Below are 288,358 nucleotides of genomic sequence, written 5' to 3' on the forward strand. Positions count from 1 at the left end.
CATTTACACAATCCAAACTTAATCCTAGGGGCATCTAGCCTAGGAATTCTCATCACAACACACGGTACTTAAATGAAACTTAAACCGTACCTCTTGTAGCCAAACCAATTGAGCCTCTTCTTTGGAAGTCTTCACCAACCTTAGCTCCAAGCCTCACCAAAGCTCCTCAAGCAATACCAATCTCTCAATTGTGCACCAACATCACCAAATACACTAACATAACCAATATCACATACATACATCAACCTAGGGCTCATAAAAATGACAAGTCACAAGGGTTTGAGCACTTCTTACCTCAGCCCATATGAAGTAGGGATAGAACCCACTTAGAATCCATGTTGGAGTATCCCTAAACACCCAAAATCACAAGATTTCAACACTAATTACCCAAAAACGTGTAACAGTGGGGAATTTTGAAAACTGGGCAGAGATGAATGGAAGACTCACCACAAAACTTAGATAGAATTGTAGAGGATGAGAAGAGCGATGCGTGGCTGCAAACGGCTCGTCAATCGGAGCTCCGTAGCTCAAGTTATGATGGTTTGAAGATCAAAGAGAGTTAGGTTTTCTCTCTTCTCTTCTCTCTTCCCAATTTCAGCGCCCAACACCCCTTCTTTAGGGCAAAATGAGCTGAAATGCTCATAACTAATGTTTATATATGTTGGGTCTTGGGTCCACTTAGGCCCGGTTCACTTATTTTTGCCCATTGGCCCAATTTTGGGCCAAAACCTTTAAGATTAGCGCTCTAAATTGCACTTTAAATATTTCTACCTTCCCTAATTATAGTTCCTCATTTATTAATATTATTTACCCATAATTAATTTTCTCAGCTGTAGTACCAGACAGATCTCAGCCGGTACTGCCGGTCAAAATTCCACTGCGCGCTTTTACGCAGAAAACTATGTTTTCCGACTCGGAAAAATTCACTGAATCCAAATATCATATTTGAATTATCAAATTCCAATTGCCAAATCTTCCAACCATATTCGCTCTTATTTAACTTATTATTTAATTAATTTCGGTTAGACCGGGTATTACAATACGCAAATTAGCATTTAATGATTAATTATGTTGAGGTTTAATTTGTTAATAATTCTAATATTTTATTTAATATCTTTTAAGTAATTATCATGATTCTTTTTTATATTTTTGTAAATCAATAATTTTAATATTTTATTTTATATATATTCTTTTAAAAATTATCACGATTTTTTTTATATTTCTGTAAATGTTATATAGAGTATTTTGTTTTACCAAGTATAAGTTTTAGAGTCAAGTATACTGATGTGGGGAGTTGTGTTGTTATTTTTAAAAAAATATTATGTATTAAATAATTAGATTTGTTAATATTTAATGATTGATTATGGTAAAATTTGTCAATCATCATTATATCATTATATTATTCTATAACGAATTGTATTATGGTGCTAAGTATACTGACGTGGTGTATTTTGGTGGCAGTTTACATATATTTTTCTTTTCAATTATATTTTAAAAAAAGTATTATATAATCAATCATACGTAAACTAATATATAGTGATTATTTATGTTAAAATTTGTCAATAATTCTAATATTTTATTTCATATATTTTTAGTAATTATTATTATGATTCTTTTTTATATTCTAAAATATGTTACATTCTAATGCTAAACATACTGATGTGACATATTCTAGTATTAGTTTGAATTTTTCTATTCTCAATTATTATTTTAGGAAAGTATTAATAGGTAGCAAAAATATCACATCTTTACTCGTATAAATGGACGATTTTACTTGTTTGCGAGTCTTCCTATCCCCGTTTCTACTTATGTGCTTGTTGAAGCTAGAATTTATAGAATCGTTATAGAATATCGTAAAATCGTATAATCGTCTCATCTCAATCGTGTCAAAAGTCAGACAATCCAAAAGACAAAAAGCTACGGGTTTGAGACGACCCATCTGGCGCAATCCGAATCCAACTAAAAACTCTTATTTTTGCTGCACTTCCTTAGTTCTATCTCTTCGATTTCAGTTTTTAATTTGAAATTATGTAACTTCTCTCCTATTCTCTCACTACTCTTATTAACCTATCATATTCTGTAATTTTTAAAGTTTTTATTCAACGATTCTGCACTTCTATTATTGTTGCTTTCTTAATTTTTGTCAACAAGGCTTATTGAAACTGAGTTCGTAAATGCAGCTTGGCTTCTGCATCTCTGTTGTATGATTCTGCCTTATGATGTTCTTGTCGAATAAGTGCATAATAATATGAGCAATGCTACATTGTCATCAAATATTATTATTTTTGGTCAGTATTTAGCCAGTAATAATTTGTACCCATATTTATAAACGTTTACACACAAGAAGTATATAATTTACACACATGAATCAATATAGTTTGCACCCATGAATAAATATAATTTATACATATGTTCTTTAGAATTTGCAAACATAAATTAATAAAATGACAATTTAGTACTTGTACTGACCAAATGATGGCCAAAAATACAAAAAATTGTTGGCCCGAAGAATTTCTCTAATAATATATCTATTAATTAGTTTTAGTTTATTTAGTATTATCTATTTATTAGTAATATATTAAAAGAGAGTTAAAGGTAGTGTCCATATTCATTTTTAGCCTCTTAAGTTTCTAGCATGATGCCACGTCAGCTTTAAGTGGCTCTAGATTCATTCTTAACTTTCTAAAATTCTACCATTCTTTTTTAGAATTCTACTATTCTTAGCCATTGAAGTTATCAAACATTACAAAGGATAAAAATATCCGTTACTATTCTTTGTAATACCTTTTTAATATCATAGGATTTGTTTAATATTATTTTTTATATTCTCTTATTCTTTAATTTTATATAGATTACTCTATGCTTTTAATGTCCATAGAATTTTTAAATATTATTTTTCATATTCTCTCATTCTTTAATTTTATATAGGTTACTATATCCTTTCAATGTTAATAATTTTTTTAATAAGTATAAATTAAGTTAAATTCTAATTCATTCCCACATTTTATATTTACTCTTTTTTATATCACTGTATAAATCAATATTCACTTTACCCACTTTCTTTATTCCTCCTCACATAATCTCATATCTCTTATTTTTTCCTACCACTTTTGCTAAATATGTAAGGTCCCACATCGGTTGGAGAGGGGAACGAAGCATGCCTTATAAGGGTGTGGATACCTCTCCCTAGCATGACGCATTTTGACGAGTGAGTGTGGGGGACTTCGGCTAGCATCCCTATCGTCAAAGGCAAAACCGTGAGGCCTTGTGTGCCAAAGCGGACAATATCGTGCTAGCGGGTGGTCTGGGCTGTTACAGATGGTATCAGAGCCAGAACTCGGATCGATGTGCCAGCGAGGGCGCTGGACTCCCTTAGGGGGGTGGATTGTAAGGTCCCACATCGGTTCGAGAGGGGAACGAAGCATGCCTTATAAGGGTGTGGATACCTCTCCCTAACATGATGCGTTTTGACGAGTGAGTGTGGGGGGCTTCGGCTAGCATCCCTATCGTCAAAGGCAAAACCGTGAGGCCTTGTGTGCCAAAGCGGACAATATCGTGCTACCGGGTGGTCTGGGCTGTTACAAAATATATGTAGTAAGTGGCTATATAATTGTATTTATTAGGAAGAAAGTGAAGAAGAAAATGATAGTGACTCAACCAACCATGAAGAAAAAAACTTTACTTAAATTACTTTTTAATCTTTTTGTTTCTAATTAAATTACTTTTAACTATTTTATTTCTACTTCTCATGTGTCTTATTATTATAGTTTAGGATTTTTTTTTTCATTTTTTTTCACTCTCATGACATTTATTTTTTTTAAGTTACTCTATAATTTCATATTCTCATACTCTCTACTTTTATATAGGATATTATTACATATCTTTAATATTAATATTATTTCTCTTTATTAACTATAATTCTTCAGCAGCCCCACAAGCTGCAGTTGTAAATGCTATTTTATTTCATTTGTCATTAACTATGTAACATTCTGTAATCACTCATCTATTGCTTCTTGTATCAACTCTAAGAAACTCAACCGAATCCCCCACCAAATCCTGCAACAACCAAAAAGCCTATTAAAAGGAGAAATATTAAGAGACCTCCTCTAAGTGCTCCGCCATCTATCAGAACTCCCTCTAAAAACCCTCCCATAACCAACTTAGAAACAACACCAATGATTACACCTCAAACAATGCAAGGTGCTAGTGCTAGGACTACCACACGTTTTATGCAGTTTATGCCTACACCTGGTACAACATCAACTCTTAGAGGCAGAAGAACAATGATCAGAGGTAGAAGAACATCCAGTGGGTCCAGTAATGTTGTTTCAAGCGGGAGCAGCAACTCAACTCCAATATCATAGTTGTTTAGTTTATGAAAATTACTTATTTTGCTGCATTAGTTCAATCTTGTTTTAATTTGAATTAGAATTTTGAGCTTGTTTTGTTGGTATGTTTCATGTGATCAAGAGAGATGATAGACTCTTCTGTTTTATTCTGCTGTTATGATGTTCTGAGTATAGCCCCTAGACTCTTTAATTTCATTTTGATAATATGAGATACTCTTTAACAGATACTAGACTCGTGTTTTTCTATGAATCTACAATGTATCATATGCTGAAGTTTGTTTTAACCTTTAAAACACTGTTACAGAATTAGAGACCTGTATTTTAGTTATGTATGATAGAAATTAATACATGATAAATGCATATTTTAGACATCATCTCATTAACCTTACAAGACCTATTTAGTCAAATAAAATAAATACATATGGTTATTTATGCCATCTGATTAATCATTCATGGGTACTTTTATCAAATATAACAAACTGAATTGCTTCAAACTGGTTTGTCATTCTTAACAACAAACAATGCTCATAAACAACAACGATATCTATATTACATCAATCCTATATTTTTATCACTGAATACAAATTACAAGCTAAACAAAACAACCACCAATGCTATGGTTACAAGCAATACTCTACTTGTTCTAACTTCACCCCTGAGTCTTTTATTTTCCTTGTAATCATGGAAAAGCTTTCATAATTCTCTCTTTTAACTGTAGTAATTGTCAACCCATCTTCAAAGCTTGCATGAGAATGCTCCGTATTCCTTTTAGCTAACGATCTTGCCAGACCTTCCTAACCTTCTTCGATCTCATCCACCCACACAAAATATTTGTAGTCTCTTGTCTAGAAAATCAAAATATCCACACTCATCTAACTGTCAACAAAAATTCAAAAAAAAGGAACCTTCACAAAAAAAAAAAGAAAAACGCTAAGTCATTACCTTCCAGAGAGGACATCGGATGAACCATCTATGTGGGTTTGTGACTGTGCCAGATTCCATTAACGCAACCTCTCGTCCACAGAAGCATCTCCCATCAAGCTTCTTTTCCTTTTTCTTCCTCGAACTCGAAGCATTGCTGCAACTTACATTACTCGTGGCAGAGTTAAATCTGCGCGGAGACTTGGCAAGGGATTAGAGAATTTTTCTTTGTCAGTGTTTGTATTTGAGAATGAAACGAAAATAAAATAGTTTCAATTTCTGGGTCATGGCAAACAATTGAGAAGAAAGGAAGAAGAAAGGCATGCTAGGGTTTCAATTTTTGTAGGGTATACGTTGGGTTACACGTAGATAGATTTGGAGTGATTTTGTTGTCATGTAAGTTCGAATATTAACGGACCAAGTGTGTAACAAATGTTAGGCTACTTCTGGCATACGGAGGTCATCTTCCGTGGTTACAAAGTGAGTTTTCTTCTTTCATAGGTATATTTGTCAGTGTTTGCATCTTTTATAAGTACAAATAGTCATTTACTCATATTTATAAAAAGACACCATACATTACAAAGAGTAAATTTGATTTAGTGGTTGCCAGGCTAATTTGACCGGTTCGCTTACTTGTTCGATTAGAATGTTAACTCGGACTAGTCTAAAATCCGATTCACCGATTTTCCAATCGAATTTGATAACTATAAGTCAATGACAGTAAAAGAGCTTATTATATCGTATTGGCAACGACATTTTAATTGTAACTAGATTTTGGCTCACGCGATGCGTAAAGGATTTGAATTATAATTTTTACATAATATTTTTTTATTAGATTTTATAAATTTGTGTAAATAAAATAGTATATATTTATATGAAGGATCTAATTGAATAATTATAATAAATAATATAGTAGTATATTTTTTTATTTAATCATGCATGAATATATTTAAAATTGTCAAAGGTTGAAATATATTAAGTAATAAATTTAAAAAAATTGCTCAATATAATTTTCTACTTAATTTTTTTGCTTTTGGTATCTTCTTTTTTATTATGTTGTTACTTGTTGGTGATGCTTATTTTATTTTCTTTAATTAGAAGTTATCTAATATGTCAAGTATTTATTGTGTTATTATTTATTTTTTTATACATTATAAATAAATTAATAGATAAGTGGATAGATTAGATAAATAAAAAAATTCATAAAGTAAAATTTTTTTTCAAATAAAATATGTAATATTAGAATTTAGATCATTAATATGAATATTTTTATATTATAATTTTTTTTTGTAGAATTAGATCATTTAATGTGTAAAATTATAACATTAATGCTAAATTGATTATATAGATGTTATTTTTTATGGTAATATAAACATTTTATGTTGTTGCAATGGATGACATAGAGTAACGGATCTTTTTATTTTATAATAAATATAAAAATAATAACAGATCTTTTTATTTTGTACAAAAAATTTAAAAGTATTTTAAATAGAAAATAGAAAGATTAAAAGGTAATTTAATTAAATATCATGTACTAAATAGTTACTTAGATTGACGTAGCATAATAGTAAAAAATTAGAAGACTAACAATGTATGTAGAAACTACTTTAAACTCTGTTTTAATATATTACTAATAGATAAATAAATTTATATTTTACCGCCTTGTTCTTGAGTTGGTATTCATGAAAGTTAGGAGTCAAGTCACGAGTGATTTATCTTAAAACTTTCATTCTTTATAAGACAACTTTCTTGCTCTTTCAGTCCTATTGATTGAATACTATTAAAATACTATTATTAATATTATTAAATACTATAATACAATTACAAAACTATTAGATAAAATACAACTATAAAAATTATTAATATTTTAATAATTAAAAAAGACATTTAATTTTTTTATTTTAATTTTTATGAATCATAACAACATGTATTTTTAACAATATTATAACTAAAAAATATTTAAAGAAAATATAAATTATTGAAAAAAAAAGTGATATATAGACAACAAATACACTATATAATTTATTATGAATACAATTATACAAAGAAGTAGAAAAATTAATGAATACAATCACATAATGACCCAATACTTAAGTTTAGCAAATTTATAAAAATAAAAACTATGCTCATCAACCAAATTTTAGTTGTGCAAAAAATTAGTAAGAATGGAGAAGAAGGAAGAAAAGAAAAAGATATGAGTTTATGTGAGAAGATAAAGAAAATGTGTAAAGTAAATATTAATTTATATAGTAAATATAAGAATGAGGGATGAATATGAAAGGAGAAGAGAAGAAATTAAATTTTAATCAAATTTATATCTATTAAAGAGAAGTAACATTGACATTAAAAGCAATATATAACCTACATAAAAATAAAATATAAGAGAAGATGAAAAATTAAAATTAAAAAAAATCTATAATAAGAATCCAATGATATAATATAAAGATAGAAGATAAAAAATAGAAATCTAGGAGACTAAGAATAAATTTAGAGCCACTTAAGTTAACATGACATCATATTAAAAACCTAAAAAGTTAAGAATGAATCTGATCGCTAGTTTTTATAATTTTAATGGCATCTTAAGAATTATTTTTTCTCTTGTAGTGTGACCTTAAGATCAATGCAGGATATGATAATTGTATATTGAATTTTTTTAAGGTGTAATATTTCAAAAATTTAATGAGAGCATAAGATAAAATTATTACATTGATTTACATTGAATTTTATTCCTTGTAACATTTCATAATTTTAATTGGAGGTCTCATGATGATTTTCATAATTTCTTTTTGTTTTTTATTGTAGTTAAAGAAAGAAGAATAAAAGTTTAACAATGAATCTAGAGCCACCAAATCTTACGTGGCAGATTTAGATCCATACATTGTACGAAAATAAAATAGATTGATACTGTATTTTTTTTTTAGTGACTAAATAGATTGATATTGTATAAAATATATAAATTAATTTAAAATTTAGTATTATATAATAAAAAATTTATACATAAATTTTTTAAAGTAAAATTATGAAAATACTAAATTTAAATTTATTTATTTGATTTTATATTATTTTTATATTTGTTCTTTTAAGTAGTCATTTTTATTTATTTATTTTTCTAGGTTATATTTAAGTATTATAGTACAATTATAAAATTGTTAGATGAAATACTATTTTAAATATAATGTTGCAATAGTTGAAATTAACATTCAACTTTTTAATTTTATTTTTCATGACTTACAATATTATTATATATTTTCAATAATATTAGAAGTAAACGATATTAAAATTTGTAAATAGTTGAAAGAAAAAAAAAGTGATATATAAATGCTATAATTAATGAATATAATTTAGACTAAAAATAAAAAAAAAACTAAAAAAAATTATAAAGGACATGATATATAATTAAAATTAATATTTAATTTTTTAATTTTATTTTTTATGACTCACAATAGTATCATATATTTTTAACATATTATAATTAAATAATCTTAAAAAATATAATTAAATTATTGAAAGAAAAAAATGATATATAAATGATATAACTAATAAATATAATACAATTAGACTAAAAATAAAATAAAAAAACTAAAAAATAATAAAGGTACAGAGTTTTAGAAATTTATTATCTAATATATGTTTGGCAAACTAAAAAAAATTGTGGTCAACAACCCAATTTTTTTAAATATCTGTGTCAAATATTAGTAAGAATAAAGAAAAAAGAATAAGTGACATGATACTATGTGAAGAGAAGAGATAAAGAAGAGATGTCAAGTGAATGTTGATTTATATGAAAAACATAAAAAGGAATAAATATAAAAAAATATGATGAATTATGTTTTATAAATTAATTTATAATATTAAAGAGAAATAACATTAATATTGAAATCATCATGTATCCTATATTAAAAAAAAAGTAAAATAATATAAAAAGTATAGAGTAACCTAAAGAAAAATAAGTGACATAAGTATGAGAAAGAAAATGAAGAAAAATGCTAAATTATAATGCTATATAATAATTATAAGAAAGAGTGAGTATAAAAGAGGATGAATTATATTTATACCTAATAAAGAGAAATTATATTAACATTAAAGGCATATAGCATTATATTCTATATAAATTTAAAAAGTAAGAGAATATAAAAATTATAGAATAACTTAAAGAAAAATGAATGTCATGAGAGTGAAAAAAAAAATAAAAAAGACTCCTAAGTTATAATAATAAGACACATGAAAAGTAAAGATAAAAGATTTAAAAATAATTCAATTGGAAACAAAAAAATTAAATAGTAATTCAATTAATAGATAAGCAGTAGGTAAAATTTTAATTTTATTTTTTATGACTCACGATAATACTATGTATTTTTAATAATGTTACAACTAAATAATATTAAAAAATATAAATGGTTGAAAGAAAAAAGAAGTGATACATGAATCATATAATTAAAGAATATAAATAAACTAAAAATAGAAAACTAAAAAGAAATTGTAAAGGACATGTAATTGAAATTAACATTTAATTTTTTAATTTTATTTTTCATGACTCACCATAATACCATATAACATATTACAACTAGATGATATTAAAAAATATAAATTATTGAAAGAAAAAAATATATGAATGAAATAACTAATGAATACAATTATACCAAAAATTAAAAAATTATAAAGGTCTAGTATTTTAAAAATTTATTATCTAATTCATATGTTTATTAAACTAAAAAAAAAAGAGTTGTAGTCATTAACCGAATTCTTTAAATATTTGTGCAAAATATTAGTAAGAATGAAGGAAAAAGAATAAGTGGCATGATATTATGTGAAAAGAGGAGATAAAGAAGATGTGTGAAGTAAATGTCAATTTATATAGAAAACATAAGAAGGAGTAAGTATGAAAGAAGATGATGAATTATGTTTTATTACTCAATTTATACCTATTAAAGAGAAATAACATTAACATTAAAACCATATAGTATCCTATATAAAAGTAAATAGTAAGAGAATATAAAAAGTATAGAGTAATCTAAAGAAAAATAAATGATATAAGAGTGAGAAGGAAAATGAAGAAGAATCATAAGTTGTAACACTATATAATAATCGTAAGAAAGAGTGAGTATAAAAGAGGATGAATTATGTTTATAGTCATAGTTATTAAACTCAGCTCAACCGAAAATCCGGTCACCTGATTACCTGGCCGGGCCGAGCCACTCATTGAACCGCCTATGCAATAGACCGGGTTAAATCCGGTTTGACCCGACGGGTTTCATGCGAACCCAGTGACCTGGCTGGTTAATCCAACCCGGTCTGGGTCATGTTTATTAAATTTTTTTTTTATTTTTTTCCTAAAATGGCGTCGTTTCAGACCCACTTCCACCCCCTCTTTGAATGAAGTAATGAATCCTAACTCCATTAGCCTCGTCTCTGAATGGAACCACCCCCCTTCCCCAGCCAGCCTCGTTCCCTCGTCTCTCTGTCTCTACTCTCTCGAGCTCAGCGTCGGCAGTGGACAGCCCCTCACCCTCACCTCATCACTTTGTTGAGCTCGGCGCCGGCATCCCCTCACTCTCACCTCGTCACTCTCTCGAGCTTGGCACCGGCAGCCCCTCGCCCTCACCTCGTCTCTCCCCTCGTCGTCAGTTCGTCACTTGCAATCTCTGGGTCTCTCACCTCGTTGCTACCTCGGTCTCTCACTGTGAGTCCATGACCCTGCGTTCGCTTTGTCAAAACCAGTGAAGCAGCATCTGCTCTCTCGGGGGGTGGTGGTGGTGGTCGTTTTCTCAACCAGGTGAGCTCCAGTTTTCGACCCTGTTCTTTCTCTAGTTCAATGTTGATTTCAGTGAATCTGGTGGTTGTTGAATGTGGTTGTTGCTATTTTATTAGTTTCTAGAGTTGTTGTTGTTGTTATTTTTCTGATTCGATGCTAATTTTGGTGAACCTGAGCAAATTTTAGAGTTGTTGATGCTCTTTCTGTTTGTTGAATGTTGGTTTTTTAGTTGTTGCTGCTCTTTCTCTAATTCGTTGCTAATTTTGGTGAACCTGAGCAAATTTTAGAGTTGTTGATGTTCTTTCTATTTGTTGAATGTTGGTTTTTAGAGTAGTTGTTATTTGTTGTTGCTGTTCTTTCTGTTTGTTGAATGTTGGTTTTTTAGAGTTGTTGCTATTTGTTGTTGCTGTTCTTTCTGTTCTTTCTTTAGTTTGATGTAAATTTTAGTTATAATTACTGTTGAATATGGCAGTTGCTGCTATTGTATGGTTTTTTAGAATTTTTGTTGAACCTGAGAAAATTTTAGTAAACTTCGGTTGAATAGTTAAATTTGTTGTTGATTATCATTAGTGAACTTTGGTGGTTGTTGATTATCATTAGTTGTTGCTGTGTTTTCTTTTTGCTTGAATGAAAAGGCTTTTCAACTAGCCATTGTACTTGAAATTGCGAGAAGTCCTTCCTTTTCTTTGGAGCTCGTTCTTGGTCCCCAGGGAAATGGGGGTGACAAAGAGCAGCTTGCTTCTCCAATGGATCATTGCTCGACTCGATGGGGAAATTCTACTGGTTTGCTGGGAAGCTCTTGTTTTTCTTTCAGGAGTTGGTTGGTGGCATGGACACCTAGTCCTTTCTTATTTTTAATATTTGTGACAATCATAGAGTTTATAATAATAGAGGGAAGACTGATCCTGCTTGGAGTCATTGTAAACAAATTGTGGATTTACCAATTGTATTATCTTTCACTTCTTTGTTGATTTAAATTAAAAAAGTATTTTGTACTAGAGACTAATATATTGTCTTTTTTTAGATCATTAATTATGTTTAAAAAATAATATTGATTTATTAATTTTTGTAAAGATTTATATTTTAATGTTAAGATTTTATTTTTATTTTATTCATATAATTTTATTTTTTTTAGTTATGACCAGGTTAACCGGGTGAATCAATGACCCACCGGTTGAACCAATGACCCAGTCATATGATCAAATTGATTACCGGTTCGATTTTGATAACTATGGCTGAAATACTTCCCTCACCAGTGCCTACTGCTGCTGCCTCAGCATCTGCAGCTTCCAAGGTTTTCCCCCAATACATTTCGGCCAAAATATTAGGATCTTCGTCCCCCGCATTTACATGCTCCTGAGGTGCACCACTTCCACTAGCCATTACTTCTTTCCTCTTCTTGCAACTTTTCTTGTTGTGACCCGGCTGCAATCAAAATAGGAAACTGTAATAACATAATTTTAATTGCAAACAATATAGTTACATGCAAATAAAATAGGGAATTATAATAATGTAAATTGTACAATGATTTAAGATACCTGTAGACAATATTGCTTTGAAGAAAAATTGGAAGCTGATCAGCATCTTCATCACTTGTTATGCTTTTCAATTCTTCGGATTCATAACAATGATATCCAGAATTTTTATCCGAAAATTCTTTCGGCTTAACAGACACATAGAGGGATGGAGGCTTGTCAGGATCAGAATTGGGTATGAAAGATTGTCCAGTTGGGAGAGATCTCTTTGCTAATCTTCTCTTGCTCACCTCAGGCCTTCCCTTAGCCTACTCATCTGGGTTGGCCTGGTTGTTCTGAGGAGTACTGTTAGTATTTCAGAGGGTAAGATTGGGTCTGATTCAGGGCTTAATTGTGAAAGTGAATTTCTATATGGCTGTAGAATGTATTGGATTACTTGTTCAGTTGCTTGGGCTTCATTCTCACTAGATACTGAGACAAAAACTGCACTTGGAGATGTTGAACCAGCAGTATGTATTGGCTGTTGCTCTTGCTCAATGGAAAGTTATGAAGGCTGTTATTGATTGGAAGGTGGCTCATCTGGTTGCACAGGTGTTGTGGGAGGCTGAGACATCTGTTTTGCTGGAGATCTTTGTTAGGCCATATTAACACCATCCTCCTTTTAGGCCTCAACCTCAATCTGGCTGCTTGCTTCATGGGCCTCTTCCCTATTCTGGGCCTCACCATTCATAAGTCTTCTTCTTGGAGTCTTCTTTAGAGTTAGATTCCTCTTAGCACAAGTCTTCAATCTCATCTTTGTTGGAGAAATATTCTCTTCAACAATAACAGGATCATTTATAAGGTGCTCTGTGTATAAGTGAATTCTATTACCATTATTCACAGCAACCTTATACAGCTTAACTATGTCCATATCAACCCTTGACAATTTCAGCATATTATCAAGTTTCTTACCAGGTTCTAGCCAATACAAATTAGTAATGGATGTATACCCAATGTCCTTTAGCAAATCATTTATGAAAAATCCATTGAGAGTATCCACATTAACCCTATCAATCTCTATTACTTCCCCATCAACATACACAAATTTTGTAAAATCCGCGAAATTAATAAATAATTAACTAATAAATTAATTATTATTTAAAAATTAGAAAATTAAATTTTATAGTTTAATGAAGTAAAAATAATTAAAACATAAGTTTTGACACTAGTTTTACAGATTTTGACCCAAAAATGGACTAACGGGCCGGACCAATTGAACCGAATCCAAACCGAGCCCAAGTCCAACCTATAAAATACTAAACGAAGCCTTTTCTCACTTCACTTTTGGAGAATACGCTGAAGAAGAGAAAAAATCATGTTAAAACCCGTACCTCTTACCTCCGAAATTTAATCGTCCATAACTTTCAATCCGAAGCTCCGATTGACAAGCCGTCAGCGGTAACATGTTTGTCTCAAAATTCTCATCAATTCCATCTGAACAAAATGGTAAGAAATTTTAATTTATTGCTCAGTTATTCCTCTCCTAAATTTCGTGGGTTTTGAGTTTAGGTATTGAGGAATTGAATCATTTTGATGGTTTAGGTGAACTCTAGTAGCGGATAATCATTGAGATTTTTCAATTAATCTATGGGTAAGATAAGAAACTGTTGAACCCTTGTGAATTATTGAATTAGTGAATCCTATGATGATTATAGTAATATTGTGTGAATTAGATTGTGTTCTTGTTGGTTTGGAGTTCAATTGGGCTGTTTGGAACGAAATCCGGGTGATTACACTTGAGAAATTGACATTTGGAAGCTTGGAGCTTGTGAAAGGAGAGGTTTTTGAGGTGTTCCCAGTTTAGGGGAGAATCGGCCAATGTATGGTTCTAGTTTCTCGTAGTTAATGTTTAATGTCACGTGAAAATTTATGCTAGAAGGCCTTAAGATAGAAATGAATTGAATGAATTATTGATGGATTGTATATATGGTATGTGATATGTGATTCAATTTCGTAAATGGTTTGCTATTGGAGTTGGTTGGATTTTGAAAAATATTTAATATTGGAATTGGTTTGATTTTGAAATAATTTGATATTAGAAATGATTTGAATGATCGAGAGGTGTTTAGTTTGGTGGTTGGGACCTTTGAGGAGTGGCAAAAGTCCAAGTTTTAGAGGAGATGATGGCAAAATTTTTATGAAAATAGGAGGCTTCGTTTGAAGTGGTTATTTAGAAAGAGTTGGATTTTTAAGGATTTTTATAATTTGATTTTGAGTTATTAAGAAAATGATTATGTTTTGAGTTTGCTTTATATAGAAAGGAATGAATTGTGTTTTGAGTATAAATTTTTATTGAACGAAATGGAAGGTGTGATAATAAGGAATGAAGGATGATGGGCATTGATTTTTAAGTCTAATTGTTGAATGAATATGAATGAATTATAATGATGATGAGATATGTGTGACCGGGTAAGAGGCGGTGGTGTTGTCCACTCGCTTCGAGTATAAGTTGAGACTCTAAGATGCAGTGGTATTATCCATTTGCTCCGGGTAAGAGTCAGTAAAGCCGGATAAGATGCAGTGGTGTTATCCACTTGCTCCAGATAAGAGTTCGAGACTTCGGTTAAGATGCAAGGGTTGAGTTCTATCGCCGCTTGCTCCGGATCGAGAACTGTAACACTGCATGGGTAAAAGACAGTGGTGAGGTTGTCCCCTGCTCTGAGCACGCGGGTAAGATGCAAGGGTTGTGGCGTTGTCCCACTTGCTTTGTGTTTGGTGTTCTGTCTAGGGTTAGCTACCAGATATGTCGGGTTTGCCTTGATAACCGACAGATGAGAATCATCAGCCATATGACATGCATACATCATATGCATGTTTATTTTGCTTGAGTGTGCATTATTTTGGTTTGCTTAACTGCTTAACTCTGCTTATCTGCTACTTGTTCTAATTGTTGTAATTACACCTTTATATGTGTTTTCCTTACTTGAATTGTAAGTGTATGTTTTCTGAGAGATCTCTCTTGACAGAGGTGTGAGAGAGGTTGTTCCACCGGTGATTCGGAGGATTGGAAGAGACAGAAAGGGAAGTATTCGGTTAAAATTAGATTTAGAACTTGAAATACCTTAGATAACCTACTTAATTTATGAGTATCGGAGTTTTAGGAATACCTCTGACTTTCTCGAGACCTTTTATATTAACTATGCGGGCACCTTTACCATGCTGAGAACCACCGGTTCTCATTTCATACATAATTCTGTTGTTTTTCTTATGCAGGTCGAGATGCACCTCGTTGAGCGTCTAGAGACCCTCTTTACAAGCGAAGAACTATGTTTTGGGCTGTTATATTTTGTTTTAAGTTATGTATATATGTATATAGAATCTCTGCATGTATATTTTGTATTTTGTCCCTCCTAGAAGTTGATTTGGAGAAACAGGTGTTTATTCTGTAGTTTGATATATATATATATATATATATATATATATATATATATATATATATATATATATATATATATATATATACTCTGGTTGGCCTTAGCTTTGCAGGTCGAGTTTGGAGTTTGATATCTGTATTTTGGAACTCTGATTTGTATATTATATTTTTAGCCTTCTTTTGATCTTACCTATCCGTTTTACGATTATCCATGCGAGTGTGACACGATTTTCTGTTTTCATTTTTGCTTCACTTCTTCTTCAAGGTTCCTAGTTACAAAATTCTTTCAACTATATTTATATATGTCTTTTTTTAGAGGTCGTAATACCTCGCCATCTCTACTTTACGACTTAAGAATAATGTTCTGTGTAGTAGGGTGTTACAAGCTTCCCACATGAACCTCGCTCAAATCTCTCCCTATGATTAATACACAGAATAATATGGACAGTGACTATCCCTGCAAGCAATATAGTATAATCTAAGGTATCATCTTATGTAATTACAGACAATAACATAACAATTGAGAATCTAACTCTAACCCAAAAATTATGAAAATATTTCTCAAGCTCATAGAAGATAATCAGAATGTTCAACAAATTCTCAGAAATATTCTAAGACGGAAAAACTAGGAATGACATACCTCTGTTCTCTGTGGAGCAGTGAGCTATGGACAGCGGACGACGAGATGCTTACAAATGGTGGACTATAGGTAGTGTGGACGGCGAGATGATTTCAACAATGGCAGGTAGTGGACGGCGAGATGCAGACGATGGTGGCCTACGGTTAGTGAAGCAACGACTTGATTAAACTGGGAAGTGTCTCTGTTGCGGAGTGGAGGTGCTTTGGTTTTCTTCTCCGATTTGGAATGACAATGGCGACAACAACGGAGCTCTGCTAGGGCACATAGGGAGGCGGTAAGGGTTTTTTATTTGCCATTTTTTAACAAAAAAATTTGGTTATACGTAAATAGGTTTGAAGTGGTTTTGTTGCCACGTAGGTTTGGATATTAACGGACCAAGTGCATAACCAACGTCAGGTACTTCTGGCACACGGAGGTCATCTTCCGTAGTTACAAGGTGATTTTTCCTTCTTCCATGAGTACATTTGTCAGCGTTTGTATCTTTCATGGATACAAATGGTCATTTACTCTTATAAATATATCTAACTTTTTGACATACATAATTAATAACTTTATGTATTAACTTTTAGTAATGCAAATTTAAGATATTTTTTATCTTTTTATTTGAATGAATAGTATTCATATTAATTTAATTTATTTTTTATTTTATATTACTCTTTCTTAAATTAATTATTTTTTAATTATATATAATTATTAAAATAAACATTAAACATTGTTAAATATCTATATATTAAAAAAAAGATAAGTAAAAAAATTTTATTAATCATAATATATTTTTTTTATTGGTAATTATATGATATTTATTAATATATATTTGAATAATGTAATAGATACTAATTAATTAATAAATTAGAAAATAAGTTAATTTAATATAAAAAATTAAATTTTATATAATTATTTAATTATGACCGAATCAACTGATTTAATTTGTAATCCATCGATTAAACTAATAATTTAGTGACTCAGTAATCTAGTTGGATTGATTCTCGGTTTAGTTCTGATAACTATACATTAATGACTCATTGTTATTCACAAAATGACCAGGCATACATGCTGTTTTTGGTTTTTCCTTTATTTATTTGGTTCTTAAAGTTTTGCTAATTATATTTTTTAATTGCTACAACTTACATGCTTACATAGTTAATTATATATTTGAGATTTAAATTGATGATGCTTTTAGTAGCGAGCTTCTCAACTTTTCTCTAAATGAAAACCAAAATGTTAAAAATATGATCATGATATTAATGAGTTACTCTAGTTTTTATTTTAGTATTATTATATGATATTTATTTTATAATTTTTATGTTACATATTGTTATCTTTAATTTGAGACTTGTGGTTGGTTAATATTTTTTATTTTTGAACTTTAAAAAGTTACTTTATGTTATATATTTATGTTACTTTGGCTTTATTTTACCATTATGTCATTATTTATGATATTTTTGTTAATTTTAAATTGTTTAATTTTAACATATTATATCGCTCTTATAATTAATATTGATATATTTATATATTTTAGTAGAATTTTACGTTTTGTTTTGAGTAAACTACCATTTGTACCCACGAAAGTTGAAAATGTTGACATATCTACCCATAAAAGAAGGAAATTACCATTTGTACCCATGAAATATGGATTCCGCACAACAAAATTATCCAAACACTAACAAACCACCTAAAATTCCTAAATTACCCTTATCTTCACCACCACTTTTCTAATCTCAAATCCCACCACTACTCAAACTCTTCTTCACCACCATTACCACCGTCACCACCACCGCCATCACCACCTCTATTACTCTCAGACCGGTTCCCAACTTTTACCTATAAGCTCAAAACTTCACCCCATCATGAAATACCCAGTTCAGCCAACTTAAACACATGTCAGAGTTTGAATACACAAAATCCAGAGACCAGGGATAGAATTCACAGCCTCAATTGGTGTAACAATGGTGGAGATATCCAATTTTCCATTAAACCCACAGCCCGCATAAGAAGAAACTCTGCAATCTCATATGCAGAAATATATTTCCAACCCTAAAACCGTACGAACAATCAAACCCGACTTCAAGTGCCTCATCCTCAACCTCACAGTTCTCTTTTCATTCATTCTAGGTTTTTCCGTTCCTATTAAAATCTATCGAAATCTATCGCGCTTCACTCCCCTTTGACCGAATCAAATTCTTCTCCTTGCAACTGGGGTCCAATCCCTTACTTCCCCTGCTGATTTCGAGCCATATTCGTCGGCGTCAAGACTTGGTCGGATCCTGGCGGCGAACATGGGAGCAAACAGCAAAGCGGCAGAGAGAACCCCAGCGCGGTAGAGAGGGCAGCTTGTGTGGGAGCGAAGCCAAGCATCGATACAATCAACATGGAAGGTTTGTGAGCAAAGAGGCAAGGTTCGAACATAATCATCTTCTTCGAATTCGAAGCAGCAAATGGCACCGACGCGGCATGAAGATGAACGGCGAAAAATATCGTTGAGTTCGCTGGTGTATAGGACAGCATAAAAGGAGAAAGGGATGGTTTTGATGGTGATAACGTTAGTGGTGGTGGTGGTTGGGGATAAGAGTGGCGGTGAGGGAGGATTTGGGTGAGAATGGTACTGTGGAGTAAAAAGAGAAGTTAGAGTTAGGTTATATTAGAGGGTATTTTGGAAATTTCAAATAATTTTTTAGGATTCGGGTAGTTTTGTTAGCAAAAGTCCATCTTTCATGGGTAGAAATGATAGTTTTGCTTATTCGTGGGTAGATTTATTAGCGTTCTAAACTTTCATGGGTAGAAATGGTAGTTTATTCTTTTGTTTTACTATCTTTCATTTTGTGAGTTTTAATTATCTTTTTAGTTTGACGTAAAATCTCAAATTTCACTACATGTATTATGTAAGTAATTATATACAAATTAATATTTAATAATTAATTATGTTGAAATTTGCTAATTATTCTAATATTTTATTTTATATTTTTTTAATAATTATCATAATTTTTTTATATTTTTGTGTATCAATAATTCTAATATTTTACTTTACATTCTTTTAAAAATTATCATAATTTTTTCTTATATTTCGATAAATATTATATATAGTGTTTCGTTTTACCATTTATGAGTATACGTTTTAGAGTCAAGTATGCTAACATGGCGTGTTTTGGTACCAATCTACATGTTGATGCTATTATTATTATTATTATTATTATTATTATTATTATTATTATTATTATTATTATTGAATACATATAAAATCTATTTTAAAATGTTTTATTTTATTTTTTATAGACATTGAGTTATTTATTTAATTTATACGACATATTTTCTTTATTAAATATAAATATTTTGTGAATTTGTTTATTTTATAAATTATTTGGTATTAGTATAAATAAAAAAGAATATATATTCATAAATAATTTATTTTAAAAATATATTTCACACATAAATATAAAAAATAGACATTTTTTATACATTTCACGAATACATACTAATGCATTTACGAGTATGAGTATATATATATATATATATATATATATATATATATAGCAAAAGATGAAGCACACTTTTTAATGCACACGAATAGACAAAAGATGGAAATTGAACAAATACCTTTAAACATCAAGTTCTTAACGTCTTCCTAATTGGATGATTTAATACATATAGCCGAATTATAGGTATCTGACAAAATAGTTCGTTGGGTTATACCAAAAATTGATCAGGACTTTTAGTTTGTTTGGATTTTCTTATAATTATCGTAAAACTTTAGTTATGTTCCCATAAATAAAACATAATGATACGTATAAAATTAAACTTTAAAAATATGTATTGTCATTTATACTCTCTTAACTTTTAAGAAAATTTGTAAATATATAGTAAAGTAGCTAGGACAAAAAAATGAAAACAAATTATCAATTACCTATTATAAAGGATGTGCATATACCACTATCCAATATATTAGGTACATATTAAATAGGTGCAATAACGAATATTAACAATTTGGTAATGCTAGAGAAATAAAAAAAAAACAGCTAAAATTTATCTTATTTAGCATTTATTAATTATCGTAACAATTAATGAATGTTAAATAAGACAAGTTATAGCTATTTTTGGTTAATTTTCTTTAATTACCAAATATTTCCATAATAATTTATTGTGACATTTTTGCAATGGACAATGAAATTAGAAAATTAATTTTAAAGCTATGATGTAGAGATTCAATTGTAGATTTTTTACTATACTTAATTAAAAATTGAATAAAACTATAAGTATCTATAAAGTAATTATTTCTATAATAATAATAATAATCAAAATTAAACTTTTTAGATGTTAAAAAATTAAGTTTTTAGATTTTAAAAAGTAAAAAATTTCAGAAACTCAAAACTAAATTTTCGATAAGAGTAGTTAAATTTTTAGATATTAAAAGTAAAACATTTAACTACATATTGTCAATGACCTGCAAATCAAGTAGCACCTAGATTCCTCCCTCGCTCTCCTAACTCCTAAATGGTTCTTAGAACCTCTTCTACGTAAAAAAAAAAAAGGAGAAAAAAAATCATATTAAAAATAAAAATCCGATGTGCATAGATAAAAATAACATTCTCTCAAATTTTTTATTGACATTGATAATGATGACGTTTAAATTTAATATTATTATTATATTATTATTATTTATATCTCACCGATAGATTTTGATAATGATGACATTTAAATTTAATATTTTATTATTATATCTCCCCGATAGATTTGTTCATAAATTATCAAATAAAGTATTATCAAAGTTAATAAGAGTCATTTTGACCTTGGTAAACCTTTTGGTAATTTACCTGAGCAAATATAAAATGACAAAGGTTTTAATTGTTTTAGTCACCTTTTACTTTTTTTAACATTCAAATTTAAAATTTTGTAACTATGGTGTAAATTATTTATCTCTTTGATTAGTTTTATATTTAGTAATATTATATATATACATAATGTAAAAAATAGTGAATTAATCACATTTGTTAGAGTTTATTAATAAATGTTACGGTATTTTGTAAAAGTGAGGGCATAGGTTCGGTGTGAACGGAGGTTGGTACGTTTCCGAGCCTAGGTTGGGAAAAGTGGTGAGGGCCGAGGCGGCTTGAGAAGAAAGAAGGGATAGTAACATGTTTTAGTGGGACCCATAAATGGCGGTTGTCGCGTGCCGCATAGAGCACCTCACACGTGGCCCACCCCCTGAGCTGTCTCTCAACCAAGTCATAGTAATTAACTCTTCTTAATCACCTTCATCTACCCCACCACTACCACTACCACCTTACCCCTTTCATCTAAATAATACATAATATACTTACTTAATTAACAATTTAGCTAATTAGTTTAATTGAATTGGTGGTGGTCCCCAATCTCTTCTCTCCTACTCCCTAGTCCCTCCTCTCTTTCTTTTTCCCATTTTATCAATTTACCAAATCTAAATTCTAATTCTATTCTAATAAGATAAAAAAGAAAGAAAGATAAAAGCACTGCAAAACACAAACACACGTCCTTACTCTATAAATAAATTCATCATTTCCATCTCTTCAACAAGGAATCTCAACCAAACAGAACCTAGCTGCAGGTTCTTACGGGCGGCGCTCTTTCTCTCTGAAAAGTGAAAACCGTTTTCTCTGCTTTTTTCGCCAAACAGATCTTCGCGCCAACGACACAGAACAACACAAACACGTCGATTCTTCCCTTTTTCTTCTTCTCTAATTTCTGTTTCTATTCCGGCGTCGTTCTGTCTCAGAAGCAAAGCACACACGGCCTGGATTTGATTGATTTGCGGTTGAAAAACCTAGATCTAACGTGAAACAAAATTTGAAAAAAAAAATTAAAATCTATAACAGAAAACACATCGTTTTTTCTCTCGGAAAATTTTTCCGTGTACGAAAAATCTGAACGAAACGATGTCGTCTTCTTCACTTTCGTTCGCAGCGGCTCCGGCTTGGTCTGCGTGCACTCTACCGTCGAATATCGCAAGCAGCAGGACGCAGCTCAATGTGCGAACTGTGGCGAAGGCGAAACCGATGAGCTTCTTCGGTACTCGTTTGCGTTCGAGCTGCAGGTCACTCGGTTCGGAGCGGCTGCACGTGTGGCGGTCGCAGGGGCCAGGGAGGTCGCCGGAGCTGAGGGTGGTGGTCCGGTCGGCATTGTCGGCTGTACCAGAGAAGCCGATGGGGCTTTACGATCCAGCTATGGATAAGGACTCATGCGGAGTGGGGTTCGTAGCGGAGCTGTCCGGCGAGGGCAACCGTAAAACGGTGAGTTAGCAGTTAGGTGTCGTTTATGGTTTTGTGGGGCAGGGAATGTTGACGTGGCTGTGCGTTTTGATAGGTGGATTTTGTCGTTTTGTGTGTAGGTGACAGATGCTTTGGAGATGTTGGTGCGCATGACGCACAGGGGAGCTTGCGGGTGCGAAGCAAACACTGGAGACGGAGCCGGGATTCTTGTGGCTCTACCTCACCAGTTTTACACGGAGGTATTATTAAATTAAATTAAATGAAATAAATTTTTTATTATTGCAAATTTGTGTCTCTTTTTTGGTTACATTAAATTCGCGTTTCTCTGTGTATTAAGCTCATCTGATATATGTCTTTCTTCTTTATTTATTTATTTTAAAAACATTTTTATAAAAAGGAAATCTGAAAAAAAACGTTTTTTTTTCCTCTAAGAATTTAGTATTATCTATTTAGATTTTTAAGCAAGTTGTAATATAATTAATAATCTTATAACTGTCGCTTGGTTGAATGTTGATGTTAATTGGATTCGCCCACAGAATTTCATGAACTTAGAAACAAGTAAATATTTTATCGTAATTTCATTGGCTCTTTGCTTGGAAGTTTACGTTTGAAAACCAAACTTGTCACCGCATAAAATTCACGGAAACAAACAAGAATTAGACTTATCCATTAATGAACGGCTTTGGTGGTTACTTTATAAAACTTGAAAAAAACTAGAAGAGCACGAGGGTTGACTATATGGCTTTTTCATTTATTGAGGTTTGACTCAGTATGCTGGTGATCGTAACGGGCTTGATTTATTGCAGGTCGTGGATTTTGAGCTTCCACCTCCTGGAAAATATGCAGTTGGCATGTTTTTCTTGCCCACCTCCGACAGTCGTAGGGAAGAGAGCAAAAATGTATTTAGAAAGGTATTTAATTCCTAATTTTTGCTTTATTATTTTGAAGTTGATTTCATGCATGCAGGCTTCATGGAATAATTATTTTCATGAAAACAATGACAAACTATTCTACTGTATTTTGCTATATTTCATATTGCATTGTTTGTGTTAGCTGTGATTTATAGTAGTTCTAATGACATTTCTTTTTAAATGTGTGTGTATTTTAAGGTTGCCGAATCACTGGGCCACTCTGTTCTTGGCTGGCGTTCTGTGCCCACTGATAATACAGGATTGGGCAAATCGGCCCTGCAGACCGAACCAGTGATTGAACAAGTGTTTCTTACGCCAAGCACCAAATCAAAACTTGATTTGGAAAGACAGGTACCTATCTTCTGCATAATATGGATGGGGTGCATACGTTAAAATTAATGAGCATACTATTCTTTTTGATGGAATACTGAACATATAGGTGAACTGTGTTCTTGAAGAAGTAATTTTCAAATAAACCCTTTGCTAATCAAGATTTACACAAATTTCATCGGTTGAGGGGAAAAGGCTATTGAAAAGTTTTGGTTCAGCTGACTTCAAATGATGCATTTTAAGTGAGATTTGAGATGCCATTTGGTCTTTGCGTAATAGATATCTGGTTCCTTTCTTGTAGATGTACATATTAAGGAAGCTTTCAGATGCTGCTATAACATCAGCTTTAGACCTCCATAGTGATGGCATTGCTGATTTTTATACATGTTCACTTTCATCAAGGTGTGTTATCAGTAAGGAAATTATCTTTATGAGAAGTAAATTATTATGCTTTCCGCCTCTAATCATCTTCCTACCTGACGTGGTTATACCCTTTTTTTCAGGACTGTTGTTTATAAAGGTCAGTTAACACCAGCTCAGTTGAAGGGTTACTACTTTGCAGACCTTGGCAATGAAAGGTTTACGAGCTACATGGCCCTGGTAAATATATTACCCATTAACTTGTCTTCTTTCTCCACTAACTCTATATACTCCAACAAACAGCATGGGGAACAACCAGTAACTGAAGAGATGCAAGGTTGGGGAATGACTTCTGAGGCATTGAGGTTTGAATGATCTCTTAAGTTCTTCCGCTTCCTTGATTAATATTTGAATTTGGATGCTAGCTTGGATGCAATGGGTGAGTTGGTAAGAACGTTCATTATCAGGATAATCATGTTTGCAGAAATTTCTGCTGATGCTTTCTGTGGATTAGTTGGTCCGGAGAACAATTTCATCTTTAGTGGTGGTGGGGGAAAAAAATCTTTTGGGTGAAAATTAAATAGGATTCCCAGAACTTCTACCAATTACTTCAGTATTAGCTCCACACTGAAGTGCTTGGAAGAAAATTTCATTTATACACGTGATCTTCTGCAATGGTTATATTCTTTTACGATAAGTAACCACAAAGTATTAACAACATTGGAAAATGATGTGCAGATACATTCACGATTCTCAACTAATACTTTTCCTAGTTGGGATCGTGCTCAACCAATGCGAGTTTTGGGCCACAATGGAGAAATCAACACACTTAGAGGCAATGTTAACTGGTATGTCTTGCATAACCATATTGCTCCACAATATTAAAGAATTGGATAAGTAATATCCCAAAGTACGTGAAATGGATGAATAAGAAAGACAATGTTGTTCCATAGGGTTCATGCATGATTGCTTTGTGGGGTTTCTTCTTGTAGGATGAAGGCACGTGAGGGCCTACTAAAGTGCAAGGAGCTTGGTCTATCCGAGAACGAGTTAAAGAAGCTTTTGCCCATTGTGAATACAACTTCATCTGATTCAGGTGGAAATTTTGCCAGAATTTACTTTAATTTTGTGGAATCATTTCATATGCTGACATGCTATCCCTCCTCTTCATCAGGTGCTTTTGATGGCGTGCTTGAGTTTTTGGTTCAGTCTGGAAAAAGTCTTCCTGAAGCTGTCATGATGATGATCCCTGAAGCATGGCAAAATGACAAGAACATGGATCCCCAGCGTAAAGCATTTTACGAGTATTTCTCGGCTCTCATGGAGCCATGGGATGGGCCTGCTCTTATATCATGTGAATTTCCTGGACTTCATTCAAAATATACCTTCTTCCTCCATTGCATGTTCTTTTGGTTAAGGCTTCATGATTTGGTTCTGATATAATGTTGTTGCAGTTACTGATGGTCACTATCTTGGAGCAACATTGGATAGGAATGGTCTGCGGCCAGGCCGCTTTTATGTCACTCACAGTGGACGAGTTATAATGGCAAGTGAAGTTGGGGTTGTAGACATTCCTCCTGAAGACGTTTGTAGGAAAGGAAGACTAAATCCTGGCATGATGCTTCTAGTAGATTTTGAGAAGCATGCTGTTGTGAATGATGATGCCTTGAAGGAACAGTACTCTTTGTCACGGCCTTATGGGGAGTGGCTAAAAAATCAGAAGATTCAGCTCCAAGACATAGTTGACTCTGTTCATGAATCTGAAAGAGTGCCTCCAAGCATAGCCGGGGTGATTCCAGTAAGTATTAATATGTTCCATGCGAACTTCTTGCGAGTTTCTTGTAGGCAATTCTCACCTTTGCATTTTATCCGAGTTACAGGCATCTGGTGATGATGCAGATATGGAAAATATGGGAATTCATGGTTTACTGACTCCATTGAAAGCTTTTGGGTATGTGAACTCCTGATGAGAGAGATATTTTTTGAGTTCTACTTATTTACAAAGGAAGTTTTTTATGTTGTTCTCTGCTCATGCAGCTATACAGTTGAATCCTTGGAGATGTTATTACTTCCCATGGCAAAGGATGGTACAGAAGCCCTTGGTTCAATGGGAAATGATACTCCACTAGCTGTCATGTCTAACCGGGAGAAGCTTACTTTTGAGTACTTCAAGCAAATGTTTGCCCAAGTGACAAACCCACCTATTGATCCTATTCGTGAGAAAATAGTCACTTCCATGGAATGTATGGTTGGTCCAGAAGGTGACCTAACAGAAATTACTGAGGAACAATGCCACCGTCTTTCACTAAAAGGCCCTCTTTTATCCATTGAACAAATGGAAGCCATTAAAAAGATGAATTATAGGGGATGGCGGAGCAAAGTGATAGACATCACATACTCAAAGGATCGTGGTAAGAAAGGGTTGGACGAAGCTTTGGACAGGATATGTGCAGAAGCACATGATGCAATTAATGCTGGCTACACCACCCTTGTGCTGTCTGATAGAGGTATATATTATACATGTATTGCACAACTATATGATATACATTATACAGTGCACTTTCTCTAATTAATTTTATCTGGCACTGAATGTTTGTAGCCTTCTCAAGGAAACGGGTTTCTGTTAGCTCCCTCTTGGCCGTTGGTGCTGTCCATCAACATCTAGTTAAAACACTTGAGCGCACTAGAGTTGCCTTGATGGTTGAATCTGCTGAACCACGTGAAGTGCATCACTTCTGCACGCTTGTTGGGTTTGGTGCTGATGCTATATGCCCATATTTGGCTATAGAGACAATCTGGCGACTGCAAGTTGATGGAAAGATCCCACCAAAAGCTGGTGGGGAATTCTACTCAAAAGGTGAATTGGTCAAGAAGTACTTCAAAGCAAGCAACTATGGAATGATGAAGGTCCTTTCGAAGATGGGAATATCTACTTTGGCCTCTTACAAAGGTGCTCAGATTTTTGAAGCTCTGGGTCTTTCCTCAGAAGTAATTGAAAGGTGCTTTGCCGGAACCCCAAGCCGAGTTGAGGGGGCAACATTTGAGATGCTTGCTCGCGATGCTCTTAAATTGCATGAATTGGCATTTCCTCCTCGTGTTTTCTCTCCTGGGAGTGCTGAAGCTGTTGCTTTGCCAAATCCTGGCGATTACCACTGGAGAAAAGGTGGTGAAATTCACTTGAATGATCCACTTGCTATAGCAAAGCTTCAAGAGGCTGCCAGAACTAACAGTGTAGATGCATATAAACAGTACTCCAAGATCATTCATGAGTTAAATAAGGCTTGCAACTTGCGAGGAATACTGAAATTTAAAGAGGCAGCAGTGAAGATTTCACTTGATGAAGTTGAACCTGCTAGTGAGATAGTTAAACGATTTTGCACTGGGGCCATGAGTTATGGGTCAATCTCATTGGAGGCGCACACAACATTGGCAACTGCTATGAATAAGATTGGAGGGAAATCCAACACAGGTTTGTAAACTTTTAACAATAAGTGGCGACTGTGTGTGTGTGTGTTATTTAATAGTATACTAAATTTCTGTAATTCTTAACTATAATATTTTTCCATAGGTGAGGGTGGTGAGCAACCATCACGCATGGAGCCTCTTCCTGATGGCTCAATGAACCCAAAAAGAAGTGCTATCAAGCAGGTTGCTAGTGGGAGATTTGGTGTTTCAAGTTACTATCTTACAAATGCTGATGAATTGCAGATAAAGATGGCCCAGGTAATTGTCAACACATGTTTATGAATATTGAGCTTATTGTTCCTTTTACATGTACTTCTTTTCTTTTATTTCTCTTTTGAGAAAAAAATTAACCAGATGGTTCTAGGTTCTTTCACTGAACGTAGAGTATTAGTATGCGATTAACGTCATAATATTCTCCCCAGGGAGCTAAACCAGGAGAGGGAGGTGAACTTCCTGGCCACAAGGTTGTAGGAGACATTGCTGTCACCAGGAATTCAACTCCTGGGGTAGGACTTATCAGCCCCCCACCTCATCACGATATTTATTCCATTGAAGATCTTGCCCAATTAATTCATGATCTAAAGGTATATTTTGCATATAATATCTGTTATATTGTATCAGCTTTTGATTTATTTTATTCTCTTAGATTTTCTATGTGCTTAGTAACCCTTTTTTTAAATTTGCAGAATGCCAACCCGGCTGCTCGAATTAGTGTCAAGTTGGTATCAGAAGCTGGAGTAGGCATAATTGCTAGTGGAGTTGTTAAAGGGCATGCTGACCATGTCTTGATCTCCGGCCATGATGGAGGGACAGGGGCATCCAGGTGGACTGGAATAAAGAATGCTGGGCTCCCTTGGGAACTTGGCTTGGCCGAGACCCACCAAACTTTGGTAGCTAATGACCTCCGTGGTCGCACAACTCTCCAAACTGATGGGCAACTCAAAACAGGAAGAGATGTGGCCATAGCTGCTCTCCTTGGTGCAGAAGAGTTTGGTTTCAGTACAGCTCCACTCATTACTCTCGGTTGCATTATGATGCGGAAGTGCCACAAGAATACCTGTCCTGTTGGCATTGCTACCCAAGATCCAGTACTCAGAGAAAAGTTTGCTGGAGAACCTGAGCATGTCATCAACTTCTTCTTCATGGTTGCTGAAGAGATGAGAGAAATTATGGCCCAGCTTGGGTTTAGGACTGTCAATGAGATGGTTGGCCGTTCAGACATGCTTGAAGTTGATAAAGAAGTCACTAAGACCAGTGAGAAATTGCAGAACATTGATCTCTCTCTATTGCTTAGACCTGCAGCTGAACTGCGGCCAGAAGCTGCTCAATACTGTGTGCAAAAACAAGATCATGGTTTGGACATGGCTTTGGATAATAAGCTCATTGGTTTGTCCCATGCTGCTTTGGAGAAGGGTCTCCCAGTATACATTGAAAGTCCAATTTATAATGTGAACCGTGCTGTGGGAACTATGCTTAGCCATGAGGTGACCAAAAGGTACCTCTTAGATGGTCTTCCTAATGACACCATTCATATCAGATTTACAGGAAGCGCAGGCCAGAGCTTTGGTGCATTCCTTTGTCCTGGTATCACTCTGGAACTTGAAGGCGATAGCAATGATTATGTTGGTAAAGGGTTGTCTGGCGGCAAGATTGTAGTATATCCTCCAAAGAAGAGTACCTTTGACCCAAAGACTAATATTGTAATTGGTAATGTGGCACTCTATGGAGCTACACGTGGTGAGGCATATTTCAATGGGATGGCCGCAGAAAGATTTTGTGTGCGTAATTCTGGGGCTAAGGCGGTAGTTGAAGGCGTTGGAGATCATGGATGCGAGTATATGACTGGTGGGATAGTAGTTGTCCTTGGAAACACTGGCCGAAATTTTGCGGCAGGAATGAGTGGTGGAATTGCTTACGTTCTTGATATGGATGGAAAATTCCAATCTCGATGCAACCAGGAACTTGTAGATTTGGACAAGGTTGAGGAGGAGGAGGATATTATTACTCTTAGAATGTTGATACAACAACATCAGCGTCACACAGATAGCGTGCTTGCCAAAGAAGTGCTTTCTGACTTTGAAAATCTTCTTCCAAAATTTATCAAGGTGTTCCCCAGGGAGTACAAACGTGTTTTGGCTGGTATGAAGTCAAAGGAAGCCTCCAAAAACGCATCTTCGCCTGCTGCAATTGCAGAAGAGGGGCCAGATGAAGCAGAACTGAATGAGAAAGATGCTTTTGAAGAGCTTAAGAAAATGGCTGCTGCATCTTCAAATGGGAAGCCAAGTCAGGTAGCTATATATATTCCTTTTTTTTATCTGGTTATTGATTGATTCATTGTTACATTTTCATCTCGTGTTATTTTATAGTGCCACTGGTTTCATATAAGGTTATCAGAAGTTTTATTTGTTTGTTTGTTTTAATATTTTTTTCCTTTTATATGGAATAGACAATAATTAAGTTAAAGAGAGGGAAAATACAAAGATATAAAAAGAGCTTCCAAATGTAGTATCACCATTCATCAGTAGTAATTTATATTTTCATCAATATTAGCATACCTACTTAGAAATGTCTCGTGTGTGCTCTTTACTTTACGTCTTGTAAGTGCTAGTTTCTTAAAGCAAACCTTTTGATAACACTGCCAAATGGAGTTGATGATTGATTCCTCTCAATGGGATCTAGTGATATTGTTTACTTTCTTGTTCGTTTTAACCATGAATGAAAAGTGAAATTGTGTGTATAGTTTTAGTCTGCTGATGTCTTTGAATATGTGCAGAAGGTTGAACAGGCTGAATCATCCAAGAGACCCAGTAGAGTCACTGATGCAGTTAAACATAGAGGTTTTGTTGCTTATGAGCGTGAAGGTGTTCAGTATAGGGATCCTAATGTTCGGATGAACGATTGGAAGGAAGTGATGGAGGAGTCGAAGCCTGGCCCACTTCTGAAAACCCAGTCAGCCCGTTGCATGGACTGTGGTACTCCTTTCTGTCATCAGGTGTGCTTGCGGTTTTCTTTCCTCGGTTATGATTTGCTTTTTTCACTCTTCAATACCGATTTTGAAACTAATGATGCTTGCATGAACTTTCAGGAAAATTCTGGATGTCCTCTTGGAAATAAAATACCAGAGTTTAATGAGTTAGTATACCAAAATAGGTGGCGAGAGGCATTGGAAAGGCTTCTCGAGACAAATAACTTCCCCGAGTTCACTGGTCGGGTGTGCCCAGCACCCTGTGAAGGTTCTTGTGTCCTTGGCATTATTGAGAATCCAGTGTCTATTAAAAGCATTGAATGTGCTATCATAGACAAGGGATTTGAGGAGGGTTGGATGGTGCCACGGCCTCCCCCCAAAAGAACTGGGTATGTATTTGCTCCTTGATAACATCTCTTCAGATCCATTTTCATTATGTCTGGTTTTCCTATTGAGTTTTGACCAAATAGTTACAAATGTATAATCCTCATGTTGTATAGTGATTCCTCGTTTGTTTATATTTTTACCAACACAGGAGAAGAGTTGCCATTGTTGGAAGCGGACCAGCTGGGTTGGCAGCTGCTGATCAACTGAATAAAATGGGACACACAGTAACTGTGTATGAGAGAGCTGACAGGATTGGAGGGCTTATGATGTATGGGGTTCCCAACATGAAAACAGACAAAGTGGATATAGTTCAACGACGGGTCAACCTTATGGCAGAGGAGGGAGTCAATTTTATGGTGAATGCTAATGTTGGACATGATCCTATGTACGCTCTTGGTCGGCTTCAAGAAGAAAATGATGCTATTGTGTTAGCTGTCGGAGCTACGAAACCAAGGTGAGGCCTATTGCAGGAGTCCTCATAATTACACGTTATGGTTTATATATTCAGTTTGATTGTCTGGAATTTAAGTATGTTAAAAAAAGGAATTGTCGTTGGAACTTGGAAGAAGCTTCAAAGCAACTAAACAAGTTCAATTTTTTGATGCAGGGATCTTCCTGTTCCTGGGCGGGAGTTGTCAGGAGTTCATTTTGCCATGGAGTTTCTTCATGCAAACACTAAAAGCTTGCTCGATAGCAATCTTCAAGATGGTAACTACATTTCTGCAAAGGGAAAAAAAGTTGTGGTCATTGGTGGGGGTGATACGGGCACAGATTGCATAGGGACATCCATTCGTCATGGGTGTAGTAGCATAGTAAACCTTGAACTTCTCCCACAGCCTCCCGAAACTAGGGCACCAGGCAACCCTTGGCCACAGGTTAGATCTATTGCTTTGTAAATATTTAGTGTTTCTTTGCAGCCTCATTAGCAAACGTTAACTGCTTGAGAAATTGGACATTTTGATTGCCATTGCTTTCTGAAGGTGATGGCTAACCATTGAATGTTTGTTGAATACAGTGGCCTCGCGTATTCCGTATAGATTACGGGCACCAAGAAGCTGCAGCTAAATTTGGCAAAGATCCAAGATCTTATGAGGTATTGACTAAGCGGTTTGTGGGAGATGAGAATGGAGTTTTGAAGGGACTTGAAGTCATACGAGTCCGCTGGGAAAAGGATGAGACAGGGAAGTTTCAGTTTAAGGAAATTGAGGGCAGTGAGGAAATCATCGAGGCTGATCTAGTGTTACTTGCCATGGGATTCCTTGGCCCTGAATCTGTAAGTATTTACATAATGCCTTCTTTTTTCAATGTTTAACAAGTCTCAGCGATACCCTTGTAAGAGAAATTAAGGGCAGCCCAAACTACGATAACGTGTAGGATCCGGGTTACACCTAAAACGTGTAATATAGGCAATCTATTCTGATAATTACATCAGTAATGGTTGTTTCTAAGGCTTGAATCCGTGACTTTGAAGTCACAAAAGAATTACTAAATCATTATTCTAAGGTTCTTCAAATTATAGGAGAAATTATACGAATAAAATGATTGTAATAAGCTCTTGCAAGATATGTACTGATTCTAGATTTCTAGTGTATCTATTAGATGATGTTCATCACTGATCTTATTGCTCTCCTATTTTTCAGACAATTGCAGAGAAATTGGGTATGGAGCGAGACAACAGGTCAAACTTCAAGGCAGATTATGGTCGCTTCTCAACCAGTGTGAAAGGTGTCTTTGCAGCCGGCGATTGTCGCCGTGGCCAGTCCCTCGTGGTATGGGCAATTTCGGAGGGACGCCAAGCTGCTTCACAAGTTGATAGGTACCTCACGAAAGAAGACACAGAGTACAACATTGCTCATACCAAGAGGCAGCAGCAAGACCTCACCAAGAGACAGCAGGGCGGTAGCAAGTACACAGTGATGACTTAAAAGAACTCTCACCTGTGATTTTTTTCCCCTTTCGTTTCATACAGTAGCAGACAGAGAATAAGAATAAGATGGTTCCAAGATTGAGCAGGGTGTTCTTTTTGTTTTACCATAGGCATTATTATTATTGGTTGGTAGTAGTTGACGCACACCAATAAGGAGAAAAATTAGGAAGCTAGGATTGTAGTATAATCAGAGCAAGAGGTTTGTCTTGCTGTTTGGTCGCTCAAGGGTACAAGGTGATTTCATTCAAATCTTGTTCATAGTTTTGATGTGTTTGGAAAGGCAAGCTGTTAGCTAATTATTATTATTGTATTGTGTGAAATGAAATGTACAGTTTGGAAATTTATTATTGATTTCAGATTTGATGTTTCCTTTATATTGAGGGTCTTGAATATATGTGATTTTTTGCTTCCCTTATTTGAAGAAACAAATGATCCGTTCAACTGATTGATGGTGGCCACTTGCTAAATAAGTAACCAAATAGGAGGATAGACCAGGTCCGTAGTCCTTACGCGGAGGAAGTATGAATTCAACAGTAGAGTGAAGAGAAATAGGAGTCCGAAATCAATTTGGATGCACTTAAATTCAAAGCTATCACATTTTCGTTTATGTTGGTTTATAGACGAACCCGAAGCTCTTAAAAGCAAATAGATGGTTTAAAGTACTACGAACTTGGGATATTTCGTATTTTATTCTACTTTCATGTATTATCATTCTAGTAAAGCAAATAGATGGTTTAAAGTACTATGAACTTGGGATATTTCGTATTTTATTCTACTTTCATGTATTATCATTCTAGTATTCGCCTATTTGGTATCAGTTCTATTTTCGTGTAGCTTTCATCACTATTTTATTTAGATAATCGGTATGCTTAGCTTTGGTTTGATAAAAAATTTTATTTTTTGTAAGTAGTTTATTAAAATTGATTTTTTAAAGATAAATTTTTAAAAATCAAAATAAAAATAGTTTTTAATAAACACAAATAACAATTATTTTATTTTTGAAGTAAAAAGCTCAACACAACAAGATGGAGCAAAAGAAGAAGAAACAAAAACATGGCGCTAAAAATAATAACTCTTAGCCATCTCTGGTATTGTCATTAACAATCACAGGGTTTCACCACCAATCCATTCATCGTAACTTGTAAAGGATCTGTGGATAATGTCCATCACATTTGAACCTTGATTTCTGAAGATTCTATCATTTCTTTCTAACCAAATTGTCCAGATGATCGCAAAAAAACCAACTAACCACCGCTTCCGTTCCATTGGTCTCGCTGATATATCCGTCCAACTTTCATAGTGTTGCTTAAGTGTATCTAGAATAGTCCATAACCTTTCAAGAGCGAACAATCAAGCACCCCACACCTGCCAAGTGAGCTTATAACCAATGAACAAGTGAAACAATTTCAATAGACTTATGACATAATATACACATGTTATCATTCTGGCCAATAACACCTAATCTACACAGCCTTTCCTTTGTATTCACCCTACCAACCAGTGCAAACCAAGTAAACAACTCAACCCTTGGTGGGACGAATCCTCTCCAAATAGTACTAGTGAAGCTATAGCTTGTGATATCCATCGGAAGTACGTCTGCCTGCAACACCTACACAAATGAGTTAGTAGAATAAACACCTTTTTTTTTATCAAATTTTTAGACCACTATGTCCTCTCTCTCAGTTGTCAGTTTCACTGATTGTAGAGCCGCATGAAGCTGGTTTACCAATTCCAATTCCCATTGAAACAACTCTCGTCGCTATTGGAAATTCCAAATCCACTCTAACCCATCCCATAATTCACAATCTCCTATGACAGATCCTTGAAGATTTGAGACCGAGAAGAGTCTTGGAAAAGTAACTTTCAGAGCACCACACGGTAACCAGCTATCTTCCCAGAAACGGATTATCCTGCTATCTCCTAGTTTCATAGCCAAGTCCCTGATCATCTTCTCTCTCATTTGTGACTCCCTGATTTGCAGTTGACAAATATCCTTTCAAGGACCCCCTCTTGTAGGTACAGGCTAATTACAAATCATCTCAAAAGGATTCATGTTACTATAGGAGCATACAATTTTCTTCCAAAGGGAACAATCCTCTTTCGAAAACCTCCACCACCACTTGAACAGGAGCGCTGTATTCCGAATTACCGCGTCACCAACTCCCAACCCTCCTGCCTTTTTCGGGGCTTGTACAACTTTCCATTTCACTAGCGGCATCCCTTTCCTCCTGTTTTTCTTACTCCAGAAGAAGCGTCTCTGTAAGGATATTATCTTTTCTACTACTGTCTTCGGCCTTTGTACAAGTTGAGATAGTAAATAGACAGGCTATTAAGAACAGATTTAATGAGAACCAACTTACCCGCTTTATTGAGAGACTTCGCTTTTCACATACTTAGCTTTTCTTCTACCTTGTCAATCACTGGTTTCCATGCCTTGACCAGCCTCGGATTCGCCTCCAGAGAAATACCAAGATATTTGACTAGTAAAGACGCCTCTTTACACCCCAACAGCCAACACATCTGTTGTGTCCAACTCTGCTCACAATTAACCGAAATCAAGTTAGACTTGTCAAAATTAATACTCATTCCTGACATCATCTCAAAGCAGCGTAGCAACCGCTTATAGTTTCTGATCGTCTCTTCTTCAGAAGGATAGAAAAGTATAGTATTATCCGTAAGCTGCAGATGTGACAAATCAATGTTATCCCTTCTAACCAACAACAGAGCAATGCGTCTATTCCACACCACCTCTCTAATCATCCTATGTAGATCTTCCATAACAAGCACAAAAAGAAAGGAAGAAAGTGGATCACTTTATCGTAAACCCCTTTCCATTTTGAAAGGTTTAGTGGGAGAGGCATTTATTAGGACTGACATAGATGCAAAATACACACACTCCTTTATCCACTCCTTCCATCTATGGCCAAACCCCATCTTTTGCAAAACAATATCCACAAAGTTCCACTTGATCTGATAATAAGCTTTTTGGAAGTTTAGTTTAATAATTGCCGAGCTCTTTTTTCCTTAACTTCAGCCATTGCACAGTTTCACATGCAATCAAAATCCTATCATGTATCTTTCTATTCTGCACAAAAGCACTCTGTGTTACCAAATCTGGCATTATCTCACAAATAACAATTGTATTTACTAAAATAAATTTTAACATCTAAAATAATTATAAAATATATAAATAGAAAGAGGATTTTGATCATAAATAAAATTTGACACCAATAATTTGTTAAGGATAAATTTGACAATTATATTAAATTATATTAAATTTTTAAATTTTTATAAGTACAAGTTAATTTTTATGGCCATGGATTCCTTACTTCTACTTTTATGTAGGAGTATGATTAACCACCAACAAAATAATTACAAAATATACTCCATCCTTTTTTTTGGAAAAATTAATAATTAGATATTAATCCATCAAATTTTTGCTTTTTACACTTTTTTTTCATTTTCCTTTTAATTTCAAATTCAGAGAAGAGAAGCATTTGGTCTGCTAGGGTTTTTCCTCATCTTTCAATCACTGCCATTCTCTCATCCTCTTCCTCTGCTGTATCTCTTGTTCGCTTATCATTGCCGCTGGAACACGTCTTAGACGACGCCGTAACCTGCTTCCGCCGCCGTGCAACACACTACCGACCCCGCCGCACAACACGCTGCCGCCACCGGCGCAACACGCTTCCGGGTGAAATAGATACCTGATTGATTCTCTTGATACGGGTGAGACCATTGATTTATGCGTCTCTCACCACTTTTTAAGTCTTTCCTTCTCTTAATGGCTTCCTCATCTGAGTAGAATTGATAATCTTAATACTTAGGAAGCACTAGGAGTCACAATATTGAATCTATTAGCATAAAGTTGTGACGTATATAGTTTAAATTTCTGAATGTTAACTTTTTGGTTTAATGCATTGATTTGATTTACCGATTTGTTATGCTTGATAAATGAACTTGATGGAGAAGAGTAAGATACTGAATTTCTAAAGTCTGCAGCTTTTTTTTTTTTAAATTTTTCATTCATATTCATATTGTATGAGTAAACACATCCTATAATCCCCGCGTGTACAAATGCAGAGTCCCCAATGTATCTGAGATTTTATTGACTTCGTAAGACATGTGTATGCTAAGGCTGTTGTTTTAAATTGTTTGATCAGGAATCTACCAAGTGAGTTGGCTTCTGTAGTGTCCCAGACCATCACTGTCATCCCAGAAGGGAATGTGGCTATTCAAAGGGTAAGCCATTGAAAATGCTCTCTATTGAAATTTGTTTATGATGTACTACTTGCTAGTGTTAGTAACTTATTCTTGTCCCTATGTGGGAGTATGATTAACCACTATTAAAATATTTTTCAATGATAATACAATATTTTGTTTTATTGCTTTTTCTATGGCAAGTTTTTTTTGTTAATTTGAATGAAGTTTAATTTCAATTTATGTGTTTGATATATGTTAGAAGAAACTTTATTTCAATTGTTTATCAGTGTTTCTATTTTTCTTCTATTTTTCTAGTTCATATGTGTTGTTTCTTCTTATAATGAAACTATAGTTATCCATGTCTAATCCAATATCTTAAGTATCTATTTTTTATTTATTTTTTCCTTATGGTTTGAATAAAAAGCCATAAGAACTAATGATAATACTTATATGCACTATTTGAAAATGTGTCTTCTGCTGACAAAACAACAATTGCTCCTCATGCAAGTTAAGAGCTGTACATAGAATTTGAACAGAACATGAACAATGAGACTAGAGCCATTATTGGTGGTAAAATATAATATCTAGAACTTAACAGTTTTTTGTTTATGCTTTTTTATTATCAACCATAAAATGGACTGTGCTGCATTATAACTTAACAGTTTTTCATACTCATTGGGGTTTGTGATGTCTCAGTTGATATATATTATATCTGCATTCTACATCTTAATACATGGTTGAAGTGAAGTAATTAATTGCTTGGCCATATGAAACCTTTATCCTTTTATTCATTTGTTTGTAATTTTGGTCAATTGTTTTCGGAATGAAGTAATCGACTGTTGTTGCATCAGTCTTAGTGATGCTGCTGTCATATGCTGGACATGATATTTATCTAGTTGATTTTTCTGCCTTTGCTTCGTTTAAATGGGAATTGCTGATGCCTTCTTAGACCTAGTGAGTAGTGGGACCACACTGAGAGAAAATAATTTGAAGGAAATTGAAGGTAGAACTGTGTTGGAAAGCCAGGTTAGCAACCATTAACTTTTATTTTTAGCCTTGACTATCATGATCTATTAGTCTCAAGAACAATATGAAGTTCCAGCCTCCGGATGACTACTTCTGCATTTGCCTTGATAAATTATCTCTCAATCTGACAATTGAATTTCCTCCATGCTGTTCTTGTTGCAAGCAGAAAATTAATGATCCAACGGACAGGAGTACTGGAAATGACACATGAGATACTAGAAAGATTAGAGGCACATCTGAGGGCCATTGGGCAGTTTTCGGTGCATATAATTCATTGTGTATCTCATTGCTCAAAATCTAATGTCTGATGCCATTTTCATTGTATTTGCTAATTTTGTACTTGGCAGGTCACTGCAAACATGAAGGGAAGCAGTGCAGAGGAAGTAGCTAAGAAAGTATTGAGTCAACCATCATTATATGGGTTCCAGGTGTGATTTGGAATGAATCCCTTACTTTCATTTTTCATTTTCTTCGCTGGTGGGAGCTTTCCTTACTGCATTTGCTTTTTGCGTTAGCAAAGTTTGTCATATACTATAAGTAGTATCATTATTTTTTCACTACAATTTGTTCTCAATTTTAAGAGGAACAGGTGATTATCTTTTGCAGGGACGCACTATAAGTCTTGTTTTTTGGAAACGGGATAGGAAGGTGAAAGCAGACTACTATGCCATAGTGATAAGTGTACCCAAGAAGGCACTATACAAGTCTATACAGCAGCTAAGAGCGGTGAGCTTTTACATTATTTTCAAAGCATCTGTTTTGGATTTCATATGAAGCCTTGTTATTCTGAATGACACAAGTCCAAATAACCCAATTATATTTGGAGCCTGTTTGGGAAGTAGCAAAAGCTATTTTTTTTATTTTTGAATTATGAAAAGTCACAATACGCGTGTTTAGCACCATTTTAAAGAAAAGCTCTTAATTTTTCAAAAAATTAATGCACAACTTTTTGTACAGCTTGCTATCACTACCAGAAATGCGGTGATTAGCCACGGAAAAAACCGTGGCTAAAATCAAGAAAATCCGTGGCAACTAAGCGTTAACAACGAATACGTTTCCGTGGCTAACAAGGGCGACACCTTTTCAGTTAGCCACGGTTTTCAGCCGGTTAGCCACAGTTTTATGACCCATGAAGACATCTGAATAGCCACGGTTTTTACGTTATTGGCCACACTCTGAACTGTGGCTAAATGACAACAGTGTAACCAACAAGTATAGTTTTGCCACAATTTTTTCGTGGCTAATATTGACAGGTTGGGCTTTTTTGCCACATTTTTTCTGTGGGTAAACATTGTTGGGTTATTTAGCCATGGTTTTTCTGTGGTAAAAAAAAAACATGCACAAAAAATATTTGACAGGCTGGATTTTTTTTCCACGTTTTTTTCCGTGGCCAATATTATGGGCTATTTACCAACACATAAATCCGTAGCTAATTTTTTTTAATTTAAAAAAAAAACTCTCAACCATAATTACCAATTGAATATTTTTTTTAAAATTGATATTGCATATATATATATATATATATATATATATATATATATATATATACTAACATATTAAAATAATATTTTAACAATAAAAACAATCAAAGCAACGATAATAACTATTAAAACAAAAAAAATAGCAAAATAAGTAATAACGGTAAATTAAAGCATATGCATTGTTCATATATATAGTAAAGAAATAAAAAAAATCAAGTTCTATAATTCTGTACGACAAAAAATAAAAGTATCTCTAATAACAGTATAAACTAGATATAAATTAAAATTAAAATAAACATGACATGAGGTATCATTCTGACTGAATGTGTGGCACAAAATCAGAGAAGGTAGGTACTTCATCACCGTATTTTTGTTGTAGAAATCTGTGGAGAGTTGCCCCTTGATCTTTAGCTTCTTGAAGTTGCCTCTCTAAATCTGCAACATGCTGTTGCGATGTACTGCTAGGACCTCCGCATATTGCCCCTCCAAAGATGCGCTTTGACTTACCAAAACCACTGGGACATGCAGCATTACTAAAGCCACGTACTCACTTACCATTCCCAAGACCACAAACTTTTCCAATTGCATCATCCGGATGAGCCAAGACTTTTGAATGAATACCTTCAGTGGCAGCACGCTCTTGATCTTCAGACAAATGCTCTGCTATTTTTTCCTACAAACAAATGCACATCGCATTGGAGTAGAGTATTGACATAATCAAGGCATATAAAAAAATATATAGCCATATAAACAAAAATTGAGACACTCACAGCTAATCGTTGTCCTTCCCCGCTTACATAACTCCCATCTTTCTTTAGCAAAGTTGATAAAATAATCTCGCTTCGACATACAGACCTTCCCAATTTTTCTCCTAATACAATAAATAGAATATTAAAGGTAATCACAAATTTAATTAAAACCGCTAATTTTATAGGAATAGTATAACGGTACTAGACTCAATAATAAAAAAAATAATACCATCTGAGTTACTCTTCTAGCATTGCTTTTACTTCCACCGGCATGTGAAACTATAAGCTTCTCACGATTTCTGGCGTTTTGCAAACATTGTTTCTATGATTTTCAAGAACAAGAAACTAGTAAATAAATGTTATCAGATATCTATAATAAATATTCAATAAAAAATAAAAAAGCATAGATTAATTATTTACCTTTGTTTTAGGATCCATATAATGATCCACAAAAGCAGTCCATTCAACAGGCGATATGTCTGAGGGATTTGCAGCCAGAATTTCTGCCTTTTTTTGTTAGGAAAGAAGTATTCTCCTCGTAAATTATACTTATGGGCCTTCCATCTATCACCTAAGGTCTTCAGAGCCCATTTGACGCCAGCAGCATAATCAAACTCAAAATTTTTCTTGAAATATTTCATAGAGGAGATCAATTATTAAAAAATATGCGATTTGATAACCATACTGCAGATTATATCTTAGAGAGATAATATTTTAAAAAAAAGACTTTTTAAAGCTAATCCTAACCCGTGTTTATTGTAGTTTATCCACTTCTGAAACATTCATAACAGTGTACTATAACACAATGTTGTGTCAGAAAGCTGTCTAGCCCGAACGGCAGATATTTGAAAAGAAAAAAGATTAAATGGATGATGCATAACAAACACCTACTTATAAGTTTTTATAATGAACATTCTTGCTGTAATGTGATCATAAACATGTGTGAACAAAAAAAGGAAGGAATCCAATATACAAGCCTAGTTGCAAGAAAACTCACCACCTCAAATACATAGCCCCTTTTGAATTCTGCTAGGGTAGAGCTAAAGTTTTTCTGATTGTAATTTTATCAATTTTCATCAAACTGAGACAACTATATATCTTAACAAAATTTTTCTCTCAAGTATTTCGAATTCCAAATATTAATTTCAAAACATTCATGAAATTAGCAATTGGAATGGGAAAAGAAATCCAGGAAGTGTATCCTAACTCCTAAGAATGAAATGCAACTAACTTGATAATATTGATAGCAATAGCATATAACCTGCAGCAGTACCTGTGTAATACCTAATCAATTCATAAAACATAGGCAATGGCATCTTGTTATAGCTTACTTAAAGTACCTCCAAATGAATCTATCTACACTAAGATTTCAGCTCTTACACAATTTCTTTTTAATAAGAAATAACAATAATAAACAGAAAATGCAAACCTAAATAGAGGCAAGCTAGGAGCTAAATTAGGATGACAACAAATCAATAAAAATGCACATCAAAGTGAAATAAACTTACTTCAATAAGTTTCCACCGTCTTTTTGTCTTATCCCATCTTTTGATTGATATGGGACAAAATATAATTCGACGAGCTACTTGACCAAGAAATCTCACAAACGGGTTCGAGCCGTTATCTCGACCTTGTCCATCTGCATCCAACTCCATCATAACTTTTTCACTTTTTTTCAAGGTCCAATCTTGAATCGCTGTCATCTTGCGAGTGATGATTTCTTCAGTAGAGGTGTCTGAATTAATGGAAGAACGTCAAGTCAAATTAAACCAAAATTAAAAAAAGAAAAACAAAACGGTATAAATGACAAAAATTAATTGCACAACACACACACACACACACACACAATTAAACAAGTGCGGCTTTAATGAAACAGGAAATTAGATTATATGGTTCAAGGCTATTCTACCAACTTGAATGCCGAATGAATTAAAATGTCATTAATAACATTTATTGTTCTCAATCAATAAAAATACACATAACACAGATAGAACTATCATATCTAAAACTCTGAATCCCTCTTCATAAATATATAGCCTTTCTCTTTCTTTCTTTCTTTTATTTATTATTTATCATTATTTTAGTATATAATAGTAGCCATTGATACAAATAATCTTACAATCTAAGTATGATTGTCTGGGATAATAACAATATATAATAGAAATTAGATTTCTCAATAAAATTAAATTCTGACATAAATCTGAGAGAAGAAAATTAAAGAAACTAAAATTCGTATTAAAATAAAAAAATACTAATAATTTCTAAAAAAGAATGATAAGAATTTAATAAAGCCACATCGTGATTCATTTTCTAAAATCATTTTTTTTTAATGTTTTATTTTATTTTGTCTTTGATTAAAATAATGAAAGGTGACTATTGGTATTTTCTTTTTCTTTGATCAGGGACAATTGATAAAGTTATAAATAACAAACTATAATAATTAATTAACCATAACAATGAAAAGCAGGGACTTATTTAAGTCCAAATTCAAGTATGGTCCAAATTTTTAACTTACAAAAAAAATTAAACCGCCTAATTAACACTTCCATTCAAAAATTAATTTCAGTTAATACTTAATATAAAGAGACAAATTACTGCAAACTATCCTATTGATTAGCCAAGAGACTTCAAGACCTGATTGGACATAGAGTACAATACAACAGGTGTCCATTTTTAAAAATTTCCACCTAACTTCTATATGTATAGAAAAAAATTACATTCTACACCATAGAATTCACCATCCAATAATTTTAAAATATATTTATAGTTACACATATCCAAGAGAAGATAGGAAATTCACAAATATGCTTTGTGTAGAGCAAACATAGAAGAAACCAAAACTAAAGGGAACAAAAACTGAGTTGTGTAAATTAAAAAAACAAGATGAGAAAAAAAACTAGCCAGCACAAAGTCAATAAATTGGACTCAAAGAGAAGTTAGAGTTTGAATAAACCTATCTTTGACCTTCACAAGCACTGGCTCATTTTCATCTCTTTTATTCTTAGGTGCAACAGGTTCTAGTACATCAACACCACTTTGATTTAACATCTCCGTCTCTGAAATTTTATTCCCATCATCATTGAGACTTATTTGTTCCAACCCATCTTCCGAACTCAAGTTTATGTCTTCACTTTGTCTTCGTAGCTCTTCAAGGATTGATTGTCTGAAAATATTACGTTTATGCTTCATAGTATACTAAATGCCTGCAACACAAAGTCATAGACAGCGTAAAAAGAATTCAGAAAAAATAAAAATTAAATAAAATAGTGACATAAAATAGTTCATATAATTGAAACACAAGAAGTCAAATAACATAAAAAAAAGTTTCATAAATGTCTCTACATTTAACTATATTAAACATTACTAAGCATAATTCAATACAGCATATTTAGTAAGTCAATTATAGAGCATATTTAACAAGTCAAACTTAAATTCAAATTCAGAATATTTTCAAAGTTTCATCATTAATAATTGAAAGAAATCACTCATGTCCAACCATACTAAATCAATGATTTCTTGCTTAGAAAATGGTAAATATATATTTGATTCGGTTGGATAATGTTCCTCTGACCTTCTATAATCTCTTAAGTATTAAACCCAAACATGAACATCAAGAGTACTGACTCATATAACTAGATTCAAGAATATATGATTCATGAGGAATGTCGCAAGATACTGCCTATCATATGAGCAATGTGAATAAAGTTAACGATGTAAGTGCTACTGAAAATTACAATTTGTGCCGCATAAATGATAAATTATTTAAGGTCTTCCTGGTCAAGGTTTGAGTAGTTTGCCGTGATCATGCAAGAGAAGATAACAACAATATATAATAAAATCAAAGCTTAAATCAATAATTCGAGGGATGAAAGGAAATTTTTGCAGTAAATAAAAAATTTTGAAAATATGAACAACTATATCCACTTTCATAGTAACTAGTTTAATAGAAGTAAATTTTATATCACTAAATGGGATTAGCATTCATTTTATTATATAAGTAAATTGAAAAGCCTAATATAGAAAAAATCCCCGTCAATGTAGTAATGATGACTACGATTCCATTATGTGTTAGTGATATCAAACTATTTGCTTAAAACGTCACACATAATATGCATCATGTTAGAGAGAAAATTACCGTATTAGGGATTCAAGTGCTAGGTTGCTGCTAGTATTGTGCCGATCTTGGATTTGCTATTGATGCTCTATACGAGGCAGGCAATAAAAGGATAATTCATTACAACATCAAACCAAATAATACAGACACATGTCCATTTCTAAACTATCATCTAATCCCTTCATTTTTTCTGAAATACAGAAATACCAGATAAAATAAAAATTTACAAAGGATCAAATTTGGAAAAAAAACATGCAGAAGTTCATGTTGTTGACGACAAGGATGTTGAGCAGTGTGACCGAGTAAGAGCTGCGACATGTGAGCGCAAAGCACGACTGTGAAGGTCACCTAAAGTGCACTGTCGGAGGCTGCCAGAGGTGCGAGGTCTGAGATCGGAGGAGGTGGGCACAGGCAGGAGGTACAACAGCGTCAGCCAGTGAGAGCTGTGACATCCGCCAAGAATGCACATTAATCTTGTTACACCAAATATCGGAGGCCACATCGAGTGTGTGTTGCAACGAGGAGAATGGAGAAGCAGAAGCCATCTCCGATGCAAATTTGATGCTTCCACAGCATTCAAGCAAGTCACGCTCTTCCATAGTAATCCAGGTCGAATCTTTTCTGCAAGGTCGTGCGATTGTCATTTTGTGTGACCTAAATAGTAACAAATACATCAAGATTTAAAAGCATAATTAGCCATATTTTTTATAATTAGGAAAATTAATCAGATTCATATAAACAAATAAAAGATTGAAAAATCATTGAAATATACTAACAAAAAATTAGTTCTCATTCACTTCACACCCCAATTCAAATCATGCTCCTCATCAGAAGGAGTTAAACTATACTAACATATTATCATTGTATATAGAAGTAGCCATCAAAATTAAGAGTTAAAGATGAAATTCAAGACAGAATTAAAACCTGACCATAAAGAAATTTTGTATGTTCTTTATTATTTGTATTTCTTACCTTTTTATTTTTTACTATTTAGTTATGGTGGAGTTAAATTTTGATTTACATACTTAAGAATACAGACACAAGAGTCATAACAATCATCACCAAACTATTGAAAGAGAATTCAATGCTACAATAATGATCCATCATATATATGAAAAAATATAACTGATATAAAAAGTAATTTTTAGTCACAAGTAATTTATAAAATTAGTTTCTTTTTGTACTCTTTTGTACTCTTCTTATAATTTTAACCTATATAACATGGATCATGATTATTGTAGCATTGAATTCTCTTCTAATAATTTGATGATGATTGTAGTGACTATTGTATCTGTACTCTCAAGTATGCATCTCAAATAGGATCAAAATTTAATTCCACCATAAATAAATAATAAAAAATTAAAGGGTAATAAATACAAACATAACCACCATAAATAAATAGGAAAGAATAAATTGCATTTGGCCAGAAAGAACATCGACAGAAAAAATGTGCATGGTAAAAATGAAAGAAAGAGTGAAATTACAAATCATGATCCGCATCTAATTTTTGTATCGCTAATGAACAACATAACCACACTGAGAAATTACTATTGAATCAAGAAGCGAAAATTAACCATTTTAGCAGAATGTGTGAAAATTGTAAATCATGAATAACATCTAAAATTAAATAATTAACATACCTTAGAAATTCTCAATGGCAGCATTGGGAAGGAGAAGAAACCAACTATCAGGATTCCTAAAAAAAATTGCACCCTAATATTTATCTGAGGTTAATTACGATTTAAATTTAAGAAAAAGATGAACTGTATAAAAATATTTTGAAAGGGTTAGAGGGAATGACCAAATTAAGCGCGGAATTGGAAGTAGACATCGTTCCATTTTGTCACGTTGATCACTGGGTCTGTGGCAAATGAGAAACCTATCTCAAATTGGCCACGGACAAACGAGAACGTCGGAAAACTCCGCAAAATTTGGCCATAGAGATATAATACGTTGCAATTAGTTACCACGGTCATTGAACTTTGCCACTGTTTCTCGTTCGTGGGTACCTTCCCATTGGTAACTCCCGTGTTTTTGGTAGTGTATTATTTTTATAATTAGTTATAGCAAATACTTGACCCCAATAAAGGAGGAGGGAGTTCTAATAGGATTAAAAAGAAGAAAACAGCAACAAAATATGCATTCACACACATTTCACATTTGTTTTTTATTTTTACCTACCATATCATACACAATAAAACAGCAAACACTAACTACACAATAATTTCTTTAGCATTGCCATCAAGATCTTTGTGAAAGAATTTTTTTGCTATTCACCACATACAAGAACACCCTTATGGGTGAGGTGAAGTAGAAGAACCAGTTTCTGATGATATTACATAGGAAAAACTAAATACTGAAAGTGCTAGAAAAATAGAACTAATAAGAGAATAAATAAAGAATCAATTGCATAATTGATTGTAATCTTAGTGATTAAATTATTTAAAATCAACATTCAATATTGAAAAGTATTTGTTATCATCGTTATTTTAATATATATTTTCTTGTGTAGAAAAATTGTATTTTTTGAGTTATTTATCCAAACGCTACAACTTTAAAATAAGTACTTCTACAACTAAAAATCAAGATACAAAATAACTTATTTATAAGCTGCTATTAATAAAAGTCCTTCTACTTTAAACTCTTCTTTCAAAAGAACTTATTTAAGTTATTTATTCAAATTGGACCTTGGTTTGGGATAAAATGTTAGTCTACATGATGTATTACTGTCACTAGCAGTGGCTAGCATTACTACATGGACTTGGTATAAAACAGTGACTATGTGAATTTCCTTTCATCTATGATTCTCATACTCATTTTCATATTGATTACATTCGTTTAATGCAGATTGGTGGCAGTGGCGTTCTTATATCACCCTTGACCTACATTTTTTATGAGGAAATGCCAAGATGGTGTCAGCTACCTTCTGAACTTGGACTGTAGCCATTTATGATCAATGGATGAAACCTTTTTCATATATTATGGACATAGAAGTGCAACGACTTTGATGAAAGCTGCAAAGTACACCCCCATTCAGAATTAGAAACTAAAAATGCATTTCTTGATCTTTATTTATAGCAAATTCTGGATTGATATTGGTTGGAAGTTTTGTAGCGAGCAAGCCTGTATTTTCTTCCTTTTTGTCTCTCTTTAGTACTTGTTAATAATATGGATAAAGAAGTGAGTTCGTTTTCTTGGTAGCTTTTGTTTTTCGTTTACTTCTCTAGTTGAAAAAGTCGAGTTAAAGTTGAAGGTTCAATTGCTATGAAATATAGCTTTGGTGTTGTATTTTTTAACTTTCTATTATATTTTTTAACAATGGCTTAAAATAGATCAATTATATCTTATAAATCTAGGATATGTTTCACTCTTGTTCATTTTTTGGATCAAGTTATATTGTATTTATCATACTCAGCAATAATTAGTAACCAATATAAGAACTTAGTAATATAGAATTGTAATATGTAGAAGAAGGATAAATTAGTGTATAAACTCATGAAAAATAGCTTAGTAATTTGTCTTTCAAAGAAAATAGCAAAAATATCCAAAAAGATAATTCCTCACTCCCAAATATCTTCATGCTCTGCTTCCACCGTGCTCCTATATTTCCAAGCATTCTCTTGGATTACGAGACATAAATTGTTGTACTCCTCTAAAACCAAATCCACGGCAAGTCTTATTCGTGTAAAGTCGTTAATCTGATTAGAGCATCAATAATATAATTCTAATTAGAAGTATGTTGAAAAAATTATGTTAAAAATACTTTGTTATAAATATTACCTGAATATTGAAGTCATCTCGTAAAGTACATTCTCTCATCCAACTAGTCACCCAAACTCTGCTATCATTCCTAAGATATAAAGTATTCAACAAATAGTTATTATATACATATAAGATATAAACTATTGAATTTGTTATGATATTCAATAAAAAAAATTGAGAAGACTTACGATCTATTTTTTTGGGTGGGTAGGCCAAAAGGTGTGATAGGCCAAAAAGTGGAGCAATCTATAACTTTAAACTTATAATCATAAAAAATATGATCATCTAACATTGCTTCTAAATAAGTTGTCTGTACAAGAGTGAATTGTACATGATTTAAATGGAATAAGAGTACTAGTAACAACAAGCGGTTATTTAAATTGTTAAATTGTTAAGCGATTCAAGATGATTGAGTACTGATTTAGAACAAATAATTACCACTTTAATTGCGTTCCTTTTGCGTTGTTCATGTTTTCTGACACAAGGCAGTGAATCCAATAAGATTAGACAACGACTCATAAAGTCAACAATAACCAAATACCAATGTAGTTCCTCACAGATAGGGATAAAAACCTGCAATTAACCTTAAATCATTATAAACATTAAAAAAATAAAATAGTATATTAATGGAAAACAAATTGGTCACTTGTATTGCAAAATGGGTACCAACTCTTCAAAACTGTCAAAGTCATAAAATGGTTAGCCAGGAGAAACATAGAATTTATAAACTATTATATATTACACATAAAAATAAATCACACATACGGATCTAATGTATCCAAAAAAATATAGGCTGCAACATTAGCCTGAAGCTCGGTTAACATCATCAAAGGTGTAGGCTCAAATGCAATAAGTGTCTACCACTGCAGTTAAAAAAATAGTTTCAAGTATTAAACTAAAAAATAAAGGAAAAAAACAAAAAAGTAAAAGAAAGAAGAAAAAATATAAGGTTACCTTTGGCAGTACAGCTCCTACTCTAACATGTGGTTGTCCATTAGATGGAGTTGTTGCTTCACGAGTGATATCTGAATGGAATAAGTTGTTGGGTTGAATTGGTAAGATACTAGTAAGATCACTACTATAACAGGATCTAATATCGAACTACTATTTGTGGAAGTTATATGTTGTGCCATGATAACATCAATCTTTTGGTGTAGAACATGAATTACCGATTCTAAGTCATCGATCCTTTTTGTTAGATCGTTAAACATATTCTTGACCTGCATATTTTTCATTGGAATAATATTTTACTACACTCAGATAGTATTTTGTTTGCACCATATAACTCCTTAGGATGAATATATAGCAAATTAGGTTACAAAAGATAAGATAAGATAAAAATAATAATAATTTTAAAAATATTTTATTTTTATCTTTTTTTTTAAAAAAAATTATCTAATTAGAGTAAGATAAAAAGAATAAAAGATAAAAATTATCTTTTATTCTTATATATAAACACTCAAACATAGAACACTATTAACTATCTTTATTAAAACTAAAATTACAATTTAGTAGAGCAATGGAAAAAAAAGTAATAGACGATCACATTGGATCTTCTTCGATGGACATTATTGAAACTTCTCCATTGAAACAAATATTACATGCAATAGAGGTAATATACCCAACTCATGATAAATTACAATGTTATTTATATATACTAATGCTAATTTTCTCTTTATAATGTAGTCTTTATCCAAGAGAGTTGATGAGATGGAAAAAGCAATGTGGATAGCGAAGAAGTCACTTGATAAGCTAACCACCCTTCAATGTAAAATTGATGAGAAGTATCATGAGGAATCCGATCATGCGGACCTACACGAGATGAAGAATAAATCCTGTGGTGATGTAACAAAGAAGAACTCTTGTCCGTTGCAAGTAAAGTCCGAAAATTGTGTGTTTACGGATTTATCCGACGAAAATAAGGACGTTGAGATTTTGCACAATCTGCCACCATCGTTCTGCAAAGGGATGCAAACATGCGTCGATGGAGAAGGAAAGTCGAAGCCAAAGTCAAGATTGAATTTTCAAACAAATAGCAAAATCCATAAAGCTGTGCAAGAACATCCGAGTAAGTTTGTAAGGCAAAAGGACAAATTGGCAAGAGTCAATAATCCACCAACTATCCAAAATAGGGCATTCACACGACCAACTAAAATGCCAAAACTTGAGCACAAAGTTCAACTATCAAGCAAGCTGGCGGAAACGAGAGTACACAAAGGGCCTTTAACTTTCAACATAGACAATGCACGGTTAACGAGCTATGTGAAACAACAAAAAATGGCTTTCAAGTCAACTTCTATTCTAAAGGTATTTCATATAGTTACAAATAATTTTTGGAAATAGTATTCAAATATGTATATTGTGGATAACCTCTTTGTTTTGTCCAGAATCTTAATTGTTCATTCAAACCACCACAAGATATGAGGTTGAGTGAGGACTTGGTCAATATGGGTATGTACATCTTTGCTGCCGATAATGATATAGCGTAAGATTTTTTTTGCCATATTTTATTTTTAATTTTAGTTATCTCTGTGTCTAACATGGTGGCTTTGTGTTAGAGAGGATTTCGTTCATATTCACGACACAATTGCAACCAGAGAAAATCTGTTTTGTCTCGTACCTGGAAAGTAAGTGTCTGAACTGATAATAAAGCTGATGTCATTGAAGATAAATCAAATATTAACGTAAAAAAAATTAAAGAATGTTTGGTCCCTTCCACCATCATTTGCGATAAGTCAAAATCTTGATTGGCTCATTTTAACTAAGTAAAATAAATAACCATTGTGCTCAAACATACTTAGGATGACGTGTCATTACATATGGAGGATCATGACTGGTGCGGTATTTACAACCACACTTACTAACCGGCAAGTGCACCGGGTCGTACCAAGTAATACCTTACGTGAGTAAGGGTCGATCCCACGAGAATTGATGGATTAAGCAACAATAGTGTTTGATAGGATTAGTTAGACAAACAGAAAATAGTGTTTGGAAGTTCAAAAGCATAAAAAATTAAAGAAGAGTTTGAAGACATGCAGGTGAATAGGTGAGGAATAAAATATGAAGAAACAGTTAAGGTTTCAGAGTTATCTATTTTTCGGATTGACTTTTCTTATTAACTAATTTTAATCATGTAAGATTTAATTCATGGCAAACTATTTGTGACTAGACCCTAATTCCTTAGACCTTCCTAGTCTCCTCTAAAATTCATCAACTGCCAATTCCTTGGTCAATTGATTCCAATTAGAGGGTGATGATCAAATTCCAGTTTATATGCCACAAGAATCCTAATTGTCCAAAAATAAAGGGATTATATGTCACGTATCCCGTTAAATACAAACAATTAGAAATTCAGGATAATATGTTTTCAAGCTATTGTTCAAGTGAAAAGCTTTTCCAAGTTTTACAAGAACTCAAATAGAACATGGGTTATACTTCCGTTCCACTCAAATTCATAAAATAAAGAACGAAAACAATTATTGAAATATAAATCAAAACATGAATTAAAATAGAAAAACAATAAAATCAATCCATACAATAGATAGAGCTCCTAACCTTAACAGTGGAGGTTTAGTTGCTCATGGAAAAGAGAAAATAAGGATTGTAAATTGGGATGGAATGGGATCCTCCCCAGGACCTCTTACAAAGGAAGGAAAGCTTCCTCCTTTTATAACTAATCCTAATAAATTTAAAAATCTAATATCTAAAACTAAAAATTAAAATAATATCTTTTCCTAATTTAAGATTTGAATTTAAATTTGAATTAATTAACAGATCTTCAGTTGATGGGTGGGGACCACTTGTTCTGTCCATTCTGCAGCTTCTAATCTGTGTTTTCTGGGCTGAAAATTGAGTTAAAATAGCCCAGAAATCGCCCCCAGCGTTTTTCTGTGTTTTCTGCAGATCGCTCATGTGACGCGTCCGCATCGTCCACGCGTTCGCGTCAGGCACGCGATCGCGTCATTTCGATTTCCTCCATTCCGCGCGGTCGCGTGAGCCATGCGTCCGCGTCGGTATTCGCTGGTCATCTCCTTGGCTTCTTCTCTTTCTCTGCAGAAACTCCATCAAATTCCGCCAATTGCTACCTAAAATAAACAGTATTGCACAAAACTCAAAATAGCATCCATAGTGGCTAAAATATAATTAATTCTTAATTAAATTCAACAATTTAGATGCAAATTCACTAAGAAAAGATAGGAAAGATGCTCACGCATCACAACACCAAACTTAAACTGTTGCTTGTCCTCAAGCAACCAACACTAATATAAGCTTAGGATGTGAATTTGCATGAGAATGAGAGTTCGATTAAGCCCATGTCTCTTCTTATAGTGGGGTTTACAACTGTAATCCTGAACAGTTTTGGCATCTCACTTTATCCTTTGAAGTTCAGAATGATTGGCATCCATAGGAACTCAGAATTCAGATAGTGTTATTGATTCTCCTAGTTCAGTATGATGATTCTTGAACACAGCTACTTTATGAGTCTTGGCCGTGACCCTAAGCATTTTGGTTTCCAGTATTACCACCGGATACGTAAATGCCACAGACACATAACTGGGTGAACCTTTTCAGATTGTGACTCAGCTTTGCTAGAGTCCCCAGTTAGAGGTGCCCAGAGTTCTTAAGCACACTCTTTTTGCTTTGGACCACGACTTTAACCGCTCAGTCTCAAGCTTTTAAATTGACACCTTCACGCCACAAGTACATGGTTAGGGACAGCTTGATTTAGCCGCTTAGGCCAGGATTTTATTCCTTTGGGTCCTCCTATCCATTAATGCTCAAAGTCTTAGATCCTTTTTACCCTTTGCCTTTTAGTTTAAAGGGTTATTGGCTTTTTCTGCTTGCTTTTTTCTTTTTCTCTTTTTTTTTGTCTTTATTTTTTTTAATATATATATATATATATATATATATATATATATATATATTTTGCAAGCTTTGTGTTTTTCACTACTTTTTCTTGCTTCAAGAATCAATTTTATGATTTTTCAGATTATCAATAACATTTCTCTTTTTCATCATTCTTTCAAGAGCCAACAATTTTAACATTCATAAACTTCACTATCAAAAATATGCACTGTTCATGTCATGTATTCAAAATCACAGAAAATACCACCACATTTAAGTAAATAAGACTATTCTTCAATATAGACCCACTTTCTCATGCAATATATCACTCCTGTATTTTTTATTTGAAATTAAGTTCAGTGAGTAATACATGAGACATCTTTTCAGAATTAAAGCAATAGGAAAACTAAACTAGTCCTAGGATTCTAACTAATAAAGGATCATGCAACAAACAAAGCAAAATAACAGGAAACCGGAACATAACATAGAAAAAGAGGGGAGGAATAAAAAATGAAAGGAACTCAACCACCTTAATTATCCTAGCGGTCGCTTTATTCTTAAGGTTGTGCTCCTTCGCGAAGATGATTCACCTCCCTTTTGTACTAGAAAACCTATAAGCGCAGCGTCAACACCAAACTTAAAGGTTTGCTTGTCCTCAATAAGAACTGAAAATAGAAGAGACAAATATTAAAATGAAAGAAAAAAATAAAAGGATAAGAAAATAAGAGAGAATTAGGATTGGGAGAGAGAGAGAGAGAGAGAGAGAAAGAAAACTGGGCGGCGCAAGCGACGCGTTCGCGTCAATGACGCGTTAGCGTCAGGCACGCGATCGCATGGATGGCCATATGTGTAACTGACGCGAACGCGTCAATCACGCGTCCGCGTGACCAGTTTAGCACACTTCTTGCCCCAAGCTGGCACAACTCTCTTCCCAAAACGCGATCGCGTCGGTGACGCGACCGCGTGAATGACGAAAATCACAAACGACGCGAACGCATGGGCCACTTCGCTTAGAAGTTTTCTGTTTATTCCTATGGCACCAAAAGGGAGGCGAATCATCTTCACTGAGGAGCACAACCTGAAGAATAAAGTGACCGCTAGGATAATTAAGGTGGTTGAGTTCCTTTCATTTTTTATTCCTCCCCTCTTTGTCTATGTATGTTCCGGTTTTCTGCTATTTTGCTTTGTCTGCTGCATGATCCTTTATTAGTTAGAATCCTAGGACTAGTTAGAATCCTTTATGTCCAGCCGCATTTTGCAAACCTACTTTGGCAGTCTTGGTCCACCAAGGCAAGACTAATGACCTTGGAAGCTCATCTATATCTTCATGCACCAAGACGCAAACTGTGTTCACAAGGTATGCCAAATGATTCCATTCTCATACATGAACAATTGAATTCCATCTCAATGTCAAAAAAGAATACACGCCACATCTCATTTGGCGTTCAATCCAAACCGACAGAGTAAATCACATAAGAGCTAGTTTGCCTCATATTTATTACCTTCATTGATGCAGCTCGTACAAGGATTGGTTGAAACATATAAAATATTGATAGGGTGCAAACATTGGCAGCACTCCTCTCTAACTGTTGAAAACACATTTGCATACTGGGTCTCCCATTCACAGATGCGTGGTCAGCCTGGACCTCTTTCCACTGAATATGGTCGACACATCGATTAAAGTGTTGAATGAACTCAACCAGATTGTACCTTGAATTGACATACTTTGCAATGATTGAGTTTAATCCCTCGCACCGAGAAGTAGTCCGAAAACCAGCAAAAAACTTCCCTCTTATATGTGCAGTTGCCCATGAATGTCTCTTCTTATACATATCTAGGACCCAACTCTTGTTTTCGACACCAAATCCCTCAACCATTTCAAACCACTTTTGACGAAATATATCAATTTCATAGTTGCCTAGCATACACTTTTTAAACATGGAGGTAAAGTGGGGCTTGCCAATATTACTTGTTGCATTGCGAATCAGATGCCATGCACATAATCTATGATGTGCATTAGGAAACTCTTTCTCAATGGTGAACTTCATTGATAGATCACCATCCGTGATAACCGAAACAGGTGCTTTTCCATTCATTGCCACCTTCATTTGTTGTAGCAACCACCTATATGTGTTTTTTTCCTTGTCGCAAATTAAAGCAGCAGCAAAACTAATCATTTGATTGTGATAATTGACACCAGAAAATACCACCAATGGACACATATATTTATTCCTCTTATAGGTAGCATCAAAAGCCAGCACATCGCCAAATAATGAGTAATCTGCCCTACTGAGACCATCGCACCAGAATAAATTGCGCAAAGTACCATCGGCATCCACGTGATGATTAAAATAGAGAGAAAGGTCATTTATTGCTCGATCTTGTAGATACTTCAAAGCTGCATATGCATCACCGGGTAATTGGCGCCTCTACTTTGCTATTTTATTGTACATGTCCCTTTGCGTGAAAGAGAGATACTCGTAGCCACCTGCCTGATTTGCTAATGCTTGATATATCTGCCCAACACTAATCCCACCCTTTTTCATGTTAATCATGTGGCCAATATCAGCCTCGGACATGAATCTATGCCCACGAAGCAATCCAGTCAATCGAGGATCCAAAAGCGGATGACTGTGTTCATAAAAAAAATAAGAAATAAACCAACGACCACTAGGTCCATCTAGACGAATCTCCATCATTGCACTGCAGCCACACCTTGTCTCTGGTGTAGGTTTTTTCTTAAAGTTTCCAATGTCATTATTATTTTGTGATCTAAATCCTTCACGATGACATACAAAATTCTTCAACTTAAGTACGCCTGCATGACTCTTCCTAGTCCTATTCTTCCAAGCAATAAAGCCTCTTGTCCTTGTATATCTATTGTAGAACTCAAATGCAATGTCGGCATCAGAAAAGTGAAAATGACATACATCTTCATCCCTGATGTTCCAAAATTCAATCATCACAATGTCTTCGAGTGAGTCAATGTTATACCCTTCATCAAAGCCGTGATCATCGAACATTGGTTCCACATTTGTGACTTTCTCATCCATATAATCCCCATCAACTTTATCGTGTTTTTCTTCCTCCTGCTCATACTAATCATATGATATATGCTCACTATTAATCCCTTCATGAGAAAATTCCTGACCCATTACTTTCTGAACACAAATACACAATTCAAAATAAAACTTAAGTTTGTACATAAATTGGCAAAAATGATAAAAATAAATATTTTTAAAATAGAGACCAAATTCTTTATATATCATGCACATATTTATGCCAATTTGCCAATTTGAGCGATCAACATTTGAGCGATCATGCACATATTTATGCCAAATTCCTTATTGGAACTCTAAAACTAGTGATCAACATTAATACAAATTGAGAATGCTTGTTGCATCAAAGTAGCGATAAAATAACTCATTTTGTGTATTCACTTGAAACTCATCATAGCATAAAATCTGGCTCCCACTACTCACTTTAGATTCATTCCCTCAACACATCAAATCATAGGATGGACTGTGATCCCATTTTAATTGGCCACCCACTGTATCATCATATAATGATGGGGTGATGAGTCCTAATGCAAGCACATAAAAAAAACACTGCACAAATATGTCTCTTCTCTATAGTTGGGGACTATTATGCTAGAAGCTTACACTTTCATACATTAAAGTTCAGAGTTTGATAACTTATAATTACTTACCTGAAGTGAGGTCACGTAAGGAGTGGTCAACAGAATCCTGATCATCCAAGAAAGAAGAAAGCAGTGGTAGAGTTTCGCAAACACAAACCCAAATCAACTAATATTAATTCTAAGATCATATAACTGAAACACATAGCACAACCATGCTAAAATAAACTTGAACTCAAGAAAACAGAACTAAAAATCAGGTTTATTTTTTCGTTTTCTCAAACTCATTAATCTAAATAATAATAATAATAATCCACATTTGCTAATTTGAGCAAATTATGCAAAACTAAAAAGCAGGTTTATTTTGTCGTTTCTCAAACTCGTTAATCTAAATAATGGATAAGGAAAAGGGGATAATTAAAGAAATCATTCAAATGGTGACAACCAATAATAATAGTAATTGTTAATTCTCAATTCTCACCATCCATAAAAGGAGAAGATCATAATTTTAGCTTTATGGAGTTATGGTTAGTTAGTTACTTGGATACAAATGCCGATTAGACAGTCAATTCGGTAAATTTTCTATTTCAGCTGCCAATTAAAAGAAAAAAATAAAAGAAAATAAAATTAAAAAAAGCAAGAGTTGCTTAAACCAAATGAGAATTAGATTTCGAAACAAATGAAGAAAAGATAACATAAACACAGGATTGAGAGAAAAATCTGACAACGGAAGACATTTAAAACAATTTCCATTGATGCAGCGGAACAAATAATAATTCAAAAAGTAGCCAGGTAGAAGATATGGTCATAACTCTCATCCTTTAGTAGTAATTTAAACAACTGAGGACACTGCAAAGTCCATAATGATTTAGCATACTAGTAAAACATATCTTCAAAATTGTGAAATTTCATTATTAAATCTTTTCTATGAACTCTCTGTCAATATTAAAATTTTCACAAATCTAAACCATTGTTTAAGTGCTATACATATTTTTTAAATCAGTTTCTCTCAGCGCTCACTAGGTTTAAAATGGCATCAGTAATTCCCATCTAAATGAAGCAAAGGCAAACAAATCAACCAGATAAATATCATGTCCAGCATATGGCAGCAACATCACTAAGACAGATGCAACAACAGTTGATTACTTCATTTCATTCCAGAAACAATTGACCAAAATTACAAACAAATGAATAAAAGGTTAAAGGTTTCATATGGCCAAGCAATTAATTACTTCACTTCAACCATGTATTAAGATGCAGAATGAAGATATAATATATATCAACTGAGACATCACAAACCCCAATGGGTATGAAAAACTGTTAAGTTATAATGCTTGGCACAGTTCATTTTATGGTTGATAATAAGAAAGCATAAACAAAAAACTGTTAAGTTCTAGATATTATATTTTACCACCAATAATAGCCTTAGCATACACGTGTCTTACGTAGTCAATAAAATCCTAGATACATTGAGGACTCTGCATTTGTACACGCGGAAATTATAGGATGTGTTTACTCATACAATATGAATATGAATGGAAAACTTTAAAAAAAAGCTCCAGACTTGAGAAATTCAACATCTTACTCTTCTCCATCAGGTTCATTTATCAAGCGTAAGAAATCAGTAAATCAAATCAATGCATTAAACCAGAAAGTTAACATTCAGAAATTTAAACTATATACGTCATAACTTTATGCTAATAGATTCAATATTATGACTCCTAGTGCTTCCTAAGTATTAAGATTATCAATTCTACTCAGATAAGGAAGCCATTAAGAGAAGGGAAGAGTTAAAAAGTGGTGACACTACAAGAAACATCGTTAAAATCGACGACCAAATTGAATTCGACAGCAAAATAGACGGCGGAGGTGGTCACTATTAAGCTTGTCGATTTTTCAAAATTTTAATAAAATCGACGGCTTGCCTAGCCGTCGATAATAACCAAATAAAATCGACAGTGTTTCTGTCTAAAATATGAGTTTGAGAATTTTACATTGTTACTAAAATCGACAACGTTGCCGTCGATATTATTATATAAAATCGACGCCATTTCTGTCGATATTTGATTCAATAAAATCGACGATGTTTTTGTTTATAATATGATTAATAAAATTGACAATGTTGCCGTCGATATTTGATTCAATAAAATCGACACAGTTGCCGTCGATTTAATTATTTAGATACCGACAAATTCTTTATCTATATTTTATTTTTTTTCTATTTTAATTTTAAAAAGCGACAGCTTTACCATCGATTCTAATAGTTATATGTTTTAATTATTTTTTCTATTTGAAAAATAGTAAACAATTAATGCAAATAAAATTTTAAATATAGAAATAAAATTTATACAGAATATTAGATAATAAGACAAATAAACTTTTAAATATAAAAATAAAATTTATACTAAATATTAGATAATGAGTTTACAAATTTATCAAAATAATAAATAATTTTCTAACATAAGGACTCAAGACAAGATAAATAACTAAAATTATACTTATATTTGTTTAAATTGCAATCCACTAATAATACAAAATATTCAAAATAATCAAAATAAAACCTATCAACTTGGTGCTACACCATTGCTGGAAACAACGGATCACAATAGAATTGGAGTAACTTGTTCACTCAGACTCAATCACCTCATTGATTGAGTGCCCACTGTAGGTATACATAGTAAGTAGTAACACCAATATTTTATATAAAAATATCATACCAATTCTTCTTCCTTGCTGGTTGAAGAAATTCCAAGTTTCCACAAGAAATTCCAAGTTTCCAAATGATGAGGCTCCTCAAATCACTGCTATATACAATACTAGGCTATTTGCTACTAGTCACACCATTTCTGTACTCCCTTCAGAGCTCCATCTTCAACTGATTCGATTGCAGAGGTACTGTATCACAATCTAGTTGTTAAATTCAAAGGTAATTTAACAAAAAATAAAAATAAGAAAACCATATTTAGAATTTCCATGCTCTCATGACACATTTAATAATAGCCTTGTACTTGTCTAAGTGATACAAATGTATTAATTTGCTAAGATAAGAAAATATAGATAAGCAAATAATTTATACTTTCACCATGAATGGTTTACACAAGTATAGATAAGCATGCATAATATTTTAATGTTAATAACTATGACTGCTAAAAAAAGATAAAACAAAAGAGAAGGGACATACAGAAAGTAAGGGAGAATTTTTTAAAAATAATATTAATAAAGTATAATTTTTATATTTTATTTAATTATATATATTACTATTTAAAGAGTTAATCCCTTACACAATATGTTTGCCGCATAACAAATCTGGTTCCTTTCTTGTTATATTGATATATATATGCCAGAAGTCAAATAAACATGAAAGACACTTTGCAGTCCATGCTACAAATAGACTTAAGTTATAAGTTTTAAACTGAAAGGATATATATTTCTATCCTCTTTATAACATGAAAGCAAGAGGACTTGCCAAAGGAGTTAAATTAGAATGTCAAATCTAACATTTCAAATGCATGAGGCTTTTTTTCTTCATCAGGTACAACAAATATTCCAAGATGCAGAGCCAGAGAATGCTCTAGAAGATGTGATAGATAAGAACCTTGAAGCAAACTATCCCATTGAATATGTGCTCAAGGTAGCAGAGATAGCAGGTCGGTGCTTGCAAGAAGATCCAGTAGAAAGGCCTGAAATGAGGGACTTGGTTGGAGCACTGTCACAGATAGTGTTGAACTCCATAGAATGGGAAGCATCACTTGGTGGAAACAGCCAAGTCTTCAGTGGTGTCTTTACTGGAAGATGAACAACACAACACAACTCACTCTCTTTCTCTTGTAATTATTGATCTTATTATGGTTTACATGTATAAGCACATGATTTTATATGACAAGAAATAGATGAACATATTGGTAGCTAACCAAAAAACAATACAAATATCAGTATATGAATACTTTTTACAGATGAAACGAAAGAAAAAGAAAGAAAGGGAAGGAATGGCGCCAACCTTGTGAATGGAATCCAGGGAATGAAAGTGGCGGGATTAGAATAGAACTAGAAATGCTGAGATCATAGTTTAGATGCTGCCGGTACATTCAACAGAATGATCCACTCCTCCATTGGTCATTTCAGCCATTATCTGTTGAGCAATATTAACATCTTAGTCTTTCTTCCCTGAAAATATAAATAATTATGCAGAAAAACTTAGAATGAACCTCTTTTATAGGTTTGTTATGATCTTTTGGGTTCACAAATTCATTAACCCCAAACTTCTTAGCTGCCAACAATAGTAAATGAGAAAATACCATCAATAAGTGAATACAATTTGTAGATTTAGGAATTTTCTCACATTAATACAGGCAGAGAATATTAGTCAAGATTCAAGAGCACTTAAATATATAAAGATGAATCTAAAATCTGAAAACTTCAATTCAATAGCAAAGTCAATACATTAAAATTGATATCCGCTCAAGCCAGGGGAACTTATTATCTTGCAATACAAAGGTACCCTGCAGCAAGTAGCAAACGAATACCATGACCATCCATTCCAATCTAAAACCATATAACAAACACACCACCAAATGAATACAGCTCTAATTTGAACTCACTCTATGGTTTGTTTTCAAGTTGTCGATTTGCTTCTTAAAGAGCTCAGTCCAAAAATCCTTGCAGATGAACTTTATGGCTTTTAGATGATCACTGAATCGCGGTCGCTCCATGGTGTACCTGACCAGTCACCAGAGTATGTTTAAACACACCAACACTTTCCTCCAATTCATTAAAATTTCATGATCAAACCATTATAAATAGTCATTAAGTAAAACTATATAGAGAAGCAGAATCATGAATCATAGTTAAAAGGCTTAATTTATTGGTGCATCTTAATTTGCAAGTTAACTTTCTAGATCGGTCCAACTAGTGTTAATGAATTTGGCGACAGATCTACATCCAGAATCAAAACACCTTATTCTTGATTTTATAATAAGGCTAGCACCTTATTTAAATAAAATAAATAATCAAAACACGTTATTCTTGCAACAAAACAACATAAAATATCAACAATTTAGTCAAGTAGTTTCCAAACAAAATCAGCAGCAATGTTCAGCAATTCAGATTAACAATCTAAATATTTCTCAGCTATTCAGAATCAAAACCTAATATAATCAAAACCTAAAAATTCACTAATCAAAAAACAAATCTCACTAAACTAATTACTAAAATCAAACTAACTAAACAAAATTAATTGAATTTAACATAAATTAAAAGAATTTTGAAACCAAAACCTGGAAGCATTGACTGTAGGAGATGATGGCTGCGGCACTGAGAAGATATGCGAGCCAGAACTGAGGGTGGATAAAAGGAGAGAGAGAGAGAGAGAGAGGTGTGGCGGTGGTGGGGCAGACGCTGCTACAGGTGGCACCGCGCGTGCTGGAGCTCACCTGAGACAAAGAGAACAAGAGTTTGAGCTTGATTTGTTCTGCGAACGAAAAAGAACGAGAGAAACAAGGGCTGTGTTCTACTGGTTCAGTGTTTAAAAGAGATGAGAAGAATGAGAAGGTAGCTCCGGTGGTTAGGGTGGCCGGCGGTGGCGCTGTGAGTGAGGAAAGGAGAAGAAGAAACTCGTGCGACAGAGAGAAGAAGCAGCTCGTTGAAGGAGAGAGGATCAAGCTCGTTTGATTTGTGATTTTGTGTGTGTGTGAAAGAAGCTCGATAGGGGGCGCGGGGTTGGTGTTTTTAGCCATAAAAATCGACGGTATATTTGTTGATTTTAATTTGAAAAAGAAGCAACGTCTTTAGCGTCTATTTTATACATTAAATTCACACTATTTATTTGGTTTCCAAAAGCGATTTGGACTGTTTAAATTTATTAACGGAAAGGTTGTCGATATTTTAAATATAAAAATAGACGTCATGTTCGTCGATTTTAAAATAAAAGTATTTTTGACTCCTATTTCGCCGACAATATGACGATAGTTAAAAGGGATTTAATGCATCATCAAAAAATCGACGATCAGGCTGTCGATTTTATTATTTTATTTTTAATTATTTTTTTAAACTATCGACAGCAAGCCATCGAAAAATATTGACAGGAGAGATAGCCGTTAATTTTTTGCGTCGATAAATACGCTTTTTCTTGTAGGGTGAGAGAGGCATACATCAATGGTCTCACCCGTACCAAGAGAATCAGTCAGGTATCTATTTCACCCGGAAGAGTGTTGCTTGGCGGGGTTGGCAACGTGTTGCGTGGCGGCGGCAGCAGCAGGTTGCGCGGCAGCGGAAGCAGGTTGCAGCGGCGATGATAAGCGAACAAGAGATACAACAAAGGAAGAGGATGAGAGAATGACAGTAATTGAAAGAGGAGAAAAAATCCTATTAGACCAAATGCTTCTCTTCTCTAAATCTGAAATTAAAAAGAAAATAGAAAAAAAGTGTAAAAAGCAAAAATTAGATGGATTAATATCTAATATTAATTTTTTTCAAAAAAAAAGGATGGGATATATTTTATAATTATTTTATGAGAAAATTCCACTCCCCTCCCTTGCGAGATGCTAAAATGACACTCCCCTCCCCTCTATTTTATAAATGTACATTCTCCTCCTTTCTAACTTTTAAAAAACATCATCTTTAATCCATTTTAAATTTTTTGTGTTAACTAATATTAACTTTATCCATTTTTTAAGAAAAAATAAATTATTTTTTGAAAAAATACTCATAGCAAAAATTTTATTTTTTATTATTAAATTTTTCTTACCAAAATATCTTTTAATAATTTTTTTATTGATTAAATTGTATTTCTACTAAAATATTTTTAAAAAATTAATAATTAAATTATTTTTTTCTAAGATACCTACCCTCAATAATTTTTTAATTATTAAATTATGATTTTACCAAAATTTTTGTTAACAATTATTTTTATATTTTACTATTAATTTTTTGATATCAATATATATTATTTTAACATTAAATAAAAAAATCTTACCACTGTTAATATGTTAATATGTATAACAACTAATATATATTGATATTGAAAAATAATCTTACTAAAATTTTTTATTTAATGTTAAAATAATATATATAAATATCGAAAAATTAATAGTAAAATATAAAAAAAATTGTTAACGAAAATTTTGGTAAAATTATAATTTAATAATTTAAAAATTATCGAAAGATATTTTAGAAAAAAATAATATAATTATTAAATTTTTTTAAAAATACAATTTAACCAATAAAAGAATAATTTATTAAAGGGTATTTTGGTAAGTAAATTTAATGATATAAAATAAAATTTTTGCTAATGCGTATTTTTTCTTAAAAAATGGATAAAGTTAACATTAGTTAACAGTTAACATTAGCTAACACAAAAAATTTAAAATGGATTAAAAATGAGGTTTTTTAAAAATTAGAAGGGATGAGAATGTACATTTATAAAATAGAGGGGAGGGAGTGTCATTTTAACATCTCGCAGGAAAGGAAAGTGGAATTTTCTCTTATTTTATTGATGGTTAATCATACTTTTACATAAAAGTAGGAGTAAAGAATTCATGGCCAATTTTTATAAGTATTTTTAACTTTTCAAAACTATAATTACCTATATATATTTTTTTTTATAGTTGACATGCAACTATCTTAACTTTACATGAAAATAACTACACGTAAATTTTTATTTTTTTGAATTTACCAAATTAAAAAAAAACTATTTAAAAACTTAAGGCTAGTTTAATTTGTATTTTTATTTTTAGTATTTTTTATTTTCTGGATTTTATAAAAAAAATGAAACATGATGTGAAAATGAAAAATAAAATTTTATTATTTTTATTTTTTCACAAAATTAAAAAATAAAAAATACTAAAAATAAAAAAATGAACCAAATACACTTTTAATATTTTTAAAAAGTATAAACACTTCTCTAAAAAGCTATACGAACCCGTGGTGCCCACGCATTACCTGAAATCACCCGATATATTCCATCGTTTCTTAAATACATTTAAAAGGTTAAAATTAAATACTACCTGCTTCAAGTCATCCTAATGAGCTCACTAAATTTATTATTTTAGTTTACAACTAAAAAGACAGTGACGTTCCAGTGAAGCCCTTCCCCAGAATATCATCCGCCTGAACAACATTTTTAATTGATTGGAATCCACTCTAACATATTTAGTCAGACTATAATATTTGGGAGATCAAAGCTAAAAAAATCTAAATTTATCTTATTTAGTATATATTAATTATTGTTAAATTAATAAATAATAAATAAAATAAATTTGAGTTAATTTTTTTATCTTTATAGTATTACTGTTCTTATTTTTTGACTCTTCTTACATTTACCATTTAAGTTAAGTTCTTTTGTATCTATTATTTTAGGATTAAATATGATTTTAATTTTCAACGTAGAAGTAAAAAATTTATTTCGTTTTTGGTCTTTTTTTCGCTACAAAATAATTCCAAAGATTTCAATTAATTTTAAAATCATCTTTTTTATCAAATTTTTAATTTTTATTCCAAAAATACCCTTAACTAAGAATATTTCATTTTGTAAGTGGGGAAAGGGGAAAGGGGGAAGGGATTCGCAGGGAGAAGGGGAAAGGATCTCGCCGCTCCAATTCGCCGCCGCTGCTCCAATCCCATTGCCGCTTCTCGTTGTCGTTCGGTGGCTGGATCTCGCCGCTGCTCCTCTGGTCTCGGTGGAGGTGCTCGATGGTGGTGGGTTCTGGTTCGAGGCAAGAACAGGACCGTCGCTGCTCTTCGTCGTTCAGTGGCTGGATCTCACCGCTGCTCCTCTGGGCTCGGCGGAGGTGCTCGATGGCGGTGGGTTCTGGTTCGAGGCAAGAACAGGGGAAGGCTTCGGTGGTGAGCCGAGAGAGGAGAAGAGCTCGCGCTGTGACGGTGCGCTAGGGTAGCGCGAAGAGATAAGAAGAAAAGGGTTGCGGCGCTTTGATGGCAGATCGGCCCTATGATGGCTGTGATGGCGGTTTCGGGTGGCTCGCCGGCATCTGCTTCTGCTTCCATTCTTCTTTTGCTTTTGCTTCTATTCTACTTTTGCTTCTATTATGTTGTTATTTTTTATTATTGTTGTTTCTGGTTGCTTCTGCTTCTGATTGATTATGTTGTTTCATTGTTGTTGTTGTTTTGCTCCTGCTTCTGTTTCTGCTTGATTCCATTGTTGATACATTGGTAATTCATTGTTGTTGTTGTTGTTGTTGTTGTTGTTGCCCTGTTCCTGCTTCTGCTTGATTACATTGTTGATTCATTGTTTATGTTACTTCTGGTTCTGTTTCTGCTTGTGTTTGTGCTTCTGCTGGTGCTTGATTTTGGGAAAAAAAGGGAAAGGGGTATTTTGGTTCGAATGACGGTTTTAAAACAAATTGAAACTTTCGAGACCATTTTATAGCAAAAAAAAAGTCGAAGACGAAATAAATTTTCGACCTCTACGTTAGGAACCAAAATCATAGTTAACCTATTATTTTATTTATCACTTTGAACACATCTTAACTATGATGTCTATACATCTATTCACTATTCAGCAGCATGGATATAAATAATATTTCACATTTACATAATATCCACCACAGTTACCTCATCATATTTGGTGGCAAAACAAAAGTTGCTTTCTGTGGTGCACCCCACTAATAGGTTCAATCATGCACCCATTTGCATTAAGGGAGGTGCACCTAAGTGCAGATGCACCTAAGACAACACCCCCAAAGTAATAATACCGAAAGAAGCTAAGGTTAACCCAAACCCCAAAACCCAATTAACTCCAAACATGAGCTTTCCCATAATCCTCCTCCTTCTTTTCTTCGTCTCCTTCAAGCCTCCTCAAAAACACGTTATTGTGTCATCAACCACACAAGACACATGCTTGGATGCTGTTTGCAATCTAAGGGAGCCAGTAATTCGATTCCCTTTCCAAATAGAACCAAACTCATCATCATCATGTGGGTACCCAGGTTTCACAGTAACATGCAACAACCGTGGCCAAACACTCCTCAACCTACCTCATTCAGGAGGAGAATTCAGCATCAAAGGGATAGACTACGACACTCAACAAGTGTGGGTAAACGACCCTGACAATTGCCTTCCAAAACGCATACTCTCTCTCAACCTCTCTTCATCCCCATTCGAAGCCGTTTACAACCAAGAATTCACGTTCTTCAACTGTTCCATGAACTTGGAGTATCTCAAGCATAGGTACAATCCCATAGCTTGTCTCAGTGATCCAAAGCACGTGCTTTTTGCAACGTCTTCGTCAACCGTTGTTGTTTACTTGTCGTCGATTTGTAACGTGGTTAAGAGGGTGAAAGTGCCGGTTGGGGTGCCGTTTTACGAACATGTTGTGTCGTCTAACCTCAGCGATGATTTGAGGTTGTCGTGGGAATGGCCAGAGTGTGGGAGGTGTGAGTTACACGGTGGAAGATGTGGCTTTGAGAGCAACACCACTTCGCATGTTGTGTGTTTCAACGATTTCCCTTCAAAAGGTACCACACTGCCACACACACTCCATTAACTATTATATTTGTTGTTTGGTTTGAGTTTTTTTTTTTCTTTCCAATTTTAAAATTTTATAAAAAAATTAAATCAACAACATTGTTACGTAAAAAAAAAAAAGTATAGATTTTGCTAGGTAGATAATAACTTTTGTAAATAATTTTTGTAAATACTCCATTCCAAATTACCTCCTAAACCTAGTATTAGAATAACAATCTGTACACTTGGTGAATTAAACATCCAATTATGGTTAATTGTGTATGAGTAAATCGAATCAAAAGAAATAACTATCCAATTAAAAATAATAAACATAATCATCTGCATACCTATTAAATTTAACATCTGACAAATCTATTGTTCATATTATTTAGTATTCTCATTGTTTATCTATATTTTTTCAAAAAATATATACTAAATTAGACATTCGTATAGTGTATGTATTAATATATAAAATATATATTAAAAATAAATTATATAATATATATTTACAAATAAATACATAATAATTAATTTAATAGTTAATTTTTTAATGTTAATATAGTATTTTTGTGAAATCAAATAGGCCCTTAGAATCTAACTCATTTCATGCAAGCTTCAACTTTTTTATGCATTTATTGCCTATGCTTAATTACAATTTGATTTTCCTAGGTAAATTTTGAACTCCTTTCCTCTAGGAGATCTATAATTTAATTCGAGAAAATATTAGTATTTGTGTTTAAATAATTCATGGTTGGAAAAACTTGTGGTGGTGGGTGATTGGGTTAGTGGTCACGTCAAAGGGGTTAGAATAGGAGTATAATTTCTTTTTTCTTTGTAATATCCATGTTATGAAAATATTATTATTGTGGTCATTATCAACATTAAACAATGGAGACGTGGACATGTAAACAAAAACAGATGAAATAATGCAAATAGAACGGTTCCACTCAGCTTATAAAATGTAAAAGGATAATAATATCTATAAAATGAAACATGAAGTACAATTAAACATGAAAATTTACAAAATTTGCCACGGATTTTTCTCTCTTATTTATATATTTATTTTTTTGACAGGGTTTTCTCGTTGTGCACAATATGCAATAGTTATAGGCTTAGGAGTACCAGCATTATTGTGCTTCATTGGGATATTGAGTTGCCTGTGCAGCAAGCTCAAAATCTTAGCCCACCGTTGGGTCTGGGACCGTCAAACTGTACCAGATTTCGAGCCCCTTATTAGCCCACAACAAACTATCATTTTGGGCCTAGATGGGCCAACTATTGAGTCGTACCCAAAAATGGTTGTGGGGGAGAGCCCAAATATTCTTCCGAAGCCCAATGACAACACATGCCCAATATGCTTGTCGGAGTACAAGCCCAAAGAGACAGTGAAAAGAATACCTGAATGTCTTCATTGCTTTCACGCTCAATGTATTGATGAGTGGCTTCCATTGAATGCTTCTTGCCCAATTTGCCGAACTTCTCCCAACAAGTTACCTGCAGCAGCTTAATCCATCATTAGACTCTCATACTTAATAGTTAATACTAGTTTACCAGTAATTAATACTTCTACCACTTCAATTCTTTGTCTCTCCCTACTCCCTAGTTTTTTTGCTTCAAATTTGTAGCATGTGTAATACTTTCTTTTTTGCTTTAAATAAAATGTTGAAACTAACCAACCCCTGAACTACCTAAACTATTCTAGTGTTTGTAATCAGCTGGAGATTGGAGAGCAAATTAGTATGAACAGATTTTAGAACAGTTTGAAAAATTTTTACATGTACACAAAAGATTAGTCACTAATCAGTTACGATGATGTATCTACATTGATTTAAATATTTTATATTGAGTTACATATTTTTTCAAGTAAATAATTAATTATCGAAATAATTAAACCTAATATAATAGAATAAATCCTACACACATTTGCAGATCTTACTGCATGCAGGGAACACGTGCAACGCGAGCCCAATATTACCATTTACTAATTATTTATTTTTAATATTTATAATTGATTATCTTTCATTTACATTTTCTGAAACAAAGCAGAATGCAAGAGATCGATCGCATTAATGACTGTGTAGAAGATCACTGATCCGCACTCATAAATCATAATTGAGGCATTCCGAATTCCGCACTAACACGATGGCCGTGTAAGTTAATCCACCACTTCTTCCCAACTTACCAACTAAACTTGGCTTAATTAAGTTTGTTTATTCACTAATGACAGGGTTGCATCGGCACCTGGGAAGGTGTTAATCACCGGTGGTTACCTGATTTTGGAGAGACCCAACGCAGGTCTCGTGCTTAGTACGAATGCTCGCTTTTACGCCATCGTTAAGCCTCTTCACAACGAAATCCAACCTGATAGCTGGGCTTGGGTGCGGTTTAATTCCTTAATTTTAATTAAATTACTTAATTAAGTTAATTAATTGGTTCTTTCTTCGTTCAGGCTTGGGCAGACGTCAGATTAACGTCTCCGCAGCTCGGCAGAGAAGGACACTACAAGCTCGCGCTCAAGAATCTCACTGTCCAAAGTGTTTCTTCCTCAAGGCACGTTTTTTATTTTTTTATTTCGCATTATTATATTTGTTTGATTAGTGGCTTCAGTGGAATAAATAGTTAGGTGCTTAATTTGTTTTGTTTTTTTCAGTGAAGGGGGAAATCCTTTTGTGGAATATGCAGTGCAGTATTCTGTGGCTGCTGCTTATGCAACATTGGATAACAATAAAAAGGAAGTGTTGCACAAGCTTCTCTTACAAGGTAGTAACCGGTGCTGATTTTGTTAACTCTTTCAGTCAACTACTTCACATTTCAATTTTTGTAACTGAATTGGTCTTGTAGGACTTGACATCACCATTTTGGGTTGCAATGATTTCTATTCATATAGAAATGAGGTAATTTACCCCTACCCAATTTTGTTTGTACGTAATTTCTACCATTAGATGTGTTTAACACTTGATTTAAGGATTGAATGATGTGTGCTAGCTTAGTGTACAAAGTAGAATGATCATGAGTGAAGTTTTGATGTTGCAAAACTTGTGCAGATTGAGAGACGTGGACTCCCTTTGACACCGGAGTCATTGGCGAGTATTCCTCCTTTTGCATCCATAACATTCAATACTGATGATGGTGGAGATTGCAAGCCTGAAGTAGCTAAGACTGGTTTGGGCTCATCTGCTGCTATGACAACTGCTGTAATTGGTGCTTTACTTCATTACCTTGGTGTCATAAAGCTTTCCTCTTCTAAAGATCAACAGGATAGGAAGGATTACACAGATATTGATTTGTTGCATAAAATAGCTCAAACTGCTCATTGTATTGCCCAAGGAAAAGTTGGCAGTGGGTTTGATGTCAGTTCAGCTGTGTATGGCAGTCAACGTTATGTGCGGTTTTCACCGGAAGTGATTTCCTCCGTACAGGTATTCAGCACTTACCCTTTTAATGTGTCTTGTGTTTTAGGCAAAAAATGCTTTAATTATGTTGATTCCTGTTGCACACTTTTGTGTGTATATATATATATATATATATATGCATTTCAACTGGTCATGCTGGTATTGTGAATATTTATCGACTAAATATGTAACTGGTATGAATGACTCTCCAGATTTGTTTGGCCTAAATATACTCAATTACAAGAACATTAGTTTTCCTTGATGTACAACAAAACTTGAGCTCTCTAACTCTTGCTACTAGCCCCATCATTTTAGTTTGCCATTCCAGTTGCTAAACATGTTAGGATCTTCTATTGGTTATCTCTTACAGTGACTAGATATTGTTTTGCTGACATTGCAGGTTGCAGCACAAGTATTGCCTGTACCAGAAGTTATCAGTGACATTCTGAATGGAAACTGGGACCATGAGAGGACTGAGTTCTCTTTACCACCTTTGATGACTCTGGTAAGCAATTTAAATCTCTTATACCCCCACATTTTCCTTTTACTTCAGGTTGAATGACTTTCTTATCAGAAGAATATGAAGTCTATTGGTTAATATTCTGACTATATATCGTTTTTTAGTTACTAGGAGAACCAGGAACTGGTGGTTCATCTACGCCATCAATGGTTGGTGCTGTAAAAAAATGGCAAAAGTCTGACCCTCAGAAATCCCTGGACACATGGAGAAGACTGTCAGAGGCGAATTCGCAGTTAGAAATTCAACTGAACTTTTTGAGTAAATTAGCAAAGGAACAATGGGATGCATATAAATCTGTGATTGATAGCTGCAGCAAGCTCAGATCAGAAAAGGTATTTCTTTCAAATCATTTGTGGTTGTTTAATTAATGGAAGTAACATCAAAATTAGAATTTTTACTCCTGTGGATGTAGAGTAAACTGATTGATAATGCTCACTGTTAAATAACTAGAACATTTTGGCCTTATGGTATGCCTTGCATTAGATTAAATTTCTACATTCCTGTTTATTAGTTATTTTAATGAGATAGGACATCTTTACTATTAGACTTATACAATTAAGTTGACTTTTGATGGGTTTGAAAGAGATTATATATCCAATTTTACTGTTTGCCTGGTTTTCAGTTTCAAGTGGTGTGACTGAATTTCTAATGCACATATGTGATATCATGTTCTTGAGACTATACTTCAGGCTCTCATGTTCTTGCTTTTCTTCTTGTGTTGATGTTGAAAATACAATTCTCACAGTGGATAGAGCAAGCTTCTGAACCTAACAAGGAAGCAGTTATTAAAGCATTGCTAGGTGCAAAAGAAGCTATGCTTGGGATTAGATATCATATGCGCCTAATGGGTGAGGCTGCAGGTGTTCCTGTAAGTTCCTTTCATTGATTTGGCACTTATTATTAGGCTTCTTCTGTTTGAAAGATGTTGATTATAAATTATATCTGCTGGTAGAATATCACTACTCTTTCCTTGCAATTCATGCAGATTGAACCAGAATCACAAACAAAACTTTTAGATGCTACACTGAACTTGGAAGGAGTGTTGTTGGCTGGAGTTCCAGGAGCAGGAGGATTTGATGCTGTCTTTGCTGTTACTTTGGGAGATTCAAGCAGCAATGTGTCAAAAACATGGAGCTCACTCAATGTTCTTGCCCTTCTGGTTAAAGAAGATCCTTGTGGCGTTTCTTTAGAAAGTGCTGACCCAAGAACAAATGAAATCACTTCAGCTGTATCTTCAATTCATATTGAATAATTTCATTTCCATCAATTAAATATTGTAAGTCACCATAAAATTAAATCGTGTAATGTGTCTTATAGACTAGGCTTAGTTTCTTTTCAATTTCAGGCTGGGGAAAAAAAATTTAGTGGACGATTTAAAATAATAAGGCTGTGTGTATTATTTTTTCTTTTGGTTTCAGTGTCCGCCACCAATTTGTCTGTATTGCTGAGTAGGAAATATTTTAAACTTAAAATTTTTCTACAACCAGAGGAAAATAAAAAGGATTATAAAGTCTCCAATTCATTGCTTATTAGAATGTTTCTGTTTCTATATTGCTGGTTGAGAGCATATGTTAAATAACACTCTGTTCCTCGCTTTATTTGCAGATGAAATGATTATTGCATCTCCCAAGATACAGATTCCCTTTGGTACCCAGAGCCCAGAGGATTTGTTTCATTTGATAAATTTACCTAAACCGTAAATTGAGTTATCATTTTTGACAAGTTTTATGTGATGTAATTGGGATTATTAAATTTTATGTAAAACGTAACTTGGCACATTAGTGTTTGTTATATTTTAAGGGAGCCATGAAAAGCTAAAAAAGTATAGTATTTATTTACCATAAGTACTATGACAAAGGCTTTTCATTCCTGACAATTCAGAAGATATTATATTTGATAAATAACCATTCACCATTGTGTAATAGAACTATACAATTAAGTACGCAAACAATGCTCATTAATATACACACCCTAAACGTCTTGTAGGAGCTCAGCAAAGGTACGAAGAAGAGTAAAGGGAGCAGCTTTGCAAAGATGAAGCAGTCATCTAAAGTTCTATCTCGGAACTCATCAAAGAGAATAAAGTGACTGTAAAAAAAATCCCTCACCATCAACTCATTCTGATAATTTAGTTGTCGTGAGTGTGGTACTTCTTTCATACTTGAGCTAGCATCTGATTCACACTGATTTTGGTGTTTTCTGCAACGAACTGGACTCATGTTGGAAATGGCTGAGACCAAAACTGAGAATTGTGCTATCCACCCAGATTAGGATATTCATTGTCTATCCTAAAACTGACACACTCTGCCAGAGCTTTTGCATTCAGCTCCCTAGCATATCTCCAGACATAGTTCAGACCTACAAGAAGCTCAGTGATTGCTTCTTCTGTCTTCTCTTGATCCGCAAAGTAAAGGGTTTGTACGAGAAGCACGTTTGTCCGGGAAACAAAGCTCTGCTGTTCGAAACTTCTCTCAGACTGCCATCTTATCATATTATGAGCAAGTGGTGCCAGCCACTCCAATATGCTTGTCATTGCTTCATTCCATTCTTCAGCAAGACTTGTGTCATAGACCAATGATGACGCCGACATAGACTTGGTATACGGCTTTAACTTCGCTCTAAGTGCAGTTCTAACACGACCAGGGAGCATGCTGTATAGGTCATCTCTTGCATCAGGACCAATCAGGTTGGAAGAAGCTGCTAGCTTCTCAATCACAATGATAACATTTGCATAGTGCAACGCCAATGCAGCAGCACCAAGAGTTTCGGGTGGAGGCTTTAGTAGCTTGCATAAGGATTTGAAGACTGATTGACCATGATGAAATAGTCTTCCAGGGAGAATATTTGAATGAGCCTCTTTGGGATTATTGGTTCCATAAAGAACACTCTTTGTGCTTGAGTGGCATTCGGAAACTGAAGTGTCTGAAGCCATGCATCCTTTGAAAGGTCCTACTTGAGTCAGTCGACTTGGTCGTGAGTGACTTTCCTTCCCAGTTAAAGCTGCCGAGTGTCCATAAAACTTCCAAATCTTGCTCTTTTTAGTTTTTCCAGAAACTGGGGCTGATTGATTCAGATTCCTTCCAAGAGGACCTGAATAAAAATTAACACTTGGATGCTTTGCTGAAATTGGTCCTGATTTTGTTGACGAGTCACCAAGAGGACCGGAACGGAAAATGCTGGTTTTGTTTGTTCCACCAATTGGACCTGATCTACCAATAGGACCTGATCTAGCAGTAAGAGCATGGAGATTAAGGGGCCCTGAAGAAAATCTTGGAATGCTGTTCTGCGATGGGTTGCCTGTAGATTGCAACAATGTAGAAACTGATTGACTTCTATAAATAAACTCTGAATTCAAGACACCTGAATTATTGGTTCCATCAGCTTCTACCACCTCTTGAATTCCAAACACCTGGTTGATCCGATGGAATATCGTGAACAAGGATCTTGCTAAAAGATTTATCGTGTAGTCATATGTCCTGTTCCATAAAGAAACCTCCCGTAACTCCTTTAACTCCTGCCTCTTCCACCCAACCTTCTTTTGAAACTCAATTAAAGTTATGGCATCTGACTCACCGCTCGCCTTCATTCTTGTAAGAGTTTGCTCAAGATCAGCAAGCACTTCCATTTCTTGATACAAACTTGCATTAGCTGATATGAACTTCTCCATCCTTTTGATCTTTTTTTCCATCTTCTTGAAAGAGAATTCCCACCCATATGGATCGAAACTCATAACGATGAAGTCATAAAAGGCATTCTCAAAACCTTTAAGTCTCGGATCACTGCATTTCTTACCAAGTCTGGACACAGATTCAGCCACATGTGCCATGTTCTCGAGTATCTCTGCACAGATCAAACGTTCAATGAAATGATCATCCTCAGAAACTAGCTTTCTTATGCCAACCGAATTTGTGATCTCCTCTCTCAACTTAGCAATCTGTTTATCACTCAAAGTCTGCCATAGATTAACCAGCTTGGACATCAAGCTTGCCACTTCAAATGCTAATACTTCAACCACAACCTTCTCAGCATTAGCATCATGCTTCCGAGGAACCTTCCAGAGAGTGCGAAACCATGATTCTGCAACCATTTTTTACGAAAGAATGGTAAAACAATGCACTCTTAAGACAAATCCTTCGTCATAGCTCTGTATTACATGGAAAATAAAATACAAAATGAAGATTGTTAAAATAGGCATTAAATATGCAATACATTTATCAGATAAATTTCAACAAGTATCAAATAATTTCATATTCTCAGTGCAAAAACCTCAAGAAAAAGAATACTAAAGAAGCACTTGCCTGCTACTCCAAGTGTTTTAGTGGGAAATAGTTTCACATTATTATTTGTATTATTGAAAGACTTGCATGTTTCAGGTACAAAACTAGATGATTTATTAAATCAAAAGCATGTGTTTCCTAGTCTTTACTATTCTATTTCTATCTTTGCTCCCCCTTTTTTTATGTGGTTCATATTTATTCCCCATGTTATGCAAATAATGGATAGATGAAAAGAACAAAATATTTGAAGTTTGAAATGCATATATCACAGGGAATGATGAAGTGACAATTTATCAATTAGAAAAATTGTTTTAGGAATTAAACAGGGATACAATGCACCAAAAGTTTTTGACTATGTGACATCAAATCTATCTTGGTTGATGAAAACTTCGACTGAAAATACAACTAAAGAAAGCTTAACTTTATAAATTAAAAAAATAAGGGAAAAAAGAAAACGAAGACAAAAGTTTCATGTTTAACTGAATTTGTCAAAGAATATAATTCTAACAGATGTATTAATTCCTTGAATCAAATCTTCAAAATCAAACAAGCATAAGCTGGGTCCAGTGCCTCTGAAAAAACTACATATGATAAGTAAAAAAATAATGTTTATATTCCCCCTCCTTCTTACTCTCTTTGGGGCTTGTCCTAGCTCCTCTAATTTCTGATGGATTGAAATGCTTAGTTGAGAAGCTAGACAAAAAGAGAATATGAATTTTCTTTTATGGTACACATTGCTGAAGAATATATACCGAGGAGAAAGAAAGCTACATGACATAAAAACCTAAATCTGGATCCTATTCTCTACTTACTCATTCAATAAATCAAGAATCAATCAAATTTCAAAGTTGAAAGAGACTCCAATTTTTTCCCTTTCCTTCTCTTGGGGTCAGTTTAAAACTTTAAAAATAGTTTCATATCCATTCACACAACTAAAAGGAAAACGACATTTTAAACCAAATCAATCCTTAGCAAAACCCAGATTCCAAAATTATTTATTTCCTTGAAAAACACACAAATTTACAATCTTTTTGGCAAAATGACCACACTTTATATCACTTCACCAGCTTGTTTGCTTATTATATAGAGAAAAAAAAATGCTTTTGCAATCAAAACTCAAATCCTAGCAGCATAAAGTGATTCTATTTAGAAAAATGGCACACAAAAAATATAATCAATAAAATCAAAGGAGGAGCATGATGAAGTGAATAGAGTTGCATACAGGGAGGCCCAAGGAAACTCACCAATCACAGAAGGCAGAACTATCCCAAGAATCTTTGAGCTGGGAACAACACAATAGAGCAAGAAGATGAAGAGAGAGAGAGAGAGAGAGAGAGAGAGAGAGAGAGAGAGAGAGAGAGAGAGAGGTTAGATGGGAAGCTGCAGTGTAAGGAAATAAGGTGCACATGGAATGGAAACAAAGCATGAATTGGACAGACACATATGCAGAGAAAGCGAGTGAAAAACTAAGGACATCCTAAATAAATGTAACATAATTTTTAATTTTTTAACAAATTTTCATACCTCATTCTAAATAATATTAATATAAATATTTAATTTATATGTACTTTCTTGTGTAAAACAATTTAGACAGATTTTAATTATGAATTATTATAGCAATATAAATATTTAACTCAAACATCTATTATAATTGTAAAACAATTTAATTAAATAATAGTGTATAAATATGATTAAATAAGGGTGTAATTATATAACGATTAGTAAACTCTTAATATAACAATAAATGTATCAACTCTTGTTTTTAAGTTGTTAACTTATTATTACTATATGTGGAAAACTTGGAAACCAATCCTGATTTGGATCCCCTAAGGATTTTAGTTAGTGAATACTAGAACTAGATGATGGTCAATTGTTGTTGAAATTTGTCCTTTTAAGAACTAGGAAGTAAGAGTTGTTAGAATTGTAACTATTTTATGTTAATTATTTCTGAAGTTTTCAGTTCAATAGTGAATGAAATATCGGACTACTAAAAAAAATTAGTGTGTTTTCTTTTTTATTTTTTTTCTGTTTCGGGTTATATGGTTGGTCTTTTATTTTTCATATTTTAAAACATCTTTTTATGTGAAGGCTATGCAGCTTTAAATAAGAAAAATACAAACTCTATTATAGGATTTATAGAGGAAATGGATCCTCTCCAGTTTTTTTAACACTTGAGAGAATAAAGTGTGATATCTCACCTTTAACTTTACAAATGGGACTAAAACTAAAGAGGAGAGAGAACAATAAAATGTGAGATTAAACACTGGATACCATCCAGTTTTTTTCTACTGGAGAGAATCCACTCTCATTTATAGGTACGTCAACCTAACCATTTACGTTGTATTTTCTAAAATCACTTTTTTTTGTGACTAAACAGAAAAAGAAAAACAGAGACAAAATCAAATTAATTGGTTAGATTCATATCTAAATTTATTAGACGTTGAAACTCCCTCCATAGTTGACTTCAATTCCAGTGAATGTTCGCATCAGAAGTAGCTGCTCTAGCCATACAATTTGTAGCACTATTTGTATTCCTTTGAATCAAAAGAATAGAAACTCTCCAATTTCAATTCATAACCTCATGTATATGCTTTGTCAAATTTCATTCTGAAATATCCTTACCAAGAAAAGAGCTTCTAAACCGTCTGTTTTACAAATAACATCACGAAATCCACTATCCCAAACTAGAAATAAACCTCTCCAAATCGCATACAATTCAGCAAAAAAATACTGCACACTTCAATTTTTCCAGTACAACCTTTCAACCAACATCCATCAGAATTGCGAATGATACAATCAAAACCAGCATAGCCAAAAGGAGCAAAATAACTAGCATCGCAATTCAATTTAACAGAATGAATTGGAGGTGGAACCCAATGCAAACAAAGCGAAGGAGGAGACAAAGATTGATGCATAGCAAAAATAGGGTGGAACTCCCTTACTGAACTACGAATCAAACTCACCACTTTACTAGCACTCCAAGAGTCATCTGTATTAAATAAGTTATGATTCCTGCTTCTCCAAAGAAACCAGATGGTCGAAAAGAAAAGAAAAACATCTCCACTCCTTGTACCTCTGTAGAGCCAATCACGTAAATCCGAGTTATCTGAATACAGGCCTAAAAGGTTCCAGACCTCCTTGGCACTAGGGCACTCATGAAGACAATGAAGAATGGATTCAAAACCATTTTGACACCGATGACAAGTGCTAGATAAAGTTAAGCCACGACTCAAACGAAACTTTGCCGTAGGAATAGCGTTATGAAGACTGAGCCAAATCAAGAACTTGTACTTCTTAGGAATATGCAGTCGCCATACCCACAACCAATTATCACGCTCATTCCAGTCAAACTTTCTTTTGGTTAGCCAACTGTACCCACTCCTAACTGAGTAGAGTCTAGAAGATACCACACCCCACGACCAACCCGAACTCTCTCCAGCATCCAAATCCGGATTATAAGCATTCAAATGCTGTTTGACATCTTCTGAAATGTTAGAGAAAACATCATGGAGATTCCATTGACCATCTTTTCAAACGTTTCTAATAGTTAATCAGAGTCAGATATATGTATAAAAGGGACATCTTGAGCAATTGGACCCTCAATACTCCAATTGTCAAACCAAAAAGAATGATCAAGTGATCCAATACACCAAGAGAAGGCATCCTTAAGAGTACCAAAAGCCTTTGAGATACTCTTCCAAACATGAGAAGCGTTGCAAGGGATAGGGCCATCTAAAATTCTCTCATTCCTCAGATACTTCAACCTCAATAGAACAACCCAAGGCTTGTCCTGACAATGAAAAAGTTGTCAAACCAATTTACCAAGTAAAGATATATTAACACACGCAGGATCTCTAACACCCAGTCCACCAAATTTCTTTGGAGTGACCACGGTCCTCCAATTAACAAGAGAAAGACCTCTGCTATTAACTTGACCCTTCCAAAGGAACTGTCTCATCATAAAAGACAATTTATCGCAAACCCAATTTGGGAAAAAAAGATACCTGCATACGATAGACAGGAATGGATGCTGCAACAGAATTGATCAGGCAAAGTCTCCCTACTTTATTTAAAAGCCTTCCTTTCCAATTAGCTAATCTTCCACTCACCTTTTCAATCACCGAATGAAAAGAAGCCCTACTTGTATAGGAATGATTAAGGTTAACTCCAAGATATCGTCTTAAGTCCAAAGCAAAACGTATTGAAGAAACACTAATAAAAATATCTCTTCTACGAGTAGTCACATTTTTTGAACAAAAAGCTTTAGACTTTTCAAGATTTACTTTTATGTCAGATGTCTTACAAAAAATGTTAAGAGAACGCATGACCATTTAAACCTGACTCTTTGTAGCCTGACAGAAAAGTAAGAGATCATTTGCAAGCATCAAATGAGAGAATTTCGGATCACCCCTAGTGACAGAAAATGGTTTCACACACTCTCAACCACCTTATGAAATATATAGTAAACCAGTCTTTTCATACAAAGCACAAATAAGTAAGGAGACATTGGATCATTCTGTCTAAGCCCCTTTATAGGAGCAAAATTATCCAATCTATTCCCATTTCACATAATAGAAAGAGATGATGCACGGACACAATTCATAATCAAATTATCAGTAATGATAGAAAAATCAAAAGCAATGAGAGTACTCTCCAAAAATTTTCAATTCATCTTATCATAAACTTTTTTAAGATTAATTTTAAAAGCAAGAATACATTTTCTTAAATTTTGTGTGCTTCATAAAATTCAAAATTTTTTGGACCACAATAATATTATCAGGAATATCACTACCCAAAATAAAACTTTCTTTTTAAGGACTAAATCACTTTAATTATGTTGTTGCATTGATTCATCAGCATATACATATTTATTTATGAAATTGTATAATTAAAAAGGAAGATGTTTAGCGTATGCATTTCAAGTTGTATAATTAAAAGCCATTTAATTCACATAAGGCTTTTGAAAGTTATTGTATTGGAAAAAGATGACATAGTTTTTTTTTTCTTTTATGGAAACTGACATTGTATTTTTTTTCCCTAAAACAGTACACTAATGTAACGAAAAAATAAAGGTTTAATTATTACGTTAGTTTTTATAGTTTTATCAAATTTTTAGTTAAATTTTTATAATTTTTTTAATTAAATTTTTATATTATTTTTAATTTTATAATTAAATCTCTTTTATGTTAAAAATATTAAAATTAATAGAATATTTATTTTAAAATATATGTGTTCAAAAATCTAATTAAATTTTTAATTATGAATATCTTTAATTTATAAAAAAATATTTAATTAATTATAACATTTTTTATATTAAAAAAAATTTAATTATAAAATTAAAAATAATATAAAAATTTAATTAAAAAAATATAAAATTTAATTATAAATTTAATAAAACTACATTTAAAAACAAAATAATTAAATAAAAAAATAAATAAATAAACAGTACTCTAATATAGTTCCAAAACATATCACCTGTCTATAACTTTCTATTTTTAAGACCAACTTAGTATTTTGGTAATCTTTCAAACGCCAAGTTTAGAGTTTACTCTAAAATAGGTTTTCAACAAATATAGAGTAAAATTCTTCTTAAGTCCCTAACCATTTATGAAATTGACCTAGCGTCTCTTCACCATTAGAAATTAACAACGCAGTCCTTATCCATTCTTTCGGTGTGACCAAAAAGACCCTCTTACCGGTACTTCCAGTTATTTTTTACTAAGAGGTCCTTTCGGTCACATGGAGAGAATGGATAAGGACCGTGTTATTATTTTTTAATGGTGAGGAGACGCCAGATCCTTTTCTAAATGGTTAGGGACCAAGGAGGGATTTTACTTAAAATTCAATTACATATCCATAAATAATAAATTAAACTGTTTTTTTTATTAGTGGAGTTAAATTCATCAACCATAATTTTAATAGTAGGGTTACACGTAGAGACTAAATATTCTTTTTAGATTTTTAGAAGTGATATTTACTTCATCCAAATGTTCGTGATATGACGAATTAATTTTAATTTAATTTTATGTATTTTAATTTTATTTATTTAGTTACTAATTTGAATTTTATGTCAGAGGATTTAGAATTTATTTTATTTAACTTAAGTTGATTGAGTTTTTTCGATTTAATTTTCAAAACAGTGAACAAATTAGATTGAGGTATTTCTTTTTTGTTGCATCGAGAAATTGAATAAAAAGTCAACTGATTCTCTTTGTATTCAATTTTAAGTAAAATTTTTTCCCGATCCCTAACCATCTAGAAAAGGACCTGGCGCCCCCTCACCATTAGAAAATAACAACACAGTTCTTATCCATTCTCTCCGTGTGACTGGAAGGACCCTCTTATCGATTTTTGGGTAAAAAGTAACCGAAAGTACCAGTAAAAAGGTCTTTTTGGTCATACAAAAAAAATAAATAAAGACTGCATTGTTAATTTCTAATGATGAGAGAGTGATAGGTCAATTTCATAAATAGTTAGGAATAAAAAAAAATTTTACTCACAAATATATTGCTAACGAGAATTCTTGTTTTCTTATACTCATTTGTTTTCCTTATTTATTATTATTTTTTAATAGGTTAGCCCTTCCACTAAAACAATTTACGTCGGTTAATAAGTTGAATTTGACTACGAAGATGGTTCACAAGGCAAAATTATTCATCCCATTATTAGTTTATTACATAATAAACAAATTAAATACTTCTACTAAAATATGTTTTTAATTTTTTTTTATTGATAGAGTTTGCAATGGATAAAGTAGGGGTAGAATTTGGATTCTATTTTAATTCTATTCGCGAGTTGTGTATTAAAATTTTATCCTATTTTATTTGCGGATTGAAAATCTTTCAACCCTAATTACCTGTACCTTAAAGTTCTAAATTCTACCATATCCTATTCTACCTGTAGAAATATTAAATTTTTTCAAAACAAATATAAAACTCAACTATTTCAAATTTCATACATATTAATAAAATAAAAAATTAAAAATTAAATTCAAATTAAAATTAAAAACAATAAAATCTTTAAAAAATTTATATGGTTGCTTACTTATTGCAAATTATTACAAAAAGAAGACTGTGAATTTAATTCTCACTTTCTTTATTATATATCTAATTTTTATAAAATAATATGTGCTATATATTAAGTGCGGGTAGAAAAAGATAGGTTACACCCTAAATCCGTATCCTATCCTATGCACAGATATATCCGGATCGATCTCTACTATACTTACAGTGGATCGGGTAGTCTATCCTATTCGAACGAATTGAGTCAAATTAAGTATTCACGGGTAGAATATATATTGACAGTCCTAAATTCATTGACCTGCCTCGTTGAGTGAATTTGTATTTCTTGAGTAGAAAGTATTTCTCATGGAATTAAGAAGAAATCCTTGTTATATATATATATATATATATAAAGAAAACAGATACTTGGAAGTGAGCTGGTACTGCCTTTGTAAGGAACTTAGTTTTTAGAGTAAAAGACATATCGGTCCCTGACCTTTTTAAAATTGGACATTTTCGTCCCTTAAGATTTGAAAATACTTTTAACCCCCTCACCTTGTAAAATCTTGGACAATTGAACCCCTCCGTTGATTTGGGTTGGAAAACGTCACCAGAGAAGGCTGATGTGGCTGGAGGGAGTGTGACCTGTCCGTTTAGGTTGCTGAACTGGATGAGATACTAAAATTCGTAGGACAGATCGATCCCTCACACATAAAACGACGTCGTCCCCTTCCACACTTCGCACATATTTTTGAAAACAAATAAACACCAACAACTAAACACAATTATAGCCTACCCTAACAAACCCTACAACTAAACACATTATAGCCTACCCTAACAAACCCAACAACTAAACAGGGTATATGCTAATTCAATAAACACCAACAAATAAACAGATTATAGGCTATCTCAATAAACACCAACAACTAATCATATTATAGGCTATTTCAATAAACACCAACAACTAAACACATAAAGGAAAGTAAGAGTCTTACCTTTTGCTGGTCGGACATAAAATTCTAACCGAATTGGGAGGCATCACCCAGATCTTCCTAAAGTAGTGTCAGGAACCATTTCTATGACTCTTTGGTCTCAGATCTTGCAACAGCAAATGCCACAACATAGAACTGGTTGTTGGCATGCTGGGTCACTACTGACAGTAACTGGCCTCCATGGTATGTCTTAAGAAAGGCTCCGTCTAGATGGATGAAAGGCCTACATCCATTCTTGAAGCCTTGCTTATAGTCCTCGAAGCAGATATATATCTTGTCAAAGACAGGGAGGGACTGAGGGATAGGCTTCACATCAATTCTTGCTATCGACCCAGAATTACTCTTGAGAATCTCCATCCCATAATCCCTGAGCTTTTCATATTGTTCTTTTTCGTTTTTCACTAGCCTTTCCTTTGCTTCCTTTACTGCTCTATATACCATCTTTGGATGCACAACTAAGTTAAACTCTTCTTTGAGGAAATCAATTGCCTCATCAGTTGTCATATGAGGTTGACTTCCCTTTCTCTTTTCCACCTTCTTACTGATCCAGTGTTGATCAGCAGCATTACTATCCAGATCTCTTGCGCATGTGTGCTCAGACTTGTAAGTCTTAACCTGGAAGCATAGCAGTGTCTTGTTGTAAGATAGATGTGCCAGCCATGGACAGCTTTCACCTCTGCAGGCAACTCTCACCCTTTCCTTGTCATTTTTTATCCACAACAGTTCTCTCCCCTCAGCTATGAACATATCTTTGACAACCTCTTTGAAGCCATCAATGGTTGCAAACTTGGTACCCACCTCAAATCTCCCCTTTCCAAACTCATACTCTTCATTAAAGATTGGAAATTCATGCTTGTCTCCCTTATCCTCTGAGGATACTGGTGTGTGAAGGTCCTCAGATGCATACTCATAAACCGGGTCATCATCATCTGAATCCTTCTCATTCACATAGAGCCCTATTGGAGGCTTGTCATTGGGCTGCACAGATGGGACATCTTCTTCAGCATGCACAGCAGCACCAGTTCTTTGGGGATTGACATTAGGCACACTTCCTTTGGGCTTGGCTGTAGGCCTGTTTCTTTTCGGCTTCGCACTAGGCCTAGTTCCTTTGGGCTTGGCAGCTGGCCTGGTACCTTTGCCATCAGGCACACCTGCAGTCTTTTTTCCAGCACCTCTCTTGTTCCCACTTGACTCTGTCCCTAGCCCTTCCTTGACAGTGACCCTTCTTTTTGGCAGCATTTTCTCCTTTCCTTTCAGAGTTCTTCTTTTCTTCATAACATCATTCTCCTCATCACAGCTAGAAGAGTCGTCATCAGAAATAGTTCCAGTGCCATTCGGAGGAGGTTTATACAGCTCGTCCTCCCCACTACCATTCCCATCCCCTGCTGTTGATGGTGATGAGTGAAGCTCCCACATGATACTGTCCACATCAACTGCATCATCAAATTCTTCCAGCCCCTGTTCGGCAGCAGCATCTTCTTCCACAATCTATGGCTCATCAACAGGGTGATCGAAGTAAATGTAGAACTCGTTGCTAGTTGAATTCCTCATCTTGTTCTCTCGCATTTCATTGATTCCTGCATCCCCTCTCAGAATGTGCAGTCCAGACTCAAGATCATTGCTGGTTGGGTCATATCAATACACTGCCTTGTATGTTGCATAGCCTAGACCCTTAAATAGTGTAACCAAATCCCCAAAATTCACAAAGTCCAAATCCATCTCTGGAAAATTTTCAACCTTCCCACCAATATACTGAAGAGTGCCACTGGGTCTTCTACCAAAATGACCTCCATGGTGAAAAACAGGTACAACATATATATCAACCATCTGCATTATGCACAGATATAGCAATCACACATACCCTAGATCAAGTGCCTGAGAAATTTAAATCAGTTAAATCCTTATAGAATTTTTTCCAGTCTCATCCCCGAAACAGAGCATGCGATCATGACTAACCCCAACCCCATGCATTATATTCTACCAAATAGTTAAACACGAACAAACAGTATATTCCACTAATACCCTTACCTCTGTAGCAGACGGCAGCTTCTTGCCAGACGAAGCATGTCAAACCCTTCGCCACCCGCAACGTCCACTGAGCACACAACACCTTCTCAACGAGTTGAAGACGTTCTTTTTTCAGAGGGAGAAAGAAACTGTTTGTCTTCTGATAGGGTTTTCAGTAATTACAGGTGTGGCTTCTGGGTGTTATGGGAATAACATTATCTGAATAGGAGTAAGGGAAGGGGACAACGTTGTTTTGTGTGTGAGGGATCGATCTGTCCTACGAATTTTAGTATCCCATTCAACTCAGCAACCTAAACGGACAGGTCACACTCCCTCCAGCCACATCAACCTTCTCGGGTGATGTTTTCCAACCTAAATCAACGGAGAAGTTCAATGATTTTACAAAGTGAGGGGGTTAAAAGTATTTTCAAATCTTAAGGGACGAAAATGTCCAATTTTAAAAAGGTCAGAAACCGATATATCTTTTACTCTAATTTTTAAGATTTTCATCCAACTATGATTTCAGAGAACATAATTTCCCTTCCTATTTGTCATTTTTTTCCCTTTCTTTTCTTTTTAGTGATATAATTTTCCTCCCCATTTTCATGGCTTTACCTATATGGCTTTATGATTTTTTATCTTTCGGAAAACATAAATAAGTAATCAGTGTTATCTATCATATTATATTTAGAATTTAATTAGTATATGTTTTAATTAAACAAATTATTATAAAACAATGCATAAAATTTAATTTTAAAATTAATAATAAAAAATTTAATTTAAAACACATATTAATTAAATCTAGTATATTATTCATATATTGTCAACATAAATACGATTGAAAAATCTAAATTATTTTTTAATTATTTTTTAATTATAAATAAAAAATTAAAATTTTATTTTGAATATTTTTTAAAAATAATATATATTTAACATTTTATTCTTTTAAACATTAAAAAAATAAATTAAAACTCTAAATCATTATTCTAATGATTTAACCAAAAAGGAGATCGGATTTGGTTGGAAGATTTTCTTCAATTTAAGGACACATTCACCGAAAAGCCTTAAAGGATATCACACAACAAATGACATGAATTTTAAGGGCAGCAATTTGGTTCCTCAGCAATGGAGAGAGTCCCATCACAATCATTAATGCCAACCACGCGCAATTGCCCTGATTTACCAATATACCCTTTGATCTGCATTATTAACTCTGATCTAAAAACATTACAATGAAAATCTTCCAAAACGATTATACCCCACTACCCTCTAACACGGGCTTGGAAAGAAGAAAAAGTTGAGTGATTGATTGTGAAATTGTTATTAATAAGTGTACTAAAATATTAACAAACTTGAATTGACTTAATAATTAGTTCACTAATTCATTTAAATAAATATCAGGATTTGATTTTCGTCTTGTGCATCTAACAATTTATTAGTCAATAACAAATTCTTAAATAGAATTTCGATCTGTGACGTCTTAATCAGTTGGACTGAAGAATACCATGAAAAATAAAAAAAAATGTACTAAAATATTTATTTTAAAATTATTTAAGATATACAATTTTAGAAAAAAATGTATTTTTTAACAATGTTTTTATGTTAATCCACTTATTAACTACGTTGTGTTTTTTTAAGTCTTCAACTAGCAAATTGGGTTGTTAGAGTAACATTTATCTATTTATTTTTATTGACTCAAGAATCAACCAGGAGTTTGGATATGTTGGTTGATTTCTCACCCATGTACATGCCTATGTGTTTATGACACATTTCTTATTCTTTAGTCTTTTTTATTTTATAATTTTTTTAACCAATGTTTGTAATGATTAGCGTACAGCTGTTTGATGACAAGAATTTCATTAGCTTTGACTAAATTAGGTGGGTGTTAAAGCAGTCTTGGCATTTGCTTTGGCAATTTCCTTTACCCAACTAAATCAACCCAAGTAAATAATGAATAAAAAGAATAAACAAATTACACTGTGCAATTACTAACATAGTTATGAAAATTATCTTTATACAGAGGTAAACATTTATCTAAAGAGTCTCAATGAGCTTATGCTATAAATAAGAGTCAAATTATTTTATAATCTATAAACATGATTCTTTTTCGTTCACTGTATAATTCATTCAAACTCGTGCCTCATATTTCTAACACTTTTAGAGTCTGACACAATGGGGACAGAAAAACCCAACAAAAAGCTAACAAGCACAATATGCAAATTAACGATAAACTAAAGGTGAATTCTATGGTGTAGACAAAAAAATTTTTCTACACATGTATTAATGTGTTGTCCAAGTATATTAATGACAAGTGTCTAGAGTGAGGAAATTTAAAGACAATTTCTGAACCATTTCAGCAAGCTACAGTGTATTGTTCCCTTATGCATGTGCGCAGCTTAGTTTGTAAAGTTGATTGAATTAGATTTGATTAGTGCTAATGTGACATGAGAATGGGCCTTGGTTAAAAATGATTGTTTTTGTTTTTCATAGAATTTTGTAAATTATGGGTTGGGCCAGTTAAGTTTATTTGAGCATTTAGTATTTTTTTACAAGAATAAGGCTTTGTTTATAAATATTATTGATTGGGCATTAATTTTTCGTTTTGGACTATGAGACATATAGGTAATGGATCTTGACTTTAGTCCAAGAAAGAATACAAAAAAAAGACTGACATAAAAAAGAAAAGTTAAAACCAAAAAAAAAAATATAAAGAAACATATTTGACGATAATTTATGAGTAGTTCTTAGTATATGGAGGAAATTATAGGGTACAGATCAAAATTTAAAGATGTGCTTATGTGGCAAAACTCAAATCACACATTCTAAAATCACACTTTTTACTTAAAACCGTAACTCTTTACAAAGAAAAGTGTCACCTTATGGAAAAAAGTAAATTAGAAGATTTAAGAGAAGAAATAATTAAGTTATCAAAATTAATAGATCAAAAATTAATGATTTTAACTAATGTTAATGACACTGAATTCCTAAAATCAATACAAAATGATTTTTCTCAAAATCTTTATTTTACTATAAGTTTTATTGAAAGACTTCAAAAACCTGAAAAAACTTATTTTTCACATGGAATTTTTAAAAAATGTTACCATGGAAATGATTCTCCACATCTTTATCATACTTTTAACCCGCAATTAAATTCTATAGTAGATATGCTTGAAGAAATATAGTATCCATAAAATTTCAAAGAAATAAGGAAAAAGAGAATCCCAAAGAAGAAAAATGTCAAAATATAATTAACATAACAGATTTAAAAGTAAAACCACCATTGAAATTATGAATATTGAAGAAAAATTAGAAGAAGTTACAATACTTTTTAAACAATTAAAAATGGCTCAAGAAAATAATATTATGGAACATAGATTTCAAATAGAAGAAGAATTAGTAAATTCTGAAAATATAGAAAACGAAGAACACATCCTAGATTATTCAGGTGACGAAGAACCAGCAATTCCAATACAAGTAAAAAATGAAGCTGAAACATCTAAGGATAATCAATCTCAATTTAAATGGGAAACAGGTTTCGATAATTATGCTTTTAAAAAAGGATTTATAAATAAAGATTCAAAATATACAAAAATACCGTCAAAATACGTTCCTAAAATCCAGGAAATGGAAGGAGAAAGAATGCTTGACTTAGACTGTAAAAAGAATGAAAAAGAAATTTTCGAAAATTGGTTGAATTCCTTTTTATTAGAAGCCTTTACTAATCCAAAACTTAGTGAATTGTCTGGAAGAGATATTTGGAATTATATAGGGTTTCATACTAAAGGAACTATAAGAGATTATATAACATCAATAGAAAACCAAATAATAGAAGAATTAGCAACAAAACAACAGCTTATGATAAGATATTATATATAATGATGATTTTATACAAAGAATTTTTTGGAAAAAATATTATAGATCATAGACAATAAGTCTATAATAAAGAATATCAAGAAGAAAAAAACCATTTAGCTAATATTCAGATATATGATCTATGTAATGTGGAGTCTTATATATGTGAATATAGAATACATTATTACAAATTAAAAGAAGAAGATAAAAATCATTATCTTAGTATGTATATAACAAAACTTCCATATCCTGCTAATGAATTTATAATGGGAAGATTTATAAGAGAAATAAATAGAGGGACAATTGAAAATAATTTTGGTGGAGCAACCTCTGCAATAAGAGAGGAAATAAAAGAACGTTGTATGCAAGAAGCAACTCAAAAAAGATTTACAAATATAATTAGAATTTGCTGTTAGGATAATGAAGAGATACCCCAAAAATATGGGCTTAATAAAAATTTTCAAAGAAAAAGAAAATACCAATTTAGAAAAAGAAAATACTATCCAAACTGGAGAAAAAAGAGGTATTTTAGGAAAAGAGATAACAATAAAAAGAAAAGATAAAAAGTGACTATTGCCCGAATAAAAAAAAAACTGTAAGTGTTGGTATTGTCAAGAAGAAGGACACTATGCAAATGAATATCCGAAAAAGAAGGATAAAAAGGATCTTACTAAACAAATAGAAATTGCTAAGTCTTGTTTCATGGAATCTTTAGAAGAATCTGATGATAACTTAGACTATATTTTTGAGTATGTCTCAGAAACAGACTCAGAGACTGAGTAATAATGCCACATTTATTACTATAAAAATAACAGAAAAGTTTATAAATGCTTTTATAGATTCTGGAGCAACACAATGCTTTGCTAGTTCAAATATAAAACTTGATTGGAAAAAATTAAAGAAACCTTTAAGAGTTAGAATAGCTGACAAATCAATACATAAAATTGACCAAAAAGCAGAGATGGCTAAAATTTTTATTCAAAATTATAGGTTCATTGTTCCATCTATATATATGTTAGATTCTGGAATGGATTTTATCATAGGAAATAACTTTTTAAAGCTATATCATCCATTCATTCAAGAATTAACATATATAGTTTTAAAAGCTCCACACGATTCTTCAATAAATCAAAAATCAAAACGTATAAAATACCAACTACTACTATAGATAAGATCTTAAAATTTAAAATATTTTCTATATTAGAAACATGTTAAGAAAGCAAGAATAGCAAAACAAGAAATAGAGTTTCTTGGATTAATTCTATCCACTCAAGGAAAGCTAAAACTTCAACCAAATGTTCTAGAAAAGGTAAATTTATTTTCTAATAAAATAGAAGATAGAAAACAATTACAAAGATTTTTAGGGTGTATAAATTATATTTCTGATCAAGGATTTTTAAAGAATATAACAGAATACACTAAAAACTTATTTCCAAAAATAAGTACTAAAAAAGTATGGAAATGGGATGAAAAGGATAGTATGCAAATTCAAAGAATTAAAGAACTATGTGAAAAACTTCCAGAACTTTATATTCCAGAAGAAAATGACTACTTAATAGTAAAAACAGATGCTTCAGACATAACCTGGTCAGGATATCTAAAAGCTAAGAAAGCTATAAAAAGTTTGGAACAAGAAAAAGAATCACTAGATTCTAAATATCTCCCAAAGGAATTACTTTGCAGGTATATTTCAGGGACTTTTACTCCAACAGAACAGAGATATACTACTCATGAAAGGAAAACTCTAGCAGCAATTAAATCTCTTAAGAAATGAAAAATTGATTTACTACCCAAAGAATTTACATTAAGGACAGATTCAAGTTACTTAACAGGTTTTATACGATATAACTTAAAAGTTGATTATAATCATGGACGATTGGTAAGATGGCAATTATTTTTGTTACAATATCCAATAAAAATTGAATATATTAAGGGTGACAAAAATGTTATTGCAGATACATTAACAAGAGAATGGAGTTCGTCTACAACGCATTAGATCAAGAAATTCAAAAATACGAACAAGAACTTGAAAAATGCAAGCATTGTCAGCAAATAAGGACACAGATCCAATCCCTCAAGAAGGCCATCGAAGCAATGAAATCAACACAACAACCAAAACCATCAGAGTTCAGCCAGCTAAGCGTGGTGGACAAATCAGGTGAAGAAAAAATTCCAGAAAATAAAACAATTGCTGAAATTATAAAAAAATCCACCCAAGATAAAAAAATATTATGTAATTTATAATGGCCCCGTGAAAGGAGTATATGATGCCTGGGAAAAAGCAGCACTATTTACACATCAATCAAGGATAATTCATAAAGGAGGATTTTTAACACTGGAAGAAGCAAAGGAATCCTTTAGGGAATATGAAGCTCTTCATCCAGAGCAAACTCTAAAAAGAGCAGATAAAGCTCCAATTCAAACCCAGAGAACAGGGATAATAAAAAATATTCCTACAGTTTTCTAAAATAAATCAAAGAGCATTTGAAGTCCTAAAAATAATCTATGACAAGTTGAAAAGAGAAGTTGAAGAGCTAGAGAAATTAATAGAATCTCTAGAGAATAGTGATAAATCAATGACAGAGTTTGCAAAAATTTTAAAATGAATAATGAAGCATAAAAAGATTGAAATCAATCTCACATCAATTGCTACACTTTAAATTTGAAATCACTACACCGTCTAATGATTTCTATAGATATGTAAATATTAAAAATACGTCTACAATGTTAAAAACTTATATTCTGATAATTTTAAATTCCAAACAATTCAATTAAATAACTTATCTAAAAATAAAGTATTAATATTTTTATTTAATTATTTTTTGTTGTATTTTATATACAACATAACCTACAATAATTTTATATATGTTATTTTAATAATTTATATGATGCATATAATGTTTAAATATGCATCTTTGTTATTATAATATACTAGTGTATGTCCCTGTATACTCTACAGAATAATTAATAAAAATATATAAATTTTTTATTATAGAAGATTAAAATAAAAATGTTTAATTACTCTGTTGGTTCCTATAATTTCGCGAAATTTTTAATTAGGTCTCTATACTTTTTTTCCTTTTAATTGAGTCGTTGCACCAATTTTTTTTAATTGGGTCCCTAAACTTTTTTTTCTTTTATTTAGGTCTCTATACCAATTCTTTTTTTAGTTGGGTCCCTATAAAATTAAATCAATTACTACTAAGAAGGACTTAATTGAAAAAAAAATATTACAGGGACTCAATTAAAAAGAAAAAAAGTATAGGGACCTAATTGAAAATCTCACAAAACTATAAGGATCAACAGAGTAATTAAACAAAATAAAAAATATATATAATTATTATTATAAAGGGTTAAATACAATTTTGGTTCTTAACGTAAAGGTCGAAAATGTATTTCGTCTTCGACTTTTTTCTCATTACAAAATGATCTCGAAGGTTTAACTTAGTTTTAAAATCGTTTTTTTTACGAAATTTTTTATTTTTATTACCAAATTACTCCTAACTAAAAGAATATAAAATAAAAAAAGGAAAAAAAAAAGAAAAACAGGGGTTGGGGATGGGATTCGGGAAAAGTCGCTCGTTGGATGGCGGGGAGTGTTGTTTCTAGGGGAGAGGGGGAAGGGGGAAGGGAACATCCATGCCGTCCCCGCTTGACATGTAAAAAAGTTATTCATAATTAAGATAGTCTCTGAAAGTTTAGACGTAAGTCATTTTCATCCTTAAAATTTAAAAAATTAGTCAAATTAATCGTTATATATATTTTTTAAATTTTTTTGATAATATTAAATTTAAAATATTTTTTCATAGTACTAATTTGAATATTATTTTTAGACCTTAATAAACAATATAAAATAATTAATAGAATTAAATTATTATAAAGTTATTTTGTCATTTATATTTTAAAACTTTACCTTTTTAAATTGTAATTCTTTTATAGTGGAATTTTTTTATTTAAATGAATTTATGAAACTATTGTTGATTATATATTCAAAAATTTAATTTTTTAAATCTGACTAAATAATATAGTATTTTTTTTAAAATTTAAATCTTTTAATTTTTAAAAAGATTTTTCAACAAATTAAAAGATTTAAATTTTAAGATAACTACTATATTAGTTAGTGAGATTTAAAAAATTAAATTTGTGAGTATATAATTAACAATAATTTGATAAATTTGTTTGAATAAAAAAAATTATTATAAAAAATTACAATTTAAAAAATTACCTTTTCCATGCACTGTAATTACTTTCTTTATGGAGTTAATTGTATCAGGTGTATAACATTTTGGTCTAATTATTGCTTTAGCAACTGGCCCTTAACCCAACAACATACTGCAAGGACACATTGGAGTTCATTCGGACTCGTTACACGATTAAGAAAGCTGATAAAATAAAAAAGGCTAGTTGAACTGAGAACTCCATATTGTTATGTACTCTTGTATATGTATTATTCACTAACAAAGGGTCTACAATGTTCCTCCTACCATGTAGATTTACATCCCCCTCAATAAGGATAGGCATTGGTTTCTCATGATCGTTGACCTCGATTCGGGAGACCTTATCTACCTGGACTCTGCAAAGGACCCAGATGATCGGGCGCACAGAGTTCAAATGATGACATACGTTGTACGGTGCAAAATTTTTATCCCTTATGGACTATTCTATTCTTGGCGTGACGTCCAATGTCATTTATTCTCACATTGGGAAGTGGATGTAGGCTTTCTTCTTGGAGACAATGTTGACGGACAAGAGGTTTTATGAAAACCAAGCAAGTATCCCACCGCTGGTGTCGCGGTTCAATCTGAGAGAACCTCTCGTCACACAACAAAAGGACAAGTCGTAAGTTCTATTTGAAACGTAATTTAATTTCATCAACTTCGAAGAATACTTCATGGACACAAACTAATTTGTATTTCAAATTACTTGGGGTCTTCTTTTAACCAAAATGCAGAAAAGATTGCGGAGTCTTTGTAGCCCAATGGATGCAACTTTCCCATCTGTGGGGCACGTATGATATTCAGGTGAGCACTACACATTCATGGGAAAAACTATCAACTATGACACCTTTGAAAGTCAATTTTCATACTTTGTTGTGTGATATGGTCACCAATGGTTTGCTCACTAATCTAGGGTGTCACTGACCTTACCCGGATGAGCCTAGCACTAGACATTTTCTTCTCAAAAGCCAACAAAAAGAAGGACGAAGTGGTGAAACTTGCTATTGATTATTGGGACAAGCATGATCAAAAATCCAGCACAACGAGAACGAAGTCGGCGAAAAAATCTGTCGCCGAAGTTGTTTCACTGGCCACCAGCAGCAGCCAAAGCATGACCATCTAATGTGTAGGGATTGCACGGTCATGTTCCACGCCTAATGATGCTTACGTAGGAGTACTTCTTTTTGGGACAAGTCACATGATGCATTTTGGTTAGATTGGGGGTGTATAATCATTCTAGAAATTGCTACACTTTGTGTTAGTATATATTACTATTGGAATCGGTCTTGATCAGCACAAGATCATGGATTCTGCTGTGTATCTTTTGGGAATTTGTGCGCTTCTCCTGATCATGGGCGTATGGGTCTGAGATTCTTTTGGGTATTTAATTACTAGCTATTTTTGGCACCAAACAACAAGGTTTAACCTTGTAACTTTGCTGTTTCAAATTGTTAAGATTTCACAACGTCCTGCGGATTAAGTAACTTCAACGAAGTGATTATGTTATCTGAAAGTAGCATTAGATTTTTAATTTTTTTAGATATTCAAACTTCACATATAACATGTCCAAAATTAAAAAATTGTTTTTATCATGTTGTTGACAAAACCCAAAATATAATGTGTATAACAGTTTTAATATAACTAGCATACCTTTATTGGAATAAGTAACATTATTTGATTCATTAGTTACTATGAATCTTAATTTTAAAAGGAAAAAGATTCGTGCAATGCACATTTAGAGATTTAGAATTATTTGCAGTAGTCATTAGCATGAAAAGGCAAAAAAAATTTTCTACTGATTAATTGAAATTATTGGATTATATTGTAATTCAGAGAACTTAATCCAGTACTGTAAAGACTAAATTGTATTAACAAAGGTTATTTAATTACATTTGTAGTTGTCACGTTTAGATGTTAACATAACTAAAACACCTTCATAATCAGTCGGTGGATTTGGGTTTTTGTCTTTGTTATTAAAAATAGCATTAGATCATAACTTGACCCTTGGGAAAAAAAATAAAAAACCAATATCTATTGGCTGGTGAATGAAAGTAAAGGCTATAATGATCTCTGCTTGCAGCAAGCAAAATTTTGCCATTGAAAGTCTGACGTAATTACAAAAAAAGCCAAATAATAAAACTCATGTACTTAGCATATTCAACTGCGCTGCACCTAAACAACATTGATGCACAAAAGCCAAAAAGAGTCTTTTAAACACCCACTGACTCCTGAGAAAAACAAACAAAATCACTAACTGAAGCATCACTGGGACTTCTCAATGCCATCTGAGCCTATTGTTGCATTCAGCGATTTCAGGAGATCTAGTACCTGCGAATCCCTTCAACCAATGAATAAATGGAACACGTCCTATCTAATTGATAAATATTATATGCAATCGAGAGGAGTACCTGTTGGTGATAGTCGCAACTGCCTACATCTGCAACAGATGCTAGAATCTCACTTTGTGCAGTTCCGACGATCCTCTCCTGAGTTCCCACGAGTTTTAATTCTGCCAAAACATTTTTTCCATCTCGTGAATACACCGATGCTGACCTCGGAGGCAGACTTGTTTCATGTACCCCCATAAAGTTCTGGAACATCAACCCAAATGATCATTCACCACAGTTTGTTCAGATATGCTGGCTATAAAACAACTTCACACCCCAAAACATTATCTCATAATTTCATTCACTTAGCAGGCAAAAGTGATGCTAATTCTCCCAGCATAAGTAGTTGAGGGAGATATTCCCCACAATCCCATACAAAAAAGTATAATATATGTTTCATCCATACATTAAATCATGTCCCTCGAAGGTTCCTTTAACAAGAAATCAATCAAATGAAATGCTAAGGTGCACTATTGAGATTCCATATTAATAAATATACCCTAAACCTACAATTTTAAATTAGCATTCATGGGATTCTATAGAAAAAAAATACATGCCAGATTGTATATCAAATTATGTCCACAATCCCCACAACCCTATACAAAAACTGAGACATGTTCATCCAAACATTAAATTATGTCACTAGAAGGCCTAATTAAAAAATTATGCTGTAATAAGGAATTAAGAAAATGAAGGGCCAAGATGCAGTATTGAAATTCCATATTGAAAAATATATTCAAACCTGCATTTTTTCTAAAATTACATGAAATTCTGCAAAAAAAAAAAAAAAACCAAATTGTACTTAATAAAGCACGAACCTCGTTGGCCCCTGGTATTTCGACAGATTCTTCATCCTCTTGCAAACCCCATTTGGATCGGTTTGGTACCCTATCAAGACATGTCCGCTTTGTGTGGCCGGTCCTTTTGCAAAACGTACATCTCCTCTTCTTTCCCTTTTTGCCTTTGGACCGTGGAGCACCTTTAGTTCTAACAACAACGGGATCCCGAATGTGCTCGTCCGCATTTGCTTTTCTTCCCTCATTCGGTTGACCAAGTATTGCATGGATGTCAGTACAAATTCCGCGAATTCCCTCCATTGCAGTCTTAAATACAGTTCGATTCTTTGAACCAAGGTATAACATCCACTGTGATGCCGCATGGAGTGCCCCATGCCGCAATAGAAAACCTCTCTCGCTCAACATGTCGTCGGTCTTATCGCCGTACTCTTCAATTGCCTTGGCGTCCCTCCTCCACCGCTTCAGAATTAAACGATTTGGAATATCCTTTAAATGCTCGTGCTTCATGACAAAGAATATGTGTCTGCATGGAAAGCCCTCCTTCTCCCAGAATCGGCACCGACATTCCATTCTAGTCATGGTCCTATCAAATAAGGTAACAATGTTGTGGCCGGGATGACCATACTCTTCCATTGTCTATACCATTGTTGTGGAGACCCTCCTTTTACTCACAAAATTAACCGCTCCAACACCGTCAATCTCTTTCTTAACTAGTACAAAAATAGCTCTCGTGTAAACATCTGCAGCGCACCTCTCAATAGGATCCAGACACGTTGTTAGAACAGGGGTGCTATATATTGAATTGAATTGCGCAACTAGCTCGTTGTTGCGGTATTCTCGGACTACCAACTCCAAATTTTGCACCAATTCCAAAATACTATGTCTTGAGTTCAAAAATCCCTTTATGTGAGAATTTATTCCCTCACACCTAGACGTTGTGCGATATCCAGCACAAAACTTGCCACGAAGGTACGCATTACACCACATGTGCCTTTTTTCGTACATCTGGTTTGCCCAACATTTTTTGTGTAGACCAAATTTCTCAGAAGCTTCTTCCCATTCAAGCTCGAAGTCATCTACCTCCATGTCAGCATAAAGCCATTTACAGAATATCTCACGAAACATCTGCTCGCCTCCATTTGAGGTTACATTCTTCTGTAAGTGCCATGCACACAACCGATGAGTAGCTTCTGGAAACACTTTTTTGACTGCCGCAATCATCGCATCATCGCCATCAGTTACCACAACAGAAGGCTGCTTATTACACATCACCTCCAACAAATTCTCCAACATCCACGTATAACTTTCTATTGTTTCATCTAGCACCAATCCAAATCCGAATATCGTGGTTTGCTTATGATTGTTTGACCCAGAGAATATCACTAACGGGCGCTGGTACTTATTCTTCTTGTATGTCGAGTCAAAGGCGACCACATCCCCAAAATACTGATAGTCTACTCTGCAAGGTCCATCAGCCCAGAACATGTTCGCCAACATTCCATCCTTTGTAACATTATACCTAGCCATTGACATTGGATCCGCCGCTGCCTTTCCCTCTAGATATACAATAGCGGCATTCGAGTCACCATTAACGACCTTGGCCCGCCTCATGTGATCAATGTAGTTGTACGCATCCTTTTTTGTAAAGCCCAACAAAGAGTACCCTCCGGCAACCCCAGCCATGTAACCCAAAATCTTTGATGTCGAAACACCATACCCACGCATGCCATCTATGTTTGCCTTTGCAGCATCCGATATACGACGGAATTTCGGAATCATGTGCACCATCCTTCGAGGTGTCAGTTCATGATTGTGATCCAAGATTACTTTGCGAACCTTCCATGTTGAGTTTTCCCTATCCAGATAAATCGACAGCTTCGCCAAGCAATTAGTCCTTGTTTCAGGACGGTGTCCCCTTTTTCTATCCAACCTGTTCAAGTGTTTCTCATCTCTCAGTCCGGCCCTATTACAAAAAAACCTTCTCCTTATCAAATTTCCTTCTTCATCCTTTCCATAATCACCCTTGCGCACGCCAAATCCATGACATCTGCCAAATTTACTGTAAAAATCATATGCTCTTTCCTCACTTCGAAAGACTTTTCTTATTATATCTTGTTCTGACAACCCGAATACATAAGCATAATCGGATGGATACTCATCCGATACTCCATTCATGCTGTCACCGCCGCATGCATCATCCAATTCCTCATCAGGCCTACACCCCTCCTCCCTTTGGCTTCCTTCCATCGTGTCGCAACCCTTATTTCCTTTTGTGAATTCCATCTGATCAAAATCAATTGCAAGAACATAAAAACCAATTTCAAAGTCTTGGAAATCTGCTATACACTCATGCTGAAATTATTCTTAAGTGAAAACCACACAAACATGCTACTTCACAAATAGAAAAATTCAACTAACCATGCCACAACATTTATTAGCAAACCACTCATTACTCAACAGAACATTATCCATCCCCTTCAACTACACATAATTTTAATTTAATCATTCATATTTTAAAAGCTCCAGATAAAAAAGAAATCATGTTTTGATAGTCTAATTATTTTGTCTAGATTAAAAATATAAATGGTTTAATTATTTAAATATTATATATATTATGACACAACCAATTATGCAAGATACACATACAAACCTCACATACATTAACAATAAAGGAGTTTCCTAATAAATATTTAATTTAATCATTCATACTTTACACGTTCCAAATAAAAAATCAATTAACCTTCCAAAGTCTAATCATTATGTCCAGGTTAGAAACATAAGTGCTTTAATTATTTAAATATATGACACAACCAAATAATATGTGGATACATTCAAATATAGTGTTATTATGTGTAAATCTTCAGACATGGCAACCCATTATTTTGGAATATATAAATAAAACAAATTTTGCAATATACACCTACAAATAACACATGCTTTAACACTAGAGGAAGAGGGGAATGACAAACCCTCTCTTTCGTCATTTTCAAAATAAATTAAAAAACAAAGACACAACTCAAATTAATAGTATGCATCCTTTAAGTTAAACCTTTTAACTTTTTCAAAACTTTATAACTTCAAAATATTTCTTCTTCCACCGATACATAATGGAAATCAATGCACACAAAGAATAAACAGAGTTCACAAGAAACACATACCTCCATTCCTTCGCCGCATACGAGATGGACAGCAGCTGAAAAAACCGGTCTCCCTCTCCCAACCCTCTGCAACGACAATGCCGAAATCCCCCAATTCCACTCCGATCTAGGCGGATGGTGAAGCCACTTGCACCAACATTCAAAACCTGCAACAAAACCCTAAACCAAACCCACATAACATTTCCTTATCCCATAATGTCAAGCTGTTATTTTTTTTAACCAATGTTATCGTGTTTTACTTTTTTTTGGGTTAGGATCCAGGACAACAAACAAGCTCAGACCACAGAAAACCAAATCCCACTATGGCAAAAATGAATCACACTGACAATTAAAAAGCCCAAACACCCCTAGCCCAATATCTTCTAAATTAATTACTCACGCTAAACTAAACTAATTAACATAATTTAGCATAGGTGATCACGTGCCAGTAGCAGAGAGAATGTTCTTTATGTCAGCTGCTTCTGCAATATTTGTCTTCAACCAACTTTTATTTAGACATTTGTCAAAATCTTAAAGTGACAGCAACAACATACATGTGTAGAAAAAATTTTCCTTCTACACCCTAGACTTCACCTAAACTAAACCCCGGCATGATGATTACATAGTAAACAATGTTAGTAATGGAAACCTAACTGCAATTTCTACTTTAGCCAATATATAGTATGAACACTAAAAAACAAAGAAAGGCAAATAGGGTTAGGGGTGCACATGGGCCGGGTGAAGCCGGGTTTGATGTGACCTAGACCCGACTCGAAATATACACCGGGTCTATTTATTAGACCCGAACCCGGCCCTAGACCCGATGAAACCAATACACTTTCGGGCCACAATTATACTGGGTAAAAACTGGGTAAAAACCGGGCCGTTAACATTACATTACGTTGATACCTTCTTGTAAGCTAGCATGTAAAAATATCCAAATTTCCAAGACTCCAACCATTATTTAACATGGTAAAATTCACTTAGAAAAATATAACAAGAACCAACCATTCTTCAAAATTAAAGCATAACCACAATCAATACTAAAGTATAACCACAATCAATACTAATATTATCTAATAATACCAAATATTTAAATCAATACAAATAACACAATATTATGCATTAGTCTAAAGTCTTATACATTTTAAATATAAAACATTAACTTATAGTTTTATAATGACTAATAACACAAAATATTAAGATTTATAATACTTAAATTCCACATAAGAATAGTCATGATCCATCACTAATAACACAAAATATTAATTGTGTATGATGACCGGGTCACCGGACCGACTTCGGGTGACCCGAGCTATGGCCCGGACCCGACCCGAAATAATGACCGGGTCTATTTTTGAGACCCTTACCCGGCCCTAAACCCGATGAAATCACACCAAATTAGCCCCAAAATTGTTCGGGACCGGGACGGGCCTTCGGGCCGGGCCGGGCCGGGTCTGTGCACCCCTAAATAGGGTAAACCCCCCAGACCATAGGATTAGTCAAAGTGCCTCTGGAAAACGTAAATCAGGAGGGCCAGGGCCCAATATCCCTTTTTGTTCGCTAATCATGCCCAGCCCAAGAGTAGGAGGAGGAGGCGGTGGTGGAGGTGGTGGTGGTGGTGGTGGAGGTGGTGGCTCCATCTGTGCATTTATTTCATCATCTCTCCAACTTGTTCCCTGTAAAATAAAGGATGACTACCACTCTCCCTCCAAAGTATATTATTATTACAAATAAGAAAATGGAAGCCAAATAATAATATTTTTTTAATTGCAAAATGAAATGAGTAATTTAATTAGAAGTCACATCTACACAAATGAGAAGAAATTTCTTGTATGTCATTCTGAAAACGAAATAAGGTCAGTAGTTGCTTTCGGTGTGGAAAGTATTGGGATCATACATGAACATAGGATGTACTGATGTAGCTTATAGCCTATGGGTCACAGCTTCAGTTGATTATTATTTATTTTATAATTTAGGTTGATGAAGTAATTACTTCTTAACTAATTTATCGCTCTTGGGAGGAAGCTATGCCACTTATTATTACCGACTTTAAGACTTTATGCTTTCTTTAATTATGTATTTATGTTGAAGTCAAAATAGTGTGACACCACCCACCAGGCCACTGGAACTTTACTTTACGTTTTCATTTTTGACATTTTATTATAGTTTAATTTATATAAATTTTTTGAAAGTTTAATTAATTTTTTCATGTTTCTTTAAGGTATGTTCCCACTTCCCAGCATGTACGACACGCCACAAAACATGCAGAAGAGGATTCATTAAAAGCAAAGGAATAATTCATACACTTTTTAAAAATATCGGTGTTAAAAAATGGAAACTTTTTACTGATACAAAAAAGGTTTTAAACTATGACCACAAAACATGTTCATCATAAGCTTTTTCCTTTAACCAGAAACCCTTTTAAAAAGCAGGGTATGAACGAGTTAGAATAAGGGCCCAAAAAAAAAAGAATAATATCTAAAGTCAGTTCTCAAGAAATTTTTAATATAACATTTTAATCCTCTATGAATTTTGATCACCAAATCAGTCTCTAATCTTCTATTTTGTTAGACAAATCAATCTTTACATCAAATTTTGGTAAAAAGTTAAACAATTCACTCCCTATCATTATTTCATTATTTAATAAAGACATATCAGTTCCTAAAAACTTTTAAAATTCTCAAATTAGTCCCTCCGTATAAACGAAAAACCTAATGTGAAGGCTGATTTGTCAAACGTAATAAAGTTTGGAGACTAATTTGATAATTAAAATTTGTAAAGTGTCCGACTAAATATTTCCAGGGACTAATTTAGGGTATTACTCAAAATAATAAACAAAACCTAGCGTGACATATGCTGAAAAATAATATTCAAAATTATTGATAATTACCTCATCAAGATTATAAATTGGTTCTTGGATTAATGGACTGGCAATTGGAGGTGCAATATCTGGATCAGGCTTTTGAAATATAAATGTTGTATAGAGACCTGCATTTGAATGGAAACTCAGTTCTCCGTTTAACTACAGGTGAAAGTGAAACCAAGAAACTTTGTACTAGGTAATTCATGGTCAAGAGAAACAACTAATGCATTACCTAGAGCATCATATGATCGAGGAAGAAGTCTTCCCCTAGGATCCAATAGGCTTGGAACATAGTTCATTAGCAACCCTGCCAATTGTGCTCTTTGAGCAATTAGAAAGATGAAGAAGGAAGTTATATAAACAAAACAGTCTTAACTACAAAATTGCGAATAACACACTATGTATACTACAGTTGAAGGATTTGGAAAAATCATTATTCCTACATACAAGAATGCAAAGCCAACCTGTTGTCATCATAAAACTCGGTTAGGTTTTGTATCTCCACATACTCAAGACCAGCTTCTCTGGCCAACCTGAGTTTCATAAGAACACAAGTCGAATCAGTCTAAAAGTGGAAATTGATTATATGAATGTAACAAGTACAAAAAATACTGAAGTCAATGTTGTTCCTTCATGAAAACAGGTTTGGTAGGTAGTATTAGAGATTGACATCAATATGGTGCATTGGCAGCAATCAATGCAACAACTCACAGAGTATCAATCTTAGGTTATTAAGTAAGATGAAAACCTGATGAAGCTTGGAAAATGAACCAAGCAATGGGTTTCAGCAGAGGCATCACTGGCAAATTTCAGCTGGTATTTCTTCCCAAATAAGGGAAACCTGGAAAGATCGGACAGGTTACATAGCGAAAGAGAAGAATTGGTAACATAAAGTTGAACAATTGTGGAGATATATACTTTTCTTCTTCAACCTCAAAAGTGATCATGTAATTCTCTGTCCGAATGCAATTGGGAACAATATTTGGCTTCATGCTGCTGCCTTTGTTGTGATATGCTTCAACATTCTTCTGATACTTGGCCCTATATGGCTACAATGTTACCAGAATCCAGCATATTTTGGTATAAAGACCTCATGCAGACTTCAATCAATGCTCAGAAATGTCATACATGGATGGAAGTATGGAAGCACCATAAGAAAATAGACGGAAGCAACTACAAATAGAAGAAAACACAAATGTCTCATAAATAAATCATTCATTGTCTAAATCTGGACCTCTTCTGTGCACTTCTCCTAGACACTAGATGATTCTTCTCCTTTTCTATTAGGCAGAGAGTTTTCATCATATGTATAAAGGTTGAAACTAATTAAGGTTGAAACTACTTAGAGCATTTATAAGGGCATAATAAAGAAGAAAGAAGACTGAGATATCTAGGACATAATTGTTGCAAACCAAAGACACGGTTTATAGACCTACTATTTATTGTCACTGATAAACAGGTACTCCAATGCTGCTACTAGGAAAATCAGGCCAAACAATCTAGGCGCAATTGCGCAAACATTAGACCAAAGACAAGGAAATATTAGTGTTCTCAGTAACAATCTAAGAGCAGATATGTCGGTGAAAACTTCATAGGTGTTTTGGCTTCACTTAATAACTACTTAACACATCAAATCACCAATCCAGTTCTCATATTGTGTGAATTTCATTTGGACAGCAGACCAAATAAAAAAATACAAAACAAGAAAGAGAGCACATGCAATTACATTCAAGAATATTAGACCGTTGACAAATAAGTCTCATACCATATGGTAGATGAGTCAGGAGTAATACCAAGAAAATAACCCCCTGGCTTCAGTAGAGATGACACATTATGCAGGAGTCTCCGTGCTTTCTCTTCAGTTTCAAAACACAGCTGCATTAGAGATATTAATCAGAAGTGGAGCAGCAACTAAATTTTAGTGGAATAACTAAAATAGAAATAGTGTAAGGACAAATGTTAGAAAATAAGATATCATCCATAATGATCCAATCAGCAACTATAATGCTTCAAACCATCATTTGGGAGTGAATATCAAACCTGCAAATGCTGCAAACAGCAGACAAAATCAGCCACATTGGTCTTCTCCAAATGCACTTCTAAATTCTCCTGTTAGAAAAGAAAATGCACAATATAAGATCAAAAAGACTAATGGATTAGGCTCATTTTTACTCCAACTTAAGGTGGTAAAATAAAGTATGAAACAACCTCAGGAAAAAGGTGTCAAAAAGCACATATCTCACACAATACAGATCTTAGCAACAATTAGCTTTTATCTGTCCTTTTAAATTCTGCCTAGTTTACACCCTTTAGAATCACAGTTGCCTCAGTGCACTCAACCACACTAGTTCAATTTTTTCCTTTGGCAATTTATCCGTGTGCTCCACATAAAAGTTTGTAGTTTTGAAATCCTCATATATCATACATACTAAAACAAAGTTCCATTCTGCTTATACATTGACAACATTATCCTATAGAACCACAAAATTCCCCCCTAAAAGGGAAATATGAATACGCAACACAAAAAATATACTCTATGCAACAAAACAAAGATGAAAATCAAATTCAACGAAGAAGGTAAGAATACATGTTCCCCCTGGCTTCTCAGCTGAAAAAGGTTACTACAAAATTACTATGAGAAAGGAATAAACAGTGACAATTCCGTGTGCCCTAAATTCATGTACCATGTAAACAGCTCAAATGAAAGCTATGCTAAATAAGCGAGAATAAGAAACATACAAACATAACTGTGTAGAAGAAGAAGAAAGAAAGCTCACTGTGCAAGGGTCAAGGTCAAAGAACTCGGCAGTGAAGGATTTGCGGTGAGAGTCCCAGGCTTCCCGCAAATTGTCGAGAGAAGAGGAAGAGGCATCGATTCCAATGTAGTGGCCAATTTGTGCCTCCATCCATTTCTCAGAGTCGCCGCCTCCGCCGCAGTACAAGTCACAGACCTTCAACGAAGAGAGCGAGTGAGTGATGAGAGAAAGAGAATGATGAGAAAGCGAGTGAGAGAATGCTAACCGTGGCGTAGGGGTGAGCGAAGATCTTGATAAGAGCCATCTTCGCAAAATCGTAGAGGCGTTGCAGCGTCGACTCGCTCCTCGAAGAAGTCATTCTTCATCCACCATGCAAAAGGAACCACCACTCTCTCCCCCACCAGTCCACCACCCTCCACCGCCAAGCACTTTCCGGTTACCGGTGTGTTTTGTGCCTTGTAGTCAAACACCTTCAAATATATTTACTTATTGTTTAGTGAATTAGGTAATATTGAATCAGGTATTAACGTAATTTCAAATATTTTATTATTTTAATCTATAAAAAAATGATTAATAAACATTTTAATACCAATAAAAATTAGAATGAAAAATCGAGATTCAAACTTACACAATAAAAAATTCACTTTAAAAGTTTACCTCATGTTTTGACTCAACATCACCGTCGTAGTGAGACGTTGACGAAGCATATTATTTCCCAGAACGAAGCTAACAAAACTCGAAATTTGATTGGCAACGAAGGAGGAGAAACCAGATGAGCTCGCACGAAGAAGAAACCTTAGTGGAAGCAGCGCTTCGAGTTCTGAACACTGCCGACCCTTTCGAGAAGGCTCGACTCGGCGACTCCGTCGCTTCACGGTGGCTCCACGGTGCCATCGCTCTTCCCTACCACCCTTCTCGAAACCTACCCGTCCCTGATCGCCCCGCAAGGCTATCCAATGTAAGGGTTCTCTCGTTCTTCTGTTTTTGGGGTGCCACTGCCATGTGTTTGATGAAATGCCTCACTCGTATTACGTCGCTGATTTTGTTTCTTTTGTTTGATTATTGTTGGCAGGTGAAGTTGGTGGCGCCGAGTCTGATGCCGAAGCTTGGCAAAGCCGGCAGCTTGCAGAGCAGGATAGCCATTGTGCATAGTCTTGCTCACACTGAAAGCTGGGCCATTGACCTCTCTTGGGTATTCTTCTCTAACTTCTTCCATTGCCTTATCTTTCATTTTAGAGTTTAATTAACTTTTTATGTGGCAGAATATGTATGTTCACGGTAGATAATATACGTTATAAACTTTGTGACACTCAGTTTATGAATATTTTATATTTAACTAAATGTGTTTCACCCTCCTTCCAAAGCATTTGTTATTGTGTTTTCTGGAAGACATTTGCTTTGAGTTTGCACGCAGCTGCGAAGATATATATAAAATTATTTTTTGCAGGATATAATAGCTCGATTTGGCAAACAAGAAGCGATGCCTAGAGAATTCTTCACAGATTTTGTGAAGGTCGCACAAGATGAAGGGCGACACTTCACCCTTCTTGCTGCAAGACTTGAGGAGCTAGGGTCTTATTATGGAGCATTGCCAGCTCATGATGGCCTTTGGGATTCTGCTACTGCTACTTCCAAGGATTTACTATCACGATTAGCAGTTGAACATTGTGTCCATGAGGTGTGTCTCACATTGAGCTGTGGTATTTTATGGATATGTTTTATATTTGATGCTTGGATTTGTCATTCTAGAAACCAAGATTGAGTCAATAGGTCGCTTATGAATAATTTTGTTGGCAGGGGAGTGATGGAGTGCATGAGGAATCATCAGATTTATTTATTTTTATTGTATTTTTATTTTATTTTTCTAATTTTAGCAGCTCTGACTATATATTTTTTTAATTAAATTGGTGTTTCAAATAGTTTGTTAATGCCTGTAGTGATATGTAGGTTTGTCCTACTTCCTTTATTTATATCTCCCTCTCCCTTTCTATCTAAAATATAGTACCTTTGTGAGTTTGAACACAGGCCAGAGGACTTGATGTGCTGCCTACAACAATCTCTCGTTTCCGCAATGGTGGGGATGACACTACAGCAGAGCTACTAGAAAGAGTAGTTTACCCAGAAGAGATTACACATTGTGCTGCTGGAGTGAAGTGGTTCAAGTATCTATGCCAGAGGTCCAGAAAGCTGGCCCCAGACACAGAAGAGCAAGAAGTTTGTTCATTACAAAATGAAATGACCACAGAGCAGAATGAAGTGATTCAAAAGTTTCATGAAATAGTGAGGACATATTTCAGAGGACCTTTAAAACCACCTTTTAATGAGACAGCAAGAAAAGCTGCTGGATTTGGTCCAGAATGGTATGAACCGCTTGCTGTTAAAGAGGCCAACCAATCATTGTAACCAACATATTTCCTGATTTAATTAGGTTTCTTACTGTTTATATTTGGCAGGTAACTGTGAATCTTATAACACATAAGGTCATTTATGTGCTTTTCTTTTTCTGTTTCTTTTATTCATATATTGTATTTTGAATTTGCCCTGATTCTGCCTTCTCTTTAACTTAAGTTTTTAATCCATAAAATTAAGAATGCTGAATTTTTATTTTATTTCCTCCAAAATATGTTCTAAAAGCTAAAAAGTCAAAGGATAAGTAAAAGTCAGTATCATAAGCTTAAAAGATAAGAATACTTAATGGGACATACCTAGAACGAGTCCAAATTATGTATATGTCAATGTACAAAAGAGTGATACATATTGTGTGATTAGATTAATTAAAGTAGTTTCTAGGAAATTTCTGAAGCTGGAAGGTCTCATAAGTCACATTACAAAATATGGTCAAAACAACATATGTATGATGACTTGTGAATAGAGTTGTGAGACAGTGATGGTCAACTCCTCTGTGGAGCACATACGTTTCCCGGAGACTTCGTTGTAAGTCCTTGTGAATAAGTGGTGCTGCGATGTGAAGCAAGTGAATTCTTGTTATATATGTTTTTAAATCTATATCTGTAGTCTATTGTTATTGATGTGTACACCAAATTAAAGAAAATGTTATCCCTTTGTTCATTTTTGTTACCCCTTCTACTGCTGCTGGGGATCTCTTTATATATTTTCAATAATATTCATTACTCCCGGTGGGATAGCAAGGTGGCAATTGATGCAGACAAAAGAATGTGTTCATCTGGGTGGTGTGGGAGGCATGACATAAGGTACCCTTTCAGGCTGAATAATAGTAGTCCAAGCCACTGTGGTGATCACAGGTACACCCTCTCTTGCGAGAATGATAACCAACTCTTTCTCTATCTCAAATCAATCAAGCTCAAAGTGCAGTCAATTAACTACAACAACTACACAATCCGACTAGTAGATGCCAATGTTGCCCTGCATACCCATAATCACTCTTCTCTCCTTCCTTATTCTTTGACCTCCTCCAATTTCAGCAGAATGGGTTATGAGCAATATCAATATCGGTTCTATACACACCATTTTAATGATGGTATAAGCTTGATAAAGCAGATGTTATATGTGAGGTGCCCACCATATGGAGTAGAATCTTCTGCTGCTGCAAGCTGCATGAATGGATCTTATGCGCTTGGGAGTACAATCTATGTCAGTGATATTGATAAAACTCTCCAGGATTTGGCATTCGGAGACTCGTGTCAGATAGAGTGGATATATCTGACTTCATGGCCTACCGAAATCAAACACAAAAACATTTCATGCACAGACATCCATCATATGCTGCTTTCTGGCTTTGAACTGTCTTGGTTGCAAGCATATTGCAATAATGAGACATTCTTTGCCATGCTAGGTGATCATAACAACATCGTTTGTTTTAACAATCACATAAGCTCTCTGCATCAAAATTGTAAGTGTGTTTCTACTAATTTAACTAATATCTACTTATTCGTATATTTGATTTGTTATAGTATTCTTGTATCTTCTTTTTATAAAGTTTCTCATACTTTTAATTTAATCATTGGTTTAAAATTTGTTTTCATTTTTTTTTATCTAAATTTTGAAAGTATTAAAAAAAAGGCAGCTTAATGCACAAGTATCCCGCGTTAACGCAGAATTTGAAAAAGGACTGCACCCAAATAGTATAATGTATGCAGCCTAACTTAATAACCACGACTTGAACCCGATCATAGGGAGTTGCTCCAAGGCTCCCAAAATTTTAAAAGTAACTAATTTTAGTTAATAAGACACCTACCAATTTCACAATAACAGATTATGTGAATACTCATTCTATAATCTTATAACGTATCGTAACAATTCCCTTTTTGTACAAGTTCTCTTCTGTGCTGTTGTTCAACATTGCCTTGTCTAATTTTCTTCTTCTACATTTCTAAGAAAATAAAAAACTTCATATTCCTTGTACTAAACAATTCACGAGTATGTTGATATAATGATGAAACGAAAGTGTAACTTTTGTATTCGCATGTATTGTTTATTTATTGAAAAAGTAAACTATAAAATATGAGAACAATGTCTTCATTTAAACTTAATTTCTTAAACTAAATTATCCTTTTGACTCATAGCTGGATAATTTTTGCTAACACGTGATAAGGTATGTGTTTTTCATTACAAAAACAATTAGCCATTAAATTAGCATTATTATATAATTGTATATATTCACACATTTTTTAATTAAACAATCAGCTACTAGAATAATTAAACTTGCTAAAATAGAATAATTAAACATGTATGTAGTAGTATACTAAAAATTTTGTATAAAATACAAAATCTATATATTTATAAAATAGTTAATAGATGATTATTTTTTATGTATATTTAATTTTTTTGGTGTGTACCAGGGTATCCATCAGGCCGGAAGCCCAATGACTAATCCCTCGGGTACTGCAGAGGCACACAAAGTGGGCGACCCTCCCAAGCAAGCAAACTCCATTCCCATCCTCCAGTGAGTATCGAACCCGGGAGAGATGGTTAAGGGACACAGACCCTCATCCATCTGTGCCAACTTGCGTTGGTTATGTATATTTAATTTGATCGTTTATCTTTTCACTTTTTATTTCTACAGTTGCAGTTGTACTTTCAATGATTGCTTTTGGTCTAGCGGATGGAGCGAGTAAGCCTTGCTTTCCCTTTGCGGCTTGAACCTACGTACTTATTTTGTTTTATTTTATGCATAGGTTTATAATGACATCGTGGAATTTATGAAGGGAACACCATTAGAATTTAGCAGTAAAAATGAGAGAGGAAAAAAAAAACTACCATAGTTTTAAAGGCTTTTCTTAAAATAGCATATTAAGTTTAAAATCTTGCCATTCAAATTTAAACGTGTTAAACTGAGCGAAGTTATGATTTCTCAACTATTTTTCCATCTTCTTTACAGTTTTGTTTGTTCTTGCCAAATTTGTACTTGGAGCTCCATGCATTGTTATCTTCTGCATATATAAATGGAGACGAAGACATTTATCGATATATGACAGTATCGAAGATTTTCTGCGAAGTGACAACAACATCATGCCAATTAGATACTCCTACAAAGAAATCAAGAACATAACTGGAAAATTCAAGACTAAACTAGGAAATGGAGGCTATGGCTCTGTCTTCCAAGGAAAACTTCGAAGCAGTCGTCTTGTAGCTGTTAAGGTATTGAATAAGGCCAAATCCAATGGCCAGGAGTTCATCAATGAAGTTGCTACCATTGGAAGAATTCACCATGTTAATGTGGTGCAACTCATTGGTTTCTGTGTGGAGGGATCAAAGCATTGTTTGGTGTATGAGTTAATGCAAAATGGCTCTTTAGAAAAATACATATTTTCACCTCAAGAGAGTGCTTTAAATTCCTTAAGTTGTGAAAAACTGTACAACATTTCTCTTGGAGTGGCACGTGGTATTGAGTATCTGCATAATGGTTGCGACATTAAAATTCTGCACTTTGACATTAAGCCTCATAACATTCTTTTGGATGAGAAATTCAATCCAAAAGTCTCTGATTTTGGACTTGCAAGGCTTTATCCCACTGATAAAAGCATTGTGTCTCTGACCGCAGCAAGAGGAACCATAGGGTACATGGCTCCTGAGTCTTCTATAGAAACGTCGGCGCAATCTCATACAAAGCAGATGTTTATAGCTTTGGGATGTTGTTGATGGAAATGGCTAGTAGAAGGAGGAATTTGAATGCTTTGACTGAAAATTCCAGCCAAATATATTTCCCTTTCTGGGTTTATGATCAATTGCAAGATGGGAGGGAAATAACAATAGAAAATGACACAGATGAAGAGATGAAGTTGGCAAAGAAAATGATGATTGTGGCATTGTGGTGTATACAGACAAAGCCTAATGATCGACCTTCAATGAAGAAAGTTGTAGAGATGCTGGAACAAGATGAAGAGTTATTAGAAATACCCCCTAAGCCTTATTTCTATCCACTTGATGAACCTGCCCATGAAGTTGGAGAAGATAGCAGTTCAAGGGTATCCTCTGATATGTCATCAGTTGGTGGTTCCAAAGAATAGAACTGTTCTGTTTGGACTCTGATCCGATATAAATTTGCAGGATCTGCATCTATCTTTTTTCCTTGGCTTTCATATATATGTGTATTTCTGAGGTATATGACAGAATCAATTGATTTGATTACTATATGTTGAATTTGATAGAATCAATTGTTCAAGAGGTTTGTGTTGGTCTCAGATTTTGGTAATAAAAACTCACTACTTATAAGAGACCAAGTACAAAATTAAATTATGTATTAGGATTCCCCATTTCTTCCAATAAATGTATTTTCTTTTGGATTCAATGCTACTAGGATTATGATTTTATTTAATTTGTTGCTAGCTAGGCTACCGGCAGAGTTGCTAGAATTAGTAGTTTACACAGAAGAAATTACAAATTTGTTGTATTAAAGTGGTTCAAGTATGTATCTCAAAGTTTCATGCAATAGCGAGAACAAATTTTGGAGAACAAAGTTTCTGAACACTGCCGACCCTTCCGAGAAGGCTCGACTCAGCGACTCCGTCGCTTCACGGTGTCATCGCTCTCTCCTACCTCCCTGATCGCCCCGCGAGGCTCTCCAATGTAAGCATTCTCTCGCTCTTCTGTTTTCGGTTGCCACTGTCATGTGTTTGATGAAATGCCTCACTCATATTACGGGATAATATTTTTTCTTTCCTTTGATTATTGTTGGCAGGTGAAGTTGGTGGCGCCGAGGCTGATGCCGAAGCTCGGCAAAAAGCCGGCAGCTTGCAGAGCAGGATAGCCATTGTGCCTAGTCTTGCTCGCCTTGGCCATTGACCTCTCTTGGGTATTCTTCTCTAACTTCTTCTATTGTCTTTCTATTGTCTTACCTTTTGTTTTGTTGATTTTTAGTAAATCGATAGTTTTTCCATATCTAGTGGTCTAAACCTACTCCTACATACGAGTACCAGTTTTTTAAAAGTGTATCAAAGCGTCTTCGATTAGACAAGTTTTGACAATAAAAATAAAATAAATTTGTAAAATATTAAATGAAATTTAAAAATAAAAGTTTTCAAAAAGTAAAGACATGATAAATGAAAAGGCTTGTACCAAAATCAAAAGGGAATAGTAAAAGCGCCTTCAATTAAATCAAAGAACTTTAAAGTAAGTAATAGAATGTTAAAAGATAAATTAAACAGGGAAAATAAAGAATGTAAATAACATAAGATTAAATGAAATATGAAGTTTACAAACATAATTAAAATTAAAAGAAAGAAGAAGGTGGAAGGAACCATATAAAAAAAGGAAACTCGATCGCAAACTCAGGGATTTGCTGGGATGTGAGAGTGCTAGAGTGTTTTTCTGAGTAAAAGTTTCAACCCTTATTCCCTAACACTTCATAGTATTTATAGATTATCTTACATAACGGTTAATTTGACTACAATTAATTACAATTAAATGAAGAATTATAAATTTGAAATACAATCACTCTTGATAACCGTTCCTACTGCGTGATTGTAGATATTTTCAATATTTTCCTCGTGTGATTTAAGCCACAAACTTTCCTGCTTCCACAATTATTCGATCAACTTTTCGAAAGCTTTATTCGATTTTCTCGAATCGAATCTCTTACTCGATTTAGCTTACTCGATCGAAATCCAACTTGATGCTAATTACTTCCAATGTTGTACCCACATGCGTGTAACCTTCGAGAAACTACACTTAACTTTTTAATCCAACTCATTCGTATCGAGAACATTTTTCGATCAACAAATTGTCCCATTGAATTAATGTGATTGTTTTCGACAATATTATCGAAAAAATAAAGCACTTAATCCAAAAATAAATTAGCAATAATTATCATTAAAACCTCCATTACTACTGTTTAACTCGACACGTCTCCCGAGGCTTACGCTCTCTCTCTCACCACTTCATCTTCCCCACGAAGTTACTTTTATTCACATTTCCTCTACAGTAACGACTACAGTGACACTTTAAATCCATCATTCTTACCTTCGTTCAAACTTCCTGAACCCCATCATTCTCTGAGTTTTCTCTATACCCTAAGATTTCTTCACAAAATCTTCAGTCTTTATTCTTGCTGAAAATGCCTGGTTCTTCTTCTCAAACTACCACCCAAGATAAGGGAAAAGGACACGAAATAATACCGCCATTCCCACCAGCTCTTCGCATTCTCAACCAAGTCAATGACGAAGTCATCGACGATCCTCATTTATCATCCAAAGACACCAGAATCCTAATCCCTTTCACCATTGGAGCCGAGACACACTGTTTTCTTGGACCAATTGAATCTCAAGAAAGGGCAAACAAAAAACTCTCTTTCTTCCCAAGTGCCAAAGAGGAAGATTTGTTGATAAACCAATCTTTCAATATTTCTCATTTTATCAACCAAAAAACTTTCAGGAATAATCCGAAGATTAGTCCTAGTGGCTACGATTTCACAGCCTGGTATCGACGTCTTGAGCCCACTAAAAATGATGATTGGAGATCTTCAGGAATTCATGAACTACTAAGCCTCTCCCACTTCTCACTTATCACACACCCTTGGATGATTGGGGCTGCGACCTGTTTCTGGAATAGGACAACTAACAACTTCCACCTTCCATATGGAATGATTGGAATGTCCCTTCTGGATGTGGCTGCTATTACAGGGCTTCCGATCAATTCCCCAGACTGTACTCCTGACATGCAGTCAAAGCGTCAATACAATGTGGTCCTGACAAACTCTTACAGTGACTTCATTGCCCACAACATGGGTGCAGAAGGTACAAAAATCACTGATAATGAACATGTTGCCTTCTTATTTTACTGGTTGAATGCTATCTTATTCTGCTCTCAAAGTATCCAAATGTCGAAAATTTACCTTCCTTTAGCCATTCTTCTTCACGAAGGAAAAGCCCTCAATTTGGCCAAGCTTATTCTAGGACACATTTTTTAAGAGCTTGGTCAATTTGTTTGTGACCTCCGAGATAATAAAATCATGAGTGCAGGAGGCCCTCTATGGCTTCTCCAACTATGGCTTAACGCCATTTTCGAAAATTTTATGACAAACAATACATTGATGGTTTTCGATTGTCTGAATACAAACCAAATTTTCCAGACACTGAATCAGATGAAGATAGATTTTGGGCTGTTTTCTCCCTTCTCTATTCTTGCAAAGATTTCGACAATAACCAACTCAATTTCACTCCCTTCTTGCGTCACAACCGTGGTCCTGCTTGGTTGGACCGTTTACTCTTCCGTGACACCAATGAAGCAAATGAACTTGCAAATCGAAGTTGGAAAAACATGCTGGCTCTACAAGTAATACCAATAGGATTACCTTTACACAAAAAGGAAAAATTCAAAATCACCATGTGTGCTCCGAACATGACAGCCAGACAGTTTGGATTTTCTCAAGCCATCCCAACACCACAACCTCGAAATGATGAGCCTTTCTTCCACTTTGCTTTAACCACTCAAGAGGATTTTGATTCTTGCCTCTTAAAGAATCAACAGCGTAGGGACCGTTTCAATTACGTGGTGTACAATCGCAGCTTCTATATCACCAAATCCTGTTTTGAGTGGTGGGCTGCTTATTACTCCAGGTACACTCGTTTCTTTGAAGAAATCCAACAAACTGCGATTCGAACTACCCCTGTTGCTGAGGGTTCTTCGAAAAGAACTCAAAAAAGAAAAGCCGAGGCTGCTCGACCACCACCATCTAAAAGTAAAAGAACTCCTACCAGAACTTCTCGAAAGGTGATTTTATAATTCCCATCTTTAACTTAAGATGTACTTTAACTTATATTTTTTAACCATACTTAATTTTGGATTTCTTATTAGCTGATATTGCCATCATCAATTGAGAGTTCTGAAGAAAGTGAACCGGTCAACAAGGACACTCCTACTATCTCCTCTCAATCGGAAGATGTAGCCGACTCTGACTCTAGCTCCCAATTAAGACAAAGGTCCAGAATCTCCCAGGTAACACAACCATCACTACACACTTAATTTAAAATAAAGTTTAAACTCAAAACTGATGTGTACCTTTTGTACTAGTTTGTCCATGTTAGCCACTCGATTCCAACTGCTGAAGCACTTGGCCAATCAATTTTGCCACAACAACATGGTCAAGAACAATCCACATCACATGACTCCATTCAATTCACAGGACCCACTCAACCAATTCCGGCTGCTTTTCCACCTGCTTTTCATTCAACACAGGTGATTGATTCCACAACAAATCCCCTGCAGCATTTTCTAGAAGAAAGCCATAGACTTGAGTCATCCTCACCAAATCATCAAGTTGCCTTTACTGAAGAAAATCAAGCGATTCCAGATTCTGATTCTGCTTCTAAAGCCGCTGACACTACCAACTCAGATTCCTCTCGATCCAAAGTTTTTGAAATCCCTCCAGAATTGCAACCTGATCCTTCACTCCAGGCTAATCTCCAGACTCCTCTAGGGCCAAGACTGGATACATCGAATGCTCTTACAACTCCAACCAGTGCTACCTTGGATGATTTGATTTCTGTTTTGAATAAAGTTATTCAAGAAAACAAAGTACCAGTGCCTGCACCAGCAATCTCTAGGCCTACTATATCAAGGTCTTCAGTCGAATTAGATCCTAATACTCGGGAGCAACTTCGATCGCTTATCAAGCTCTTGGATCATCCACCTACCACATGGGTCAATGATCCAATTCTCAACAAACTCCTGGAAGATTGTTTGAATTCTTCTTTTGAATTCCCAACCAACACACCATATTCTGCTTCCATCCAAGAATTCAGACAACTACTCAATGATAGCGTTGCATCTCAGTTTCAATTTCAAGAAACTGAAAATGAAGAAGCCACAGCCAAATCAAAAATAGAAAGTTGTCTTGCAACTGCTCAACCAATCCAATCCTCACGTGAGGAGTTTGATGTAAGAATCTCCCTCATGCCATTTCAGTTCAGGCTTTCCATGATCAAGAGGAAGCGAGAATCGAAGCAGAATTGGCTCAACTTCAAAAACAACTTGCCACCATATGCCAAAATCGAGCCACCTTAGCCAAACCTCTGGCTGCAGCCCAACAGGAGCAACATCTTCTTATCCAGAAACTTGTCTCGATTGACATTGAACAGGGAGAATATGAAAAACAACTCGAGAAAATTCAGGCTGACAAGTTCAAGCAAATTGAAATGCTTACAATTCTGGAAAACAAAAGGACAAAGCTGCGCTCTGATTTGGCAAAACTATTGGCATCTTGAACTTTTTTTTTTAACTTTTGTAATGACTATTTCCTTCTCTGAACTTGTGCCTGTTGAATTTCTATATTTGCCAACAATAGAAATGTTTCAGATATTTTCCATTAATCGAATTAACTACTTTTTCTGACTCAATGTCTTTAATCTTATAGGCATTTTCAGAAAATACCCTTATCACTTGAAAGGGACCTTCCCAGTTATGGGATCATTTACCAAGAAATTTTGATTTCTTTTCCATTAGTAAAATAACTTTCAAAACTAACTCACCTATCTTGAAAGATTTCTCCTTAATTCGACGATTATAACTTCGAGCAATACTTTCTTTTTGTCGAATTACGTTATCAAGTGCTAGAATTTGCTCTGAATCTAACTCATTTAATTCATCAAACATGGTATTCCAATAGTCATCGACTGGAAACTCACTCTGTTTCGATACTCTTAGGGTATTCAAATTAATTTTCAATGGTAGTACTGCATCATGACCATAGACCAACTTATAAGGTGAAGTTCCTGTCGAACCTCTTGGTGAATTCCGATAAGCCCATAACACTTGACTTAAGGTCTCATGTCATGTTCGAGGCCTATTCCCGATATGCTTTTTAATCAAGCCAATTAATATTTTATTTGCTGTCTCCACTTGCCCATTAGCCTGTGCATAATAAGGAGTTGAAGTAACCATACTAATGTTTCTTGAAACCACAAAATTTTTGATTCGCTGACCAATAAATATAGTTCTCTGGTCAGTACTTAGCGCCTGAGGAATTCCAAATCGATGAATGATATTTTTCTCGACAAAATCAATTATCTCTATTTGACCAACTTCTATCAAAGGAACTGCTTCAACCCATTTCGTGAAATAATCAATGGCTACTAAAATAAATTTATGCTACTTCGATGAAGGGGGGTGAATTAATCCAATTAAATCTAAAGCCCAACCTCTAAATGGCCATGTCTTTATTATCGAATGTAATTCAGCCGCTGAAATCTGTTGTATCGAACCACGTTTTTGACATTCTTGACATGCCTTTGCATAATCAATATAATCTTTTATCATAGATGGCCAAAATACATGGTTATGATATAACACCCATCTCATTTTCTTTCCTGCCTGATGAGCACCACATATTCCATTATGAACTTCCCCCAAAGCAATATTTTGATCTTCTCGACTCAAGCATCTCAACAAACTTCCATCAATCCCTTTTTTGTATAACTCATCGGCCAATAAAACGAAGTTCATTGCTTTTAACTTTAGTTTTCTATCAACTGTAATATTGGAATCTTTCAAATATCGAGCAATAGGTTTTCTCCAATCGGAATCATCCCATTCGCTCATGCATAGCACCTCTCTCTCATTTGCTGGTACCAAAATTTGATGGATACTAGATAATTTCTTAATAGTTTCTGGACCAATCCGATACTTCGAAGCAATTTGGGCTAACTCATTAGCAATCTCATTATGAACTCGAGGGATATGCACTTAAGAAACTTTTCGAAAAGACGTCAATAACTCCCAAGCAGTTACTAAGTATTTTTGTAACGTCTCATTATTACACTTAAACTCCTTCGACAACTGCTTTAAAACTAACTGTGAATCCCCCAAAATTTGAACTTCTAAAGCTCCTTTGTCGATTAAAATTTCTAGACCCAGAATCAAAGCCTCATATTCTGCTACATTATTGGAACAATGATACTTTAATTCGAACAAGAATTCTGATGGAATACCCTCTGGTGAGATAATAAGGATTCCAACCCCCGCGCCATCTTTATGTTTGGATCCATCGAAATACAATTTCAAATAATTAACTTCTACATCGACTATATTTGTCCCCTGGTCATTCAGATCTTTCGAATTGTCTACAAGAAAATCTGCAATGACCTGTCCTTTCACAGCCTTAGCCGGGACATATTGTAAATCAAATTCCATTAATGTCAGCATCCATTTTCCCAAATGTCCTCTTAACATAGGGAAACTTAGCATATATTTAATAAGATCGATTTGTGCTATTACTTTCACCGATTTAGCCACCATATAACATTTTAACTTCATACAAGCATGATATAGTGACAAGCATACTTTTTCAATCGGAGAATACCTTGTCTCGATATCAGTTAGAACTCGACTAAGGTAATAAACCGCTTGTTCATGCCCAATTTCATCATCCTGGGCTAACATACACCCTATAGTGTTTTCAGATGCTGCAATATATAATTTTAAAGGTTCAAATGGACGCACATTTGCCATAATTGGAGCTTTTGATAAATATGACTTAATCGAATCAAACACCGATTGATGTTCTGTGGTCCATTCGAATTTCGAACCATTCCTTAATTTCACCAGAGGCGCAAATACCCTAGTTCGATCCGAAAGATTCGAGATGAATCTTCGAAGGTAATTTACTTTTTCCAAAAACGACTGTACTTCTTTTTTCGATTTGGGTGCAGACAATGCTAGTATCGCATCTGCTTTATTTTTATCAATAGCTATTCCCTTTTTATGAACAACAAAACCTAGGAAGTTTTCAGCTGATACTCCGAAAGCACATTTCAAAGGATTCATTTTTAATCCTTTCTTTCTCATAGTAAGGAATGCTTTTCTTAAATGGTCTATATGCTGACTCACAGAAATCGATTTTACCATTACATCATCGATATATACTTCTATAAACTTTTCAATAAACTCATAAAAAATAGCATTCATGGCACGTTGATATGTTGCCCCAGCATTTTTCAAACTGAAAGGCATAACCACCCACTCATACGTACCTAATGCCCCAGGACAACGGAAAGCAGTTTTAGCCACATCATCTTCCACAATAAAAATTTGGTTATATCCAGAATAACCATCCATGAAACTAAGAATTTCATTCCCCGCTGCAAAATCGATTAACATATTTGCAATTGGCATGAAATATTCATCCTTTGGAGTAGCATTATTTAAATCGCGAAAATCGATACATACCCTCAATTTTTCATTTTTCTTCATCACTAGAACAATATTCGACACCCACTCCACATAACGAGCAGTTCGAATAAATTTTGCTTTGATCAAGCATTCTATTTCTTCTTTAATTTTCACATTGATTTCAGGAGCAAAACGTCTTGGGGTTTGCTTCACAGGCCGAGCATTGGGTTTCAATGCTAATTGATGTTCTACTAATGAATGATCGAGACCAAGTATTTCATGATAGTCCCATGCGAAACAATCCTTAAACTCATGCAACAAATCGAAAAGCTTAGTTCGAAAAGGATCAACAAGATCTTTACAAATATATGTAATTCGAACATCATCATGAGTCCCCAAATTAATTTCTTCTAAAGGATCCTGAGATTCGAACCCCTTATAATGATAATCTTCGATTGAATATTTTTCAAACCCCAAAGGCTCCAAATCATAAATACAATCGAAAGTAAAATCAATGGAATTATTAGAGATCGAAGAAACTTGATCTTTGATTAATTCATCACTACATTTATTTTCCACACAATAAGCCTCTACTATTAAATCGGCAGTCCGACTCACATCATTAATATCATTACAAGTAATAGAAAAATCATAACTACAACTAGCTTAGTAGATTTACTAATCCTATCTGATTCAACTTTATCAGAAGAATCATCTTTATTTTCTAAAACTTGGAAATTATTTAAATAATTATGCAAAGTTACCAGGTAATTGGAAACTTCCTCAACCTGGTCCATAGTTCAACCTTCGAGGTCTTTAAGAAAGACAATTCCAACCTGTTGGCTCGTAGCCCAAATCTGGATAGCGCAACTTCACCGAAAGTCCTTCAGAAGTCAAATAACACCCTTCAAAATTGTAAGGATTCAGAGATCGATCAACATTAAAAGGCTTCAATTTACGATTATATATCCTAAAATCGACGTGCATTTTCTCGACGTATAGACTCGAATCTGCTTTGATAATTTCAGATTTGCCTTCTTTAGTACACAGAAGCACGCTCTGATGCACTGTAGATGGTACAACACCTACTCCATGGATCCAATCTCTCCCAAGTAAGGCGTTATAACTAGCCTTCGATGGCACCACCATAAATACAGAGTGTCTCTCCGAAGACCCCACCTTTATAGTCAAGGTAACCAACCCTCTCGTTGGTGTAGAATTCCCACTAAAATCAGTCACAATAATATTTGTAGGGACCAACTCGTCAACATGTTTCCCTACTTTTCCCAACATCCTTTCAGGTAGGAGGCTAATCGCTGCCCCACCATCAATCAGCACCTTGTTTATTTTGAACCCATTCATAACAGCAACAATATGAAGGGGACGCAGATGAGACATTTGTCTCTCAGTAGGCCGAGGAAAGAAACCCGGCTCATCTTCTATGCGAATGAAAGAGAAAGCCTCTTCATCTTCTTGATCATAATCCTCATCCGGATTACTTTCGCATTCTCCAAGGTACTCAGTGGGAATTATCGAAATCGTCCCTACCATGTCATCATCTCCTTCATCAAAGTATTCCTCATCGACATCAACATCTTTATGTTTATCGATCCCAGAGGACTAAGCAACTGCCTTCCCTTTTTCCATCTTTGCTGGTGATGGAATTTCCTTGGGATAAGTCTCTCCATCAGAAGGGAAAACAATCCGGGAATGCACAGAGGGAGTTTCCCCTTGCTTGCTTTCTTCCCTGTCTCAATTTGAAGTTTCTTATTTTGATTGAAACTTCTTCTTCCACCTCTTCCTCGTAGGTATCCTCTGGCTCGCCCTTGATAGGAAGCATATTGATTTCGAGACGGTGCTCGATGCCCCCATTGAGGATTGCGTCGATACAGGTGATCACGCCTCTGGAACTCTTGACAGTTCCTAATCCACTGAACACCTATAGCCTGAGATCGGCTCAAAGGTGTAGTCACATCATGTTGAGGGATTTTTGAACCAGAACCCTCTACACGTCGAATTGGCTGCCTCTGACGTGCTTGCTCCTCCTTGTGAGCCAATTCTTTCTTCATCCTCTCTTTTTCGAAGATTGTTGCTGCTTCAACATCAAAAACAGCATTGCATCACAGACATAGTGATACATCCCGGTCTTTGATCTTTTGCTGCACCAAGAAATCCAGCAAGTCATCCCCTGTCCTTGGGTATACAAACCTTACCTGTGATTCAAAATCATCAAGAGCCACATCAAAATCATAAGACATACCAACCATATTCACCCCTAAGTAGGGCTCGACACAATTGGCATCGACTTCGAAAGGATCTACATCAACCTTCATCTCTTTCTTGACATCATCAAATTTCAAACGACCTTCCATGATTGCTTCTTGAATCAAGTCCCTGAAACGGACACAACTGTTAGTCGAATGACTTGTTGCTTGATGAAATTTACAGTAAGGCTTTCCTTTTAAATCTTTTACAGAAAGCAAAGTTCTACCCTCAGGCAAAACTAATTGTTTATCTTTAAGCAACACATCAAAATCTGATCAGATTTCGAGATATCAAAACTATATTTCTTTTCACTTTTAAGTTTTGAATCATTCGACTTTTCACTACCAGGAAGTTTTTTCAGTAAAGAGAAAACATCTGGAGGACCTTTCTTAAGTTCAGCCAAATCGACTTCCGCTTCGAAATCGAATTCCTCCTCTGAGGATTCCATGGTTACATAGGCAACCTTTTCTTTTCGAGTAAACGGTTTACTCTTCGACCTCTATTCAATTCTATGTTTTTCTTTCTCCTTTTTCATAAGCTCAGTCTGCCGAAGCTTTTCAGCCAGATGAGCCAAATCAGGAACATGCACATTAAGCAATTTCTTGCGCATATAGAATCCCAACCCCATAGTTGCTATTTTCACTATCTCACTTTCAGGTAACGTCACATAGCATCTACTTCTAGCATTTTTAAAACGTATTAAATAATCATCGATGATTTCATCATCTTCACATTTCAAAGCTACTAGATCAGTAACTGCTACGTTCATTTCTCCTCGACAAAAATGAGCGTGAAAAACAGTTTCCAACTGATTCCATGTTGTAATCGAATTTGGTCTAAGATTCGAAAATCAGGTAAATGCATTCTTCGTCAATGACGAAGGAAAAATTTCATTTTCAAGTTTTCATCATTAGCTAGGTTCCCAATCTCGACCAAATAACGAGCAACATGTTCAGTTGTCAATTCTCCAATTTCTCCAGCAAATTTTGATGTTATTTTCGGATTTTTCACCCCTATTGGCACTTCATCCATTTGAACTACTTGGGAAAAAGTAGACACAAAATGTGGTTGATTCATAAAACCAACATTCAGGTCAACCCGATTTAAAACCTCCTCTACAATTCGAGTGACCTGATAACGATCACCACGCAATCCATGTACAACATCATCAGCATTTTCACCTCGACGAACCACGCGAGGATTTTCTCGATTTGGAATATGATTTTCATTTTGAAAAATATTTTCCATCTCCTCGTTATTTCCTCGAGCGTTATGCCTCTCACCTTCATCATAATCGACGATTCGAGCAATCCTCTCGACTTGTCTAGCAAGACGCTCAAATCTCGATTCATGATCTGCCATCATGGGATTCAGAATTGTAGTCATTTGCTGAGTCAATAAATTAACCAAGTCATGATGACTTTCCTCCACTTGTTGTCGATATACTGCCATTGAATTCGCAGCATTCGAAGTGGAGCCCACATGATACTCACGAGAATATTCAGAGTGTTGTTGTGGGTTTTGCATATTATTCACTCCATTTGCATTCCCAAAGCAGATAGGCAGCATAAATCCACCCACCGGTGGGGTATAACCAGCAAGAAGACCATAAGGGGGCCATCCAGCAGTTAATGGAGGTTGATTCGGTGGCACAGGGCCACGTGGACGAGTATTGCGTCCAACATTTCCAGTTTGAATAGTCATAACGACTATGCTTTCAGTCTCAATTGCACCTTCCGAACGTGAAGATACGTCGGCTTGTGGCATAGAAACCGGTATGCTATCATTGGTGGATGAACCACCATTCACATTCGATAACTCATCAGCCATGTGAATGATTTTCCCAATTCATAATCGTATACACTAACAATTACGGGAAAAAGACTTATTTGACACACTTCGATTTAAAACTGTCCCACTGGGTGTGCCAATTTGTTTTGTCGATTTTTAGCAAATCGATGGTGGTTCGATATCTAGTGGTCTGGGAGCGAAACCTACTCCTCTGTGCGAGTACCAGTTTTCTAGAAGTGCATCAAAGCGTCTTCGATTAGACAAGTTTTGACAATAAAAATAAAATAAATTTGTAAAATGTTAAATGAAATTTAGAAATCAAAGTTTTCAAAAAGTAAAGACATGGTAAATGAAAAGACTTGTACCAAAATCAAAAGGAAACAGTAAAAGCGCCTTCAATTAAATCAAAGAATTTTAAAGTAAGTAATAGAATGCTGAAAGATAAATTAACATTAAAAATAAGGAATGTAAATAACACTTAGTGAATAAGATTAAATGAAATATGAAGTTTACAAACAGAATTGAAATTAAAAGAAAGAAGAAGGTGGAAGGAACCCTATAGAAAAAGAAAACTCGATCGCAAACTCAGAGATTCGCTGGGATGTGAGAGTGCTAGAGTGTTTTTCTGAGTAAAAGTTCCAACCCTTATTCCCTAACACTTCACAGTATTTATAGACTATCTTACATAACGGTTAATTTGACTATAATTAATTACAATTAAATGAAGAATTACAAATTTAAAATACAATCACTACTCTTGATAACTGTCCCCACTGCGTGATTGTAGATATTTCCAATATTTTTCTCATGTGATAAAAACCACGAACTTTTCCGCTTTCACAATTATTCGATCAGCTTTTCGAAAGCTTTATTCGATTTTCTCGAATCGAATCTCTTACTCGATTTAGTTTACTTGATCGAAATCCAACTCGACACTAATTACTTCCAATGTTGTACCCATATGCGTGTAACCTTCGAAAAACTACACTTAACTTTTTAATACAACTCATTCGTATCGAAAACATTTTTTCGATTAACACCTTTCTTTGAGTTTAGAGTTTAATCTTGTTAAACTTTAATGTGGCAGAATATATATATATATATATATATATATATATATATATATATATATATATATATATTCACGGTAGATAACGTAAGTTATAGACTTTGTGACATTCATATTTTATATTTAACTAAAATGTGTTTCCCGTCCTTCCAAAGCATTCGTTATTGTGTTTTCTGGAAGACATTTGCTTTGAGTTTGCATGCAGCTGCAAAGATAGATTGGTATATATATATATATATATATATATATATATATATATATATATATATATATATTTTGCAGGATATAATAGCTCGATTTGGCAAACAAGAAGCGATGCCTAGAGAATTCTTCACAGATTTTGTGAAGGTCGCACAAGATGAAGGGCGACACTTCATCCTTCTTTCTGCGAGGCCTGAGGAGCTAGGTTCTTATTAAGGAGCATTGCCAGCTCATGATGGCCTTTGGGATTCTGCTACTGCTACTTCCAAGGATTTACTATCACGATTAGCCGTTGAACATTGTGTCCATGAGGTGTGTCTCACATTGAGCTATGGTTTTTTACGGATATGTTTTATATTTGATGCTTGGATTTGTCATTCTAGAAACCAAGATTGAGTCAATAGGATGCTTATGAATAATTTTATTGGCAGGGGAGTGATGGAGGAATCATCAGATTTATTTTATTTTATTTTTCTAAGTTTAGCAGCTCTGAATATATTTTTTTTAATTAAATTGTTGTTTCAAATAGTTTGTCAATGCTTGTAGTGAGAGGTAGGTTTGTGTTGACTAGACCAAATCAAAATCAGATTCTTAATTCATTTTATGAATCTTTTATGTAAATAGAATTAATTATAAATCTTTTCTTTTTTTGGTTTAGCTTAATTTTAGAGATTTTATGATTAGAAATCTTTTCTTTATTTTAGGCTAGTATTTTTTCCTTTTTTCCTATTTTATAGTTATTTCTATTTCTGTAATTCCTCTATAAAGAGGCTGATTCTTTGTACATTTAATAATACAATATATTCAAACACTTCAACTTGGTATCAGAGCAGGATCTCTACACTGTGCGTCTGATTTATAGCTATGACTGACAGTTCCTCAGTCATTAATCCTGAACAGAAGAAAAACACCACTCCTACTCCATCAGATTTAAAATTTGAGCAACGGGTATTAGTTAGTGGTGATTCCCATTCAGTTTAGATCACCACATTTCGACTCAATGGGTCAAACTACCTTAGGTGGTCTCAATCAGTTCAGATGTATATCCGTGGAAGAGGAAAAATTGGATATCTCACCGGTGAGCGAAGCCAGCCTAACATTACTGACCCACAATATAATGTGTGGGATACCGAAAATTCCATGGTGATGACATGGCTGGTGAACTTAATGGAGGAGGATATCAGTAGTAATTACATGTACCATACCACTGCCAAAGAATTGTGGGATAGTGTCAAGGAGATGTGAAGGTTGTAAAAGACTTAGAGAAGGGGGGTTGAATCTATGGCCTTCTTTCACGTTAATGAAATGAACCTTTAAAACAAACTTTCTTTCTGAATCTGTTTGAACTCAGTAGTGAAAAATTTATGAGACAATTTCATTTTGTCTCATGAATATCAGAAAACAGAACAGAGCAGGGAAGATAGAAGCTGACACCATCATGTATCCTAGTTCGGTTGGCTTGTGCAATGTAACCTACGTCCAGTCTCCACCACAACAGTGGTGGAATTTCCACTATAGTTAAAGTATTACATACACCAATTCCACAGGATTGACATAATCCTTTCTCTCTCAAGTTCTAACTTAACTTGACTTGGTTATGCTAATACTTAACTCTTCACTCTTAGTGCTCACCCAACTAAGAAAGGGGTACCTCACTGGTACAAGATACAAGATACAGAATCAACCTAAAGAAATCTAAAATAACTCTAGGCTTTTCACTCAAGTGTATCTCTCTGTTTTTTTTCACTCTTAGGCTTTTTCAATGACTCACTCATTCAGCCTTTTACCTCAAGAAATTACAGAAAGATAAACATTAAAAAGAACATTACAATCTATAAAACATGAAGGAGATTGATGCTTCAACAGCCTCTTTGCTATGTGATAAACCAGATTTGCTTGCCTCTGATTCAGTTCTTTATTTTGGCAGAATGCTCCTTTGACTAGGAAGCACTGTCCAAGTTGATGAACTTCTTCAGAGAACTCTTCTCAGAACATAAACCTCAAAACACTAGTTATCTTTCCTTGGCTTCTGAATGATGAAAAATCTTCTTTTGTACCTCCTTGCATGTTGCTGAGTTGCTCTCTCTTAGGTCAACCCTCGAGCTGTGTGCTTCACCAACTCACTTTTTCACTTTCTTCCACTTTTCCTCAAAATAGGAACTTTGGCTCTGACCTTCTTTGTTAACCGAAAGCCACAGGACAGCAGAAATAAATATTTTCAATGGTAAATCCAAATCTTAGCCATTGAAACACTACTTAGTCCCCAAGACACACTTTTGACCATAGATTCACAACAGTGTTAAACAGAGATCATCTTTCCCATGTATCCCAATTTGGAGTGGCAGAGAGTTGAAGATGAAGAAAAGAAAATGAGATGCATGTAGAAGAAAATAAATCACCTTTAGCTTCTGACTTCTCTTGATACAGTTTGATGTGGGTGATTAGACTTCAACCTTTTTGCTAAACCTTCTCTTTCTTGCTTCTTTGGTGAACAGCTTAGGAGCTAAGCTTTCTCTCTCTCTTTCTCTGAGTTCTGACCGAAATAGGAAAAAGTGAACGTTACTATGGAAGAAGCAACTTGGAGGGATCAACTTGAGTGATATTAAATCAGGCTTGGGTTGGTTCTATTCAAGTTCAGCCCGTTTGTTTTCTATTCATCACCTTTGGGCTTCTATTGTTTTTGTGGCCCATTAAAATAGATTCTGCTTGTTTTGTATTGGGCTGCTGCAACAATGAATTTTAGCCTGCAACACTTAATCACAAATAATTAACATTAATTAGATAATTGTCTAATAAAATAATATTTGTCATCATTAACTAATTTAGTTGATTTCTTAACTTAACAATCTTCCCCTTGATGACAAACATAATTAACAATTAACCAAAAGGTATTGAATTTAAATTGAGTTGAGAAACTTCCCTTTGATTTTATGTTACTTGCTTTAGTGTTGCTCCCCCTTTCCTTTTCAAGGGTAGCTCCCCCTGGATTTATGTTCTTTTCTTCCTTCCTATTTTTTATACTTGTAGAGAACACAATAATGAACTATACACAATACAACTTGACTAAGGGATATTACATAACCAGCAGCACAAATCCAGCTCAATATTTAACATATCATGTCAGCACCAAAACAGAGCATCAAGTTTAATAAGGGCAAACTAGCAACATATCATATAAAGCAAGTTCCAATTTTCATGCCAAAAAATCACAATCGTAGCAAAATTTGCAAATCAAATTTTCATGCAAAAAAAAAATCACAGTAGTAGCAAAATTTGCAAATCAAATTTTCATGTCGAAAACATTGTAGTAGCAGGAATAAAAAATCACAGCTAAAATTTACAATATTCATGCTACTCATGCTACTACTCAAGCTATTACTCTCCTTTTTTTCATCAAGGGTGGAAAATAGGCAAGATCAAGAAAAAAACCGTACCTTAAAATCTGCAAGAAAGTGTTAATGCATAGTTTAAACATCAAATTAATTGAAAGTAAGTGCAGCAGTAGTTAAAGTATTACAGTCATCCGGAATAATAAAAAGTAGTTCAAAAACACAAGAGAAACAGTTTTCATGAGACAAAAGCGAGCAGATAGCAGCAGCAACATGAGACAAATCTAGGCATCTGAACCATTTTCTTCAGAATCAGCTTCCTCTTCAGCATCAGTGGCATGATCTTCATCTTGTTGAAGATTATCAATGAGCTTCATGAACACAGCCACTCGATCTCTTGATTTACGAAGGAAATTCTCATGCTTGCTTGCCAGTTTCCTTTGTTCCTTACTCATCGCGATCATATGATTGGATTGAGAGACAAATTATTGGACTACATCTCGAACAACATTAAACATAGCAGATTTTTGTCCAGTGGAGATGGAAGTGCCCTCAGTGGAAGGAGGAGGAGATTCCTCAGGAATGAACTCATCATCTTCATCATCTAGAACCACTCTCTCAGAACGAGTAGGTCCTTTTTGCTGTTTTACTGCACCACCTCCTTTTAGATATGAATGTCTATTTTCATAATCCTCATTGGACAAGTCAACACCAAAATGCTCAAAAATACAAGTTAGAAACATGCCATAAGGAAGGACTTTGTCTTTCTCACTTCTAACAGAGTCAAACATGTATCTTATCATCAAATAAGCAAAAGAAATTTCTATTTTAGTAAGCAGGGCATACAAAACAAGAGTGTCAGTATAAGATACCCTTTGATATGAACCACTTTGAGGAAGTATGATGTGATTTACAATTCGGTGCAACTGAGCATGTTTATATCCTAGGACTTTGTGAGTGGGGGTAATGCCATCAATCAAGGAAACATGTTCACAAATATGAGCCAAAGCATCATTGAAAGAAATACCAACTCCTTCATCCCACTTAACAGAAGTATAAGCACAAGCCCCAACATCAGTGTATTTCAATGAATCACTGATGGTTTCATTGTTTAGCACAATGTCTCGGCCCTTGACATAAGAATGAACACTACCCTCATGATATGTCATGTTAGCATAAAACTCTTTGACCAAAAGAGGATACACTGGTTTTTTGATGTTAAAAAGGTGATTCCAGTTTAGAAATTCTAAATTTTCAAAAAAAAAAGAAAAATCTTTCTTTTTCAAAGTTGGTAAATCAGCATGAAAAGAGGGAGACAAGGTACGATACTTAATAACTCCTTCATAAAAGTCATTATTCATGGCAGACTTAAATCTGTAAGGTTTATAGTTGGAATGAGATGTCATGAAGTGGGATTTATGAGTAAAGGGATCAATGTCTGGTTCTCTAACAGATTTAAGAGGGAGTCGAGGTTTAGCTCTCTGAGAACGCAAGGGAACAGACCTTGTCTTAGGTTGAGTGGGCTCAGAGGTAGGTTCGGTAGCGGCTGGGCGTTTCCCTTTCGATGAACTCGGCTTCAACGAACCAGGTTTAGATGGAGGTTCCTTAGGTGGTGGCGTCTGCTTGGCTGAAGGTGGAAACCTTGAGGGGTTCTTAGTGCGAGCCATTGGATCTGACCGAGGAGGTGAGGTAGGAGGAGAATGAGATGGAGTGAAGGTTTGGTCTTGAGAGCGAGTGGAAGGTTTTTGTTTTGCAGGAAGCTTGAAGATCTTTTCATGAGGGGGCTTTTGTGAAACAGTTTTCTTCCTCATTTGGTTGGTTTCTGGTTTTGAACAAAGAGAAGCAATAAAGGTAGTGGGAGAAATCGAAGAGTTTGAGGAGTTATGGAGGGAGAAGAAGAAGTATTGGTAACCGTATCCAAAAGAAATTTTCTTAAACTATGCAACTACATCATCTCTGATTTGACTTGAAAGGACTTGACATCATAAAGAGAAAGATTTAATTTTATTAAAAATTAAAATGGAAATTAATTTTTTAAATTTGAAACTTTTTGGACTTAAAGATAAAAAGAAATAAACTAAAACACACAAGCCAACAAAAACAAAAAGAATATGTAGCATTCATATTGGGTCCAGGAGTGGTTTGGTTTAAGAAAACATATTGGACCATCCCATGTTCAGATTTTTTAGGTTGGCTCAGATGATTCTGCTCGTCCAACAAGGCTAGAGAACGTTGATTGGAGAGAAGGTTCTTCATTTGCCCAGAATTGTCTCATACCTGTTTATGAGACAAAAACTCCAACAAACACATCAACAACTTTCAAACAATGAATCATAGCTTAAAATCCCTAGACTAGTCCTAAGCATGCAAAATCTGTCCTTAGCTAGTGGTTTAGTGAAAATATCAGCTAATTGCTCCTCTGATTTAACAAATTAAATGCTAATATCCCCTTTTGAACATGTTCTCTTATTGAGTGAAATCTCATTTTAATATGTTTAGTCCTAGAGTGCAAAACTGGATTTTTAGAAATATTAATGACACTCATATTATCACACAACAAAGGAATATTTTCAGCATTTAATTTGTAATCAGCAAGCTGTGTTTTTAACCACATAAGCTGAGAACAACAAGAAGAAGCAGCTATATACTCAGCCTCTGCAGTGGATAAAGCCACTGTCGACTGTTTCTTACTTGACCAAACATTCAGAGACTTTCCAAGGAAGCAACATAGGCCTGATGTGCTCCTTCTATCAACTCTATCACCAGCAAAATCTGCATCACAATAATCAACTGCAGAAAAATCATCAATCTTAGGATACCATAGACCAAAGTTGGATGTGCCATGAACATATCTAATAATCCTCTTAACTGCAGAAAGATGAGACTCTTTTGGTTTTGATTGGAATCTTGAACACATTCCAACACTTTGCACAATATCAAGTCTACAGGAAGTTAAGTATATAAGAGAGCCAATCATTCCTCTATACCTAGTCTCATCTACATTTTTTTCCGTTTCTTCCTTATCTAATTTTGAATTAGGGTGCATGGGAGTTCCCATGGGTTTGGCATTTTTCATACCAAATTTCTTAACTAGTTCCTTGGCATACTTCTCTTGATGAATAAAAATACCATTTTTAGTTTGCTTAATTTGAAGCTCAAGAAAAAAAATTAAGTTCACTCATAATACTCATGTCAAATTCACTTGTCATGAGTTTTCCAAATTTATAACAAAGGGATTCATTGGCTGATCCAAAAATAATGTCATCAACATATATTTGGACTAGAATAAAAGAATCATTAGAATTCTTGATAAATAGGGTAGTGTCTGTGGTGCCTCTTTGAAAATCATTTTTCAAAAGAAAAGAGCTAAGTCTCTCATACCAAGCTCTAGGAGCTTATCTTAAACCATAAAGAGCTTTTGATAATTTGAAAACATGGTTAGGAAATTATTTATTTTCAAAACCAGGTGGCTGCTCCATATACACTTCTCTATCTATCACACCATTTAAGAATGCACATTTCACATCCATTTGATATAATTTAAAACCACAAAAACAGCATAAGCTAAAAGAAGTCTTGTGGCTTCCATTCAGGCAACATGGGCAAATGATTCATCAAAGTCTATTCCTTCTTCTTGGTTATATCCTTGTGCCACTAGCCTTGCTTTGTTTCTTGTAATGTTACCATCCTCTCCTAACTTGTTCCGAAATATCCACTTGGTGCCGCTCACTTTTCTTCCATTCGGCCTTGAAACCAATGTCCAAACTTGGTTCTTCTCAAACTCATGAAGCTCATCCTCCATTGCCTTTACCCAAGAAGGGTCATCATGGGCTTCTTTGACATTTTGAGGCTCCATTTGAGAGAGAAGAGCAATGTTTGACTCTTCACTTTCCTTTCTAGTTGAATACCGAGTTTTAACACCATGAGAGACATCTCCAATGACAAATTCCTCAGGATAATTCTTCAAAAATCTCTATTCACAAGGTCTGGTGGACTTGGAGGCAGATTCAGTCACCATGGGATTCAAGGAACTGTTGGTTTCAGGATTTTCTTCAGATTCATGAGACAAAATGGAATTGTCTCTTGTTGGATTTTCAGCAGCTGCAGTTTCTGGTTCAGTTTATCCATATTTTTTATTTTCATGATTTTGTGCTGTTTCATCGTCCTTTTGCGCCTGATTTCCTGCATCACAGTCTTCTAAAATACTTTGAACCAAGTTAGTATCACAAAATGTAACATGTATGGACTCCTCAATTATTCTAGCATCTTGATGATAAACTCTATATGCTTTACTAGTTGTGGAATATCCTACAAATAAACACTCATACGCCTTTGGATTAAATTTACCCAAATTATCTTTGTTATTTAGAACAAAATATTTGCATCCAAAGATATGCAAGTAGTTCAAGTTTGGAGGGTGACCTTTCCAAAGTTCATAAGGAGTTTTCTTCAAAAATTTTCTTATGATGGTTCTATTCAAAATGTGGCAAGCTGTGTTAACCGCTTCAGCCCAAAGAAATTTTGGAACATTGCTCTCACAAAGCATAGCTCTTGTCATTTTTTGAATGCTTCTATTTCTTCTTTCCACAAAACCATTTTATTGTGGCGTCCTTGGACAAGAGAAGTTGTGAGATATTCCAAATTCCTCACAAAAAGATTCAAAAGATTGGTTTTCAAATTCAGTCCCATGATCACTTCTTATAAAAGAGATCTTTAAATCCTTTTCATTTTGAATTTTCTCGCTAAAAATTTTAAATGCCGAAAAAACTTCATTTTTGTGTGCAAAAAATAAAACCCAACCAAACCTAGAGTAGTCATCCACAATTACTAAACCATAATGTTAACCACCTAGGCTTTGAGTTCTTGTTAGACCAAATAAATCAATATGTAGCAATTCAAGTGGTCTTTTAGTTGAGATGTCTTCCTTTGATTTAAATGAACTCTTTGTTTGTTTTCCCATTTGACAAGCATCACATGTGATGTCTTTGTCAAATCTTATCAAAGGAAGACCTCTTACTAATCTTTTCTTTACAAGTTTGTTTATTTGAAACATACTTGCATGGCCCAATCTCTTGTGCCATAGCCACTTTTTAGATTCTTTAGAATGAAAACAAACCACATTTTGATCCTTTAGTTCATCAAGGGTAAGTCTATAAACATTATTACAATGCTTAGCAATAAACAACACTTCATTGGTCTTTTCATTTACAACACAGCATTCAAGTCTTTTGAAAGTCACCAAATAACCCAAATCACACAATTGACTTATACTCAAAAGATTATGCCTCAAGCCATTTATCAAAAAGACATCATCAATGAAGGTAGAATGATTATTACCTACTTTTCCAATAGCAACTATTTTACCTTTTTCATCATCTCCAAAGGTCACAAAACCTCCATCATACTTGTTTAGTTTGATGAAGAAAGTTGACCTTCTAGTCATGTGCCTTGAGCATCCACTATCCAAGTACCACATATCCCTTTTGTTCTTGGATGCTAGGCAAATCTACAATAACAACTTCAAGTAACCTTAGGTATTCAAATTAATTTGGATCCTTTGAAATTAATCCATCTTGGTTGTCCAAGTGCATTGAAATCACAAACAACATTGTAAATTTGGTTTCCTACAACTCTTTTTTCAATGAAGCATTGTGCATATGAGTGACCAAATTTCTTACCGTTAAAGCAATGATTTTCTGATGCATATTTCTGAAATTGATGTGAGTTATTATGCTGAAAATGATTAAAGGACTGAAATTTTCTGGTTTTTGGAGGAGGTGTATTTCTTTTGACAAACTGATTTTTGTTATTATTTTTCCTCTTTGCAAAAGCATTCCAGCCAGAATTTTTGAAAGCTTTTGGAATTTTTGAATGTGAGGTTTTGTTGTAAAATGGTGGATTTTTGAAAGCAACCTCATTATTCGAAATGTATGCCAGACCTGACCTATTTGAAGTAGGTTCAGTTTTTTATGATGACTCAGTTTTATTGGTGTAAAATTCATCAAATTCCTCCTCATGTGTGGGAGCATACCTAAGACTAGGTTTGTTGGAATTGGATTTGGTTTTTGATGAAGAAGCCACAAATTTCATAGAAGAATCATTAAAAACTGCACTTTCCTTGGTTACATAACCTAAACCATATTTTTCAAATAATGGTCTTTGACTTGCAAGTAATTTGTCTAAGTTACTAGAACTTTGAGCAAATTTTGCTAAATCACCATTCAGCCTTTTAATCATTTCATTTAATCTTTTGTTTTCAGCAATAAGCTCTTGAGAAGGATCCACAATGTACTTTCCCTTTAATTTTTCAAGTTTAGATTTTAAAAATCTGTTTTCTTCAATAATATCCAAAGCATATTCAGTTTTCTTCACCGTTTCTCTCAAAAAATCATTTTTAGCTTTCAACATATCTTTTTCGGATTTGCATTTAGTGTACTTATCCAACATTTTTGAGGAATTTAGTGTAATATCATCAATTATAGCATGTAAATCATCTATGGACAAGTCATAATAATTTACCTCATCAAGATGATCATTACCAGCCATGAAGCAGATTTTATCTTCACCTTTAGAATCTTCTTCCTTATTTGAGTCATTCTCAAGCTCCTCCCAAGATGCCCTGAGCACTCTCTTCTTTTCTTTCTTCCATTTGTCCTCCTTCTTGAGCTTTGGACAGTTGAACTTAAAATGTCTAGCCTCCTTGCAATGATGACACGTCACCTTGCTCAAGTCCTTCTTGTAATCCTTTGAGCCTGAACCCTTGTATTTGCCTTTGTTCTTCATTATCCTTCTAAGTCTCCTAACAAAAAACATAAGTTCATCATCCGAAATATCCTCACTAGACTCACTCTCTTTTGATTCTATTTTTGACTTGAGGGCTATTCCCTTTTTCTTTGAGTCTGGCTTTGTGTGTGTGGCTTCATAGGCAAGAAGTTTTCCTCTCGGCTCATCATAGGTTATAGAGCTTAGGTTATTGCTCTCGGCTAGGATAGTGGCAGTTGTTTCCCATTCCTTTGTGAGGCTTCTAAGGAGTTTTTTCACTAGGGTTTATTCTGAATAGGTTGTTCCCATAGCATCAAGGTTGTTGATTATGATTGAGAATCTCTCAAACACTTCATCAACGCTTTCTCCATCCTTCATATTAAACATCTCGTACTCTTTTTGCAACATATCAATCCTCGTTTCTTTAACTTGTTTAGTGCCTTCATGTGTAACCTGGAGTTTCTTCCAGATTTCTTTGGCTGTCTTGCATCTCGACACCTTTCGGTACTCTTCAAAGCTGATATCACAGTGAAGAAGGTTGGTGGCTTTAGCATTCAGCTCCATGTTCTTCTTATCGTCATCATTCCATTCACCTTCTTCTTTTGGAGTCACCACTCCATCAGTACTTGTTTTTATTGGAATCTTGGGACCACTCACAATAATTTTCCATATGTTGTAGTCAATGGATTGGATGAAGATCCTCATCCTCTCTTTTCAGTAGGCATAGTTCTTCTCGTTGAAGAAGTGAGGCCTATTGTTTGACTGACCTTCAGTTAGAGTGTAGGAAACCGTGGTTGTGCCCAAGTTGTTCGCCATTGGACCTTTGCTCCAAGTGGTGAAGCTTGATTCTTAAGACCAAGGCTCCTGATACCAATTGAAGATTGTAGAAGACTTAGAGAAGGAGGGTTGAATCTATAGCCTTCTTTCACGTTAATGAAATGACCTTTAAAACAAACTTTCTTTCTGAATCTGTTTGAACTCAGTAGCGGAAAATTTATGACACAATTTTATTTTGTCTCGTGAATATCAGAAAACAGAACAAAACAGGAAAGAGAGAAGCTGACACCATCATGTATCCTGGTTTGGTTGCCTTGTGCAATGCAACCTACGTTGTGGTGGAATTTCCACTATAGTTAAACTATTACATACACCAACTTCACAAGATTGACACAATCCTTTCTCTCTCAAGTTCTAACCTAACTTGACTTGGTTATGCTAATACCTAACTCTTCACTCTTAGTGCTGACCCAACTAAGAAAGGGGTACCTCACTGGTACAAGATACAAGACACAGAATCAACCTAAAAAAATCTGAAATAACTATAGGCTTTTCACTCAAGTGTATCTCTCTGCCTCTTTCCACTCTTAGGCTTTTTCAATGACTCTCTCATTCAGCCTTTTACCTCAAAAAATTATAGAAAGATAAACATTAAAAAGAAAATTACAATATGTAAAACATGAAGGAGATTGATGCTTCAACAACCTCTTTGCTATGTGATAAACCAGATTTGCTTGCCTCTGATTCAGTTTTTCATTCTGGCGGAATGCTCCTTTGACTAAGAAGCACTGTCCAAGTTAATGAACTTCTTCAGAGAACTCTTCTCAAAACATACATCTCAAAACACTGGTTATCTCTCCTTGGCTTCTAAATGATGAAAAATCTTCTTTTGTATCTCCTTGCATGTTACTGAGTTGCTCTCTCCTAGGTCAACCCTCGAGCTGTGTGCTTCACCAACTCACTTTTTCACTTTCTTCTATTTTTCCTCAAAATAGGAACTTTGGCTCTGACCTTCTTTGTTGACCGAAAGCCATAGGACAGCAGAAACAAATATTTTCAATGGTAAACCCAGATCTTAGACATTGAAACACTACTTGGTCCCCAAGACACACTTTTAACCATATATTCACAGCAGTGTTGAACAGAGATCATCTTTCCCTTGTATTCCAATTCGGAGTGGCAGAGAGTTGAAGATGAAGAGAAGAAAATGAGATGCATGTAGAAGGAAATAAATCACCTTTAGCTTCTGAATTCTCTTGATACAACTTGATGTGGGTGATTAGACTTCAACCTTTTTTCTAAACCTTCTCTTTCTTGCTTCTTTGGTGAACAACTTAGGAGCTAAGCTTTCTCTCTCTCTCTCTCTCTCTCTCTCTCTCTCTCTGAGTTTTGACCGAGATAGGAAAAAGTGAACATTGCTATGGAAGAAGTAACTTGGAGGGATCAACTTGAGTGATATCAAATCGGGCTTGGGTTGGTTCTATTCAAGTTCAACCCGTTTGCTTTCTTTTCATCACCTTTGGGCTTCTATTATTTTTGTGGCCCATTAGAATAGATTCTGTTTGTTTTGTATTCAGCTGCTGCAACAATAAATTTTAGCCTACAACACTTAATCACAAATAATTAACATTAATTAGATAATTGTCTAATAAAATAATATTTGTCATCATTAATTAATTTAGTTAATTTTTTTAACTCAACAAGATATACTCTGATCTTGGGAATAAATCCCAGATTTATGAACTTACTCTAAAAGCTAGAGAAATTCAACAAGGGAGTGACAATATCACCAAATATTTTCACACATTGAAGCGGTTGTGGTAGGATCTTGACCACTTCAATAACTACAAGTGAAATTCAGCCGCTGATGCCAAACACCACCAACAAACAGTGGAAGAAGGGAGGATATTCCAGTTTCTTGCAGCCTCAACGTGGAGCTAGATGAAGTTCATGGCAGAATTATTGGAAGAGCAATCATACCCTCAATTAGAGAAGTATTTACTAAAGTTAGAAGAGAGGAAACTCGTAGAGCTGTGATGATGGGGAAAAGCAAAACTGAACAGACTTCTTTGGAGTCTAGTGCACTCTTAGTGGCACCTGCTACACTTAAAAGTTCATCAAATCAGAGGCACCCCTCCAATCTTTGGTGTGACCACTGCAATAAACCTCGTCACACCCGAGAAACCTGCTGGAAGATTCATGGAAAACTGACACATCTTAAAGGCAGCAAACCTGGTCCCAAAATACGCTCTACCCCAACTACTCATGAGACTGAAAAATTATCATTGAGTAAGAAACATGTTGAGCAGCTCATAAGACTGTTAAATTCCAGTTCTGTGTCTAGTACTCCTAGTGGTTCTTTGGCTTAAACAGGTAATTTTAGTATTCCTATGTCCGTTAACTACACCTCAAACTTGAATGCACCATGGATTGTCGATTCAGGTGTATCTGATAATATGACCAGCCTCTCCCCTTTATTTAAAACTTATTCTCCTTGCTTTGAAAATGAGAAAATTAAAGTTGCTGATGGTAGTTTTTCATCTATTGCCGAAAAAGGTACAATTAAACTGTCCAAAAATATTGACCTAAGAAATGTCCTACATGTACCAAAGCTTTCTTGTAATCTCCTCTCTATTAGTGAAATTTGCAAAGATTCTAATTGTGTTGTGACATTCTTTAACACTCATTGTAGTTTTCAGGACCGGACCTCGGAGAAGATGATTGGCAGTGCTAAGATGATGGATGGGCTTTATCATTTTGAGAATATTTCGGAAGATAAAATAGCTCAAGGATTTAGTGGTATAAGTTCTATGCCTATAAGGGACCAAATAATGCTCTGGCACAATAGACTAGGACACCCTAGTTTTTCATATCTCAAACATTTGTTTCCAAGTTTGTTTAAGAATATTGATTCTTCCTTACTTAAATGTGAAAGTTGTATTCGTTCAAAGAGTCATAGAGCTCCTTATTACTCTCAACCTTATCATGCATCTAAACCTTTCCACTTAATTCATAGTGATGTATGGGGTCCATCGAAAATATCAACTCAATTTGAAAAAAAGGTTTGTAACTTTTATCGATGACCACACACGACTATGTTGGATCAATCTCATGCATGAAAAATCTGAGGTTTCAAAAAATTTTCAGTATTTTTCAACAATGGTAGAAGCACAATTTGACACAAAAACTTTAATATTAAGAAGTGATAATGGTACTGAATACTTTAATAAAAATCTTAGTGAATTTCTTCAAAAGAAAGGTATTCAACATCAATCTACATGTCCCAATACACCCCAACAAAATGGTATTGCTGAAAGAAAGAATAAATATCTTCTTGAAGTAGCATGTGCCATTATGTTTGAGGGTAAAGTTTCAAAGTATTTATGGGGAGATGCTGTCCTAACAGCAACCTATCTCATAAATCGAATGTCCACACGTGTGTTAAATTACTTTACGCCGTTGGATACTTTCAAAAAGAATTTTCTAGCATGTAGGTTGCATTCTGACTTACCTTTAAAAGTATTTGGTTGCACTGTGTTTTTACATACAACTTCATATCAAAGTAAACTTGATCCAAGGGTAAAAAAATACATTTTTATTAGCTATTTCCTAAGTCAAAAGGGTTATAAATGTTTCAATTCACATACCAAGAAATTTCATGTAAGCATGGATGTTACTTTTTTGGAACATGAAACTTTTTTTTAGAAAAATTCTCTTCAGGGGGAGAGTCTAAGGGAAGAAAATTTTTTGCATGAACCTTTACCCACTCCTATCTTACATATTGAGGATACAACTTTCACTAATCAAGTAAATTCTGAAACAATTGCAAAACAAGATGTGGAAACCAATTCTGAAATTGTGCCAGAATTAGTTGGAATCCAAACAGGAAAAGAAATACCACAACAGAAAAGGAGCTTCGGTGTTATGTTCGAAAATATCCCAAGAAGACTAGAGACCAGCCCATCATCTCTATACCAGCCCAATCTGAAAACCTAGAAGACGGCCTAACTGTAGTACTTCAGGAACTTCCAGGTAAATCTAAAATTGTCACTTTCTAATAATAACTTGCCAATAGCCCTTAGGAAAGAAATCAGAACCTGCACCAAAAAGGTACTCAAAACCAGCACCAACCATCCTATTTCCAATTATGTCTCACCAAAATCTCTCTCAAAAACATCGAGCTTTTACTTCTAAAATTACAAATCTGTTTGAGCCTAGGAACATAGAGTAAGTACTAAATGATCCCAACTGAAAATGAGTAGTGATGGAAGAGTGGCATGCACTCAAGAAGAATGGAACTTGGGAGATTGTAGATCTGCCACAGAACACAAAATTGGTTGCCTGCAGGTGGGTTTTTACCATCAAGTGCAACGCTGATGGAAGCATAGAGAGGTATAAAGCTAGGTTAGTAGCTAGGGGATATACACAAACCTATGGAGTAGACTATTGAGAAACTTTTGCTCCAGTTGCCAAACTCAGCTCTGTGCGGATTCTCTTATCTCTTACTGTGAATTACAATTGGCCTTTACATCAATTGGATATAAAGAATGCTTTCTTGAATGGGGAGCTAGAGGAAGAGGTGTTCATGAAACTTCCACTTGGATTTGAGGCTGAACTAGGGAGGAATAAAGTATGCAAACTAAAGAAATCTCTCTATGGATTGAAACAATACCCAAGAACTTGGTTTGAACGACTTGGAATGGTGGTGAAGGGACTTGGTTATACTCAAAGCCAAACTGACCATACACTTTTCTATAAACATTCAATAGCTAATAAAACTACCATCTTAATTGTATATGTGGATGACATTATTCTGACAAGTGATGATTTTTTGGAGCTAAAAGACTTGAAGGAGAAGCTTGCATAGCATTTGAAATCAAAGAACTTGGCTCATTAAAATACTTCCTTGGAATTGAATTTGCAAGGTCTAAGGAAGGCATTTTTATAAACCAACGAAAGTACATCCTAGATCTTTTAAAAGAGACGGGATTACTTGGTTGTAAAGCTGCTAAAACACCTATAAAGCCTAATTTAAAATTAAAGCCAGCTGAACCAGAAAATGTAATGGACAAAGGGAGATATCAGCGGTTGGTAGGGAGGCTAATCTATTTATCTCATACACGCCTGGATATAGCCTTTTGCTATGAGTATGGTAAGCCAGTTTATGCATTCACCTGGTCAAGAACACATGGATGGTATTTTTAGAATCCTAAGGTACTTGAAGGGGTCGCTTGGGAAAGGTTACTCTACAAAAAGCATGGATATCTTCAAGTAGAAGCTTATACAGATGCGGATTGGACTGGGAATGTCATGGATAGAAGGTCAACATCTGGATATTGTACTTTTGTTGGCAGAAACCTGGTTAGTTGGAGGAGTAAAAAACAAAGTGTTGTGGCACGAAGTAGTGCAGAAGCTGAGTTTAGAGCAGTGACTCATGGAATATGTGAAGCACTATGGGTAGAGAAAATCCTACAAGAACTAAAAGTTTTCATTTCTCCACCAATGAGGTTGTATTGTGACAACAAATCTGCAATTTCGATTTCTCATAATCCAGTGTTGCATGATAGAACTAAACATGTTGAAGTTGACAAGCATTTTATCAGAGAAAAGATTGAGAGAGGACAGATTTGCATCTCATATGTTTCAACTACAGAACAATTAGCAGATGTTCTAACTAAAGAATTACCCAAGAAGACTTTTGATAGAATAATAAGCAAGCTGTCAATGAATGATATCTTCAAGCCAGCTTGGGGGGAGTGTTGACTAGATCAAATCAAAATCAGATTCCTAATTACTTTCATGAATCTTTTATGTAAATAGAATTAATTATAATTATTTTTCTTTTTTGATTTAGCTTAATTTTAGGGATTTTATGATTAGAAATCTTTCCTATTTTATAGTTATTTTTATTTTTGTAATTCCTCTATAAAGAGGCTAATTCCCTGTATATTTGATAATACAATATATAACAATGTTTGGGAACCAAAAGCCTGTCAGCTAAAAACCAGCCAAATCATGCATCGCGCTACCAAAGGAAAAAGGAAGTTTGAATTGGGTTTGATTTTCTGCTCCGTGATCCCAGGAGCAATTTTTGAAATTTAAATTAATGTGGTTTTGTTTACTTTTTGGTTGGTCACCTCTTGGTTTCGTATACTTTTCCTACAATATATTCAAATACTTCAACTGTTTGTCCTACTTCCTTTATTTATATATATCTCTCTCTCCCTTTCTATCTAAAATATAGTACCTTTGTGAGTTTGAACACAGGCCAGAGGACTTGATGTGCTGCCTACAACAATCTCTCGTTTCCGCAATGGTGGGGATGACACTACAGCAGAGCTACTAGAAAGAGTAGTTTACCCAGAAGAGATTACACATTGTGCTGCTGGAGTGAAGTGGTTCAAGTATCTATGCCAGAGGTCCAGAAAGCTGGCCCCAGACACAAAAGAGCAAGAAGTTTGTTCATTACAAAATGAAATGACCACAGAGCAGAATGAAGTGATTCCAAAGTTTCATGAAATAGTGAAGACATATTTCAGAGAACCTTTAAAACCACCTTTTAATGAGACAACAAGAAAAGCTGCTGGATTTGGTCCAGAATGGTATGAACCGCTTGCTGTTAAAGAGGCCAACCAATCACTGTAACCAACATATTTCCTGATTTAATTAGGTTTCTTACTGTTTATATTTGGCAGATAACTATAAATCTATAACACGAGGTTATTTATGTGCTTTTTTTTTATTCATATATTGTATTTTGAATTTCCCTGATTCTGCCTTCTCTTTAACTTATAAGTTTTTAATCCATAAAATTAAGAATGTTGATTTTTTATTTTATTTCCTCCAAAATATGTTCTAATAGCTAAAGGTCAAAGGATAAGTAAAAGTCAGTATCAAGCTTCAAAGATAAGGATGACATACCTAGAACGAGTCCAAGTTATGTATATGCCATGTACAAAGGAGTGATAATGTGTGATTAGATTAATTAAAGTAGTTTCTAGGAAATTTCTGTTGCTGGCAGCCTGGCAGGTCTCATTAGTCACATTTCACATATTAATGCTGGTGACTACTAGTGAGTTGACTACTGGACTTGTGTGATAGTGATAGTCAACTCCTCCTTTTGGAAAATTATTGATGCTGCTGCCCTGTGAAGCAAGTAAATTCTTGTTATATGTGTTTAAATCTGTATCTGTGGTCTGTTGTTATTGATGTGTAGACCAAATTAAAGAAAATGTTGTCCCTTTGTTCATTTTTGGTACCCCTTCTACTGCTGCTGGGGATCTCCTTAAACGTTTTCAATTATAGACCCCGGTGGGATAGCCTGGTGGCAATTGATGCAGACAAAAGAATGTGTTCATCTGGGTTGTGTGGGAGGCATGACATAAGGTACCAGTTCAGGCTGAATAATAGTAGTCCAAGCCACTGTGGTGAGCACAGGTACACCCTCTCTTGCGAGAATGATAACCAACTCTTTCTCTATCTCAAATCAATCAAGTTCCAAGTGCAGTCAATTAACTATAACAACTACACAATTCGACTTGTTGACGTCAATGTTCCCCTGCATACCCATAATCACTCTTCTCTCCCTAGTTATTCTTTGACCTCCTCCAACTTCACCAGAGATGATCCATATCAATATTGGTTCTATACACAGCATTTTAAAGATGTTATTAGATTGACAAAGCAGATGGTATATTTGATGAGGTGCCCACCATATGGAGTAGAATCTTCTACTGCTGTTGCAACTTGCACGAATGGATCCTATGCAATTGGGAGTACATTCTATGTCAGTGATCTTGACAAGCGTCTCCAGGATTTGGCGTTCAGAGACTCGTGTCATATAGATTGGATGTATTTGACTTCATGGCCTGCTGAAATCAAGCAGATCAACATTTCATGCACAGACATCCATCATATGCTGCTCTACGGGTTTGAACTTTCCTGGATGAAAGGATATTGCTATAATGACACAGACTATGCCATGCTCGGTGATCACAACAACATCGTTTGTTATAACAATTATTACGAAAGGTTATCTCCATTTCAAAATTGTAAGTGTGTATCTTACTAATTTAACTCAGATATTTACTTATTCTTATATGAGATTTGTTATTGTTTTCTTGTATCTTCTCTTTATGGAGGTACCTTTTAATTTAATCAATGTTTTAAAATTTGTTTTCAATTTTTTATAAAATTTTTTTAAAGTAACTGATTTTAGTTAATAAGACACCTGCCAATTTCACAATAACAGATTATGTGAATACTCATATTCTATAATCTTATAAAGTATCATAATAATTCCCTTTTTGTATAAGTTCTCTTTTGTGCTGTTGTTCAACATTGCCTTGTCTAATTTTCTTCTTCTACATTTCTAAGAAAATAAAAAACTTCCTATTACTTAATGTACTAAACAGTTCACAGGTATGTTGATATAATGATTAAACTAAATTATCCTTTTGACTCATAGCTAGATAATTTTCACTAACACGTGATAAGGTATTATTTTTTATTATAAAAATAATTAGCCATTAAACTAGTGTTATGATGTAATTGTATATATTCACACAACTTTTTTAACTAAACAATCACCTACTAGAATAATTAAACTTGCTAAAGTAGAATAATTAAAAACGTATATAGTAGTATACTAAAAATTTTGTATAAAATACCAAATTTATATATTTATATAATAGTTAATTGATGATCATTTTTTATATCCGTATACCATGATTGTTTATATTTACCCTTTTTATTTCTTGCAGATGTACTTTCATGGATTGTTCTTTGTCTAACGGATGGAACGAGTAAGCCTTGTCTTTCCCTTTGCGGCTTGAACCTACGTACTTATTTTGTTTTATTTTATGCATAGGTCTATGATGACATCGTGGAATTTATGAAGGGAACACCATTAGAATTTAGCAGTAAAAATGAGAAACACTACCATAGTTTTAAAGGCTTTTCTTAAAATAGCATATTAAGTTTAAAATTTTGCCATTCAAATCTAAAGGTGTTAAACTGAGCGATTTTATGATTTCTCAACTGTTTTCCCATCTTCTTTACAGTTTTCTTTGTTCTTGGCAAATTTGGACTTGGAGCTCTATTCATCGTTATTTTCTGCATATGTAAATGGAGACGAAGACATTTATCCATATACGACAGTATTGAAGATTTTCTGCGAAGTGACAATAACATCATGCCAATTAGATACTCCTATAAAGAAATCAAGAACATAACTGGAAAGTTCAAGACTAAACTAGGAAATGGAGGCTATGGCTCTGTCTTCCAAGGAAAACTTCGAAGCGGTCGTCTTGTAGCTGTTAAGGTATTGAATAAGGCCAAATCCAATGGCCAGGAGTTCATCAATGAAGTTGCTACTATTGGAAGAATTCACCATGTTAATGTGGTGCAACTCATTGGTTTCTGTGTGGAGGGATCAAAGCGTTGTTTGGTGTATGAGTTAATGCAAAATGGCTCTTTAGAGAAATACATATTTTCACCTCAAGAGGGTGCTTCAAATTCCTTAAATTGTGAAAAACTGTACAACATTTCTCTTGGAGTGGCCCGTGGTATTGAGTATCTGCATAATGGTTGCCACATTAAAATTCTGCACTTTGACATTAAGCCTCATAACATTCTTTTGGATGAGAACTTCAATCCAAAAGTCTCTGATTTTGGACTTGCAAGGCTTTATCCCACTGATAAAAGCATTGTGTCTCTGACCGCAGCAAGAGGAACCATAGGGTACATGGCTCCTGAGCTCTTCTATAGAAACGTCGGCACAATCTCATACAAAGCAGATGTTTATAGCTTTGGGATGTTGTTGATGGAAATGGCTAGTAGAAGGAAGAATTTGAATGCTTTGACTGAAAATTCCAGCCAAATATATTTTCCTTTCTGGGTTTATGATCAATTGCTTGATGGAAGGGAAATAACAATAGAGAATGACACAGATGAAGAGATGAAGTTGGCAAGAAAAATGATGATTGTGGCATTGTGGTGTATACAGACAAAGCCTAATGATCGACCTTCAATGAAGAAAGTTGTGGAGATCCTAGAACAAGATGAGGACTTATTAGAAATGCCTCCTAAGCCTTACTTCTATCCACTTGATGAACCTGCAGACGAAGTTGGAGAAGAAAACAGTTCAAGGCTATCCTCTGTTATCTCATCAGTTACTGGTTCCAAAGAATAGAACTCTGCTATTTGGACTGTGATCTGATATAAATTTGCAAGATCTGCATCTAGCTTTTTTCTTTGGCAATGTCATATGTGTGTGAGGTATATGATAGAATCAATTGATTTGATTACTATATGTTGAATATGATAGAATCAATTGCTCAAGAGGTTTGTGTTTGTCTCATATTTGGTAACAAAAACGCACATTCTACTTATTAGAGATCAAGTACAAAATTAAATATTAAGATTCCCAATTTTTTCCTGTAAATGTATTTTCTTTTGGATTCAATGCTACTAGTATTGGGATTTTCTTTATTTTTTGCTAGCTAGGCTACCAGCAGAGTTAGTACAAGAGGTAGTTTACAAAGAAGAAATTACAATTTTTGTTGTTAGATTAAAATGGTTCAACCGTTCAAGTATCTATTTCAAAGTTTCATGCAATAGTGAGAACATATTTCAGAGGACTTCTAAGACCACCTTTTAAGTACTTCCATATGCACTTATTGAAACTAGGATCAATTTTTAAAGTACCAAACTCAATTTTATACAATTCAGTGTGTAACCCAAATAAATTTTAATACTTGAATGTACCAAAATAGAAAAGTAGCCAACCATAACAGACATATCCCTTTGTTCATTTTTGGTACCCCTTCTACTGCTGCTGGGGATCTCCTTATACGTTTCCATTATTTATGACAACCAAGGTGGCAACGGATTCAGACAAAAGAATGTGTTCATCTGGGTGGTGTGGGAGGCATGAGATAAGGTATCCTTTCAGGCTGAATAATAGTAGTCAAAGCCACTGTGGTGAGCACAGGTACACCCTCTCTTGCGAGAATGATAACCAACTCTTTCTGTATCTCAAATCAATCAAGTTCCAAGTGCAATCAATTAACTACAACAACTACACAATTCGACTAGTAGATGCCAATGTTGCTCTGCATAGCCGTGATCACTCATACCTCCTTCCTTATTCTTTAGCCTCCTACAACTTCACCCATGCCAAAGATGAACCATATGATTGGTTCTATAAACAGCATAATGATGTTATTATATTGACAAAGCAGATGTTATATTTGAAGTGCCCACCATATGGAGTAAAATCTTCTGCTACTGCTGGTGCAACAACCTGCATGAATGGATCTTATTCGCTTGGGAGTACATTCTATGTCAGTGATATTGATAAAACTCTCCAGGATTTGGCGTTTGGAGACTCATGTCATATAGAGTGGATGTATCTAACTTCATGGCCTACTGAAATCAAACACACATATATTTCATGCACAGACAACCATCATATGCTGCTCTACGGGTTTGAACTTTCTTGGTTGAAAGCATATTGCAAGAATGATGATCCAGGATATGCCATGCTCAGTGATCATAAAGTCATTTGTTATAAGCCTCCACTTATGCCGAAAATTTGTAAGTGTGTATCTATGAATTTAACTCGATATTTACCTGTTCATATATGGGTTTCGTTATCGTAACCTTACGCCTTCTTAAGGTACCTGTACTTTAATTTAATCAACGGTTTGCGACTTGTTTTCAATTTTCAATTTTTTATTTTTTTATTTTAGAAGCAATTAATTTTAGTAAATGCTGGTATTCTATAATCTTATAAAATATCACAAGAATTCCCTCTTTCTTTAATCTTAAGAATTTATAGAAAACTTAAGAATTTAGGTGTCATTAGCTTATATAATACTAATTTAATCTTTTCCCTGTTTGTTTCTTGCAGTCCTACTTCCACTGATTGTTGGGTGTCTGGTGTATGGAACGAGTAAGCCTTGTCTTTCCCTTTGCGCTATGTACTTATTTTTTTTGGCATTGAAATCTAGGCATAGGTCTATGATGCCCTCATGGAGTTTACTAAGGAACACCATTAGAATTTAGCGGCAAAAATGAGGAGGAAAAAAAGAATAAAACACTACCACAGTTTGAAATTGGGTAAACAATGTAGGAAATAGTAATATTATGATGATGATGATGATGACATCATGGAATTTATGAAGGGAACACCATTAAAATTTAGCAGTAAAAATGAGAAACAACAACAATGAAACATAGCATAAATAAGTTTAAAAATTTTGTCATTCAACTCTAAAGTTGTTAAACTGAATAATTTTATGATTTCTCAACTATTTTCCCATCTTCTTTACAGTTTTATTTTTTCTTGGCAAATTTGGACTTGGAGCTTTATTCATCGTTATTTTCTGCATATGTAAATGGAGACGAAGACATTTATCCATATACGACAGTATCGAAGATTTTCTGCGAAGTGACAATAACATCATGCCTATTAGATACTCCTACAAAGAAATCAAGAACATAACTGGAAAGTTCAAGACTAAACTAGGAAATGGAGGCTATGGCTCTGACCGCAGCAAGAGGAACCATAGGATACATGGCTCCTGAGCTCTTCTATAGAAACGTCGGCGCAATCTCATACAAAGCAGATGTTTATAGCTTTGGGATGTTGTTGATGGAAATGGCTAGTAGAAGGAAGAATTTGAATGCTTTGACTGAAAATTCCAGCCAAATTTATTTTCCTTTCTGGGTTTATGATCAATTGCATGATGGAAGGGAAATAACAATAGAAAATGACACAGATGAAGAGATGAAGTTGGCAAAGAAAATGATGATTGTGGCATTGTGGTGTATACAGACAAAGCCTAATGATCGACCTTCAATGAAGAAAGTTGTGGAGATCCTAGAACAAGATGAAGACTTATTAGAAATGCCTCCTAAGCCTTACTTCTATCCACTTGATGAACCTGCAGACGAAGTCGGAGAAGAAAACAGTTCAAGGCTATCCTCTGTTATCTCATCAGTTACTGGTTCCAAAGAATAGAACTCTGCTATTTGGACTCTGATCTGATATAAATTTGAAAGATCTGCATCTAGCTTTTTTCCTTGGCTATGTCATGTATGTGTGTATCTCTGAGGTATATGGTAGAATCAATTGTTCAAGAGGTTTGTGTTTGTCTCATATTTGGTAACAAAAACGCACATTCTACTTATTAGAGATCGAGTACAAAATTAAATATTAAGATTCCCAATTTCTTCCAATATGTATTTTCTTTTGGATTCAATGCTACTAGGATTTGTTGTAAAATAAATATCAAATAAAGAAGTATAAATAGAAGATTCTAGTATTATAATTACTATCTCAATATAATAAAGATGATTAATATTGCTATTAATATTATATGTAAAGAGTAATAGAAAAGAGTGTTTAAGATACTTATAAAATAAAAGAAGAGAAAGAATTGTAGTAGAAATATAAAGAGAAGAGTATTTGATTGCAACATAAAGAGAGAATTGATTTCTTATTACTTGCTTGTGTATCAAAGCCTCAGCCTTATTCCCCTATTTATACGAGTAAAAAAATTCACTTTACAAATATTGGGAAAGCATGCACCGCATATCCTTTAATATTTGTGCTTCCCAATAGAACTTCAAAGGAAGAATAAATCATGCTGAGTAGATGGATATGGACATCCATATCGTAACACTCCTCCTTGGATGTCCATTTAGGATTATGCCTCATTAAAACCTTACTAAAGAAAAACCCAGTGGAAAAAAACCTTAGTGAAGGAAAAAGAGTACATATATCTCAAGATACCTCACTATAGAGGGAGAATCATATCCAACATATATCCCCAATTTTCTTTGGGGTCCCATTTTGGTGCGATTAGGTGGTGCAATGGGAACATATATCGCACACCCAAATATTCTTAAATGGGAAACATTTGGCTGCTGGCCAAAAGCTAATTGTATAGGAGAGAACTGATGGTAATTCGTTGGCCTCAAACGAATAAGTGCTGCGGCATGTAAAACTGCATGCCCCCAAACCAAGGTTGGGAGATTTGTTCTCATAAGCAAGGGTCTAGCAATTAATTGGAGGCGCTTAATAAGTGATTCTGCTAACCCATTTTGTGTGTGAACATAAGCCACTGGATGTTCAACACTTATTCCATTAGCCATACAATAAGCATCAAAAGCTTGGGAAGTAAATTCACCAGCATTATCAATGCGAATTGCTTTGATTGGATTTTGTGGAAATTGTGCTTTTAATCGAATAATTTGAGCCAGTAATCTCGCAAACGCCAGGTTGCGAGAAGATAATAAGCACACATGAGACCATCTCGAAGATGCGTCTATCACGACCATAAAATATCTAAAAGATCCACATAGTGGATGAATAGGTCCACATATATCACCTTGAATTCTTTCTAGAAATTCAGGAGACTCAAATCCAATCTTTACTGGTGATGGCTTTAAAATTAACTTCCCTTGAGAACATGCAGCACAACAAAATTCACTAGATTTAAGAATCTTCTGGTTCTTTAGTGAATGTCCATGAGAGTTTTCAATAATTCTCCTCATCATGGTTGTTCCCGGATGACCCAATCTATCATGCCAAGTTATGAATTCATTTGGGCTAGTAAACTTCTGGTTTACAATGGTATGTGATTCAATTGCACTAATCTTGGTATAATACAACCAAGATGAAAGTGAGGGTAATTTTTTTAATATTACCTTTTTATTTAAATAATGAGTTGTGATACATAAATACTCATGATTTCCCTCATTCATAGTCTCAATATGATATCCATTTTGGCGAATATCTTTAAAACTCAACAAGTTTCTTCGAGACTTGGTAGACAACAGTGCATTATTTATTATAAATTTTGTTTCTCCGGAAAACAAAATTATAGCTCTTCCAGAGCCTTCAATCACATTGCTTGAGCCAATAATAGTATTAACACATTCTTCTTTTGGCACAAGATGGGTAAAATATATATCACTTTTAAGAATGGTGTGCGAACTTGCACTATCCGCAAGGCATACATCTTCATTACATATCCTTGCCATTCTCTTCAAAAACAAATAATAATAAAATGAGTAGTATGCACAGTTTAAATTGAATTCTTGATCGAAATTATTTTCTAAGAAATACTGTTCAAAATAATGCTATATACTAAAATTTTATTTTAAAATTTGACACATTTAATAACTTTAAAATTCATAAACATTAATATTTCATTATTTATATACATCACATTTGAAACTTAAATACATAGAAAATAAAACTTAACAATAAGTTCTTTACATCATAGATACTTCACAATCTCACATATTAAACTATTCCATCATTGATCAAATGGCCAATATTTTCTTCAAGGTCCTCAAAGAAATAAGATACATCATAATGAGTGGTGGAATTTTCAACATCATTTGAAACAAAATTTGTTTCCTTTCCTTTGTCATCCTTTTTCAAAGATGCCTGGTAAAGATCGACTAGGTGCCTTGGGGTACGACAGGTACGTGACCAATGGCCCTTTCCACCACAACGGAAACACTTATCCTCTGTTGATTTACTCTGCCCGATATTTCTTTCTTTATCCCACTTCTGGTGAGATTCTTTCTTTTGAATATAATTCTTTTTCCTTCCATAATTTTTCTTGACCTCTTCTGGGGTAATTTGCCACATTTACTTCAGGAAATGGGGCGGCGCCAGCTGGGCACGCTTCGTGATTCTTTAAAAGCAACTCATTGTTGCGTTCAGCAACAAGAAGGCAAGAAATTAACTCAGAATATTTTTTAAACCCTTTTTCTCGATACTGCTGCTGCAGGAGCACATTCGAGGCATGGAAGGTTGAGAAAGTTTTCTCCAACATATCATGATCAGTTATCTTTTCCCCACATAATTTCATTCGTGAGGTGATTCGAAACATCGCAGAATTATATTCATTTATAAATTTAAAATCTTGTAGACGCAGGTACGTCCATTCATATCGAGCTTGAGGAAGTATTACCGTTTTTTGATGATTGTACCTTTCTTCAAGGTCTTTCCAAAGATTTGCAGGATCTTTTAATGTGAGATATTCATTTTTCAATCCTTCGTCAAGATGACGACGAAGAAAAATAATGGCTTTGACTTTATCCTTTTGGGATGCATTATTTTCAGCCTTAATGGTATCTCCAAGATCCATTGAATCAAGATGAATTTCAGCATCTAATATCCATGATAAATAATTGTTTCCAGATATATCAAGAGCATTGAATTCAAGATGAGAGAGTTTCGACATAATGAAAAATTGTTACCTGAGTCTTCCTAAAAATTTGATCAGAGTCTCGTGCTGATAACGTGTTGTAAAATAAATATCAAATAAAGAAGTATAAATAGAAGACTCTAGTACTATAATTACTATCTCAATATAATAAAGATGATTAATATTTCTATTAATATTATATGTAAAGAGTAATAGAAAAGAGTATTTAAAATACTTATAAAATAAAAGAAGAGAAAGAATTGTAGTAGAAATATAAAGAGAAGAGTATTTGATTGCAACATAAAGAGAGAATTGATTTCTTATTACTTGCTTGTGTATCAAAGCCTCAGCCTTATTCCCCTATTTATACTAGTAAAAAGATTCACTTTACAAATATTGGAAAAGCATGCACCGCATATCCTTTAATATTTGTGCTTCCCAATAGAACTTCAAAGGAAGAATAAATCATGCTGAGTAGATGGATATGGACATCCATATCGTAACAGGATTGGAATTTTCTTTATTTTTTGCTAGCTAGGCTACCAGCAAAGTTAGTAGAAGAGGTAGTTTACAAAGAAGAAATTACAATTTTTGTTGTTGGATTAAAGTAGTTCAAGTAGGGTTGGAAGTGAGTCAAGTTAGATCATGAGCCGAGTTTGAGCTTGGATAAGCTCAGCTCATTAGCTTATGAGTTTGCTCGATTATATATATAATATTAAAAATATAGATTAAATGCATATAGGATATGCGTATTAATAATTTAATATATATTAATGTTCTTAATTATTTAAAATTTTATAGTAATTTTTTATATATAATTTTGATATAGGACATAAATAAAAAATTTATAATTGATAGATAGACAATATATAAAATTTATCTATTTTTAATATTTTTCGACATATATAAGTTATAATTTATTGATATAAAATTATAGAATATGTTTCTATTATTTGATCCAACTCGTAAGCCCGAGCCAATCAGTGAGATTTCGTTGAGTCGAGTTTAAACTTATGAAATATGCTCGATTGTTAATAAATTGAATTATGAGCCAAGCTTGATTTTAGTGAGTCGAGCTTGAGCTTGGTCTAGCTTGGCTCAACTCGACTCACTTCCAGCCCTAGGTTTAAGTATCTATTTCGAAATTTCATGCAAAAACTAGAACATATTTCAAAGGACTTCTAAGACAACCTTTTAAGTACTTGCATATGCACTTATTGAAACTAGAATCAAATTTTTAAAGTTCCAAACTCAATTTTATACAATTTAGTGTGTGTTTGGATTCACGTTGGTCAAACTGGAGTTTGAATGAAAGTGATTTTATAGAATTGATTTAGACTAGAAGTGAGTTTGTGCCAACATGATTTATGTTTATCAATTTTTACTAAAATTGATTTTGATAAAATAAATATTATTTGAATAATATTAGTTAAAATCATTTCTAGATAAATAATTAATTAATTACTAAAAAAATATAATATTAAATTATAATATTATTTTTTTAAGTATATTTAATCTTTTTTTATATTTTTTAATATTTTTTATATAATATTTTTTTATAATACTCTATTTTAGTATATTATAATTTTTTATTATTATAATAAAAATTAATATTTATTTATAAAATTAAAAATAACATATAAAAATTGACAACTTTTTAAGTATTTTTTATAGTAAATTAATATTTATTTATTAAATTAAAAATAATATATAAAATAACATATTTTAGTACTCTTTTTAAGTATTTTTAATAATCTTATTTTTATTATTATTTTAGGTTCTAACTGTTTACTAGTTATATTTTTATTATTATTTATAATTAATTTTTTATTTAATTTATCATTTCTAATAACAATAATACATATTATAAAAAATTAGAATAATAAATAGTGCACAAAAATTAGAATAATTGTTTTAATACTCTCAATATTTTTTATTTAAAAAAATTATGGAAAAAATCAATAATGAGTAGTAACAAACATAAACGTACGTTGAGTAAATGCAAAGCTATAATTTTTTGGGATGCGAAATTTCATAAAGTTGCCAAACATCAAAGAACAACGTTCAAAGGATTAAACGCATTTTTATCCTCTTAAACGTGTTTAACAAACACACCCTTAGTGTCTAACCCAAATAAATTTTAATACTTGAATGTACCAAAATAGAAAAGTAGCCAACCATAATAACAGACATATCTCTTGATGTAATGTGTTTCTTTTTCAGCTCTTAGCCAGATCATCAATTATGGGTTATTTGGCAGGTAACTATAAGTCTATAACACATGAGGTCATTTATGTGCTTTTTTTTTTGTTTTTTATTCATATATTGTATTTTGAATTTGCTCCGATTCTCCCTTCTCTTTAACTAGTTTTTAATCCATAAAATTAATAATGTTGCATTTTTATTTTGATTTCCTCCAAAATATTTTCTAAAAGGTAAAAGGTCAAAGGATAAGTAAATGTCAGTATCAGAATAACAAACATATTTGCGTATGAACTTGAAAGATAAGAATGCTTAATGGGACATACCTAGAATGAGACCAAGTTATGTATATGTCATGTACAAAAGAGTGGTATATATTGTGTGATTAGATTAATTAAAGTAGTTTCTAGGAAATTTCTGTAGCTGGAAGGTCTCATCAGTCACATTACAAAGTATGGTCAAAACAACATATGTATGATGACTTGTGAATGAAGTTGTGAGACAGTAATAGTCAACTCCTCTTTGGAGCACATACATTTCCCAGAGACTTCGTTGCAAGTCCTTGTGAATAAGTGGTGCTTTGCTGTGAAGCAAGTGAATTCTTGTTATATATGTTTTTAAAACTATATCTGTATTCTGTAGTCTCTTGTTATTGATGTCTAGACCCAGTTAAATTAAATATAAAATGTTATCCCTTTGTTCATTTTTGGTACACCAACCTTCTACTGCTGCTGGGGATCTCCTTAAACATTTCCATTGTTATTTATGGCAACCGGTGGAATACCAAGGTGGCAACGGATTCAGACATAAGGCACCCTTTCAGGCTGAATAATAGGTAATGTAGGAATAAGGTGATACATACTTTAAATTTTCGTAATAGAAAGAGTTTAAGTGTTATTTAGAAGATATTAGTTTACATTTTTAAGAGATGTTTTAATTTAATTTGTTGTATTTTGATTTTATTTATTTAATTACTAGATTGGGCTTTATGTTTATAGGCTTAAGATTTTCTATATTTTAACCTAATAAGAGGTTATAAATCCTCCTTAGCTATTGTAGTCATAGTATAGAATGATTTAGAGGTTTCAAAACCCCTTTTTGGTTTCGTGATGAAATCATGATGTGGATAACTGAGGTTGAGGAGTCCCTCTCTTGTTGCATCGGGGAATTGGGTAGAAGGTTGAGGAGTCCCTTCGATTCAATTCCCAAACTTTGGCGTTGACAAATTAGGTTGAGGAGTCCCTTTCTTATTGCGTCAAGAAATTGGGTAGAAAGTAGAGTGATTCTCTTTGTATTCAATTTCAATCTATCATTTTTGTTTCTATTTTAATTTCAATGTATCTTTTATATTCAGTTTGAGTCCTTGTCTTTATGTTTATCTTTTATTTCCTTATCAAAGGGAGAAGGGAATAAGGGTAATGTATGAATTTTAATAAAATTAAAGGAATGGGTAGTAATAAAAAAAATCAAATATAAAATGTTTCAAAAAAAATTCAAGATGTTACATTCATTATAAAAAAAATTTTAATAAAACAACTTAATTTTAATTCATGTTACAAATTAATTTAGGTTGGTCTAGTTATTAACTCATTAGTTTATATTAAAGATTTAAATTTCGTCTTATACATGTCGATAAATTAGTCCTTGATCTACCGACGGAAGAATGTGATAAAAAATTAAAACAACACAAACCGTCGCAATATGTGAATAAGCTGCTACAGAGTGCAATGGATTATCCTAGACAACATATTAACATAAGTTGCTGTTCTCTGCAGCGATTTATGCATTTAACAACTCCTTCAAAAATTGTTAGACTATATAGTTTATGTAAATATATGAAAAAGATCAAACGTGTAACATTTTTAAAAAAAATTGTAATTGAGTAATTTTAAAATTCATTCATTTTTTTTAAGTAATTTGTCCTATTTTTTATTAGTAATTGGTCAATAATAATTTATATATATATATATTTATAATTACAAATATTTTATACATAAAAAATATATAAATTATATTTATATTTATTAGAATTTACACAAATAAATTAATATAATTTTTATCTATATTTCTTAAAATTTATACATTATAAATTAATAAAATTTATTTATTAAAAATAATTTAATATTTATATTGATCAAATAATATAAAATATTAAAAATTACATAAAATTTTCAGAGGTTAATATGTCTTGTAATGTAAAACATTTTGGAACTAACAACTAAACAAAAATTAGAGACTCCCTCGGAGGAAAATTTGGGTGGGGACCAAATTATTGGAGTTTTATTCTTTATTAGTTTATTTTTAGATAAAAGCACGAAGAAAGTTTTTCTTGTGTAATTTTTTTGTAACGAAAAAAAAAAACAAATAATAACTTAGAAGAAAAATAAAAAAATTGCTTAAAAAATTCAGTTTTGTTGAATATTATTCTCAAATTTTTTTAAGGCAATGGAAGTTCCACCTAAAAAAGAATGGTTTTTATTGCCGTCTTTGTTATGGTGTCTACTACTATATTTGTATCTCTCAAGATTAATAGAAGGTCAACACGCCATTTTCAAGACATGATATCTCAGATTTTCAATAATAAATGATCAATAAAATTAGAGCAATTCTGTAAATTATTCACAGTAATAAAAACCTCCACGCAGTCTGTCTCACATATAATATTTATTTAGCCTGAGTTTCAGGTTAAAAGAAAAGTCTCTCCAAATAGTAAATAACTCTCCTTAAAAGATACTATGACTTTTAATTGCTCACAGACAACTTCGTTGTTACCTTCCCTTCCAATTTCTGCCAACACAAGCAAAACCAATTCGAGTACCATTGTCAAGATAGCTAGCATCACAATTAATCTTAAAGGTACCCACCAAGGGGGAATCCAAGAGTCACTAATGGTGGAAGGGATAAACACTCCTTGCAACTCAAAAATATTTTGGAGCTCCTTTTCTAAGGACAAAGCCATACCAGTTACCTTGTCCGTGGTCCAAGACTCGTGGGGATGAAAGATCTCGTTATTCCTCGAACGTCAAATCCACCAGAAACCTGAAAAGAATCTAAAGGGACGCTGTTTGCTATTATGTAAGAACCAACTCATCAATCCAGTGGTTGACCGGAAATTCCCAAAGCTTGCCAAACTAGCTGGGTATTTGGACAATCTCGAATGTAATATAAAACCGATTTCTGACCTGAGAAACATCGTGGACAGTTATTCGTGTGCAAAATGCTCTTCCTAAAACGAAATGTAGCAATCTACTGAAGACACATAGCCAGACTAAAAATTTGTGCTTTTTTAAAATATGTTGACGCTAAAACCAAATTGTTCTCCCAATTAAACATCTTCTTACTAAGCTACAAATTGTTCACACCCTGATTATTAAACTATTCTAACAATTGAAAAAATCACCATCCTAAATTAATTATTACCATGATTTTTCTTTCTAAAATAAAATAAAAAAATTATTATTTTCTTATTTTTGGACTTTAAGTCCTCAAATACTATTTTTTTTTTCTGTATTTGGGCAAGTTTGCCGAAGACCCCGGTGAACTCTATAAAAATTAACAAGTTTGCCTTACTCGGCTCCACTCTATAAAAATACACACACAATAAGCATGATTTCTTCAAGATTTTTTTTTAATTATAAATTAAAAAATAAGCAATATTTAACAATGACAACCATTATTATCGTCTCAAAAAATACACAAATATATCAGAATAAGCCATATTTAACCAAGATTTTTTTAATTATAAATTAAAAAAATAACTATTTCTCCAAAATAAAATACGATTTATTCTTGTGTACTCTTAGACTGCGTTTGTTTACAAAGATAGGACATTGAGACACGAACACAGACATAAAAAATCATGTTTGACAGAGGAGATCTGGACAGAGACATTGTGTCCAGAGACACTGAATCCGTGTTGTGTCTATCCTGACAGGAAAGACACGGAGACACTAACAAGGGACACAACTTATTTTTTATTTTTTCTTTTATTATTCTTGTTAATTTTTTATAATTATATTTTTCATTATTATTTTTTTCGTCTCAAATTTTTGAATGAAAAAAATGAGAATAAATTGGATTTTTATAATTTTTTCTAGTTTGTCATCAAACAGAATACAAGAACACAAAATTTTGTGTCTCTATCCTTTTATGTCTTATTGTCAGTGTCTTATCTTGTTCTGTTCTCATAAACAAAAGCAGTCTTATATAATCTGGAGACGATGATAATGGTTACCATTGTTAATTTTTCAAACTCAATCTAATGTATTTTAAGTGGAGTTTGCCGGGAGTGCAACAAACTTGTCCAAATACAAAAAAAAAATCATACTTAAAGAATTAGAGTCAAAAAATTATGTTTAAAAAAATAAAATTTTTTTTATTTTATTTTAGCAAAAAAACCTATTATCATGCTATGACTGAAAAAAAATAACTTTTTAACGCGCATAGAAATAATAATACAGAGTACAGTATTTGAGTTGCATATCAAACCGCAAAATAATTTTTGAAAAATAATGAAGGATTAACATTAGAAATAAATTTATTTTTCTCGTAAATAAAGTGTTCTAAATATTCTTTTGGTTATTATTATTTTGTTATTGAAAATCATTGTTAATGGAATAAAATAATACAAAAAATTTTATAAATCTAAATTTTTTTAATTTATTAATTATATTTAGATATAATAATATAAAAATATTTAAAAAAATATAAATAATTTTTAAAAATTTTTTTATTTTTTTAATATTTTTACTTTTTACATTTCACATTATAATGAAGCAAAAGTAAGAATGCTTAATGGGAGGTACCTAAATGAGTGAATATTACTTGGCTATCTTGATGTGTAAGTGTGTGTATGTGATTCACAAAAGAGTAATAATGTTGCGTGAACAAATTAACGGTGATGACTAGTAAGCGGACTTATGTGACAGTGATAGTCAACTCCTCCTTATGAACAATTATTGGTGCTGCTATCCTGTGAAGCAAGTGAATTCTTGTTATATCTGTACTCTCTTGTTATTGATGTGTAAACCAAATTAAAGATGTTATCCCTTTATTCATCTTTGGTACCCCTTCTACTGCTGGTGGGGATCTCCTTATACGTTTTCAATGCTTTTAGTAGTGACAACATGTGGACTACCAAGGTAACATATGCAGACAAAACAATGTGTTCACCTGGGTGGTGTGGGAGGCATCACATAAGGTACCCTTTCAGGCTGAATAATAGTAGTCCAAGCTACTGTGGTGACCACAGGTACACCCTCTCTTGCGAGAGTGATAACCAACTCTTTCTCTATCTCAAATCAATCAAGCTCAAAGTGCACTCAATTAACTACAACAACTACACAATCCGACTAGTGGATGCCAGTGTTGCCCTGCATACCCATGATCACTCTTCTCTTCTTCCTTATTCTTTGACCTCCTCTAATTTCAGCAGTGGCAAAGATGAACCATACCATGATTGGTTCCGTTACTTCCATAACCGGCATCTTGATCTTATTAGATTGACAAAGCAGATGGTATATTTGATGAGGTGCCCACCATATGGAGCAGAAGAATCTTCTTCTGCTTCTGCAACTTGCATGAATGGATCCTATGCACTTGGGAGTACATTCTATGTCAGTGATCTTGGTAAAAGTCTCCAGGATTTGGCGTTTGGAGACTCGTGTCATATAGAGTGGATGTATATGACTTCATGGCCTGCTGAAATCAAAGACAGAAATATTTCATGCACAGACATCCATCATATGCTGCTCTACGGCTTTGAACTTTCTTGGTTGAAAGTATATTGCAAGAATGATGCCATCCTCAGTGATCGTAACAAAGTCATTTGTTATAAGCCTGCACTTATACTTAAAAGTTGTAAGTGTATATCTACAAGCTGAAATGATGGAGGGTGATCCAAATTTATTATTTTTGTTATCAATTAGTCATCAATATTTAAAAGTATGAATTAAAATATATTGTTAAATTATTAAACTAAAAAAATTAAGTTAATGGCTAAAAATGATGAACAAAAATAATAAATTCTGATAATTGTCTACTAATATTTTTCTATCTACTAATTTAACTCGATATATATCTGTTCATATATCATAACCTTATGTCTGCTTAAGGTACATGTACGTTAATTTATGAGTATCATTTAATATTTGTTTTCAATTTTTTTAATTTTAAAAGTAATTAATTTTAGTTAATAAGGTATTTGACAATTTCTAATAACATGTTATGTGAACTAGAATGAGAGTCGCACTATGCACAAAAGGTAAATTAATTATACTATATAATATATTTTAATATGAGGAGCGTTTGGGGTCAGCAATTTTTGTGATTTATAGTCATCAAATAGCCATTAATGATGTTTTTAATGGTGTGAGATTTCATCCAACAGTATGGGATTACTCACTTTTCTTTTGCTGATTACGTATTGACCCGAATTTAATAAAATTGTTGGTCCTAGACTTTTTCTTTTAATATTTTTTAGAAATTAAAAATTAATTATACTATATAATATATTATTAAATTTAAGCACTGAGCAAAGACTGATTTTTGACAAATAGTATTTTTTTTTTTATCTGCATTTACTATGATTGTTTATCTTTTCCCTTTCTATTTCTTGCAGATGTACTTTCATGGATTGTTATTTGTCTAGTGGACGGAACAAGTAAGCCTTGTCTTTCCCTTTGCGGCTTGAACCTACGTACTTATTTTGTTTTATTTTATGCATAAGTCTATAATGACATCGTGGAATTTATGAAGGGAACACCATTAGAATTTAGCAGTAAAAATGAGAAACACTACCATAGTTTTAAAGGCTTTTCTTAAAATAGCATATTAAGTATAAAACAAAAATGTTATATTTACATCAAAATCAATCACTAAAATCAGCCATCAATATATTTGTGTATAAATATATATATGTGATTTAATTTATTTTTAATGTGTATTTATATTTCAACATGTATTGTATACTAGTAGTTGACTTTAGTGGCTAAATTTGGTGTATACGCTAGCATAACTCAGTATAAAATTTTGCCATTCAAATCTAAAGGTGTTAAACTGAGCGGTTTTATTGATATCTGAACTATTTTTCCATCTTCTTTACAGTTTTATTTGTTCTTGCCAAATTTGTACTTGGTGCTCCATGCATTGTTATCCTCTGCATATATAAATGGAGACGAAGACATTTATCGATATATGACAGTATCGAAGATTTTCTGCGAAGTGACAACAACATCATGCCAATTAGATACTCCTACAAAGAAATCAAGAACATAACTGAAAAGTTCAAGACTAAACTAGGAAATGGAGGCTATGGCTCTGTCTTCCAAGGAAAACTTCGAAGCGGTCGTCTAGCAGCTGTTAAGGTATTGAACGAGGCCAAATCCAATGGCCAAGAATTCATCAATGAAGTTGCTACTATTGGAAGAATTCACCATGTTAATGTGGTGCAACTCATTGGTTTCTGTGTGGAGGGATCAAAGCGTTGTTTGGTGTATGAGTTAATGCAAAATGGCTCTTTAGAAAAATACATATTTTCACCTCAAGAGAGTGCTTCAAATTCCTTAAGTTGTGAAAAACTGTACAACATTTCTCTTGGAGTGGCACGTGGTATTGAGTATCTGCATAATGGTTGCGACATTAAAATTCTGCACTTTGACATTAAGCCTCATAACATTCTTTTGGATGAGAACTTCAATCCAAAAGTCTCTGATTTTGGACTTGCGAGGTTATGTCCCACTGATAAAAGCATTGTGTCTCTGACTGCAGCAAGAGGAACCATAGGATACATGGCTCCTGAGCTTTTCTACAGAAATGTTGGCGCAATCTCGTACAAAGCCGATGTCTATAGCTTTGGGATGTTGTTAATGGAGATGGCTAGTAGAAGGAAGAATTTGAATGCACAGACTGAAAATTCCAGCCGGATATATTTTCCCTTTTGGGTTTATGATCAATTGCATGATGGAAGGGAAATAACAATAGAAAATGACACGGCTGACGAGATGAAGTTGGCAAAGAAAATGATGATTGTGGCATTGTGGTGTATACAGACAAAGCCTAATGATCGACCATCAATGAAGAAAGTTGTGGAGATGCTTGAACAAGATGATGAAGAATTGGAAATGTCTCCCAAGCCTTACTTCTATCCACTTGATGAACCTGAAGGCGAAGTTGGAGAAGATAGCAGTTCAAGGGTATCCTCTGATATGTCATCAGTTAGTGGTTCCAAAGAATAGAACTGTTCTGTTTGGACTGTGATCTGATATAAATTTGCAAGATCTGCATCTAGCTTTTTTCCTTGGCTATGTCATATATATGTGTATTTCTGAGGTATATGATAGAATCAATTGATTTGATTAATATGTGTTGAATATGATAGAATCAATTGTTCAAGAGCTTTGTGTTTGTCTCAGATTCTGCTAACAAAAAACACTCATTCTACTTATTAGAGATCAAGAACAAAATTCAATATTAGGATTCCCAGTTTCTTTCATAAATGTATTTTCCTTTGGATTCAATGCTCCTAGATTAGGATTTTCTTTTGTTTTTTGCTGGCTAGGCTACCAGCGGAGTTAGTAGAAGTGGTAGTTTACATAGAAGAAATCATAATTTTTGTTGTTGGATTAAAGTGGTTCAAGTATCTATTTCAAAGTTTCATGCAATTTCGATAACAAATTTCGGAGAACTTCTAAAACCACTTTTTGATGAGGTAGCAAGAAAAGTTGCTGGATTTGGTCCTGAATGATAAAAAAAACATGTATTTATAAGAATTAAGATGGTGACTTGTTAGTTTTGCTTTAACAAATATTCTATTAGAAAAATTACAAAAAGCACTGCTCATGAATATATATTTATTTATACACACCCATTATTGAATAAAAATAATACAAGTTTTATAGGGGAATAACCCTCTAAAATTTGTTAAGGGGAATACACAATTTTTTTAGAATCACTAACTGATGATACATCAGAGAATAGCATTGAAGTGCTAAAATCTCCAACATCTTGTGCAGGTATATCATGTGAATATATGTAAGGCTTAGGAGATATTTCCAATTCTTCATCATCTTGTTCTAGCATCTCCACAACTCTCTTCATTGAAGGACGATCACTAGGCTTTGTTTGTATACACCATAATGCCACAATCATCATCTTTTTGGCCAACTTCATCTCCTCATCTGTGTCATTTTCAATTACAATTTCACTTCCATCATGTAACTGATTATAAACCCAGAAAGGGAAATAAATTTGGCTACAATTTTTAGCCGATGTATTTAGATTCTTTTTCCTACTTGCCATCTCCATTAACAACATTCCAAAACTATAGACATCAGCTTTATCGGAAATTGTTCCAATGTTTCTGTAGAATAGCTCAGGAGCCATGTATCCTATAGTTCCTCTTGCTGCAGTCAAAGACACTTTGCTATCACTAGTGGGACATAGCTTTGCAAGTCCAAAATCAGAGACTTTCGGATTGAAATTCTCATCAAGAAGAATGTTTTGAGGCTTGATATCAAAATGCAGAATCTTCATGTCACAACCATTATGCATGAACTCGATGCCACGTGCCACCCCAAGGGAAATTTTGTACAATTTTTCACAAGTTAAGAAAACACCTTTTTCATGTGAAAATATGTACTTTTCTAGAGACCCATTTTCCATTAACTCATATATAAGAGCACGTGTTAGTCCTTCCACACAGAAACCAATGAGTTGCACTACATTGACATGGTAAATTCTACCAATAGTAGCAACTTCACTGATAAATTCTTCTTCATTAGATCTGGTCTTAGTGTTATTCAACACTTTGACAGCTACAAGACGACCACTTGGAAGTTTTCCTTGAAAGACAGAGCCATAGCCTCCATTTCCCAGTTTTGTTTTGAATCCTTTGGTTATGTTCTTGATGTCTTTGTAAGAGTATCTAAATGGCAAGATTTCATTGTTATTTCGCAGAAAATCTTCAATGGTGTAATACGTGCCTAAATTCTTCTGTCGCCATTCGCAGAAAATGACAAATGCAATTCCAAGCATGAATTTGCCAACCAAGAACACTAGAAATTAAAGGAAATGCAACAAGAGAAAACCAATCATAAGGAATTTAATTGACTGAGATAGTGAGATGAAATAAAAGAAAAACTGGTTACATTTTAGATTTTAAAATTAAATCTAACAATAGGTTATACTTATTATAACTTTTTTGGTACGTATTAAACTTCAAATTAAATAAGTTCGACACTAGTCATTTTGTCAAGATTGGAGGATACGACACTTGAGATTTTTTTTCTTTTTCAAGGTTAGCTTCTTCTCTGTTCATGCATTTAGTATGAGTTGATTCTAGTATTCCAATGCACTCACAAATCCAAAGTTAAACAAACAATTAAAGATACATAAAAGAGAAAGACAAGGACTTACATATTATATAGTATATCCATTCTCCAATGACTTCCACTGCAAGAAACATACAAGCAACAAGAAAATTGTTAAATAATAACATTAATGTATGCACACACATAGTAAGAGCATATATTGTGGTTGAAATTATACTAAGAGCAAGGTGGAAACTCGGATGCAGTTCTCTTCATGTGAAGGTGATAATTGAATATCATTAGATGACAATTTAGTCCAACACGCCAAATCGTCTCATAATTTTTAACTATCAACTTTATACGAGTTTGCCTCTGCATCTGAGTCTCTGCCTAAGAACAAACCTAAAGGAGTGGGTGAGTGTTGACTTAAACAACGAAGGTTGTTATTTTGATCATCGAAGACAGCATGTTGGCAAAAACACAAGCCCCAGGGAATTTCAAACCCGTAAAGCAGCATTGTACGGATATCTACGCAAGAGATGTTTCCACCGTCGATTTCACCCGGCCACGAACTTGGATACATCCACTCTACGCGACACGTGTCTTGCAGTCCCAACTCTTGCAAAGTCTTGTTACCATCATAGACATGGAAGCTGCTACTTCCACGCGCATAAGAACCGTTGATGCAAGTTGCAGCAGGAGGGTCATCAACTTCGGATCCCACCGCGTTTGGACACGTCACGTATAGAATCTGCTTGTGATGGTGTTGATATGATTTGTAAGAGTTGAAATTATAGGAGGCCAGAAAATAAGAAGAATTATTAATAATGGTGGAATCTACTAATCGGATTGTGGAGTTGTTGTAATTAATAGACTGAACATAGAATTTTCGTGATTTGAAGTAAAGAAAGAGTTGGTTATGATTGTCGCAAGAGAGGGTGTTGTTGAAGGTGGGATCACCGCAGTTAGGTGGAGTGTTAGTTAGTGTGAATGGATAGCTTATGTTATGCGTTCCGCACCACTGACTGGAACACGTAACAGAATCCGTTACTCTGCTGTAACCGTTTCCACAAGATAGGAGTAAGGCCAACACCAACACCAACACCCACACCACCATGACAGGTTTCATTTCTTCCTTGGTTACAATAAACGATAGAGTAAGTGGAAATGATGAAGATTGTTATGTCAGTTTCTCCATATATACTTATATATTACACTAATTATTATTTGAAATAATGAAAAAATGTGCGAAACTGACTTTGAAAGTAGCCAGTCAAACATATAAAACATATGGACCACGGCGGCACTTGTAACAGTGAATGTATATCACGTTCTTCTTTAGTTTCTTTATCATGGAATCTCTCCTTCTCCGAAATAGACATTGCAAGTTGCAGCACCGTACCATTGTCGAACTATGAAGGATATTGCGAGTTTGCTACATATCACCAATAAAATTATTATATATATACAAAAAAAATTAATTATCATACCAGTCATTTTATTTATTTATCTATTTATAGTTTATTAGCTAATTTTTAATATATATATGTGTGTGTGTGAGAGAATCACGATTTAACGTGTAGTGGAGTCAACATCATGGTCATGAATCTTATTGGTTTCTATGAATATGTACTATCGGACTGTCAAATTCATAAGTCAAAGTCAGCCACAGTCAGCTTCTTTATTTATTTAATTTTGATCATATACCAACTTTTTTAGATCATGATGCTCTAAGAGAATTATTACAGAAGTTCATTCTGAGTAGCTTCTTAATACAATTTTTCCACATTTTATAGCCATGACTAACGAACTTTGGACCCAAAAAGGCAAAACCAAACAAGAAAACGGAATCATAAATATTCTCACTCGGTCACACCTTTAACATTATATTGTTTATCACTTTATCCATGAAAATTCCAAATCAATCTTCAAACTTTTTTGAGCGACTCTTTTTATAGTTTGATTCTATCTTTTTTATTTGAAAAATTTTTACTCTCCTTTTTTGAGAAATATTAAAATAGTACTTCTCTTATTTTTATCTATAAAATATATACTTTTCTCTTTTATTTATTAGTAGTATCTAAATTTTTAACTTGTAAAATAATTGAGTTTTCAATAAATTTATAAAAAAAATTATCAAACTTATTACTAAGAAAAAAGTTTGAGAACAATAACCAATAAATATTATTATTTTTTATTAGTATTTGATCACTAATAATTAATATATATATATATATATATATATATAATATGATTTATATCTATATTTATTAGAATTTATACAAATAAATTAATATAATTTTTATTCATATTTTTTAAAATTTATAAATATAAATTAATAAAATTTATTTATTAAAAATAATTTAATATTTATACTGATTAAATAATAACAAAAAATATTAAAAATTACTGACCTATATCCATGAGTTTTTAGAGACTCATTCAGAGAAAATTTGGGTGGGGACCAAATTATTGAAGTTTTATTCTTTATTAGTTTATTTTTAAATAGAAGCATGAAGAATTCTTTTTTTTTTTGTGTAATTAATCTCCTTTAACATTCTTTTGATTAATCTCACACGGTCATCACACCTATTATTTTTACAATATTATTTGTTCACACCCTGATTATTAAACTATTTTAACAATTGAAAAAACCACCATCCTAAATTAATTAGTTATTACCATGCTATGATTGAGTGAGAAATGGTCTTCATCTTGTTAGTTTCTTGACCTCGACCTGAGTGACAATATTTGCAGAAAAACAAAAGAAAACAAAAAATATGACCTTTTAACGCGCATCTGTGAAAAAATAATACAGTATTTGAGTTGCATATCAAACCCCAAATATGGTTTTTGAAAAATGATGAATAATTAACATTAGAAATAAATTTATTTTCCTCATAAATAAAGTATTCTGAATATCCTTTTAGTTATTATTTTGCTGTTGAAAATAATTGTTAATGGGATAAAAAAAATTTTATGGACCTAAAAAATATCTTTTTCTAAATAAAAAAATATAAATTATAGTTTTTAAAAGTTTTTTATTTTTTTAATATTTTTACTTTTTACATTTTACATTATAATTGTCACAGCCCAAAATGAGCCATGACTGGCGCTCAGGAAAAAGAGTTCCCTAGTAAGCCTAACAGATTCGAATATAAGATAAATAAAAATGTTACAAATAATTTTTGATAAATTTAAATTTTCTAGAATGAATAATTACATAATTGAACAAAAATAAAATAAATAAATATAGATGGATCCTGCCTGTGACATATGGAGCAGATGACGCCTAAGAACTCAACAAGGAATAGAACCCATTACAGATCATTACTCTTGAATAGAAAGGCTCATATAATCAAATACTTTTTCCTAAAAAATATTTTTTTAAAAAAAGGGTGAGTTTTGCAACTCAGTGACTAGACAGTACATCTATAATTCACATAAGACTATCTAAACATTATTATGAAAATAATTTTAGTTAGAAAATAATAATTTATATGAATAAGTGAATCAATAAGGGAGTTCTCATACAGAAATCAAATCAAATAGTCCACACTTGGGCGGCTCCACCTCTAAAGGTAGCCCTTTCCTCTAGCGTGTCCGTACGGAATAACAGATCCAACGTGTGGCCTACACGTTAGGCTAGCAACGCCCCTGCTAGGTGAGGTCTGAGCCAGATGCATCTAGGTTAACGTCATAACCGCCGTTAACTACGGTTTTCTAATACGAGCCTCCCAAACCAATTCAAAACATATAATTTCAAATACAACCAATCTTTGATCTTTCAAATATATACAGTATCAAATCAAATCAAATAATACTCTCTTATCAAAAATCCTTTTCAATCATATGAAATGTCAAATATACTTTACAAATTCATAGTATATGAGTGAGTATTTACAATACTTTAATGTTTCAAAAACACATATTCAATAAAATCGAATATTCTACAATAATACAAAACTTCATCAAACATGTATATAGTCTCATGTACAGATTAAAAATTCGAATTTCACAAAAATAATATTTAGTTCAAATAAATCCATTACTAAAATCAAATTCAAATCCTTTGTTAATAACTTGTAAGTATAGTCATAAATTCAAGCAGCATATATCAAAATAATTATAGATGTAAAGCCAAATAATTATAAATATAAAGCCTACTCACAACTTGGTTCTGAAGGACCGAAAAGACCAAATCCGGAGTGCCAAATTAAAAGATGAGGATGGTTGGAATAGGATAGATTGAAAGAACACAGTGATGGCAACAACTCGGACTAATCCCGCAGCAACATTGTAATAATCACAGCTATAGCGGCTGAAACAGAACAGAACGGAAACAAGGTAGCATAAATGGAATAGTAGCAGAGCAAAAGTGAAAACGAGGCAAGTTAAAGAAAATGACCTAGAACAGAATAAATGCACTTCAACAGTAACGGCAACATAAGCTCCGGTAGGATGCTTAAACCGGAAGCAGAGGCAACTTTACCCGCAGCCGCGTGCAACTCGACGGTGACCTCCTTCCCTAGCAACGACAGCAGCAGCGACAACATGCACCACCGGTACCCCTTTTCCCGGCGACAAGCTCTGCCACGTTCTCCTTTCCCCTTCGCAAAGTCCCTCTCTGTCTCTCTCTCTCTCTCTCCGGCCTCCTCGGTGGCACAGTGGTTTGATGACGGCGAAGCTAGCTTCAACGGCGGCGGCTAGGCTCCGGCAGTGACGGCGACGAAACCTCCCTCCTCTTTCGTCACGGCTCTCTCTTCCCCGTGCGTTCTCTTCTCTCTCCTCGGGCTCCCCTCAGCCACGGCGACGGTCTTCCTCGCGCAACCACCATGACGACAACAACAACAGTGTGGCCCTAACCGGCGTCGTCCTCCTTTCCCTTCTTCTTCCTTTCTTCTCCCCCTCCGTTTCCCCTCTCTGTTTTCCCTTCTTTCCTTCTCAGCTGTGTGTGTGTGTTAGAAGAGGTTTAGTATAGACAAAAATTAGGGTTAGGGTTGGGAAGAAGGAATAAGGGTAATTTTGGAATTTTGATAAAATTAGAGGGTACGGTAGTAAAAAAAAACTTGGGACATTACATTCTACCCTCCTTACAAAAATTTTCGCCCTCAAAAATTGATAAAGTATGCAAAATGTTACATGGTTTTAGCCTTTACCGAACATGAGAAAGAAGTATAAAAAAGGCACAAAAAGGTTACAAGATAGGTTTGTGTTAGAAAGATGTGGTTAACATTTACACAGTCTTATTCTCTTGATAAGTGAAACACATATGACGCTTTTCACTTTGTTCATCACTCCCAAAGTACATCCGAAAGTCAAACATTACGACTAATTTTTCAACTTGTACCAAAATCTCCTTAACTTCCTCCTCATAATACTCCTATTTCATAATCTTCTTGACCTCGCACACTTACAAGTTTCACCTTCCGGGTCTACGAGCCATGTCCTAAAAACTAATACATCGCTTGCTATATCTAGGGATTACACGTTAACCATAGAATCTCGAGTTTACTCAAAGGAATATAAAACTTAGGAAGAGAAGAACAAGCATCCCAAATGATGTTCGCAAGAATTCGGAAGGATGCATAAGGTCACAATTAAACAAGGATGTTCAGAAATAGCAAAGTGTACTAGAAGGAGAGTCAAATCGCATCTTAACAAAGAAACCTGAATAAAAGAATTTCGATAGAAACAATAAAAGAAAGATAGAGTATTAGGTCAAAACAAATTCAAGATGAATGGAAAGAGTACATAGCTCACAAGAGATGGACACTAAAGTCGATGACAATGTTCACAAGGGTTTAAAAGAATGGTTAAAAACACAATCAGGTAGGATATCCATCAACAATGGATACAACTAAGAGAGAATCATTTCACAATTTCAAAGAAAAGATATGAGACGAACATTTCAAAAGAAATGATAAAAGCATAAATACTATCACGTCAAACAAATTCAAGTTGAAACAAAGATGAAAGGTTTATGAAGTGAAAATTAATAGGAGTCACGCGCAAAATATTTTTCCTCAAAAATCCTAGAGAATACTTAAGTGTACAATCAAGTAAGGATATGCATAAACAAAAAGATAAAATCAACAATAGAGAAAACAAAGCAAAACATAAATCAAGAATATGACAACACAATTTAGAATCTGCAACTTAACCGTCATAAAAAATGAATCAAAAACAATAACTATCACAAATATTAGTATGCTACTTTTCCTTTTCTATAAAAACCTTCAACTAAGTATCTTTGAGATTATTATCATGACTATAGACATTAAATAATTTTATCAATATAAAATTTGATATCTCCTAATTCAAAATAGTAGATAGATTACGTAAAACATGACAAGAAATGTAATTGAACTCTTTGTTATCCCTTAAGCCAAGATTTACATATACATTTAGGTATTTAACTCATTATAGTCACTGTTGGTAAAATACAGTCATATGATTTTCTATGTTCATGTAGCTAGACTTGGTATGTAGTTACAAATAAATTGACATATAAAATAATGATAATAATAAAACTAAAATTTGAAGTACTACCAATTAATATACTAAAATCAGTTAAAATAACTACTTTTTTTTAAACATAATCCAAACACATAGTAAAAGAATTTTAGAAAATTGGTATGAGGTCATATTTCTTATAAAGATAAAACACCAAAAAGAAAATTCACCTTCATAAATAGTTAAGTGAACTTAAAGCTCATAAACTAAGGTCAAACTCAAATACATATATTGAATCTAAATATTTGAAAATATATCTCCCAAATCCTTGCCGTATCTTAGAAAATATATCATTTTTTTTTTGTATATACAGAGCCTTTCTCAAATTTCCAACCCAGAAGTGAGACTAAGAAATCCAAAAATAACCGTTACATACAAATCAAGAAACTCAGCAATCCAATCACCAAAGAAATTGACTTGCTTGTTATTTAGAAAATCTCAATGATCTCTATTAATATTAGTCATATAACCACATTTTGGGTTCAATCATAGTAGAAATCTATTTATCACTCTTCTCTTCATATATATTATTGTCTTGAGTGCCCCATGTATACAAATTGTAGGCTTGTAGCTTTCTAGAAAACATTTAGCTCATGTTAGATTTTATTATCTTATTATCAGAATATATAAGAAAAATCAGTCAAAATTGCAAAATTAACATTTAGGATTCTATAATAAAATTGATGTAAAATGTCAGTTAAATTATCAAAATCGAGGTACAAGATCTGGCAAGACAAACTGAAAAGGATGCAATTTCAGTGTATTAAAAAGTATAACAGATTTATTGGCAACTCTCTATTTCAGGTCAAACGTTCTTGTATTCTCTGTCACAAGAATAGCATTTAAGTATATGCACAAAATACAAAAATAAAAAAAGCAACTATATCACATGAATGGCAAGAGACATGACAAGTGTGGTCCGTGTCAATGTTTTTGTTGTAAGAATTAATAAGAAGAAAAGAAAAAAAATGTTTTTTTTTTTTGAAAAGATTACACCAATTAATTCATGGCGATAAAAATCATAAAAAGTAGTATTATCCCATGCACTCCATTAACATAACACTTAACAGTAAAACCCCCAACATATGCAACAATTCAAGGTTCAAACTAGAATATGGTTAACTTGCACATGGTAAAGTAACTTCAAGCAAAATGCCATTTTTTTTTGGGATCATAAATTTAAAACAAAGAAGCAACTGAAAATCAGAAAACGAATTAAGAACTTGTGAATAAAGGGTCTTCAATGAAAATCCAAACAAACAAAGCATTGCAGAAGTGCGAGGGTAAAACTTGCATTAATTAAAAGTTTAAAACAAAGGTCTATAAAGGAAGGAATCTTGAACATTCAAAGCACTTTTCCATAAAATAAATAATGTTATAGTATTCAAAAATCAAACAAATAAAATGCATAAAAAGGGAGAACTAACCAACAAGTATAAGTTCAAAACTTTTGAAAGGTATTGAAAACAATGCTCAACCCGGGTGTTGAAAAACAACAAAAAATTTTAGATTTCAAAACATGATTGAAAAACAAACGAAGGAGGAAAGAAAGACCTTTCTTCAAAATTCAATACAATATTCAGTACGCAATAAACTAAACTGGTTTGAATTATTTTTCACTTAGTCCAAAGCAGCATCAACCAGTAGGAAAACGAAAAAGAAAAAGAAAAAGAAAGCACGAGTTTTGAAGAAGTGATTACTACACAGAAATTTCTATGCACAAAATTCATGTCCCATAATTTGCATGCTATTTTAAGTCTTTTTATCATGAAAAATATGAAGTGTTGTCCGTAACTGAAAAGAAGTAAAATGAGTCAAAATTGAAATCCAAAAATTTCATAATCAGAGGAACCATAAGATTGAAAAGGGAAGAACTTGAAGGTTCCCAGAAGAAATAGTACCCTAAAAAAAAAAAACCACGTTCAACAAACAAAACCATACCAGAACAAATTATCAAACAAAAAGCTCAATTAAACTTTCAGATCGGAAAAGATCTTCAAATCAGCTAACACATCATAAAAAAAAATTTGCCACACCTAAACAGAGAAAATTATAATTCCAATCTAGCAAACAAGAATAACACTCCATGCATATGTTTGTCACGTAGTTTTTCTACCTGAGCAACCGAATAACAGTTTTTTAAATTTATTGATTCGAGTGGTTCAAAATTATGTTAACTTCAAAGATCATCAACATAAGAAAAACAAACTTGTTTTATCGAAATCCAGAACAAAGCATCTCAATCAACAGCTAAGTAAATCTACAATCCACAAATTCAAATACAGTTCTATAAAAGGAATAAGATAATAATTTACAGCAAAACATATCGAATCTTCTAGATAATGGATATCTTGAAATCGAAAACCATAGAAAACAACATGAAAATAAAGAAGATTAAAGCAAATATTCATAAAAGCGAGGAAGATTAGAACTAGCTACAAGGTAGGAGTCGCGAACCGGAACTGAAACTAAAGCTACTGCAAAAACACGTTTGAGAAAATCTACCAAAGGATAAGTCAAAATTGGGTACAAAAGGACAAGAGTAGTAAGAAGTGACAGAGGACAGATGATCACAGTAATCAGAAGACAACAATGATATAGAGGACAAAGAGGACATTCCTATAGGCCTTTGATAGTCCCACAATTTGTACAAATAGGCGCGCTTCTATTTATACAATTGTGATCCTACCATAGGACACTTGCTCCATATTACACAGATTAAACCTAAGCTCTGATACCATTCTGTCACAGCCCAAAATGAGCCATGACTAGCGCTCAGGAAAAAGAGTTCCCTAGCAAGCCTAACAGATTCGAATATAAGATAAATAAAAATGTTACAAATAATTTTTGATAAATTTAAACTTTCTATAATGAATAATTACATAATTGAACAAAAATAAAATAAATAAATATAGATGGATCCTGCCTGTGACATATGGAGCAGATGACGCCTAAGAACTCAACAAGGAATAGAACCCATTGCAGATCATTACTCTTGAATAGAAAGGCTCACATAATCAAATACTTTTTCCTGAAAAATATTTTTTAAAAAAAAAGGTGATTTTTGCAACTCAATGACTAGACAGTACATCTATAATTCACATGAGACCATCTAAACATTATTATGAAAATAATTTTAGTTAGAAAATAATAATTTATATGAATAAGTGAATCAATAAGGGAGTTCTCATACAGAAATCAAATCAAATAGTCCACACTTGGGCGGCTCCACCTCTAAGGGTAGCCCTTTCCTCTAGCGTGTCCGTACGGAATAACAGATCCAACGTGTGGCCTACACGTTAGGCTAGCAACGCCCCTGCTAGGTGAGGTTTGAGCCAGATGCATCTAGGTTAACGTCATAACCGCCGTTAACTACGGTTTTCTAATACGAGCCTCCCAAACCAATTCAAAACATATAATTTCAAATACAACCAATCTTTGATCTTTCAAATATATACAGTATCAAATCAAATCAAATAATACTCTCTTATCAAAAATCCTTTTCAATCATATGAAATGTCAAATATACTTTACAAATTCATAGTATATGAGTATTTACAATACTTTAATGTTTCAAAAACACATATTCAATAAAATCAAATATTCTACAATAATACAAAACTTCATCAAATATGTATATAGTCTCATGTACAGATTAAAAATTCGAATTTCACAAAAATAATATTTAGTTCAAATAAATCCATTACTAAAATCAAATTCAAATCCTTTGTTAATAACTTGTAAGTATAGTCATAAATTCAAGCAGCATATATCAAAATAATTATAGATGTAAAGCCAAATAATTATAAATATAAAGCCTACTCACAACTTGGTCCTGAAGGACCGAAAAGACCAAATCCGGAGTGCCAAATTAAAAGATGAGGATGGTTGGAATAGGATAGATTGAAAGAACACAGTGATGGCAACAACTCGGACTAATCCCGCAGCAACATTGTAATAATCACAGCTATAGCGGCTGAAACAGAACAGAACGGAAACAAGGTAGCATAAATGGAATAGTAGCAGAGCAAAAGTGAAAACGAGGCAAGTTAAAGAAAATGACCTAGAACAGAATAAATGCACTTCAACAGTAACGGCAACATAAGCTCCGGTAGGATGCTTAAACCGGAAGCAGAGGCAACTTTACCCGCAGCCGCGTGCAACTCGACGGTGACCTCCTTCCCTAGCAACGACAACAGCAGTGACAACATGCACCACCGGTACCCCTTTTCCCGGCGACAAGCTCTGCCACGTTCTCCTTTCCCCTTCGCAAAGTCCCTCTCTGTCTCTCTCTCTCTCTCCGGCCTCCTCGGTGGCACAGTGGTTTGATGACGGCGAAGCTAGCTTCAACGGCGGCAGCTAGGCTCCGGCAGTGACGTCGACGAAACCTCCCTCCTCTTTCGTCACGGCTCTCTCTTCCCCGTGCGTTCTCTTCTCTCTACTCGGGCTCCCCTCAGCCACGGCGACGGTCTTCCTCGCGCAGCCACCATGACGACAGCAACAACAGTGTGGCCCTAACTGGCGTCGTCCTCCTGCCCCCTCTTCTTCCTTTCTTCTCCCCCTCTGTTTCCCCTCTCTGTTTTCCCTTCTTTCCTTCTCAGCTGTGTGTGTGTTAGAAGAGGTTTATTATGGACAAAAATTAGAGTTAGGGTTGGAAAGAAGGAATAAAGATAATTTAGAAATTTTGATAAAATTAGAGGGTACTGTAGTAAAAAAAACTCGGGACATTATAATAATGATGCAAAGGTAAGTGTGTGTATTACTTGGGTATCTTGATGTGTATGTGTGTGTATGTGATTCGCAAAAGAGTGATAATATTGTGTGAACAAATTAATGGTGATGACTAGTGAGTGGACTTGTGTGATAGTGTTAGTCAACCCCTCTTGTTATATGTGTTTATTTATTGGGTCACACTAGTGTAAAGATTCACTGTATACAGATTTTGTACAAATATATTTTATAATTAAAATTAGTGATATGTATCTTTTTTTTCTATTAGACTAAATTCTAATGCAAATGTGAAGGCTGTAATTATAGTACAGTACAAATATTTGCAGATTATTAAATGTTAACTACTAACTCCTTTTAAAAATAGTTGACGCAGTTAAAATTGTTACTAATTACACTTCCTTTTTCGTAATACAACGATTATGACTTTCTCTATTTGGACTATCGACTCAAGTTTATTTTCTTTAATTTTTTTTCCTAATGTAATAATATACTAGTAGATAAAATAATTTATAGCTATATGGTGGTAAAATATATATATATATATATATATATTACAAAATGTTTTATTTTAGTAAACCAATTATTTTTTCATTTAGCTAGTATGTTGTTTAAAAAACGGAAAGATAATTTAAATAGTAATTTTGGAATGTTGATTATGTTATTTGTGGATAAATTTGTGATTACAAGATTTATCTATTATAGTAAATTTAGAATATTAGTAGATTAAGAATTTATTTGGGTGAGTTTATAAAAAAAATAGTTATTTTTATTTAAAAGATTATTTAAAAAAATAATTTTACGTTTGAATATTTTATATAAAAAATATTTTTATTTATTAATTATATTTAAATATAATTATATAAAAATATTTTTTTAAGTAAAGTAATTTTAAATTGTGCAATCTTTTAGTCGAATAACAGAAGAAGAACACAAAAATTTTGTTAAAAGACACAGGAAATTTAGTTGATTCCATAATACATAAATTATTTTTAATTATGCAGATTGTTTAGTTGAATAATACAAAAAAAATCCATAAATTTTAATAAAAATTCAAAATAATTAATTGAAAAATATAGAAAATTTAGTTGAATAATACAAAAATATATTTTAAGTAAAACAAAAATTACAATCATAAGTTTTCAATTTTGTTGTATATATGATAGAAGATATTGTATAAGATATATTTTATATTATATTAAAGAATTATTATGAGAACTATGATATTTTTTATAAAGAACGGCTAAAACCAACAAAATAAAAAATTATTATATTTACTGAAAATTTTAAATTTTTCTTATATTATGTATGTATATGTAATTTTAGATTTAATTTAACTCAATAAGATAGAACTCAAAGAAGGTATGCTCGTCCCAATGTGTATAATCTACAAGTAATTACTATTACAATTTAAACTTTGTACATATCTATGAAATTATTATTAAATTTTAAATATAAAAAATATTTAATTATTATAAAAATTATATAAGAATCTTAATTAATTTAAATCTAGATTTTTTAAATTTAATTTAATTATCTTTAATAAAATAATTTTTAAAAATAAAATTAATTTTTATACACACAATCTTGTTAAAATTATGCATAAATTGTTACTCTCTTCATATAAAGAGTACTAAATTATTAATAATTAATGAGATCAAAAATTATTTATATATTTTATGATTTACAATTTCAGAATGATAGTATCAATAAAAAAATATTTATTATTTAACTAATAACTTTTGAGTTTGTATTTTAATAAGATCGTAAGATTTTTGTTGATGTAATGCTTTAAATTTGAATAATATTTTAAGATTTATATTAAACTATAATTATATTTTAGTGTATTTATTTATATTTTATTTATTATATAATTATAAAACAGTTATTTCAGTTGAACCATAGTTGAACCAATTGGACTAATAAACTAATAAATCAATAATTAAAATAGTTTGATGACCGATTTGATTTTCAGAACCTTGCTTTTAAGACTAGTTAATATAGTAGGCTAGTTGATTAGTTAGAATGTTAAATCTAATTTAATTCAATATAATCTAATTTAAATTTAATTATAAAATATATCAAAATTAAAAATAATTTGTATTGAACTTAAATTAAATTTTAGGTTTAACTTTTAAAATTTATCTAATTTAATTCAAATAAATTATTTTTTTTATTTTATAATTAAATTTATATCTCATTTATAATATATTTTTATTTTACGAAGTAATCCTATTAAATTTTAAAAAATTAAGAAAAATATAAGAAAAACAGATAAATAAATAAATATTATTTAAAAATAATATTTTTTATAAACTATATATATATCCCGAATACAGTGTTAAAAATTTTGTTATAATTATATTTTAGGTATAATTCACTCGATTTATACATAGATTTTTAAACGGTATCTTAATTGTAGTATTTTAATAGTTGACTATTTTTGTTGCTTATATTTTTTTATCTGTAATATTGAATATTCAAAATAAATATTTTCCATTAATATTATAAAAATTGAGAGCCTTAGTGTATTTTACGTCATAGTTCACATTAGTTATAAATTTTCTTACTAAAAACAATAGCTATTGCCTATGAGTATGATATTAAAATTCAAATTCAACTTGAAAAAAAAAATATAAAGTATAAACTAAAGAAAGGTTAACAAACTGTAGTAGTACAATTCTGTTATCTGTTTAGTGTAATTGTCTTTTATTTTTACCTTAATAAAATAACAAATCTATTATACACACTGCAAAAGAAAGCTAATTAACATTTTCTTTTTCTTATATCATTCTCCTAAGAGACACAACACAACACGCGTCAATAATTTCATGACTCAAATGGAATATCTGTATATTTGAATTTACACCGTATAATTCATCATATATTATAAAGGTGACTATATAAATAGATGTCATTTTTTATATTATAATAAAATAAATTTAATATTGATATAATATATTTATGTATTTAGAAACTTAGCTGCTGTCATTAATTCATTATAACATTAATTTGATATCTTTTATATAATTCCATAAAATGAAGTTTGCTCAACCTTTAATATGAGCTAATATCTTCTATAATATAGCTTTCTATATAAGTCAAGAATTTAATATGAGAAATTAATATTAGCAAATACCGTTACCATAAAAAAATGACACCCACGACCCTGTCTAAAATATCGAACAAACTCCACCAATCAGTAAGCTAATCATTTATATAAACGAGAACTCAAACTTGACAAAGACATGTTCTACAAGTTTTTGTTTTGAATGCTTTTTAATATTTTTAAAGATTTCTTTTTATATGAGTATCGAAATATCTTTTGTAGGTATTTTTACTGTGGGGTTCGAATCAGGTCGATTTATAACTCTCCAAATCAAGTAACTCATTGTTCGAAAGAAATCATTGTAGTTCGGCAGTTTCACACAGAACGGAATACATGCGAATTTAAAATTCTTATAAGACATAGAGACACGATATATATAAAAAATATAACGTATTTTTTTAAATAAATTGTAATGATATTTTGGTATTTTATTGATATTAAAACATAAATTAATTTTTAATTATTTTTCATATTTTTTGTTTTAATAATTAATAATATATATTATTACTAAACTCATTTTAAGAATACACATTTAGAATAAGACTAGACACACTAACACGTGATTGTATTTAGGTGTGTCCAAACGTGTCCGAAAAAAATTTTTTTTCCTTTTTATTTTTTATTAAGACACGGTTGAACACAAAAAACACACGTATCTAACGAGTGTCAATGAATGTTGTGTCCAAAATATATCCAACATGTGACACGACAAATAAAAAAAGTGTGTGCTTCATAGATTTTAACAATTGAAAAAACCACCATCCTAAATTAAGGTGATTGCTATGGTACCTATAAATGTTTGTCTAACTTCTTAAAAGGGTTAAAAATTAATATTTAATTTTAAAAGCATAAAAATAAATAATTATTAAATATTCAAAATTTACCATAACAAATAAATTAGGCACACCATACTATAGGTACCATAGAATTCACGCTTTATATTTTTAATATGGGGTGATAATGGTGTTTTTTAATTAGGTGAAAAGTTTGTGTGTTTGATTTGTATGGTCAGATTTATGGTGTTTTAATTTTTTTTGTTGATATCACAAATCTAAAAGTTAGATTTGTGGTTTTTATTTTTTATTTTTTTAAATGCAAATATGAAAATCAGATTTGAGTTTTTTTGTTTTAAATTTTTTTGAATATACAAATTTGACCCTCAAATTTGTAACACTATAAAATTTGGCCCTCAAATTTTTCTACTTCTTTAAATTTGAGGGTCCCGTTTGTTACTTAAAATTAAAAAAAAATTAATCCATAAAAAAAAGTATACCAATTATCCATAATGATAAATTACACACAATCTTTTTTCATATTAAAAAAATTAGCCTGGAATTCACCTCTAAATTAATTATTAACATGGTATGACGACTGAGTGAGAAATGGTCTTCATCTTATTAATTTCTTAACCTCCACCTGACTGACAATGTTTGCAGAAAAACAAAAGATCACTTCAACAAAAAAAGTATAAGAAAACAAAAAACATGACCTTTCAACGCGCCTGTGTAAAAATAATAAATGTACAGTATTACTTGGCGATCTTGATGTGTGTATGTGAATCACAAAAGAGTGATAATGTTGCGGGAACAAATTAATTAAGAGTGGTTTGTAGGAAATTTCTGCAGCTGGCAGGTCTCATCAGTCACATTTCACATATTAATGCTGGTGACTACTAGTGAGTTGACTATTGGACTTGTGTGATAGTGATAGTCTAACTCCTCCTTATGGAAAATTATTGATGCTGCTGCCCTGTGAAGCAAGTAAATTCTTGTTATATCTGTAGTCTCTTGTTATTGACGTGTAGACCAAATCAAAGACAATGTTAAACCTTTGTACATTTTTTATACACCTTCTACCGCTGCTGTGGATCTCCTTACAAGTTTTCGATTTTTATGCCACCCGGTGGAATACCAAGGTGGCAAAGGATTCAGACAAAACAATGTGTTCATCTGAATGGTGTGGGAGGCATGACATAAGGCATCCTTTCAGGCTGAATAATAGTAGTCCAAGCTATTGTGGTGACCACAGGTACACCCTCTCTTGCGAGAATGATAACCAACTCTTTCTCTATCTCAAATCAATCAAGTTCCAAGTGCAATCAATTAACTACAACAACTACACAATTCGACTAGTAGATGCCAATGTTGCCCTGCATAGCCATGATCACTCATACCTCCTTCCTTATTCTTTAACCTCCTCCAACTTCACCAGTGCCCAAGATGAACCATATGATGATTGGTTCTATAAACAGCATCATTTAGTTGATGTTATTAGATTGACAAAGCAGATGGTATATTTGATGAGGTGCCCACCATATGGAGTAGAATCTTCTTCTGCTGTTGCAACTTGCATGAATGGATCCTATGCGCTTGGGAGTACATTCTATGTAAGTGATATTGATAAAACTCTCCAGGATTTGGCGGTCAGAGACTCGTGTCATATAGAGTGCATATATCTGACTTCATGGCCTGCTGAAATCAAACACAGAAATAATTCATGCACAGACATCCATCATATGCTGCTCTACGGGTTTGAACTTTCTTGGTTGAAAGTATATTGCAAGTTTAAGGCCATGCTCACTGATCATAACAAAGTCATTTGTTATAAGCCTTCACTTATACCTAAAAGTTGTAAGTGTATATCTACTAATTTAACTACCTATTCATATATCGTACCCCTGTGTCTTCTTAGGGTACCTGTACTTTAATTTATGACTATTATTTAAGATTTATTTTCAATTTTTATTTTAATTTTGAAAGGAGGTAAAAATTCGAATGCAGTTAACTTTATATGAAATTAATAGCTAAAAATCATTAAATATCAATTTAATCAAACCTATTAAATTATTTAAAGACTCTCGTCTATTAATTTTACATAAAATAAACTACATATGTGTTTTCACTTTTAGTTAATAAGACATACAATTTCTCAATAACACATTATGTGGATACTATATTGATATTCTATAATCTTATGAAGTACATACCATAAAAATTCCCCTTTTGTATAAGTTTTCTTTTTTGTGTCGTTCAACATTTCCTTGTTTAATTTTCTTCTACATTTCTAAGAAACAAAACTATTTTACTATTCCTTTATGTAATAAACTGTTAACAATTATGTTGATATAGTGATGATGAAAGAAAGTGAAACTTTGTATTTGTATTTATTGTTTAGTTATTGAAAAATATAACTAAAAAATATGAGAGCAATGGGTTCTTTTTAAACTTAATTTTCCTTTTGAATCCTAGCTGGATAATTTTGACAGCTAACATGTGAGAACATATTACATATGTGTTTTTAACGTAATTAAATTAATGCTTAGTTTGGTAAAATTTAAAAAAAAAAAGTGGTTATGTTTTTCTAAAAAAGAAACATCTTGTTATTAAGATCTTTTAAATGAATACAATATTTTCCTCATTTGAATTATGTAATGACTATTATTTTCTTGTATACATGGCCATATATTGCAAATTAGAATTAGCGTTATATCTATTAAAATTAGAAAAAGATTATTCATTCTTGATATGATTATATACGACTTTTATAGAAGTGAAAATTTATGAGATTGGCGTTATGACCGTTAAGTTTATGTATGTTATTTTCTATAATATTATAAAGGTGACTATATTGATAGATGTCATTTTTTATATTATAATAAAATAAATTTAATATTGATATAATATATATTTATGTATTTAAAAACTTAGCTGTCATTAATTCATTATAACACTAATTTGATATCTTTTATATGATTTTCATAAAATGAAGTTTTCTTTTTTTTTTTTTTTATCAAAGATATGAGACTCGAACCCGTAACCTCTTAATTGAGTATGAGAAGACTATGCTATTTGAGCTATTACTCATTGGCTCATAAAATGAAGTTTGCTCAACCTTTGATATGAACTAATATCTTCTATAATATAGCTTTCTATATAAGTGAAGAATTTAATATGAGAAATTAACATTGAAGAATTTAATGTGAAAAATTATAAAATTGATGCTAGATTTATTATATAGATATTATTTTATATAATATTATAAATATAGTTATATAGATAGATGTTTTCCTCTATGCTGATATAAGCTAAATTTAATATTGACATATTTATAGAAAACTTAAGAATTTAGGTCTCATTAGCATACTATAATACTAATTTAATATTTTCCCTGTTTCTTTTTTGCAGTCCTAGACTCAATGTATGTTGAGGTTCTAATGGCTGGAACGGGTAAGCCTCGTCTTTTCCTTTGCGCTACGTACTTATTTTATTTCGGATTGAAATCTATGGATAGGTCTATGATGATGACAACATGAAATTTATAAGGGAACACCATTAGAATTTAGCAGCAAAAAGAAGAAACAACAACAAAAAAAAATAGCATAAATAATTTTTAAAATTTTGTTATTCAAATCTAAAGGTGCTATGCTAAACTGAGTGACTTTTATGATTTCTCTACTCTTTCCATCTCCTTTACAGTTTTATTTGCTCTTGCCAAATTTGCACTTGGAGCTCCAAGCATCATTATCTTCTGCATATATAAATGGAGACGGAGGCATTTATCCATATATGATAGTATCGAAGATTTTCTGCGAAGTGACAATAACATTATGCCAATTAGATACTCCTACAAAGAAATCAAGAACATAACTGGAAAGTTCAAGACTAAACTAGGAAATGGAGGCTATGGCTCTGTCTTCCAAGGAAAACTTCGAAGCGGTCGTCTTGTAGCTGTTAAGGTATTGAATAAGGCCGAATCCAATGGCCAGGAGTTCATCAATGAAGTTGCTACTATTGGAAGAATTCACCATGTTAATGTGGTGCAACTCATTGGTTTCTGTGTGGAGGGATCAAAGCGTGCTCTCATATACGAGTTGATGGAAAATGGATCACTAGAAAAATACATATTTTCCCCTCAAGACAAGGCTTCCTTAAGTTGTAAAGAGCTCCACTCCATTTCCCTTGGAGTAGCACGTGGTATTGAATACTTGCATAATGGCTGTGACATGAAAATTCTGCACTTTGACATCAAACCTCACAACATTCTTTTGGATGAGAACTTTAATCCAAAAGTCTCTGATTTTGGACTTGCAAGGCTATCTCCCACTGATAAAAGCATTGTGTCTCTGACTGCGGCAAGAGGAACCATAGGGTACATGGCTCCTGAGCTTTTCTACAGAAATGTTGGCGCAATCTCATACAAAGCCGATGTCTATAGCTTTGGGATGTTGTTAATGGAGATGGCTAGCAGAAGGAAGAATTTGAATACACAGACTGAAAATTCGAGCCAAATATATTTTCCCTTTTGGGTTTATGATGAATTGCAGGATGGAAGGGAAATAACAATAGAAAATGATTCAGATGAAGAGATGAAGTTGGCAAAAAGAATGATGATTGCGGCATTGTGGTGTATACAAACAAAGCCTAATGATCGACCTTCAATGAAGAGAGTTGTGGAGATGCTAGAACAAGATGATGACTTAGAAATGCCTCCAAAACCATACTTCTACCCACTTGATGCACCCACAGAAGAGAATGGTGAAGATAATACAACTCAAAACAGTTCAAAATTATCCTCTGATGACGTCTCTTCAGTCAGTGATTCAAAGGAATAGAAATGATCTATTTGGACTCTACTTTGATATAATGTTGCATGCTCTGTATTTAACTAGCTTGTGTCTTTGGCTATGTTGTCTATATAAGTATCTCTGATGTATATGATGACAATAAATTCGGTCCTATGTCCTCTAGATTATATTATTATCTTCACATTTTAATCAGTGTCTCTTTAATTAGTTGAGATATCCATCAAAAGTATATAAAATAAAATACGCAACTAAAACTATAAAAACCTGTCCGAAAAAAGGTAAACATCACAATTTAATGAAACTATTATAGCTTATAGGTTAAGCGCGTAGAATGTGCAAAGAACATTATTGTATAAGAAAGACTCATAAATTAGGCTGGAGACTTTACCCATGAAAGCAAAGCACTTGTTCTTCATGGAACCTGGTTGGCATTGTCACTCTTTATCTATCTCTCTGAAGTTGACATTGCAAGTTGCAGCACGACCTTGTCAAAGTCTTTGATTTTTGTTTTATAGGTCAGGCACAACGCAAGTCAACTTCTGTTGATTAATCTCACACGGTCACACCTATTATTTTTACAATATTATTTTTTCGCACCCTGATTATTAAACTATTTAAACAATTGAAAAAACCCCATCCTAAATTAATTATTACCGTGCTAAGACTGAGTGAGAAATGGTCTTCATCTTGTTAGACCATCTCCCATTTCTGTTTATGGCCTACCTGTCATAAAAAGTAATTTCACATCAGCTTTTGCGTCATAAATAATAAATAGGAACTCAAAATATCTCTCTCTTTTCCATTAGGAGGAATTAACTTTAGTCCCTATTGTGGTCCCACTTAATTAATTAATTAAAATACTTAAAATTAATGTAATTAATTTTTTTAATAATATTATTTAAATTTATAAATTTAAAAATAATTCACTATTAAAAGATATTAATATTAAATAAATTCATATATAATAATAATACACAATATATAATTCGGAATTACACTAATTTATAGTGTTGTGTTTACAACTGCTAATTTTAATAATATCTTTAGCATTTTAAATTTTAAAAATAAAAATAACCAACTCAACTAAAAATTATTTTATAAGGTATAAAAATTAAATTTATTTTTTAATGTAAGTAAATTTAATTAATTATAATTTAATATAATAATATAAATAAAATTCAATATTAATTATGATATAAATAATTAATATAAATTATTAATTAAATAAAAATATAATTATTTAATATAATTATTTAATTATTTTATATTTTATATTATTATTTTTTTTATAATAACTTGCCAAATGGCAAATTATTATTGGTTAATTTGAGTCCCTGCTTAGAGGGACTCTCTCATCTTGAGACCCGTGCGAAAACTCATTCTTTCTCCTCTCTAATGGTTAGAGTTTTTATGTGTCAGAAAAAAATGAAAGAAAAACTCACCATTGAAGATACTCTTAGATTCTTGACCTCGACCTGAGTGACAAGGTTTGCAGAAAAACAAAAGAAAACAAAAATATGACCTATTAACGCGCATCTGTGGAAAAATAATAACTGTAGAGTATTTGAGTTGCATATCAAGGTTATTTTTTTTGGATATGGGATAAAAATTGGTGTAATTCTTTAATATTGGAAGTTATGGTGTTTTACAAAATTCTGGGAGCTATAAAATACGCAGAGTGCGAATTGCCAAATCAATTTATTTTTAATTTATAAAGACAATACACAGTCTGCGTATTGTATTATTTTAATATTAAATTACAATACGCAGTCTGCGTATTGTAAATACACAGTTTGCGTATTGTCAGTACAATACGTGTTCTGCGTATTGTGTTTGCCCAGAACAGCGCCCCCATAACACTGTAAAACTCTATTTTTTGTAACATTAACGTAAAACTCACTTTTCTCTTCCATATTAAAATAAAAAATCCGCATATCAAACCCCAAATATGATTTTTGAAAAATGCTGAATAATTAACATTAGAAATAAATAATTCCTCGTAAATAAGATATTCTAAATATCTTTTGGTTATTATTTTTCTGTTGAAAAATAATTGTTAATGGGATAACATAATACGAAAATTTTAGTGGGCCTAAAAAATCTATTAGCAAGATACATTGATTTTTAATGTATTATTTTTTAAAAAATGGATAGTTATTTTAAAATGAATTCTGTATCAACAAAAACTCATGTTTCTATATGATAAAAAACATATAGTAGTGATGAATCGTTAAAATAATAGAAAACCATTGGAAACTAATCCTTCTTGAAACCATTGCAAAAAATAAAATAATAAAAAGGTCAATGATATTAGGCCTAGGATTTCTTTAATCTGCTTCTATGCTACCAGAAGGAGCAATTTACCGAAAAGAATAATGTACACATTATATTTCACATTATATCCTATAAAGAGACCACTTTGATAAAGACAAGAAAAATATTTTTTTTAAAGACGTTTACATATGTCATGATATTATTGGACATTTTTATTAAAGAGGAGTGTTAGGGACCAGCACTTTTGTTAAATTCTGACTAGCACTTAACTATCAAAAAGAAATTGAATGATTCTATACCATTAGATGCAATCTCACATTATTAAAAACATCATTGATGGGTAATTGATAGCTAAAAACCACAAAATCTGCTGGTCCCCTAGATTTTTTCTTTATTAAATTGGTTAATAATTTATTTTTTAATAAATCAAAACAAAATCGGTTTATTATAACAACAATAATAAGCTCAATTGTCTGCATTATTATAATTATTAGACCCCATTTGATCCAATCGATTTCCACAATTTGAATCGAATCATGTTTAAATTTTTTTGATAAAAGACAAATATATCTCTGATTTTTGTTTAAAAAAAAACCATGGTCAAGTGAATTTTATAAATTTCTGATAACAATTAAATTTATTGTTATTGTTATAAAAAAATCGATTTTATTCTAATTTGTTAAGAAATTAAAAAATAACCAGTTCATTAATACGTCAAGTAATAATACGTTTTACGTATCTTTATGGGATTATCCTCCATATTATAATCATGCAAAGGAAAGAATGCTTAATGGGACATACCTAAATGAATGTGAGTATTACTTGGCGATCTTGATGTGTATCTGTGTGTATGTGATTCATCGAAGAGTGATAATGTTGCGTGAACAAATTAAGAGTAGTTTGTAGGAAATTTCTGCAGCTGGCAGGTCTCACTCTCATCAGTAACATTTCATAACAAACCACACCACAAAGCCAGTACAAGACAAAAAGAAAGAATCACCCAAAACCAACCTACAACTCAGCAACACAATTCCAACCTTATCAGAAACTGTACCACCATAATTCTAGAAACATCTTTTTTGCCTTGCTGTAAAAGATGTTGCCAATCATAGAATTACCCAAGTTTCACCACTCAATAATGAGCTGTAATTTCAGCCCTATTGTATATATATAGCTACCATTTTCATTTGCAATGCAAGAAGCATATAACTTTCTTTTCACTCATTGGTCATTGTCTTTTGCTCTCTCTATTTTTCTGCACTTTTAGTGTTCTGTCTTTGATTTCACATATTAGTGCTGGTGACTACGAGTGAGTGCACTACTGGACTTGTGTGATAGTGATAGTCAACTCCTCCTTATGGAATATTATTGATGCTGCTGCCCTGTGAAGCAAGTGAATTCTTGTTATATCTGTAGTCTCTTGTTATTGATGCGTAGACCAAATTAAAGAAAATGTTAAACCTTTGTTCATTTTTTATACCCCTTCTACTGCTTCTGGGGATCTTCTTAAACATTTTGAATATTTATAATGACATCCGGCGGAGTAACAAGCTGGCAACCGATGCAGACAAAATGTGTTCATCTGGGTGGTGTGGGAGGCATGACATAAGGCACCCTTTCAGGCTGAATAATAGTACTCCAAGCCCCTGTGGTGACCTCAGGTACACCCTCTCTTGCGAGAATGATAACCAACTCTTTCTCTATCTCAAATCAATCAAGCTCAAAGTGCACTCAATTAACTACAACAACTACACAATCCGACTAGTAGATTCCAATGTTGCCCTGCATAGTCATGATCACTCTTACCCCCTTCCTTGTTCTTTAACCTCCTACAACTTCACCCGCGCCCAAGATGAACTATATCAAGATCGCTTCTATACACAGCATCATTCTATTGAAGTTATTAGATTGACAAAGCAGATGTTATATTTGGTGAGGTGTCCACCATATGGAGTTGAATCTTCTGCTGCTGCTGAAACTTGCATGAATAATGGATCATCCTATGTGCTTGGGAGTACATTCTATGTCAGTGATCTTGACAAGCGTCTCCAGGATTTGGCATTCGGAGACTCGTGTCATATAGAGTGGATGTATGTGACTTCATGGCCTACTGAAATCAAACACAGCAATATTTCATACTCAGACATCCATCATATGCTGCTCTATGGGTTTGAACTTTCTTGGTTGAAAGGATATTGCAATAACGAGACATTATTTGCCATGCTCGCTGATCATCATAACAACATCATTTGTTTTAACAATTATTACCAAAGCTCCCCACTTCAAAATTGTAAGTGTGTATCTTACTAATTTAACTAGATATTTACTTATTCTTATATTAACTCCGAGTCTTATATGCTGCTCTACAGGTTTGAACTTTCTTGGTTGAAAGTATATTGCAAGTATGATGCTATGCTCAGTCATCATAACAAAGTCATTAATTTTATGTATTTATGTATTTAAAAACTTAGCTGTCATTAATTCAGTATAACACTAATTTGATATCTTTTGTATAATTTTCATAAAATGAAGTTTGCTCAACCTTTGATATGAACTAATATCTTCTATAATATAGCTTTCTCTATAAGTGAAGAATTTAATATGAGAAATTAACATTGAAAAATTTAATGTGAAAAATTATAAAATTGATGTTAGATTTATTATATAGATATTATTTTCTATCATATTATAGATATAGTTATATAGATATATGTTTTTCTCTGTGTTGATATAAACTAAATTTAATGTTGACGTATTTATAGAGTTAAGAATTTAGGTCTCATTAGCTTACTATAATACTAATTTAACATTTTCCCTGTTTATTTCTTGCAGTCCTATTCTCAATGTATGTTGTGGTTCTAAGGGCTGGAACGAGTAAGCCTTGTCTTTCCCTTTGCGCAACGTACTTATTTTATTTCGGATTGAAATCTATGGACAGGTCTATGATGATGACATCATGGAATTTATAAGGGAACACCATTAGAATTAGCAGTAAAAAGGAAAACAATAACAACAAAGAAACATAGCATAAATAAGTTTTAAAATTTTGCCATTCAAATTTAAAAGTGCTAAACTGAGTGACTTTTATGATTTCTCTACTCTTCCCATCTTCTTTACAGTTTTATTTGTTCCTGCCAAATTTTCACTTGGAGCTCCATGCATCATTATCTTCTGCATATATAAATGGAGACGAAGGCATTTATCCATATATGACAGTATCGAAGATTTTCTGCGAAGCGACAATAACATTATGCCAATTAGATACTCCTACAAAGAAATCAAGAACATAACTGGAAAGTTCAAGACTAAACTAGGAAATGGAGGCTATGGCTCTGTCTTCCAAGGAAAACTTCGAAGCTGTCGTCTAGCAGCAGTCAAGGTATTGAATGAGGCCAAATCCAATGGCCAAGAATTCATCAATGAAGTTGCTACTATTGGAAGAATTCACCATGTTAATGTGGTGCAACTCATTGGTTTCTGTGTAGAGGGATCAAAGCGTGCTCTCATATACGAGTTGATGGAAAATGGATCACTAGAAAAATACATATTTTCCCCTCAAGACAAGGCTTCCTTAAGTTGTGAAGAGCTCCACACCATTTCCCTTGGAGTAGCACATGGTACTGAATACTTGCATAATGGGTGTGACATGAAAATTCTGCACTTTGACATCAAGCCTCACAACATTCTTTTGGATGAGAACTTCAATCCAAAAGTCTCTGACTTTGGACTTGCAAGGCTATCTCCCACTGATAAAAGCATTGTGTCTATGACTGCAGCAAGAGGAACCATAGGATACATGGCTCCTGAGCTCTTCTACAGAAATGTTAGGCGCAATCTCGTACAAAGCTGATGTCTATAGCTTTGGGATGTTGTTAATGGAGATGGCTAGTAGAAGGAAGAATTTGAATGCACAGACTGAAAATTCCAGCCAGATATATTTTCCCTTTTGGGTTTATGATGAATTGCAGGATGGAAGGGAAATAACAATAGAAAATGATTCAGATGAAGAGATGAAGTTGGCAAAAAGAATGATGATTGTGGCATTGTGGTGTATACAAACAAGGCTTAATGATCGACCTTCAATGAAGAGAGTTGTGGAGATGCTAGAACAAGACGATGACTTAGAAATGCCTCCAAAACCATACTTCTACCCACTTGATGCACCCACAGAAGAGAATGTTGAACATACTACATCTCATAATAGTTCAAAGTTATCCTCTGATGACATCTCTTCAGTCAGTGATTCAAAGGAATAGAAATGATCTATTGTTGCTTGCTCTGTATCTAACTAGCTTGTGTCTTTGGCTATGTCATCTATATTAGTATTTCTGATGTATATGATGACAATAAATTCGTTCTTATGTCCTCTAGATTACATTATTATCTTCACATTTTAATTAGTGTCTCTTTAATTAGTTGAGATATCCATCAAAAGTATATAAAATAAAATAAACAACTAAAACTATAAAAACCTGTCCGAAAAAAGGTAAACATCACAATTTAATGAAACTATTATAGATTATAGGTTAAGCGCGTAGAATGTGCAAAGAACATTATTGTATAAGAAATACCCATAAATTAGGCTGGAGACTTTACCCATGAAAGCAAAGCACTTGTTCTTCATGGAACCTGGTTGGCATTGTCACTCTTTATCTATCTCTTTGAAGTTGACATTGCAAGTTGCAGCACGACCTTGTCAAAGTCTTTGATTTTTGTTTTATCGGTCAGGCACAACACAAGTCAACTCCTTTATTAAGTGAATAGATTAAGAGTCACGTTTCATATGTACGGTGACTGGTGAATGTGAACCTTTCAAAGCCAAAATAATCTATAACTTATATAGTGCAAAAATATATGTGTGATTCGATGAGCAAACTAAAGTCTTCATATACAGTTGTTACTGTTACATACAGAATTACAGACATTTGACACTCGCATAAAAGTGTAAGAACACCATACTTGTTGCAAAAACAGAAAAGTAATTATTGGAACAGAGTTTAAAACAAAAAGAGAAAGAGAAGGAGTTCTAAAGAAGACCTCACCATCTGCTAGAAAATATGAGGGCAAACTACCAAACTAGGCTAACATAACAGTACATACAATTTACTCCATGTAGCTAACTATAATACAAGCCAATTAGCCAAATATATTTGGATGATATCAAGTGAGTTTTATTTGACTAGTTAAAGAAAATACAAACTTTTCATACCACTCCAAGTTAAAAGTTAATCTAACTCTTGGATCACTTCTAAATCTTGGGTAATTTGTCTTGCAGGCACACTAATTTTAGCATATTTTCTTGAAGGCCCTGTGGAAGCAAAAGGATTAGGAGGTATTGCTAATGTGTCTTGGTCTCCCTCCAACATTTGAAGCACTGTCTGCATTGATGGTCGATCCACTGCATGCCATTGGATGCACCAAAGTCCCACTGTTGCTAGTTTCTTAGCAATTTTAGCATCTTCTTCATCTTCAATATGAATTCTGATTTCATCAGTCTCTTCTAAAATACTATGCATCCATTCTGGATAGTAAACATGGCTACTGTTTTCTTCTATATCCTCTGTGATCTTCTTCCCTCCAATTGTTTCTAGCAGCATCATTCCATAACTGTAAACATCATACTTGTAAGATACATTTCCAAAGTTTCTTGAGAAAACTTCGGGCGCAATGTACCCCAAAGTTCCTCTAGCTGCTGTCATTGACATTACACTTTGATCCTTGGAACATAATTTAGCTAGACCGAAATCACAAATTTTTGGAGTAAAGTTGTGATCTAGCAACACATTTTGAGGTTTGATATCAAAATGGAGAATGCGTTGATCACAACCTTGGTGAAGATACTCAATTCCTTTAGCTACATCTAGAGCAATCTCTTGCAACTTCTTCCAGCCCAAAAAGTTTTGCTTGTTGTCGGGCGAATTTATGAACTTCTGGAGTGAAGAATTTGGCAAGAACTCATAGACAAGAGCTCTTCTGAACCCATCAGCACAGAAACCAATCAACCGGACAATATTGACATGGGGGATTCTACCAATTATACCAACTTCATTGACCAACTCCTCCCCATTCCCCTGGGAATTATTCAGCATTTTCACAGCAATAGGAAATTTGTGTGTGTGATCACGATTTAACGTGTAGTGGAGTCAACATCATGGTCATGAATCTTATTGGTTTCTATGAATATGTACTATCGGACTGTTAAATTCATAAGTCAAAGTCAGCTTCTTTATTTATTTAATTTTGATCGTATACCAACTTCTTTAGATCATGATGTTCTAAGAGAATTATTACAGAACTTCATTCTGAGAAGCTTCTTAATACAATTTTTCCACATTTTATAGCCATGATTAACGAACTTTGGAACCAAACAAGAAAACGGAATCATAAATATTCGCACACGGTCACAGCTTCAATATTGTTTATCGACGAAAACTCCAAACTAGTCTTCAAACATTTCTAAGTGACTCTTTTATAGTTTGATTCTATTATTTTTATTTGAAAAAATTCTACTCTCCTCTCTTAAAATATGTTAAATGATATTTTTTAAAGGTACATTTTCGTCTTATTTATGGCTATGAATGCCTTACTACCATTTTTATGTGGGACTATCATTAACCATTTTAAAAATATTTATAAAAAGAACTTTGTTTTTTTTATTTTTAGAAGAATTCATAATTAGACATTTACCTCTCTGTTTATATTTTTTACACATTCCTCCTTTTCTTTTCTAATCACAGTTTCAAGAGAGGAAACATTTGTCTCTGCTAGAGTTCTTGCCTCCTTCTACCACCGTCGCTTGTTCTCTGCTCCTCTCCTTCTGCGGTCGTTCGTTCTCTGATCCTTGCCATGAGGTTGTTGCTCCTCACCGTGCACCGTCGTTGCTATTTTGCTTCTCCCTGTGTCTCACCGTATCTCGCCGTCGCTGATGGGTGGTCTCGTCATGTCTCTCTTCTGTGTCTGCTCGAAATCAAAGCAACATTTCTTCTCCTTTTTGGACTCGCTGTCTCCAGCTCTCTGCTTTAGTCCGGTAACTCAGTTTAGATATATCTTTCAATTTAATTTCTTTCTTTTTAAAGTTTCGATTCCAATTTAGAAATAGAAATAATATGAGAAAGTCTGCTGATATTTTTTTTAGCATTTGTGAAATTATAGCATTGATTAGTTTTAGCAATTTAAGCACTTCAGAAAGTTATGTTTTTCTTTTTTTCAGATAGCGTTGGTTAGTTTTAGCAATTTTGACTAGTTATGTGTTTTGTCAGTAAAAGATAAAAATTTTGCAAAACCGTTTACATTTGTTGTTGAGAAGCATTGCTATGTCATTATTATGCATGGACTAGGGTTCAAGTTCAGAAGATATTATAGTAGATTCTTAGAAGTTATTGCATGTCAATTTAATCTATTATGTTCGTATTATATTTTAATATTTTATTACTGTCAAGCGATTACTTGGCTTGGGAGTGTGCTATTCTTGATTCTTGTATCTGACATTGTCCTACCACGTTAGTGTATTATTATGTTCAAAACACAATTCTTAGCCTTTTCACGTGTTTATGCATATTAGATTATTAACATTGTAATTGAATATCTATTTTTTTTTGTTTAGCTTGGAGTTGAAATTGTCCTTGTCCTCAATGGCCCAATTTCATATTTGTTGGATATGTATGAAAAAATCATATAAAAGCTTTTACAAAGAGTTCACTTCATCCAATGCTTCTTCTTCTGAGATTAGTTTGACTCTTGGATTTAATGAGACTTACCAAGGGCTTGAATCCGATCTTGGAATTCCTTTCATTACTTACATCGAAAAACTAAGTGCAAGAGAAAAAGATACATTTCATGAACCTGATTTAGTAACACAAATTGATGAACCTAGTTTGTGACAAATTGTTAAATGTAACTTATACCTAACAACAACATAGTTTGCATCAGAGGTAACAACTAGCAAGGTTTCTTTTAAATCTTTTGTACTTGAATTATTGAGCACACTGTTTCACTTATGTGATTACTAATTTGGTATGCTATTTGTATTATGAGCACAACTGTGATGAGTTCCACATCAAGCCTCTTTACCCTTTTATTCGTAGCTCTTTTCATGCAGGACTCGCTAACTACCGCCAGGATGGTTGCATGTTAATCAAGCATAGTTAGTATTTATATTACAACAGTTGAAAAAACTTGGGCAGCAGATGACTATATCATTAACAATAGTTGAAAATATTATGTTTCACTCTATATTTACATCATTGTTGCTTCGATTTCTAAAAATAGATAGTCTCTCTAAGGACTGGAAAGCATTCTTTAAATGGTGACATTTTTTGTTTAGTTTCATCAATATTGCATTGATTGTACTACTGTAGCATTGTCTTAAATAAATAATATTTTGACTGTATTGGTGAACATTTGTATTTTTTATTTATATTTGTTACTTACCCTCATTAGCTTGGTGATTATAAATGGTGAAGCAATGCTGCCTTATTTTTATGCTTACATATATCTAAGAGATGCTATTTTTAATTATGTGCAACATGGTCGTATAAGGGTGCGTTAAATCACAAAAAAACTCAATTCAATCAAGAAGCTAAATTAGCTGTTTCCATAATATCGCATAAAATGATGACGAAAAAGCATAATGATAAATCAGAACTTGTCACACAATTCATAGCATGTTGATCTATCTAATGAATTCATAAACTATTTCGTGCACTAAAACCAAATGATATTGATACAAGAGTAATTATTGTAGAAAACCATACTAGTTTATAAAAGTGTTTTAAAGCATTGGTGAGAATTATGTAAATTAGATTATGGTTGAGAAACAAAAATGTACTTTTAAGTAATTACCTAATTTAATTGTTTACTTATCTTTCAGAAAATGAGTTTGGGTCTAAATGGTTGATGAGGTAGTTCTTTTTTAGGAAAAATTCTGTGAGAGCTAGCAGCTAACTTTAATTAACAACCAGAATATTAGATGATCTTTATAATCAATAAAAAGACAAACACTTACAGCCTTCTGAACAGCTTCATTGGTCACTCTTGGGGATGAGTTTCTTAAAACTTGAGCTTCAGTTTGAAAACAGACATATTAAGTGGCTATATTAGAAGCAAAGGCCTTTGGAAATTTCATATAGAATGTGCATCAATATCTACCTTTGCCGACAATGCTTTCAAGAGTAGGGGTGTATGCGGATCGGATATGGCTGAAAATTTGATCCGATCCGCACAATTCTCATCGGATCGGATCGGATATATCACGGATCGGATATCGGATATATCCGCATAATTGAATCTTCTCTTTTTAATCATATTTCTATGTAAAATATTCAATAAAAATATTTCTTTCACAATTTTAAACTTCTTTATTCCTAAAATACTTTTAATCAAACTTTTTCTAAATAACAAAAATAAAATAATACAATATATGAATAATAATTACTAACTAAAACATACAAACAAGTAAATATAATACCAAACATATATATATATATATATATATATATATATATTATTTATTATTGTGCGGATCTGCGGATCCGTGGACCGGATACGCGGATGTAGAGTGTAAGAGCCGCAAATTAAATTAACCGATTAATTAACGTAAAATAATAATAATTTAATTTTCCGGAATAGGTCCAAAATTTTAAAATATTAATTAGGAAATATAAATATTATATTTGGACTCAGCAGATTTTTCTGAGCTGGAAAATGTAATTTTCTTCGAAAAATTGCGTAAAAATGCGTACCAGTAAATTAACCGGTAGTACCGGCTTAAGTCTATCAGATGCTGTGTGAGAAAAATAAAAACAGTAGAAAATCTTAGGAAAACATTTAGAATTGAAAATCGGGCACTAAGTTTGGCTCAAAATTGGACCAAACGGGCCAAAAACGCTAACGGGTTGGATCGGGCCTGTTCATACCTTGGGTCGAGCTGTCTGACCCGGGATGTTTAGCGACAAGACGACCGACCTCTTCAGGTCAGACTATCCGATCTCTTCTCAAAGAGTTCGGCCAAATCACCAGAAAAGCCCAATAAGGGCCCGAATAGAGGAACACGACCCAAATCCAAAGGCAGCCCAAGCCTACAGAGATAAGGGCAGTTCCCTTGAAGATAATATGACCTCACCCAAAGATAAGATAAGATAAGATAACTATCTTATCTCTAGAAAGGTCACTCCTCATCATTATAAATATACTGGAGCACCCAAGTATAACTCATACTCTGATTCAACTAAAAAACCTGCTTAATACCCTTGCTAACTTAAGAATCGGAGTCCCTTGCAGGTACCCCCACCCTCCGGTGACAAAGGATCAGCAGCATAGCCAGGCCAACAAGTCGGACACGACAGCTCCGGCCACCACCCACCAGCCGGACACGTCATCGCCGACTAGTACAGAAGATCTCGTCCGAGATCGACCTACAGTTTCAGGTAACCCTCGAAACATTGGCGCCGTTGCCGGAGAACCTGGAAGTCATCCCCTCATCATGGCGGACAACCTTGACAACGATCACGACTCTGATCTAGAAGATAGGACGCCGCACAAGAGTGCAGACACCACACCAAAAGATACTCCTCAACCTAACAACGACAAGAATTCACCAAATACGGGAGCCATGGAGGCACTTCAAGATCGCTTAAAACATCTCGAAGAGGAGGTGGAGCACCAACGAGAAACTGGGAGAGACCTACGAAGGGAAGTTACGCGACGCCGCGAGTTAGAGGATAAGCTCTTAAAACTCGAAGCAGATCTCAAGTCCAAAACTACTGGATCCGGTCACGAAGATAGCTCTCGTAAGGATCAAGACCCATTCACCAAGGAGATCATGAGGACCAAAATCCCAAAAGACTTCAAACTTCCCGACATAACTTTATACGATGGCACAGTAGACCCCAACCATCATCTCAGTAATTTCAGAAGTAGAATGTACCTCACTGACGCCTCAGATGCAGTCCGCTGCAAAGCCTTCCCAACTACCTTAACAAAGACAGCCATTAAATGGTTCGACAATCTATACCCTAGGTCCATCTCAAGCTTCGACGATTTAGCCCAGAAGTTTCTGGCCAGATTCTCTATCCAAAAAGATAAAGATAAACACGCCCCAAGCCTATTAAGAATTAAGCAAGGAGATTGGAAAAGTCTACGCAGCTACATGGAAAGATTCAACAAAGCATGTCTGGACATACAAAGTCTGCCAACAGAAGCCGCCATTATGGGTTTCATTAATGGCTTACGAGAGGGACCTTTTAGCCACTCTATATCAAAAAAACATCCCACATCTTTAAATGAAGTGCAAGAACGAGCAGAGAAGTACATCAACATGGAGAAAAACTCTCGACTAGGATAGACCTCAAAATCCGAATTCTCCTACTCCTCCCGAGATAAGGACAAAGAATCCAAGAAAAAAGAGGATCAACATGGGAAAAAGATAAAAAAAATACCATAATTATACCCCTCTTCGGGTATCTCTTGTAGATGTCTACCGAGAAGTATGCCATACTGAAAAGATACCCCCAGCTCGACCACTTAAAAGCAAAAAAGGAGGAGGAAACCGGGCTGAATATTGTGAATATCATCGAATCTATGGACATTCCACCAACGAATGTTTCGACCTAAAAAATATCATAGAAAAATTGGTAAGAGAAGGAAAGTTAGATCGGTACTTAGCCAGCCGAGCAGACGATCCAAGAAAAAGAAGAAGGGATGAAGATGTCGGACGGGCTAAACGACCACCTCGTACACCAGAGAGACATGTCCACATGATACATGGAGGATTTATGGGAGGAGGTATCTCCAAATCATCTTGCAAAAGACATCTTAAAGATGTATATCATGTAGAGGGAAAAGAGGAAGCACCCGATATCCCCACAATCACTTTTACTAAAGAGGACGCAGCCAGCATTATCGCGGGACATGACGATCCCATGGTCATCACTATCATATTAGCCAACGCAAATCTCCACCGCACTCTGGTAGACCAAGGAAGCTCGGCCGACATCTTGTTCAAAACCGCCTTCGACAAGCTTGGCCTGGAAGAAAAAGAACTCAGAGCATATCCGAACAGCCTGTTTGGGCTGGGAGACACTCCAATCCAACCCCTGGGGTACATCTCATTACACACGACCTTTAGAAAAGGAAACCGGTCAAGGACACTCAATATAGACTACATCATGGTCGACGTGAGTTCAACCTACAATGCCCTAATAGGTCGGACAACGTTAAATCAACTCGGCGCAGTAGTCTCGACTCCACATCTATGCATGAAGTTCCCAACCACAGAAGGAATAGCTACAATAAAAGCATACCAGAAGACGGCGCGCCGCTGTTATAACGAAAGTCTAAACCTCAGAGGCAGAGGAGAAGAATGCCACACCATCGAACTTGGTGGAGTTCGAGGGCGGGAAGAACTCCGTCCACAACCCGAAGGTGAAGTAGAAAAAGTCCAGATCGGAGATGTCCCAGACAAAACAACGAATATTGGCACGATCTTAAAAGGAGACATAAAAGAGTCACTCGTACAATTCTTACGAGATAATGTCGACCTCTTTGCATGGAAGGCCGCAGACATGTCGGGCATAGACCCTAAGTTAATGTGCCACAAGCTGGCAGTTTACCCAGGATCTCGGCCAGTACAGCAGAGGCGTAGAAAGCTCAGACCAGAACGATCCCAAGCTGTGGAAGAGCAGGTACAGGCTCTACTAGAGGCAGGATTCATAAGAGAAGTCAAGTACCCACTATGACTAGCTAACGTCGTCTTGGTGAAAAAATCAAATGGAAAGTGACGGATGTGCACCGACTACACTAATCTCAACAAAGCCTGTCCAAAGGACCCATATCCACTCCCAAGTATCGACGCTCTGGTGGATGCCTCCTCCGGATACAAATACCTTTCGTTTATGGACGCCTACTCAGGATACGATCAAATTCCGAAGTACCCACCCGACCAAGAAAAAATTTCATTCTTAACCCCAAAAGCAAACTACTGCTACATCATCATGCCTTTTGGACTCAAAAATGCGGGAGCTACTTATCAAAAATTAATGAATAAGGTTTTTGCATACCACATCAGGAAAATCATGGAAGTCTATGTGGACGACATGTTAATAAAGACACAAAGTGAAGAGACGTTACTGTCCGACCTCACCCAAGTATTCGATACTATAAGAAGGCATGGCATGCGGCTTAAACCGGCAAAATGTACCTTCGCAGTAGAAGCTGGCAAATTCTTGGGTTTTATGCTCACACAAAGAGGAAATCGAGGCAAATCCGGATAAATGCCAGGCCATACTCGATATGAAGAGCCCGACTTGCGTCAAAGAGGTACAACAACTCAATAGAAGATTGGCAGCCTTGTCCAGATTTCTAGCTGGATCAGCAATAAGATCTCTCCCCTTCTATGCCACTCTAAAGAAGGGAAAGAGGTTCAAATGGACAACGGAGTGCGAGCAGGCCTTCCAAGATTTCAAAAAGTTCATAGGACAACCTCTTATCCTAACTCGGCCACGGGAAGGAGAACCCCTTATATTATACCTCTCAGTTGGAAGTCAGGCAGTAGCCTCAGCATTGGTCCGAGAAGACGACAGTGGGCAACTACCTATATACTTCATCAGCAAAGCACTACAAGGATCCGAACTGAACTATCAAAAAATAGAAAAATTTGCCTATGCTCTCATACTAACATCTCGACGACTTCGTCCATATTTCCAAGCCCACATTATCAGGGTTCGGACCAACCAGCCAATAAAAGGCATTCTGCAGAAAACAGATTTAGCAGGAAGAATCTTACAATGGGCAGTCGAGTTGTCTGAATTCGACCTTCAATATGAAGCTCAGACAGCCATCAAATCGCAATATTTGGCCGACTTCATTGCAGAATTTACAGACACCCCAGAAATTCCTACAGAATAGAATCTCTATGTAGACGATTCCTCAAACAAAACTGAAAGCGGCGTGGGTGTGATAATTGAAAGCGACCAGGGAACCCAAATCGAACTTTCCCTCAAATTCGGGTTCTCTGCCTCAAACAACCAAGCTGAGTATGAGGCACTACTGGCTGGTTTGAAGCTGGCTAAAGAGGTTGGAGCTCAAAAGCTCATCATCTTCAGCAACTCACAGGTGGTCACTTCACAAATAGCAGGGAGCTACCAAGCCAAGGATCCCACCATGAAAAAGTACTTGGACAAAACCAGGGAACAGCTCGGACAACTCGGGAAATATGAGGTCCGCCACATACCCCGAGAACAGAATGGCCGAGCTGATGCACTTTCAAAACTAGCCAGCACCAAACCAGGGGGCAACAATAGAAGCCTCATCCAGGAAATATTGCAGAACCCGTCAATCTCGGAAAAAGAAAAAGTCCTAACCATAACAGGTCTGGATCAAGGATGGATGACTCCCATAATTAACTACCTCAAAACAGAAACACTCCCCACAGATAAGAAGGAGGCAAAGAGGTTAAAACGGGAGGCATAATACTACACTATCATAAACAATACTCTATACAAAAGAGGGATTTCAATACCATTGTTAAAATGTGTGCTGACTTCCAACACAAAGAAAGTGTTAAAAGAAGTACACAGTGGCATCTGTGGCAATCATCTCGGAGCGTAGGCACTTACCAAAAAAGTACTCCGGGCCAGATTTTATTGGCCAACTCTACAAAAAGAAGCCACAGAGTTTGTAAAGACGTGTCCACTATGTTAGAAACATGCCAACTTTCACATCGCCCCGCCAGAGGAGCTCATCAGCGTAACCTCACCCTGGCCATTCGCAAAATGGGGACTCAACCTTCTCGGACCTTTCCCGCAGGGATCAGGACAAGTCAAATTCCTCATAGTAGGGGTAGACTATTTCACAAAATGGATAGAGGCAGAACCTCTAACTAATGCCACTGCTCAAAGAAGTCGAAAATTCCTATATAGAAACATTGTCACAAGGTTTGGGGTTTCATACTCCATCACCACAGACAATGGCACCCAATTCACAGATGCAAGCTTCAGAAAGTTAGTGGCCGACTTGAACATAAAACACCAATTCACTTCCGTAGAACATCTCCAGGCCAATGGACAAGCCGAAGCTGCCAACAAAGTCATATTGGCTGGGCTAAAACGGAGATTACAGGACGCAAATGGAGCCTGGGCTGAAGAGCTTCTACAAGTCCTATGGGAATACCGGACAACGCCACATTCCACCACAAAGGAATCACCCTTCCAATTAGCTTACGAAATGGAGGCAATGATCCTAGTGGAGGTCAAAGAAGGGTCGCCCAGAGTGATCCACTATAATGAAGAAGCCAACTCCCAACTTCAAAGGGAAGAACTCGACCTACTTCCAGAAATCCGAGAAAGAGCTCGGATCAGGGAAGAGGCATTAAAACGTCGAATGGCTTCAAGATACAATCAAAAGGTAGTGCCGCGAGGTTTTACCGAGAACGACGTCATCCTAATCCGAAATGATATCGGAACAACTCGACCTGGAGAAGGAAAGCTGGAAGCAAACTGGAAAGGACCATACCGAGTCATAGAAGTACTTGGAAAGGGCTACTATAGACTGTCCAAACTCGAAGGGCGAGAGCTTCCAAGGTCATGGCACACCTGCAACCTAAGAATGTACTATAGTTAGAGGTAATAAAGATCTTAGGATGAGGCGCACTCTTTTTCCTGAAAAGGTTTTTTAATGAGGTGCCAAGCCAAGATCTACAAATTGCCCGACTTAGAGGGATAAAACACCCACATGTATATATCTGCATTCTCTTTGAATAAAGTTTTAGATTTTCTACAAATTCTCAAGACGCATTAATCTGAAACGCTAAAAATTCATCGCCCGATTATAAAGCTACAAGGTCAGCAGAAAGTGAAAATCAAATTCACTGCTCGATCACGATAAAGACCAAAGAAGATGAAAACCAAATTCATCAAAAGGTCGACCAAACGGGGAACAAAATCTGATCTCTACAATGTTGGCAAAGATGAAAAAGTGACAAAAATAAAATAATGCAAGAAGTTATCGAAAGTGATCCATAGAAAGGACCTGACGAGGTCTTAGTAAAATGGGTTGCTAAAAATAACTTAAAAGACAGGCCGACATAAAGAAGTCGGACCAGTCGACCACAATAACCAAAGTTATAAAAATTCAATCCCTGAAAAGAGGCCTGACCAGCCCTAAAAAAGAGGATTACTAAAAATAACTCAGAAGGGACCGACGTAAAGAAGTCGGCCCCAAAACCAAAAATTTATAAAAAGTAATCCCTAAAAGAGACCTGACAAAGGTCCAAGAAAGAGGATTACTAAAAATAACTTAGAAGGGACCGACGTAAAGAAGTCGGCCCCAAAACCAAAAAGTTATAAAAAGTAATCCCTGAAAGAGACCTGACAAAGGTCCAAGAAAGAGGATTACTAAAAATAACTTAGAAGGGACCGACGTAAAGAAGTCGGCCCCAAAACCAAGAAGTTATAAAAAGTAATCCCTGAAAAAGACCTGACAAAGGTCCAAGAAAGAGGATTACTAAAAATAACTTAGAAGGGACCGACGTAAAGAAGTCGGCCCCAAAACCAAGAAGTTATAAAAAGTAATCCCTAAAAGAGACCTGACAAAGGTCCAAGAAAGAGGATTACTAGAAATAACTTAGAAGGGACCGACGTAAAGAAGTCGGCCTAAAACCAAAAAAGTTATAAAAAGTAATCCCTAAAAGAGACCTGACAAATAGAGGATTACTAGAGATAACTTAGAAGGGACCGACATGATGAAGTCGGCCTGACCAAGATGCCAAAATTAAAGGTAAATCCATGGAAGAGACCTAACAAAGGTCCAAACAAAATGGATTACTACAAAATAATTTCAGGCTGAGATAAAGAAGTCGGCTAACAGAAGGCATATGAGTTGGACCCAGAAATCCACAACCACAAAAGAATCAAGCTGCAAAGTATGAAAATACAAAGGCAATCAAAAGAGGTCAAACGACAAGGCTCCAACACTCCCAAAAACATAAAAGTTGTCAGAAAAGGTGCAGACAAACACATCATTCAAGAAAAAGGTTATAATAATAACAGGACTCAAGAGGCTACCTGATGTCAACCCCAAAGTGCCTGAAAAGCTACCTTTGTTTTTTCAAAAATAAAGTTGCTAACAGAGAAGCAACTAAAAAGTATCCAACAGTTACCACAGACTACAAAAGATAAAAAGTTTAAAGCCCACAAGCCAGGCTATACACAAAAACACTAAAGAAATAATCATTGAGGATCCGAAGAATTCTCAGCTGCATCATCACGGGGTGAAGGAGGGCGAGTCTGGAGAGGCACCGCATCTACCGTCCCATCATCCCGGTTCAAGATCCGACAACCAGGATCCAACTCGGGACGAACAACTGCAGGGGTTGAAGAAGTCAGTGCAACAGAGACCTTGGCGGCAGGCACAGGAGGAGGCTCAATGTCGTCATCATCATCAGGGTTATCAGGGACAATTTTACCATCCTTTACAATATTGTCCAAGCTGAAGAAAGAGAGGTCAAGATCGGGCGCAAGAACTCGAACTTGATCCTTCAAATTCTCATAGGCAGCATTGAAACTGCCCACAAGATGACCCTGGAGCTCGGCATAATTAGCTCAGGCAGACTCCAAATCTTCCCTAAGACGCATCATTTCTCTATAGTTCGTAACATAGCTCTCATTGTGCTTCAACGCCGTATCCTCAGCCAACTTTGCAGAAGCCGCGAAGGCAATAGCTCTGGTCTTTTCACCCTCCAATTCTTTCTCCAACTTGGTCACCTTCACCTCGAGCTCCTCCTTTAAACCCTTAATCCGGTCAAACTCTGATTTGGCCTCCTCCATAAAAGCCTTCATTGCATGGATAGGTAGATCTTGGGCAGTTCGATACAGAGCCGCGCCCATATGGGGCCATCTTGATGCTACTCCGAGTTATGAAATCCAAATGACGAAGAAGAGAAACATCATCCATAGGAAGGGCACCATAGAGACCAATCTGTTGGTCGACAAACCCAATGGCATCAAAATTAGGAGCGTCCAGATTGAACGGCTCAACAGTCCGAGGTCTTTTTGAAGGAGGAACGGCCGAAGGAGAAGAAACGGCAGCAGAAGACTGGGGAGGGTCGAGCACAAGGACCCGTGGGGTTGGAATCATTCTCTTCGGTCCAGGAGAGCTCGGTACTGACGGCTTCGGCAGAACATGAGAGGATCCCTCCCCAGCCACCTTGGCCGAGATGATCTGGGCAGCAGTAGGTTTCATCGCCTTTTTGAAAGCCCTCATGGAGTCATTATTTTTAACCATCTCTGAAAAATGAAATCAACCACAGAAGCAGATTACAAACTGGAAAACGAAGAAAGTGTAAGGCCCACATCGGTTGGAGAGGGGAACGAAGCATGCCTTATAAGGGTGTGGATACCTCTCCCTAGCATGACGCGTTTTGACGAGTGAGTGTGGGGGGCTTTGGCTATCATCCCTATCGTCAAAGCCAAAACCGTGAGGCCTTGTGTGCCAAAGCGGACAATATCGTGCTAGCGGGTGGTCTGGGCTGTTACAGAAAGCAAAATAAAGTGGAGCAAAATATAATGAATACCCAGCACAGTTCGGACAAGGGATGGATTCCCCAAAAATTTCTTGGTATCAAGATGGGGAGGTTCCCCCCAAATATCCTCCAAGACAGTGACAAAAGCCTACTCGACCTCGTCCAACATTTTCCAAGTATACCTAGACACCACTACATTCTTCTGCCATTCTAAGGGAAAACGGGGCTCGCCATTCTCATCCAAAAAGAAAGGACGAGCTCCTTCAATAGCTCGGATCTTAAAAAAGTAATTCTTAAAATCCTTGAAGGACTCATCATACATGAAAAAAACTTTATATCCCTGGGCAGACCTAAAAGAAATCCAAGAAGCTTTCTTTTTGGTAGTCCCAGGCTTGGTCAACACAAAGAGATATAGAAAAAGAGTTTGAGAAGGTTTAACATCAAATTCTTGACAAACCAGCTGAAAAATCTTAACAAAACCCCAAGAATTCGGATGAAGCTGAGATTGGGCCACATTACACGACCATAACAAGTCGGTTTTAAAAGGAGTGAAGGGAAGGGTGATGTTAATCTGGCTAAAAAAGAAGTCGTATGCGTAGAAAAAGGGACGCTCCCCTTGGGTCAGAACGGGGAAGCAAACCCTTTCATCAGAATCAGGTGCTACCAGCTCATAGTTGTTTTCCTGATCCCTACTACTACAGATTCAGTGATGTTTCCTAAGCTCCACACAAAATTCAGAGTTGGCTAGAGAAACACACAGCAATACAAGGGAGTCCAAGCAGTCGGATATCCCCTCAGGAACCTTAGAAGACGCCTCGACAATATTTTTGCGAGAAGACATGGCCAACTAGTCCTACAAACAAGAAAAGAAAATGGATTACTAACCAAATATAGCTCGGGCGATATCAAAACAACTCGGACAATATGACTCAGAGCAAAACAAACAGTAAAAGGAAAGCCCCAAGACACACACCAAGGTCCAGGGGCATCCTTTGGAGGCAGTGATACAGAGCAAAAGACTCAGAAAAGGTGACAGAGGCTAAAACATCCCAGCAAAAGACTCTAGGCAGCGAGAAAGACGCAAATCAAAGCAAGATTATCAAAAGCCCATCGTCCTCTACAAAGCTATCCCAAAAAAAGAAGAAACCTCTCACAACCAACACTCCGCAAAGAAAAAACCAAATAAAAGTCACCTCTCAACTACAGTTTCAGTCTATCAGCAAAAAAGAAACTGACGAGCAAGCAGAACATGCCAAGGAAGATGCAACCTTTTTTCAGAATCAAACAAGCCATTTATCCCAAAAAGCCACAAAATCTACAGAAGCAGTAAAACAAACATGCAAAGCCCTAAAGAAGCTTCAATCATCAGAAGAAATACCAAAATATACACAAGGTTGAAAGAAAGCTAGAAAGGTACATCACAATGACAGGCAGGCACAAAAACACGAAAAGGTTCAAGCTTTCCAACAATGCACTCAAACAAAAATTTAAAAGAAATAAAAGGAGCAACGAAAGAAGTAACGAAATGAAAGCCAACCTGAAGAAAAAGGAGAAAGCTCTGAAGAAGTTGAAAGATGGAGCAACAAAATCCGGAATCGCCTTTCGAGCAAAGCATCCACAATCACAGCGTTGCAGAGAAAAACGCGAAACAGAAAGACAGAGAGAAAATGGGGGAAGTTACAGAGAAGAGAAAACCATTTTTGTGTGTAAAGTTCAAAATAAAAGAGCCAAGAGAAATAAGGCTTTAAAAATCAATTAATGAGGGTATTAAACCCTCGCACATTCCCAAGACCAGAACGCTAATGCAAAGCGCGTGCTTTTAGAAGAAGCGAAAGGGAAAACGTTCCGCATTCAAAAAGAAAACTCTACAAAGAAGAAGTCGACAGATGCTCGAGTTCGGCTTCACCAGAGAAGGATCGAAGTCCTAAAACTAAGACTCGACCTCAGAAAGAAAGACCGAGCTCGAGCAGGGGCACTGTTCATACCCTGGGTCGAGCTGTCCGACCCGGGATGTTTAGCGACAAGATGACCGACCTCTTCAGGTCAGACTATCCGACCTCTTCTCAAAGAGCTCGGCCAAATCACCAGAAAAGCCCAATAAGGGCCCGAACAGAGGAGCACGACCCAAATCCAAAGGCAGCCCAAGCCTACAGAGATAAGGGCGGTTCCCTTGAAGATAAGATGACCTCACCCAAAGATAAGATAAGATAAGATAACTATCTTATATCCAGAAAGGTCACGCCTCATCATTATAAATACACTGGAGTACCCAGGTATAACTCATACTCTGATTCTTCTAAAAAACCTGCTTAATACCCTTGTTAACTTAAGCATCAGAGTCCCTTGCAGGTACCCCCACCTTCCGGTGACAAAAGATCAGCAGCATAGCTAGGCCAACAAGTTGGACATGACGGCTCCGGCCACCACCCACCAGCCGGACACGTCATCGCCGACCAGTACATAAGATCTCGTCCGAGATCGACCTATAGTTTCAGGTAACCCTCGGAACAGGGCCCAAGTTGGGTCAAAGCCCAACAATATATAAGATCATTAATGAAGCTCATTCAGCACATAACATCACAAAACCCAAGTTCGCATGCTGAGATGAGTTGAGAGGAGAAAGGAGCAAGTTTACTATTCATATACAACTTCCGGTGGCCATAACTCGAGCTACAGTGCTTCAATTCGCGTGCCGTCAGAGGCTACGCAAAGCTCTTGCCAAACTTGTTATTCTATCTAACCTTTGTTAGTAAGATTTTGAATTTTTATCTCCTTTTCTCTGCCCTAAAAATCCAAAAATATGGGTGATGATTTTGAAGGAAATTTTGTGTTTTGATTGTTTAGGTGGTACTTAAGGTTGGGCAATTGGTGGTTTGTGCTCCAAACACCATCGAAAAAGGTAAGGAAGCTTTTTACCTTGTGAAGTTGAGATTTTGATGAACCCTAGGTTGATTTGGTTGTAAATTATGTGTATATAACTTGATGTTGTGATTGTTGGCACTCATTTGGAGCTTTGGATTGATTGTTGGTGATTGGAAGCTTGAGTTGGACTCATTTTGGTGATTTAGTGCATATTGGGAATCGGCCAAGGTATGATTTTGGTTTACTCTATGTAATATATAATATTTCTGGACACTTAGACTAGTAGACCTTAGGATAGGATTGAATTGGTTGGTAATGAATGTTGATATGTGAAGATTTTGATGAATGTTGAAGTTAATTTATGATGTGGGATTGAAAATGATGAATTTAGATATTGATAATGATTTATGAAGTGTATTGATGTTGACAAATAATGTGAATAATAAAATGATGCTTTGAGTTGTAATAACTGAGAATTGGAGGCTTAAAAGTGGGAATTTTGGATGGAAATGGGTGAACTTGTATATTAATAGGTTGAGGAATGATTTGAGAGTATATGCATATGGTTTAGGTACATTAGGACTCTTTTGAAAGTGGAATAAGTAATTTTGGATTGAAAGTTTGGTAAAATTGAGGTTTAGGAATTTCTGGTAAAAATGGATTTTTGGCTAAATTCGACGGATCATATCTTGAGCTACGGTTTTTGAAATTGAATGATTTTTATATCAAATTAAAGATAATTCAATAAGCTTTAAAATGGTTTAAACTTTGTGGAAATCCTAATTTTGTAAAAAAAGATATGATCGTTGAAAGTTGGTGTTTGAAATCTGAATTCTGTGAATGCTGCAGAATTTGTGATTTCTGGTTTGTGTGCACACGCACAACCCTGTGCGCACGCACACCCTGTGAATTTTTGAAACTGTGCACACGCACAGCCTTGTGCGTACGTACACACGGGGATATGGCTACTGCTGGGAGCGCTAGCATGCTTTGTGCGCACACACAACCAACGAAGCTTTGCAAGATGTGCGCACGCACAGCCTTGTGCGTACGCACATGTTGGAAGGTGTATTCTGTTGAGGGCGTTCGCACGCCTTATGCGAGCAAACAGAATTGGAAAATTTTACTCCTGTGTGTACGCACACCTCTATGCGTATGCACACATCTTAAAAATGCTCCTGAGCGTGCGCACGCACACCCCTGTGCGTACGCAAATGTCCTGTTTTTTAACTAAAATCTTGTTTTTAACTGTTTCACCTTCCCAACAAGCTTGTAAACTTCTGTGATGCCTATTTAAGACTTTTTGGATTGTTTTTGGATGTTAAAACATAGAGAAGGTCTTGGGTGGAATTATTTGGTATTTCCTTAAAAAGTTAGAGAACGGAGGTTTAGATTTCTGGTGTGCTGTGGATGAGTTTGGTTGAGTGAGAAGGAAGAATAGTATATTGGTGATTAATAATAAGGAATTGTGAAAGTGGTGAACTGATGAGTTCGGAATGGAATTTAGGAATTGGAAGTGGTTGAGATGAGTATGGGACTCAGAATGGAATGATAGATCCATGATATATTGAAAAATGATTTCTGAAAATCACAGAATCACTGTTTTATATTGAGATTGTTGAGACGCTATGCGCCTGGCAGGGACGGTTTGGTTGGATCCCGCCTGTCGAGGTAGCAGCGGCGGCGTAAGGGTAGTGGTTCGTCCCGCTTACGTTAAGATGTGAGGTCCGTGGCAATAGTATCCCGCTCGCATCCCTTTGGATCACTAGAGTGTGCAGGCACAAAATCCTGGACGGTGTTCCGAGTACCATATCTCGGGGGTTCCCATTATGATTCCGAAGGGCGACATCTCCATGGAGATGTGTCGGGTTGGCAGTTGAACTGACGATGTGATATCACAGCTAAATAGGATAGGCATTCATCATGTGCATCTTCTATCTGTTTGTTTGCTTTGTCGACTTGAATTTTCTTGCCTAATTGTATAACATGCCTAATTGTCTATGTGAATTACTTGATATACATGCTTATACTTGTGCTTTACTTGTATTGTATTAATTGTGCTTTCTATTGGGATTGAGGAGGTTGGAAAGGCGGTGGCGATGGGATCACACGGAGGATAGGTTGGTGAAGGCTGTGGGACAACGGAGAACTGTTAGTCTAGAAAATCCACTAGGTTAGATTACCCCTTTGTTGTATTAATATTTTAAGTTATGCTCTAATATTTTAGTTATACTTTAAGATGAATCTCGTGATGGATATGAAGTTCTAGGATTGCCTCTGACATCCAGGAGTCTTATATCTTACATCACTGGGCACTGTTACCATACTGAGAACCTCCAGTTCTCATTCCATACTTTGTTGTTGTTTTTCAGATGCAGTCGCAACCCACCTCGGTGAGTTGCTTGTTGGTGACAAAGCGGAGGACCTTTATCCTATTTTGAAGTCCTTTGATTTATTATTAGTACTCTTACTTTTGTATTTACTTTTGCCTTAGAGGCTTACTTTGAGAGTGATATTTTGTATAAGCTATTTTACTTTCAAAACTCTGTTTGTTTGTATATAACTAGCCGGCTTAAGCTCCGCGAGCTGCGACTAGATCTTTATACTATTATACTCTTAGATTTTGTTATATTTTATTTATATCTTGTGCCTCGTTTAGTGCAGCTTCGTGTGAACGTTTTGCGTTTTTCAAACTCTGTTTTTGAGCTTTTTTTCTCATCGGGTTTCTAGAACTTTTATTCCTACTATATATATTTATGCATAAGCCTTAGAATTGTCAAGACCTTTGATTAACCTTTTCTTTACGGCATGAGGTAAGGCTTAGGGTAATTAGGGTGTTACATAGAGCAGATATCTGCGATCCGATCCTTAAAGGGTGAGGATTGGATCCTATTTGATCCAATCAATCTGCGGATCGGATCGTATCCGGAATTTTCGGATCAAATGCCGATATTTACCGTGGATTTGGGGATACGATCCGATCCATGAACACCCCTATTCAAGAGAAACGAATTTCCTAATTTTACAAATATGAGCAAGTTAGAGACAAATCTCACATAAAAATAGTAATAATCACGATACAAAAGTTAAAGTTCTTACTTGCAGAAAGCGAGAACCTTAGGGAGAAGTAAGAGGAGGTATTCTCAACACCTTTTACAGGCTTGGAGAGCAACTAGTATGAAACTGGGCCATTGAGGATAGGGACAATTTCACCTCCAAGCCAAACAAAAGAAAATAGATACTCAATCACAATGTTAATAATCTAATCTGCATAAACACGCAAAAAGACTAAAAATTGTGTTTTGAACATAATGATACACCAACGTGGTAAGACAATGTCAGATACAAGAATCAAGAGTAGCACACTCCCAAGCCAAGTAATCGCTTGACAGTAATAAAATATAATACGAACATAATAGATCGAATTGACATGCAATAACTTGAACCCTACTGTAGTATCTTCTAACAAATATAAACAGTTTTGCAAAATTTTTATCTTCCACTGACAAAAAACATAACTAGTCAAAATTGCTAAAACTAACCAATGCAATCTGAAAGAAAGAAAAACATAACTTTCTGAAGTGCTAAAATTGCTAAAACTAACCAATGCTATAATTCCACACATGTTAAAAAAATATCAGCAGACTTTCTCATATTATTTCCATTTCTAAATTGGAATTGAAACTTTGAAAAGAAAGAAACTAAATTGAGAGATATATCTAAACTGAGTTACCGAACTAAAGTAGAAAGCCGAAGACAACGAGTCCAGAATGGAGAAAAAATGTTGCTTCAACTTCGAGCAGACACGGAAGAGAGACATGGTAAGACCACCCATCAGCGACGGCGAGATACAGCGAGACATGAGGAGAAGCAGAGTATCAACGACGGTGCACAGTGAGGAGCAGAGAACCAGCCATGGCTAAGAGCGAGGATTAGAGAATGAGCGACCGCAGAAGGAGAAGAACAGAGAACGAGCGACGGTGGTAGAAGGAGGCAAGAACCCTAGTAGAGGCAAATGTCTCCTCTCTTGAAATTGTGATTAAAAAAAGAAAAGGAGGAATGTCTAAAAAACATAAACATAGAGATAAAAATATAATTATGAATTTTTCTAAAAACAAAATAACGGGGTTCTTCTTATAAATATTATTAGGATGGTTAACGATACTCCCACATAAAAATGGGAGTAACGAATCTATGGCCCTTATTTATTAGTAGTATCTAGATTTCTAACTTTTGAAGTAAATAAGTTCTCAATAAATTTAGGAAAAGTATATGGAACTAACTTCTAATCAGCCAAGAATGGAACAACTCAATTAACTATAATTATCTTAATTAATTTTATTCATTTATAATTTAAAATATTTGTTATTAATGGTTTTTAATGCCAAAATCAGGCTTGAAGGAATACGTTGAGAACCTCCCGACGGAAATCACGGTGAAAGCCCACAACCTTCCTGAGCCTTCACTCTCTCTCCCTCTTTCGAGTCTTCACTTTTGCTCCCTCTCCACGGTTGCTGTCATGACCCGAACCAAGCTATGACTGGCGCTCAAGGGACAAGTCCTCAGCAAGCCAAACAACCAAATTTTCAGAAAAATGGACAGAATCTCCTCTGTTTCTAGGACCTTACCCACATAAAAATTATCTTCCTGTATCAATAATAAACATCCATTTCCAGAGACAACAACAACATATACCAATCATATCCACAACTAAATAGATCCAATATATATATACAAGTTCATAACTAGAGTATATAGTTAAATCCATAAGTCTTACATAACCAAATTATAATTACTATCTAAACAGTTCGAGGTTCAAAATAACATAGCCCACATAAGGATCCTGCCTGTGGCATATGGAGCAACGACATAATCTAAATTTTTAGCAAAGGTTCCATCACATAATTACTTAGCCCTTGGAAAGAAGAAGAGCTACCAAAATGACTAAGATCTACTGAGGGACAGGTGGAATGGAACCTGGAATGACTCCTGTATCTGAAAAACATGGAAATATAATAGGGTGAGTTTTGCAACTCAGTGGGCAAACATTATATCTATAACCCACACGAGACAATACAAGTTTTACCATGAAAATTATATTTCTTTCCAAAGATGAGGAATCCATATTAAGTAACTATGCAAATAAATAGATAAATAAGTAAGCAGAATGAACTGAAATGCGAGTTCTCATTTCAGAAGTCAAATCAAATCGAATATTACACACCTAGGGCGGCTCCACCTCTAAGGGTAGCCCTTTCCTCTAGTGTGCTCGTACGTATAACACATCCAATGTGTGGCCTATACGTTAGGCTAGCAACGCCCCTGCTAACTGAGGTCTGAGCCAGATGCATCTAGGTTAACGTCATAACCACCGTTAACTACGGTTTTCTAGTCAGAGTCTCCCAAACCAATCCAAACTAACTCGCTTATAAAAATCTCTAATGCTTTAACATATTACTAAATTCCATAGTAAATCAAATATATATAAGAATGCATACTAAAATTTAATTAAAATTCAATAAAGTCAAATAAGAAAACAGATATGCTTTACAAAATATATAAATATCATCTCGTGTGTATTTTTATAAAATTATAGGTTTCACAAATCAATATTTATTTCAAAAATTTAAAAATCACAATAATCGAATATTTCCAAAGTCCTAAATAATGATCCAATTTAAATATTGATAATAATACACTTAAAAACAATTATAGACATAATATCCACTCACAACTTGGTTCTAAAGAACTGGAAGCAACTCTGAGCGCGCCACTGAGCTACCAATTGATGTCCAATAACCTTACAACTCTAGAAATATGACAATAATAATATTTGTGAGCTACTAATGTTGTCAATTAACATAATCTTACTCACTTTGACAAAAGTCCCAAATTTTCTAACCCTAATGACCCTAATTCAGATTTATATATACCCATAAATATAGAGATGACAAAAATTGGGGATATGGCTAATTATTGAGTCAAAGAGTTACCTTGAAGTCTTAATAATAACCGAGACTCAAAGTTGAATGCTTCCTTCACTCATCAAGTTGAAATTCCCTGATTTGGAGATTTTGAGAAAATAAGATTTGAATAAATGGAGATAGAATAGAGAAGAAAAGGAAGTAAGATGATGAAGGTGAATTTGATGATATTGAGTGGTACCGCAAGGAGAAGAGATGAAGAAATCTAGTTGGTAAGAGAAGAGAAATGAGGGTTTTACATTTTTGATTTTTGAAAGGAAATGAAAGGGAAGGAGAACAGAGGGGGAGGGGGGAGTGTCGAAGAAGATGAGAAGAGAGAAAGAAACTTTTAAGTGGGGGCATGTGCCCTCCACGTGTTCTCAACCTCTTTTTTTTTCCCTCACACTCTCGGTTATTACATTCTCTCCCCCTTAAGAAATTCGGTCCCTGAATTTCAAACCCATAAACTATGATAAGTGTGATAGTTACCTTCAGACTCAAACAAATACGGATATTTGTCGCGCATAGCGTCCTCCACTTCCCAAGTTGCTTCTTCTACCGAATGATTCTCCCAAACAACTTTCACAGATGCTATCTCTTTAGAACGTAGTTTCTTTACTTGGTGATCAACTATAGCCACTGGTTCCTCTTCAAATGATAAATCCTCCTTTAGCTCTATGGCTTGTGGTGCAAGCACGTGAGATGGGTCAGGAAGGTATTTGCACAAGATTGATACGTGAAAAACTGGATGAATCATTGACAACTTAGGCGGCAATGCCAAGCGGTAAGCAACTGCACCTATTCTGTCTCGTATTTCAAATGGACCAATGTAGCGAGGACTAAGCTTGCCTCTTTTTCCAAACCTCATCACTCCCTTCATAGGCGACACTCTAAGAAATACCTGATCACCTATTGAAAACTCTAAGTTACGCCTTCTGTTATCAACATAAGCCTTCTGCCTACTCTGAGCTACAAATAAATGTTCTCTTATTATGCGAACCTTCTCAACTGCATCTTGTACCAAATTTGGCCCCAAAAGCTTAACCTCACCAACCTCAAACCACCCAATAGGTGACCTGCATCTTCTCCCATAAAGAGCCTCAAATGGTGCCATTTGAATGCTGGCTTGATAACTATTATTATAAGAGAACTCGATCAAAGGTAGATAGTTGTCCCAATTTCCACCAAAATCTAGAATACAACACTTTAACATGTCTTCCAATGTTTGAATCGTCATTTCCGACTGTCCATCGGTTTGAGGGTGAAAAGTAGTGCTAAGATCCAGACGAGTTCCTAACGCTTTCTGAAAAGATTTCCAAAAATGAGAGGTAAACTGAGGTCCGCGATCTGAAATAATGGATACTGGAATCTCATGCAGTTTAACTATCTCATCAACATAAAGTTGAGCATACCGAGCTGCACTAAAAGTTGTTTTCACTGGAAGAAAGTGGGATGACTTCGTCATTCTATCCACAATTATCCAAATTGAATCAAAACCTTTAAAATTACGAGGTAAACCTATCACAAAATCCATCGTAATCTTTTCCCATTTCCATTCAGGTATCTCAATCTGTTGCAATAACCCATCAGGTCTTTGATGTTCAGCTTTAACTAGTTAAGCAATGAGAAACAAAAACTCTTATGTCTTTCTTCATGTCTTCCCACCAAAACAAATGTTTCAAATCTTGATACATCTTGTTGGAGCCTGGATGAACTGTGTACTTAGAATTGTGAGCCTCCTCCAAAATAGCTTTCTTCAAATCGGGGTTATCTGGCACATATAAGCGTTGACCACAACGCAAAACATCTTGATTAAGAGAAAAGTCTGAGTTCCTCCCATTGCGAACATCTTCTATAAGCTTTCTTAGTTTCTGGTCATCACGTTGTGTAGCCTTGATCTGTTCTATCAGGGAAGATTGGGCTCGAACATGTGCTAAGAAAACTCCTGATTCTCCAAGGTCAAATTGAATTCCAGTGGCCTCCAATTGATGGACTTCTTCAACAATTGGTCTCCTTCCAAGAGTGATATGGGCCAAGCAACCCATAGATTTTCTACTGAGGGCATCTGCTACAACATTTGCCTTTCGAGGATGATACAAAATGGTACAATTGTAATCTTTTAGCAACTCCATCCATCTTCATTGCCTCAAATTTAAATCCTTCTGTTGAAATATATACTTCAAACTCTTGTGATCCGTATAGATCTCACAGGTCTCACCATAAAGAAAGTGTCTCCAAATCTTCAAAGCAAAAATGACTGCTACTATTTTCAGGTCATGAGTTGGATAATTCTGCTCATGCTTCTTGAGTTGTCGTGAGGCATAGGCAATAACGCAGCCATGCTGCATTAATACACAACTCAATCCTATCCGAGATGCATCACAAAAGACTGAGAATCCCCCAGACCCAGAAGGTAAAACAAGAACAGGTGCTGAGGTTAGACAAGCCTTAAGCGTCTGGAAACTTTTCTCACAAGCTTCTGACCATTGAAATTTTATATTCTTCTGAGTTAACTTGGTTAATGGTATAGAAATTCTTGAGAAGTTCTTGATGAATCGCCAATAGTAGCCGGCCAACCCTAGAAAGCTACGAATTTCCGTCACTGTAGTAGGATTTGGCCACTTCTGAATGGTATCAACCTTCTTTGGATCCACCATGATTCCATCTTTTGATACCACATGCCCCAAAAATGTCACTTGATCAAGCCAAAACTCACATTTAGAAAACTTAGCATAAAGCTTGTGATCCCTTAAGGTTTGTAACACAATCCTCAAATGATACTCATGCTCCGTAACACTTTTCGAATACACCAAGATATCATCGATGAAGACGATAACAAAGCAATCTAAGAAAGGTTTGAAGACTCAATTCATTAAGTCCTGAAAGCTACAGGCGCATTCGTCAGACCAAAGAACATTACTAAGAACTCATAGTGCCCATAGCGAGTACGAAAAGCAGTTTTTGGAATGTCTTCCTCTTTTATCTTCAATTGATGGTACCCTGAACGTAGGTTGATTTTTGAGAAACAGGTAGTTCCTTGAAGTTGACCAAACAAATCATCAATCCTTCGCAATGGATACTTGTTGCGAACAGTTATCTTATTGAGCTGATGATAATCCACACATAGTCGCATCGTTCCATCCTTCTTCTTTACGAATAGAAAAGGAGCTCCCCACGGAGAAGTGCTAGGACGAATGATCCTTTTTCTAGCATATCTTCCAATTGAACTTTTAATTCTCGTAACTCAGTTGGAGCCATACGATAGGGAGGAATAGACACAGGTTGGACTCCCGGAGCTAGTTCTATGGAAAATTTAACTTCGCGGTCAGGTGGCATCCTCGGTAGCTCATCAGAGAACACGTCAGGGAATTCTCTAACAATAGAAACCTGATCAAGACTAGGCACTTCGGCATCAACATCTCTAACAACTGCCAAAAATCCTTGATTTTCCTTATCCATCAATTGTATAGCACTCATAGATGATATGATGCTAGCTAAGGTGGGACAATCATCACCCTTAAAAACAAAAGGTGAGATACCCGGTATGTCAAACTTCACAGTTTTGGAGTAACAGCCCACATCAGCATGACAAGCTGCTAACCAATCCATGCCTAAAATGACATCATTATCTTCCATTGGTTCTAAAAGGATCAAATCAGCTAAGGTTTCAACCGTATTAATTCTTACAGACCGAAACATGACTCAAACCACCGTGGAGACTCCAAGCGGAGTGCCAACATGAAATGGGTGGGATAACAGTTCAGGTTGTTTATCGAAACGATATGCAAGATGTGGAGATACATATGAATAATGAGAACCCGTATCAAATAACACTCGAGCATCTAAAGAACAAACTTGTAAAGTACTTGCCACCACAGCATGAGAAGCTTGAGCATCTTGACGTGTTAAAGCGTACACACGTGCCTGACCTCTTCCTCTTTGGCTCCCTCCTCTGTTATAAGTCTGACCCCTGCCACCTGCTCCTCTGCCACTAGGACCAGAAGAATTTCCAATAGACATAGCTGAAGATGATGGCATTGGTGTTGTAGGACGTGCAATACCTGGAGCAAAGCCTCCTCTAGCATTTGGATAATCTCTCCTAAGATAACCAGATTGACCACAACCAAAACATGCTCTAGTAGCCTTAAAACATATACTAGAATGGTAACTCCCACACTGATGGCAGTAGGGCTGAGCTGGTTTTGTCTGATTTGAACCCTATGCACTAGATTGAGGGGTAGCCTTAACAAAAGGTCTGAGACTTGAAACACTCATGGGAGCAGATCCAGAAGAAGCAACTCCATCAAAAGATGTTTAAGGACGAACTCGATAACCCGAATAACCCTACTGATTAGTCTGACCATGATGAGACTGAAATCCTCTTGAACTAGATCCACCAGAAAATTGTCCCTTCATCTTAGGCTTCTTACCAATATCTTTATAAGCATTTCTCTCTGCTATCCCTGCTTCAATTCCATAAGCAGAGTTTAGGATATCTTTAAAATACATGTGTCCGACTTTAGGCATAAGAGTAGTGAACATAGGTTCTGCCAATCCACGAACGAAACGACAAAATTTCATCTCTTCTGAATTCACCAAGTATGGAGCACTCTTAGAAAGTCTAGTAAACTCCTTAGTATACTCAGTCACTGTGATATTCTCTTGCCTTAATCTTTCAAAGGCAATTGCATCTTCTGCTTGCTTGTTAGCTGGACAAAATCGAGCGAGAAACTCTTCAGTGAACTCTTCCCAAGAAGGAGGAGGAAGTCTAGCTGCTTCTTTGCTCTCAAGAAAAGACTCATACCAATATCTTGCTGAACCACGCAAGTTGTAGGATACTAACTCAACAGCCCATTCCTTGGTGCACTTGAGAGCTCTAATAGCTTTCTTTGCATCCTCTAGATATTGCTGTGGATCTTCATCCAATGAATCTCCATTGAAAGTGGACAAATTTAACTTCAAATACTTTTCAATTGGCGGCTCTTGATCCCCAAACAATTGATAAACTCTATAAGGCTGAGGATTTGGCATATTAGGAATTCCTGCTCCGCTCTTATTTTGATTTGTTAGGACCTGTAATACCGCATTAAGGGTTTGATTCATTCCCCTTAATTCAGCTGCTAAGTCCGGTTGAGCCTCTCTTACTACGGGGTTCTCTTGAACTCTCTCGCGGGGTATCTCTCCTTCGTGTCTATCAGCCATCCTTTGGCTCCTTGGCCTTTGTCGAAGGGCTCCAAGTAGCGGAGAAACTACCCTATTGGATTCAGCAGTATCAGGAGCATTAACAACTCCACCACGTCGTTTCTTAGGTGGCATCTTCCATCTATTGAGTAAATAAAGCGATTGGATCACCAATGACATATGTATATGGAGTTTAAAGATAATAGGACAGACAAAAAGAATTATGAGACAAAAAGATTGAGGACAACTTCCTATAGGCCTCTAGTAACATCACACTTTGTGAAAATGGGCCGGCTTCCATTTGCACAATTGTAATCTTACTGAAGGACACTTGCTCCATATTACACAGGAAAACCTAAGGCTCTGCTACTACTTTGTCATTACCCGAACCAAGCCATGACTGGTGCTCAAGGGACAAGTCCCTCAGTAAGCCAAACGACCAAATTTTCAGAAAAACGGACAGAATCTCCTCTGTTTCTAGGACCTTACCCACATAAAAGTTATCTTCCTGTATCAATAATAAACATCCATTTTCAGAGACAACAACAACATATACCAATCATATCCACAACTAAATAGATCCAAAATACGCATTATATATATATATATATATATATATATATATATATATATATATATATATCAAGTTGATAACCAGAGTATATAGTTAAATCCATAAGTCTTACATAACCAAATTATAATTACTATCTAAATAGTTCGAGGTTCAAAATAACATAATTACTTAGCCCTTGGAAAGAAGAAGGGCTCACCGAAATGACTAAGATCTACTGAGGGGTAGGTGGAATGGAACCTGGAATGACTCTTGTATCTGAAAAACATGGGAATATAATAGGGCGAGTTTTGCAACTCAGTGAGCAAACATTATATCTATAACCCATACGAGACAATACAAGTTTTACCATGAAAATTATATTTCTTTCCAAAGATGAGGAATCCATATTAAGTAACTATGCAAATAAATAGATAAATAAGTAAGCAGAATGAACTGAAATGCGAGTTCTCATTTCAGAAGTCAAATCAAATCGAATATTACACACCTAGGGCGGCTCCACCTCTAAGGGTAGCCCTTTCCTCTAGTGTGTCCGTACGGTATAACACATCTAATGTGTGGCCTATACGTTAGGCTAGCAACGCCCCTGCTAACTGAGGTCTGAGCCAGATGCATCTAGGTTAACGTCATAACCGCCGTTAACTACGGTTTTCTAGTCAGAGTCTCCCAAACCAATCCAAACCAACTCGCTTATAAAAATCTCTAATGCTTTAACATATTACTAAATTCCATAGTAAATCCATAGTAAATCAAATATATATAAGAATGCATACTAAAATTTAATTAAAATTCAATAAAGTCAAATAAGAAAACAGATATGCTTTACAAAATATATAAATATCATCTCGTGTGTATTTTTATAAAATTATAGGTTTCACAAATCAATACTTATTTCAAAAATTTAAAAATCACAATAATCGAATATTTCCAAAGTCAAAAAATAATGATCCAATTTAAATATTGATAATAATACACTTAAAAACAATTATAGACATAATATCCACTCACAACTTGGTTCTAACGAATCGGAAGCAACCGCGCAGCGCGCCACTGAGCTACCAATTGATGTCCAATAACCTTACAACTCTAGAAATATGACAATAATAATATTTGTGAGCTACTAATATTGTCAATTAACATAATCTTACTCACTTTGACAAAAGCCCCAAATTTTCTAACCCTAATGACCCTAATTCGGATTTATATATACCTATAAATATAGAGATGACAAAAATTGGGGATATCGCTAATTATTGAGTCAAAGAGTTACCTTAAAGTCTCAATAATAACCGAAACTCAAAGTTAAATGCTTCCTTCACTCATTAAGTTGAAATTCCCTGATTTGGAGATTTTGAGAAAATGAGATTTGAATAAATGGAGATAGAATAGAGAAGAAAAGCAAGCAAGATGATGAAGGTAAATTTGATGATATTGAGTGGTTGGTTGCAAGGAGAAGAGAGGAAGAAATCTAGTTGGTAAGAGAAGAGAAATGAGGGTTTTACATTTTTTATTTTTGAAAGGAAATGAAAGGGAAGGAGAACAGAGGGGGAGGGGGAGTGTCGAAGAAGATGAGAAGAGAGAAAGAAAATTTTAAGTGGGGGCATGTGCCCCCCACGTGTTCTCAACCTCTCTTTTTTTTCCCTCACACTCTCTGTTATTACAGCTGCGGTGCATCTGAGCTCTCATCCAAACAGCAAAGGCACCAACCACTTCCAACCAAGGCATACTCATGGCGCTCCCTTAACGGTAACCCTCGGTCCTTAACGCCATTAGCGGTGCTGCGATTGATTGTAGTGCAGGTTCTTCCCGAAAACGGTGCAATAATTCACTCTTCTTCTCATCAATTGCCTCCATCCTCTCCATCGAATCATTCAACCAGTGGCTCCCTCGTCGCTTCTCCCTGGTGTGTGCCGCCGTTGGCCGTGACGTTCGTGAGCGCGGTTCTTCCGCAAAGACCATCACGCATAGCGTTTCCCGCCCAAAGAAGCTACCATCGCCGTTCAAAGCTTCTAGAAAAGAGTAACATCCATGGAGTTCTCAACCCCAGAAGGCGGATCGAATAGTACATTGATCAATTCAAATGAAGGGAATGAAGAATTGAGTATGGATGAAGTTGTTATTCAAGAGGGGTCTAAGGTATGTTGGATAGGCTGGTCCTGCATTGTATGAAATTTAATGACAATGTGTTATGTGAATGCTTCTTATTCATGCTAATTAGATGTTTCTTACGATAAAGTATTCTTGACTCCCATGTGTTTGCACTATTTTTTTTATGTTTTTTATTGGAGTGATTCATTATATAGCAAGGATCATAAGTTGATAAAAGTTTTTTCTGGTGTCTTTAATTGAAGGTCGACGAAATTACCGATGACATTATGATGAGAAAGGATGAGTTGGACTTGAGATACGAGGTTTGAATTATTCTTTATTGTTTGTCATCACGTTATAGTTACTATGTTAATGCTAGTTTTAATTCATATTTGGTTTTGTGAATTGACAATACAGTTGCCGGATCATAGTAGGATCAGTGAAGAGGAAATCTCAGTCATAGGAATGTGTTTTGATTCGTTGCCTCTGGCACAGAAATTTTATGCAAATTATGCAAAGAAAGTTAGGTTCGTAACTAAAATCAGGAACACGAATTTCGACAAGACGCGGGAGGAGTCAAAGATACCCATTAATCAGTCTATTCACTACACGCGAGAAGGTTATCGGGCAAATAGAATTACAGCCATGAGATGCAGAGCAAGGATGTATGTCATGCTGGACAGGGAGAAGGAAAGTTGGATTGTGTCTACATTAGAATTGAGGCATTCCCACCCCTATTCCACTAAGAAAGTGGTCCACTATCATGAGTATAGAGAGTTGACAATGCACGCTAAGTTCGTCATTATGGATAACGACGAGGCTGGCATAAGACCTAACAAGATGTATCTAGCACTGGCAAACGAGGTTGGCGGGTCTTCAAACCTGAGTTTTTCAGAAAAGGATGTTAGTGGATGTTCCTTTCAATACACAAACAGATGGTTTTTCTCTTGGAAAGTTGGATGTTCTTTTATTTGTTTTCTCAGTTCTTTGAAAGCGGTCATTATGTTGTGTTTAAGCGACACTCTTATGCTCTGTTTTTTTATGTAGACCTTTATGCCAATCGACGGAGGTGGGTTCCAATATTCTTTAAGAGTGAATTTTAGGCCAGTATGAGGAGTACACAGCGGAGTAAAAGTATGCACGCATTTTACAGGGGTTTCTGCATTGTAAGAGTGGGTTGGTTTAGTTCGTTCATGAATACGACAATGTGCTTGGAAACAAGGAGTAGAAGGAGCTGGAAGATGATGCTGCAGACTCGAAAGGCGTCATCCCATGTATAGGGAGCACAGGCATCGAGAGACAATTTCAGCAGGAATACACCAGTAATATGTTCAGGGATGTTCAGCTGGAGGTAAGGAAAAAAACTGATTGTGTGGTTGGGTCAAGTGAACAACAAGGTGATTCAATTTCTGTTAAAGTGGACGAGCAGAAGATAGTTTGGGAGAAGACTGTTTACCATACTTTCACAGTAAATTTTGACTCATTGAGTCAAGAAGTTCGGTGCGAGTGCAACAAGTTTGAATCCACTGGTATACTGTGTTGCCACACCCTTGTTGTGTGGTCATACTACAGAGCTGACAGAGTATCAAGCTGCTATGTTCTCCCTCGATGGAATAAGAACGTCATACGCAAGCACACCTACATTAAGAGTAGTCATGATGTGGCTCGAACCGATGAAGGCCACAACCTGTTTAAGCGTTTGTGTTCAGAGTTCTATAACGTTGCTCAGGAGTTCGTTAATTGTGATGAGGAAGCTGTCATCTTGCGATCTGCCCTTTGGGATGCAAAGTCCAAGCTGACTGATTACCGTGCCAGTATGCGTTTGACTACTATTGCTGCGACTCAGAATACCATGCCCACACAGAGCACAGGCGGTGTTGTTGTACATGACATACAGGGACTCTCAAGAGTTAAAACTAAAGGACGGCCGAAGAGTAAGAGACTTGAGCAGAGTTGGACAAGTCAATTAAAAAATCGATGCAAAAAAGGAAGAGAAAATCGCATCCGGTATGTGCTAGAAGTGAGGTCTATTTCAATTTTTTTTGGGATGGTGTTGTTGATTCATATAGGTTGTTTTTGTTTTTGTGTTGTGCATTTTATAGGATGTTGTTGACCTTTAGAAAAATAATGACTATGATGGTTCTGTAGAGAGAGGATTTGAGGCCTCTGATACTTGGAATGTATCGGAAGGTGGCAGATTCATGTCCCTATTGAATTCTTTTGAGCATAGATAGTTATCCTTTCGTTTGGTTGTACATTTTTTTTCTGTGGGTGATTTCTCATACTTAGCTAGATTTTGTGGTTCTTTTGATACAAATTAATAACCGCTGACGATTTTTGGAGAAACACCTTGTTCCTCGCACCTGGATGGAACGACATCGCCGCGGCCGAGATTGGGGGAGCTCCGATTAACGCGCCAAGAAGCATGTCGAGGACCTGGGAACGTCTCGACGTTCTGGAGCGGTCTGCAGAGGTCAACTGTTGCCCGCACGTGGTGGATGGAGGCATGGCGTCCGATGAAGGTGGAGGAGAAGTTTACCCGATGATCCTGGTACTCTGGTGCAGCCGTGGGTGGTTTTTAAATTCTGCTGTGGTGAAACGGTGAAAGGAGAGGAGAGGGTTTGGTTAGGATGAGTTTTGTTTACCTAGATGAATTTTTGGATATTACTGAAATGAAATGGATTTCGGGACCCAGTCCAAGAGGAGTTGGCAGGTTTTTGGCTGGAGGACGTCTTGGTCCTCTGGCATTATTGATAAATTTATTAAAAGAACGATCAAACTTATTAGTTATTACTAAGAAAAGGTTGATATATGTCTTATAATGTAAAACATTTTGGAACTGGCAGCTAATCAACAAAAATTTTATTCACTCAGAAAAATTTGGAGACCAAATTATTAGAGTTTTATTCTTTATTTTTAAATAGAAACATGAAGAGACTTTTTTTTTTTTTCGTAATTAATCTCCTTTAACTTTCTTTTGATTAATCTCACACGGTCACACCTATTATTTTTACAATATTATTTTTTCGTACCGTGATTATTAAATTATTTTAACAATTGAAAAAACCACCATCCTAAATTAATTATTACCGTGCTAAGACTGAGTGAGAAATAGTCTTCATCTTATTAGTTTCTTGACCTTGACCTGAATGACAATGTTTGCAGAAGAACAAAAGAAAACAAAAAACATGACCTTTTAACGCGCATCTGTGGAAAAATAATAAATGTACAGTATTACTTGGCGATCTTGATGTGTGTGTATGTGAATCACAAAAGAGTGATAATGTTGCGTGAACAAATTAATTAAAAGTGGTTTATAGGAAATTTCTGCAGCTGGCAGGTCTCATCACTCACATTTCACATATTAATGCTGGTGACTGCTAGTGGGTTGACTACTGGACTTGTGTGATAGTGATAGTCAACTCGTCCTTATGGAAAATTATTGATGCTGCTTGAAGCAAGTGAATTCTTGTTATATCTGTAGTCTCTTGTTATTGACGTGTAGACCAAATCATAAAAAATGTTAAACCTTTGTACATTTTTTATACACCTTCTACTGCTGCTGTGGATCTCCTTACGAGTTTTCGATATTTATGCCACCCGGTGGAATACCAAGGTGGCAAAGGATTCAGACAAAAGAATGTGTTCATCTGAATGGTGTGGGAGGCATGACATAAGGCACCCTTTCAGGCTGAATAATAGTAGTCCAAGCCATTGTGGTGAGCACATGTACACCCTCTCTTGCGAGAATGATAACCAACTCTTTCTGTATCTCAAATCAATCAAGTTCCAAGTGCAATCAATTAACTACAACAACTACACAATTCGACTAGTAGATGCTAATGTTGCTCTGCATAGTCATGATCTCTCTTACCCCCTTCCTTATTCTTTAATCCCCTCCAACTTCACCGGAGCCCAAGATGAACCATATCAATATCGGATCTATAAACAGAATTTTGATTTTATTAGATTGACAAAGCAGATGCTATATTTGAAGTGCCCACCGTATGGAGTAAAATCTTCTGCTACTGCTGCTGCAACAACCTGCATGAATGGATCTTATTCTCTTGGGAGTACATTCTATGTAAGTGATCTTGATAAAACTCTCCAAGATTTGGCGTTCAGAGACTCGTGTCATGTAGAGTGGATGTATCTGACTTCATGGCCTACTGAAATTGAAGACAGAAATATTTCATGCACAGACATCCATCATATGCTGCTTTACGGGTTTGAACTTTCTTGGTTGAAAGTATATTGCAAGTATGCTGCCATGCTCAGTGATCATAACAAAGTCATTTGTTATAAGCCTTCATTTATTATACCTGAAAGTTGTAAGTGTATATCTACTAATTTAACTACCTATTCATATATCTTACCCTTGTGTCTTCTTAGGGTACGTGTAGTTTGATTTATGACTATTATTTAAGATTTGTTTCCAATTTTTCAATTTTTTTTAATTTTTAAAAGTAATTACTTTTAGTTAATAAGGGCATCTGACAATTTTTCAATAACACATTATGTGGATACTGATATTCTATAATCTTATGAAGTACCACAAGAATTCCCTTTTTGTATAAGTTTTTTTTTTGCTGTCGTTATACATTTCCTTGTCTAATTTTCTTCTACATTTCTAAGAAACAAAAATATTTTACTATTCCTTAATGTAATAAACTAAGTGAAGAATATAGTTATATAAATAGATGTTTTTCTCTATGCGGATATAAACTCAGTGAAGAATTTAGGTCTCATTATCTTAGTATAATACTAATTTAATTATTTTCCCTGTTTGTTTCTTGCAGTCCTATTGTCAAGGTATGTTCAGGTTCTAATATTTGGAACGGGTAAGCCTTGTCTTTTCCTTTGCGCTACGTACTTATTTTATTTCGGATTGAAATCTATGGATAGGTCTATGATGATGACATCATGGAATTTATGAAGGGAACACCATTAGAATTTAGCAGTAAAAAGAAGAAACAACAACAAAAAAACATAGCATAAATAAGTTTTAAAACTTTGTCATTCAAATCTAAAGGTGCTATGCTAAGCTGAGTGACTTTTATGATTTCTCTACTCTTTCCATCTCCTTTACAGTTTTATTTGTTCTTGCCAAATTTGCACTTGGAGCTCCATGCATCATTATCTTCTGCATATATAAATGGAGACGAAGGCATTTATCCATATATGACAGTATCGAAGATTTTCTGCAAAGCGACAATAACATTATGCCAATTAGATACTCCTACAAAGAAATCAAGAACATAACTGGAAAGTTCAAGACTAAACTAGGAAATGGAGGCTATGGCTCTGTCTTCCAAGGAAAACTTCGAAGCGGTCGTCTAGCAGCTGTTAAGGTATTGAATGAGGCCAAATCCAATGGCCAAGAATTCATCAACGAAGTTGCTACTATTGGAAGAATTCACCATGTTAATGTGGTGCAACTCATTGGTTTCTGTGTGGAGGGATCAAAGCGTTGTTTGGTATATGAGTTAATGCAGAATGGCTCTTTAGAAAAATACATATTTTCACCAAAAGAGAGTGTTTCCTTAAGTTGTGAAGAGCTCCACACCATTTCCCTTGGAGTAGCACGTGGTATTGAATACTTGCATAATGGCTGTGACATGAAAATTCTGCACTTTGACATCAAACCTCACAACATTCTTTTGGATGAGAACTTCAATCCAAAAGTCTCAGATTTTGGACTTGCAAGGCTATCTCCCACTGATAAAAGCATTGTGTCTCTGACTGCAGCAAGAGGAACCATAGGGTACATGGCTCCTGAGCTTTTCTACAGAAATGTTGGCACAATCTCATACAAAGCCCATGTCTATAGCTTTGGGATGTTGTTAATGGAGATGGCTAGTAGAAGGAAGAATTTGAATGCACAGACTGAAAATTCCAGCCAGATATATTTTCCCTTTTGGATTTATGATCAATTGCAGGATGGAAGGGAAATAACAATAGAAAATGATTCAGATGAAGAGATGAAGTTGGCAAAAAGAATGATGATTGTGGCATTGTGGTGTATACAAACAAAGCCTAATGATCGACCTTCAATGAAGAGAGTTGGGGAGATGCTAGAACAAGATGATGACTTAGAAATGCCTCCAAAACCATACTTCTACCCACTTGATGCACCCACAGAAGAGAATGGTGAAGATAATACAACTCACAACAGTTCAAAATTATCCTCTGATGACGTCTGTTCAGTCAGTGATTCAAAGGAATAGAAATGATCTATTTGGACTCTACTTTGATATAATGTTGCATGCTCTGTATTTAACTAGCTTGTGTCTTTGACTATGTCGTCTATATTAGTATTTCTGATGTATATGATGACAATAAATTCGTTCCTATGTCCTCTAGATTATATTATTATCTTCACATTTTAATCAGTGTCTCTTTAATTAGTTGAGATATCCATCAAAAGTATATAAAATAAAATAAACAACTAAAACTATAAAAACCTGTCCGAAAAAAGGTAAACATCACAATTTAATGAAACTATTATAGCTTATAGGTTAAGCGCGTAGAATGTGCAAAGAACATTATTGTATAAGAAATATCCATAAATTAGGCTGGAGACTTTACCCATGAAAGCAAAGCACTTGTTCTTCATGGAACCTGGTTGGCATTGTCACTCTTTATCTATCTCTCTGAATTTGACATTGTAAGTTGCAGTACGACCTTGTCAAAGTCTTTGATTTTTGTTTTATCGGTCCGGCTCAACACAAGTCAACTCCTTTATTGAGTGAATAGATTAAGAGTCACATTTCATATGTACGGTGACTGGTGAATGTGAACCTTTCACAACCAAAATAATCTATCTTAAAACACTAAGAACTTCTATAACTTATTTAGTGCAAAAATATATGGTGTGATTTGGTGTGCAGACTTTATACCGTTGTTTCTGTTACATACAGACATTTGACACTCACATAAAAGTGTAAGAACACCATACTTGTTACAAAAACAGAAAACTAATTATTGGAACAGAGTTTAAAACAAAAATAGATAGAGAAGGAGTTCTAAAGAAGACCTCACCATCTGCTAGAAAATATGAGGGCAAACTACCAAACTAGGCTAACATAACAGTACATACAATTTACTCCATGTAGCTAACTATAATACAAGCCAATTAGCCAAATATATTTGGATGATATCAAGTGAGTTTTATTTGACTAGTTAAAGAAAATACAAACTTTTCATACCACTCCAAGTTAAAAGTTAATCTAACTCTTGGATCACTTCTAAATCTTGGGTAATTTGTCTTGCAGGCACACTAATTTTAGCATATTTTCTTGAAGGCCCTGTGGAAGCAAAAGGATTAGGAGGATTTGGTATTGTGTCTTGGTCTCCCTCCAACATTTGAAGCACTGTCTGCATTGATGGTCGATCCACTGCATGCCATTGGATGCACCAAAGTCCCACTGTTGCTAGTTTCTTAGCAATTTTAGCATCTTCTTCATCTTCAATATGAATTCTGATTTCATCAGTCTCTTCTAAAATACTATGCATCCATTCTGGATAGTAAACATGGCTACTGTTTTCTTCTATATCCTCTGTGATCTTCTTCCCTCCAATTGTTTCTAGCAGCATCATTCCATAACTGTAAACATCAGACTTGTAAGATACATTTCCAAAGTTCCTTGAGAAAACTTCGGGCGCAATGTACCCCAAAGTTCCTCTAGCTGCTGTCATTGACACTACACTTTGATCCTTGGAGCATAATTTAGCTAGACCGAAATCACAAATTTTTGGAGTAACGTTGTGATCTAGCAACACATTTTGAGGTTTGATATCAAAATGGAGAATGCGTTGATCACAACCTTGGTGAAGATACTCAATTCCTTTAGCTACACCTAGAGCAATCTCTTGCAACTTCTTCCAGCCCAAAAAGTTTTGCTTGTTGTCGGGCAAATTTATGAACTTCTGCAGTGAAGAATTCGGCAAGAATTCATAGACAAGAGCTCTTCTGAACCCATCAGCACAGAAACCAACCAACCTGACAATATTGACATGGTGGATTCTACCAATTATACCAGCTTCATTGACAAACTCCTCCCCTTTCCCCTGGGAATTATTCAGCATTTTCACTGCAATAGGAAATTCTTTTGAGATGCTTCCTTTGAAGACAGTTCCATAGGCGCCCTCTCCTAACTTGTACCCAAAGTTGTTGGTGATTCTCTTGATTTCGGTATAAGAATATCTGGTTGGTTTTTGAGCCCTGTAATCTTCAAGAAATTTTTCAATAATTGCTTGTTTTTCCTTTTGCATTATGCAAGAGTCATAGATGTAATAAATCGCTCCGGTCAGTAGGACAAGCAAAAACGATCCAAGTACTGATCCTGCATTCATCAAAACTACATCTTCAGAAAATGATCCAAGTGTATTGGATGTGTTTGGAATTGATAAAAATTGGAAATTCTTTAGACACGATATTGGATGATTTTCAGTTATATGTGATCCAAATGCAGTTTATATAAGCATAACAAGAACTGAGAGCTAACCTATTGTGGTTACTAGAGCTGTTGATGAATCTGCAAACAATACAGGCAAAACTTAGTAATCAATTGCATTGGAATTAAACATAACATTTCCACGTGTTTCAACAACAATTAATGAATGTCATATTAGTCAAGTAAAAGCTGGATAAACCTCCAGGATTTTAGTTTGAGCTTAAGAATTCAGTTGAAGAAAGAATGGAAGTATGAAAAGCATGTGTACCCTTGTGGATGACATTAACAAGACAATCAAGTTGATTCTTGGTGCTGTTGTTCCAGCTGCACCTTTTCCCCTTCGATTCACATTGTTGACAGCTTGGTTCAGACCAAAACAAAACAAGAGTATCTTTCAGAGCTGGAACAAGTGCATCTGGGAGGGATGAAATATTGAACATTTTGGTGCAAGGAAACAGGGTTGTCAGGTCATGGATAGAATTCCAAGATGAAATGGCATATACTTGACTGGTTGAGCTGCTTAGGCATGGAATCATGATGTTATTGTTTATATATGTATCCATTGCCACTGGTGAACAGTTGAAGAAGTGATAGTCATCACCCTCCTCAACTAGCATGCGTTGGAAAGGGAAAACTAAGACAGAGATATTACTGAGGTTATGGAGCTGCTTTGGAAGGCAGGTAGATGGAGGGGTTAATTCAATTGTTTGTTTTGTATAGTCGATGTGTTTGACATTGAAGGTCACTGATTCAGGGAGCTCAAGAAACAGTTTCTCATCATCACTAGTACCTGAGCAAACCAGATCAAAGCCCGGATAGCCACAGCTTTGTGACTGACGGCCTTTGATTCTAAAAGGGAATCGAATTTCTTGATTTCCGCACAAGAAATCCGGACAGGTAGTATCACTATTAGAGCCATGCGCAAGATGAACTACACCAAAGCAAGCAAGGAGGAAAGTGGAGACTAAGTTCAAATAACTACCCACTCTAATCACTATGCGGATTCAGAGATGTCTCAAGTTTACAAGGATCTTAAATTGACTGAGTCCACAACTTCAGTTAGCATTAGGTAGCTTAAAATTAAGTATTGAGTTGACTGGGTGAACCGTGATAGAGATAGTCAACAGCAGTTTGATACGTGCTTCAAATGTTCGTGATATGAAGAGTTCAAGAGTTATTTAGAAGATATTTTAGTTTACAATTTTAGAATATTTTATTTAATGTATTTTGATTTTGTTTATTTAATTACTAGATTGGGCCTTATGTTTATGGGCTTTAGGGTTTTCTTTGTTTTAACCTAATAAGAGGTTATAAATACCTCCTTAGCTATTGTAGTCGTAGTATAGAATTTTTAGAGGTTTCAAAACTCCTTTTTGGTTTCGTGATGAAACCATGGTGTGGACAATTGAGGTTGAGGAGTCCCTCTCTTGTTGCATCGGGGAATTGGTTAGAAGGTTGAGGAGTCCTTTCGAATCAATTTCCAAACCATGGCGTTGACAAGTTAGGTTGAGGAGTCCCTTTCTTGTTGCGTCAAGAAATTGGGTAAAAAGTAGAGTGATTCTCTTTGTACTCAATTTCAACTTATCTTTTTTGTTCCTATTTTAATTTCAATGTATCTTTTTATTCAGTTTGAATCCTTATTTTCTTATTTATCTTTTATTTCCGTATCACAGTTGATTTGGATGAAGGAGTATGTAAGATTCCACGGTGTTAGTCGTCCTTTATCAAGTGAGATTAGTCACGGCCAGCTGCTCTGCTCTACTGATGACCAAAGAAATGTCATCCGTTGTTGTGTTGTTGTTATCGTGCCTGTGCTTGTTCATCACCACCGCCACCACCGCCGGCGCAGCACATAATAAGTGTCTATCTCAATGGTGCGGGAAGCATAACATAAGCGATCCTTTCAGGCTAGAAGACAGTCCAAGCCAATGTGGTGACCACAGGTACACCCTCTCTTGCGAGGAGGATCACCAGTTGGTCCTGTATTGGAGATCAAGAAAGTTCAATGTTCAGTCAATTAATTACAACAACTACACGATCCGACTCCTGGATGCCAATATTAGCCACGATTACACTTCTCGCCCTCCTTATTATTCCTTACCTTACGATTATCATAGATATGAACTGTATCCCTTAAGCTACGATTATCATGAATTGACGACTCTCGTGGTGGTATATTTGAGGTGTCCAAATGACGTCATCGCAACTGCTACTGCTACTTGTATGACGAATGATTCCGATGCACTTGGGACTGCTTTCTACCTCGTCAGTGTTTTTCACAAACGCCTCCAGGATTTCGCGGTTGCAGACTCGTGCCGCATAGAGTGGATGTATCCCTCATCGTGGCCTGCTGAACGTGAAAGCAACTCATGCACTGGCGTCCGTACTCTGCTGCTTTATGGCTTTGAACTTTCTTGGTTTCCAGCACTCTACAAATCGAGTTACATCTTTCGTCTCTCTGCTAATTTAATTTGCTTATTTTGAGCATCTATGTTTGCCTTTTCTAATTTACCTTTTTTCGATCTCAAAATGATACATGTTTATTTAAATTAACATGAGATCATGTGTTTTTAACATAATCCGAACCTAATGTCAGGCAGTAATAATTTCTCTTTTCCCGGTATGTTCCTGGCAGGTATAATAGAATCGATTGGACTTCTTCTGCGCTCTGCAGCAAGTAAGTCCTTCTCTTCCTCTACAAGTACCTCATGGGAAAATGAACATCACCAGAATTTAGCAGCAGAATTGAGAAGAAACACTAATTTACGAATTAAATTACAAAAATTTAAGAGTGCCAAACTGAGACACCTTATGATTTATTTGCTCTTTTTCTATCTTCCTACAGCTGTTGCAGCTCTGTATGTTCTTGCCAAATCTGTACTATTTGGAGTTCCATTCCTCATTCTTTTATGCATATATAAATGGCGACGGAGGCATTTATCTGTGTATCCGACTATTGAAGATTTTCTTCAAAGCGACAATAGTATTATGCCAATTAGATATTCCTACAGGGATATCAAGAACATAACAGGAGTGTTCAAAACAAAACTGGGGAATGGAGGCTACGGTTCTGTCTTTCAAGGAAAACTTCGAAGTAGCCGCCTTGTAGCCGTCAAGTTGTTGAATAAGGCTAAATCCAATGGCCAAGAATTCATCAATGAAGTTGCTACTATTGGTAGAATTCACCATGTCAACATAGTGCAACTTATTGGTTTCTGCGTAGAGGGATCAAAGCGTGCTCTCATATATGAGCTCATGGAAAATGGATCATTAGAAAAATACATATTTTCCCCTCAGAAGAATGATTCCTTAAGTTGTGAAAAACTCTACACCATTTCCCTTGGAGTAGCACGTGGAATTGAATACTTGCATAATGGGTGTGACATGAAAATTCTGCACTTTGACATCAAGCCTCACAATATTCTTTTGGATGAGAACTTCAACCCAAAAGTGTCTGATTTTGGACTTGCAAGGCTATCTCCCACTGATAAAAGCATTGTGTCTATGACTGCAGCAAGAGGAACCATAGGGTACATGGCTCCTGAGCTCTTCTATAGAAATGTTGGCGCAATCTCATACAAAGCCGATGTCTATAGCTTTGGGATGTTGTTAATGGAGATGGCTAGTAGAAGGAAGAATTTGAATGCACAGACTGAAAATTCCAGCCAAATATATTTTCCTTTCTGGGTTTATGATGAATTGCAGGATGGAAGGGAAATAACAATAGAAAATGACACAGATGAAGAGATGAAGTTGGCAAAAAGAATGATGATTGTGGCATTGTGGTGTATACAAACAAGGCCTAATGATCGACCTTCAATGAAGAGAGTTGTGGAGATGCTAGAACAAGATGATGACTTAGAAATGCCTCCAAAACCGTACTTCTACCCACTTGATGCACTCACAGAAGAGAATGTTGAAGATACTACTACTCATAACAGTTCAAAGTTATCCTCTGGTGACGTCTCTTCAGTTAGTGATTCAAAGGAATAGAAATAATCTGAATGGACTCTACTTTGATATAATGTTGCATGCTCTGTATCTAGCTAGCTTATGTCTTTGGCTATGTTGTGTATATTAGTATTTCTGATGTATATGATGACAATAAATTCGTTCCTATGTGGTCTATAAATACTTTTTCAACTTAGATAATATATATGTGAACAATAATATTATAAAAAATAAGAGTGACATTATCATTTTTCTAATAATTACTATGAATTCTCTTTTCTACTAATGTATAAAAAATTGGTTTTACACTCTTCAGTCCACAACTTGATTAAACTAATTAACAATCAAAAGCCACCATCGAAAAATTCTATGCTAAATGAATGAGTGAGAAATGGTTTTTTTTTTTTTTTTTTTCTTAGCTTCTTGATGATCATGACTTGAATGGCTATGTTTAGCTGAAAAACAAAAGCATCACGTCTAAGCAATGGAAAAAAAAAAAAAAAAAAGAAGAAAACAAAAAGTTACGCATTACTTGCGGAAAATTAGTAAATAGACAGTGTTTGATTTGCATATCAATCTTTTGTACTTGGAGCATATCATACGAGTATATTGAATGAAAATTTTCCTGTAAGACAAAGGTACACATTACAAGTTAATGAAAGTATTATAAGTGCCTAGAATGTGCAAAGAACATTATTGTTTAAGGAAGTTCCCATGAATTAGACGTGTAGTGACTAGTGAAACGAATATTTGATGAATCCATTGCAAAGAGAGTGAGTGGACTTGGGAGAGTGATGGTCAAAATAAACGAACAATAGAGTGAGTGCAAACGATTATATATCACATTTTTTAGTTATTTATTTTTGAATAATACTACCCAACCAATTCTTTTTATCAACCAAATCCAACCAAGTTAAATAATAAGACTTGAAGTAATGCTACTCATAACTTTTTGTTAATATTAGACTAACTTAGTTGGATTTGATTAACAAAAAGACTTAAATGTGTATCATTATTCTTTATTTTTTTAGGACCACCATTACTTATATCGCAATCTTCTTTCTTTTTTTTTTTTTTTCATGAATTCTGATTGGCATAATAGCTAAAATCTCAATTTAACTCTTAAAATCTTTTGATATTACGATTTTAAATGAGTCAATCAATTTTATAAAATTTTTATTAGGTCTGACAAATTTACTATTTAAATCTTATTAAAATTTTACGTTTTACATATTTAAATTACTTTTTTAATTTCATATAAAATTTCAATTTTTTCCACCGTTAGCATTGTCACTCTTTATCTATCTCTCCGAAATAGACGTTGCAAGTTGCAGGACGACCTTGTCAAAGTCTGATTTTGTTTTTATGGGTGACTGGTGAGTGGATTTTGTGACACCGAATTTTTGTTATCCTTTTAACTTTCTAGTCTTTATTTTTAAAAATAGTTTATTAAAATGGATTTTTAAAAATGACTTACAAGTTACAACTCCTGCAATGTGAACCTTTCACACTCAAAATAATCTATCTTAAGTCACTAAAAACTTTTATAACTTATTTAGTGCAAAAATACATAGTGTGATTCGGTGGCCAAACTAAAATTTAGATATACAGTTGTTACTCTTGAGTTAAAATTGATTTTAGTATATTAATATGATGACAAATATTATGTTGGATTAAAAATTTAAGTGTAATTTAATATGTGTATTAGTATTACAGATTTAATATTTGATAATATATCTCTCATCCTATCTGATATTGCTTCAGCAAATTTTTATAATGCAAAAATTAAACTATTAGTCCAATGCATATGAAGACAAAAATCAGAACCAAAATATAAAAAGAGAAGGTTCTGCATTTACTAAGAGAAAAAGAAGAAAAAGTAAATAGAACATTTGACAATATTATGATGAACAAGATGTAACACTCGAGATTTTGCAAACTAAATAATGATTTATTTATGATTTTTTTTTTGTGTCTAAACATAGAAAGAAATAAAGCAAACAATATCTTATATTCGAACGAATGATTTGCTGGAGATCAGTACAAGACTCATACCAAATAACATGATTAGAGTTACTCTTGGCACCATATCTAGCCATCCAATCCGCAGCTCTATTTGCTTCTCGGGACACCCACTCAACGTGAACAAGCCAAGGACGAGATAAAAGCTTCTGAATCTTGTGAACCAAATCTGTTACTTCAGATGAATACCCACTTGTAAGCTCATACATGATGGGCAGAATGTCAAGACAATCCGTTTCACATATAATATCCCTCAAACCACAATCCCAAGCTAAAACCAGTCCCCTCCAAGCAGCAAATAATTCACATCTGATGATAGACCAGGGGGGAATGCTTCCAGAGCAGCCCAAGATCTAATCTCCCTTAGAATCTCTAATAATACACCCAAATTCCGCTAAATTTAAATCCTGATACAAGCTTGCATCACAATTAACTTTAAAACTGTTGCCTACCGATGGTTCCCAACACAGGCAATTTCGGAGAGACCTAAAGGCATTGTTTCGATTCCTGTAAACCTGTAAGCCAAGCCACATAGTAAATTTGAACTTCTCCGGAATGTTTGTATTCCACAACCAGTTCCAGTTACTATTGGCATTCCAATTTAATGTTTTCTCTAATAACCATCTATAACCTTCCCTTGCACTATACTTTTTTGTTGCTGCAGGCCACCACTCCCACTATGGCTCCAACTCAGTCGAACTAGGATATCTCAGACCACAAATAAACTGCTTAATCTCATGCGGAATAGGTGTGGTAAGACTATCAACCTCCCAAGACACCCCTTTTCACAAGTCAGCTACTATGAAATCTGATTCAGAAATATGTACATAAGGAACAAGGTTGCAAAACTTACCAAAAGGAGTCCACTCATCATACCAAACTGATTTGTGGACATCCCCAATATTCCAATGAAGCCCTTCCTTGAGATGCTCACAGGCACTAACAATGTTCTTCTAGGTAGCCGATGAAGAATTTCTACTGTTTTTGTTCATACTAGATTGATTCCTGAGATATTTATGCTTCAGAACCTGCACCCACAACTTATCACTATTATTTACACAATCCCATACCAACTTTCCCAGAAGCGCCATGTTAGCACGGGTATTATCCCTAATACCCAATCCTCCTGCCCTTTTAGGAGTTATGGCGACCTCCCACCTGACCAGAGGCAGCCCTTTGCCGGTCGCTTGGCCTTTCCACAAGAACTGTCTCATCAAGGAATCAATTTTATTACATGCATACTTCGGGAGAAGAGAAATTTGTATTTCATAAATCGAGATAGAGGTCATAACCAATTTAACAAGACAAAGCCTCCATGCCTTATTCAGTAGGCATCCTTTCCAACTGGAGAGCTTCCTCGAAATGTTTTAAATAACCTCCTGAGCCGTCTTCCTGGAAGCTCTGGCATGACCGATGTTAATTCCTAGGTATTTGCCCAAATCATTGCAGAACCGGATGTTAGAGACCCCTGAGAGAACCTCTTTTCTCCTCTCCGACACCCTCTTGGAACACTGGGCCTTTGACTTATGAAGATTTACCTTCAAACCTGATGCTCTAGAAAACAAGTCCAGGCAATGCATAACCTCTATTACTTGAGCTTTCGATGCCTTACAGAAAAGAAAAAGATCATTTGCAAACATCAAATGAGAGAGTCGTGGTCCGTTCCTAGAAACCGCTACCGGGTTCCACAAACCTTGGAAAACTCTATGAGAGATAAAGCCGGCAAGAATTTCCATACAGAGTACAAATAGATAAGGAGACATGGGATCTTCTTGCCTCAACCCTCTCTTTGGATTGAAATTTTGGAGCCTATTCCCATTCCATAAAACTGCCAACGAAGAGGAAGTCACACAATTCAATATAAGATTAATGGTAGCCTTTGGAAACCCAAACCGAACCAAAGTAGCTTCCAAAAAATGCCAGTCTACCCTGTCATAAGCTTTTTCTAAATCAATCTTGAACGCTATGGTCCCTTTTCGAGACTTAGTGTTCCTCATGAAGTGCATAATCTCCTGAGCAATGATAATATTCTCTGTGGTTCCTCTTCCTGGAATGAACTCTCCTTGCAAAGGACTAATGATCTCCGACAGGAAAGGTCTAAACCTGTTAACTAGAACCTTTGTGACAATTTTATAAATTACATTATATAAGCTAATAGGCCGAAACTCCCGTAAGGAAGAGGAAACTTCCACTTTAGGAATTAGAACAACGAGAGTATCGAAAATAGCCGCATGCATTGGCTCACCCTCAAAGGCTCGCTTGACCAGTCCACACACATCATTGCTAAGAGAGTCCAAGAACTCTTTGTAGAAAATTGCTTGAAATCCATCTGGCCCTGGGGCTTTAAACGAACTCATGGTTATCACAGCTCTTTTAACCTCTTCAGACGTCACTGGTTCCACTAGCTTTTGACAAGCCTCAGTACTAAGAGACGAGCAAGGAAAATGTCCCATGGCGTCCAGGTCGATATCGTCCCTTGTAGAGAAGAGTTTTTGAAAGAAAGAATTTGCCGCCATTTCTAGAGTCGAAGTCTCCGTGGCCCAATACCCATCCTCCAAAAACAATCCATGAATTTTGTTCCTCTTTTTCCTGATAACCGTTTGCAGATGAAAAAATTTTGTGTTTCTGTCTCCATATCTCACCCATTGTTCTCTAGATTTTTGATACCACAACAGCTCTTCTTGAAGAAGGACAGCATTCAGTTCCTGATGCAAAACTTGCTCTTTGATTCTAAGCTGTTGATCCTCCTGACTCTCCAGAGTAATCTGAACGTCATTCAAAAGCCTCTCCAGCTCCCTTTTCTTAACAAAAATATTGCCAAAAACCTTTTTATTAAAGCTAGTTGCATCTTTTTGAACCTCCAACAAATATTTGACCACATCCGGAGCTCCTTTATTCTAAGCTATATGAACAACATTCCTAAAAAGAGGATGAGTCATCCATGCAGCCTAGAATCTGAACGGACAATGGCCCTTGGTAGCCCTCTCTGCCATCTTGCACCTAGTGAACAACAGACAATGATCAGAGTGAAGGCGCGCCAGCACCTCAGTATAAGCCTCCGGAAACATCAGTCGCCAGTCCTGGTTGATGACTCCTCTATCAAGCTTCTTAGCCACCTGCACCCCACCTTTCACCTTCCTGTACCAAGTGAATCTTCTCCCAATAACCCCATATCAAACAGCCCACAATTCTCCAATGTTTCTGCAAATTGTTCTGCTCTGGCAAGTCTAAACTGGCCCCCTCTAACTTCACTTTGCAACAGCACATCATTAAAGTCCCCTAACACAATCCAAGGTCTGTGGATCATATTAGAAATCCTTGTCAAGTCACCCCACAGTTCTTTACGCCGATGTATATGCGGATTAGCATACACTGCACTGCAGTAACTAGAAGTATTGCCTATAGTGATTTTAAAACTGATACATTGATCAACTACATCCAATACTCTCACAGAAATATTTGAATTAGAACATAGAATCCAGATACCCATACTATGACCATTAGCCTCAACAATACCAACACCCTGGTAACCTAGATTATTCCAAAAAGATTTCATCCTCTCGAAAGAAATATGTGTTTCAAACAGAATGAAAAAAGTAAGGTGAAATTTATTCACTAAATCTTTACTATGAACTCGGGCCAATTTATTAGAGGCCCCTCTAATATTCCAAAATAGAAAGCTTAAATCTAAATAATCCATAAAACAATTGTACTGTAAAAAGGACCAACCTCAACCGAAGTCCCTAACGAGATGATGAAGATCCACCATCATATCCCCCTGAGACTTGCTTGTCCTTACCCGGTTGTTGCCCGGTTTGCCTGTGTCCCTCTACTGACAACCCTTTCAATTCCCTGATTTGCTTCTTTCTGGTGTCACCAAGGCAGTTCGGAGTCGACGGCGAATTATGCAAAGAAGAAGGGCGCAACCTCTTGTCTCCATTTTTTAAAATGGCATTGAAAGTCAGCACCGCAACGGAGACAGCTTTGCCCTTCACCCCTTGCTATTTGGAAGACGCCATGCGTGCTTGAGATCTGCCCACCGACTTGGTCTTCACCCCTGATTCGGCTCCTCTCATATGTAGCCCAAAGTCATGGTTCTGGTCCAATTTCTGATTTGAGTGCACCGGCACTTTGTCTTTAGAGGATTGTTGGGCTTTGTTTGATTGGCTCAATTTTCCTCTCCTGTTACCGCTGACTTTGGTCCAGCCAGCCTCATTTCCCACATGCTGGGACCCCACTTCCTTCCCATGCAACATATCACCCAATTCCTCCCCAATTTCTGCAACTATCACTGAATCTTCGGGATTGCACCCAAATTCAAAAATTTTTTCCTTTGAGGCTTCTTGTGGCTACATGATGTAAAGGAAGAAACACAACTGTGAGGATTGGAATGTGAGATGAGATGTTAGGACATGAATGAATAAATAGAATGAGATGGGGGAGGAATAATTTTCGAAAATTATTTTGAAAAAGAGTTAGTGATTTTTGAAAATTGGTTTTTGAAAATTAGTTAGTATTTTTCGAAAATTTTTTAATTCAAAAATAAAAAATAAAAATAATTAGTTAATTAAAAAGAAATTTTTGAAAAAGGGAGAGATATTTTCGAAAAATGAGAGAGAGAGAGAGTTAGTTAGTTGGTTTTGAAAAAGTTAAGAAACAAACAAAAAGTTAGTTAGTTAGTTGAAACAAATTTTGAAAAGATAAGAAGTTAGGAAGTTAGAAAAGATATTTTGAGAAGATATTTTTGAAAAAGATAAGATAAGAAGATATTTTTGAAAAGATATGATTGAAATTAGTTTTGAAAAAGATTTGATTTTTAAAATCTCAATTAATAACTTGGTTCATAAGAAATCACAAGATATGATTCTAGAACTTAAAGTTTGAATCTTTCTTAACAAGCAAGTAACAAACTTCAAATTTTTGAATCAAAACATTAATTGATTAGTTATTTTCGAAAATTTTATATAAAAATAAGAAAAAGATTTTTGAAAAATATTTTTGAAATTTTCGAAAATAGCTAAAAATTTTGAAAAAGATTTGATTTTTGAAAAAGATTTTGAAGAAGATAAGATTTTCAAATTGAAAATTTGATTTGACTCATTGGCAACAACTTTGATTTTTAAAAATTTTTGAAAAAGTCAATCCAAATTTTCGAATTTGATGAGAGAAAAAGGGAAAGATATTTTTTTGATTTTTTGAAATTTTTATGATGCAAGAGAAAAACACAAAAAAAAATGCAATGCATGAAATTTTTAGATCAAAACATGTGATGCATGCAAGAATGCTATGAATGTCAAGATGAACACCAAGAACACTTTGAATGTCATGATGAACATCAAGAACATATTTTTGAAAAATTTTTAATGCAAAGAAAACATGCAAGACACCAAACTTAGAATTCTTTAATGCTTAGACACTAAGAATTCAAGAATGCATATGATAAACATGAAAAGACACAAAACAAAAATTCATCAAGATCAAACAAGAGGACTTACCAAGAACAACTTGAAGATCATGAAGAACACTTATGAATGCATGAAATTTTCGAAAAAATGCAAGATGCATATGCAAGTGACACCAAACTTATAATGTGACTCAAGACTCAAACAAGAAACACAAAATATTTTTGATTTTTATGATTTTCTAATTTTTTTGGATTTTTATTTTATATTTTTCGAAAATTATATGAAAAAGAAAGGATTCCAAAATTTTTAATATGAATTCCAGGAATCTTGCCATGTTAGTCTAAAGCTCCAATCAAAGGGTCTGGCATGGCTTAACAGCCAGCCAAGCTTTAACATATAATTACATGGGCTGGAGTGATTAGTTGAATACCAATCCCAAAGTAGTTTGGGTATGGCTTTACAGCCAGATATGATTCAACATATTTCATGAAACACTAGAATTCATTCTTAAAAATTTTGAAGTCATAGAATAATTTATTTTTGAAAACATTTTTATTTTAAAATTTTTTTGAAAACAAGGGAGAAATTTTTTTGAAATATTTTTGAAAAATTTTTTTTGAAAAGAAAACAAAAAGAAAATTACCTAATCTGAGCAACAAGATGAACCGTCAGTTGTCCAAACACAAACAATCCCCAGCAACGGCGCCAAAACTTGGTGGACGAAATTGTGATCACATTAATGTAGTACTCTTTGTTATTGTATGGAATCATTATTATGGCTCTTTACTATGTGTGGACACAACTCCGTTCAACTAACCAGCAAGTGTACTGGGTCGTCCAAGTAATAAACCTTATGTGAGTAAGGGTCGATCCCACAGAGATTGTTGGCTTGAAGCAAGCTATGGTCACCTTGCAAATCTCAGTCAGGCGGATTTAAACATGATATTTTATTAGATTAAAATAAACAATAAAAGGGATAGAGATACTTATGTAGATTCATTGGCAGGGATTTCAGATAAGCGAATGGAGATGCTTTTCGTTCCTCTGAACCTCTGCTTTCTTGCTATCTTCATCCAATCAGTCTTACTCCTTTCCATGGCTGGCTGTATGCAAGGGCATCACCATTGTCAGTGGCTACATCCCCTCCTCTCAGTGAATCATATGCTCACGCACCCTGTCACGGCACGGCTATTCATCTGTCGGTTCTCGATCATGCTGGAATAGGATTCACCCTCCTTTTGCGTCTGTCACTAACGCCCAACAATCGCGAGTTTGAAGCTCGTCACAGTCATTCAATCATTGAATCCTACTCAGAATACCACAGACAAGGTTTAGACCTTCCGGATTCTCTTGAATGCCGCCATCATTCTAGCGTACGCCACGAAGATTCTGGTTAGGAGATCTAAGAGATACTCATTCTAGCTTAATTCATGTAGAACAGAAGTGTTTGTCAGGCACGCGTTCATAAGGGGGAAGGATGATGAGCGTCACACATAATCATCACGTTCATCACGTTCTTGGGTGCGAATGGATATCTTAGAAGAGAAATAAGAAGAATTGAATAGGAAACAGTAGTACTTTGCATTAATCTTTGAGAAACAGCAGAGCTCCACACCCTAATCTATGGAGTGTAGAAACTCTACCGTATGAAAATACATAAGTGAAGGTCCAGGCATGGCCGAGATGGCCAGCCCCCTAAACGAGATCAATAGTCTCCTAAGATGAACAATGGAATAAAACTGAGACCAAAGATGCCTAATACAATAGTAAGAGGTCCTATTTATAATAAACTAGTCACTAGGGTTTACATGAGTAAGTAATTGATGCATAAATCCCCTTTCTGGGCCCACTTGGTGTATGTTTAGGCTGAGCCTGAGTGTTGCACGTGCAGAGGCCATTTGTGGAGTTGAACGCCAGTTTCTGTGCCAGTTTGGGCGTTCAACTCTGGTTTTGGATCCTTTTCTGGCGCTGGACGCCAGATTTGGGCAGAAGGCTGGCGTTGAACGCCGGTTTACGTCGTCAATTCTTGGCCAAAGTATGGACTATTATATATTTCTGGAAAGCCCTGGATGTCTACTTTCCAACGCAATTAGAAGCGCGCCATTTCGAGTTCTGTAGCTCCAGAAAATCCACTTTGAGTGCAGGGAGGTCAGAATCCAACAGCATCAGCAGTCCTTTTTCAACCTCTGAATCTGATTTCTGCTCAAGTCCCTCAATTTTCAGCCAGAAAATACCTGAAATCACAGAAAAACACACAAACTCATAGTAAAGTCCAGAAATGTGAATTTAACATAAAAACTAATGAAAACATCCCTAAAAGTAACTAGATCCTACTAAAAACATACTAAAAACAATGCCAAAAAGCGTATAAATTATCCGCTCATCACTACACCACCTGGGCCGTCGTCTCGGTCACTGATGTTTCCTTTCGATCCACCTTTTCTGACTCTATCGGGGTCATTCTGCAGTCAGTTGATGAATGCCTGAAACAATTGCACTTGTCACAAATAAGGTGTAAGCATTCATACTTCACCTTATATTCAAACTCATCGACAATCACACTCCGGACCACCGGCAAACCAAGATTAATTTGCACGTAAGCTCGAGCAAATTTCTCCCGCTCCGCTGACTTAGTAGCCAGATCTACCCTGACTGGTCTCCACAGCAGAAGCAATTCTCATCATGGCTTTATCCTGATAGTACCAAATGCTCAAACCAGCGATTTGAATCCAAACCATAGTCTCCCCGAAAGTGTCCTCACAAGGTTTAAAATCCGGTGTCCATGGCTTGATGGCAATTCTCATCATGGCTTTATCCTGATAGTACCAAATGCTCAAACCAGCGATTTGAATCCAAACCATAGTCTCCCCGAAAGTGTCCTCACAAGGTTTAAAATCCGGTGTCCATGGCTTGATGGCAATATAGTGACCGAAGATCATCCATGGCCCCCCTAGTAAAACCTTCTCTCGATCGTCCATGCGATCAAATTTAACGAGGAAGTACCAAACCCCACGTCCAGGATTTCATATCCACTGGTGATCCTCTATACCCCTTTCAGTTTATGAAACATGGCCATGTAACTAATATTTTTTCCAAGAACCTTAATCACAATTGCCTCCTTGTATGGTTCAGAAAGGATGTTTCTAGCCTCTTCGGAGAAGCAAACTCTCGAAGGCATAGGATCTCCTTGTTTTCTGATGACCACTGCCATGGAATCCTCATCTAGAGCTTCAGCCCAGTTTATCTCTGAGGTTACCGTAGAACCAATAACCTTGTCACGGAAAGAAATCTTGAAAGTCACCCTAGAACTAAAGTTGCCCTTACTTGATCCCTCCTTCCCACCTGATGCAAACCCTTCCACGCTCTCCCCCTTATCTCTTTCGATGGCATGGCCATCTTCCTCACCGTGTTTCACCCTCAAACGCTCTCTCCCGCTCTCTTCTTCTCTCATTCTCCCTGATTTATGATTTATTATCTTTGTTTAGGATTTTATTTTCATAAATTTTTTTATTAATAGTAATTAAATCAAATTTTATGATACTTTGAGTTTAAAAATTTATTAGAAATGTTATATATAATTTTCATAATTATTGAATATTTTTTATTTAAAATTTAAAGTTTTAGCAATAAAAATATAATGAGGATTTGAAAATTTAATTTGAATAATGAGAATTTTTAGTATAATTTATGAACTAAAAGAAATTTAGTTGAATTATCTCTAATTTAAAATTAGAGTACTTACTAAAAAATAATTAACAAGTTAGTAAATAAATAATATTTTTAAAATAGTTGTATTGAAATACATTTGGTTTTTAATTACCAATCTATCCTCTAATTTTATTAAAATTTCTAAAATACTCTTATTCCTCTTTTTTCCAAACCTAACCCTAACTCTAATTTCAAACACACAGTCACTCTCACCTTTTACATATACACTAACCCTTCTCACTCACTCTCACTCTCTAGAACCACAAAGAAAGAAAAAAAAAGAGAGAAAGAAAAGAGAGAAAAAGAATCAGAGGAAGAGAGAGAACAGAAGAAGATAGGAAAAAGAGAAGAAGAGAATAGGGATGAGAGAGAGAGACCGCACAACGGGGCTTGTCTGCTACCGCCATTGCCATCGCCGTCGCATCATTGTCACAAAGAAGAGAGAAGAGGAGAGAGAGAGAGAGAGAGAGAGAGAGAGAGAGAGAGAAGAATGGAGTTGTACCGCCGTCACCGTCCCGCCTCTGGAGCCGATTGGCCTTCACTGTCGAGTCACTCTGTTGCCATTGCCATCATTGTCGTCATTGTGGCAGCAGGTGTGAGGGCCGAGCAGGGAGAAATAGGTCGCGTGGAGGAGAGAGGAGCTGCTACGCCATCGTCGAGCAACTCCCACCGTCGGAGATCGCCGTTGAGGCTGCTAGATTCCTTGCCCGCCTGCTTTGCATTCTGCCCCTGCTCTGCTCCGCCGAGGCTGAGCCCTACCTTTCTCTTATTTGTCAGAGCTTGTGGTGATGTTGCAAGAGTCACTGCTAGGGGAGAGGAACTATTGCCACCGCTGTTTGCTGTGTCCTTCACCGTCAACACTGGAGAGGGTCATTGGAGCTGCTGATGCTCCATCCCCTTATTTTCTTTGGTAAGACTAATATTATTCTGTCTTGTCTCACTGTAAAGCTCTATTATTGACTCTGTCCTATCCTACTTGATGTCCCTTTCTGCTTTTACTCAGTTTTAAACTACCGTAGGCTATTGGATTCGCTGCAAGTGTTACCTTGGTTGTCCCATGTTATTGCTACTAGGGCTGTTGTTAATGTTGCTATAGTGAGAATTAAAGTTATTGCTACTACTCCGGTCCAAATTTTGTACTCTTTCATTCCATTCTACTTCAACCTTCTTTACTTTTTATTTTGGCACTCCGAATTTGGTTTTTTCGGTCCCTTGAGACCAATTTGTGAGTAAGCTTTACATTTATAATTATTTGACTTTGCATTTATAATTATTTTTATATATGCTACTTGAATTTATGACTATACTTACAAAGTTACTAGCAAAGGATTTGAATTTTATCTTAATAATGGATTTATTACAACTAAATATTTATTTTTGTGAAATTCAGATTTTCAATCTGCACATAAGATTGTATACATGTTTGATGAAATTTTGTGTTATTTTAGAATATTTTATTTAATATGAATTTATTTTTGAAGCATTGAAATATTTGTTAGTATTTACTTACTTTGAAATTGTGAAATATGTTTGAAAGTATTTATGATTTGGAAAGTATGATTAAAAACGGATTTTCGATGAAAAAGTATCATTTGATTTGATTTGATACCTTATATATTTAAAAGATAAAAAATTTGTTGTATTTAAAATTATATGTTTTGAATTGGTTTAGGAGGTTTCGTATTAGAAAACTATAGTTAACGGCTGTCATGACGTTAACTTAGATATATTTGACTCAGCTAGCAGGGGCATTGTTAATCTAACATGTAGGTTATACGTTAGATCTGTTATTTTGTTATGACACGCAAGAGAAAAAGGCTATCCATAGAGGTGGAGCTACCCAAGTGTAGACTTTTGATTTGATTTTTATATGAGAACTCTTTTATTGATTCACTTATTCATATAAATTTTTTTTAAATAAAATTATTTTTATGATAATATTTATATGATCTCATGTGGGTTATAAATGTATTGTCTAGCTAGTCACTGAGTTACAAAACTCATTCTATTTTTCTAAAAATATTTTTCAGGAATAAATGTATGAGCATTTCCATTCAAGAGTAATGATTTACAATGGGTACCTATTTCTTGTTGTGTCCTAGACGTTATATGCTCTATATGTCATAGGCAGAATCCAACCATTTTAATCTATTTTATATTTTTGTTAAAATAATGTATAACTATATTCATTTTAGTATTCATAAATTTATTAAAAATATTTATAACTTTCTTATTCAGCTTATATTCGAATTTGTTAGGTTTGTTACGGAACAATTTCTCTAAGCATCAATTATGACCTATGAAGCACGGACACTTTGCTGAGTTGCCGTGTCTGCGTGTCGGACACATTTCGGACACGACACTTACCGACACTCGTCCGACACGCGTGTCTGCTGTGTCCAAACCGTGTCTCAATAAAAAATAAAAAATTCTTCTCCGGACACACTTGGACACACCTAAATACCATCACGTGTCAGCGTGTCCGGTTTTATTTTTAATATATATTCTTAAAATAAATTTAGATATAGTATATATTATTATTTATTAAAACAAAAATATTTTAAATACTTGATATAATTAAAATAAGGCATTAAAAATAATTTAAAAAATTAATTTATATTTTAATATCAATAAAATATTAAAATATCATTACGGTTTATCTAAAAAATACTTTATATTTTATATGTATGCGTGTCCCCGTGTCATGTAAAATTTTAAAATTTGCGTGTCGGCGTGTCCCGTGTCGTGTCGTGTCCCGTGTCCGTGTCAGTGTCCGTGCATCATAGATTATGACTCATTTTGGGTTGTGATACAAAAGATAACATAGACACAAGGACAACAACACTAGGGACAATAAAAGATCAAGTAGCAGAGGATCAAAAATAAGAGGTTGGTAGAGCAAAAACAAAAATATATGAACAACAGAGGTTAGTGGAGCAACTACAAAAATAGCAAAAGTTGTGAAGTAAAATGGGAAAGTAATACATATCAAGGAAGACAGCTACAACAGGCATAATCAACAAGGAAAATGAAGAGACAGTGAACCAATTTAATGAAGCAAGCTTTTCACTATATAGCTGGCTCTTTACAACATTTGAAAACAAGAAAAATAGAGTGAAAAATTTAGAGCATCATCTAATACATGCAAAATTATTTTCCTTAAACTTTGTGCTTCATTTTAGATTTTATTGTTATGAATATTTGATGTTTATCTTTTTGTAATTGAGAAAATAACAAATCATGGTGAGGTAAAAAAATGAAAAAGTCATTAGAGAAAAGAGACAAGAGAGATACATTGAAAAAGTAAAAAAAAAAATTATGTATATTTGGTTATTGTTGAACTCAAATTAGTTCTCCTTGCTAAGTTGGAATAACAGTTAGTGATCATTGAACCAGTTGGGTTCCTGATGAGCTATTTTATACGCTTTTTGACATCATTTTCATACAGTTTTTAGCATGTTTTGTTTAAATTTTATTATGTTTTCATAGATTTTGGTGTAAAATTCACATTTTTGGATTCTACTTTGAGTTTATGTATTTTTTATGCAATTTCAGGTATTTTCTAACTGAAATTGAGGAGTTGGAGAAAAAGTCTAATTTAGAGAAAGCACTGCAGATGCTGTCAGGATCTGACCTCTGTACACTCGAAGGAGCTTTTTTAGAGCTAAAGATATCCAAATGGAGTGCTCTCAACGGCTATGGAAAGCTAACATCCAGGGCTTTCTAGAAATATTTAATAGTCTATACTTTGCTTCAGAGTTGAAGGCCCAAAACTGGCATTCAACGCCAGCCACCAATCCTATTATGGCGTCCAATGCGCACAAGGAGGTGACCAGCGTCCAACGCCCAAAAGGGAGGCCCTAGCTAGCGTTCAACGCCTCCTAGGGAGTCCTAGCACGTGGCTTACTCCTTTCCTCATCCCAAACACTCACCAAGTGGGCCCTAGAAGTGGATTTTCGCACTAATAGACTATTTTATCATATTTTTGTAATCCTTAGTCATTAGGTTAGTATATATAGGAGAAGATCACCCTTGTTTAGGATCTTCTTCTACCACTTTATGCAATTTTACATTGTTCTATGTACAATATGAGCCACTAAACCTCCTAGGTTAAGGTTAGGAGCTTTGCTGAATTTTATGGATTGATAAAAGTACTATTGTTCTATTTCAATTCGTGTTTGATCCTCTCCTAAGATGTATCTTCGTTTTTCAACCTTATGAATGAGTTGAACCGTCAAAAGTTATCTCTATTCTACATGGGTTTAGCGAGCGTCTTTCATTGGATATCAATGAACTACTAGCTTGATTATACATCTCTTAGACGGCTAATCCATGACTTCGTTGGGGACTTCTCGAGACACCAGTTTAGCCGAGGTATGGGGCGATTAGGGTCTTTATGGTAAAGGCTAGAACCAAGGCGCAACATTCTCTGATCCGAAAGATTCGACCTTGTCTGTGGCGTTTTTGAGTAGGATCACCAAGGGAATGAACTGCAGGAGCTTCACCCTCATTCAGACTAGATGCGCACTAAACCTGGTGTTCAACCTATAGGAAGATTGGCGGCTGCTCAAACCGGCGTTGATCACATACAGCCTGCTATAGAAGAAATCATTCACAATTGGAGTAGATAGTAAGAAAGTATTAATCCAGAAGAGCAAAGCATCTCCGAAGCCTTAACCATCTTCTTATCATTAGATTCACAACCACCTGAGTAATGTTATTTTTATTTTACTTTTATGCGCTTAAACAACTAAACAACTTTTCTATCCGCCTAACTAAGATTTACAAAATAACCATTGCTTGATCCAAGCCGACAATCCTCGTGGGATCGACCTTGACTCACCTCAGGTATTACTTGGACGACCCAATGCACTTGCTGGTTCAGTTGTACGGAGTATGGGAATCCGTGCACCAATTCCCCTTGCCAAGTTGGGATAGCACTTGGTGGCCGTTGAATCAATTTGGATTCTTCTTTGCCAAGTTGAGATAACACTTTGTAGTTACTAGGTTTGGGTTAGAAGTTTAATGGTTGATACTAGATTAATTAAGTTGTAATTCATTGGTATTGGTGTATACAATTAGTTTGATTATAGTAAAAAATTCACCATGGTTGTGGTGGAAACGGATGTAGGATTTATTACACACAAAAAAATCGAACCAGAATACATGCTTGCCTAATTCTCTCATTTTCTATTCTGTTCTAATTTTAGAGATAAAACGAAAAAAATTCCTTGCATAATCTGCTTCTGTGAAAATAGAACAAAAAACTTAGGGTGTGTTTGGTTTGTATTTTCATTTTCTGTTTTTATTTTCAGTGTTTTTTGAATTTTGTGAAAGAAAAAGTGAAAATAGGATGTGAAAACAAAAAATAGAATTTTATTATTTTTACTGTTTTTACTTTTTCCTTCACAAAATCCACAAAACAGAAAATATTAAAAAATAAAAATAGAAAATGAAAACGCAAACCAAACACACCCTTAGTTTTTGAAACTAACTTGATGTTGGGAAATTATTTAATTTCCTAATTTGTTTGTAGGCAATACATATATTAATTATAATAACAAATTATAGTATTTTAAATTAAATAATTTATATAACGGTAATCTCATTTATTGTTATAAATACTAAATTGAATAAGTCATAATTACTTTTGATTTTGAATTAAATGAGAATAAAATCATATATTATCTTTATTTGGGCTTTAGATACTATTTTTATTTGAGTTTTATGGTTTAATGGATGCTATGCTCAAATATAAATAGTGACTTCAGGATTTTGGTCCCTAATATATCATAGTCGCCTCCGTACTTCTTTTCCCATCAGAGGAGTCAGGAGTGCAATTCAACCCTATTAAGGATACATAAGACTTTAGTTGAGGAAGATCGAAGAACCAAACTCTTTCAATCATGCTTATGAAGTCAGGTCCATGCAATGCAAGTATTTTGGGTAGCATGCATGCATAAACCATACACTCTGTTTAGATTTACTAGGATAGTATGCATACATGCATAAATCGAAACAGCCTGATCAGATTTACTGAAAAGCATATAAATATATATAAATCGAACCAGACTGTTTCGATTGATATAGAGAACTAAATCTAGTCTGACTCATTCAATTTGCATAGAGATGTGATTAGGACGATTCATATTACATTTTTCATTTTGGGTGATTTGCGTAAAATTAGATGAATGTTGGTTTATTAATGTGAATTACCATTTGAAATTGTCAAAAGTTGAAATGTATTAAGTAGTAAATTTAAAAAAATTACTCAATATAGTTTTCTATTTTTCTTTTTTGTTTTTGGTGGCTTCCTTTTTGTTGCGTTGGTGATGCTTGTTTTTTTTCCTCTGCTTATGTTTGGACTAAAATATTTATTTGATAATATTAGAAGTTATCTAATATGTGAAGTATTTATTGTGTTATTAATTTATTATTTAATTTTTTTATACATTATAATAAATTGATAGATAGGTAGATATATTAGATAAATAAAAAAATATTTCATAAAATAAAATCTCCAAATAAAATATGCAATATTAGAAATTTAGAATTTAGATCACTAATATGAATATTTTTATACTATAACTTTTTTTTGTAGAATTAGATCATTTAGTATGTGAAATTATAAGATCAATGCTAGATTGGTTATATAGATGTTATTCTTTATGGTGGTATAAACGTTTTATGTTATTGCAATGGATGACATAGAGTAATGGATCTTTTTATTGCATAATAAATATAAGAATAGTAACAGATTTTTTATTTTGTAAAAAAATTTAAAAATATTTTAAATAGAAAATAGAAGAATTAAAAAGTAATTTAATTAAATAACATGTACTAATTAGTCACTTAAACTGACGTAGCATAATAGTAAAAACTTAGAAGATTAACAATGTATGTAGAGACTACTTTAGACTCTGTTTTAATATATTACTAATAGATAGATAGATTACATTTCACTACCTTGTTCTTAAGTTGTTATTCATGAAAGTTAGGAATCAAGTCATGAGTGATTTATCTTAAAACTTTCATTCTTTATAAGACCATTTTCTTACACCTTTAGTCCTATTGATTGAATACTATTAAATACTATAATACAATGATAAAACTATTAGATAAAGTACAAGCTAAGTATAAATATTATTAATATTTTGATAATTCAAAAAGACATTTGATTTTCAAATTTTAATTTTCATGAATCATAACAATGTGTATTTTTAACAATATATTTTTTGAAGTAAAGGGTTCAACACAACAAGGTGGAGCAACACAGTACACACAGAGTAAACAGAAATCAAAATTAATCTATAATCATCTCCGGCATTGCCATCAATAACCATTAGGATCAACTCTATTTCACTTTTTGTAGCTCATGAACGACCTATTAATAACATCCGTAAGTTCTGCCTCTTGACTCCTAAAGATTCTGTTATTCCTTTCCATCCATATGTGCTAAATGATAGCAAAGAATCCAATTAGCCACCTATTTCGCTCCTCCTTTCTCACAGTCACTGTTGTCCAGCTTTCAAAGTGTTGCTTAATAGTCCCTGGGATAGCCCACAATCTACCATAATCAAACAGCTAGGCACACCATACTTGCCAAGTAAACTGACAATGAAGAAACAAGTGGTGAAAGTCCTCAACATCCTTTTTACATAAAACACACACACTATCATGCTGATAAATAACGCCTAACCTACGTAATCTATCCTTAGTATTGACTCTACCAACTAATACAAACCAGGTAAATAACTCAATTCGTGGAGGTACTAGACCTCTCCAAATGGAACTAGTGAAACTATAACTCATAATGTCCTCTGGAAGTGTTTCTGCCTGCAAAATCTGTACAAAGGAGTTAGTAGAATAAATGCCTGATTTATCAAATTTCCATACCAATCGGTCCTCTCTCTCAGTTGTACGTTAACTTGACTGATCGTAGAACTTCATGAAGTTGGTTAACTAGTTCCAACTCCCATTGGAATAGCTTTCTTCTCCACTGAAAGCTCTAAATCCATACTAACCCATCCCAGAATCCACAGTCCCCTACAACAGATCCGTTCTGATTTGAAATCGAGAAAAGTCTTGGAAAAATGTCCTTCAGCACACCAGAGGGTAACCAATTGTCCTCCCAAAACCGGACTTGTCTACCATTCCCCACCTCCAAAGATAAACCCCGAATCATCTTCTCCTTCACCTCCTGCTCCTTAATTTACAATTGACAAATATCCTTCCAAAGTCTCCTTTTAGCAGGTACAGACTGATGACATAGCAAGACATTGGGATTTAGGTTATTACAAGAGCATACAATCTTCTTTCATAATGAACAATCTTCCTTAGAAAATTGCCACCACCATTTGAATAACAGTGCTGTATTCCGAATAACTGCATCTCCCACTCCCAAACCTCCTAACTTTTTTTGAGCTTGTACTATTTTCATTTCACTAATGGTATCCCCTGCTTGCCATCTTCATTACTCCACAGAAATCTCCTCTGCAGTGAAATTAATTTCTCTACTACTGCTTTTGGCATTGGCAAACTATTAAGTACTGATTTAATAAGAACCAGCATACCAGCTTTATTTAATGTTTTTGATTTCCACAAACTGAGTTTATCTTCCACCTTATCTATAATCAGCTTCCAAGTCTTGACAAGTCTCGGATTTGTTCCAAGTGGAACACCAAGATATTTAACTGGCAATGATGCTTTCTTGCACTCCCAACAAACTACACATTCTTCGCGTCTACTCGCTCTCACAATTAATTGGAATCAAGCTTGATTTGTCAAAATCATTACTCAACCCTGACATCACCTCAAAATATCGCAAAAGCCTCTTGTAATTCCTGATTGTATTTTTAACAATATTATTACAACTAAAAGATATTTAAAAAAATATAAATTATTGAAAAAAAAAAAAGAAATGATATATAGGTGACAAATACACTATATAACTTATTATGAATATAATTACACAAGGAAGTAGAAAAATTAATGAATACAATCACACAACGACCTAATACATATGTTTAGCAAATTTAAAAATAAAAATAAAAACTATGCTCATCGACCAAATTCTAGTTGTGCAAAAAATTAGTAAGAATGGAGAGGGAGGAGCGGGAGGGGGAAGAGAAAGATGTATGAGTTTTTTTGGGGAGATAAAGAAATTAAAATGTGTGAAGTGAATATTATTTTCTATAATAAATATAAGAATGAGGGATGAATATGAAAAGAGAAGAGAAGAAATTAGATTTTGTTTAAATTTATATCTATTAAAAAGAATTAATATTAACATTAAAAGTAATATGATGTAACCTACATAAAAATAAAGTATAAGAGAATATGAAAAGTTAAGGTTAAAAGGAATTCTATAATAAGAATTCTATGATATAATACAAAGATAGAAGATAAAAGCCAGAAACCTAAGAGACTAAAAATGAATCTGAAAGCACTTAAGTTGATATGACATCATGTTAAAAACCTAAGAAGTTAAGAATGAATGAATCTAAAAGTTACTTTTTATATTTTTTTTTTAAAAAAGAAGAATAAAACAAATATCTTATTATATAATGTATAATTATATATTTTTTAATTATATTTAAAGTAGATTGATTATTCTAAATTTTAAACTTTTTTGAAATCTTAAAAGAATTTGTACATTTAATTTTGATTTCTTATAACATTTGATAATTTTAGTGGCATCTTAAAAATTATTTTTTTTCCTTGTATTGTGACCTTAAAATCAATATAGAATTTGGTAATTGTATATTGAATTTTTTAAGGTGTAACATTTCAAAAATTTAATGGAAGCTTAAGGTGAAATTATTACATTGATTTACATTGAATTTTATTACTTGTAATATTTTATCATTTTAATGGAAGGTTTCATGATAATTTTCATAGTTTGTTTTTGTTTTTTATTGTAGTTGAAAAAAGAAGAGTAAACGCCTAAGAATGAATTTAGAGCCATCAAATCTTAAGTGGTATTATGATAGAAACTAAGGATGTTAAGAATGAATGTGGAGGATACCTTTTATTCTGTTTTAATATATTATAAGAATCCTATGATATAATACAAATATAGAAGATAGAAGATAGAAGATAGAAACCTAGAGGCTAAGAATGAATTTGGAGCCACTTCAACTGATATGACATCATATTAGAAACCTAAAAAGCTAAAAATAATTTGAAAGCTACCTTTTATATTTTTTTAAGAAAGAAGAATAAAACACAATAAGACTATAAAAATAAAAAATATTTATTTAAATATACATACATTTATATTCCTGGTGGTGGAATGCGAGTATACAAGAAAAGATAAAGATAAAAAGGGAATGCTTTAAAGAGTGGTCTTTATGCCGCAATGCAGATAACTGGGAAAAATATAAGGCGGCTAAGAAAGAGACAAAAGTGGCTGTAAGTGAAGCAAGAACAAGAGCATATGAGGGTCTCTACCAGTCTTTGGGCACGAAAGAAGGAAAAAAAGGTATATATAGAATCGCAAAGAGTCGGAAAAGAAGAACGAGAGATTTGGATCAGGTTAAGTGCATAAAGGATAAGAATGGAGAGGTGTTGGCTCAAGAGGAGAAGATTAATGAAAGGTGGAAGAGCTACTTCTACGAGTTATTTAATGAGGGACAGAAGACTCTTCCGAGCCTTGGTCGATTATGCACAAGGGAAGAAGATCAAAACTTTAACTACTATCGAAGGATTCGAGACTTCGAGGTAAAAGAGGCTCTAAAGCAGATGAAAAATGGCAGGGCAGTAGGACCTGATAATATCCCGATTGAGGTTTGGAAGGGTCTTGGAGGAAAAGGCATCAACTGGTTAACCAAGCTTTTTAATGAGATTTTAAGGTCAAAGAAGATGCCTGATGAGTGGAGAAAGAGCACCTTGGTACCTATCTACAAGAATAAGGGGGATATACAAAGTTGCGGAAACTATAGAGGGATTAAGCTTATGAGTCATACTATGAAGTTATGGGAAAGGGTGATAGAACGGAGGTTGAGAAAAGAGACACAAGTAACAGAGAACCAATTTGGATTTATGCCAGGCAGATCTACCACTGAAGCGATATACCTATTAAGAAGGATGATGGAGAGGTATCGTAGTAATAAAAGGGATCTACACATGGTGTTTATTGATTTGGAAAAAGCGTATGATAGGGTACCAAGGGAGGTCTTATGGAAGGTTTTAGAAAAGAGGAGAGTAAGGATCGCATATATTCGGGCAATTAAAGACATGTATGATGGGGCCACAACTAGTGTGAAGACTCAAGGTGGTGTGACAGAGGAATTCCCTATTGGTATAGGACTACACTAGGGATCATCCTTAAGTCCATACCTTTTCACATTAGTCTTGGAAGTACTCACAGAGCACATCCAAGAGCCTGTGCCATGGTGCATGCTTTTTGCCGATGATATCGTCCTTATGGGAGAGTCAAGGGAAGACCTAAATAAGAAGTTGGAGCTATGGAGAGAAGCTCTAGAAGTGTATGGTCTGAGCATAAGCCGTAGCAAGACGGAATATATGGAATGTAAGTTCAGTCTGAGAAGGGAAAACTCCAATATAGAGGTGAAGATTGGAGAAAACATCCTGCGAAAAGTTAAAAGTTTTAAGTATCTTGGGTGCATCATACAGGATAATGGAGAGATTGAACAAGATGTAAATCATAGGATCCAAGCAGGTTGGTCAAAATGGCGGAGTGCATCTGGTTTTATATGCGACAAAAAAGTGCCTTTAAAACTTAAAGGTAAATTCTATCGCACCGCTATAAGACCGGCTATGCTGTATGGTACGGAGTGTTGGGCGGCTAAAGGGGAGCACGAACATAAGTTGAGTGTGGCAGAGATGAAGATGTTGAGATGGATGAGTGGTCATACGCGATTGGATAAAATAAGGAATGAAGATATAAGGGAGAGAGTTGGAGTAGCACCCATTGTGGAAAAGATGGTTGAATCGCGTCTCAGGTGGTTTGGACATGTGGGAAGAAGACCGATAGAACATCCAGTCAGGAGGGTGGATGAGATGGAAGATGGACAAAGGGCGAAAAGCAGAGGAAGACCTAAGAAGACCATCCATGAAGTAGTCAAACGAGATCTACATGTAAACGGTCTCTCTGTAGACATGATACATGACAGAGCACAATGGCGTCGTTTGATTCATGTAGCCGACCCCACTTAGTGGGACAAGGCTTTGTTGTTGTTGTTGTTTGTTATTTGTGACCGTTAAAATGACCGTTATAGTTGTCGTAGTAATATCTTATTACATAATATAGAATTATGTTATTTTTAATTATATTTAAAGTAGATTGATTATTCTAAATATCTAACTTTTGTGAAATTTTAAAAGAATTTGTACATTTAGTGTTTGTTTGAGTGCCATTAAGTTGATAAAAAAAAATTTTCAATAATTTTTTTATATATTTTTTAGCGTGTTTGATAAATTTTTAGTAGTAAAAGTAAAAGTACTAAAAAAATATAAATTTTTTTTGAGAAGGTACTATTTATATATTTTTTTTAAAGATCTTTTTTCTTAAAAAAAAAAGATATTTTTACATAATAAATAAACAAAAAAATATTTTTACTTTTTTATAAGATCTTTTTATATAAGATATCCAAATATAAAATTACGTTTACTTTTTTATAAGATTTGTTGAAAAAAGATAACTTAAAAAAAATATTTTTTTAGAAGTTCACCCAAATAAACCCTTAATTTTGGTTTCTTGTAACATTTGATCATTTTTGTAGCATCTTAAGAAATTTTTTTTTCTTTGTAATGTGACCTTAAGATCAACGTAAGATATGGTAATTGTACATTAAATTTTTTAAAGTGTAATATTTCAAAAATTTAATGAAAGCTTAAGGTGAAATTATATTCATTTATATTGAATTTTATTTCTTGTAATGTTTCATAATTTTAATGAGGTTTCATGATAATTTTTATAGTATTTTTTTTGTTTTTAATTATAGTTAAAGAAAGAAGAATAAAAATCTAAAAATAAATTTAAAGTCACTAAATCTTATGTGGCATCATGATAGAAACTAAGGAGATTAAGAATAAATGTGAAAACTATCTTATATTCTGTTTTAATATATTACTAATAAATGAATAATCTTAAAGTTAAAAAATTCTAAAAATTTCCATCACTTGATTCGATCCCCTTATCAAGTTCTAGCATTTTCATTAGTTACATATAGGCATTTGACACTCACATAAAGGTGTAAGAACACCATACTTGCGTAAAGAGAAATTTAATTGTTGGAACAGAGTTTATTTGACGAGTTAAAGAAAATACAAACTTTTCACACCACTCTAGGTTAAAAATCAATCCAATTCTTGAATCACTTCTAAATCTTGGGTAATCTTGTTTAGAAGATATTTAGATTATTTTAATTTAATCAATTAGTTGTTATGGTAGGATAGTTTGATTTAATTAGTTAAAAAATATCATAAAATATTAATATTTTAGATTATTTTAATTTAATTAATTAGTTGTCATATTAAAATATTTTGATTTAGATAATTAACAAATATGTTAGAATATTAATATTTATGTTATGTGTACACCCTCTCTTGCGAGAATCACAACCAACTCTTTCTCTAGTCTCAAATCAATTAAGTTCCAAGTGCAGTCAATTAACTATAACAACTACACAATTCGACTAGTTGACGCCAATGTTCCCCTGCATACCCATAATCACTCTTCTCTCATTCCTTATTCTTTAACCTCCTCCAATTTCAGCAGTGCCAAAGATGAACCATATAATGATTGGTTCCATAACCAGCATTTTGATCTTATTAGCTTGACAAAGCAGATGTTATATTTGAAGTGCCCACCATATGGAGTAAAATCTTCTGCTACTGCTGCTGCAACAACCTGCATGAATGGATCCTATGCGCTTGGGAGTACATTCTATGTCAGTGATCTTGATAAAAGTCTCTAGGATTTGGCTTTCGGAGACTCGTGTCATATAGAGTGGATGTATGTGACTTCATAGCCTGCTGAAATCAAACACAGAAATAATTCATGCACAGACATCCATCATATACTGCTCTACGGGTTTGAACTTTCTTGGTTGAAAGTATATTGCAAGTATTATGATGCCATGCTCAGTGATCATAACAAAGTCATTTGTTATACTTATGAGCCGTTACTTATTTTAAGTGTATATCTGCACCAATGATAGATGGCCATTAGGATTTAATATTTTGAGTGATTAATTAGTCATTAATGTTTAAAAGTATATGTTAAAGTATGTTGTTAAATTACTAAACTAAAAAATTAGATTAATAACTACAAATGATTGTCAAAAAATAAATTCTAATGATTCTCTAGTATTTTTTAGTCAAATTTGATCTTTTGGAGGATCGAGAAAAAGTTCTCCTTGGAGGACCGTGGATAATTACTGGTAGTTATGTTGCAGTTAAATCTTGGAATTCTTCATTCAGACCTTGTAAAAACACATTTGGGTCTACCATTGTTTGGATAAGGATCACAGGTTTAAACATTAACTACTATCAAGAAAAAGTCATGAAAATGATTGCGTCAGCGGTTAAAAAATCGATCCGCATCGACTTAGCCACCAAGTCTACGGGAGGGAAAAGTATGCAAGAGCATGTGTGCAAATCAACTTGGGACTTCCAGTCATAAAGAGAATTCAAGTTGATGGTCATATGTATGACATAGAATATGAGCACTTGAATTTAATTTGTGAAAAATGTAGCTACTTTGGGCACGTAACAAGAGAATGTGCAAAAGAGAATAACAATGGCATTGAGAAGGAAAGCACGGTGAAGGAGAAAAATTTGCCGTCACTATTTCTGATAACAACGAAAAAACGGTGGAAGGTAGTCAAATCCCAGTAAAAAATTAAAATTAAAATTTTGAATTTGGAATTAATGCCAAATCAATTCCAATTATGGAGAAGCATGGAGCAATGGTTCTTAGCTTGTACATGATAATTTGCAAGAATCACGCATGGATAAAGATACTCGTGCAAAAGAGGGTGAATGGGTTACAGTTAGTAGAAAAGGCAAGGAAAAAGTGAGTAAAGTCCCAAAAGTAGTACCAAAAAAAGTCAACGTAGCAATATGGTCTAACTTGGTGAGTAAGAAATTTTCTCTTAGGCCTACTAACATGCATGCTGGATCCTCATTAAATGCAAAGGTGAAGTCCTCATCAAATGCAAAGGTGGGGTCCAAGAAAAAGAAGAATTCTTCATCCACCCTTACCTCTTTGGGAACAGTACAGGTGGCTTTCAAGGATTAGAGCACTCCCTTTTTTAAAGCAGGGCACAAAAGACGGCATCCTATTTCGCTTCAAAACTTACCTATTGAAGCATTATTAATGGATTCTCGAGCACAAAAAGAGCTTGATAAAACCGGTGCAGCAACAAACCCAGAGAACCAACCTCAACAGAAAAATGATGGTTCTGTGGCACAAGTTCAAGAGAAGAAGCTTGGAGATAGGGGCCCATCAACGTGAAGTAGGATGATTAAACATTCTAATTATTTAATTTATTTTTATGATAATTTGTCTAAACCAGTGACAATGTTAGAGGTTAAAAAAGCTCTGGATAATATGAGCTCGTTCAAAGCTCCTGGGCCAGATGGTTTTCAAGTATTTTTCTTCAAGAAATATTGAGATGTGGTGGGTCATGAGTTGTGGCGTACTGTTCAGAAAGCATTCTTAGGGGAGACGTTAAGTCATTCTTTGTTGGAAACTTTGATTGTTCTTATCCCTAAGTGGGACCCTCCAACTAGATTGAAAGATTTTTGGCCAATAAGCCTTTGTAATGTCATTTATAAGCTTGTGACAAAAGTGCTGGTTAATAGATTATGACCTTTCTTGGATGAGATTGTTAGCCCAACTTAGGGAGAGTTTATTCATGGTAGAGGAGCGCCTGATAATATTATTGTCGCCCAAGAAGTTCTTTACTTTCTCAAGCGAACAAAGTCTAGAAAAGGAGCTATGGCTTTTAAGATTGATTTAGAAAAGGCTTATGATAGAGTTGATTGGAATTTTCTTGAGCACACTCTTGAATCTTTTGGCTTTCCTTCTCTAATTATTCGGCTTGTAATGAATTATGTTCAGGCCTCAAATCGTTCCATCATCTGGAATGGGAATAGACTGGATAGCTTCCAACCTCGCAAAAGACTCAGGCAAGGAGATCCAATTTCTCCTTATTTATTTATTTTGTGCATAGAGAGATTGGCGTGCTTCATTTCCAAACAAGTTGATGAGGGCATTTGGGATGGTGTGGCTGTTTCTAGAGGGAGACCTAGAGTTTCTCACTTGATGTTTGCAGATGACCTCAACAACGGAGTTTCCACAGCTAGCTACCGGTTTCAAAGAGGTCTTGCTACTTCTAATTTTTGTCAGAGATGTTATCTTACTCTAGAGGATATTAACCATTACTTTAGGACTTGCAAAAAAGCTCGTCAGATTTGGATTAATGACCGCTGTGGATTCTGATTTGGATTTTGTGTCTTAGATTCGTTCTAACCTCAACAAAAATGAGTTCCTTTTTGCAGCGACCTTTTGATAGATTTAGAGGGATAGGAACAATGACATCCTCCATCAAGATGATCCATAGAGTAGGGAGAAAATTGTTCACTTGGCTAAACATGCTGCTCGAGATTTCTCCAATGTCATTACCACCCAAAAACATATTACTCCTTCCTCTTTGCAATATAACTGGGAACCACCTCCGATTAATGTCTGTAAAGTGAACTGCAATGCAAGTATTTTTAAAAATGAGCAATTAGCTGGCTTTGGGTGTATTATTAGAGACAACATGGGAATTTGGATAAAAAGGTTGTTCTGCCAGTATACCTCTTTCTAGTGTTCTCTACTGTGAACTTCATGCTATTTGGAGAGGGCTTGTTATGGCTTGGGATTGCGAGTGCAAAGAGGTCATATGTGAAACAGATAATCTTGATGCGTTTCTTAGCTTCTTGTTTCGCGAGACACAACCAGCACGATTAGGACTGACTTTGATCTGCTTGACAAAATCAAAGAAATACTCCAGTATAATTAGACAGTTACGGTAGTACTCATACAACGCACAACAAACAGAGCAGCTGATTTAATGGCTAAGACTGCTGCTTTTAATAAGCAGGTGTACCTGAAGTGGTTGCTGCCCTCTAATAGTTTAGACATTATTATTAGAGAGGAGTCCTACTCTTTCTCTTAGGTCCTTTTTTTTTGTGTTATTTTCAGTCAAAAAAAATAATTTTTAACAATTTGTATATGAGAGATTAAGAAATGAAGTAATAATAGTAATAAAAACTGTATGTAATATAATTCGTAAATAGACTAAATAGTATAGTAGTAAGAGTCGTATAGAATATATAAAAATTAAATAATGTAAAATTTTAATATTTATAACTTAAATTTCTTATAATTATAATTATTATGACATTTTATTTATATATTTATTATATTTAATTAGTGATTTATGTTTCAATTAAATAATAATATGTAACAGTTTTTAAATTTTTTTCTAAGATGATTGACTGATTCTCATAAGTTATTATGTATTTAGAAGTGAAGATGTAACACCATTAAAAAAACAAAATAGCCAAAATTTATTGTATAAAAAATTGATATCAACTTTTATAGATTATAATTTATAAATTATAAATAGATGATTACTGATTCTATAATCTTATGAAGTACCACAAGAATTTTCTTCTTGTATAAGTTTTCTTTTTAGTTGTCGTTCAACATTCCTTTGTCTAATTTTCTTCTTCTACATTTCTAAGAAACAAAAAATATTTTACTATTCCTTAATGTAATAAACTGTTAACAATTATGTTGATATAGTGATGAAAGAAAGAGAAACTTTGTATTTGTATTTATTGTTTATTTATTTATTTAAAAATATAACACAAAAATATGAGAGCAATGTGTTCCTTTTAAACTTAATTTTCCTTTTGAATCCTAGCTAGATTTGACAGCTAACAGGGGAGAACATATTACATATGTGTTTTTAATGCTTAGATTAATGCTTAGTTTGATAAAAAAAATTTTGAAAAAGTGGTTATGTTTTTCTAAAAAGCAAACATTTTGTTATTAAGATCTTTTAAATGAATACAATATTTTACTCATTTGAATTATGGAATAACTATTATTTTCTTGCAATTTAAGTTAAGTTTATATATGTTATTCTCTATGATATTATAAAGGTAACTATATAGATGCTATTACGATGATGAATTCTCTTATCTACTAATGTATATGATGGTTTCAGTGGCTAAGAGAAGGGGGTTGAATTTTAACCCCCTTTTTGCTTGATTACACTTGCTGAACTCAGAGGAGACCTTTCTGTTTTAGCTCATTTCTGGAAGGGGGTTACTTTCACAGCTTCTGACTTGGGCTCTTAACTGCTTATTCTCTTCAACAAGATCACAAGCAGTTTCGGTCTCTCTCACTTTTTCTTTTAGAAAACTGTTTTCAGCCTTAAGAATGGTGATTTGCTGTTCAAGTTCTTGATTTTCCAGCAGAAAACATCTTATTTTTTCAGAAAGGTGGTCTATCATAAGATGAAGATCTTCAGTGTTAGGGTTATGAAAGACTACCTGATCTATGTGGTTTGCCATGAGACATGTTTGTGACTTGGTCTCGGTTTCCTCATCATCATCGGAGTCATTCTTCAAGTCTTCCCATGAGGCCATCAATCCTTTCTTCTTTCCTTTTTTCGGCTTATCCTCCTTCTTCAACTTGGGACAATCAGATTTGAAATGCCCTCTTTCCTTGCAATTGTAGCAAGTTACCTTGCTAAGGTCTTTCTTCACTCTCCTTGAGCTGCTGCCTTTGCTTTTGAGCTTTGCCATTTTCCTGAATTTTTTTGCAAACAACACAAACTCATTTTCAGAAGAATTATCACTGGATTCATCATCCAGAGGGTTAGTCATAGAAGAGAAAGCAATTCCTTTCTTTTTTGTATCTTTTTTCAAATAGGTATTTTCAAAAGCAAGAAGATTTCCTCTCAAATCATCAACTGTCATGGAGTCTAAGTTACTACTCTCAGAAATAATTAAAGCTTTTGTTTCCCACTCTTTTGTAAGACATCTCAACACTCTTCTCACTAGCATAGATTCTGAATGTGTGATTCCAAGAGCATCTAAGCCAATAATAATGGAGTTGAACCGTTCGAACAGTTCATCAATGGACTCTCCTTCCTTCATTGCAAACATTTCATACTCTCGATTCAACATGTCTGTCCGAGTCTTCTTTACAATGGTGGTTCCTTCATGGGTGATTTGCAATTTGTCCCAGATTTCCTTTGCCGTTGTGCATCTTGATACCCGTCGGTACTCCTCAAAGCTGATAGCACAGTTTAACAGATTTACTGCCTTGGCATTTAATTCTATCTTCTTCCTATCTTCCTCAGTCCATCTTGCTTCTGGTTTGAGAGAGACTACTCCTTCTGCACTCGTGATAGTTGGAAATTGAGGTCCTTCCAGAATAATCTTCCAAAGTCTGTAATCCACTGCTTGTACAAATATCTTCATCCTCTCCTTCCAATAGGTATAGTTTTTCCCATTGAAAAGAGGAGGTCTGTTACTTGATTGTCCTTCAGTCAGATTATAGGACACCACATTTGCGCCACTGTTTTCCGTCATAAGGATCTTTACTCCAAGCTGCAAAGCTTGATCTCTTTGAGACCAAGCTCTGATACCAATTGATGGTTTCAGTGGCTAAGAGAAGTGGGGTTGAATCTTAGCCCCCTTTTTGCTTGATTACACTTGCTGAACTCAGAGGAGACCTTTCTGTTTTAGCTCGTCTCTGGACACGAGCCTTTTTGTTTTTGCTCGTCACTTGCCACGAGACTTTTTGTTTTGTCTCGTCACTTGGCACGAGACATTTTAGTTTTTGCTCCTGTGCAGTAGAAATAGAAATGGAGTAGGAGAGAAGAAAGATTACACCCAGATATATCCTGGTTCAGCTGCTAAGTGCAGTGCAGCCTACATCCAGTCTCCATCACAAACATGATGGAATTTCACTATAATCAATCTGATTACAACCTGTAAAGTGCTAACCCAACTTACAAGGGGATTCCCACAGAATCATGAAACACAACATAGATGAACAAAGGAACTCTAAGACATCTATGGCTTTTTCTTTTAATTTTGCACTCTCTGCCTTTTTCTGCTCTATGGCTTTTTCATACAAACCTCACTGTTTGCCTTTTTCCATGAGACTCAAGACATGACAAAATTAACCAGAAAAATACAAAACAGAATACATTGAAGGAGAAGAGAAAACTGTTAGCTCAGGTAGCTCTGAGAACACTGTGCCTTGCACTCTCAAATTTTCTCCTTGCTTCAAACAGTGGCTGTCCACCCTTATTATAGAAGAGGGGAGCCTCCACTTATTGAAGCCAAAATCGAACCAACTTCTTCCTCCTTCAATAAACAGAACCGGTTCGGCCACACAGAGAGAGAAGAGATAACCATGCAAAACCCAACATGCAATTACCTCTAGTCCTTTCTTGATCATCACCCTTCATCAATCCGAGCTCTCCATCCTTGGCTTGCTCTCCAAGATGGATTTCTGACCCTTGATGCTTCATGATGATAATGACTTCATCTGCTTCAATCTCTGCCTCAGCCATCACTTCGCCACTCTAGCTACTTCCTGTGGTGGTTGAGCAGAATCAAAGACAAGCCATGCTTCAAGAATCTCCCTTGCTGGCCGAATCTTTGCCTTCCATTTTGAGCATTAAGAGCTCAAGATAACCTCACTAAATCTGACCATATTTAGTGAGTATCTTAGCCACAGCTCATTTTTATTTTAGTATGTTTTCTTGTCATCATTAGCTTGATGGTCTTAATGCATGCAGCTTCTTCTTTTTCTTTGTTGATGAGCATAGCGTCCATAGCTTCCTGGACAAGGACCGAAGAAAGAAGAAGAAAGAGATGAGAGAAAGAAAATAATCTGAAGAAAAGCAATACAAAGTGGTTAAACATATTAATTGAGAATAGCTTGCTTTTACTTCCCTAGCTTAGAGTGGCGTGTTTGTCAAAATAGCCATCAATCAACTCAGCTGAATTTTTCTCTCTCATATTCCCCATGCATTAATTAACAATGTAATAGATTTTGAAATCCATCACATGGTTAAAGGCTTGGTTCCGTTGGAAGCACTTTGCTTTCATTTTTCCTTGATTTTGGACCAAGATTGAAACCATTTATCACTAATAGAATTTGGGCTTGTAACATTGAAATTAAAATTGGCTTGATTGGTTAACATTTGCTTTCCTGATGAACTTGGTTTCGGATCAAGCAAAGGAAGCTCTTATCAAAAAAATTAACCATGGGCTTGGTTGTCATTAACATTGGCCCATCAATTTAAAGTTTCAGCCCCTTAGTATAAAACATTAAACAGGGCTGGTTATTGGGCTTAAGCCATAAACTTATTTTTCGGCCCAACACAAAATCTGCACAACAAAATTATTAATTAAGCAAATATGAATTAAGATCAAATTAATAATTTTGTAGTTAAATATTTTAATAATGTTTGTTCATCATCAAAATTAAATAAGAGTTTTCCAAACTCATCAATCTCCCCCTTGATGACAAATATTATTAAAATTGAAATGGAAAGAAATTTAGATATTGAGTAAAGAATACTCCCTTTGAATTTGAATTTCTCCCCCTTTCTTGATGTCACATAGCTCCCCCTTGATGTTTGCTTATTTTACCAAGAGAAGCACTAAACTGTAACATTTAAATCAAGCTTCAAGTAACAATGTTATTTAGCATATTTTATGATGCTAAATGCTTGATTTATGAGCAGTTTTAATTGATAATCAAAACTCATTTGATATCATAAACTGATTTACTGCTCAAACTTTTTCATACAACAAAAATTTATCCAAATATTTTCCAAACATTTCCTGTTAGTATATCAGAGCAAAACAAAATGATGAGAAAAATATTTGACGTACACATGATCAAAACAAGGCAGTTTTAATACATTACACAATTTAAAGGAACTGCCAAAAATAAGTTTTTAATCCAACAAGTTTATCAATGATGAATCAGCAGCCTGGCATCAAAATAAGTCAAACATCATTATAAACCAAATGCCAAATGAGGATTAACTAATCATGATAAACCAAAACCAAATGTAGTTTAAGCAGCAACCATAGTGAATGCAATAACAACATGCATTCTTTGAACAAGGGTGATCATGAATTTTCAATTTTGAAAATTTTAACCCTTGTTCCCCTGTTTTTCCAGCCCCTGTTTCGTTCCAATTTCAATTTTGGAACCTAAATTTCCTCCCCCTTTTGTCATCATGGGGACACCTGCACAAAATATGATCATGGAAAACAAGATATGCAATATGAAAGTCCAAATCATAACCAAAAGATGTCATCAAAGTATCACCTAGGTAGCTATTGTCAATTGCAACCCTAACAAAACAAGTAACTAATTGAGCCAAAGTGTGCCAATATCAAATAGTAACCAGAAAGTTAATCATCAGAAAGATTAAAGTCAGGTTCCTCCGCTCCGTCATCACTGCCAGCTTCTTCTTCAAGGCTTTCCAACATTAGACTTACCCTCTCTTGGCATTTCTTCCATGCCAACTCATTTTCATAAGCAAGTTTGCGAGCAGACTTGTGAAATTGAACCATGAGATCGGACATATTGGTGAATTCTGTGAGAATATCTCTGAGGGAACCAGTTGTCTTTGAGGATTCTAGGTGGCCTTCAAAGTCGTCATCAGAAGCCATTGATTTCTTTCCCCTTTTTGCAGCCCCGCCTCCTCTGGTCATGGAGACCTTGTTCTCTACATCCTCATTGGTTAAATCTACCTTAAAGTACTCAAAAATACACGTAAGAAACATTCCATAAGGTAGATTAGCCTTTTTTGTACTTTTCACAGACTCCCACATGTGACGAATCATAATATAGCTAAATGAAATAGAAGATGAAGTAACAAGAGCAAATATTATGAGACAGTCAGATACGGTTACCCTGTTGTGAGAACCACTTTGAGGAGTGAGAATGTGAGTTATGATGCGGTGCAGCAGAGAATTAGTTGGACCCAAAGCCTTATGAGTCGGAACAGTTCCATCTAGGCCAGACAAATTTTCACAGATTTGATGAAGCACCTGCTTGTATGTAACTTCTACATGTGAGTCCCATTTATCACTCATGTAAGCCTTGGGCCCTTCATCAATGTATCCAAGGGCAGAGGAGATGGTTTCAGAATTCAGGGTGATATGAACCCGTTTCACATAAGAATGAAGGCTACCATCAATAAACCTCAGATTTGCATAGAACTGCCTGACTAACCCTGGGTACACCATTTTATGAATATGGAGCAGGGGTGACCATTTGAGACCATCAAACATGGGTTGTAGATCGATTCCTTTGGAGGCTAGAGACTTAAGATTCACTAGGTAAGAAGGGCACAAATGCCTTATCTCCAGGACTTCATTGTGAAATTCGAAGGAAGCACACGTAGAGAATCTTGAAGGATCAAAATGTGAGTGTGGTTTGTGAAACTTGTTCTTGAACTCCATAGACCCAAGGTTCATAGGTTCTCTGGTCTCATGGAGCGCGAAACCCTTCGTCTTCTTTGAACTCTTCCCGGATGCATGTGGGGTGGTTCTTTTCGGCGATGATGAAAGATGTGAAGTATGAGACTCCTCTACTTCTTCTTCTATGCTAGGCTCCTTCGCTTTCTCGCTCTTCCTTCTTCCAGATGATTTTTGAGCAATAACTTTGCGCCTCATAGTCTCGGTTTTCTTGGAGGGGGTGAAATAGAAGAGGAAGAGGTGGAATGGATGTGAATGTGTGTATGTGTTTGGGGTGTAGAAGGTTTTTGAGATTGGCGAATTCTCTCACTCTTCCTTGGTGCTGTTTTCTTTTTCATAATGATGAAGATCAATGGAGAAGGAATTTGGAGAAGAAGAGGTGGCCGAATATTGAGGTGAGTGATGGGAGGTTAGAGAAGCATTAAATGCTTAATTGGAAAGAGAATGAGAGAAGTTATTACCCATTAAGATAGCGGTTATTATCCAAAGGGGTTTCAAAAAACTGAAGAGTTGTTGCCTTAAATCAAGGGATTAGATGGAAAGAAGGGTTTGATTTGACAATAACCACTTCCAAGAAGATATGGTGACATAAGGAAGAAGATTCTTATTTGCATGGAGAGATAACTAACCAAACTGTTATGGTGGGGTCAAGGAATTTTGGTGGGGCCCATAAAATTTTGAATTCTGCATTGCCTCCCCCTTGACCACAACTCTTTCATCATGCCATTATTTTCTTTCTCGTCCAAACCTACGAGCAAAACTGAACAGAGTCATACACTCACAAATTTTCAATAAAACTTAGATCAAACATTCCCAAACTTTTTCTCAAGGTACAGAATCTGTCTTCGCAGAGGAGTTTTGTAAAAATATCAGCAATTTGGTCTTCAGATTTTACAAATTGAATATCAATAGTACCCTTTTGCACATGTTCCCTAATAAAATGATATTTTATCTCAATGTGCTTTGTTCTTGAATGCAAGACAGGATTTTTTGAAATGTTTATAGCACTCATATTATCACAAAATAAAGGAATACTATTGATCTTTAATTTGTAATCTTCCAATTGTGTTTTTAACCAAATTAATTGAGAGCAACATGCAGATGTAGAAACATATTCAGCTTCAGCTGTGGATAGAGCCACTGTGGCTTGTTTCTTGCTTGACTACATATTGAGTGAGCTTCCAAGGAAGCAACACATGCCGGAGATGCTTCTTCTATCCACTCTATCTCCCGTATAATCTGCATCACAAAACCCTACTGCACAAAAGTCATCAGATTTAGGATACCATAGCCCATAATTACAAGTTCCCTTAATGTATCTAATGATGCGTTTAACGGCCGTAAGATGAGATTCTTTTGGGTGAGATTGAAACCTTGAACATACACCCACACTTTGGACTATATCCGGTCTAGAGGAGGTAAGATACATGAGTGATCCTATCATTCCTCTATACCTTGTTTCATCCACATCTTGGCCATCATCATCCTTTTCAAGTTTAGTATTGGGATGCATAGGAGTACCCATTGATTTGGAATTTTCTAGGCCAAACTTTTTGATAAGTTCTTTTGCATACTTTCCTTGGTAAATAAAAGTACCACTAGGAGTTTGTTTAATTTGGAGGCCAAGAAAGAAAGTAAGCTCTCCCATTAAACTCATTTCAAACTCACTAGTCATGAGTTTTCCAAACTCTTCACACAAGGAAATGTTGGCCGATCCAAATACAATGTCATCAACATAAACTTGAACAAGGAGTATATCATCATTAGATGCTTTAATAAATAAAGTAGTGTCGGTGGTACCCCTTTGAAATTGATTTTCCAACAAGAAGGCACTAAGCCTTTCATACCAAGCCCTTGGAGCTTGTCTAAGACCATAAAGAGCCTTAGTTAATTTGAAAACATGATTTGGAAACTCTTTATGTTCAAAACCGGGGGTTGTGCCACATACACTTCTCTATCAATAAAGCCATTAAGAAAAGCACATTTAACATCCATTTGAAACATTTTGAAACCTTTATGGGCAGCATAGGCAAGAAGCAACCGAATTGCTTCCATTCTAGCTACCGGAGCAAAAGACTCATCAAAATCTATACCCTCTTCTTGATCGTAACCTTGGGCCACTAATCTAGCCTTGTTACGAACAACTTGTCCATCCTCACCAAGTTTGTTTTTAAATACCCACTTAGTACCAGTAACTTTCTTACCATCCGGATGAGGTACTAGTGTCCAAACCTTATTCTTGTCAAATTGAGCAAGCTCCTCTTGCATTGCCTTAACCCAAGATGGGTCCTCAAGAGCTTGTTTGACATTATTGGGCTCAATTTGTGACAAGAGAGCAAGATTGCTAGGTTCGGTTTTCCTTTTGGTAGAGGATCTTGTAGTTACTCCTTGAGAGGGATCACCAATGATGAAGTCATGAGGATAATCCCTCATAGACTTCCATTCTCTAGGTTTTCGGCCAGGTGTTGAATTTTGATGAACTTCTGGTGGTCTCACTATTTCAGTTTCTCGTGTCTGCTCAGGAGATAAAATGGAAGTTTCTCCTTCAATCTGACGAGATAAAACCAGGCTGACAGATTCTTCATTTTGCACAGATTTGGGATTTTCTTTTCTTGTTGCAGCCTCTTCACAATCTGAATCATTATCCTTCACAATACTGGGAATTAAGTTAGAATCACAAAAAGTAACATGTATGGATTCCTCTATTGTCCTATGCTCCTTGAGATAAACTCTATAGGCCTTGCTTGTGGTGGAATATCCAACAAACATTCCTTCATAAGATTTTGGATCAAACTTTCCAAGATTTTCTTTATTATTAAGTACAAAACATTTGCATCCAAAAATATGAAAATACTTAAGATTTGGAGGGGTTCCTTTCCATAGCTCATAAGGAGTTTTCTTTAACCCTTTTCTAATGATAGTTCTATTCAAAATATAACATGCTGTGTTTACAGCCTCAGCCCATAAGAATTTAGGAATCTCATTCTCACATAGCATAGCCCTAGTCATTTCTTGAAGGTTTCTATTCCTTCTTTCAACCACCCCATTTTGTTGGGGGGTTCTAGGACATGAAAAGTTATGAGAAATTCCTAAGTCATCACAGAATTTTTCAAAATCTTGATTTTCAAATTCTCTTCCATGATCACTTCTCAAATGGGCAATTTTCAAATCTTTTTCATTTTGAATTTTCTTACAAAGGGTGGAAAAAGCATGAAAGGCATCATTCTTATGAGCAAGGAAAAGTACCCAACCAAATCTAGAGTAATCATCTACCACCACAAGACCATAGTGTTTACCTCCTAAACTTTGAGTTCTAGTAGGACCAAAAAGATCAATATGTAACATTTCCAATGGACTTTTGGTTGAGATTCCATCTTTGGATTTAAAAGAGGATTTTACTTGTTTGCCCAATTGACAAGCGTCACAAGTAAGATCCTTGTCAAACTTGATGTTTGGAATTCCTCTAACCAAATTTCTTTTGACTAGCTTAGAAATTTGATACATGCTAGCATGTCCCAACTTTCTATGCCAAAGCCATTTTTCAGATTCAAAAGATGTAAAGCATGTTACATTTTGTTCCTTTAAATCCTCAAGAGTTAATCCATACACATTGTTGCATCTTTTAACTTCAAGAAGAACATTCCCAGTTTTCTCACACACAACTAAACAAACAAATTTCTTAAAAATAACTTCAAAACCCAAATCACAAAGTTGACTAACACTAAGTAAATTATGTTTCAAACCATGTACAAGGAGAACATCATTTATACAAGATGAGAAATTTTTACCCACTTTCCCAACAGCCACAATTTTTCCTTTTGCATCATCACCGAAAGTGATAAGCCCTCCATCATATTCATCAAGCTTTATGAAGAAGGTTGTCTTTCCGGTCATATGCCTAAAGCATCCGCTGTCCATATACCACATGTTTTCCTTCCTTTTGGATGCTAGGCACACCTACAGAACAAGCTTAAGTAACCTTAGGTATCCAAATCTTTTTGGATCCTTTTACGTTAAACCATCTTCTATGTCCTAAGCCATTGTAATAAAAAACAATTTTATAAACTTTATCACCCACCATTCTTTCACCAAAAAAACATTGAATGGGAAAGTGTCCATTTCGATTGCATAGCCTACAAAATCTTGGAGTTGCTGTTTTGTCAAAGTAGGTGGGATCTTGAAATCTTGTATCACTAGATGATGAAGCAATATTTTCAAAATGTGATTTTTCAGATTTATGAAACCCCAAACCAGCTTTATCATAAAGAGGTTTTTGACTAGCCAAAATTTGATTAAGATTTTCAGAACTTTGTGTAAACTTAGCTAAGTCTTCCTTAAGTCTTTTAACCTCTTTAAGCAACCCTTCATTTTGCTTAAAACAATCTACATATGCAAGAACACAATGGTTACTTTCACAGCTTCTGACTTGGGCTCTTAACTGCTTATTCTCTTCAACAAGATCACAAGCAGTTTCGGTCTCTCTCACTTTTTCTTTTAGAAAACTGTTTTCAGCCTTAAGAATGGTGATTTGCTGTTCAAGTTCTTGATTTTCCAGCAGAAAACATCTTATTTTTTCAGAAAGGTGGTCTATCATAAGATGAAGATCTTCAGTGTTAGGGTTATGAAAGACTACCTGATCTATGTGGTTTGCCATGAGACATGTTTGTGACTTGGTCTCGGTTTCCTCATCATCATCGGAGTCATTCTTCAAGTCTTCCCATGAGGCCATCAATCCTTTCTTCTTTCCTTTTTTCGGCTTATCCTCCTTCTTCAACTTGGGACAATCAGATTTGAAATGCCCTCTTTCCTTGCAATTGTAGCAAGTTACCTTGCTAAGGTCTTTCTTCACTCTCCTTGAGCTGCTGCCTTTGCTTTTGAGCTTTGCCATTTTCCTGAATTTTTTTGCAAACAACACAAACTCATTTTCAGAAGAATTATCACTGGATTCATCATCCAGAGGGTTAGTCATAGAAGAGAAAGCAATTCCTTTCTTTTTTGTATCTTTTTTCAAATAGGTATTTTCAAAAGCAAGAAGATTTCCTCTCAAATCATCAACTGTCATGGAGTCTAAGTTACTACTCTCAGAAATAATTAAAGCTTTTGTTTCCCACTCTTTTGTAAGACATCTCAACACTCTTCTCACTAGCATAGATTCTGAATGTGTGATTCCAAGAGCATCTAAGCCAATAATAATGGAGTTGAACCGTTCGAACAGTTCATCAATGGACTCTCCTTCCTTCATTGCAAACATTTCATACTCTCGATTCAACATGTCTGTCCGAGTCTTCTTTACAATGGTGGTTCCTTCATGGGTGATTTGCAATTTGTCCCAGATTTCCTTTGCCGTTGTGCATCTTGATACCCGTCGGTACTCCTCAAAGCTGATAGCACAGTTTAACAGATTTACTGCCTTGGCATTTAATTCTATCTTCTTCCTATCTTCCTCAGTCCATCTTGCTTCTGGTTTGAGAGAGACTACTCCTTCTGCACTCGTGATAGTTGGAAATTGAGGTCCTTCCAGAATAATCTTCAAAGTCTGTAATCCACTGCTTGTACAAATATCTTCATCCTCTCCTTCCAATAGGTATAGTTTTTCCCATTGAAAAGAGGAGGTCTGTTACTTGATTGTCCTTCAGTCAGATTATAGGACACCACATTTGCGCCACTGTTTTCCGTCATAAGGATCTTTACTCCAAGCTGCAAAGCTTGATCTCTTTGAGACCAAGCTCTGATACCAATTGATGGTTTCAGTGGCTAAGAGAAGTGGGGTTGAATCTTAGCCCCCTTTTTGCTTGATTACACTTGCTGAACTCAGAGGAGACCTTTCTGTTTTAGCTCGTCTCTGGACACGAGCCTTTTTGTTTTTGCTCGTCACTTGCCACGAGACTTTTTGTTTTGTCTCGTCACTTGGCACGAGACATTTTAGTTTTTGCTCCTGTGCAGTAGAAATAGAAATGGAGTAGGAGAGAAGAAAGATTACACCCAGATATATCCTGGTTCAGCTGCTAAGTGCAGTGCAGCCTACATCCAGTCTCCATCACAAACATGATGGAATTTCACTATAATCAATCTGATTACAACCTGTAAAGTGCTAACCCAACTTACAAGGGGATTCCCACAGAATCATGAAACACAACATAGATGAACAAAGGAACTCTAAGACATCTATGGCTTTTTCTTTTAATTTTGCACTCTCTGCCTTTTTCCGCTCTATGGCTTTTTCATACAAACCTCACTGTTTGCCTTTTTCCATGAGACTCAAGACATGACAAAATTAACCAGAAAAATACAAAACAGAATACATTGAAGGAGAAGAGAAAACTGTTAGCTCAGGTAGCTCTGAGAACATTGTGCCTTGCACTCTCAAATTTTCTCCTTGCTTCAAACAGTGGCTGTCCACCCTTATTATAAAAGAGGGGAGCCTCCACTTATTGAAGCCAAAATCGAACCAACTTCTTCCTCCTTCAATAAACAGAACCGGTTCGGCCACACAGAGAGAGAAGAGATAACCATGCAAAACCCAACATGCAATTACCTCTAGTCCTTTCTTGATCATCACCCTTCATCAATCCGAGCTCTCCATCCTTGGCTTGCTCTCCAAGATGGATTTCTGACCCTTGATGCTTCATGATGATAATGACTTCATCTGCTTCAATCTCTGCCTCAGCCATCACTTCGCCACTCTAGCTACTTCCTGTGGTGGTTGAGCAGAATCAAAGACAAGCCATGCTTCAAGAATCTCCCTTGCTGGCCGAATCTTTGCCTTCCATTTTGAGCATTAAGAGCTCAAGATAACCTCACTAAATCTGACCATATTTAGTGAGTATCTTAGCCACAGCTCATTTTTATTTTAGTATGTTTTCTTGTCATCATTAGCTTGATGGTCTTAATGCATGCAGCTTCTTCTTTTTCTTTGTTGATGAGCATAGCGTCCATAGCTTCCTGGACAAGGACCGAAGAAAGAAGAAGAAAGAGATGAGAGAAAGAAAATAATCTGAAGAAAAGCAATACAAAGTGGTTAAACAAATTAATTGAGAATAGCTTGCTTTTACTTCCCTAGCTTAGAGTGGCGTGTTTGTCAAAATAGCCATCAATCAACTTAGCTGAATTTTTCTCTCTCATCCCCATGCATTAATTAACAATATAATAGATTTTGAAATCCATCACATGGTTAAAGGCTTGGTTCCGTTGGAAGCACTTTGCTTTCATTTTTTCTTGATTTCGGACCAAGATTGAAACCATTTATCATTAATAGAATTTGGGCTTGTAACATTGAAATTTAAATTGGCTTGATTGGTTAACATTTGCTTTCCTGATGAACTTGGTTTCGGATCAAGCAAAGGAAGCTCTTATCAAAAAAATTAACCATGGGCTTGGTTGTCATCAACATTGGCCCATCAATTTAAAGTTTCAGCCCCTTAGTATAAAACATTAAACAGGGCTGGTTATTGGGCTTAAGCCATAAACTTATTTTTCGGCCCAACACAAAATCTGCACAACAAAATTATTAATTAAGCAAATATGAATTAAGATCAAATTAATAATTTTGTAGTTAAATATTTTAATAATGTTTGTTCATCATCAAAATTAAATAAGAGTTTTCTAAACTCATCAATCTCCCCCTTGATGACAAACATTATTAAAATTGAAATGGAAAGAAATTTAGATATTGAGTAAAGAATACTCCCTTTGAATTTGAATTTCTCCCCCTTTCTTGATGTCACATAGCTCCCCCTTGATGTATGTTTATTTTACCAAGAGAAGCACTAAACTGTAACATTTAAATCAAGTTTCAAGTAACAATGTTATTTAGCATATTTTATGATGCTAAATGCTTGATTTATGAGCAGTTTTAATTGATAATCAAAACTCATTTGATATCATAAACTGATTTACTGCTCAAACTTTTTCATACAACAAAAATTTATCCAAATATTTTCCAAACATTTCCTGTTAGTATATCAGAGCAAAACAAAATGATGAGAAAAATATTTGACGGACACATGATCAAAACAAGGCAGTTTTAATACATTACACAATTTAAAGGAACTGCCAAAAATAAGTTTTTAATCCAACAAGTTTATCAATGATGAATCAGCAGCCTGGCATCAAAATAAGTCAAACATCATTATAAACCAAATGCCAAATGAGGATTAACTAATCATGATAAACCAAAACCAAATGCAGTTTAAGCAGCAACCATAGTGAATGCAATAACAACATGCATTCTTTGAACAAGGGTGATCATGAATTTTCAATTTTGAAAATTTCAACCCTTGTTCCCCTGTTTTTCCAGCCCCTGTTTCGTTCCAATTTCAATTTTGGAACCTAAATTTTCTCCCCTTTTTGTCATCATGGGGACACCTGCACAAAATATGATCATGGAAAACAGGATATGCAATATGAAAGTCCAAATCATAATTATTCGATATTACGATTTTAAATGAGTAAATCGATTTTACAAAATTTATACTAGGTCTAACAATTTTACTATTTAAATCTTATTAAAATTTTACGTTTTAACGCGTACTTAATTTACTTTTTTGATTTCACATAAAATTTCGATTTTTTCTGCCTGGTTGATTGGTATTGTCACTCTTTATCTATCTCTCCGAAATTGACGTTGCAACTTGCAAGTTGCAGCACGACCTTGTCAAAGTCTGATTTTTGTTTTATGGGTAACTAGTGAGTGGATTTTGTGACACTGAATTCTTGTTATACTTTCAACCTTCAAGTTTTTATTTTTAAAAATAGTTTATTACAATTGATTTTTAAAAAATAACTTATATTAATGTGAACCTTTCACAGCCAAAATAATCTATCTTAAGGCACTAAAAACTTTTGTAACTTATATAGTGCAAATATATATGGTGTGATTCGATGGGAAAACTGAAGTCTGGATATACAGTTGTTTACATATAGATATTTGACACTCCCATAAAGGTGTAAGAACACCATACTTGCATAAAGAGAAAATTAATTGTTGGAACAGAGTTTAAAAAAGAGAGATAGATGGAGAATGAGTTCTTAAAAAAGGCCTCACTAGCGGCTGGAAAACATGATGGCAAACTACCAAACTAAGCTAACATAACAGTATAACACTACATACAATTTACTCCATGTAGCTAACTGTAATACAAGCCAATTAGCATTTATATTTAGATGATATCATCAAGTGATTTTTATTTGACAAGTTAAAGAAAATACAAATTTTTCACACCACTCTAGTTAAAAATCAATCCAATTCTTGAATCACTCCTAAATCTTGGGTAATCTTGTTTAGAAGATATTTTAGATTATTTTGATTTAATTAATTAGTTATGTTAAAATATTTTAATTTAGTTAGTTAAAAAATATCGTAAAATATTAATATTTTAGGTTAATTTAATTTAATTTAATTAGTTGTCATATTAGAATATATTGATTTAGGTAGTTAAAAAATGTGTTAGAATATTAATATTTGAGATTATTTTAATTTAATTAACTACTTGTCATATTAAAATATTTTGATTTAATTAATTAAAAAAATCTTAGAATATTAATATTTTAGTTTATTTTAATTTAATTAATTAGTTGTTGTTTCTAGTATCCCACTCCATTGTTTATTATTAGAAGAGAAAAAAGTATTGTAATACGAAAAATTTAATGGGCGTAATAAAAAGTCTATTAGCAAGATACATTGATTTTTAATGTATTATTTTTCAGAAAATGGATAGTTATTTCAAAATGAAATATGTATCAACAAAAACATACATAATTCATGTTTCTAGTATCTCACTCCATTATTGTTTATTATTAGAAGAGAAAAAAGTATTGTAATACTAATACCTATAGTAGTGATGAATCGTTAAAATAATAGGAAAACCATTGGAACTAATCCTTCTTGAAACCTTTGCAAAAAATAAAATAATAAAAAGGTCAATGATGCTATTAGGCCTAGGATCGGATTTCTTTGATTTGCTTGCTTCTATGCTACATTTCACATTATAATGATGCAAAGGTAAGAATGCTTAACGGGACATATCTAAATGAGTGTGAGTATTACTTGGCTATCTCGATGTGTATGTGTGTGTATGTGATTCACAAAAGAGTGACAATGTTGCGTGAACAAATTAATGGTGATGACTAGTGAGTGGACTTGTGTGATAGTGATAGTCAACTCCTCCTTAATCCTTATGGACAATTATGGATGCTGCTGAACCGTGAAGCAAGTGAATTCTTGTTATATCTGTAGTCTCTTGTTATTGATGTGTAGACCAAATTAAAGAAAATGTTATCCCTTTTTTCATCTTTGGTACCCCTTCTACTGCTGCTGGGGATCTCCTTATTCGTTTTCAATGTTTTTAGTGGTGGCAACATGTGGACTACCGAGGAAGCTTATGCAGACAAAAGAATGTGTTCATCTGGGTGGTGTGGGAGGCATGATATAAGGTACCCTTTCAGGCTGAATAATAGTAGTCCAAGCCACTGTGGTGACCACAGGTACACCCTCTCTTGCGAGAATGATAACCAACTCTTTCTCTATCTCAAATCGATCAAGTTCCAAGTGCAATCAATTAACTACAACAACTACACAATTCGACTAGCAGATGCTAATGTTGCTCTGCATAGTCATGATCTCTCTTACCCCCTTCCTTATTCTTTAACTCCCTCCAACTTCACCGGAGCCCAAGATGAACCATATCAAGATAGGTTCTATAAACAGCATTTTTATCATGTTATTAGACTGACAAAGCAGATGGTATATTTGATGAGGTGCCCACCATATGGAGTAGAATCTTCTTCTGCTGCTGCAACTTGCATGAATGGATCTTATGCGCTTGGGAGTACATTATATGTCAGTGATATTGATAAAACTCTCCAGGATTTGGCGTTCGTAGACTCCTGTCATATAGAGTGGATGTATGTGACTTCATGGCCGGCTGAAATCAAACACAGAAATAATTCATGCACAGACATCCATTATATGCTGCTCTACGGGTTTGAACTTTCTTGGTTGAAAGTATATTGCAAGTATGAGGCCATGCTAGCTGATCATAACAAAGTCATTTGTTATACTGATGAGCCGTCACTTATTTGTAAGTGTATATCTGCACCAATGATAGATAGCCATTAGAATTTAATATTTTGAGTGATCAATTAATTATTAATATTTAAAAGTATATGTTAAAGTATGCTGTCAAATTACTAAACTAAAAAAATTAGATTATTAACTAAAAGTAATTGTCAAAAATAATAAATTTTAAAGGTAATTATACAAATATCAGTAAGCTATAGTTCAAATGGCATAGTCTATCTATATTCACTTAAAAATCCCAAATTCGAGTCTCACTCTTAATTGAAAAAAAAAAATATTTACATTGTTTATCTATACTTTCTCACTTAAGAATTCTAGTGTCATTAGCTTACTATAATACTAATTTAATCTTTTCCCTGTTTGTTTCTTGCAGTACTAGACTCAATGTATGTGCTTGGAACGGGTAAGCCTTGTCTTTTCCTTTGCGCTACGTACTTATTTTATTTCGGATTGAAATCTATGGATAAGTCTATGTTGATGACATCATGGAATTTATGAAGGGAACACCATTAGAATTTAGCAGCAAATATGATAAACAACAACAAAGAGACATAGCATAAATAAGTTTAAAATTTTGCCATTCAAATTTAGAAGTGCTAAAGTGAGTGACTTTTATTATTTCTCTACTCTTCCTCTCTCTTTTACAGTTTTATTTGTTCTTGCCAAATTTGCACTTGGAGCTCCATGCGTCATTATCTTCTGCATATATAAATGGAGACGAAGGCATTTATCCATATACGACAGTATCGAAGATTTTCTGCGAAGTGACAACAACATCATGCCAATTAGATACTCCTACAAAGAAATCAAGAACATAACTGAAAAGTTCAAGACTAAACTAGGAAATGGAGGCTATGGCTCTGTCTTCCAAGGAAAACTTCGAAGCGGTCGTCTAGCAGCTGTTAAGGTATTGAATGAGGCCAAATCCAATGGCCAAGAATTCATCAATGAAGTTGTTACTATTGGAAGAATTCACCATGTTAATGTGGTGCAACTCATTGGTTTCTGTGTGGAGGGATCAAAGCGTTGTTTGGTATATGAGTTAATGCAGAATGGCTCTTTAGAAAATACATATTTTCACCAAAAGAGAGTGTTTCCTTAAGTTGTGAAGAGCTCCACACCATTTCCCTTGGAGTAGCACGTGGTATTGAATACTTGCATAATGGCTGTGACATGAAAATTCTGCACTTTGACATCAAACCTTACAACATTCTTTTGGATGAGAACTTCAATCCAAAAGTCTCTGATTTTGGACTTGCAAGGCTATCTCCCACTGATAAAAGCATTGTGTCACTGACTGCAGCAAGAGGAACCATAGGGTACATGGCTCCTGAGCTCTTCTACAGAAATGTTGGCGCAATCTCGTACAAAGCTGATGTCTATAGCTTTGGGATGTTGTTAATGGAGATGGCTAGTAGAAGGAAGAATTTGAATGCACAAATTGAAAATTCCAGCCAGATATATTTTCCATTTTGGGTTTATGATGAATTGCAGGATGGAAGGGAAATAACAATAGAAAATGACAAAGATGAAGAGATGAAGATAGCAAAAAGAATGATGATTGTGGCATTGTGGTGTATACAAACAAAGCCTAATGATCGACCTTCAATGAAGAGAGTTGTGGAGATGCTTGAACAAGACGATGACTTAGAAATGCCTCCAAAACCATACTTCTACCCACTTGATGCACCCACAGAAGAGAATGTTGAAGATACTGCAACTGATAACAGTTCAAAATTATCCTCTGATGACATCTCTTCAGTCAATGATTCAAAGGAATAGAAATGATCTATTTGGACTCTACTTTGATATAATGTTGCATGCTCTGTATCTAGCTAGCTTGTGTCTTTGGCTATGTCGTCTATATTAGTATTTCTGATGTATATGATGACAATAAATTTGTTCCTATGTCCTCTAGATTACATGATTATCTTCACATTTTAATCAGTGTCTCTTTAATTAGTTGAGATATCCATCAAAAGTATATAAAATAAAATAAACAACTAAAACTATAAAAACCTGTCCGAAAAAAGGTAAACATCACAATTTAATGAAACTATTATAGCTTATAGGTTAAGCGCGTAGAATGTGCAAAGAACATTATTGTATAAGAAAGACTCATAAATTAGGCTGGAGACTTTACCCATGAAAGCAAAGCACTTGTTCTTCATGGAACCTGGTTGGCATTGTCACTCTTTTATCTATCTCTTTGAAGTTGACATTGCAAGTTGCAGCACGACCTTGTCAAAGTCTTTGATTTTTGTTTTATCGGTCAGGCACAACACAAGTCAACTCCTTTATTAAGTGAATAGATTAAGAGTCACGTTTCATATGTACGGTGACTGGTGAATGTGAACCTTTCAAAGCCAAAATAATCTATAACTTATATAGTGCAAAAATATATGTGTGATTCGATGAGCAAACTAAAGTCTTCATATACAGTTGTTACTGTTACATACAGAATTACAGACATTTGACACTCACATAAAAGTGTAAGAACACCATACTTGTTGCAAAAACAGAAAAGTAATTATTGGAACAGAGTTTAAAACAAAAAGAGACAGAGAAGGAGTTCTAAAGAAGACCTCACCATCTGCTAGAAAATATGAGGGCAAACTACCAAACTAGGCTAACATAACAGTACATACAATTTACTCCATGTTGCTAACTATAATACAAGCCAATTAGCCAAATATATTTGGATGATATCAAGTGAGTTTTATTTGACTAGTTAAAGAAAATACAAACTTTTCATATCACTCCAAGTTAAAAGTTAATCTAACTCTTGGATCACTTCTAAATCTTGGGTAATTTGTCTTGCAGGCACACTAATTTTAGCATATTTTCTTGAAGGCCCTGTGGAAGCAAAAGGATTAGGAGGTTTTGGTAATGTGTCTTGGTCTCCCTCCAACATTTGAAGCACTGTCTGCATTGATGGTCGATCCACTGCATGCCATTGGATGCACCAAAGTCCCACTGTTGCTAGTTTCTTAGCAATTTTAGCATCTTCTTCATCTTCAATATGAATTCTGATTTCATCAGTCTCTTCTAAAATACTATGCATCCATTCTGGATAGTAAACATGGCTACTGTTTTCTTCTATATCCTCTGTGATCTTCTTTCCTCCAATTGTTTCTAGCAGCATCATTCCATAACTGTAAACATCAGACTTGTAAGATACATTTCCAAAGTTCCTTGAGAAAACTTCGGGCGCAATGTACCCCAAAGTTCCTCTAGCTGCTGTCATTGACACTACACTTTGATCCTTGGAGCATAATTTAGCTAGACCGAAATCACAAATTTTTGGAGTAAAGTTGTGATCTAGCAACACATTTTGAGGTTTGATATCAAAATGGAGAATGCGTTGATCACAACCTTGGTGAAGATACTCAATTCCTTTAGCTACACCTAGAGCAATCTCTTGCAACTTCTTCCAGCCCAAAAAGTTTTGCTTGTTGTCGGGCAAATTTATGAACTTCTGCAGCGAAGAATTCGGCAAGAATTCATAGACAAGAGCTCTTCTGAACCCATCAGCACAGAAACCAACCAACCGGACAATATTGACATGGTGGATTCTACCAATTATACCAACTTCATTGACAAACTCCTCCCCATTTCCCTGGGAATTATTCAGCATTTTCACCGCAATAGGAAATTCTTTTGAGATGCTTCCTTTGAAGACAGTTCCATAGGCGCCCTCTCCTAACTTGTACCCAAAGTTGTTGGTGATTCTCTTGATTTCAGTGTAAGAATATCTGGTTGGTTTTTGAGCCCTGTAATCTTCAAGAAATTTTTCAATAATTGCTTGTTTTTCCTTTTGCATTATGCAAGAGTCATAGATGTAATAAATCGCTCCGGTCAGTAGGACAAGCAAAAACGATCCAAGTACTGATCCTGCATTCATCAAAACTACATCTTCAGAAAATGATCCAAGTGTATTGGATGTGTTTGGAATTGATAAAAATTGGAAATTCTTTAGACACGATATTGGATGATTTTCGGTAATATGTGATCCAAATGCAGTTTATATAAGCATAACAAGAACTGAGAGCTAACCTATTGTGGTTACTAGAGCTGTTGATGAATCTGCAAAGAATACAGGCAAAACTTAGTAATCAATTGCATTGGAATTAAACATAACATTTCCACGTGTTTCAACAACAATTAATGAATGTCATATTAGTCAAGTAAAAGCTGGATAAACCTCCAGGATTTTAGTTTGAGCTTAAGAATTCAGTTGAAGAAAGAATGGAAGTATGAAAAGCATGTGTACCCCTGTGGATGACATTAGCAAGACAATCAAGTTGATTCTTGGTGCTGTTGTTCCAGCTGCACCTTTTGCCCTCCGATTCACATTGTTGACAGCTTGGTTCAGACCAAAACAAAACAAGAGTATCTTTCAGAGCTGGAACAAGTGCATCTGGGAGGGATGAAATATTGAACATTTTGGTGCAAGGAAACAGGGTTGTCAGGTCATGGATAGAATTCCAAGATGAAATGGCATATACTTGACTGGTTGAGCTGCTTAGGCATGGAATCATGATGTCATTGTTTATATATGTGTCCATTGCCACTGGTGAACAGTTGAAGAAGTGATAGTCATCACCCTCCTCAACTAGCATGCGCTGGAAAGGGAAAACTAAGACAGAGATATTACTGAGGTTATGGAGCTGCTTTGGAAGGCAGGAAGATGGAGGGGTTAATTCAATTGTTTGTTTTATATAGTCAATGTGTTTGACATTGAAGGTCACTGATTCAGGGAGCTCAAGAAACAGTTTCTCATCATCACTAGTACCTGAGCAAACCAAATCAAAGCCCGGATAGCCACAGCTTTGTGACTGACGGCCTTTGATTCTAAAAGGGAATCGAATTTCTTGATTTCCGCACAAGAAATCCGGACAGGTAGTATCACTATTAGAGCCAACATGAACTACACCAAAGCAAGAAAGGAGGAAAGTGGAGACTAAGATCAAATAACTATCCATGTAATTAAACTCTAATCACGATGCGGATTCAGAGATGTCTCAAGTTTAAAAGGATCTGAAAAACTGACTGAGTCCACAACTTCAATTAGCATTAAGTAGCTTAAAATTAAGTATTGAGTTGACTGGGTGAACCGTGATAGTGATAGTCAACAACAGTTGATTTGGATGAAGGAGCATGTAAGTTTCCATGGTTAGTCCTCCTTTATCAAGTGAGATTAGTCACGGCCAGCTGCTCTGCTCTACTGATGACCAAAGAAATGTCATCCGTTGTTGTGTTGTTGTTATCGTGCCTGTGCTTGTTCATCACCACCGCCACCACCGCCGGCGCAGCACATAATAAGTGTCTATCTCAATGGTGCGGGAAGCATAACATAAGCGATCCTTTCAGGCTAGAAGACAGTCCAAGCCAATGTGGTGACCACAGGTACACCCTCTCTTGCGAGGAGGATCACCAGTTGGTCCTGTATTGGAGATCAAGAAAGTTCAATGTTCAGTCAATTAATTACAACAACTACACGATCCGGCTCCTGGATGCCAATATTAGCCACGATTACACTTCTCGCCCTCCTTATTATTCCTTACCTTACGATTATCATAGATATGAACTGTATCCCTTAAGCTACGATTATCATGAATTGACGACTCTCGTGGTGGTATATTTGAGGTGTCCAAATGACGTCATCGCAACTGCTACTGCTACTTGTATGACGAATGATTCCGATGCACTTGGGACTGCTTTCTACCTCGTCAGTGTTTTTCACAAACGCCTCTGGGATTTCGCGGTTGCAGACTCGTGCCGCATAGAGTGGATGTATCCCTCATCGTGGCCTGCTGAACGTGAAAGCAACTCATGCACTGGCGTCCGTACTCTGCTGCTTTATGGCTTTGAACTTTCTTGGTTTCCAGCACTCTACAAATCGAGTTACATCTTTCGTCTCTCTGCTAATTTAATTTGCTTATTTTGAGCATCTATGTTTGCCTTTTCTAATTTACCTTTTTTCGATCTCAAAATGATACATGTTTATTTAAATTAACATGAGATCATGTGTTTTTAACATAATCCGAACCTAATGTCAGGCAGTAATAATTTCTCTTTTCCCGGTATGTTCCTGGCAGGTATAATAGAATCGATTGGACTTCTTCTGCGCTCTGCAGCAAGTAAGTCCTTCTCTTCCTCTACAAGTACCTCATGGGAAAATGAACATCACCAGAATTTAGCAGCAGAATTGAGAAGAAACACTAATTTACGAATTAAATTACAAAAATTTAAGAGTGCCAAACTGAGACACCTTATGATTTATTTGCTCTTTTTCTATCTTCCTACAGCTGTTGCAGCTCTGTATGTTCTTGCCAAATCTGTACTATTTGGAGTTCCATTCCTCATTCTTTTATGCATATATAAATGGCGACGGAGGCATTTATCTGTGTATCCGACTATTGAAGATTTTCTTCAAAGCGACAATAGTATTATGCCAATTAGATATTCCTACAGGGATATCAAGAACATAACAGGAGTGTTCAAAACAAAACTGGGGAATGGAGGCTACGGTTCTGTCTTTCAAGGAAAACTTCGAAGTAGCCGCCTTGTAGCCGTCAAGTTGTTGAATAAGGCTAAATCCAATGGCCAAGAATTCATCAATGAAGTTGCTACTATTGGTAGAATTCACCATGTCAACATAGTGCAACTTATTGGTTTCTGCGTAGAGGGATCAAAGCGTGCTCTCATATATGAGCTCATGGAAAATGGATCATTAGAAAAATACATATTTTCCCCTCAGAAGAATGATTCCTTAAGTTGTGAAAAGCTCTACACCATTTCCCTTGGAGTAGCACGTGGAATTGAATACTTGCATAATGGGTGTGACATGAAAATTCTGCACTTTGACATCAAGCCTCACAATATTCTTTTGGATGAGAACTTCAACCCAAAAGTCTCTGATTTTGGACTTGCAAGGCTATCTCCCACTGATAAAAGCATTGTGTCTCTGACTGCAGCAAGAGGAACCATAGGGTACATGGCTCCTGAGCTTTTCTACAGAAATGTTGGCGCAATCTCATACAAAGCCGATGTCTATAGCTTTGGGATGTTGTTAATGGAGATGGCTAGTAGAAGGAAGAATTTGAATGCACAGACTGAAAATTCCAGCCAAATATATTTTCCCTTCTGGGTTTATGATGAATTGCAGGATGGAAGGGAAATAACAATAGAAAATGACACAGATGAAGAGATGAAGTTGGCAAAAAGAATGATGATTGTGGCATTGTGGTGTATACAAACAAGGCCTAATGATCGACCTTCAATGAAGAGAGTTGTGGAGATGCTAGAACAAGATGATGACTTAGAAATGCCTCCAAAACCGTACTTCTACCCACTTGATGCACTCACAGAAGAGAATGTTGAAGATACTACAACTCATAACAGTTCAAAGTTATCCTTTGGTGACATCTCTTCAGTTAGTGATTCAAAGGAATAGAAATAATCTGTCTGGACTCTACTTTGATATAATGTTGCATGCTCTGGATCTAGCTAGCTTATGTCTTTGGCTATGTTGTGTATATTAGTATTTCTGATGTATATGATGACAATAAATTCAACCAACTTTTTTTATTTTGGTGGAAACTCATATTGGGTTTGAAACTATGAAAGATTTTTGGGGGAGATTAGGCTATTATCCTGTAGGATT

General features: G+C 34.6%; 22 protein-coding genes, 1 long non-coding RNA gene and 4 pseudogenes across 31 annotated transcripts; 18 read left to right on the forward strand and 9 right to left on the reverse strand.

Moving 5' to 3' along the window:
• The first annotated feature begins 21,956 nt into the window (after positions 1-21,956).
• LOC112765389 (glutamate synthase [NADH], amyloplastic) lies at positions 21,957-33,504 on the forward strand. 5 transcript variants are annotated; one of them, XM_025811288.3, is made up of 22 exons: positions 21,957-22,806; positions 22,905-23,024; positions 23,592-23,696; positions 23,895-24,047; positions 24,328-24,428; positions 24,530-24,626; positions 25,125-25,234; positions 25,379-25,482; positions 25,561-25,740; positions 25,841-26,184; positions 26,267-26,337; positions 26,424-26,893; positions 26,986-27,855; positions 27,955-28,109; positions 28,274-28,435; positions 28,538-30,139; positions 30,625-30,843; positions 30,937-31,205; positions 31,352-31,657; positions 31,811-32,078; positions 32,219-32,476; positions 32,844-33,504. In XM_025811288.3, exons 1-22 carry the CDS (start codon positions 22,453-22,455, stop codon positions 33,126-33,128), a joined length of 6,603 nt encoding a protein of 2,200 aa, XP_025667073.1. In that variant the 5' UTR covers positions 21,957-22,452; the 3' UTR covers positions 33,129-33,504. The 5 variants fall into 5 exon arrangements, with proteins under 5 accessions (XP_025667073.1, XP_025667074.1, XP_025667076.1 ...); XM_025811289.3 differs by having other exon boundaries at positions 21,991-22,806; positions 30,628-30,843; XM_025811291.3 differs by lacking the exons at positions 21,957-22,806; positions 22,905-23,024; positions 23,592-23,696; ... (1 more) ...; positions 24,328-24,428; positions 24,530-24,626 and adding an exon at positions 24,695-24,833.
• Positions 33,505-38,257: 4,753 nt separating this feature from the next.
• On the forward strand, positions 38,258-47,646 carry LOC112765946 (ATP phosphoribosyltransferase 2, chloroplastic-like). The gene is made up of 5 exons (XM_025811815.1): positions 38,258-38,359; positions 38,506-38,619; positions 38,707-38,787; positions 38,966-39,085; positions 47,551-47,646. The coding sequence occupies exons 1-5, from the start codon at positions 38,258-38,260 to the stop codon at positions 47,644-47,646; spliced, it is 513 nt and encodes a 170-aa protein (XP_025667600.1).
• A 6,892-nt stretch (positions 47,647-54,538) lies between these two features.
• On the reverse strand, positions 54,539-56,363 carry LOC112763780 (protein FAR1-RELATED SEQUENCE 5-like). The gene is made up of 4 exons (XM_025809366.1): positions 56,026-56,363; positions 55,799-55,941; positions 54,920-55,708; positions 54,539-54,654 (listed from the first exon to the last, which is right to left on the reverse strand). Exons 1-4 carry the CDS (start codon positions 56,361-56,363, stop codon positions 54,539-54,541), a joined length of 1,386 nt encoding a protein of 461 aa, XP_025665151.1.
• A 3,067-nt stretch (positions 56,364-59,430) lies between these two features.
• LOC112765948 (uncharacterized) lies at positions 59,431-62,679 on the reverse strand. 2 transcript variants are annotated; one of them, XR_003183979.3, is made up of 8 exons: positions 62,458-62,679; positions 62,221-62,376; positions 61,546-61,663; positions 61,388-61,446; positions 61,153-61,214; positions 60,945-61,076; positions 60,543-60,732; positions 59,431-59,842 (listed from the first exon to the last, which is right to left on the reverse strand). It is a non-coding gene; the product is annotated as an uncharacterized lncRNA (long non-coding RNA). The 2 variants fall into 2 exon arrangements; XR_011875643.1 differs by lacking the exon at positions 61,153-61,214 and having other exon boundaries at positions 60,945-61,111; positions 62,458-62,646.
• A 3,591-nt stretch (positions 62,680-66,270) lies between these two features.
• LOC112764123 (putative RING-H2 finger protein ATL21B) lies at positions 66,271-69,552 on the forward strand. Of its 3 annotated transcripts, none has more exons than XM_072223490.1 (3): positions 66,271-67,413; positions 68,477-68,937; positions 69,449-69,552. In XM_072223490.1, exons 1-2 carry the CDS (start codon positions 66,702-66,704, stop codon positions 68,908-68,910), a joined length of 1,146 nt encoding a protein of 381 aa, XP_072079591.1. In that variant the 5' UTR covers positions 66,271-66,701; the 3' UTR covers positions 68,911-68,937; positions 69,449-69,552. The 3 variants fall into 3 exon arrangements, with proteins under 3 accessions (XP_072079591.1, XP_072079590.1, XP_025665443.1); XM_072223489.1 differs by having other exon boundaries at positions 68,477-68,955; positions 69,449-69,551; XM_025809658.3 differs by lacking the exon at positions 69,449-69,552 and having other exon boundaries at positions 68,477-69,095.
• LOC112764121 (phosphomevalonate kinase, peroxisomal) lies at positions 69,449-73,277 on the forward strand. 2 transcript variants are annotated; one of them, XM_025809657.3, is made up of 11 exons: positions 69,449-69,552; positions 69,630-69,780; positions 69,852-69,952; positions 70,053-70,162; positions 70,244-70,296; positions 70,447-70,821; positions 71,195-71,299; positions 71,419-71,646; positions 72,060-72,182; positions 72,300-72,590; positions 72,920-73,277. In XM_025809657.3, the coding sequence occupies exons 1-10, from the start codon at positions 69,545-69,547 to the stop codon at positions 72,564-72,566; spliced, it is 1,521 nt and encodes a 506-aa protein (XP_025665442.1). In that variant the 5' UTR covers positions 69,449-69,544; the 3' UTR covers positions 72,567-72,590; positions 72,920-73,277. The 2 variants fall into 2 exon arrangements, with proteins under 2 accessions (XP_025665442.1, XP_025665441.1); XM_025809656.3 differs by lacking the exon at positions 72,920-73,277 and having other exon boundaries at positions 72,300-72,832.
• LOC112764118 (uncharacterized) lies at positions 73,175-75,401 on the reverse strand. The gene has a single exon (XM_025809654.3). It carries the CDS (start codon positions 75,399-75,401, stop codon positions 73,569-73,571), a length of 1,833 nt encoding a protein of 610 aa, XP_025665439.2. The 3' UTR covers positions 73,175-73,568.
• An 18,653-nt stretch (positions 75,402-94,054) lies between these two features.
• On the forward strand, positions 94,055-95,128 carry LOC140180861 (uncharacterized). The gene is made up of 3 exons (XM_072222276.1): positions 94,055-94,282; positions 94,395-94,464; positions 94,574-95,128. Exons 1-3 carry the CDS (start codon positions 94,179-94,181, stop codon positions 94,781-94,783), a joined length of 384 nt encoding a protein of 127 aa, XP_072078377.1. The 5' UTR covers positions 94,055-94,178; the 3' UTR covers positions 94,784-95,128.
• A 584-nt stretch (positions 95,129-95,712) lies between these two features.
• On the reverse strand, positions 95,713-100,576 carry LOC112764120 (protein FAR1-RELATED SEQUENCE 5-like). Its single transcript, XM_025809655.2, has 4 exons — positions 100,003-100,576; positions 96,866-99,127; positions 96,069-96,251; positions 95,713-95,988 (listed from the first exon to the last, which is right to left on the reverse strand). Exons 1-2 carry the CDS (start codon positions 100,006-100,008, stop codon positions 97,481-97,483), a joined length of 1,653 nt encoding a protein of 550 aa, XP_025665440.1. The 5' UTR covers positions 100,009-100,576; the 3' UTR covers positions 95,713-95,988; positions 96,069-96,251; positions 96,866-97,480.
• Positions 100,577-101,025: 449 nt separating this feature from the next.
• Positions 101,026-106,276, reverse strand: LOC112764124 (mRNA cap guanine-N(7) methyltransferase 2). Its single transcript, XM_025809659.2, has 11 exons — positions 106,261-106,276; positions 105,869-106,073; positions 105,625-105,798; positions 104,888-104,956; positions 104,613-104,722; positions 103,766-103,888; positions 103,596-103,688; positions 103,312-103,380; positions 103,080-103,168; positions 102,875-102,972; positions 101,026-101,660 (listed from the first exon to the last, which is right to left on the reverse strand). Exons 2-11 carry the CDS (start codon positions 105,959-105,961, stop codon positions 101,484-101,486), a joined length of 1,095 nt encoding a protein of 364 aa, XP_025665444.1. The 5' UTR covers positions 105,962-106,073; positions 106,261-106,276; the 3' UTR covers positions 101,026-101,483.
• On the forward strand, positions 106,107-108,145 carry LOC112764126 (uncharacterized). Its single transcript, XM_025809662.3, has 4 exons — positions 106,107-106,561; positions 106,676-106,795; positions 107,051-107,281; positions 107,629-108,145. Exons 1-4 carry the CDS (start codon positions 106,376-106,378, stop codon positions 108,004-108,006), a joined length of 915 nt encoding a protein of 304 aa, XP_025665447.1. The 5' UTR covers positions 106,107-106,375; the 3' UTR covers positions 108,007-108,145.
• Positions 108,146-108,621: 476 nt separating this feature from the next.
• LOC112764122 (rust resistance kinase Lr10-like) lies at positions 108,622-112,372 on the forward strand (annotated as a pseudogene).
• LOC140180730 (uncharacterized) lies at positions 108,778-110,531 on the forward strand. Its single transcript, XM_072222011.1, has 2 exons — positions 108,778-109,434; positions 110,424-110,531. Exons 1-2 carry the CDS (start codon positions 108,778-108,780, stop codon positions 110,529-110,531), a joined length of 765 nt encoding a protein of 254 aa, XP_072078112.1.
• Positions 112,373-112,762: 390 nt separating the features above from the next.
• On the forward strand, positions 112,763-143,025 carry LOC140173047 (uncharacterized; annotated as a pseudogene).
• Positions 142,652-146,824, forward strand: LOC112764578 (LEAF RUST 10 DISEASE-RESISTANCE LOCUS RECEPTOR-LIKE PROTEIN KINASE-like 2.1). The gene is made up of 3 exons (XM_025810250.3): positions 142,652-144,431; positions 145,143-145,184; positions 145,443-146,824. The coding sequence occupies exons 1-3, from the start codon at positions 143,612-143,614 to the stop codon at positions 146,570-146,572; spliced, it is 1,992 nt and encodes a 663-aa protein (XP_025666035.1). The 5' UTR covers positions 142,652-143,611; the 3' UTR covers positions 146,573-146,824.
• Positions 146,825-147,111: 287 nt separating this feature from the next.
• LOC140181053 (uncharacterized) lies at positions 147,112-149,101 on the forward strand. The gene is made up of 3 exons (XM_072223491.1): positions 147,112-147,978; positions 148,295-148,336; positions 148,718-149,101. The coding sequence occupies exons 1-3, from the start codon at positions 147,249-147,251 to the stop codon at positions 148,969-148,971; spliced, it is 1,026 nt and encodes a 341-aa protein (XP_072079592.1). The 5' UTR covers positions 147,112-147,248; the 3' UTR covers positions 148,972-149,101.
• Positions 149,102-159,637: 10,536 nt separating this feature from the next.
• LOC112763785 (rust resistance kinase Lr10-like) lies at positions 159,638-163,312 on the forward strand. The gene is made up of 3 exons (XM_029294304.2): positions 159,638-160,676; positions 161,437-161,478; positions 161,922-163,312. Exons 1-3 carry the CDS (start codon positions 159,857-159,859, stop codon positions 163,049-163,051), a joined length of 1,992 nt encoding a protein of 663 aa, XP_029150137.2. The 5' UTR covers positions 159,638-159,856; the 3' UTR covers positions 163,052-163,312.
• Positions 163,313-163,649: 337 nt separating this feature from the next.
• LOC112764580 (rust resistance kinase Lr10) lies at positions 163,650-166,372 on the reverse strand. Its single transcript, XM_025810252.3, has 3 exons — positions 165,527-166,372; positions 165,231-165,266; positions 163,650-164,869 (listed from the first exon to the last, which is right to left on the reverse strand). Exons 1-3 carry the CDS (start codon positions 166,251-166,253, stop codon positions 163,737-163,739), a joined length of 1,896 nt encoding a protein of 631 aa, XP_025666037.1. The 5' UTR covers positions 166,254-166,372; the 3' UTR covers positions 163,650-163,736.
• A 14,856-nt stretch (positions 166,373-181,228) lies between these two features.
• On the forward strand, positions 181,229-185,250 carry LOC112763786 (LEAF RUST 10 DISEASE-RESISTANCE LOCUS RECEPTOR-LIKE PROTEIN KINASE-like 2.5). The gene is made up of 3 exons (XM_029294380.2): positions 181,229-182,107; positions 183,662-183,703; positions 183,953-185,250. The coding sequence occupies exons 1-3, from the start codon at positions 181,297-181,299 to the stop codon at positions 185,086-185,088; spliced, it is 1,989 nt and encodes a 662-aa protein (XP_029150213.2). The 5' UTR covers positions 181,229-181,296; the 3' UTR covers positions 185,089-185,250.
• Positions 185,251-188,529: 3,279 nt separating this feature from the next.
• LOC114924067 (LEAF RUST 10 DISEASE-RESISTANCE LOCUS RECEPTOR-LIKE PROTEIN KINASE-like 2.5) lies at positions 188,530-191,732 on the forward strand (annotated as a pseudogene).
• Positions 191,733-192,202: 470 nt separating this feature from the next.
• Positions 192,203-193,508, reverse strand: LOC112764583 (rust resistance kinase Lr10-like). The gene has a single exon (XM_025810254.3). It carries the CDS (start codon positions 193,422-193,424, stop codon positions 192,561-192,563), a length of 864 nt encoding a protein of 287 aa, XP_025666039.3. The 5' UTR covers positions 193,425-193,508; the 3' UTR covers positions 192,203-192,560.
• A 32,489-nt stretch (positions 193,509-225,997) lies between these two features.
• LOC112764579 (LEAF RUST 10 DISEASE-RESISTANCE LOCUS RECEPTOR-LIKE PROTEIN KINASE-like 2.5) lies at positions 225,998-228,903 on the forward strand. The gene is made up of 3 exons (XM_025810251.3): positions 225,998-226,845; positions 227,314-227,355; positions 227,606-228,903. The coding sequence occupies exons 1-3, from the start codon at positions 226,035-226,037 to the stop codon at positions 228,739-228,741; spliced, it is 1,989 nt and encodes a 662-aa protein (XP_025666036.1). The 5' UTR covers positions 225,998-226,034; the 3' UTR covers positions 228,742-228,903.
• Positions 228,904-229,364: 461 nt separating this feature from the next.
• On the reverse strand, positions 229,365-232,019 carry LOC112763787 (rust resistance kinase Lr10-like). Its single transcript, XM_025809371.2, has 3 exons — positions 231,239-232,019; positions 231,022-231,051; positions 229,365-230,859 (listed from the first exon to the last, which is right to left on the reverse strand). The coding sequence occupies exons 1-3, from the start codon at positions 231,585-231,587 to the stop codon at positions 229,739-229,741; spliced, it is 1,500 nt and encodes a 499-aa protein (XP_025665156.2). The 5' UTR covers positions 231,588-232,019; the 3' UTR covers positions 229,365-229,738.
• A 589-nt stretch (positions 232,020-232,608) lies between these two features.
• Positions 232,609-235,122, forward strand: LOC112764581 (rust resistance kinase Lr10-like). Its single transcript, XM_025810253.3, has 3 exons — positions 232,609-233,410; positions 233,606-233,647; positions 233,816-235,122. The coding sequence occupies exons 1-3, from the start codon at positions 232,735-232,737 to the stop codon at positions 234,961-234,963; spliced, it is 1,866 nt and encodes a 621-aa protein (XP_025666038.1). The 5' UTR covers positions 232,609-232,734; the 3' UTR covers positions 234,964-235,122.
• A 44,692-nt stretch (positions 235,123-279,814) lies between these two features.
• Positions 279,815-282,633, forward strand: LOC112763790 (LEAF RUST 10 DISEASE-RESISTANCE LOCUS RECEPTOR-LIKE PROTEIN KINASE-like 2.1; annotated as a pseudogene).
• Positions 282,634-283,099: 466 nt separating this feature from the next.
• On the reverse strand, positions 283,100-285,781 carry LOC112767086 (rust resistance kinase Lr10-like). The gene is made up of 3 exons (XM_025812961.3): positions 284,963-285,781; positions 284,746-284,775; positions 283,100-284,583 (listed from the first exon to the last, which is right to left on the reverse strand). Exons 1-3 carry the CDS (start codon positions 285,672-285,674, stop codon positions 283,463-283,465), a joined length of 1,863 nt encoding a protein of 620 aa, XP_025668746.1. The 5' UTR covers positions 285,675-285,781; the 3' UTR covers positions 283,100-283,462.
• A 138-nt stretch (positions 285,782-285,919) lies between these two features.
• LOC112767085 (rust resistance kinase Lr10-like) lies at positions 285,920-288,294 on the forward strand. The gene is made up of 3 exons (XM_025812960.3): positions 285,920-286,595; positions 286,791-286,832; positions 287,001-288,294. The coding sequence occupies exons 1-3, from the start codon at positions 285,920-285,922 to the stop codon at positions 288,146-288,148; spliced, it is 1,866 nt and encodes a 621-aa protein (XP_025668745.1). The 3' UTR covers positions 288,149-288,294.
• The last annotated feature ends 64 nt before the right edge of the window (positions 288,295-288,358 follow it).

The sequence above is a fragment of the Arachis hypogaea genome, chromosome 17, assembly GCF_003086295.3.
Source record: "Arachis hypogaea cultivar Tifrunner chromosome 17, arahy.Tifrunner.gnm2.J5K5, whole genome shotgun sequence".
In the NCBI taxonomy this organism is placed as follows: domain Eukaryota; kingdom Viridiplantae; phylum Streptophyta; class Magnoliopsida; order Fabales; family Fabaceae; genus Arachis; species Arachis hypogaea.

Excerpts from the sequence above, each read along its gene's own strand:
- LOC112765389 (XM_025811288.3), top strand. The coding sequence starts at position 22,453 with ATGTCGTCTTCTTCACTTTCGTTCGCAGCGGCTCCGGCTTGGTCTGCG. Across the intron at positions 23,697-23,894 it reads GCAAAAATGTATTTAGAAAG|GTTGCCGAATCACTGGGCCA; the intron begins GTATTTAATTCC and ends GTGTATTTTAAG. Across the intron at positions 31,206-31,351 it reads CCTCCCCCCAAAAGAACTGG|GAGAAGAGTTGCCATTGTTG; the intron begins GTATGTATTTGC and ends TTACCAACACAG.
- LOC112765946 (XM_025811815.1), top strand. The coding sequence starts at position 38,258 with ATGGGAATTGCTGATGCCTTCTTAGACCTAGTGAGTAGTGGGACCACA. Across the intron at positions 38,788-38,965 it reads CATCATTATATGGGTTCCAG|GGACGCACTATAAGTCTTGT; the intron begins GTGTGATTTGGA and ends TATCTTTTGCAG. Across the intron at positions 39,086-47,550 it reads CTATACAGCAGCTAAGAGCG|ATTGGTGGCAGTGGCGTTCT; the intron begins GTGAGCTTTTAC and ends CGTTTAATGCAG.
- LOC112763780 (XM_025809366.1), bottom strand. The coding sequence starts at position 56,363 with ATGGATGAGAAAGTCACAAATGTGGAACCAATGTTCGATGATCACGGC. Across the intron at positions 55,942-56,025 it reads AAACCTACACCAGAGACAAG|TCATCCGCTTTTGGATCCTC; the intron begins GTGTGGCTGCAG and ends TTATGAACACAG. Across the intron at positions 55,709-55,798 it reads AGCATTAGCAAATCAGGCAG|CTTTGAAGTATCTACAAGAT; the intron begins GTGGCTACGAGT and ends ATGCATATGCAG.
- LOC112764123 (XM_072223490.1), top strand. The coding sequence starts at position 66,702 with ATGAGCTTTCCCATAATCCTCCTCCTTCTTTTCTTCGTCTCCTTCAAG. Across the intron at positions 67,414-68,476 it reads CAACGATTTCCCTTCAAAAG|GGTTTTCTCGTTGTGCACAA; the intron begins GTACCACACTGC and ends TTTTTTTGACAG.
- LOC112764121 (XM_025809657.3), top strand. Across the intron at positions 69,953-70,052 it reads CAAAGTGTTTCTTCCTCAAG|TGAAGGGGGAAATCCTTTTG; the intron begins GCACGTTTTTTA and ends TGTTTTTTTCAG. Across the intron at positions 70,822-71,194 it reads AAGTGATTTCCTCCGTACAG|GTTGCAGCACAAGTATTGCC; the intron begins GTATTCAGCACT and ends CTGACATTGCAG.
- LOC112764118 (XM_025809654.3), bottom strand. The coding sequence starts at position 75,401 with ATGGTTGCAGAATCATGGTTTCGCACTCTCTGGAAGGTTCCTCGGAAG.
- LOC140180861 (XM_072222276.1), top strand. The coding sequence starts at position 94,179 with ATGTTGACGGACAAGAGGTTTTATGAAAACCAAGCAAGTATCCCACCG. Across the intron at positions 94,283-94,394 it reads ACACAACAAAAGGACAAGTC|AAAAGATTGCGGAGTCTTTG; the intron begins GTAAGTTCTATT and ends ACCAAAATGCAG. Across the intron at positions 94,465-94,573 it reads GGGGCACGTATGATATTCAG|GGTGTCACTGACCTTACCCG; the intron begins GTGAGCACTACA and ends TCACTAATCTAG.
- LOC112764124 (XM_025809659.2), bottom strand. The coding sequence starts at position 105,961 with ATGACTTCTTCGAGGAGCGAGTCGACGCTGCAACGCCTCTACGATTTT. Across the intron at positions 103,689-103,765 it reads TTTGAGGTTGAAGAAGAAAA|GTTTCCCTTATTTGGGAAGA; the intron begins GTATATATCTCC and ends CGATCTTTCCAG. Across the intron at positions 101,661-102,874 it reads CAATTTATAATCTTGATGAG|GGAACAAGTTGGAGAGATGA; the intron begins GTAATTATCAAT and ends TTTATTTTACAG.
- LOC112764126 (XM_025809662.3), top strand. The coding sequence starts at position 106,376 with ATGAGCTCGCACGAAGAAGAAACCTTAGTGGAAGCAGCGCTTCGAGTT. Across the intron at positions 106,562-106,675 it reads GCCCCGCAAGGCTATCCAAT|GTGAAGTTGGTGGCGCCGAG; the intron begins GTAAGGGTTCTC and ends TATTGTTGGCAG. Across the intron at positions 106,796-107,050 it reads GGGCCATTGACCTCTCTTGG|GATATAATAGCTCGATTTGG; the intron begins GTATTCTTCTCT and ends TATTTTTTGCAG.
- LOC140180730 (XM_072222011.1), top strand. The coding sequence starts at position 108,778 with ATGTGTTCATCTGGGTGGTGTGGGAGGCATGACATAAGGTACCCTTTC. Across the intron at positions 109,435-110,423 it reads TAGGTGATCATAACAACATC|GGTATCCATCAGGCCGGAAG; the intron begins GTTTGTTTTAAC and ends GGTGTGTACCAG.
- LOC112764578 (XM_025810250.3), top strand. The coding sequence starts at position 143,612 with ATGTTGTCCCTTTGTTCATTTTTGGTACCCCTTCTACTGCTGCTGGGG. Across the intron at positions 144,432-145,142 it reads GTTATCTCCATTTCAAAATT|ATGTACTTTCATGGATTGTT; the intron begins GTAAGTGTGTAT and ends TATTTCTTGCAG. Across the intron at positions 145,185-145,442 it reads TTGTCTAACGGATGGAACGA|TTTTCTTTGTTCTTGGCAAA; the intron begins GTAAGCCTTGTC and ends TCTTCTTTACAG.
- LOC140181053 (XM_072223491.1), top strand. The coding sequence starts at position 147,249 with ATGACAACCAAGGTGGCAACGGATTCAGACAAAAGAATGTGTTCATCT. Across the intron at positions 147,979-148,294 it reads TCCACTTATGCCGAAAATTT|TCCTACTTCCACTGATTGTT; the intron begins GTAAGTGTGTAT and ends TGTTTCTTGCAG. Across the intron at positions 148,337-148,717 it reads GTGTCTGGTGTATGGAACGA|TTTTATTTTTTCTTGGCAAA; the intron begins GTAAGCCTTGTC and ends TCTTCTTTACAG.
- LOC112763785 (XM_029294304.2), top strand. The coding sequence starts at position 159,857 with ATGTTATCCCTTTATTCATCTTTGGTACCCCTTCTACTGCTGGTGGGG. Across the intron at positions 160,677-161,436 it reads TGCACTTATACTTAAAAGTT|ATGTACTTTCATGGATTGTT; the intron begins GTAAGTGTATAT and ends TATTTCTTGCAG. Across the intron at positions 161,479-161,921 it reads TTGTCTAGTGGACGGAACAA|TTTTATTTGTTCTTGCCAAA; the intron begins GTAAGCCTTGTC and ends TCTTCTTTACAG.
- LOC112764580 (XM_025810252.3), bottom strand. The coding sequence starts at position 166,253 with ATGAAACCTGTCATGGTGGTGTGGGTGTTGGTGTTGGTGTTGGCCTTA. Across the intron at positions 165,267-165,526 it reads ACACTCACCCACTCCTTTAG|TGGAAGTCATTGGAGAATGG; the intron begins GTTTGTTCTTAG and ends TGTTTCTTGCAG. Across the intron at positions 164,870-165,230 it reads ATGGATATACTATATAATAT|TGTTCTTGGTTGGCAAATTC; the intron begins GTAAGTCCTTGT and ends TTTAATTTCTAG.
- LOC112763786 (XM_029294380.2), top strand. The coding sequence starts at position 181,297 with ATGTTAAACCTTTGTACATTTTTTATACACCTTCTACCGCTGCTGTGG. Across the intron at positions 182,108-183,661 it reads TTCACTTATACCTAAAAGTT|TCCTAGACTCAATGTATGTT; the intron begins GTAAGTGTATAT and ends TCTTTTTTGCAG. Across the intron at positions 183,704-183,952 it reads GGTTCTAATGGCTGGAACGG|TTTTATTTGCTCTTGCCAAA; the intron begins GTAAGCCTCGTC and ends TCTCCTTTACAG.
- LOC112764583 (XM_025810254.3), bottom strand. The coding sequence starts at position 193,424 with ATGCTGAATAATTCCCAGGGGAATGGGGAGGAGTTGGTCAATGAAGTT.
- LOC112764579 (XM_025810251.3), top strand. The coding sequence starts at position 226,035 with ATGTTAAACCTTTGTACATTTTTTATACACCTTCTACTGCTGCTGTGG. Across the intron at positions 226,846-227,313 it reads ATTTATTATACCTGAAAGTT|TCCTATTGTCAAGGTATGTT; the intron begins GTAAGTGTATAT and ends TGTTTCTTGCAG. Across the intron at positions 227,356-227,605 it reads GGTTCTAATATTTGGAACGG|TTTTATTTGTTCTTGCCAAA; the intron begins GTAAGCCTTGTC and ends TCTCCTTTACAG.
- LOC112763787 (XM_025809371.2), bottom strand. The coding sequence starts at position 231,587 with ATGCTAGTTGAGGAGGGTGATGACTATCACTTCTTCAACTGTTCACCA. Across the intron at positions 231,052-231,238 it reads TGTTAATGTCATCCACAAGG|ATTCATCAACAGCTCTAGTA; the intron begins GTACACATGCTT and ends TATTGTTTGCAG. Across the intron at positions 230,860-231,021 it reads AGCTCTAGTAACCACAATAG|GATCAGTACTTGGATCGTTT; the intron begins GTTAGCTCTCAG and ends TGATGAATGCAG.
- LOC112764581 (XM_025810253.3), top strand. The coding sequence starts at position 232,735 with ATGACCAAAGAAATGTCATCCGTTGTTGTGTTGTTGTTATCGTGCCTG. Across the intron at positions 233,411-233,605 it reads TCCAGCACTCTACAAATCGA|GTATAATAGAATCGATTGGA; the intron begins GTTACATCTTTC and ends TGTTCCTGGCAG. Across the intron at positions 233,648-233,815 it reads TCTTCTGCGCTCTGCAGCAA|CTGTTGCAGCTCTGTATGTT; the intron begins GTAAGTCCTTCT and ends ATCTTCCTACAG.
- LOC112767086 (XM_025812961.3), bottom strand. The coding sequence starts at position 285,674 with ATGGATAGTTATTTGATCTTAGTCTCCACTTTCCTCCTTTCTTGCTTT. Across the intron at positions 284,776-284,962 it reads TGCTAATGTCATCCACAGGG|ATTCATCAACAGCTCTAGTA; the intron begins GTACACATGCTT and ends TATTCTTTGCAG. Across the intron at positions 284,584-284,745 it reads AGCTCTAGTAACCACAATAG|GATCAGTACTTGGATCGTTT; the intron begins GTTAGCTCTCAG and ends TGATGAATGCAG.
- LOC112767085 (XM_025812960.3), top strand. The coding sequence starts at position 285,920 with ATGACCAAAGAAATGTCATCCGTTGTTGTGTTGTTGTTATCGTGCCTG. Across the intron at positions 286,596-286,790 it reads TCCAGCACTCTACAAATCGA|GTATAATAGAATCGATTGGA; the intron begins GTTACATCTTTC and ends TGTTCCTGGCAG. Across the intron at positions 286,833-287,000 it reads TCTTCTGCGCTCTGCAGCAA|CTGTTGCAGCTCTGTATGTT; the intron begins GTAAGTCCTTCT and ends ATCTTCCTACAG.